A 239,694-nucleotide genomic window follows, 5' to 3' on the forward strand; every position below is an offset into this window, starting at 1 on the left:
TTGCAGCCATCACACACACATCTGATTCTTTCTAAAAGGGGAAAAATCTTGGCTGAGGATCCATCCCCTTGGGCTTTCTTCTCATGGAAAATGCTGGATGCAAGGTGACTTCATCATGGCTGATTTGCTTAACTGGAAAGAGAGACTGATATTTCTGACATGAAAGTAACTGGACATTAACGTTTCTGCAACTATCTAATTTTATAAAGTTTCAGCTGATTTTCCTAATATTAAAGCAGTGTGTGTGCATGCTGCTTCTTCATATGCAGCTGCCTTGATAATGAGTTGTATTTTCCACCTGATACACCAAATCTTAGCCATATAGCTGTCTCTTGCTAACATTTATGAATTTGATACATTAAATAGAATAGGCATTACAATAAGAACATATATATTATGAAAATGGTAATTGAATTTGTCTCATGCCCCAAAATAGAAGGAAAAGTTTGGCTTGTGATTAGTAATATGACATCTTTAATAACATTTTAAAATGTATTTTAATCTATAATTGATTCTCAAGCTCTTGATAAAGCAATTTATATTTCATAAGCTTTATTGTCCTAAACAGTTTTGAAATAAAGGATTAGCTTTTGCAGTAAAATTGAAAGGCTTCTATGGAGACTAAGTTACTTATTTGTCTGAGCTTTTTGTATGAAAAGATGTTGACAATTATTTTTTGGATACTTCTTCCATGCAAATAGAGAAATGTATTATCTATTTTACAAAAATATTTTGGGTTCAGTTGTGCTCTTTTCAAGAAATTTAAATTTAAAACTCATAGTATAAAAAATAATATATTGGTTGGCACCACTTTCCCTTCAAAAGCATAAAGCAAGTAAATATAGGCCACATATATTATACAGATACTAATTCAGTGGTTATAAAAACACTTTAATTAACAATTAATCATATTTAAAGTGTTTTAAAGATCAAGATTTTAATATTTTGGTAGTTGTTGTCTGACCGCCATTAAATTTTCAGCTAGTGTGTTTATATGAGTTGGACTGCAATTCTTCTATTCCAGTTGGATTTGCAGGCTGAGTCTTGAATGGCTTGTTCTGTGGTAAATGTTCATGCCAAACGGCATGTGTTGAATTATAGTGTATTTTTCATAGCGCACTATAGAAATTCAGCATAGTGGCTTTCTTCTTTGCAACAAGAACTATTTTTTAATTGGTACATAAGTGTGATACATGACTTAAAAGGTTGTAGTTTATGGACTTTACTACATTATCAAAAATAAACATAGGAAAAATCTTTACTTTTTTTGTCTTTAAAACTTGTTCAGCAACTGCTGCAAGGAAGATAGATTTTAAAAAAGAAATAGGTATACTCACAAAGCTGAGTTAATGTAAGGACTTTCTGATGACATGTCCAAATGATGACACAGAAGCTGAAACTCCATGGAGAGGGACACAAGGAAATAAGTGACTGGAAAACTTAGGGGAGGAAACTGTGCAAGTATCTACAGAACTATTGAGAGAATGGGAGAAGTGAGCAAAGAGCCAGAATTGGACAATGTACAACATTCATTCACTGGAGGATGTGGAAAGGATTGTGGACCAGCTGTGATGGTTCATTAGAAAATTATGACTATCAAGCACAATATACTATGCTATACTGGCAATTTTGTTAAAATGACAAAATACACAACACATTTGTCTACTCATGCTTAAGAACACAGAGAAAAATCCCAATAGGTTTGGAATTACACCTGTGAGACTGAATGCCTATGCCTCTAAATTTAGTGGGATCTGTATGAGTCCACAGTCTGTATAAAGACTAAATGGAAAGGAAAGCCTGAAGCTTTGAAAGGAGTTTCAAGACTTTATATTTCAGAAAACAGAAATAATTTGATAGTCAGATTTGTTGGTGTAGCAGTCTAAAGTAGCAACGTGCTGAACTTGAAGAAGAAAACAAAGGAATGAACAAAACAGAAATCAAATAAGAAAGATAACAGCATTGTCTGCATTTCCAACAGAATGTGAGCACATACACAGGTTGCTATTACTGAGCTTTAGATTTAGTACACTGTATATGGAACATTTCAAAATGTTTGGAGAATTAGTTTGAGTAATCACTGGAAATCACATTACTAGAGAGTGAGCATTCTGCTAGTCAATTAATTCACAAGCCCATACAGGAATGCAGCCCCCTTCTTCTTCAAAGGTTTTTCCCATTCCTTTCCTCCCTCCTTACTTCTTATTTCTCATTTGTGATTGCTGTGAAGAGTGGATGAGTACATTATCTAGTTCTTTGTTGTTTCTTTGTAAGGGTGTTCTGAAGATTCAGTACAAATTAAAGAGAAAAACATTTTTAAAAAAGATAAAAATGATTGCTCTTTTGGATTTGGGGATTTTGCTCTCTAGTCCCTACCCATGTCATGCAGAGCAATCCAGATGTTCACTGACAATTTCTCTACTGTAAAAGCAGCATCTCTCTTCCTACTTTCTGCCAAGTTTTCTCATTACCCAGTTAGTCTGAAAAGGCCTCTTAGCACCCCACTTTTCTATCGCTTTTCAGCATAGGTGAAGCATTTCTCCCACTGAAAAAAAACTCTTTATCCTAGGATCCACCCTAACTACTCTCATCTCAGGTACTAACATGAGTTACAAGGATAGGAATCTCAGTATTTGTTACAATAGGCTTTGTTTTGCCCCTCTCATTCTGTCTTTGCAGTAAGGATACTTTTGCTTCAGGATGCAAATCTGATGTCTCAACTCAATTCTAAAGATGGTAACCTTCTTCAGTACTAGCTTTTTTTCAATGAGATTAAGAACTAGTACCTCAGGATTTTGTCCTCTGTCTACACCAAAGGTAAAGTCTTGCTTTATCAAATCCTTGTTTTGGTCTTTCTGGTATAATTGTCCACACTTCTCAGGACAGAGGAAAAAAAATCGTAGTTATCCAGCACCAGCTCTGCAGAACGGATGACTTCATTGCAGATGTCCTCCTTCATCATCAACGAACTCCATTCACTGCTGAGTTGAGTTTGAAGCAGTTGCAGTGATTTAGAAAACTCTACAATCCTCCCCTCTCCCCCATCTCAGCCACTGCACTCACATAGTGCTAGTGTCATCTCTTACATGACTCGCAATCTGCAATCACAAGAAGTTGATATTCTCCCACATTTATTATAAATAGAATATTAATATTAAAAATATATCACCATTCCTTCAAATCATTTGTTTGCCAGCATCACCACAAAACTTTTGCTTCTGTTTGGTTTACAAATGGTTACCTATCTGTGTCATTATTCACTGCAGTAATGATGCTGTGTACAAAGATGTTTCATTTATAGCATTATAACTGTCTGGTCCAAATTGATGAGCAGTTTTCTACTGCATCCCATTTCCACAGAAATGCAATTAGGGATATATGCTGGTGCAAGCTAACAAGTTATATTCTTTTCACAGCAAAATTAACTCTCACTGAAAAAAAATCTTCTTACCTTAAAGGTAGGTAAGCAATAAGAAATATTAACCTTCTAGTTAATGTTTCTAGTCAGTTGAATAAACTGTTATTTCAGATACAAACCCCTCTTCCACTGTAACCAACATCTTAATCCAGTACATTCCAGTCAAAAGCTGGATAGCATATGGACATCCTCTTCAAATTTTCATTCATTAAATTAAAAAATACATAATATTTCAAAATTATATGGCTTTGCTTTCTGCAAGAGGTCAACACTGTTACCTCCCTTGAGGAGGTTATCTAGGTGTGGAGAGAAATTGCCACTTGAGAATTATTTTTGAAGCATGTCTAATGTATCTTAAAAGTGCTGTAAAGTAGTTTTAAATGTACACAGAAAGTGTTGCATGGAGAAAGGAAGCAAATGGAAATACAACAGGAAGATATTTTTCTCGAAAGTACAGAACAGAATGTAATTTGGTTTCTGATCACATACAACAAGCTTGAAAAACAACGTATCAGAAATGCAAATGTATACAATATGTTTAAAGACAAATATAATGCAATTGGTCTGGGTAGTAGCTAAATCAGGAAATTGACTGTAATTGTAGTTTACTTTATGAGAATATAATGTAATTACAAGGCTGTTCAAAGAGAAGGTTATATGCATCAAAATTACTGAAGTAGGACATTATGTTCTTTATATAAAATCCTACCCTAGGAACATGAGGTAAAGGATAAAGTGGACAAGAGTACGGTAATTGAATTAAGAGACCCACAGCACACTAGAGAAATCCATACTGCCAACAGGATTGAGATCAGAGTGCAAGAAGGGCCTCGGAGTATCATTTCAAAATGGAGCAACCCAAGAGCAAAAGAGCAAGAACTGTTTGGGACCCACCACACACCTGTCCTTCTAACAAGCTTCAGATCAGCCCACCCCAGGTCTCACCCAGAACACAAGTGAAGGGAATGAGGGTACACATAGCCAGCAGTGTCCAGCCTGAGTATTCGCGGATAAAATTACCAAGATGCATGTGATGACCTCCCGCCTGATCTGGTGCCAGGAGACAAGAACAAGGCCGTCTCCTTAGTGCTTAAGTGCAATATCGCACACAGTAGGGTTTGCCTCCATGTGTTAACTGAAAATTGATACTGATCTCTGAGAGCAAGAGAAGCAATGCTTGGAGATTTGGTTGGACATTAAAATGACCTGTAAAGGGATTAGTTCATAAATCCTACAGAATTTCAACTCACTTTTTACAGTAAGTGAAGAAAAATCTAGCGTGACTAAGAAAACGTGGAAATGCAATGCTGGTGATGAGCCATGAAGTAAGATCAGATGTGTTTTCTTATATGGCCTGCTGAACACTAAGATTGGAGGCCATTTTGGGTATAGTCCAAGGGCCATGTGAAGCAGAACAAAAAAAACCCACATGAACTGATGGAACATTAGGAAATTAGTGATTATAACAAAATCAAATAAAAGATTGTTATAGAGATGTGTACAAAATGCATGCTGCAAGAGTTATTGTGCTTTTAAGAATTGGATTATAACCATGTTTGGGGAAGAAGTAAACTGCAGTGGTTGATCTAGTTGAATGACAAGATCATTTCACATTGGGCAAAATAAGGATCAGAAATCAGGCCATATAGATGGCCACAAGGCATTCTAGTGACAGACGAAGAATCAAATAGGTTTCATATTACAGTCCATTCAATTAGGTTTTCCTAAAGCAACTGAATTGTGATTCTAATTTGCAGTCTGATATTAATAGACCACTCAAAAAATTCTTAAAATGACACCTAGCCCTTTGGCAAGGTGGCAGCCCACAGCAGAATCACGTTTAAAACATTTGTGAAATCTTTAGAAAAAAAGTACAATCAAAATGAAGAAAGCAACTGTTGCAGAGACATTCCTGTGGTGCTGTATTTTCTATAAGCACTTTTTTTCTTCTTATGTTTATTTGAACTCTACTCTACTCCTAGATAACATGGGGAAGCTTTTCAGTCTGAAGAAATTTCAAGTATTAGAAAGAACAGGTTTTCTATTCTTCATTTGACTACGCCAGAAGACTGCCTGTCATCAAGTCTGTTAAGTTATCATCAGCTGAATGAAGAGCTTCTCAATATAAATGTGTTACTTTTTCTACTAACATTTGTAAAAAGCATTCCCTTTCCCAGCTCAGATTTTATAGCAAGTGGGCATGTTAATATTCATCTGATAAGACTAATAATGCACTGGCTAGTAGGAAAGAACTCTGGTTTACTCCTTATTTCTCCTCATACAGGAAATCCTGAATGTTGCAGCTTAATGTACTACAAGGAGGTATGCTATCCTTCCATATGCACCAAAGTTTTAGCCTTTCAATACAGAATCAACCAGGATACAGCTATTTAGACTTGACACGGATATGGAGGTTTAGTTTTCTTTGGTTAGCCTTGTCCTATCCAGCTTTGCAGTGGAGACAAACCACAGAACTTGCAATAAAAATGGATGAAAAGTCTTCACCTAAGAATTTCAAAGAAACCTTAAGAATCCAAAAGAGTTTAACTGTAGCTTGTGCACACAAACCCAAGTTTTCATAGAATCGGTAAGGTTGGAAGGGACCTCCTGAGATCATCTAGTCCAACCTCCCTGCTCAAGCAGGGTCACCTAGAGTATGGTAGACAGGGTTGCATCCAGGCGGGCCTTGAAGATCTCCAGAGAAGGAGACTCCACAACCTCTCTGGGCAACCTGGTCCAGTGCTCTGTCACTCTCACAGGGAAGAAATTCCCCCTCACAGTCAGGCAGAACTTCCTGTGCTTCAATTTCTGCCCATGGCCTCTTGTCCTGTCACATGGGACAACTGAAAAGAGTTTGTCCCCGTCCCCTTGACACCCTCCCTTCAGGTACTTGTACACACTGATAAGATCCCCCCTCAGTCTTCTCTTCCCCAGGCTGAAGAGGCCCAGCTCTCGCAGCCGTTCCCCATAGGGCAGGTGCTCCAGCCCTCTGATCATCTTTGTAGCCCTACGCTGGACTCTCTCCAGTAGCTCCATGTCTCTCTTGTCCTGGGGAGCCCAGAACCAGACACAGTACTCGAGATGAGCCCTCCCCAGGGCTGAGTAGAGGGCAGGATCACCTCCCTCAACCTGCTGGCAACACTCTTCCCAATGCACCCCAGGATACCATTGGCCTTGTCCACAAGGGCACATTGCTGGCTCATGGTCAGCTTGTCCTGCACCAGCACTCCCAGGTCCTTCTCTGCAGAGCTGCTCTCCAGCAGGTCAGCCCCCAGCTTGTACTGGTGCCTAGGGTTGTTTTTCCCTAGGTGCAGGACCCTGCACTTGCCCTTGTTGAACCTCAGGAGGTTGCTCTCTGCCCAGCTCTCCAGCCTGTCCAGGTCTCTCTGAATGGCAGCACAGCCCTCTGGTGTGTCAGCCACTCCTCCTAGCTTGGTATCATCAGCAAACTTGCTGAGGAGGCACTCTGTCCCCTCATCCAGGTCATCGATGAAGAAGTTGAACAGGATGGAACCCTATACTGAGTCCTGGGGGACTCCACTAGCCACAGGCCTCCAACTAGACTCCACACCACTGATGACGACCCTCTGAGCTCTTCCTTTCATCCAGTTCTCAATCCACCTCACTGTCCACTCATCTAGCCTGTGCTTCCTGAGCTTCTCTAGGAGGATGTTATGGGAGACAGTGTCAAAAGCCTTGCTGAAGTCAAGGCAGACAACATCCACTGCTCTCCCCAGCCAGTCATTCCATCATAGAAGGCTATCACATTGGTTAAATAGGATTTCCCCTTGGTGAATCCGTGCTGGCTACTTCTGATCATCTTCTTTTTCTCCATACGTCTGGAGATGACATCTAGAATGAGCTGTTCCATCACCTTTCCAGGGATGCAGGTGAGGCTGACTGGCCTATAGTTGCAGGCAATACCTCTAACAATAACCATTTGGTTTTATGCAAGAAGGCAGTTACATCATTCAATAGCGTGCAGAAGAAACTAGCCGGTAGGTAGGAAAGTGCTTGGCTTTCACAACTGTGATTACCACTGGATAAAAATCTCTGCCCTACATCTCCATGTCTGTCCCCTCCAGCTGGCAGTCAGCTTGAACATTCAGCCTTGCAGCACAGTTAACCGTTATACCAGCAATTTGTGAATAGTTTTCTATTCCAAGTGAGCACTTGATTTTACAACCTTTCCCTTTTAACTATTTGGATACTATCATTATGCAAATTTTAATACTTATTTAATTATTTAATGTAATTAACATGTCTCTATAGCTCCCCTTTGTATTAGATGGTCGTCATATATTCACTACTATTTTTTCTTAATGATGGCAGAAATGAACAGTAGCATTCACTGCTCTGTGATCTCATCAGCTCATACAAAATAATTAAGGTTCAGGCTGGACCAAGTTTGCTACCAAAATACATAGAGGGGCTTTAGTAGGTTGAATTAGTGATTTGCTACTTGACAGTTAATCTGTTGTGAACTGAAGCCAGATGACGTAGAAGGCACTGGATTGCTGCAGGAAGTATTTGTGAGATAAAGAGGAGATTCCAGCTCCTGACCAAATTCTACTCCCTTCCTTAGAAGGGTTTTATGCAAGTAAGATCATTATCATTAAGATATATAATAAAACTTTCCGCTTATGCATAGAATTGTTGCTGAGCACAAATCCCTCCAGTCTGCTCTGTGCATATGAAAATCAATTCCAGAATCTAAAAAGCAAGGGAGGAAAAGGAAGAGGGAAACCCCCCTTTTCCCCAAATCTTCAATTTCTCCATCTCTTCTTGTAATGACCCAAAGTCTCCATTCCACTTCTGACAGTTCTCCAAACTTCACTAATGTCTGGATATTTTATATTTGCTATTTTTCTGCCTTTGTGGCACTTTGCAATTTTCTCACTAACTATTCAAAACTGGTCTTAAAAAAACAGAGGGATTTTGGGGTGGAGGTTTTCTTTTGGGGACAGGGGGGATGTGTTTTGTGAACAGAAGATTGTTTCTTTAGGATCCACAAATGTGAGATCTGCTCCATGACTGCAGTACTGAAAAATTATAATTGATACATTGAATAAGATAACAGCAAGCAATAATCACATTTATAATGAAATTGCTGTCCTTCTGTAAGATTTTCAGCTCTATGGAATGTGCAAACATTGTTGAGGGTCAGTTTAAAAAAATGCAATTACTACAAGGGTAGGAATTTGAGGAGTATGCCAGAGATTGTAATATAAACTTCTCAGGACTAGTAGATAAAATTTTGCAGAAGGTTATTTTGAAATTCTCAAAATTTAGAGGGTGAATTGTGAATCATAAGACAAAATAAAAACAATGATTTTTAAATCAGTTGGGATCAAAAGCACTAGCACAATACCTGCTGAATATTTACAGTGTCTCATTTGTGAGATTATTTCAGCAGGTAGTATGGGCAAAATTGTAATTACTTTCAAAAATACACTCTAACTTCATAGAGCGTTTATGCATTTCTTCTTATAAATACATATATTAGGTTTTTACCTATATATATAGGTTAATTTTTAAAAAAAAACTTTAAAACATTTCAGGTAAGTACTCTTTATGTATGAAAAACGTGTTATTAAAAGAAATGTAAAAGCACATATATGACATATTTGACCAGAACTAATGATTTTAGTGGCAGTTAGGTTTTGGGTTAGTGGGTTTTTATATAGCCACATGAAACAAATCCCAAGAGCAAGAAATACTTAGAAAAATAAATTAAAAACAAAACAAAAAAAAATAACGGAACATAGTGGAATCCTAAAAATATTTGCAGGTTACAGGGAAAACTGGCTAGTAAATTATCCTATCGGTAATTAATACTTATGATGACAGTTTCTTACTCAGAAAAAGACTCATTGCAGAATTCAGCATCATTAGAAACTCCTACACAAAAACGATGAGTCAAGAATCATCTCAAACAGGAAGGTGCACAGATAGAAATTGTGTACCACAATTTGGTGAAAATCCCCAAAGACTGAAAAATGTACTGTGTAATCATTCCTGATATCTAATAAGGGAACCAGGAACAGTAAGAGCACAAAAGCAATTAGGTTAGCCTGGATATTATAGGAGTCAGAAACTCTAAGATCGAATAGAAGCAATAGCCAAATGTTTAAATTTAGCTGTCTAGAGACAGCTGAGACCTTGTTCCTGAAATTATTTATAATACACCTAACTTTACAGATCTTAGTGGTTTCATGAGCCCGAAGGCAACAGGAGCTGAGCGTTCTGCAGCTCAGGAAACAGGAGATCAGTTAACAGGCAGCCAATCGGGGAAGCAAGAGCCAAGGCAAATGACAAGAACTACACACACACCGACCTGTAAATGTCCAAGAAATGAAGGAAAAGGAATAAGAAAATATAAGATTGCGTATCTGTTTATATATGCCTTGAAAAAATAACACCAAAGTACAGTTGGTTCGAAAACTGTCCATATTCCACCAGCTGGGCTGCATATGGTTAATATTTGCTATGGAGTGTAGCATGCCCTTTCCAGTTCACATGGGTCCTGGTTCCAGGTGTTTTACTGGTAGACCTCACATACTTTTGTTCCAATCTACATTTCACTAGATCTGATGTACTACCCAGTCATGCTATACAAAGTCCTAATAGGTAAGCTAGCAAGAATCTTCCCAAATGCAATGGAGACCAGTCACTTTTACTTCTCTAACATACACACAGTTGTGTAGCAAACTGCTTATGACCAAATAACCTTTCGGAGTCTGCTGAAGTCGTTTCATTGATCTCTGGAGTGCCATTTTGATTTATTCCAACTGAAAGGGGGCATATTCATATTTAACTTTTATTTTGCATTACTTCATTTTTCATTGAGAGGGAATAACTTAGCTCAGGTCTAAAACAGAAATTTCATAGTAATGGTGGGTTTTGAAGTAGTTTTATATTTGTACTAAATGATCAGCTACTGCCAATTCCAAAATGCTGCTTTGAACATTCAAAGTACAGAAGAAGCTATTTTCTGTTGATGCCAACAGATGTGCAAAACCACAAATGATATAAATGAATATTGACTGTGTTTCATTATCAACCTGTGGATCGGGACAAGCTCAGCTTCGTATTAGAATGTCATAGAAACATTAAAAAACAGGGCTAGAAAGGATTTTAAAAAGTCATTTATGCCATTCTTTGGTCCAAAGGCAAAGATCAACTACATATATGTCATTTATGACATATACTAGTCAAATATATTTTCACTTGTGTTTTCTCTGCCCTTTGAGATCTCTCCCAATAAAGATGATGTGGGAAAAAAATACCCTCTTCCTCTCTGTAGCAGCCCCGATGTATGTGCAACTCAGTCCTGTCTAAAACAAGGGCTTGTTTTTCTGGTCAACAAAGAAAAATTCTGTTAAAAAGATTTAACAAAAAAGTTAGACTAAACTAAGTTTTCAAGAAATGTAAAAGTTTTGTACACAAAATCCAGACAGCCAACAGAAAAACTACTGCTTTTTTTTTCTTGGCAAACACAAGTTCACTCTTTGCTTTTTTGTTTGACTAATGGGAAACAAACCTTAAGCTATAAACTGGGGATTTCTTTTATTTTTCTTAATCTCGTTGAATCATTGTGCTGTCAGCAGTTGCTCTGCTATAGGGATGAAAGTGTGTATTCTTCATTACCACAATCTCAGTATTCTGCTATTAATTTTTCAATAGGTAACCAAAACCCTTCTGTATCTTCCAAAAAGGAAGCAGAAGCTTCCAGTCTTCATAAGGAGGCTATATTTTAGCCAGATTTCTATCTCTGCATTATAATTGCTTTGAGGAATTCACTGTCTTTCTTGGTAGCAAATAAAACCAAGTACTCAAATATTTGTTCTTTTAATATTTATTTATACACACTATATAATTGTTTAATGTTATATTTTAGGATTCTGTTCTCCATATCACATCTGGGCCCTAAAATGTAGAAGATAAGCCACAACCCTATTCTTGATATCTTCCTGGATTTAAAATTCTGATTATAGTAAAAAATATTTCTGATTTTAGTCTAAAAATCATGTTTTACTTTAAAAAAGTCTCGTAGATAACTACTTGATGGCACTCGATTGTAGTTAGCAGTCAGGTTTTTTATTCCTCCCACTTCTTTCACTTTTTATTATCCTTTTTATAGGTCCCTGTGCTACAGGAAATGAAATCTCTACTTCTAATTCCTATGCAGGTGTCCAGGGTTATTTGAGTAGGACTGAAATGTGTTATGAGTTTCAAAATGGCATTCAAAATTCTTTTGTATCTCTTCTTTGAATGTTTCTATCCAGAAGTGATGAAGCATTCGATCTATGTATTTCTTTGCCTTTTATTTGACAGTCCAGTGAAATTGCTGAAGCATCCAGTGCACATTTGAAGTGAAGAGTAATAATCAGGGCAGTGGAGTGTAATCATGCTCTTGGCATGTAAAAAATTCTAAGTAGGTGCCTCCATTATCGATGGGATTCATACAAGGGAGAAGAGGTCAGCTAGTTATGGCACAGTCAAGTTCAAGGCTGGTGCTTTCTTGTGCCGACTGACTTCATCTACGCTGCAGAGTTGCTAGAGGGCAGCTTGACACACTCCTAACTTGCATCTCTTGGCATCTGCACAGAGGCCTCTCTTGCATGATACTTTGTGAAGCCTCACACAGTACGGACAGCCAGTGCTATCCAGACCAACAACTTCTGGTTAGCAATACTTGCTGCTTGCTGTTGCTCTTCTTGCTTCTGCAGAATGGTGGCTCTTCCTAAAGGAAGGCCACCATGAGGGCTTTTAGAGCATGATGGTCAGGTATGAGGGGAAACCCAAATAAGCTCCCAAAGGAGTTAGACTGGTTCCTGTGTCCCTCACCTCCTGCTCTGGTGCTCCTCTGCTCCTTAGAGCACCCCTCTCTGGAAGTTGCTGCCTTTGCAGCCAGCTGGGCGCAGGAGCCGCCCTGTACTTTCCCAGGACTCACAATGATTCAGGCTGTGGATTTGCTCTAGGACAATCTCCACTACCCACTGCTTAGACACCCTGAATATTGCAATGTCCTGGGCTCGATGTTTGGTGTGGTTGGAGCTGAAGTCTTCTCCTTTTCTGCTTTTTTTTCCTGGAAAGATAAAGATATGAAGCATGCACGTCTTTGGATGTGTCTGGGAATTGCCGCACATACCAGCTGCCTAAGAAACCAGTAGTCTAAAGCTTTGCAGTTGTTTTGAGCATGGCTAGGGTAGGCTCATTCCTAGGGAAATATGGCCTGGAGCCTTAATGTACAGACTGGGGTTTCCAAAGCTGCTTTTGAAAATTCCCATCATCTGGCTTTCGTGTGGAGAGGGGCAAAGTTTGAAAATGTCAAGGTGTTTAAAAACAAACAAGCAAAATGTAAAACACCTTACAGAAGGAGTTTCATTGTTTTTAAGTTTGACAGAGCTTCTTTCAGCTCAGTTTGCTTCTGGTTTATGGCTGGTTCGAAACCCGTAAGAAGGCATTTGCTTCACAAAGGGTTTGTTAAACTTGGAACCAAATTTGGCAATAAAAAAAATAAAATTAGGTAACAGGGCTATTTTTTTTCATATCATATCTGCACACATGAGCTGTTTATACAGAAATCAGTGTCACAGCAGTTTACTGAGGCCTATTCTAGAAAAATCTTGATTTGAAAGAGGATGAGTTTCTGTAATTACTTCATAGTAGGTTTCATTATTTGGATTTATTTTCCTATTGTAGTTTTTTTAATAATAATTGTTTAATTACTTTATTCTTAGGAAAGTTCTTCCTGTATCAATTGAATTTTAAAGTTTCAATTAGCAGGTGAACCTTATTTTTTCTGTTAAGTTTTCCACCACGATGGATGGACTAACTGTCAGCTTCAGTGAACACACATGAATCTTAGTGAGATCAGTGGCAATTCTGGCGTTCAGCACTACTGAACATCTGGTCATAATGACCATGTTCAGCCTTGATGCAAGTTCTCTGAAGCCCATGGAGTTGCTCCAGAAAAGAATATGATCCATAATATAACTGTGTAAGCATTATCTATGTATCAGTACTATGCACATTTTTTGGAAAAAAAAAGCTTCTGAACGACAGCAGTTTTCACTTAAGTAAAAAAATTTAAGTTTTCTCCCTCCCCTCAGTGTCACAAATTTGACAAAATACTAGAGTATCAAAGGAAGTTCTACCCCATATTTGATAAAAAGCCTTTACAATAAAAGCTTTCAAAAAAAATTTTTTTTTACATTATACATGGTGGAACACAGATGCAAGATGTAATATTGACAATGCCTTGTTTTACCAGAAAAATCATGTAGCAAGAAGTGTCATTTTACTTTATGTTCATAGCCATCACACACTATAAAGCTGCTCCTCAGAAGCTGCTTTGTTACAGACCTAGACATGAAGGTTTACAGCAAAATGCTTAGACTCTTTAAAGCACTGCAGAGCCTCCCTGACTCAGCAGTTATGTTTTCAAAACATTTCAAAAGCACCTCAAGCCTTAAGGAGCATAATTCTTATCACTCTTCCGTCAACACTTAAGTCACTTTTGATCCAGTACTCGACTTAGACAGGCAAATCCATGTTTAGCACTTATGCAGCCAGTAACAAGCCCTGGAACGTACTGAAATGCAGATTCAGTTCTGTAGCATCTCTTTCAGCACTTCTGTCTAAAAGAAACATCTTGACACTCTTTCTGGATAAATATGGTCACTAGTATTTAAAAAATGTGCAATAAAATTGAAGTTACTTGAGGTTTTAGTGAGTCAGAGTTATCAGAGCCAAACACATTTAGTCTTAACTGAAACTCTCTCTCTCCCTTCTCCACTGTTTCACTGCAGTGAAGCAGAAACATCTTTGCTAATATTTATGCTACAAACAGCACAAGAGACAAAGCCATATTCACACCTCCAGAACTGCTGGGCCAGCAAATTTCTTGTCTTTTGAGACTTCAGAGGCACCCTTTTCCTTTGCTTTCCTAAGACAATAAGACCAATTTAATTCAGATGCATATGATTATCTCAAGTGAGAAGGATAAAGCTCTAGCTTTCCTCTATGGATGTTCAGCTCTCAAAGACACTCCCCAGTAGAGTCTGAAAAAATCATCTGGAACAACTGATGCAGCTTCCGACTTACAGCTTTATGTCACTGCTTCTCAGGTCTTCCCAGCTGATGATCCGTGATGATTTTTCAACCCTTTACAGGTTATAAAATGCCAGCCCTGACTTGTTTCTGAGATAGGTAACAAAAAACATAAGCTAATGCCACTTACTTGGATGTGGTTCCTTCCAAACTCCTTGTGGGATAAGGAGAAGTGACAGCTCAGCTGCTTCTACTGGAATAACCTTTTTTTAAAAAAAAAAAAATGGTTGAAATCAAGTGTGAGCTCTGAAACACAGTCACCCTCCAGAGAGCAGAATCTCTAAGAGTGAGTATGTCTGAGAATTTTGAAAATACAGCACAACAGGGGGAAAGTATTTTTTTTTTAACCTAGTTTTTATGGTTGACCTGTACTATTTAAAATAGTTCACTAGAAATACAGGAATTCACTCCGAATGACCAACCCAATTCCTGCATACAATCTTTGTGATTTCAGCCCTGGATGCCTAGTAATTCAAGTCTTTCAGTAGTTGATAATCCTTCTCTGCTAAGATTCTTTGTGTCTTCTTTATCACAGGAAAAGAAAAAGTTTCATTTCTCCGCAGGAGAAAAAGCCAGCTGATGTTGCATATATTCGGCAAAGGAAAGGGAAAAGGAAAGATTCAGTAAAGCAGACCCCCCTTCTCTGGAATTAAACACCAGGTCATTACAAAGCAGCCAAAAGCAGTGGCTCCCTGTTCTCTCCATTTCAGTGGTGCTTAGTTTGCTTGGGCTTATCGTAGTCCAGCCATACAGTGTTTCCTACCTAAGTGGGTATTTTGTTCTTAAGTTTTACAAATGTATTGTACTTCTCAAACACACATTCTTCTACTACACATTTCTCATTGCAAATTCTGAAGAATCATGAAAATTAATGGCAAAATTGTGCTTTCTTTGTTTACAAAACAGCCATGTCATGGAAAATACAAGAAAAATAAAACAGTACAATCCTAAGAATTTCACATTTACGGTCTTTGGATTTTTTCTTTTTATGCATTTTAAAAATTCTGGACACAGTCGATAAGAGTTAATTGATGTTTTAATGAGTTTTATGCTAGCTTTCCCAGTAAGCATTCTATGACAGCATAGAAGCAATATAGTTTTTTCCTTCATTCCTATCCTGAATAATCTTTTGTTGGGGTGAAGTATGAAACATTTTTTTCCTGTTTCACAACTTTTATACACATACACTCAGTGGCATCAAAACCTCTCTACACAGCTAGAAGTAGAAGGAATGTTCTGTGGCAGCTAAATGTTCTTAGAGCTTTTTCTTCCAAACAAATTAAACCAATCATCCACTTCAAGGCTCAATCAAATCTAAATGTAATCCACCATCAGCTTGGCCACCTGAGCCTGGAAGATGCTTTCACACTTTGAATATCTTCAAGGGCTCTTCAAAACACTCTTCAGGAACAAAAAAAATAGAAACGTTTTCTTCACTTATGATTGAAAGTGTGATCTTGGTCCCATAAACCTCTTCACAGCATTAAAAACATTACAACAATCAACTGAGTATATTTAAAAATAGCTTCTGAGCAATGTCAATGGCTAAAGCCACCTCTTTGTAGAATTAAAAATTACAGATTATATAACTAACTCAGTTCAAGTGATGATAAGACTGTGGAGTTATGTCTGAGCAAATTTCATGAAGAAAAAAAAGAAACACCCAGCATGTAGTCCAAAACCACTCTAAATCCACAGATGTGTGAAAGGTAAATCAACTGCTTTAATTCTTCTGTAATGATTTTTCTTCCATGTAACCTGAATGGATGAAAATCTCTGTTTTTCACAAATATGCAAGCTTCAATCCACTCTTCCAGATTCTGACTCCTTACACAATGTAAAAATGCAACTTTTCAGAGCATTGGCCATTTCTTGGTAGTTTTATACTGCCATCCTGATCATTATTAAGTTCACCTGCAGTATGGGAGAGTCTCCTCTGCATCAGATAAAGGCTGCTTCAAAGCCACCTTAGATCAACAAGAGGTTTTGTTGGTTGATGTTACTGGGGTTTGAGCAAGTCCTCTACCTAATGAGCTTATTCGAAGAGACTATCATCTCCCCTCCTTGTTTGCCGATCACTACCTCCTCACTGACAGGCAGTTTAGAGGCACTTGGGAAAGGAAGGCTCTCTATGCTTAGAGAGCAGGGAAGTGCTAAATAATGGATACACTGATGTAAAACTTTACTCGGCTTGCTCACTGTGAGCACAGAATGCAGAAATATTGCTGAACATATTTTCTTGCAAATGTCCCATTTGTTAGAACGTTTAGGGTATATAGAGCAAAGCAGAGCTAATTATCGCAAGCAGAATAATAGACTCAACAAATTGCTTAGCTTCTCTTTGGACAGCTTTAGAAAAAATGCTATCCTAATAGTTAGCCTGAAGGGCTTGAATTACCATCTCTAGCCCATCTAAGCTGTTATTATAGGAATAATCTATAGCAGTACAGGAAAATAATTGGGGTTCTGTTGTTCCTGGAAGTCTCTGACTTGAGAACTGAATGATTCAGCTGTGTCTCTCCTCTTTCACGCAAGGTATCAGTTCTCAAGAAACTCCAGAGGACACAGACCTGCCACTTCCACTTCCAGCTAACTGTATGTAGTGGCTTACTGCTAGCAAAATCAATGAGTACAGACGGGCCAAACTCCCGCTGTTAGATATAGATGCTTGTAAGTAGCATTTGCATCCTTTTATAGAGAAAGAGACAAGAGAAACAGAAAAACCTTAAAGGGTGAAGAAATGGTCTTAATCACATTTTATTGCCTTAGTAAATCCTTCTGTGTATGTCAGCAATTGGAAACCAGTCCCAGACTTCTTCCTTGCCATGGTCAAGAATCATCTTTCTTTCCTAACTTACTTAAAATTTTGCAGTAGGGTAGTGGAAAATAACATTTCCACATTGGATCTAGAATGAAGTAGTATTTAGAGGACTGAACAACACAAATATGATAACTGTATAATAATTCTGTAAGACTGCCTTGGGTTATCTTTAGGGCATCCTTATTGGGGATTAGTTTTATTTGAACTGTTTCACCAGAAATGCTGATCCACTCAAGTCCTGATCTTCTAGATGATGCACAGATTTTTTTAAATCTGAGGATAGTTGAGATACCTGAGAGGCTGTGGGGGGACAGATACAATATGAGTCGTAAAGTTAGCAATAGACAGGAAACAGCCATAAAACCTGTCTAGCTGAGCCATTTAGATATTCAAGGACATTTGTGAAGAAGGTTAGAGAAGAGAAAGCTCTGAATATAAGCCAGGATCTCTGAATAACTGATCATTTTGCCAGTAAAGATTTTAATACAACTTGCCATGCACTGACTGGAATTGGCAGTTACAGGGAAAGATCTAAACAGCAATGACTCAAGCCAAATTAGAGAAATACATAGTGAATTGAAGTACATGTGAAATATAGACAGTTGCTTTGACAGTATTAAATACTTCATGTGAGCATGAAAAAATTTTGCACTGCTCTTGTGGCCAGAAAATACTAAATGCAAACATCAGGTTTGTTTCTAAGAATTTGTATTTCACTTCTTTTGCTCTAAAGAAAATTTATCACACCATTAACTTTATCTCTTCCATCTGATATTTTATATGCATTTAAATCAGAGTTTTAAAGCTACCTCATTACAAAAGGTGCAGATAAATGCCTAGTGGGATTTTCAAAAGGATATAGATGACTAACTTCCATGGAAGTAATTTGGATTAGGCTTTAGGAAGTTTAGCAAGTAGCTATCTTCATGGTTAGGTTTCCAAATACTTCTCAGCTTTATGTGACACTGATTAATAAGATCTGTTTTCACAAGTGTCTCGTGATCATCTAAAGAAGAAAAGAAAAATTCCATTTTTTAAGTCAGTAGGACTTGGGTCTTTCATTATAAAATTATCAGAGCTGGCTACTAATATAGGAGCATTAGTTCTATTCTCAGAAGTGACTGACATACCTAGACATTTAATATTGGTTGACACCAGTGACTATATGAGTAGGAGCCAGGTTATACTTCAAAATGTGACTCCAGATTTGAATTCTATTGATCCAGATCTTAACTCCAGTTAAATATCTACATTCTAAACAGCTAACCCTGAGTAACTTTTGAAAAATACGACTTTCCATTTTCACTCTTAGATAAGAAAGACTTCAGTATGTAACAAGGACTTCAGTGCTTAAGCCCAAATTTGTTATCTAATATGGCTTATATATCTGCTTAAACTCTCTAGATGCCTCTCTTCTGGCTGAAAATCCCCTAAGCAACTGCACTTTTGCTCTGGAATGCCTAGAGACTTGCCAATAGCTTGGAGCCTAACTCTCACCGAAGTCCCCCCAGACTCTGAAAACAAAGCGGGCCTAATCCAGTGTGTATACATTTATAGCACTTAATACACACAGATAAGACTGAGCCACATGCTGAAGGGGATAATCTCTTCCCAGAGTTTGGGAAAATTTGGGAATTGGCAGTCCAAAATTTTCTCCAAAATCTGAAAATTAAACATCATAATATCCTTTACCAGAGAACAGTTGAATACACATATCCCAGGAATACATCCCAAGGAGCAGGCTGTGCTCTGGAAGAGGAGCAATTCTCTGTCCCTCCTGCTGAAGCTGCACAAGATGCACTGGGCTAGCAAGCATACAAGCCAGAGGAACATTGGCATCATCTCTGGTTCATCCTCCCACATCTTTTGCTACTATACTGTAACTGAAACACTATGTATCTCTAGCTTCAGGATGCTGGTAGTAGAATATTTTTTAGTAGACTAACTGTTGAGATCCAGATCTTATTTCCCAGGGCAGGTCATCTTCAAAAAGTCCTGTATATGACCCAAACAGCAGATTTTGCAAAAAGGGACATCACATTTCTTCATTCCACTCCATCCCATTCAAAGCAGCACTGTTTCCATGTAAACAGCTTGAAATAATCTGGCAGATCTTATATTTCTGCACTGAACCAACAGCCCAGCTCAGTGAAGTACATCATGCCCATGCTGAGTGAAATGGAAAGTTGTTGTGGCTCAGCACATTTAAAAAGCCCTTGACAGCTGTGATTTTTCCCTCCTTTAATCATGAGTCCATTTTCCATGCTGTTTTATTCTTTACCTTCCCCATTGAGTCATAAGGAACATTCACATGGATTAATGATATTTGCATGAAAAAAAAAGAAAAAGAAAGATGATTTTGGAAGTAAGAAATAAGATTGGGAAGAACAGGGCATTAGAACAAGTTCCCAACTTTATATCAAATTTTCCGCAAAGCAGCCGTTATCTGCCAAAGGTCTTTATTCATTTTATATGTTATCCTACAACAGTTTGTATTCTGTACTGCACCCCCCAAAAGCAATCCAGTTCCTGAGCTATTACCTCAACTGGTAGCATAGGGCCATTATCTTCATCTCAAAGTATGTAACCAGCTCAAGTTGAAGTATCCCTTTGAGGAAAGTAGATCACTAGTAGACTAGTTTTTCTGCCCTGAATTTTCATTCAAAGATGACTGTCAAGTACCTTATTACCAGTGCAGTATATAATATAGCAGTTGTTCCAGGCTCATATTCTAGTTGCACTATACCATGTAGGTTTTTTTCATTATACTACGCTCATTTAGATCATGGTTTAACCAATATAAAGGGAACAAGGTGCATTTTTACCAGAATCTTGACAAAAAGCACTTTGATCATTCCTCCATCTGCTGAATCCTTTCCCTGCCTGACTGCTCAGCGCTGGTGCAAGGGCACATGCAGAAAACTAACTGGATTGTGGCTTCCAAGTGAGATTTTGAAGGCACAACAGGCCCATAGCTCAGTGTTAGCTGATATCTTAACTCCTACTGTTCCTCTGAAAGACCCACGAACAAACGAGTTTGGTAACTGAAAGAAAAGAGGAAAAGTGTTACAATCCTGTTTAACACGTTGGCTTGTTCAAAAGGACAGTAGAAAGGCACCGATTATATCTCTTGTGAGAAATGAAAATGACAGATATGATTAGGTATGAAATTTGTATTTTTTTAAATATAAAGATTAACACTAGAAGAGATTCTCTCTCATGACTACTGTGTGATTAGCATCCAGATAATATACTTTAGTCCTGTACTAAGGTTTCAAATATTAATGCTTTCTCTCAAAATTACGGGAAGTAGTCCAGAAATACTGTCTACAGTCTGTTCCCGCCATTACAGACCCACAAATGTCCTTTAAAATTGGCACATGATTATACTTATTTCTCTGTATTTCCAGGCTGTGCTGTCAAAATTCCAAACAGCTACCAGATTTCTTAATAAAAATTATACAAAAGCTTTATGTATGTTCCTGTTTCAGAACAGCATTGAATACAATGCTAAATATCCAAACAAGCTTCACTTTGTATTGAATTTAAATACAACTGTCATTCAGTCTATTTTGAAATGCTTTATAATAAAAGGAAGTAGCACTGATAAAGATCAGACGTCATTTCTCTCCTACTCCTGGTGATACTTTGTCGCTAACTTTTGAGACGATGACGCACTGGCTTTAGTTAATGCAGCACTCACGTTCCTCTGTTTGCAGTCATGGCCTGTTCTGGCTTGATTAGACCTACTGTAATGGCTGGTTGATGGTAATAGAAAAAAAACATTGATTACGTGTGGTCTGCTTCTCATTTCCAGTCAAACATTCTGTATTGAGACATGAATAGTTCCATTAATTAGATGAGCTAAACGTGCTGACAAGCCTTCAAACTACTCAGGTGCTGGCATAATAGTCCAAGTTTTCTGGATTCATTCTCTGTAGTCAATGAAATTTTGGTTATTCGTTTAAATAAAAGCAGAATCAAAAACTATTGGTGTTTCTTATATTTTATTATGTTCCCAAGAATATATACAATACAATTTCCTTCTACTTTTAGAGTCTTATGCTTCACAAGGAAAGACACCCATTATTTATTCAAGATGTTAAAAAGCCAATTGCATAAAAACAATAAACAAATTCCCTCCTCCCCTAAAAAGGGAATCTAAATAACAAGAACAAAACGTGACTAGCTAACTTAATGCTTTCAAAAAGTTTGCATGTAACTTACTTAACAAGAATTTACACTGAATCTTCTGTAAAGCATAAAGTTATTGAATAACATATCAACTATACTAAATACTTGGTGTTCAGCAATAAAACATCTGTTCTTTTCAAGCTTTCTTGAAAAAATAGATATTCAGGACATTTTGTTCCTGTGCTTGACACTGCTCAGCACTTGTCTTATCTTGCATTTCTTCCCTGTAACCAGTATCTTTCTCTTCTGTCCTGTCAGATCGTTAAGATGCATTTTCTAATCTTTTCACCAAATTAGGGCTATAGAGCTTTTTTGGATGCTACCCTTAGCCCTGAGCTTAAAATCAATGAAACAGGCTCCCCAGCTCTCTTGTGACTAGAAATGGCCATTTTTTTTTCCCTGACAGCATTGTAATCTGTAATCTGCTTCAGTATGGTACGAGGCAGTAGGTCGCTAAGTGTGGCAGACCCTGCACCAGCACTTGACATTCCTTTCAGGGAGCAGCAAGAGGGGGGCTGCTGCCCACGGCCGGATGGGCCAGGAGCCATGGGCGAGCAGGGCCGGGGCCTCCCCGAGCAGGGCCAGGGCGGTGACACACTCTGCTGACAGTCCAGGGATCACCAGACAAGGCAAAATGTTGAACCAGGTGTGGTGGGGTCCGTCCAGAAAGCGCAGCCAGAAACAGCAGGAGGACAGGACCAGAAGCAAGGCTGCCCATTACGCAGGTTTCAAGGTCGGTTGAGGAAACAGGGCTGGAGGGATACGACTGCCCACAACGTAGCTCAGTCAAGAAAGACCTCGATGTCCAGTCCTGCTCCAGGGAAAGGGGGGGGGGAGGTGCTGGTGAGGCTCTTCAGGGCAACTAAAGCCTAGTATAGCCCTAAGGGGGCTGATGGCTCCACAGGGGAAAATGTATTCAGAAATGAACGGAAGAAACCAAATACTATCTCTGTTTGGAGAGTTAAGAGCAATTAGCAGCTATTAGAGAATTAAAGTTTCTACATGAAAGAATAATTGTCATCAATTCCACTTAATCAGTATAAACAAACTATAACCTATCCTATTTGTGCACAACATGATATGTAAAAATAAAAATAGCCATCAAATACATAGTAGAAGTAATTCTATGAGTAGTATTCAAAGGGGAGAGTAACTTTTAAAAATTGGCACGTATTTTGATGCAAGGCAAAGATACATTGTCTTTGTATCGTGGGCTCATTCTGTGCGTAATCTGATCTCTGACATGTAAGCGTAGCAAGCCCCTTTGCACACATTTTGGAAGACTTTCAAATCATGATTATACTAATAATTTTGCATGGAACTTAAAAAATTATTTGGCACATGTATTAACTATATCCCAAGTGCTATCACGCTGTGATTGAGATCCTTCTCAGAAATTGTTTCAAAGCATTGTTTATTCCCATTTTGAACATACTGATCAAGGACTCAGGTTCATGACTTAATTTCTCATGTATACATGGTTGCAGATCAAGACCACAGAAATTAGAAGTACTGAAAAAAAATGAATTAGGATGGTGGAAAAATAGGCTATATTCGGAATGATCTGGTCACTTCTGCTTCTTAATATTGCAGCAGCTAGAGTGAAGAATATTCAGCTATGCAGCTCTAAAATCTCATGCTGCCTTCCTTCACAGAATTATGGAGAAAGGAATACTCAGGACAGGGGAAAACTGATTAAAAAAATCCTTTTATCCTTACTCTCTCACTGCTAGAAGAAGATGGAAAACAAAAAGTTTTACAAAACCATTGTAGCTACTTTTTTGGTCCTGCTTCCATTTGTTCTTGATCACAAGCACATAGAAATAAAAACCTCTAAAACAAACAGCTTGGTGTACAAGATTGAACAACTGCTTAGCAAGGTCTAATATTTAGCTTTTAGTCCTATGAAAGAAAAATTCCACATAACTTTTCACAGCCCTGGCATCTCAGTAGCAGCTAGGAGCTAGTTCACAATCCGTCTGAACAAGCGTGTGTTTTGGTAGCACAGAGAGCACAGCACTCCTGCATTATGCTCCCCGGACAGTTAGTCTTCAGAGAAGTGTATCTTAGATATTGTGGTGGGTGTTTTGAATCTTAATAGGACAGCAACGGAAGCCAGGGCCAGAAGGATTTTTCATTCTCGTCTCCCTTCCCCCAGCCTTCACAAAACGTAGCAGCCCAAAGCCAGAGACTCCTACTTTTGTGAATTTCAGTTTCCTCTTGGTTTAAAATACATCTGTATTTTAATTGCCAGCAATGATTCTCCTGGATGCTGGGCCTGGAGTCTCAGAAAAGACTATTATAAATGTACAGTTTTAGAAGTTTAATTTTGTTCTCCTGCAGCAAAATTCCAAGAGCCACCATACTGGGCTTTAACATGGGCTAAAGATTCCCAAACCCCCAAATCTTATTTCTTACTTACAAATAAAGAGATTTGCAGTGGCAATATTAACACTGGTTTTATTGCTATCTGACATTTTGTAATACATTGTTACCATTCCAGTCTTTAATATGTAGACTACAAAAATAAACCATAAATCTAAAGTACACAGTATTAGTTTAATCCATAATCAACATAGTAACAGACTCAAAGTATGCTACATAGGCACTTTACAAATAAGAAAAAGTAATTTAAATCCATGGTTCAAGGAGATTTAACACTAAATTTGAAAGCTTACTTCTAACAAACTCAACTACCCACAAAGCCACTAGTTCAACTGTTTTCAAACAAAAGCTCACTGACAGATTGTGTATATTGATATATTTATATATATATATTTCAAAACAGTAATGCTCTCTTGTGCTTACTGAGGCGTTACAAACAATATAATCTTCATTTGAAAAACGTATGCAATCCTTTGATGCAAAAAGTATTCATTTTTCTTAATAAACAAGCACAAACAACTACATACACTATATACAGGGCATTAAAAAGTGAGTAAGGCTGCTTAATCTTTTAAATCTGACACACATGCATATTGTACATATAGGACACACACACACACACACTAGAAATGTTGTGGATATTCCCATGAAAGTCCAAATCTAAATACTTGCAGAAATGTCCAGGCTACTATGGAAGTACACGCCATTGGACTTTCGAACTGAAGCAGAAGTTATTTCTAAAGTAGTTCCCTTCTAGCAATACAGAATTTATAGCGTGGAGATGTTATTTCTGGAGAAAGACATAAGAAATAATTATTTGATTGGCCTCTGGATAGTCTGAAATTTCTCATTGGTACTAACATCTGCATGACCATGCATGCAGGATATTCATTTATACACATATAACAAGAAAACAAAGTCACCTGTTAGAGCAGGAAAACGGCAATACTCCTAATAATGCTTTTTCTTTAGGAAAACTTCTCAATGGATATATACAGTATATAAAAATCAATTGTCAGCATACAAAAATATAAGTCAGTTCAGTATCTTTTGATATATCAAAACCTAATCATCAAAAATCCAGGTATCCTGAGACAGGTATGCGCTGTGCATCTAATTTACCAATGCCAGTGCACTGCTGGAGTACAATTAGAAAAGCATTACCTGCGTTTCTCAACAAGCATAAAAATACCTAGGGCAATGCATTAGCTTAAGAAACTCTCCTGTTTCCATCATGTTAAACAATAATGGTGCAAAATATGCATAAAATGCTGAAAGACAAATCCATATAGTAGCTTCAAAGAAAAGAGTAAGGAACAATATTGTATATATACTAATATATACTACAGTTACTAATTTTACAAATGCAAAGAAAACAAATGAAAGATATTTTTCTGTTTTGAACATCATGCTTACTCATAATGTATACAGTCACATTCAAGCAATTGTCTTAAATACATATGCTACATCTGACAATGAATTAGTGAAATAAATCAATGTTGCTTGCCATGAATTTCTCCAAGTAAAAGCAGAGCAATAAAACTGGTTCATTTTTTTCCACACCCAGAATAAGGGGATTCTAATAAATGAAATGAAATATGATTCCTATAAATCCTAATTTGATTGTTTTGGCTATAAAACAGTAGAAGAGTAGTTCTGACCACTATTGTCTGCATTAAAAAAAAAAGGAAGAAAAATAAAGAAAAAAGAAAAGACGCATTTGCTAAAACCACTAGGTTTTAGCTATCTAAAAAAATACCAGAAGATTGTAACTTTCTCAGTGGACAAACTGACGTTGGTTCAGCTGAAAGCAGATATATTTACTTGAAAATGGATTCCTAAACACAAATGTGCTCAACAATTAGAAACCAGCACATACACCTTTTTTGTATTCATTTACATTTAAAATCTGCAAGGACAGTAAGTGCTATAAAATACTTAATTTGGAAAGCTACACTGAACCAATGCTCATTTCATAGCATAAAGACTGTTTAACATCCTATTACTTATAGATGACAGTTACGAAGATAGTCCCAACATCATCAGTTCCACCTTAAAAACAATAAGCAAATTCTCTCCAGACATGAACACTAGTATATGACTTAACTGTTACTTGGCTCTTAGCCCTGCCCTCTCAGCTGTTAAATCTCCTTCAGTGCTCTCTAGCACTGAATTACGGTAGTCAGTATGTGGTAATGTATGTCTATAGATGCATTAATTTTATTCCTGATAATATTAAATTTGACTAGAATGAAGACCTAGAAATTATATAGAGAATGTTTTCCCTAAACTGGTATAACACATTGTCATTTAAAAAAAAAAAAAAAAAAAAAAAAGTGTAATCTGTTGCAGTAGAAGTAAAGGTTTCATAAGCCATGGGTGTTACAGTTATTGTAAATCATCACTCTTGGTCATCTCTTCTTGTTGTCTGCAAGCCTAAGAATCTATGAGAAGATAAACATACTGTGATGAGAACTGATCTTTTAACCTGCATATGTGTATTGCATAATAAATAAATACATCCTATACATTTATCAAACAAGATAAATAGCTTTAGTCACAAACATATGTAAACTGGTAATTTAAGAATAAGCTTCTTCAATGTCCATCTAATGTTATTAAACCCAGATGTGTTAGAATGCACAATGTGTTCTGAAAAGATAGGGCCAAGAAAAGCAGTTTGAAAAAATCACACTGTTTCAAGTGAACAATGGATTTTACAGACATTTTGAAAAATCAGGCACCCGCTTTCCATAGAGAGTCAATAGGAGATTTATGTCTAATTTCCTTTGAGTACTTTGGAAACCCTTCCTCTACATCCCACCTAAAATCCCAGGAAACCAGGGCTTAAGTTTATCAGACTGCCTCTGAATATACCAACCTAATTAGCTAAATTATTTTGCAGCACAGGTCCAAACCACCGTTTTAGATAATAAAGCTCACAGTGCTGAATAACTTTTTGACTACCTCAAGGTTAAGGAGATCTCTATTTTCAAATGCAAAACAAAGTAGTACAATCACTACATTATAGAAGAGACTATTTTGGCATACTTACATTCCTGACATTTTTCAATGTGATAAAAAAGTGGTCAACAGATTAGTTACAATAACATGTGTGCCTGCAACAGAAATTGTCCTCTAGGTTATATTATATAGAATTAGCAGTTCCATTCAGCTCACAGGTGACTTCCCTTGGTAAAATAAAAAAAGAAAAAAAAATGGAGACAGCATCTCCCAGCAGGATTTGAGCTCCCAACAAGGGTGACCCCACCATCCGGATCACACCACGATTCCATAGAGTTTGCAGCACCATCCTTGGCAGGAGAAGATTATGCCTTCTATGTATTTCTGATTTCTGAACAAAGCAATAATGGAAACATTTTTGGCACTTCCGCGTGGAGCAGGAATTATCCTAACCAATACTGCCTCTCTGAATAAAATACATCGGAAAGCATGAAATACTCTGACTGAAAAAGCAACTAAATAAATTGTGATTCATTCTTTTCTTATGTACAAGCATTAGGTCATCATAGACAGAAAGATTTTCTACAGAATAAAACTTTGTTTTTTTAAATCAAAAAGATTTAAGCTTCATAGCTTCCCATAACTATTAAACCGTGTAAACTTCAAGCATAGAGAAGAAATTGTGACATTATTGCATGCTTTTGTCACAGTTCAAGGAAAACATTCTATATTCAAGGTCTAATATTCACTAATAAATTGGTATGACTATATAAATATATACACATTGAAGATAGAACATGTGCAGACATATATATCTGTAGATATATAAAAATATTTACTTTCTTAGCACAGTTAAAGTCTGTGTAAAAACTTAAAAATACTGAAAACTGTAGGAGTCCTAAAATTCCTCCTTTGGAGAAAAGTAAGAGGTCCCCTATATATACTATGCAAAAAGCACTCTTTGCAAGAGTACAGCTTGTTCTGAATTCCCATCTATTTCTTTGTGGATTAATATATTTGTTGAAAATTTTATAAATAATTAGATAATATGCAAAAAATTATGTTGTGAGGTTTGATTGCTACAGCATAACTACAGGCTGCTACTGCATAGAAAATAAATTTTATTCAGACAGTGCATGTCCCTCTCTAACAGAACGTGTAGCTGCTAGTGCTACAACTAGAGCTATTCCAGAATTTTGCTCTATTGCGTTCTGACATGAAATGTCATTTGGGGGTATTTTCTCTGAAAATATTTCGGCCAAAAAGGGGGTAAATGCAGATGTATTTTCCTGCACCCTCTAAATAGCAGAATCTTCAAAATATATCTGTAACAGTTACGAAGTTACAACTTCACAAGAAAGAACTGACAAGCTATAAAAAAGCACCAACAAAATAATGTAAATGGTGGCATAAAACATTAAAATGCCAAATTTACACTTCCAGTTAATTGTAACAACACTGTCTCATCCTCATCTTGCACAGTTTTGCTAGTATAGTACCGTACAAGAATATGCACAACTCTGAACAACTCTGAAATACAAAGGCTCTCTAACATAAAACATCCATTATACATCAGAATCTCAAATTTAATCTAATTTTGGAAGAAAATCAGACTTAAGATCATTATAATGGCAACTAAAAAGGGGTAAAACTGCACCTCAGATGCCATACTCACAGTCCTTCAAAACCAGTACGACAGTGGGACACTTTAGATATGGCTGTGTTTATATGAAGCAGCCAGCTGTAGTCATTAGGCACAATTCTGAGATGAGTTTTTATCTTTGAACCTCACTTACATTATAACCTTGAAACTTTAATTTCGTTGTTATGAAAAGGTGAGAAGTTATGATGCTGACAGGGAAAAAAAAGGGGGGGGATTATCAGTGCAAAAGGCCTCCTATGAAGTGCACACCCCTTATCAAGGCTTGTATTCCTTCCACAAGAACACATCCTGCTAATTCAGAGAGAGTGACTTCACCTGGACACAACAGATCTGTTTTCAAGCTGCTGGCTGTGCCTATTTCATGTAGCTGAACAGGACTGAACATCTAATGAATCTGATTCCAGTGTAAAATTCCCAAGGAAAATTCCTGTTTTGCTAACATAAGACTGGAGCACACACATTCCAGAAATGCTTTTTTTGGAAGTCATATTCCAATGTCAATAGAGATTATTTAGGATATTTCTTTCTTTATCCTGAGTAAAGGGCTTTTATTTACCAAAGCCCCTGGCACATACTGCTATAGTGCAGTTAGATTTTATAGTCCTGGTGTCCTAAAAACCATTATTTGATTATTTTCTGGAGTAGCTTTCCTCATTCTTCTCCAGCAGGTGGTGGTGGCTGGCATAGCTTGTATAATCTGACAGAAACAAAAAACAGAGCAATCATTATTCTGAGAAGTTGGTGTTTATTAAAACAGGTAAATTCAGGGAATACAAACTAAATCTGAGTCTTCTTCCATTGCAAAAGGAAAGTAATTGCATTGAATTCAGTTTAATAACATTGATATAAAACCAGTAAAATTCTGTTTATAAACATGACCGTGGTATTATTAAAATACACATCTATAAGTAATATTAAAAAGACAGTAAAACAACTTTCCTATTTAGTCAAACTTTTATACCTCTGCACTGAGGAACCCTTTCTGAAGACCACAGAGTCTCCACTAACTCTATAACCAACTCTATAACCGAAAACTGTTGTTTTCGGTATTGGAAAAGTTGCTTGGTGACTGCTGCTGCTGCATCAGTTTTGTTTTTGTGTTGGCAGACAGTCAGCCTTCACTTTAACATACTTTTCTGTAAAACTGATGCTGTGTGGTCTTGATCTCCAAGAACCCAGACATGCAACATGTCAGCCTGAAGATTTTGAACACCCCCTTACCATGAAATCAAGATCAATAAGGTTTGGTTCAAAGGACACAGAGTAAAGACTGAAATAGTTAGCCACATCTGCAATTATGAAGGCTTTCAAATTTCTACTAAATCCTTTGGCATAGACTTGGTTATTAGCAAGTGTTTGGAAAGTTACCCTAATGTCAGGAATACGGAAAATAAAGGGCAGTCATTCTGACTTCAGGCTCATTAAAAGAGGTCCTCTGTTCTCTAAGAATATCCAGCATCTCCCCTAAAACCACAACAGTTTGAAATAGCAATAGACATGATCTCATTTGGTGATTACATATTTTCCTCAGGGAAAGTCTATCACTGAAGCACTATCACTGAACAAAGAAAAGAGAGTAAGAAGTTGGGTGTGGCAAGGAAAAAGAGCATTAAAATCCAAAATGAAAAGACAGTAATACCATAAATGCATTAATACTGAATATCAGAAGTCTACAGAATAGGCTCTTGAAATATGGAAGCAAAAAAAATAAAATAAAATAACAAGAGGTTTGGTAGGTATAGCTACAGGCAGGGTGGTGACTCCTCCACTCTTCTGGAGGCTAGAGGTGTTTGAGAAGCTCCAAATATCTGAGTTTTCCAGCTACATTTTGCAAACTGGCCAGCAAAATATCAACTTAATTTATATCACTGCACTTTAACTAATCAGGCATTTCAAAATGATACAAGTCAACATGGAAAACAAAAATCTGGACATGTGACAGGGCTCCACAAACAATTCAAGATCAGTCAGCTGTTCCTTTCTTGGCAAGCTTCTCTGCTATTAAAGTTATTTGAAGAGCCGTCTGTATGGTAGCTCTTGTGAATACTGAAAACCTCCTCACACCATGATGTTTCATGACAGAAAAAGTACTCTGTGACTATGCAAGAGCAGGACAGGATATCTGCTGTTCTCTTTCAGTTTCCTTATGAGTCAAAACCCACGGGATGCTGACAATGCACAATTGCACAAGCTAAATAACTCCTTTAAGTCTCACTGTAGGCCGTATTGTTTCTGGAGGGTAAGTATGAGGAGCATCAGTTCTACCAGTGAAGCAGCAATCACAATCCTGCTTTCAAATCTTCACCATAATGTGTCCCGAGGACCACTTCCACCCTGTCATCTGGTCATTTGACCATTTAAGGTCAAGTAAGCCTTGTTGCAGAAGCCAGTGTATTTGTTAGAAGACACACAAGCCAACAGACATAGATCTCGTATTTATCTACCAGACAGAATGAGGTGGCCTGACCTTTATATAGCTGAGTATGTAGAGAGAAATAAAGCAGGGCATATTCTGAATTATTTAATTCTGTCAGTGTAATAAATCGATAATATTCACAGCAGGCAGAAGACAGATAGACTGACTGTCAGAATCTTACTTAAGTCAGGAATCACAGTGGGGTTAATTATTGGTGAGTTTTAGCAAAATCTTAATTCAATTGAGTAATATACAGGAAAGTGCAGCCTGAAGTACTGAGGTCTCAGAAATTTTCAGATTAAAATGGTAAACTTTAAGGTTATAGTCTAGAGAGCAAGTGAGGGAGGGGCACTCTAAATAAATATACAGGGAGGCCGCATAAATCCCTAAGGAGCTATATACTGAAGACAGTTTAGGAACAGAAATGGCCTCTTCTGGCTAAATACGGATGTAACAAGTGTTTGAGACGATACAAATCACTTGAGAAAAGACAGTGACCAGTGACAACTGCAGAGAACAGATAATGACTGCAAAGCACGCTTAAATGGAGCTGTCTTTAATGGTATTAAAGGGCATCAAAGAATTGATGACCCATAGTATAAGTTACCCATAAAGTGAAAGTATCACTCATGTTGATGAGTATTCCAACTTACATGGCTTATTATCTCTAATGGTACACCAAAAACCCCAAACCCTGAGGCCAATGAGATATTCCTGGGACACTGTTATTGCTACCGACTTGCAAGCATGTTGGATGCATCTCTGTCTCATTCTATGTTCTAAAGTCATCTGATAATTTTCTTTTAGCCCTTCATTGCTAAGTTACAGGAGTTTCAATTGGGAGAAGTGACCTTCTCCTAATTGATCTAATATATTTCAAACTGCCAGCTCAAGAAAGCTAATAAATATCCCCTGGCTAATTACTTATAACTTTTTCCTTTTAAGAACTTGGACTTTTGCTTTATGACACAAGCTTTGAATCCGGATACCTATTATCTCATTTAGAGGTGGGGAAAGAATTAGACCTGGTTTGCCACAAACTTTTGGCCATCTACAGAATTATGTCACAACAGAGTCTATTTGAGGCCAGAATCAGTGTTCATACTAGAAAAGCTCATGCAGCTTTTCCTATACAAAATGCTACTTTAGGGCTTTGGTTCACACAGTGCAAGATAGTTGGTCCTGGGTTGCCTTTAAACTAATCATTAATGTGAGAAGAGATACCCTCATCTGCTAGAAAGGAAAATGACCTTACTGGTCATGGGTTTGCTGATACTCTTTGTTGCTCAGCTTCTAATAATAGCTTAAAACAGGGTGTCCTTCTCTTATTGGAGCTATGAAAGAGAACTGTTCCATGGATGTACTCTGTGGGGATTCCCATTAAGGCGAAAGATTCTTTGGTGGAATCTTTGGAAAACTAGAAGGATATTGACCTGTTTGAGGTTACCCAGCCAAATGTCTCTTGCCCCAATAGAACATACCTATTCAATGTCACAGAGGAGTAATGGAGATGAACTTTTATAAGAGAGATGAGCTCTCAAAAATGACATTTTATGATCATCTTATCAATGTCTCCTCAAATACCAATGGTATCTTCCATACTGAAAACCACATTGTAAGATACAGAATCTCCTAGATGTACACGATACAGAATCCTTCCCAGTAGTTTTCCCAACCTCACAATCAATACTTCTGTTGGATTGTATTTCATCTACATTGTAGCTTTTTGATGACTCAAAATTCTGTCTTTGGGAGAAGCACTTTTGCAAATGCTGTTTTTCAGGTTTGGCCTTGCTCCTTGAAAGTATTTCTGAGCTTTGTTTAACAGCATGAACAGGCAACAAGCATGGATATTCATGCCAGAGTCATTAGCTCAGCAGAATGTTAGCAGTGTTCTTTTTATTATTGATACTAATGAACAGTGCCAAAGTTTTGGGGTGCCAGTGTGGCTGACGTCTTGGTCTGTCTTCTTCAGTTTGCCTGAGAGTAGGGTATTGCTCTTGTTGCACCAAACCATCATATTACTGCTTTTGTTTCTAGGCTTAGCTAATCACAGTAGCCCCAGCCCAAGCCCAAGACCACCTGCACTGCTGCTATAGTTTTCCTTTTCCCAACGTGGATCACCAATATGGACCATCTATCCTCTCTGAGGGTTTAAAAAAAATGTATCTACCTATTTGGAATAAGTCTGTAAACACATATGTAGGGCTTGAGTTCTGATGGATAGATTAGATAGTAGACACAGTAATAGATATGAAACACAAATCTTTCAATAGAAGATGTGTGTTTGTTAAAAGTCCTGTCAGAAAAAAAGGAAATGAGGCTGAAAATACCTCTTAGAATGCAGTTAAAATGCAAATAAGTATTTCCAGCAGACTACTAAGTTAAGTCACTTGCTAGATTCTGTCTCACTGCCATAATTGGTAGAGGAAATTGAAGGTGTCCAACTACTTTGCCCTATATGGGGGCATGAGATGCTGCTATGCAAATATAATCATGCCTTGTACACGTAAGGGGTACTCCTTTTCTAGAATTAGATCAAGCACAAACAAGTCACAACATGCACTGATCTCCTATGAACAGACTATGGCCAATGATTCCCTATGGGAAGAAACTGGCATACTTGAGAAAAGGGGAGCAAACTGCATAAGATAAGATTCCTATAAAATTACTGGTCAGAATCCAGAAAGCAGTCCTTCTTGTGAGGCTACATACTATATAACACAGACCACTCAATCAGGTGTTACTAATACCTTGTTCCCTTGTTGAAATTTAAACACCACAATGGGTCTGTTATGTATGCCCACATATCTGTTAGTACTTCAATGTGTTATTATTAGTCATCAAGAAACACTATGCTTTAAATTTAAATGATAGCTGGATTAACACAACTACCTTAACACAAAACTAAGAACACTGGAGTTGTTACTTTCCTTTCTAAGAATTATGCTTGTTAAAACATATTTCAGGTGCCTGTAATCTATCACAGTATTGAAAAATATAACTGTTCTATATTTATGCAGCTTTTTAATCTAATGGATGCTTCAGGACAAGACAGACTATGTCACCTCTAAAAGCAACTGGAGTGTGATTTCACTAAGATATTGCAGTGCAGTATTTCATTAAAATAGGGTTTTGGAATTAACCTATGAATATTTCTCTCAAAACATAAGTGATGAAGGACTTACCAATTTTTGAATAGTGAAATCTAATTCATGTTAATTATGAAAACAAACTGGTAAGTTTTAAAGTGCTGCACAGCTGCAACTTCTACAACTAATTACTTTAATTAAAATTGAATGGCTAGGAACCTAACTGATCCTATGCATGTTAAAAGCCAAATCTTACCATTACCAAAATACAATGCCATTAGTGTTGGTTGCTAGCTTGTGAGCCTCTGGGAAACCATTTGGCCTTAACTACACAAATCATAGTCTAGAGTACAAACAGTTACCTTGGGACGGACTGCGGCGTTCGATCCCTCACTCCTAAATTCTTCGCTGTATTTTGTACTCTTGCTCCCTGTAAAACACAAACAACAGCTTTGTTTCACTTTTTCCAACCCAGGTTTTCTTTCTGACATTCTAGATCAATGTAATTATGGCATACGATTAATCAATAAATATGCTTCATATCCCCAAACAACTCTCCTCTTTTAAGGTGATAGACAAGTTAAATCAGTATATTGATTTTCAACTTAAAGCAATATGCAGAAAAGAAACACAATCCTTTCACTTGTCTTTATATAAATATGTACTTTGGCTGAGTGAGATATTAGATTTGTGTGAAACATGCTCTACATCTGAAACAGAGCTGCAGTGGTAGCAGCATACAATGTAAAAATACAGTATAACCATTGATTCAGAATACTAGTAGAGTAAGATTAGAGCTTGCATTTGTTTCAGATCTGGTACCCGGGTAATTGACAGAGTACTAGTTTACTCTAATGGGCTCAGAAGACGAAAAAGGCTGTTTGATGACACACAGACAAGTATTTATACTTAATGTAAGAGATGTGCCACAAAAAGAATTATTTAATTAAATTACTTTTAGGAAAAAATAGTGACATTGATGGAGAAAATAACTAGAATACCTACAAAACTGAAGAAAGAATTTAAAAGTGACTTTACTAGCTTTACATCTAGTTCATTAGTCTGTCTCTGATAGTAGTCAAAGGCATATGACTACAGAACAGGGCAATCGTATGACATTTCCCCAAGATCTCTCCCCAAATTCAATCATTAGTGACTCAAGAGCTTCTTACTTCAGCAGTAAGTACCTATTTAATCATCTTTAGTGATTCTCTTCTTTGATCTTGTCCTGTCTCATCTTGAAACTATGAATAATTTAATATGCTTAACATCCTTGTGGGAGAGCCACAGCTTAGGTACAATCTTAACTTATTGTGTGAGGAACTACCAAGTATTTGCTTGTTTTGCCAGTTACATCTGATGTACATCTGAAACCTGTAGTTCTGTATGGGAAAAGACAACGGTCAGTCCCTATCCATCATATCCATGCCACATAAAGGTTTTCTTTTTAGACTTCTGTCATGTCCTCCTTCACGCATCAAGCTGAACAGTCCTAGATGTCCCTGAACATAAACTGTCCCTTGTCCCTGAACTTAAACTATTCCCAACATTCGATCATTGCTTCTCAGAATCATGAAATGGCTGAGGTTGGAAAGGCCGTCTTAGTGGGGCTCCAATATGTCTGTGTCTCTCTCGTACTCGAGAGCCCAGCACTGGACCCAGCACTCCAGATGGGGCCTACCTAGCACTGAGTAGAGGGGGAGGATCACTTCCCTCAACCTGCTGGCAGTAAGACTTTATATCCTGAGGTCTTATATAGAAGATCTAACAGTCAGCTCAGACAATCATTCTGAATGTGGATTTAGGGTTATTCCCCCCCCCCCCCCCCCCCCCCCGCTACATGCATCACTTAAAATTTATCTAGACTGATTTTCATCTTTTTTTTACTACTCAATCATGAAGTCTTGTAAGGTCCTTCTGTAAGTTTTCATAGTTAGTCCTCATATTTATCAAAGACTTGGAAAGAGTTCAGAGGAGAGTAGGGAGCACAATCAGATCATAAGACTACACAACCAACAAAGAAAGGCCAGATGAACGGATATTGTTCAATCTAGATCAGTGATGAGTTATCAGGGAAATGATAATCATCAAATATATAAAAGTGTACTGCTAAAAATGGAGCAAAAGCTAGTCTCTAAGTCCACAGTGTATAGTACAGAATACATCCTTAGATTGGAAAAGAAAAAGTAAAAAGCAAAAAACAAAACAAAACAAAAACTACCACCAACAACTCAAATTAGGCACCAAGTAAAACATGCTAGTGAAAAGGATAATAAAACTCTGGAAGAGACTGCTTGGGGAGCACTGCATAGGAATCTCCATTACGGGAGGATTAAGAACAGATAAGACAAGTGTCTGTCATGAATAATGTATAGCTGATCCAGTCTTGGTCAAAAGGCTGGACACATTAAATCTAGACCTTCACCACCTTCAGCATCCTTTCCTCAGTGCCGTTTTCTAAAATTTTATGAAAAATTAAAAAATATCATAATAGACCACCAGTGGCTCAGATTGACGTATGATTAGCATAACTGAGAGCCAGTGTATATAGAGTATACATGGGAAAACTATCAAAATTAATCTTCTGTAGATATGAACTTCAATGCTGTGACCATTTCTGAGAACAAAAACCAGCCTATTTTTACTTACATCACTGACTAGACAAATTTATTTTAACATCTTGCTCCCATGATAAATCAAATGTACTGATTTAAAAAGGAGTCTAGCTTTATACAGCCACGTAATTTATTGTTTATCAAGAGAAAAATTAAACCTACAAATTACAACCACCAAATTCTTATTTCTTTTGGAGAAAAGCCCCCAAGAATTACTAACAACTTGCTATATGATCTCTCTTAGTGTCCATTTAGCACTATAGTATCATTTCTATTTCAATATACCATTAATTTATACTTCTCTGATTTTGTCTTATGTAGGCATAACAAATATTTTTGTTAAGTGACTCTAGAATTTTTTCTCTGTATACCAGTACTGCCAGGGCACTCAAGAAAGATGCCATTAGCTATAGGGAGGTACCATCATCAATCTAGAATCTGATATATGAACCAATATTTTCAGAGCCATGAAAAATAAATGATAGGTTTATTTTGAAGTTACACAATAATTTAAGGCTGGCAAAACCAGTCAAAATAAATAAATTCTATTTAAGCCCAACTCAGTACAAAATCAGCACCATTCTTTTGAGAATTATTCCAAATGCAATGCTTTTATTATATTCATGAAAATGCATGGAAAAACTATTATTCATTTAAAAGACAACACAGATTCTCTCCCAACTTTTCTTCTTTATCAGCTTTTTACCTCTCTCCCTCATAACACTGTGGCCTCTTGTAGCTCCTTTTATAGGCCTCTATCTACATTTTGGTGCCTCTTGAAGACAGTTCTGTCAGGATGCTCTAAGTAGTAACTTGTGGATAAAGATGTTTACATGAATAAATATACATGAGTAAATAAGGTTAAGGATAGTTGGAATATTTTGCCAATTTTTTTCATTTTAAAATCAATTTAGACTGGATTAGTTGATGAAAAAGAGAAAACACTTATCTAAAATTATCCCACAGACCCCAGTTCATACCATCTCTCATAAATTGCTCTCTTTTCTTTAGTTATTGCAAGATAAGTGCTTGTGTGTACCCAGTTATAACTGATAAGGCAATTATTCAGACAATTGTCTCAACCACAGGGCCAGGGCTATTAGGAGTCCCGTTAAGCATGATCACCACCTCATTCAATTTAATGGAGAAACGCACTTCCTGAGGTCATCCACAAAATCAGGTTTCTCCAATTATTCAGTACTGATGCCCTAAGCTGAAAAGAGGCATTTAGAGACAATTCTGGTAGAGACAATTTCCTGTGGAAAGTTCAGAGCTGCTAGGAGATAATGCTGCTGGCTTCCCCAGAATAGCAGATATCCTTTCATTTGCATCTCCCTATGGCTAATCTCTCTTTATTCCCCAGAAAAATTTCCCACTAAAAAATGGGCTACTGTAAAGGGTTTTTCTTCCACATTAAGGCAGGAAAAACATACATGTATTGACCTCTAAATGTTCTACACCAAACCCCAAAATGCCTTTTTTTTTTTTTAATCCAAACTTTGTGTGTTGTACAGTCCTGATGATAAAATCCTATAGTTATTAAAGCATTAAATCAGGAAAAGATTTCTAGAAAATACCAGTGTTTGTTGAAATCACTTCAAAACATTTAGAATTTAATGGAGGATTATACATCTACTGCAGAACTCCAAGACTGATTTAAAACTACAACAAAAGATTCTAAAAGACTCTCTCAGCTCCACCGTGGTTTCCTACAAGAGGAAGAATGTGCGAACAAAGTCTGGCTTGATATATACTAGCAGACTCTTCTGCAGTGTCTGTGGGTGGTATTGAAATATCAGTATCTTTAACAGCTATTGATCACCTGCAGTTTTACTTCAGAGAATGTAGACCCACTGCAGGCTTCTTTATACATCTCTTTTGGAGCAAGCCTCCGTACAATTTCAGCTGCTGAAGGCCATTAGCAAGTAACTTTTCTTCTAATTTTGTCTTTCATTTTAATTAAATGCATTACTAAAAGATCCAGAAATGCAACATTTTCTAAAAATTGACCAGAACCATACATTGAAAATGTGCAGTTTTACAGAGTACATCTCTGAAAGCTGACGTGTACTTTATGCCCAGTTTCTTTGTAAAATACCCAGATGTGCACGTTGCTAGAATTTGAGTAGAAACATCAACATATAAATGCAAGTTTGTTATTACACTGCAGCAGCTTTCTTTTAATGTCAAGTTAAAATTGCAATTTCTGAGAGCACCTACATGATCTGAGTCAAGAACCCTGAGGGTATTTATTTGCTACAGAAACTTAATTCATGCACTGAAGGAACTGAAAGTCAGATATGAAAAAGAATGAGACTCATTACTCAGAAGTAACCACGTTAGGCAGTAACACTTAAATATAATTGATCAAAATCTATGATGTGAGAACATCAAGACTATTGCTTTAATAGACTAAAGGTTTGATCTACTGTATATGCACTTTATGTAGGGCCAGTTAGAAGTAAAGCACAGTTGTTTAATCATTTTCATAATTAAACTGTGATTTGCACAAGATATATACTAGAACTTATGGAAATAATAAAATTAGATGCAAATTAGAATCCAGAAAAAGTGAGTCTTATCTGTGATTAATTGTTCAAATACTTAATAACCTTTTTTGCTAGTAAATAGCACTTACTTTGAAGCTGAATTTGTCTGTATTTGACTTGTGTATCCTGTTTCTTGTTTATGCTTTTGCCATAAGGTTGAAAGGTACCACAGACGAGGATATATGTTCCATATGCACACAGTGCTTAAGCCCTCCCACCACTCAACCTCTCTTTGATCAAGTGACTAGGCTGAGCTGTTTAATCTTCACTTCATGAGGCTTGTCTAACAACCTCTGGGTCATTCATGCCTCTCCTTTGAACTTCTTCCAAGACTCCAAACTTATTTTCAAAGTGTTTATCTGATAACAAGATATTCTAGGAGAAGCTGTGCCAATACAGGGTACAGTCTAGTCCCCATTTTTAGTTGATATTCTCTTTTTTTAAACTTAACCACTATTTTTTTGTCAGACCTTTCTGCTAAGAAGTAATGCTGAGGTGATCAGCTGTTCACAACAGTCTCTAAATACTAATACTCTATTAGATCAAAATGGCGAAAAATATTATTCAAAGCAAGTACAACACCCTCAGGAATCTTGCCTTCAAAGTTAAGAACCACAGTATTCATTTCCCCTTCCCTCCTGTATTTCCCCTTCATTCAGTACATGAGTCACTTTTTATTAATTGTAATTAATAATCCTAGTAAGTTATTTTTATGGCTAATTATTACTAAGATAAAGATGCTCTTACTCAACAGACTATTCTGATTTACTGCAACCGCAAAGACTATACCACAGCAGTTATATAAAAATCATTAGGTAAAATCATAACCTTGCAAAGGTTAGGATCCATTTACACATACACAGAAAGCAAACATCTGGTAAAAACCAGCCCATTCTATTACTGAAAAAGGCAGAGAGAGGGAGAGAAAGAGAGAAAAAGAAAACCCTTCAGCCAATGCTCACTTCCCCTCCCCACCCAACCAAGACAACTCTCACACTGGCATTATAAAAATTAAGATGGGGAGTCTAAAATGTTTGGTCAAGTCATTCTTGTTTGATGATAACAAGTCTCATTAGGAAACAGTAACATCCTTCCCGTAAAGAGCATCTTACCTGTTTGCGCATGACATCTGTAGCTTGCATGATATAGCGAGGAGGTAGCCCATGGCTCCGAGCCAGAATGATCGCTTGCTCCAGGGTAACACTCAGAGTGCAGCTGCAATGGAAAACTGAGCTCAGGCATCTGCTAGCAACAGTTCTTAAAATGACTGCTACATAGTAAAAATACCTTTAGATCAATTTTCTTTTTAAAAAGGATAAAAATAAAAAATTACATAGTGAACTTGGCTTTCTTCCCAAAACCATGCAGGTTTAGCCCAGACACTGAATACAGAAATGTTACTTAAATGGAAAGCAAGGTAGATGTGCAACAATGATACTGAACTAGAACTGGGAGGCAAGTAACACCACTAATGTAGGCACACTAACTGTCAATCAGTAAGTAGGGTACGTTTCAGAGACGAACAAGAGCAAATAATGACTAGTTTACAACTTCTATAGTAATTATTAGCACACTTGTCCCCAGTTATGCTTATGAAATACTTTGATGTTAACCTGTATAACTCCACTGTTCTTTTCGGACACAATTTAGAAGACGAGGTCTTCAATCTGAACTGGTAACTCAAGTTACCACATTCCAGGTACTTAACTCACATTCCAGGTACTTAATCCAAATTTTCAATTCATTGCGGCAGTGATGTCAATTTTAGAAAATAAACTTCATCATTATTGCTAGCTAGAAAATATTCGCAAAAAATACTGTGCAGTATCATAACTTAAAATTAACACTTGCTTATTGACTCTGATCAGTAGTCACAAAGGCAAAAAACTAGAATAAATGGGGAATTGAGACCAAGGAGTATCCTACTGGGAGCATACAACTTCTATAATCTTTAGTTCCTGATTAATGTTCATTTCATCAGATTTACATTACCCAGTATTTTTCTGGCAAAAGGCTCATGACAATAACAAAAAACTTCACTACCTTATTTAGCAAAATTCCTTCATTTGTTACATTTTTATGCAGTCACACAATTGATAGGGCTGGTTTTTTTGCTCCTTGTTACTGCTAACTTCATTTTTGCTTTTCTGTATTGGATTGTGCTAAGTGGGCCATCTTTAGTCACATAGCATGGCTCAGTGATGTAGCTCTTTTTTAAATTTCCTTCAAACAGCTAGCTGTGCTGAAAACTACCACTATTCTTTTCCCATTCCCATCACTTGCATGATACCCGAGATATCTATTGCTAAGTCAATAGCAATAGATTTGCACTTAAGAGTTATTTGATTGCCAACTGCTTCCTAAAGTCAGAAAATTGTAATTCTCTTCACCTTCCTTTTTAATGCATAGCAAATTCTTGATGTCTTAGAAAAGTAACAAATACAAAAATAAGTATAAAAAAACTGCTGGAAGAACAAAAGAGGAAAACTATGTAATTACTAGCAGTCTGTTTTCCCCCCAATCATTTATCACTAGATAGAGCACTCTACTGCAATGTGAGAAATGTTTCACTCCAGACAGAAAACCAAGGCTCTGACATTTTTGGTGATAGAGATTTCATGACAGTCTTTTTTTTATGGAAGTGTCAATGTGTAATGATGTAGCCCTGTAATTTAGTATTGCCATTCTCAGTATCAGGCAATAAGCTTCATGCAGAATTTGCAAGGCCTCGGGACTGAGGTTTGTCAGATCTGCTCTGTCTACACTTTCCCTGACCTGCCTGCAGCTTCCCTTTACTTGGTTTGGCTGTGACAGCAACTTTTCTAATTGACCAGGTGTCTATGGCTACTTTGTTTTAATTTTGTTTATCTTTGTGTGGTATTTTAGGGATAGCAGCAACAAGCATGTATTCTATGTAGAATGAGACATTTCCCACTCCAGCACAATGTAGTGGTGAGAAATAGAGGCCTGGTGCAAGAGCAGAGGCCTTGAGAAACAGAGATAGGTAGGAACCGGAGTAGAGGAGTACAAGCATGGGGTGATAAGAGAGAGGGCACAGGCTTGTCACTGGAGACCCATGGCTATAAACAACTCGCCTGTGGTCGGTTAAAAATATCCAGCTGGAGGAAAAACTGGTTGAAGGGGTGAAAAGGAGAACAAAGACATAATATCTAACATACATAAAAGGCACCAAATATAGTGCATCCAGATGTAACACGGAGTTGCAGGTCAATAAGATGGAGCAAAGGTGTAAAAGCACATTAGAAAACATATGAAATGAGCCCAAGTAGGTCCTAGAATGAGGAAAAAGGAAGCACCAACATGAAGACGAACATGGTATTCCTCCTGGCGACAGACTCCAAATGGTGACAATTCACTGTTAACATTCCTCCAACCAGAATGAAATCACCAACCTTAGGACTCAGGGTGAGCATAAGAGACAGAAAAATGGGTGGAAATTAAGAGTGTGTGTAACAGTTTTTACTGCATTATTATACTTCTGTTTTCTACAATAATTAGACCTAGACTAACTACAATTCTTGAATTGGACTGTTAAGACTTCAATTACACTAAAAAATTCTTGGCTTGAAAGAAGCTGTGTTTCCCCCCTTCTCATGAACAAGATCATGAATATAACAAATGTTGCTGCTGAATTACAACTAACCCATTTTTTCTAAACACAACACTAACTGTGGCTTACTTAGCAGGTGTAAAGAGTGACAAATGAAAAAGGGGAATACTTTATAACTGTATAAATCCCTTTCCAGGTAGGTTCTGAACAAGTTTCCACTTACCCTCAACTGCTAATGAAGACCCTAGCTTTGGTACAAGGATGCTGATCTCCTGCAGTGAACTTAGATTGGCAGGTATGTGCAATGCAGTCCAAATAAAGAGGCATTTGCCCCCTTTCAAAAGTGAAAATAAATAAATAGGCCATACCTTCAGAAAAATTGTTTTCTCCTACTGACCCTGGTACTACATCCTAAAGTAAAGGCTACAATGGCTTTGTCAGAGTAACTGGGGAAGTTTCAAAGCTGAAGATCTTGCCCTAGAACAACCTATCATCACATCAGACAGTAAGCACTAGGGAAAGTCATTCTGGACATGCCATCTGATTCCCATTGTCATGGTGAGGACAAGGATGGATAGATGGTTTCTCATACAGTCAAAAAGACCAAAACCATAGAAGGCTTTACAGGCAACAAAATTGAGTAGAAACACATGTCTGAGGGCTGCCATCATCCAATAGGTGAATAGCTGTATTCTGCATCAGTAAGTTGCTTGATCATTTTTCTGTTCAGAGCCAAAGTGCTGCAACAATCACATCTCTTCAACCAGAAATATGATGTATATAAAAATGATCCTACAGCAGCAGAACTTGACAAAAGCTACATATTTCCAGTTAAAATAATAAAATTAAGACACGTAGCTGAAATAGACTTTCGAGTCACCTTTTGACAAATACTGAACAAAAGATTCTGTATAGTTTATATTATGCATACAGAACAGACAATATGTTTCAATCAGACACTCATCTTGTTAGGCAGATCTGTAGGAGGAAAAATGTGTCTGCTCTTTACTTTTTTTCTTACTGAAAAAACTTGGCATGTTTAAATATCTCTAAGTAAATTTATGGACTGTAAAGAGTTTCAAGAAGTATGTGGAAGATATTGAATTTAATCTGTATCTTTATTAATAGCCTATTGTTTAAAATTTGTAAGATAAGTGATCTTTCTTGGCAATTAAATCAGTTTTATTCCCCAGTTTCTTGTATATGCTGACCTTAGAGTTAACTTGGAACACAAGTCTATTGATCTTCTGTGTTATATGCTTGATTAAAGTGTATAATAGTCAAATATTAGACTAGAACTTTTAAACACTGTGTTGTTATCTCATCTTTGAAAGATGAAGTATTGCAGAAATAAAAAAGTATGTGTTCATAATATTTACCAGCACAAAAATCTAAACATCTAGCCTTGAAGAAGAGACTACAAAGGAAGCTTTGTCCCATTCACAACTGGAGAGAACAAAAGTACCTGCAATGTAATTTGATAAATGTAATATAAGCCAGAGAAAAAGGGTAAAAACTCTCCTTGTAGATGTGATGGAAGTTACTGGGGTCAAAGTCCAGCTTCCAATCAACCAGTTACTGAAATAACTTTTCCATAAATCCTATCTTCATGCAAATCAAAAGAATAAAAGGACAAAAAAAGGCATATTCTGCATAGTGAATCTAATCTAAATTAACAAAAGACCCTCCTAAATGAAAGTCAGCTTGAAGAATCTGATGCAAACATTAATCTTCAAAAAGACTGCAAAACTGCTTCCTATCAAAAAATTGATAAAATGGGTGGTTATCATAGACATTATGAGTCATCTTCTTTTGGATGGTACAAACCATGATTCAGAAATAAAATTGCTAAGTGTGCAGTTAAAGACATAACCGAAGTAGGAAAAACAGGGACAAAGTAAAACAGCATAATGAAGATTAACAGGCTTCTACAGAGATAGGCAACAACGAGAGTACAAATCTGAAACATGCAAACATATTCAGAAGAATTGATCTCAAGGCAAAAAAAAAAGAAGACCAAAAAATAATTCGAAGGGTTATATTCTTATTACATCCTAGAGAATTAGTAGAGAAGATACTCGAGATGATGTCAGTGATGATGTTTACTATTAGCACACTGGTGCCATGCTGAACTGACCACTGATAAGCCTGTATTTCATGCCAGTGCTTTCTTCCAGCTTTTTAAATATAGTTTTTGAATTACTACATATCCTTTATCACAAATCAAACTGTCCTGGAAACCAGCTGTAAAAGAAACAAATCTACACACAAAAAAATTAGATTGTAACATGGAAAAGTCATAACTGGAAGTACCTCAGTAACAGGGCTGCCAAACATAGAGATTAACCAAAAGCAAATTTAAACCAATATGGCTTCTAGAATTTTACAAAAAAATATCTACCCTGGTTGTCTGGGCAAAGTTTAATACCAAGGATTGAGAGCAAGTACCTGCAAGATGCAGTAATTGACCCTTTCTCCCTTTTTGAAAGCTGATAAGCAAATGCTAGTGAAGATTACACAGCAACCTGGAAGCAGTTCTGACCACTGAAACCTGGTCATCTAGATGCAATCAGCCCAGACAAACCAAACAAAGAAAATATTAGGGGAAAAAAACTCCTTGAAATGATCTCACATAATTTTCTCTTATGGGAATCAGAAGTTCTAAATCCATACATTGTGCAGTAGAAGCAAATCAAAATCTGTTTTCACTGCTTCTCATTTCTTCCCACCCCTTCTTTTATGTCAGAAAAACAAAAGACTCAAATTCATCATCTGAGAATTTATGTCAGTTAGAATCACAAATTCCCTGCCTTGACAGATTACAACAGCAAACAGCACAGACATTTGGCTTCCCAACCACAACCAGGATGAGGATTTTTCCTTCTCTCCATTTGGTTTCCAAGAAACAGAAGGGGCTGCAGCTGCTCCCAGTCCCTGCCTACTACACTCTGTCTCCCATCAGTCGTGACAATATGTATGTGAAGATTAGATACAAACTTACAAGTATCTTCCGGATCAGACCGTCCTGAACAAAAGAAGTTGAATTATATTTTCTAATCACAAGTAGTTCCCAGCTGAAGAATTCATTTGTTTTTAGCTGGATATGATTTTTACTAAAGGGCAGCAAATCTGCTGGATAGACACACATTTAGATATAGAGTCAACTGAGTTGTAGAAAAGGAAAACAAATTGAAGATTGATGAGAAATGGATTATTTCATGACAGTTTATTTAATGTCATTCATCACCTGAGAGGAAAAATAATTTGAGTTCACATACAGTACCTACTAAGCTGCCTCTCAGTAAGCTGTATATCTATGTTAACCAAGCTAAAAGAATATAAATCATTACATTCATTCCCAGGTTGCAGTTAGAATTCTAGCCATCTTACATCCAAAGATGCATTAAAGTATCTCTCAAAAATATACTCTAAATAGAAAAGATGAGGTAAAATAAATCAGTTTAGCAGTTACCTCATCAGTTGCTGCTGCCAGAAATGTTGAAATGAACTGTGTTCTGGTTGTGTGAATAGATAAAGCTTGGAAAAGGATGCATATTTGGTTAATCTAATTAAAATCTAAAGCTTCTGCTTAACATGTAATTTAGTGTCATTTTTATGTCAAATCATTCTCTTTCTATAGATTATAAACTAATCTTACCTTCATTTGATCACTTTTTAATCCATTGACACTGAAGTATTCACTAGTCCCTGCTATCATTTAACTTAAAGCTTATGGAGCAGCTATTACTTACATCAGTGTACTCAACACAAAGGTGTATGACTCTAAGGTAAAGATTTTTTCACGTAACTCTTTATAATTACTAATAATGGCTGGGTAATACATATTAATTCTGAAGAGTAACCTGAAGAAGAAAATAGGCCATGATAGACCTAAAAAGGAGGGAAAATACTCTCCAGGACTATAACTAATTAGCACAAAAAGTGTAGACATGCCTAACTGAAGGCTGTTTGCCACAATTCCTAAGCTGTTCTCATTGTGAGAATACAGCCCTATTGAAGTAAAATTGAAATTTGCATTCATGGAGCTAAAAAGCACATTTTCTTAGAACATAACCATATCCTTAATCTTCTATGCCCATATGCTGAAAATTTGCTGAACAGAATTTTTATTTTTCTCACGGGAAGGAGGAATTTGGGCCAGCCAGGAGGTATTAGGGATGAAATGAGCACCAAGATCTTTACAATTACTTAGAGTATTGTAATTTACACTTTACAATTACAGTACAACTCTGCTGGAGTTCAAGATTTATGCTCAGTCTCTTTATTAACCTTGTAATCAAGTTGAGATGTTTCCACTGTGGAAAATCACTATCTCAAAATCAACCTTGGATTTGAACAGATTCATCAAAGTTTAGTCCATAACTTCAGTTGTTCTGCTATCTTGCCAACGTATAGCAAGCCATTACTCTGCACATAAAATATATTTTATTCCATCATGATGCTTCAGTAATCATAAACAATGCTTCAAAAAGTGACTGTCCATGGAAAATATTACTAAACCATAGAGGCATGGATAGCTCAAGGCTAAGGAAACTTCTGCCTCTCATCCATTAGATATCAGCCTGCACAAGGTTCCTTCATGACAGGTACCTAACCCCAACCGTAGCAGATTTTTGTACGACATGGCTTGGAGGTAGACCCTACCTCTGCTGCAGAGCAGAAACTTCTCACAGGGCAGCCCTCTTGCCACCAAATGACTTCTTTGGACAGCCCCTAGCCACACCAATGCCAACAGTGCCTCCAGCTTATCTCCTTCTGTTCGTCCTAACCCTACCCCTAAGACCTTGGGCAGGCCAGCCTGGGAAATAGAAGCCCGTCTCTGGCACGCACAACAAACTCCTCAAGTACCACTGTGATCATGCAACTGTGCAAGCCACAAACCAAATACATCCCAATCCCCTTCCCACACATATATTTTTGTTGGGCCTACATGCACTATCACATCACAGGATAATGAAAATTGATTCTACCAGGTATTCCTAACCACAAGCTACCAATTTGCTGAAGAAATTGGCAGAGACTTACCAAGCTAGGGAATCAGTCTTGGAAGATAAGTGCAGATAGCCATATTTCAGATCTAAATTTGGTTGATGTCTTCATTCATAGTTTGGAAACTACCTCCATAAATGTAGTTTCACTCAGGTCTATTAAATTCAACACTAGTCATTTTTAATCCTGAAGAATGAAGCATGCAGAAAGCCATACTGACCTTTTCTGTATTTTAGTGGGAGATAATCATCAACTAATCTAAATTATTTCCAAAAATAAAAAATGTGACTGTTCTACCTTTCCTGGGATAGACAGCTTTTCGAAGAACAATGAAAAAAAATGACTTTGACCATAAATTATCTATCAGTTTTAAAAAAATTGCAAAGAACATCTTTTCAGAAACATTCTTTCTGTAAGATCTTGACACTTTTAATTGGCTGGTAACGTTGCAAGGAGCACTTACAGCATTAAGTGTTCTTTCTTTAATAAAAGAATAGCGTTTCAAAAAAACTTATATCATGTCTTTTGTTCATTCTTAGTCATTCTTGCAAACACAAACAAAAATATCTTATATCAAATGAAAATTCAACATTGATCATTACCTCTAATTCAATACAGAGTATGTTTCACATGAAAAGATTCTATTCTATGTCACATGCAAATAGGCAAGCCAATCTATCTGCTGGAAAATTGCAGTTTATTTCCTGTCTCACAAGATTTCAAGTTATCCAATTAACTCTCTTACACCTCAGAATTCTTTATAATATATATTTTGGTTTTTTAATAATCTAGCGTTTTCTGTAAGGAAGAGCCAGATTCTCTCAAAGACCTAGACTGAAGATAAGAAAGAATTGCAGGAATGAAAGAGTGAGAGGATGATTCAACAGAGCAAGGTGATCAAGTTGTGTATCGACTCCACCATTAAAAGTCTACATTGGTCCATAATTTTAAAGGGGGGCAAGTAGAAAAAACAACAGTTTGAAATCCCTGTCACTAACAACTTAGGTCCATTTGATCTGAATCAGCACATTTTATGTACTTCTCTGCATTTTTAGATTGAATTCTAAACAAAATAATGCCTCAGAATTTAAAATGTGCAAGAGATCTCAAAGATTATAAGCTTTCACACGCATGTCAGAAATGAGCAAAACAAAAATGTACCAGGTTGCCTATGGAAGGAAAACCTAAATCTAAATAAAACTATCATCATTATAGAGGCAACCTATTTGTGATAAATGTGTTGTTTATATTGTCTTAAGAAGACAAATTATCATATATTTAACAATTCTATGACCGTTTTCAAATGATAACCACCACAGAATGAAATAATCTACTATCTTATTTTATGAAAATGGAGGGCTTTTTTATGCCTCAGCAGGCAAGATACAAAAATACACTAATTGGAGACAGACGTAACAAAATTTATTTTTTTGAAAAAGAAGCGAATCTTGACCAAATGAGATGGTAGCAAAATCAAAAGCAAAGGTTACATCAAAAGGCCAGAGAGGATCAAGGATTAATTCTTCAGCACATGCTGACCTGTAAGTGATCCCATTGATCCCACAAAGCCGAATTACTGAGTATCTAACATGAGTCACAGCCGCAAAACGTCAGGTACATTTTCTTGCAGCAGTCTCACTGAGCTCAAAACTAAATTTCTACAGAAAACTTTCTAAAACAGTCAAAAAGAAAGATGAGTTCTTATGATAGAATGTCTAAAATATAAGGTCATTGGAGTTCCAATTTTTCAGAAACACCTCATTTAATTTGAATCACATAAAGGGAGCTGACCATGACTGACAGTTACTCTGCATTGCTATTTGGAAGATGGCAACAGGTTTCATCAGGTTTCAGGAGCTGTGCCAGCGGCAGGAGACAGCATAATCAACCCTTTGCAAAATCTGCCTCATCATTCAGCTGCGTGTCTGCTAGCCAGAACCCCACTGCTTGAAGGATGGTAACAGTCAGGAGAGACTTTCAGGAGGGGAAATTAAAATTCAGAAAAGAAAACGAGATAGTGATTTTTCTGGGCTCATCAAGATTATAAAGGACCTCTCAATCCTCCAGGAAATGCAAAATTTTAAATAAACTTGGGATTTGTTTTATTTGGATGCTTTAAATGATTCCTTTGAGCCTGTAAGGCTTATGGTCCCTAAATAGACTTCTGCAGCTGCTGCACCTAATTTCATTTTGGCATGGAAATAGGCTAAGGCCTGTTTGTGCAATGCAGTCTCTCTCTTCTCTCTCAAGCAGGAGCTAGCATCATGATTCAATAAAATTTAAAAGTGCCTTTCATCACCTAGATTTGTACAGGCTGATTACACCTTCAAACAGAATAAAATTAGGCAAGGAAATAGGCAGTAGAAAAAAACAGTATTGTTTATAAGTGACAGTTGATTGGCAGGTAGAAATATAATTATGGATGATAAAAAAGGCAACACAGAAATGCAAACTATTGATTTCAAGCTAATTCTGAGTTCCATTCCTGATGTTGATCAACAAGGCATGTTCAGTTATGGTAATCCAAGGGGAGTTTGTAGTATTCACATATCACTTAGGACAGTGAAGGTTAAAGGAACTTATTTTTCTCCATGCTTGTTCTACTGGTAATTCAAATATATTTGAAGAGAACTTCTGTCTGAAATAGATATAGGATTTCAGGCTCTAATGCAAACTGGTAAACATATTGTCCTCATAAAAATCAAAGCAAAATAATCACCAGCAATTCAAAATCCATAGTATTATCTTGGATATAAAGATGAAAATATGAACTCTGTCAAGCTGTTTTAGCCTAGTGCAGTGTAAAAAGCAATTTAATATGGATCACAGAGAAGTCAGAAATCAAAACATTGCTGATCCTGAGATCAGCAACCACTGTCAAAGCAGACAAAGCTGCTGTTTCATAATTCTCTGCCTCTTCTGCATTGAGACTGCCACCCAGAACATCCCTCCCAAGCTATCTATGACTTGCTTCCAGTTGGTAAGAGAGGAAGGGTGGCATGAACCCATCTCATTTTCAATCCATGATACCCAAGTTGGGAGAACACAAAAAGGGAGAACACATTCAGTTCAATGACAGACAGATAAGTTAATCAGGTGAGGGAAGGTTCAGAGTTAATGCACTTTAAATAAAAATTTATATATATATATATATATATAGAAATTTTATATATGGTATGCTCCCACACCTCAAGAATGAAAGATATTGAACAGCAAAGCACCCTGAATTCTTCCACTGATTCTCACAAATTCTTTTCTGCTAGAAAATAATTGTAGAAATTAGGCTTATATTAGTTAAATTAGGCTAACATTAGTTAAAGCATGTAAAACATGCTTCTGCATGATTCCAGTTCTGGACTCCCCAGTACAAAAGAGCACTGGTCCTATGAGAAACGTCTGCGAGAGCTGGGCCCCTTAAGCCTGGGGAAGAGAAGACTGAGGGGGGATCTTATCAATGTGTACAAGTACCTGAAGGGAGGGTGTCAAGGGGATGGGGCTAAACTATCTTCAGTTGTCCCGTGTGACAGGACAAGAGGCAATGGGTACAAACGGAAACACAGGAAATTACTTCTAAATATGAGGAAAAGGTTATTCACTGTGTGAGAGTGACAGAACACTGGACCAGGTTGCCCAGAGAGGTTGTGCAGTCTCCTTCTCTGGAGATATTCAAAGCCCACCTGGATGCAACCCTGTCTAACATGCTCTCGGTGACCCTGCTTGAGCAGGGAGGTTGGACTAGATGATCCCCAGAGGTCCCTTCTGACTACCCATTCTGCAATTCTGTGATTCTGTGAATCTTGCTCTAAATCCATAATTTTTAAATTTTAAGCTCGCAAGAAGACTCATAAATGAAGAATATACTTTCAAAATTAGCCTGCAAGCACAATTCACATCTCTCTCCCCCACCTCCTTTTCTGCTGGTGCCAGGCGAGAATAAAAGTTTTCAACTTATTCAATTTCTGTAGTCTGGTGTTTAGAACTGTCAGCTGCAAGTCCTTGGTCTGGGCTTACAAAACTGAGGTTTCTGCAACTGATCTCAAGCAAGTACTTGACTGCTCCAGAAGTTTTTAGTTTCTAAAAACACAGAAGGCACAAAAGATACATTGCTGAATATGACCAGAGCTAAATATCCCCTCCACAAAGCAGTAGATTGAACTCTGAAGAGCTAACTTATCAACTTTAAAACTATTCTTCTGCATGATTGACTGCTCTGATTAAATAACAGTCCATCAGATAAGCAGAAGAATTAGACCTTCAGGATTACAGGCAACAGGGAAAATCATTTTTGTCTACAGGACTTTTTCACATCCAACATCTTCCTCTTCCTTCCTTCTTCTTTCCATCTCCCTCACAAGATTCATGATGCTGAAAGACAGTTTCTCACTATGGAGTAACAAGAGGAATAGGTTTACAAAAAGAGAAGAGAATTTAGTCTAGGAATTCAGTTAGAAACAAAATCTGAGCATATTATTTGGAGACAAAATAAGCTTTCTGTTCTGGCAAAGGAAATTTCAGAATGCCAAAAAACAGGGCCTATTTAGTGTTGGAGGTAGAGACATAGCCTGGAAGAGGCCAGAAAGATAAAACAACACATGAAGCAAGATTATATGACACAGAAATCCAAGAAAAGACTTTTTCATCCATGAAGTTTGTATGTACTACAGTAACTTCAGAGAACTGTTTTCCTTGAAAATAATGGAAAAAAAACCCTCCAACTTATATCACTTCAAATAATAGCATAAGAATCTCTGTTGACCCCTAAATACAGTGAGGATTTTTTTCCTACATTTTCGAAATTCAGGGCAAAAACTCCTTGGGTATATATAAAACTGTGTGCAATGCATTTCTCTTTCCTGGAGGAACTATGTTAAAATGTCTCTGATAATGCTAAGAGTCTCCAAGCATGTGGACAAAAAAAGGTGATCAAGAGTAGTCAGTATGGATTCACTAGGGAAAACATGTTTAACCAATCTGATAGCTTTCTACGACGGAGTGACCGGCTGGGTAGATGAGGGAGAGCAGTAGACGTTGTCTACCTTGACCTCAGCAAGGATTTTGACACTGTCTCCCTTAACATCCTCCTAGAGAAGCTCAGGAAGCACAGGCTAGATGAGTGGACAGTGAGGTGGACTGAGAACTGGATGAAAGGCAGAGCTCAGAGGGTCGTCATCAGTGGCATGGAGTCTACTTGGAGGCCTGTGGCTTGTGGAGTCCCCCAGGGCTCAGTACTGGGTCCCATCCTGTTCAACTTCTTCATCAATGACCTGGATGAGGGTATGGAGTGTCTCCTCTGCAAGTTTGCTGATGATACCAAGCTAGGAGGAGTGGCTGACACACCTGAGGGCTGTGCTGCCATTCAGAGAGACCTGGACAGGCTGGAGAGCTGGGCGGAGAGGAACCTCCTGAGGTTCAACAAGGGCAAGTGCCTGCACCTAGGGAGAAATAACCACAAACACTGCTACAGGCTGGGGGTGACCTTGTGGAAAGCAGCTGTGCGCAAAAGGACCTAGGGGTCCTGATGGATAATAAGATGACCATGAGCCAGCAATGTGCCCTTGTGGCCAAGTAGGCCAATGGTATCCCAGGGTGCACTAGAAGAGTGTTGTCAGCAGGTTGAGGGAGGTGATCCTGCCCCCCTATTCAGCCCCAGTGAGGCCTCATCTGGAGTGTCCAGTAACAGTATACATCTGGGCTCCCCAACACAAGAGAGACATGGAACCACTGGCGAGATTCCAGCATAGGGCTACGAAGATGATTAGAGGACCGGAGCATCTCTTTTGAGGAAAGGCTGCGAGAGCTGGGGCCTGATTAGCCTAGAGAAGAGAAGACTGAGGGGGGATCTTATCAATGTCTACAAATAGCTTAAGGGAAGGCATCAATGGAATGGGGCAGGACTCTTCAGTGGTGCCATGCAATAGGACAAGAGGCAACAGGCACAAACGGAAACACAGGAAATTACTTCTAAACATGAGGAAAAAATTCTTCACTGTGTGAGAGTGACAGAGCACTGGAACAGGTTGCCAGAGAAGTTGTGGAGTCTCCTTCTCTGCAGATATTCAAAACCTGTCTGGGTGTGATCCTGTCTAACATGCTCTCAGTGATCTTGCTTGAGCAGGGGGGTTGGACTAGATGATCTCCAGAGCTCCTTTCCAACCTCAACCATTCTGCATGATTCTGTGAGTTGATGTTTCTTTGAACAGATTGTAGCCACAAAGGCAGTATTAATGGACATGTGAAATAGTGGCATCTTTAATGAAAGGTCAAATAGACTCCATTCTAAGACTTCATGACTAGAATCATGTTTTTATGGAAAAATGCTTTGTACATGTACTTTATATAAATAGACAGTTCCTGAATCCTTTAACATCCAGATAGGAACCCATGCATGACCCTTCCATTTCCCAGCACTCACAAAGCACTCTTGAAATCCAATGTGTATTGGCTTTCTAACATTATATGGTTTTAAAATATACTTATTTAGACATTTTATAGTTTATACCTTTGAATTCATCCTATAAACGAGCAAAAAACCTCATGAATAATTTATTCCATTATAAGAACAGTTCGTGTTTTTATGATACATGTTGCCTCTTCTTCAGTCACCAGATAATTCTGTATAATTTGTGACCTCTGCATTGTGGGGCGATAGTTTATGAAGAATATTATAGTTGTTCCAAATCTTTTCTTAAAAAATAAGGATTTCTGGCACAATTATATTGGTAAATTCAGAATTTGCTCTATGAAATCATTAGGAAACACAAAGAAAGTCCTGTACAGCTTTCTAAAGAAAGGTGGAATCAAACCCAAAGTCTTTTCTCATCATATAAGAAATACAAATTTTTCTTACTTCAACACAGTAAAGTTTTCAGAGGGGTACTCATGAATAAGGAATTCCTTCATAAAAGCACAGGTCTTTGAGGAAATCGTAATTAATATTCTGGACAGCAGTTCACTCTGAGCAATGAGTATTTATGATCCTTTTGATACTTAGGAATTTCTTCTTTATTTGGAATTACATAAGGTTGATTTTTTTTCCCCAAAAAATCTTGCTCACTCCTTTTCAAAGCAACTTTTATAAGCAGAAGTCAGAGTCTGGGAAACTGAGGCTGCTGTTTCCTACGTGAGCAGCAGAGGAAAAAAAATATTACCTATAATTGTTTTTGTTGTCCAGGAGTTTAACAGAGTTCCAACTTCGGAAGAGGGATTCTCTATATCATAAAAACATTTTATGAAACTGTTCTAAACCTAAATAAAGAGCCAGAGAAAAGCTGTATAGTTCATGGCTTTCTGAAAATGACAACTTCATGCTGACCCAGGCTATACAGTATTTCCATCTATATCTAAAAAAGTGATTAGTGTTAAATAATCTGCTCTTTTTGCATTACTGCCTAAAATAGAATACCATATACAGCATGTTATATACACTTGTATCAATGATGGAGAGCAATACAAGCAGTCTGCTGCTATCTCCATAGAAATGGCAAGCACTGTTAGTATATAACATATTTGTCTTGACTATATACAGACCTCTTCCTGTTTTTCATGCCTTATAATCTGCACTGAATCTACAGCACATTGTTCTTCCAAAGCTCTTTTAAGGAAAGGACATTACCTAAACTTAAGAGAGGGTAAGGTTCATTTTAACATAATGTACTGTTAACCAAGCCTGCTAAAATACAAATTTACAAAGGTCAGAAACTAAGGAGCCGATTTTTAACACACTACTACTTGTAATTTGCAGTTTGTATCTCTTACAGAAATAGCAGTGTTTTAGTATCAGATTCTTAGTTATGTTTTGTTTGTTTGTTTGTTTGTTTTTTTTCCCCCCAGCGGTAGTCTTTGCCTGTTTGGTATGATGTACACAAAATTGTATTCTGCCCAACTGGCACATAAATGTATTGCTATCTTTGATGAAAATCATTAAATACTAGAGAGCTCGCTAACTATGCTATTGTCACTCAGGGGTGGGTGAGTGGGTGTCTATGTGTCTGTGTGTTTCTTAAAACCACTTAGTGCTTAAAACAATAAACCTCAGTTGATTATAGCTCAGTTCATTTTCTGCTATTATATCAATCACATCAAGATTGTTCTACACACAGAACTTCCAGTTATTGCATACTACCTTTGCAAAAATGCATACCTCTTCTGTTTTGCTTTTTCCTTGAAATAAGCTCTATTAAGATTCCCCCTTACATATAGCAAATACAATTTTCAACACTTTTTGTCTATATCACAAACTTAATAGTGTGCTATTCACCTAGCCTTTTCTACTTCAGCAGTTAAGATTTCTGCCTTCTACTGACTTGAATGAGAAACAGCCCATTACAACCATACAAAATGAAATCATGCTGTTCATTCTTCTGAACCAATGGCAACAGAATTCTAGAATTTCACCACAAACCTCTTGAGCGTATTAGACATTTACTCACACGCACAGAAATACAACATGTGATTTTCTATAAGTAAAAAACAATCTACGAACTGGATTGCAATGATTGAATGACTGACTGGAACAAAGAGAGGGAAATAAACTGTCATACCGGTGAACTCCACTGTTGCACATCATTATGTGACATGCTCCAAGCCTGTTACAGAGTTCTGAGGACACCGACAGCAACCCAACTCCAGAAGCACTGCAAGCAGTGTATGCACAAGCAGCGGTGCGTTTGGATCGGATAAAGGACCCTATGAGTCGGTAAAGTTCATCCAAGCAGTTGAGAGGTCTCATAAACTGCAAGAGACAAAAGAGAGAGAGATTTAAATATTTGCTACCAAGAGCACATGAAATACTCTTTCAGGGTAGCAACAAGTAAACACTGGGAGTGTCATGATCTGTGGTCATTACAGATGCAGATTAGAACAGTGAGATTGGCTGAGAAAGCCCAAGCCAGATTTCGTAATGTAAATACAAAGCAGAGAGTCTTCTATGACGTGACCTAGGAAAACTTTGCCTAACTTTTAAATTATTACTATCATTGGCTGTTTCATTCTCATAGAGGTGTTTTTCACTTCAATAAATTGAATAGGCCCATCAGTAAGCTTCCATTAACGATATTTTCAAAGAGGGGATGCCAAAAAGAGACAACCCACAACTGTATGCATATGCAGGAGGGATACCAACACAAGCTGATTTTCTGAGCTATTTAACTAATAATTAGGACAACAGTGTCCTCTCTTTATGCAAACGGTCAGTTTCTAATCCTGACTAGCAACATGCAAAAAGAAAAACAAGCAGGAGTGACAAAAACATACTACAAAACAAGAATGGTTAACTCTATAGCAGAACTTGAAACAACCTCAGCACAACCGTACAGAGAATGAAATGACCCACCTAGTTTCATTAAGAAGGCAGCTTCATGTGGAAGGCTGCTCTCAGAAGAGCAACCTTCAAGATCAATTTAGCAGTGAAAAAAAGCATCTCATAGTGGTTTGTGCAAAAGAAAGGCTCACAACACAGTTTTGCAGAGCTTGTAATTCCAAATTCCTTTTCTCTTTATTCCAGAGACACTTAAAGATTGCAACAAAACACCCTGGTACTCAAAGAACGAATTGTCTGAAAGACAGAAAAGCTTTCCCTAAGGACAGTTTTAACTAATTAGAGAAATAGCAGCCTTACTTGCTCTTACGTTTACCTTCATCAGAAAGTATGCAGGTCAAGTAAATCAATTATAACAATCATTTAAACCTGGACACAAATAGATTTAAGTTGGTTTCGCTCCTATTGATCTAGCTTGCATACATTTAAATTGATTTAAACTGGTGCCATTTACTCCTGCAGAGCTATGGAGAAAAGAGCAAAAGTCAAAGCCACAAACTGAGATCATGCACTCACTTTTGGTTTATTCCAATTACAAAGAAAATGCATTAGATTAAACCAGCATTTGTTACTAGCATCCCCTGGTGTGTACCTTGACCTCAGCAAGGCTTTTGACACTGTCTCCCTTAACATCCTCCTAGAGAAGCTCAGGAAGCACAGGCTAGATGAGTGGACAGTGAGGTGGACTGAGAACTGGATGAAAGGCAGAGCTCAGAGGGTCGTCATCAGTGGCATGGAGTCTACTTGGAGGCCTGTGGCTTGTGGAGTACCCCAGGGCTCAGTACTGGGTCCCATCCTGTTCCACTTCTTCAGCAATGACCTGGATGAGGGTATGGAGTGCCTCCTCAGCAAGTCTGCTGATGATACCAAGGTGGGAGGAGTGGCTGACACACCTGAGGGCTGTGCTGCCATTCAGAGAGACCTGGACAGGCTGGAGAGTTGGGCGGAGAGGAACCTCCTGAGGTTCAACAAGGGCAAGTGCAGGGTCCTGCACCTAGGGAGAAACAACCCTAGGCACCAGTACAAGCTGGGGGCTGACCTGCTGGAGAGCAGCTCTGCAGAGAAGGACCTGGGAGTGCTGGTGCAGGACAAGCTGACCATGAGCCAGCAATGTGCCCTTGTGGCCAAGGCCAATGGTATCCTGGGGTGCATTGGGAAGAGTGTTGCCAGCAGGTTGAGGGAGGTGATCCTGCCCTCTACTCAGCCCTGGGGAGGCCTCATCTCGAGTACTGTGTCTGGTTCTGGGCTCCCCAGGACAAGAGAGACATGGAGCTACTGGAGAGAGTCCAGTGTAGGGCTACAAAGATGATTAGAGGGCTGGAGCACCTGCCCTATGAGGAACGGCTGCGAGAGCTGGGCCCCTTCAGCCTGGGGAAGAGAAGACTGAGGGGGGATCTTATCAGTGTGTACAAGTACCTGAAGGGAGGGTGTCAGGGGGACAGACACAAACTCTTTTCAGTTGTCCCCTGACATTTTCACTGAAATAGAGAATAGATTTTGGGAAAAATTCTTTTGCTGCACATGTGAATGCTTAGAAAATAAGTTACTGACTCACTACAGAAGGACCTTGCAGTCTAGCACAGATCCAAGAAACAGGAACTCTCAGTCTGTTAATGCTCATTTTGGATTATATCTATTAAAATTTTAGTCTGCCATAGGACTCAGCTGTTGCTTGCTTTATTTGTCAAGCCACAGCAGTTCAATCACTTTTGCTCATAAGTCAGTACAGACAAGGCCCTAGGAACATCTTTTTTTCTTATGGGGCTGCAATGCGGACATCCAACAAGAGGATGTAGCATTAAATGAAGATTCATAGTCTTTGTGATCTCTCAGTCATAGAGGACAGAGGAAGCCTAAATGAGGAGGTTCAGAAGGCAATCCTCCAAACAGGATGCTAGAATATTTCTTTCTGAACAGTGTTTCCAGTTTTCAGAACAAAAACATTCTGCCTGCACCTGCTCCCACCTTCATGTTCCTGGTGCAATTGCACTGCTCTGACAACACAGTGATGCCCTCTCGCCTCACATGTTGATACAGAACCACGTGGCACCACATACCCTTAAAACAGAGGGGGGACAAAACGCCATAAAAGAGCTTCCCCTTTCCCTCTCCCCCACAGCTTTGAATAATCCCAATTTTCAGTGGAATAAGTAAAGTCAGAGGACAGGATTACAAAAACATAGTGTGAAAAAATGCAAAGCTTAATTAGTCACTTGACATTTTTATTTACCTTATCTATATAAGCTGCTTTAGATGTTGAATTTGGAGGCAGGTTTGACTTGTCCAAGTAGAATGCCCTGATAGAAAAAAAAGGCAAAAATGTTAATTTTTTTAAACTCTTGTGAAAAATGTATATAGGTGATTATTCTTAGACATCATCCTAAGATTGAACTCTTTTTTTAATTTCACGATGAAACTATCGAAGAATAACACAAGGATGAATAGACACTAACACTCTTCTAAGAAATGTGGAACATTTTTTCTCATTTTGAAGGCAAATTGTCCCTCTGCCATTTCACAGTAGAGTGCAATATTTTACTCTCTAGTTAGTAGAAAAAAATAGATCTGAAAGTAACTCACTAAAACTATCCATGAAAGGGTTGTGGCAGCTGTCTTGATTTTAACAGTGACTTTGGGAAACTTGGCAGGTAAATAATGGCTGAACCTCATGCGCTACAAGCCTTTTATATTAGCAAAGCTGTAATAATTTCAGAACAGCATCCCAAATATGGAAGATAGTACTGCAACAGAGGAAAAAGCTCACAGTATAAAAAGAAACAAAAAAGCAGAAACCTTACAGGTGGCAGATATACCCCATAAAGAGAAAATCGTACTGGTAATGTGTGCACTCATGTATGCACGTGTAAATAAAAGCAAACTGCCTTTCTATACAATTACCACTCACTTTTTTGAAAATGACTTAGTGCATCAAAGGAGAAGCTGAAGAAAAATGTGGTTTATCTACAGAATGCAAATGTGAGAGAGAAAGCTTACTCATTTTAACAGGCTTACCTATCGATTGTATATTAAAACTCATCAGCCCATACTCACACACCTCCTTCTGTAACATTTCACTTAGCAATGAATACTGCCATAAGGATTTTCTATGGAACAGAAAAATCCGGCATGCACCATGTTAAAAGACAAAAGGTTGGCTAGTTTCTATGTGGCACAAAGGGAGCTGAGATTTGGTGCAGAGGACTTTCATGTTACCCTTCTCTCCTAAACTGAGAAAAGTTCTCCTGTCTAACACCAGAAAGAGCTTCTCTGATCACCAGCATTAAGATGCTAGCAAAAGGTCTATGGGAAGCATGGAGCTCTTCTCTTGTCTCCTTCAATGCATAAATTCTAGAGGATCTTTCTTTTTGTTTTACCTTATAAGCAAAATAATTGCTTACCACAGATATGTTATTATTAAATATTTGACAGGCTGAAAAAAACCTTACATATCTGTGTGATAACATCACAAGATTCATTCTAGTGGTTGAAAAGCTCCTAAAACCTATTGGTGCAGCTGAAAATAATAAAACTTGTAAGTCTGCCTGGATGAAGCATCCAGTGAGAATGAGGCATCAGCTACCACTATGGCAATCCTGACCAAGGTAAGAAAACAAGTTACAGAGCTTGCCGGAAGAAACTGGGTTCTCCAGTGGAAACTTCAATGTATCACCTCAATCCAGCCCTAATGCCTGTGCACAAGCAGTAGGATCTGACTAAAGGTCAGAGCTCTCAGACTGGATCCAGCCTGGAGCAGGATCCCAGCTGTTCTATGGAGTGTGGTAACCAAATTTCAGCTGCACTGAAATATGAAAATAAACACTGAAAAGAATGCGCCCTTGCACCCTAACTCAGTAATGACAGGATAATCTGAAATCTCAGTCATGAAAACACTGATTCATGTAACAAACATATAATAAAGCCCATCTTTTTCTCATCCCTTTATCCACATGAATAAAGTTACTCACATGGTTACATACTTGTGGGGCAGGGGCATAGATGGCAAATTTGAAAAGCCTTTTATTCTTTAATATCCTAGAATAACTGTACTAGTAAAAAATCCAGCAGCCTTCAATTCTAGAAGATTTTGTTGCCTGTATTTTTGCAGTTTTGAAAGCCATCTTCCCCCAAATTTAAGGTTTGAATTAATTCCATTAAAAAGCACAGCAGAGATAATCTAGTTCCATTATTCTATTAGGCCTGTTTTACCATCCTGAATGCACTCTGTGTCAAAGGAGGCTGGAAACTATTGGAAGGATTCGCAGAGAAAATTACTTGTAAATCACTATGAATGGCCACAGCACATAAAAGCTACCTCAGTAGCAACACACCAACCTTCTTCCTTGTTAGCAAAGCTAAAAACTAAAGCATAATCCTTCCATCCACTGAACATTATCAGACTAAAAGCCTATGCTGTGTTCTCCTGCCATGCCACAGAGAAATCTGCTTCATTCAGAGTCTGTTAGCACTCTTTGGACTATTATTTCAGCAAATTCAGCTCCATTAACTGAAAACAGAAACTAAATATAGAATAGTACACAACTAATGGAATACATGGAAAATAATCCACTCAGGGTACAAAATGAAGCAATATGGACACTAGAAGGGAATATACAATTATAGAAATTACTACATTAAGTCAGTCAATTATTCATTAACCTAAAGAGCAAACAAAAAATCAACTATACATAACATCAATTTTAAATATCAAAATATCCTGTTACAAATAAAACTATTCCCCCACACACGATCAGATAACACTCCCAGATGTTTCTCAAGTGCTTTATTTTTATTGCTTTTCATAAAAACTGTCTTCAGTATTTCACAGAACATGACAAACTATGGACAGCATATAAATTTCCAAAGCACTTCACTTAATTACTAAATGCCTGTTAAGGTCCTTAATCAAATTTTATAGGAAAAGTTAATGGCAATCTTGGCATGGTGCCCAATTTGGACAACATTTTCTAATCCATTTGAAATGAAAAAGAATGAAATCATAGTTCTTTGTCTGAAAATGTGATGCTGTTTTTGCTGCTAAAAGCTGTTCAATTTCTCTCAGTTATGGCAGAAGAACTTTTCTTCTAAAAAAGAAAAAAAGAAGTAGAAAAAACAATCAAAACTAAAGGAGATGGTTACGTTTCACTTTTGTAAGGTGTTCCATATGTAATAGCATCAAATAATGGAACAAATATGTGAGGGAAAACTTACAGGGCAATGAGGTAACAAATACCTCAGGGTTCAAAAAGAAAAATCTATCACAAAATGAATGCTTTTTGAAGAAGTTTTCCCACAACTTTTATACCAAGGAGATACAGAAGTGGTGATATTTTGATCTTAGTGGCATTTTACAGGGTACCCTACAAAATTGATCTGGACATGTAGGAGCCTGCAAAATTGAAATGGTAGGAATTATCGAGGCTCCAAACCTGCAGAGACATATTTGTAACTTTATACACGAATGTAATCCGAACAAAGCCAAGTTTCTAGGCTTATACCCTGTTGTTCCAGGAAGCCCACAGTAAAAGCTTCCAAATTCAATTATTTCTCTAGTACAAAGTAGCTATCGCAGAAAATTACTTGCTGTCAGAGCAAACAAATGCAAAAGCCTGTCTTATGTGTTCTTTCTGGTAAACAGTAAGTAAGTATGATAAATTGCCATATATAATTACCTTCTAAGACCATCTTAAGGGATTTTAAATGAATTACTTGAAATTGTATGTTTAAAATCTACAACAGTTGACACTTTCTAACAGTGGATACTTTAAATTGATATTTACTGCAAAATAGCACTACTCCTATTTATTTTACTAGTGCTTCTATAATCATTTGCAGTATTTCTATTTATTCATGCCACAAGTCGAGAAGAAGAAGAATTTAAATGTTACTTCCCTATTTATATGCACAAGACAGGAACAATCTTCATGTTGACACAATACATTAGGATAATTCTGTCAGTAATATCCTAGTCTCAGGAGATTATGTACTCCACAGAAGTTTACACGTATGAACAATCAGATGACATAGCACACAAGGACTTCCCACCATTCATGTTATATGTGCTAGAGAAAAAACATATTTCGGCAAAAACGGCAATATAAGGAGGCTGCGGTCTCATCATAAAATAAGATTATGAAAGTCAAGGGGATTCTAGCCCTAACATCTTTATGTCAGTGATACAATCCTATGTGCAATTATTAGTGGCTACAGAAAGGTTTAACTCTAACAACAAAAAATCTTCATAACAGTTTCACAATTTTAACCTCTCAAAGAGCATACACAGCAGTATTCTGACCTTTCTTAACTATTCTTACTTGTGCAATCTGTTGTGCTAAACAGGAGATCCTAACACCATATTGCTCTGAATCTACCACGGGTAATTTGTATTTCATGTGTAAGCAATGCAGTAAGCCCTTTCTGGCTTACTTCAGGCACATAAGGTGGCAAACCAGCTTTTGGCAGTCTATATTTCAAGTATAGCAAGCAGAATTGTGGAAGACAGTACAATCTATGAGGAGAAGGATGTGACTGTAAGGTGAGACCATATGGAAAAAGTCACAAGCAAAACACACACATACAGAAAAGAGGAAAATAATTAGATTAAATTGTGTCTAGAAAAACCCACAAGGGCATGGAAAGGTAAGAAAATTTCAAGAAATTAAATGCCAGGACTTTCTTGGTAACTACCTCCCTTAGTGGAATGCACTGGGACACAAATGCCTAGCTGGGACACAGACTTGCGACTGAAAAACTGAATTCCTAAGGAATTTGATTCTATCAGAGGGGCTTATTCTTCGTGCTGCTTCTCATTCTCTTGGAAGCCTGCAGTACCTGGCTAAACTGCTGGTTTTCCATCCGTTCAAACTCTACAGTCTCTGAAGACGGCACATGAATAAATTAGTGTAAGGGTGACTGCAAGCATCCAAGGTACAAACTAAGGATGATACCTACAAAGTAACTCAGTTCTTTAATCCTCAGCCTACACATCACAGCCTTACTGACAAATTTATGCAGAATCTCACCTTTCTGATATATATACTTTTACACTATATCCTACATACTATTTACACAAGTAGGAGGTCACAGAAATGTGAGAACAGAACAGAAAGTCACAGATGATTTAAAAAATGGGAAAATAATACCATTAGCTCTGTACAACAATACGCACTTTTCATGTGCTACATCTTAATCTCTATTTTTCCAGGAGTCTAGAAAGAAGCTTTCCCAGTAAGCTAAGTCTCCAGCATCTCTATCTACTTCCAAGATGACATGAAATCATTCTACTTTATTAAATGAAAGGGAAGTACTTGGGTCCTAAGGCCACGTACACCAGTCTTTCTGCTTCTCCCATCATTATCAGAGCAGCAATACCCACACTGAACCCATTAGTAATAATTAAATAATTCCACATTTGCCTTCCAGAGAGCAGATTTTCCCTTTGAGACTCCTGTTATTCCAGGTACATTCCAGAATATATTATTAAAAAGACAACATGCCAAGTAGTCATTGGGTGGTCAGCATTTCTAGTTGCTATAGGCTCGCACTGGGTTCATCGACCAAATGATGATGATCAGTAACCAAATATGAAGGCCTTCAGCTCTAATTGCTTTGGATAGACATTCTCTGCATTTGGAAAGGAAAAAGAATGCAAAATAAATTAGATGTTCACTTCAGTAAGCAACGACTTAGAAAATAGGTCATTTTGAATTTTTTGGTATATTCTGTCAAGCTGTAAAATTTTCAGTTTTAGAATATTGTCTATAAAAAACACTGATCATATTTTGTCAAAAATCTGAAGAACAATTAATTTATACTCACAGAAGGAGTACACCACTGGAAGAAAAAAGTCTAAAGGTAAATTAAAGCCATCTGAAGTTACCTTTTATACCAGCTTGACAAATTTTATTTATTTTGTCCAGGATCTCTATTTTCTTTCTGGTCTTGCTTCACTTTGGTGCAACGAATCTCAATTTCCTCTCTACCTAAAATGCTTCTCATTATGTTTGTCAGGAGACAAAGTCAGCTATTATTCCCTGTTATGTCCTTCAGAGTGAATACTTAGTTTTGAATCTCTTTGCTTCATCAAGATCTTACATTTAGAGAGAGATCAGTTTTAAGTATCTACTTCATCTGGAACAGCAGCAAAAAAATCTAAAAAACATTAGATTTCCTATTTATATAGTATCACAGAATCACAGAATGGTTGATGTTAGAAGGGATCTCTGGAGATCATCTAGTCCAACCTCCCTGCTCAAGCAGGGTCACCGAGAGCATGTTAGACAGGGTTGCATCCAGGCAGGCCTTGAAGATCTCCAGAGAAGGAGACTCCACAACCTCTCTGGGCAACCTGGTCCAGTGCTCCGTCACTCTCATAGTGAAGAAATTCCCCCTCACGGTCAGGCGGAACTTCCTGTGCTTCCATTTCTGCCCTTTGCCTCTTGTCCTGTCACATGGGACAACTGAAAAGAGTTTGTCCCCGTCCCCGTGACACCCTCCCTTCAGGTACTTGTACACACTGATAAGATCCCCCCTCAGTTTTCTCTTCCCCAGGTTGAACAGGCCCAGCTCTCACAGCCGTTCCTGACAGGGCAGGTGCTCCAGCCCTCTGATCATCTTTGTAGCCCTACGCTGGAGTCTCTCCAGCAGCTCCATGTCTCTCTTGTCCTGGGGAGCCCAGAACTGGACACAGTACTCGAGATGAGGCCTCCCCAGGGCTGAGTAGAGGGGCAGGATAACATAAAGTGTATAGTAAATTTGTGTTTGTAGCATTGCAGTCCAGTGTAACTGTTTCATTTTTTTAACACGATGCAATGTATCAGATATCTGGTCTTAAGACCAGAAACAGTTCTGCACCTACTTTATAAATATTCCACTGCACTGAAAATAAAATAATTTCACAGGCAAATACTTACTCTCTGAAAGCTACAACACTCCACTGATTACTATTTTCTCCATTTGATGGCAATGGCAAAAATGTTAATGAGCAAACTGAAGTGGATAGACATGAGGAAGTGAGGGAGGGAGGGGAGAGAAAGAAATCATGGGACCACAGTGGCACATGAACAAATGGCATAAGCTTCTTAACCACATGAGTAATTCAGTTTGGAAAAGCTTTCCACTACCAACTCTGGGGGAAGAAAATTGCCAGATTTAAGGTGGGGTTTAATCATTTATTACAGGCATTTACATATTATCTGGCCCTTTTGATAATACAGATATGGACTTGAAGACCTGTAAGTTTGTTCCAGAGACAAACGACATCTTTCTTTCATAGTAATTAACCAGTTGTAGGTGGATGTGTCTTTTATATCATCATATATCATTTATACTACCATAACTACTAGAGAATTCTAGTTCAGTCTAAAGCCAAGAGTGCCATCACATCTATTTTCTGCCTTGACTAAATTATACAGGATAGGGAAAACATTAGCTTGCCAAGAAGCCTACAGTTTGAGAAGCTGCTGTGTGTGTAATTCGAGCGTGAATAAATAAAAGCAGGTTATATTCCTCAGATGGATTTTGTTACATGCTTGCATAAACTCCATAAGGAAAAAAAAATTTCTTTTTCCCATGTTTAGAAAAATCAAAAGAAATCAAAGAGTAACAATATTAAAACCTCATGAAGGTATAACACAATATCCGTGACTAAAGGATTAAATTACACTTGCCATTGCTCTGTGAAAGGCTACTTATTCCATAAAATAGACACTGGAATCTTTAGACATAAGAACTGTTTGAAGTTACATTGTAAATGAAACACTTTTAAATGACAAGTATTAGATTCAGTGTAATCAGATGTTCAATGTAATGAGGGTAGTTAGCTAAATCATTTGTCATTAAATTCACTGATTCTAATTGCTTCCTTAGAGCAACAGACTTTCATTTACCTTCTAAAAGGATATTGAAGAAAGCAACAACAGGGACAAAAAAACCCTCTGGCCTTTTTCCTTTACTACTTGCTTTAATTTTTCCTTTGTAACTGCCATACAGCAGGCCACAAAAGTATCAGTCAATAATCCTTGACACAGCTGACTTCAAAGAATAGTTCTAAATCAGAGAAAATACTAGGCTAGAAGGAAGAAACATGTCTTTTCAAACCTTGTCTATTGATGTACAGACAAGTTAATTACTACATAGTGTTAATTAGCACCCACATCAGGGTGGGGATGGGTAGCAATCTTTAGATGCCTTTCACGCAGCATGATCCTACCATCTGAGTGAAAAACTGGGCCATAGTACAGTCAGGGATATCACAAGAAAGTGCTCTGCTGGGGTTAAAAGAAATATTACAGGGAGGTAGAGCTCTCCTAAGCTTACTTTGATCTATTACTTTGCTTACTTCCCCTGAATCTTCCCAGTTCAAATCATCATCACTTGGAAAACAAGTTTTAAAAATGTTTAGATATCTAAACACAATTGTAGGTGCTTAAGAGGCATCAAAAATGTCTAGTCATCTAATGGCCACTGGTTTCACTAATTTCTCATTGGCCAAAAACTTCAGAATCCAAATAGTACAATTTTAGGCACAAGCAAGTTTGTTCTTGGTGTCAGTACTTAGTGGAGCATATCACAGAGACCCCAAAGCAGGACGTATACTTGGTATTGCCACAGCACTGCTCCCCAGGGAATGACCTGTGCCCCAGACATTCCTTCTGCCCCAAACATCCTTTATTAAGACTCTAACCAAGACCACCTGTGGAAAAGTACATTTTAATAGTTTTAGAGTATCATAGGAGAGACCCAACTTTTTCTCAGAAAGAGAAAGACAAAAAAAAAAAGAAAAGCTAAGCTGATCTGCCTGATATAAAGTGTCAAATATTCATGGAGAAGGGAAGACTGGAAGAGTAAATGTACTTACTGCTGTAGACTGGAAGGCCTATCCTATACCTTCAAGTCCAAACCTCTGATATCTTGGACAAACATGCATAAATTCTCTACACTCAAATTCTACACTCAAAATCCATTCTAAAAACTAGTTTATTCTTTCTGGGAATCTAATCCAGAACTTGATTCTTCTGATGGTAAAAACTTTCTTCTCGTATCCAACTTAAACTTTTATCTTAAAGTCACCATTTAGTCCTCAGATTGCCAGTGTTATGGTCATTCAGCTAACCTACCTGTCAAGATCTGTCCCTGTTTGTAATGGACCTACACTGTAATTAACATCTTTTGGATTCAGTAGCAACCATAATACTTATTTCTATACAACTTAGCTAAGAACTACCATACTGAATTACAGCCCACAGGAGAACAAGGGAAAAGAGGTCTCTACCAAATATAAGAATCATATTCAAAGGACAGAATGCATATTTAACTAAATAATTATTAAAAGCAGTAATATTTCAAAAATGATAAATAATTAAAACTTTGTCTCCAAAAGATAACACAACTACATAAATAAGACAAAATGTCAATACAGGCAGCTAGAAAAGAAATGGGAATCTGGAATGGAGTCATTTAACATCAACCTCTGTGCTAGTCAGACATAGTTTTTCTGTGCTTCTCTTCTAAATTAGAAGACAACTGCTAAGCTATTGAACACACAGTAATGAAGATGTTTCAAATCTTTACTGACTTAATTACTTTCTCTTGGTTGTGCTGCATGTTTCTCACCAGCAAACAATTTGATCAGGCTAAATTTACATTGCTGGCAACAATCAACACCACTACAACCACCAACCTGCAAACAGAATTTGCATGTAAAATCTTTTTTCTTTGTGAGTATCAGAGAAACAGAAGTGGTGAAGCCTAATTAACTAAGTTAAAAAGTGCAATCTGTCTAATTGTGAAAAAGAAATCCAATACCATTAAGAATAACTCTGGGTCAGACGCTGAAGATTTTTCAGTAGTTTTACAAACTTCATAATCTAGTTTATTTTTAAAGTAACATCTTTATTCAGATAAAGGATTTCCTATATGTTGCTGGTGGGAGGAGGGGAAATGTTCCTCAGAGATTGTGAAAAACCTCAAATCCTTAGCTGGCCTGAGAATGAAAGTTTCTTCATACCATTGACTAGGTTCAAATAGCTATACTGTAAAGTGAAATGCAGAAGATGGAGAGAGGTTCTCTATATTCCACATAGCATCAAATTCTGTAACTGCTTTGAAACAGCCTTTCAGGCTTCCTCATAAAAATGACAATCTTATCATTTAGATTTCATTGTTGAGTTACTATTTGCAAAAGCCTCAAAAAAAGAACCACAAAAAGTACAAGTTTTATGACTGCCCAAATCAGTGTCAAGGAAGACAATTTTGCACCTGGAAGTATTATTATATTACTTTTGAGATTATGGAAAAGCTAGTCACAGTTCCATAGATATTATGACTGAATTTTGCGAAAAAAAAGAAAAAAAGAAAAAAGAAAGAAAGAAAAAGAAAAAAAGCAAGGATTCAACTTCTTTACTTTTTCAAGCCAATGGATAAACATTATTCTTCCAGAAAACCACTAAAAATTTACCAATATATCTCATAATTCACCCAAATAAATAATCTATAAATGAATTCTTAAAGGATATATCACACAGAATCACACAGAATCAGTAAGGTTGGAAGAGACTTCTGGAGATCATCTAGTACAACCTCCCAAGGATTTCCTGGTGCTGGTTCCACTGGGGCTTGACCCCAGCACCTTCTGCATGTAAAGCAGATGTGATAATCACTACACACATATCAGTATCAGACTTCATCATCATTCAAAAGAAATCACACTCCTCAAAACTTTTCTATACACTCAACAGTTTCTAGCAAGACTTTACCACAACAAAGTAAGAGGTAGCTAAGCAAAGATGCTAGTGATTTTTTAATTTTATTGTCCTGACTATCCACATCACAAGTCAGGCCAATACAGAATCATAGAATGGTTGAAGTTGGAAGGGACCTCTGGAGATCATCTAGTCCAACCTCCCTGCTCAAGCAGGATCACCGAGAGCATGTTAGAGAGGGTTGCATCCAGGCAGGCCTTGAAGATCTCTAGAGAAGGAGACTCCACAACCTCTCTGGGCAACCTGTTCCAGTGCTCCGTCACTCTCACACAGTGAAGAACTTTTTCCTCATGTTTAGAAGTAATTTCCTGTGTTTCCGTTCGTACCCATTGCCTCTTGTTCTGTTGCATGACACCACCGGAAAGAATCCAGCCCCATCCTCTTGACACTTTCCCTTAAGATTCATGTAGACATTGATAAGATCCCCCCTCAGTCTTCTCTTCTCTAGGCTAAACAGGCCCCAGCTCTCGCAGTCTTTCCTCATAGGGCAGGTGCTCCGGTCCTCTAATCATCTTCATAGCCCTACGCTGGACTCTCTCCAGTAGCTCCATGTCTCTCTTGTATTTGGAAGCCCAGAACTGGACACAGTACTTGAGACGAGGCCTCCTCAGGGCTGAGTAGAGGGGCAGGATCACCTCCTTCAACCTGCTGACAACACTCTTCTAGTACACCCCGGGATACCATTGGCCTTCTTGGCCACAAGGGCACATGCTGGCTCATGGTCATCTTACTGTCCATCAGGACAGCAACTCCACCACCTTTCCTAAAAGCACGTAGTTGTCCATGACAACATCCTAGTCATGCAAGCTATTCCACCATGTCTCCATAACTGCAACGAGATAATGGCCCTGCAACCACACACAGATCTCCAGTTCCTCCTGTTTATTCTCCATGCTGCGTGCATTGGTGTACAGGCACTTCAGAGAGGTAGTTGGACATACAGGTTTTTCAGGAGAGGTGCAAGAGATCCCCCATAGCCATGTCTCGTATGCACATCCCCGGCTGCATGGACCTGCTGGAGGCCTCCCAACTTGAGATGTATTCTGTTGACTACCCTGTCTTTATACCTCTCCCCTTCCCCCATCCTACCTGGTTTAAAGCCCTCTTTACCAGATTGGCCAACCTGTTGGCAGACACATGTGCCTCGTTTAGCGAGGTGGATCCCATCTCTCCTCATCTGTTACTGATCTACAGACAGGGTTCCATAATCATAGAAACCAACTCCAGCAGTGCAGCCGGTTGTTAACTTGGAAAATCCGTCTACTCCTTCTCCTATCCTTCTCCCTCACTGGTAGGATTGAGAAGAAGATCACCTGGGCTCCCAGATCCTTGACTACATGCCCAGAGTTCTGAAATCCTGTTTTCATTGTTTCCAATTTATCCTTGGTATCATTAACACCCACATGAAAGAGCAACAGAGCGTAGTAGTCAGACGTGTGGATGAGCTTTGACAGCTTTTCGATGACATCTTGTATACAAGCCCCTGGCAGACAGCAAACCTCTCTAGACAAGTGGTCAGGTTGGCAGATAGGTGCCTCCATCCCCTGCAGCATGGAATCACCCACAACAATCACTCATCGCTTCTTCTGAGTGTTTCCGCAAGGCACAACTATCGGCCCAGTTGCTTCCCTTGAAGCCATGCCCAGGTCCTCCTCATCTTGGAGTGCACTAAACCAGTTCTTCAACTGCAAGTCCAAGTCTTCAGGAGGAGTAGGGGCCTTAAAAAGACCTCTGTTTTTAAGTAGGGCAGAACCAAAATGGTCTCATTGTTTTACATACCAGAGTTTTATTATTTAAATGTGTCTATAATATAACAGAAGCTGAACTTGCACAAAGAGTTCTCATCAATGGATGACTCAGTTGCAGTGTCACAGGCAACCAATTGTTTTATTCCCACTTGTCCATATTCTCTTCTCCCACTGGGCCTAGTTCTTTACACTTGCTCCCTTCAATACTTTCTTCTGCTACTGTAGCAATGGAGCAATTGTAAGATGGTCATCAGATGGTCATATCAGGAGCATGCAAAGTATTCCTTTACACAGAAAGGATGGTTTATAGACTGTATCTTGATTGACTTTTGTTACTACCTAGACTACAGGATATAGGATTCCATGTGAACAAAGTCAGGATTACTGTACTTGACTTGATCGAGTGTATTTCTAGAGAATAATTGATTTCACTTTAATATTTTTCTTTGGAGCAATTATCCAAATGTTAATAGATTTTGCTGCGGTAGTTACTTTACTAGATTCTCCATGCCAAACACCTACACTGGCTAGCAACCGGCAGAACAACAATGAAGCATCTGCTTTTCTGTTTTTCCTCTTCACATTATGTCAGATAGTGATTTCTCAAGCTGTACTTCCTTTCCGAAATTGGTAGAGTTTGCCAGAAAACAAGTATAAAAATCAATTACTACATGTTCTCATCAGACCTTAGAAGACTGGAAGAATCCTTAATTTTCCTACTATTGTGATTGGACAGAGCTACAATGACCAGTATCGACACATGGTAAATTTTGGTGAATATAAACTTTTTCTTACTGACTTCTTGCAAAACTAGGTCTTGGAGATTATTAACTGATTAGAGCTCTAAGTCACAATGCTGTAAGAGTGCTGTATCTCATTACAGCCATACGAATACGAATGAAGACCCTAACCAGACTGCATGTATGATAAGCAAGGTCAGTGAACATTAGAACATAAAGTTAAGAAAAATATTTGGATTTTAAAATCAGGCCTACTCATTGAAAAAACAGAACAACAAAGTCTTGTCTTGTTCAATTGATAGAAATCTCTTTCCAAAAGTAGCTGAGCTCATCTAGGCCCAATATTGCTGTGACCAAAGCTTGTTGTACAACTGATTCATCACATAGGTCTTCTCAAATAAATACTCACAAGGAAGCTTTTTTCCAGATAGAAAGTACTAATAAAAAAAAGTGCAGGCAGATAGAGTAAATAAATATTACATTTGTGATTAGGACAGAAGTGCACTGACACAAATGTAACAGAAAGAAACATATACAGTATTCACTGAATATGACTGGCTTTAAAATTGCTTTTGTTATAATACTGCTTAGAATTTAACAGAGTTTAAGTAGTCCAGTGTTTTGACAAAACACTAGGGAAATATACTTTCATAAGATACTTTCATAAGATTTATGAAAAAACTTCTCTGGAAGACGGAAATGGGCCAGTGTTTGGCAAATAGGCAAAGGAAGTAGAAAAAGGATACTGAAATTTTCCACTTATCCACTTGAACCCACTAAGATGTGCTTGGATGAGATGACTTAATGTCCTTCTTTCTCCTCTTTCCCCTTCTCCACTGCTTTTATCTCTTTTCCATCTGTTCTGTTTTTAAAATCTGCCTAAAACTGCTAGAGAAATCTGTCATGGGTGTTTTCATCAGATTGAAGGATTAAAAAACAGATGTGACTTTACTGCAATCCTTTGCACGTTTTTCTTCAGCTTGTGTACAAGAAGTGTATTCAAAAAGGTACTTTCCTCAGATACACTGAGATGCAAGAGTGGTCTATGATCGCATCTTTATTATTTTACTTTGTACCTACTAGATTATTTTGTATACCAGAAATTCTGTCTGTATGTGCAAATCCTTAATGACACTTTTACTAAAATACACAGCTGCATGTGAAGATTATTTCACATATTACACTATGTAATCCATATCTGAAGTTGATGCAAGTACTCAGATATTTTTAGTACCATTATTATTATTAAAAAAAAGATGCTCAGCCTCTAAGAAAAGAGCAACATTTCTTATATCCTATTCTCTACAAATTAAATAAATATGGCCTGCACAATCAGATCAGATGTTTAACAATTCTGATAATCTGTTTGTTATCAAGTAGACATTTCCTTTTCTGTAGGCATTAGTAAAACAACCCTGAGGCAGTTAACCATAGTTTTTATGGGAAAACAATTTAGGAAATATTATTATTTTATTTTCTTTAAAATGTAATTTAACAGTTTAGAAAGGAAAAAAGCCAGAACCATGAGTCTTGGATCTTATTCAACAATGCACCAAAGAACAACCATCATCCAATGCACTTCTGTGTGCATGTCATGGACACATGTCATGGAAACTGGGTTGAAAAGCAGAACTCAGAGAGGTAAACTCAGGAATGTTGGTTTATTACCCACCTCAGTTTCTGGTTATACTGCTTGACTTTTTCTAGTGAGGCTGCATTAATCTGAGCTTGAAATTCTTCTACTGAGACACTGTCTCTGTAATAATATCCTTCCATGCTCTCCAGTGCTATGAAAAGAAAGAGGAGAAGAGAAGAAATCAGTATTAAATATTTAGTATTCACTTTCTTTGCAGCCTACCGAACTACTTTTTAACCTTGGGGCTGCGACCTCACTGTGGATTGCTGAGCTGTTTCTGTACATCATCAAACTCATACAGATCTTTCTTTCAGATTGCATTTATAATAAAAACCATATTTCTTGCCCTGTGTAAAACACAAAGGCAAAAGCTAGCGTCAGTTCTGTTGCTCTAATTAAAGTACTTCTGCCCTGTGCTAAAAGCCATGTAAATGTGCTTTTAGTTCTGATATAACCCTGGAAAAATTCAGTAAAATGAATGAGGGTAGAGGAAAGAAAGGTTTAATATATCAGCTATTTTCACAGACAGAGATGTGTCTGATAATGGGAATGGCTTAATACTTCTCTGGATCACGTAAAGCAAAATGAAAAACTAGCATAATATTTTTAAATGCCCTATAATTTTCTTTCTAGGGATCAGACATGTTTCTAGAGTCAAACACTCAACCTTGTCTGTCTTTGTTGCATTTATTTTACCAAAGGAAAGATGAATATTACTGCAGGAAGTCATGAAGAAAACAAAGATTAAAGGTTACTGTTCTTCTCATAAAATCATCTTCACAGAAATTAAAAGGAGGGAAAAATGAATACACAACCCCTCCACTTCAGCATGCTCTTCCTAGCAACAGATTAAGAAAAAATAAATTTTATTAGTAATTAAAATAATTAAATTTAATTTAGACACTGAAGAACGCACAATCTTTTCTTTACCCAAGTCACATCAAGTCTCTGAAAGAACAAAGAAATTCAGACCTGAAAAACCAAGATCTTTGCATAATCAGAGGTTATTAAGAAATTAACCTTATAATAAGTTGGAAACAGGATGTTGGCAAAACAGTTTCTTCAGGGAGGAGCAAAAGGATTTTAAAATTAGACCCTGATCAGAAAATACCCTCTCAGAAAATACAAGAAATAAACAGAGCTGTGATGGAAACATGCTGCAGTCTTAAACCTTCAGCTGCACATAGAATATTAATTCTGCTTGTACTACTTAATATGACCAGTTGATAAATAATGCATTGGTTGTGAAAGAACATGCAAATTTCACTTCCCTTGTGTGCTTTCAAGGTTTTTAATTCTGCTTCTGTACAAAAAACATTCATTTTCAACAGTCAGACTTACTTCCTAACTTCCTTGGTGCTAAGTTGCAGCAGAGGGCCCACAAAGAAATCCACTGGACTCCTTTTATGACAGCATGTTAGCAAAAACACACAGTAGATCATCTATACTGCTTGTTTTGCTGGCATAAATCCAGGGTTATCCAATGAGATCACCCCCAAACTGGAAACTCGGTCATATGTGGGGACTGACTGGAGCACGCCGTTCTACCTCCACAGGCACTACAGGGCCACAGGGCTCTTGCTTGCGGCCCTAGCACGGAATCCCAGAACATGGTTTGGCTCTCCACTTTTTTGAAAGGTATAATGTATTTCTGCCCTACATATTGAAAAAATCTTTCATACGAAAAACTTCCATACAAACTAAAACATGTCCGACATGCAAGAGCAGGGCCACCATTTAGAGGGACCTAGACAAGCTGGAGGAATGACAGGAGCATTATGAAACTAATCAAGAACAAATGCCAAGTCCAGTATCTGGGAAGGAAGAGCCCCAGGCACCTGTACAGGCTGGGGGTGGACTGGCTGCAGAGTAGCTTTGCTGAGAAGGATCTGGGGGGCATCTTACACAGTGAGCTGAACATGAACCTGCTGTGTGCCCTGGCAGCCAAGAAGGCCAACAGCATCCCGGGCTGTGTCAGCAGCAGCATAGCCAGTAGACTGATGATGACTAATTATTCTCCTTTGCTCAGCACTTGTTAAATAGCACCTAGAATACTGTGTCCAGTTTGAGGCCCCACAGTGAAAGAAAGATGTTGATCGACTGGAACAAGCTTATTAAAGAGCCACAAAGATAGTCAGGGAATGAAGCATGTGCTCTGTGAGGAAAGGCTGAGGAACTCGGGCTTGTTTAGCCTGCAGAAGAGATGGCTTTGTGGGAACCTAATAGCCATTTGCCAGTAACTAGCAGGAGATCAAGAAGACATAGCCAGGCTGGTAATGGTAAATGGTAGCAGTGCAAGAGACAATGGACATAAATTGGATCAAGAGGGTCTCCAACTGGATATCAGGGAAAAGCTTTTTCACCATGAAGCCTCAGACATTATGCAGTCTCCACCCTTGAGGGTTTTCAAGACCCTACTGGATACCCTGAGTAACATGGTCTGATCTCACAGATGACCTTGCTTTGAGCAGGCGGTTGGACTAGAGACTCCTGAGGTCCCCTCCAATCCAAATTATTCTATCATTCTATGAAAAAATAAAAAAATAAACAACATACATGGATTCATTAAGAAGCTAAATGTTAATCTTAAATACAACGAATTTTAATTTTAAATAAAGGATTTTTAAATTAATTAAATTGATTTATTGCCAAAATCTCAATTCTAATGTAAGAAAAACAGAAGTCTGAATGCCAATAGCAACATCTTGACATTCTAAGACACTGATCCTGCAGATGAGCATCCTTTTGAATGCATACCTTCAAGCACATGGTTGTACAGATCTGGTTTTGCAAGAGGAAGGATAGATAAGACAGCCTAGGTAAAGATTCCAAAATTAAAAAAAAAATGTTTACAATTCTAATTCTGCAAATATATACACATGTTTCATTTTAGGCATGGGGCTATTCAGAGCATGACAGCATGAGTATACTGTAGGATCACGTGTAAAGGACAATACACTCACTACACAAAAAGAGTAACACAAAAATGTAGGTAGTAGCAGTAGACCTGCACTGATTTGTGACTTCTACAAACTATTCCAAAACCATGAATTTCTAAGTCTTCCATTTGAAAATGTCATAAACCACTTCATTTTTAAGTAGAGAAGAGCTTAGCTCTGTTAAACTTGGAAAGCAAGGAGTCAACTCAGTGGGGAATGGTAGCATTTATAGATGATTTCTCTCTTCAGAGCTAATAAACTTCAGTTAAAAAGGGGATCTGAGTTAGTTTGATGGCAGCTCATACAAATCTTGGAGAAATGTAGTATAATCTAGAATCCCAATTCACTCATTAATGAGGAAAAAAAGAAGGAAATTAAATACTAGGTTTTCTTATCAAGGACTTCTTATTCTTGGGGTCTAATAGATTATTTTTAAGAGGGATCCTTGAAAAGTAAAGAAATTTGATATGATAAAGCAAGAAGGTAAAGAACTTTTAAATTGTTGAAAATTATTAAACAAGCAATTTTAATATTTGCCCTTTCCTTTAGCTCACTACAGAGATGCTTGTCAAATATTTTGGGCCTCTGGAAACAGAAATGAAAAACAAATCCTGAAAAATAAATTCTGCAGCACACTGAATCCTTCCCTCTTCCCCAAGAGAATCTGAACAATGAGTATTTCAAGATTTCATTTGAACCAAAGTATTTTCTGTTCTCTTTCATGAGCTTTTATTGTTGTCTTCTCTACTGAAATACGTCTACTGCTCAGTGCTCTCATTTTCCTCTATGGCTGAACGCAATCTATCCAAAAGAAAAATCCATTGAAGTCTGTTTAAGTATATTAAATTCAGACTTCAGAGATATTATTTTAAAAATTCATGTGTTTTAAGTTACGTTATTTCTTCATGTATCTTATTTTTCACTATTTCCTTTTTACATCCTACTTACATACATCAAACCCTCCTCAAATCTTTGTATATATGTCTGACTTCTGCCTATTTCACATAGACACTGGAAACTTACTGCAAGATACTGAGTACTGTCAGCTCCCTCTGAAATCGAAGGCAGCTCAAGGCAATCTGCACCTTGCAGGAGGCATTCACTATTTCAGTGAATCAAACTCCATGTTCCTGATGACTATAATGACACTGCAGCCAATGCAGGCTGCCTGCAATTTATGAACAGTCTGAGCATCAGTGCTGTTCATCACTTTGGTAATGTTTGCAGTTTCATATCTACAAAAGCCTGAAAAAAGTTACTTAAATCTTCATAACATTTTAAAGAGACAGAATTTCCAGCTCTTATATTTGAAGTAACTGGAAAAGGGGTGGAAAAGGAGTTAATATTGCATTATTTGGAAAGCAAAATACCTTTCAAGGACTGACAGCTGTCCCCTAACGTGCACACAGAACAAAAATAATAATGATAAAGAGCATTTATTCTTTAGCATCAGAATCATATAACAGGTATAAACTTAGAAATATATAGCCATACCTCTGTTTTTCATTTTAAAAATTCTGTATTTCTTAAATTCCCATCTTAATTCAAAATTGGCATTAGAAATCCAAGTTAAACAGCATATTTAAATACAAGCACTATGTCCTTAAAGTTAAGAAGAAATTAATCAGAGTGAGTAACTAGGACTCTAGTGAGATTTAACTTTATAAATCAGGTTACCTTGTGAAAAAAGTACTGGATGAATTTTAAATCCTCCTCCATTCTTTAGCCTTTGAGGAAGCTGTTCAAAATGGTAAGTATCAAGATAGAAGTAAACCTTCAGTGTTTGCCGACTGCCATCTGCTTGGTATGTTATTGGAACATCTAAGAATATAGTAGATGTTAAAATTTCATTAAAAGCAATGCCATTTCCTTTTCCAGAAACTATTACACTTAAAATTCACATAGATTAACACAGATATCATTCAAACACTGCATGATATCTAAAACTAACACATGGACTATTTTATATTATACTCAGTGTTTCTGTGGTCACTTCTGGCTTACCCATTTTCAGGAAGCAGAAAAACAGCATAAAGCACCAACTGCTGCAAAAATACTAATCAAGTAACGTACGCTGGCAATGCCCTAATTTTATTTTCCAATAAAACTGAAGAAACATCTACATACAGTTGGTTTCAAACTGCTGGGAGGGTAGCTTCATATGCCTTCCTCATGTGGATGATGTATAAGGTCAATGTGACACATACTACTGTCCTCTCCACAAAGTATCTCCCCACATTTTTCTGGCAGAGGGCACAAAGAGTATACAGTAGCTGCCAGTATTTATTATTAAAATCAGGACTCAGCTCAGAAAACAAATGTATTGTGATAGAATATATACAATTTTATAAGAGTACAGCTCATTACACTTGACAGGCTAAATACCATAATACATCAATTTGCTTAGAGTGCAACTAGCAGTATCATTTTGCAATTACAATGATTCATCAGTATACATTTTGGGTATTACACAAGGTGATTAACATGTAGTGACAATTAACAAAAGTTGATGAAAATGTTCTGTTTAGCTAAATCTCTCAGAGGAAGAGAAGCCAGTCTAATTCAATTTAAGCTTTGCGTGTATTTCCTGTTTAAGTATCTTTCACAAAAATGAGTCTCAGAGTCAAAAAGAGTAACAATAAAAGCCAGCAATTTGTATTAATAATATTATTATGTAGTTTTTACACTGCGTGCATGAATTACTTTTATCTAAAAAGAAAGGATGTCAAAGGAATATTTTTCAGGTTTTTGCTTATACTGATCATATAGAACCATAAAAGGAAAAAATAAATTTGTCAGTGAAAGCTGCCTGTCTCGGAACCATACAATCTGGATGATTGTGGTGGCAGCTTTAAACTAAAGCAAAAACAGTTTATTGCAATTCTAGAGCACATGGGATTTCCATTTATCTCTAATCTAACATAGACACTTCAGCTGGGAGGTACAGCAGTTTGAACAGTTTGTAACATAGGCATATAATCTGATCCCCATTAGGAAGCTCTCTCAAACCTCCAGCTCTGTATTGTTACCTGGTTTGGCAGGGCTTCTTTCTAAAATGGAAACATTTAAAATGAACAGACGCCTTATTTGACCTATACATAAGTAAAAATGGTCTTATATAGGCCAGTTCATACCTCACTACCAGCCCTGCAGTTACAACCCTGCCAGCACCCTAAGGGTAGCGCACGCTACTGAATTCCCTAGGAGCATAGGCAACTTCTCACAGGTAGTTTTGTGGAGGAGCTTTTTTTTCTTCCAGTTTTACTTATTGCAGAAGTTTTCTTATGTGTGGTCTCAGTCTAGCAAGGGAGTTGTTTTAAAGAAGTTTGATGTTAATCAGATATTCCTTCCTCTTTTCCCAGGGAGAACCATGAGACTTAGGAAAAAATGTGGAGTTTCTTGCTCATTATACAAAATTCACTCTAGGAAGATCTCCACTGATCAAAAAAACATTAAAAAAAAAAAAAGTAATGGGTGAAAATGAGTGAAGGGTATGAACAGCAGACTGTGAAGACTGTCCCTTCCTGAGATTAGGCTAAGCCCTAGGAGGAAAGGCTCAACATGTCTCTGATTGTCTCTTCCACCAGGTCTCAGAGGAAGCAGTTGCACAATTTAAAGCTATCTTAATAGCATTTGCCTCTTTCTAAACTCTTCGAAGAACTTTGTGTTTCAGAAAGGAAGAGTAACATTAAAGCACATATGGTTTCAGAGCTTCTCTCTCTCATCTCAGCCCCATTTCTCTATTAAGGCCTTCAAGTTTGTTTTACACATTACTCTTCAATAACAGCTAGATATTCCAGGGACTTTCCTGATGCAGTCACATGATCCCAGTTGAAACTTCATTAAAACAAAAACTTTTTCCCTCAGAGGCTACAAAGTTACCAGATAATGACTCTGCATTGTGACTGATGTTAGCTGTACATTAAGAAATCTAGGGACATTAGGAGAGCTAAGGAACTATTAATATTCCATAACCCAAATCATGTATCATTTCCAAACTAGGATATAAACTGTGGGAGATAATGTTATGAGAAAAAAACACAAAAATATATAGCATGTTTCTGAGAAGTAAAACTCATATTCATTTTAATTACTCACTTGCAACTAGTGGTTCTGGCTCTGATTGTCTGAAGTAAAAAGTAACTTTTTCCAAGTCAAACAGTGCAACCAATGTATCTTCTAGCATTGCTTGCTCATCAGCCTAAAAAAGGCAACAAATCATATGAGAGCAGGACATAAAAAACTATGGAATGTTGCACAATATTTCACTGATGCAGTGTATAACTTAATTAACTCCTACATAACAGAAATACTTTTGTTTCTAGTGGTTTTCCACTTGCCATTTTACTGCTAGTCCAAGATTATTAAAGTGAATGTTATCATTTCACACAGTAATTTAATAGGTAATTATAGTTACCAAGACTTATGGCTTTTAATCAAACAAGAATGTAATTATTTTTAATGTAAGATAGTAGGCTTAAGCAGCTTGTCTTTGATAACAAGCCTAGCTTGCAAACTAACACAGATAAAATTTGAAAAACAAAAATTCATCTTTTTAGGAAATTTTTTAGAAATGCCAGTGCTTCAGTATTTCATTTATAAACAGATTGGAATTCATCACATCTATTGAAAGCATCAGTAATTGAATCAGTAGCACAAAAGTAGTGCAGATCAGAACAATTTGCATCTACATCTAACAAAACTGTAGACAGAAATCAAGTAGTAGAAATGCCAGTGTTCTGGTTTGCCCACATCATTCTGTTTGTGTAAAATCAAAGAAACGGACAATCCAGCCTAATTTATCATAAAAACTTCAAGAAGTAAATTACTAACTTCTCAGAACACTTTACTGAACATTTAAAAAAAAAAGGAAACTCATCTAAAATACGGTTATCTTGAGTTAAATATGCAGAACAATTATAGTAGAAATCAATAATCACTTAAAGTAATTGTATTCCCTATAACCCCCTCAATACATTAAGCTAGCAAGAGCCAAATGTAAGTCTGAAGCACGTATTTTCCCCACTTAAGAACTGAAACAGTAGAAAGGCAAAGAAAAATAAACTAGTTGCCTATAAAATGAGAATAAACTATAGCTTACTGAATTATAGAAAGGAAAAAAATGTGATTTTCCCTGATCTGTAGAGTGAAATAGTATTCTCCTTTGCATTTCTGAAAAAGCAACTCTGCTTGAAGTATTTTGTCTCTTGGTTCAATTTATTAGGTCTCTAAGGATAGGTCAGTGTTTTATCAGCAAAATAGTTTGAAAAATATTCAGTAACATGGGAAATCTTTGCAGAACTGCTCATTCTTTATTGAACTCTGGCCATAGTGAGTGCAATTTCCTTCAAATGCCCTTGTTTAAAATAACATGGATCATTTGTAACCAAAATGGTGCTGAGGAGGTATTGAAAAAGTTACCTTTAAATACTTTTCCCTTAGATGAGAAGAGTTATCACTGAAGTAATTCAGAACTCCTATGCAAATATATCTACAGAACTCACTAAAGTTAATTGTGCTTTAAATTCAATGATGCATACTGCTGGTCTCATATTGAACAAAAATAGGTGATTTTCATTACAAAGAAATTCTCCAAAAGCTTGGAAGAAAAGATAGAAGTATGCAATATTCTCAAGACAACAGTTACTTTGCGATAACATTATAACTAACACATGGCAAAACACAGAGAGGCACCATTCTTTAACTCCAAGAGTGCAAACATCAGGACACACTTGTGCTTGTGTTTATAAAAAGCATCCAAGTCTCAAGACATGAGCAGTAGCTTCTCTGACTATATCTTCTTCGCATACTTCTCGTGTAGATGAACAGCCCTCCTCCTTCTCATAGGCACTGACTTCAGCTGTTTTTAAGCTGCACATCATCTTGTCCTCAAACATCCTGTCCCACACATGCCTAGGTAGCTACCTCAGTAGCCTGTGAGGTAGCTGCTCACATGAACTCAGTCAGTGCTCTGCAACAATACCACAGAATAATATTTTATACAATATTAATTTAGAAATATTTTTATTTTTATTGATCTCTTCTGTTTTAAAATTTATGGGAAGGCTTGTCAGCAACTGGCTGCTGAGACACAATAGGCAGCCAAAGACGACTATTGTAATTTCCACATTAGGATCCTTACCAGGTTGGGTGACAGCAGTGACTGGAAATGAAGGAGAACACCTGCATTAGCAATCTGTTCTAACCACCTTCTGCTAGCCTCCAGAGTCTCCATTTCATATTCTTTGCTGTTGTCAAACATCTGACTTAAGGCCACCATTAGTTGCTCTGAAAAAGCACAGACTGTGGCCACGAGACTCTGACAGAAGACCATGTCTCGCCTCAGTTGTATCTCACTATCTGCAATAGGTGAAATAAAAGAAGAAAAGCAAAACAGAAAAGGAGCAGAAGATTAATTAACAGTAAAGTAACTGGGATGGATTTTTTTTCTTTACATTTAAATGACTTGTTTTCCAGACAAGTAAATCACAGGTTTACAGACTAATGTTATTTCCAGTAAGCAGCACTCCACAAACAAAACTGTGTAATTTTCCATATTAAAAGACTATTTTATAATTCTAAAAATATATAGAAATGCATTTAAAATCTGAAATTTAAAGTACTACTTTATAAACATGCATGTTTATACTGTTTATTTTAATGTACTTGCCATCAGTTCTGTGTACTTTGGATGTTAAAAAGTAATGGATGTGAGTTAGATAGCTTTGCTGTACTGCAAGAACCAGCTAGGCACAAAAACATTTACTTTCCACAGGAAAGCAAGGACAGTCAGAAGCTTAAAATATGGCTAGGTCACCTAGTGAGCTCTATAGCACCCTATTAGCTGCATAGAGCTGGTGAAGACTGCTTGGTGTAAACTGCAGACAAGGAACATGAGTGTTGCCAACCAAACACAATCTATCTAAGTTGAAATATAAAAAATAAGTACACAGCAGCACCACACATACAGGGAGCAGCAGAGGTTTATGGAGTCCGGAAAGTCCAAGACAGGTCCAGAGGTAGAAGACACTGGAACCATTAGTAGCTGATTTAAAATAGATTGCCCAAGGATTAGGTAACCTATCCATTTATTCCAAAGGGCACGGGCATATGATTAGCTAAAAGTCAACAGAGTTAGAAAGGGAAACAGAAAAAAAAAAAAAAAAAAAAAAAACACAGGGAACAGGTAACTGAAGTCCTGGGACATTCAGTTGCTTGGGGAAACAGCCTGCTTAGCAGGCTGAGAACCAGAATCTGGCTAGTAGTAGATCTTCCTTCAAAACTCATCCTTGAGGCGCTGTCACCAAGGCTCCTTGATTGTTTACTCTTTCATTAGCACACAGAATCTAGTGCATCATGCTTAATGAGCAACTACTTAATTAGCTACATGCATGTCCTTTCATAACACCAGGGCTCTGAAGGCTGATAAAGGAGTTAAGTACATCTGCAGGCATTTGCTTCCCACAGAATAAGAGGATGCATACTTGAAACAACCAAAAGTAAATCACCACAATATCAATGTCCTCACATTAAAATGAGTTCAAAATCTAGATCCTAATTTTATTACTCTGACCTTTTCAATTCTCAAAAAATAAAAAGCATGTATTTTTACCACTCTGTGCTCTCTTTGGTAGAAATATATATGTCAAAAGGGCTGTTAACAGATTTTTTTCTGATACATTGATGTTGCAAATATTTCTCACTAGTATCAGTGACAGCAAAGGGCAAAGGAAAACTAGTTTCATTAGAAGAAAACAAGGTCCTTTCTATTCTCAATAAAGCACAGAACTGTGGTGTTTAATATTCAACACTTCTTCCTTCTCCCCATTCCTGAAGGTCTTCAAATATTTTTATCATTTTGAGCTGTTGCACAAATGTCAATCACAGATGGTACTCCCAAGATCTTCAGCATCTTGAGAGCATTTTCCACAGATGGTGAATCACCACTACTTCTACCCTGTGACTCATTGTTTTTTATTTTGATCACTGAAATTAACCTCTTTCTCCAATCTCAAATTCTATCGAATCCAGTATTCACAGAATTTTTACCTTTAAAAATGCTTCCATCTTCAAAAATCCCACTGGGTTCTCCATGGTCAAAAAAATCTTTCCAACCTCTAGCACTGCTCAGGGAGCTGAGCACGACACATTCTCTCACCACACTTTGCTCAATTTTATCTCTGTTTTTCTAACAGCATCTGGCTCACAGCGCCTTCATCTGTCTTGCCCGCTTCTGAAGCAACCCTCTTGCATCTCTAACACCTCATTCCAAAATCTTGTCTAAGACTACTTGAATAAGAGATACTGAATACAAGAGCAATTTGGGCTCTTTTAAAAAAGAAGATTTTATACAAAATAAATTACAAATTTATGAACTTAGGCTAGCCATGTAAATAGGAAATTTTGTTGGGTCACTTATTATTTTAAAACCTCTGAAGAAGGTTTTAAATCTTCATAACTCTTCAAATAACTAGAATAAAACTGACAAGAAAGAAGTGTTTTGCTTTTCTTTGTATAGAATTATGATGTGTCCTAACAAAGTCATGTACATTCATACAGTGGTCAATGGTTATACTAATTAGCTTTTAGAGTCAAATATGACTACTTACTTGGGTACTTAGGCATCTGCAAAAGCTGTACAGAATATTCTGCCATATTACTTAGATGTCCAATATCTACTGGTACTTACTTTGCAAATGCACACACACATCTTGTATAGTTTAAGCTGTAAAAATAGCTAAACCCCCCCAAAAGTTTACTTCCCCTTTCCCAAAATAAACAAGTCAAAGGTTGCCTGTAATCAGTTACCTGTATACTCAAGAAGTGCCAAGAGTATCCGTGCCTTCACCTCTTAAAGAAAATGGAAGACATATTAAGAATACAGTAAAAAGGATATCACCAACATAACACATATTCATTTTCATCATTTTATATCTGCTTAACTTCAATTTCTTGAGTAGTCTATCCCCATTTATACTTACAAAACAGTAATGAGTCTCTATGTCACATAATTTTACATGTATCTGTGTAAAAGTGGTAACAATCAAAAACACCTCCCTAAGAAAAGAACTATGAAGAAGCTGCTGCTATTCAGAGTACCTCTGAACCAGCTGGCCAGTGCAAGCCCACAGATGAAGAATTCTAGTCTTAAAACTTTGAAAAACAAGGCCTATTTTCACTGATTTCCTCCAGACCTCTCCAATTCTTTTTTTTTTTCTGCTTCATACTTAAAATAGATCAAATTATCCTCATGTTAAAATATATCACAACATCTAGGAAAAATACAACTGCATTTTCACTTTATTGTTGGTCTCAGTATTTTATTTTCCTGAACAAGCATTTGTTTTCACTTTACAATTAATGAACTAAAGAAGCACAGTTAGCAAACATCTTAATTTAGACTGACAAAAGTTTGGTTTTGTAGTTCTTTAAAGTGTTTTAATAAAAGCAGTATGACACACGCAAAATAACCACCCCTTATTTTTTCTCCATTTTCCCTTCTTGAAGCTTACAGAAAAGAACCTTTTCATTCATATAATACAGTTATTTCACCCACCTGAGTAGTAAAAACAATTTCCAAAGCAGCATGCCAAACAAAACCCCTGCTTAGTATTAAACTGCTTGGTATGGACAGAATGACACCTTTTTTTTTTTTTTTTTTGTTTTGTTTTGTTTTGTTTTTTAATCAGTACACCTATCCTTTACACATTTTTTGTGAATAATTTTTCCATGTATGTTAGGGTAGCTTTTGAAAATATCTCAAGCTTTCTTTGACTCAAAAGTTGGTTCTTTTCTATTTGTGTCATTCACCACAGACACCACCAAACTGGGGGAAGAGGAAGCAGTCAAGCTGGAGAGGAGCTGCTGCTAACAGGGATCTTGACAGAACAGGAACCTGAAGATGTTCAACATAAGCAAGTGCAAAGTCTTCTTTCTTGAACAGAATAACTCCTTGCAAGTACAGGGAGGGCACAGGCTGGATAGAAAGCTGCCTTGTAGAAAAGTCTTGGGGCCTCTTGTGGCCAAGTCGGAGCCAGCAGGGCGTCCTTGCAAAACAAAACAGTGTCTGCACCCTGGCTGCATTAGCCAGCAGGTTGGGGGAAGTGATTCTTCCCATCTATCTGGTACTAGAATATTCTGGAGTACTCCCCAGTGTAAGAAAGAGAGATGTACTGCTGTGAGTCCAGAAGAGACCTTTAAAGATGGCCAGGGGTCTGAAGTACATGTCCTGCGAGGAAAGACCAAGGGAATTGTGTTTGTTCAGCCTTAAAAAGAGAAGGCTCAGGGAAGATCTTACTGCTGTCTACAACTTCCTCATGGAAGGATGTGGAAAAACAGAGCCAGACTGCTCTTAGGGATGTATAGTAGAAGAAGGCACTGCAACAGACAGGCAGGAATACAGAAAATTTCAGCTAGATATAAGGAAAAAAAATTTTAACGTGGGTGGTAAAACACCAGAGAAAATTGCCCAGAAAGACTGTGGAACTGCTGTATTTTGGAGTTATTCAAAACTCAGCCAGGCAAGGCCTAGGCAACCTACCCTAATCATGCCTGCTTTGAGTAAGAGGTTAGACTAGATGACTTCTGGAGGCTCTTTCCAACCTACATGACTCGTTGATGCTGTGATTATCAGCAAAGCCAAGCTGACTTTAAAACAAGACTTATCTTAATTAATATATAAATCAGCCTAAAATAATCACAAGAACCAGGCAGCTCTTCCAAAAATTACCAGTATTTTTTAGCTTACCAAAATACAGAAGTCCTTAGAATTGTCAAGTCAATTGGCTTAGTAAATGAAGATACAATACAGGAATTTGGGGGTTTTTTTACCCAAAGAATTCAGATACTTTGAGGCTATCACTTGCAGCTTATTTCAAATGAAATTTGTTGGATTTCTGATTTCAAAAGCATTTGAAGTATCTATAAATAATGATCTCCCTGCTGTGGGAAAATTACAGAACAGAGTAACTCTCCTTTATCCTTGCTACAACAGTCTTCTCCATTTCAAAATATAACCCTAGGCAAGAGAGTATTTTAGGTTATTTGTATTAGTTGTGATTTATCTGGGGTTAGAAGAGAACCTTGGATGGTTTCCGTCAGTCATTCATTTTTCAACAAATTTCAAATGCTATGGAAGTTTTCACCCTGCCTTGCTACGTGACACACAGAATAGATTAACCCTCTAGCAATTTCTCTTTAGATCAGACATGATCTATAATGCAAAATGCCTTCAAGTCTTTTTTTAACTTAAACATTTTTCTCTTTTTTTTTCTTTTTCTTTTTTTAAAATAATAGTAAGACTTGAGATGCATTTTTATTGTTTATATTGAAATATATCTTTATGGCCTTATTGACTAAAAGGTCACTTCACTCTTTACCACTAACCTAAATTAAAACATATGTTCATTTTATCAATTATAGAATATTTCCACTTTAAACTTAAAATTATTGTGCTAGTAAAAGAACTGAACTTCCTCACACATTCACATAAAGTCATCAATACCCAAAAGCTGTCCAGAAATTTGAACTTCTTTGCTTGACCAGATATCTTCATTTTTTCCGCCTTTGAGAAAAAACAACTACAGAGATTTCTTTTCTTTGCTCTCCTCACACCTTTCTGCTTTTTAGCTCTAGAACATACCACTGTCATTTCAGAACTCAGACATAGTATTACAGTCTACTTCATTCTCTGCTCCCAGTTGCATGCCTGTCATTATGATGGCCAGTTTTGTTTTTGTTTTTTCTGAAGTGTCCCTATTTTCCATCCTTACTGCTGATTATCCTGGTTCCTACTCTAGTCATCCTTCAACTTTTCCCCCCACGCTTTCCAATTTTCATGTTACACATTCTCATGTACATCCAAAATCTAGTAGCTACATTTTCTCTTTGGTGACTTCTGAATTCCTGCTCTCTCCGGCACCAAAATCAAGCATTCCATCTTCAAAGATCTGCCTCTGCCAACAACGTGGTTTTTCCTCTCTTGGTTTAACAATTTAGTAGGCCTAGTCACTCCAAAAAAATAACTTTCATCTTTTGTTTAGCTATTTAACTCCAGACAAATCTTCCCAGGTTTTGTATATTATTTCATCAGAGACACCTCTATCAAATTGATTAGCTTTTTAGGGCTGACTTTTACTGTAATCATAGTGGATTTTTCCTTCTCTAATGATATGGAATGGTAAATTCAAAAGAGAGAAAGCAATCTCCATATATGTTTTATATGTTTTAGTTTACTGTCCAGAAAGGTTTTTTTTCTTTTTTTTTTTAATCTGTATAAACATTCATGGATTTTTTTCATTCTTCTTCCAGTTCCAATAATAATAAAACTATCATACCAAAATGATTATTGCCAAACCATTTCTTCCTACTTATTAAACAAAGTACATTAAAAAAAAACCTTAAAATCTAGGAATTAAAAGTGTTATTTCTGTATGGCTCCCATGCCTCTATCTGCTTTAAATCAGTAACCAGTCTAATTTTTTACGACGTGGACTACAAGCCAACAGAATGCTAAGAAATTACAATAGCCAGTGAGATTTCTATGAAAATAAAAATGAGTCAGTTTTCAGTACAGAGATGCATTTACTGAACTGACTTAACCATTCATCAGTAACGGTTAAGCATGTTTAGAACTACTGGAGGTTTTATTTACAACAAAAAACTTTTTTATGTGGTGACCAAAGTTGTATCTGGAGTCTCCTGTGCCTGCTTCTTCTTCCTAATATAAGAGACAAAAATATTCCTTTTCCTCAGATATGAAAATACTGTCTTTTACTTAGAAGAATTTTCATGTTTATTTCAAATGGCTTTGAAAATCCTACAACTTTGTTCAACATCCTCTAAGAGTCATCAGCCCAAATAGGCAGTCAAATTAGTGGCCATTTTCTGTTTCTTCTCAATCTGCTAAATCAGGGAAAAGAGGGATGCCAATTGCTGCGCTTTGTGTCAGGTTGTCAGTCTGATCCTGACCATTTGTGGAGACAACATACAGGGCAAAAGTAGAAAGGAGAAGAAAAGAAATGCAGCTCTGAAAAGAAAATTCAAGTGCTAAAACATTTTTAACCTTGCTTGCTTTGTGCTCATCTGATTTCAGTTAGATCCAGCTGCTGGTGGTGTCTCAAGTTTATTTCAGGCCTAAGCCTGTCTATATCACAGCTGTCTCCCAAAGCTGCCTGAGGGGCATATTTCTGCCCTGAATCTTTTCAGCATTGAATTAAATATACCTGTTCCAGACACGCCTTGTAAACTAAGGCTTGAGAAGTAATTCTTCAATTCCCTTCTCCTGGTTCTCTTTCACATTATTTGGGCCAGGGAACCCACGAAAACTTTGACTATCAGGTATCTTTTACGTCACGCCAACTCCTTCATCACACAGACAGACCAAAATTGCAATAATGATTTGGATTATGATCCTCCAGAGTATCAGAAGGGGAATCAAATGAAAGTAAAAACTACAACAGAAAAAATATATAACGACAATGGGGAAGAAGTAGCCTCAGATGAGAATTTTACCTCTAAAGTAGCATATTTGATTAAGTGGATGGCACAGAAAGCAATGGTTGGAAATCTCTGACAAATGGTCAGATGCCACGGATGGAAAGAGAGTGACAAGAATACTTAAAATTGGCAGGACTGTTGCTCCAGATAAAGCTTGAGGCTCAGTGACAAAGGAAGGCAAAGGAGATTTTTTTGCTGTCCTTGAACAGCACAAGAATAACACATTTTAATATTCAGCTCTCTAAACTGTGACATCATTTGCAATCATGACAGTTGCAATAGACTCAGTTAATGTAATTTATTAACAAGAGAAAAACTTTTCTTTATCTTAATTTCCAAAATATTAGAAAATGTCAGCAGTTCTATTGTTCAGTAAACATCAGGATCCCTTCTAATAAATATCACCATTACATTACAGCATTATTGTAACAAGAAAAGTTTTGTGTTACGGAGAAGCAGCAGGTTATTTGGACCTTGCTGAACTCTCCTACAAAATTTTGTGGTGGATTTAAAATGAATTTTATTTGAATGACCTGAGGTCAATATGAGAGTATAAGACCAACGTTTAAATGGGGTAAGCACTTAATGCTGTTTATGGCACACGAGGTATGCGAAAATGGATTGTTAAGCTTCAGAAGGTTATTAAAGGGGTGTAAAGGACTGCTAGAAATGGATTTTCATTCTTTCCTAACTGTGAAAGAAACAATGATTAAAACTTGAATATACTTGAAACCTATAATATATAGGTTTAGGCCTGAGTTAGACCTTTAGAGAAAAGGATCCAAAAATTTTTGGTTTTCACTCAGCGACAACTATCATTAAACTAAAATAACTATTCTTAGATCTGGAGAGTCTACTCACTGCAATCAACTCTGAAAATAAGAGATATTTTTGTGTTTGTTATTATAATTTTCTAACCCAGGGTCTGAAAATATAATTATATCTGAAATGAGAAATACCAAAATTCACAGAGGGAGGAGTTTGTTTGTTTTGGCTGGTGGGTTCTTACTTTAATAAAATTTATCACAAAGCTCTTTTCCAATGATCTGAAATTTAGCAGTTTCTTTATGGAACATCATGGAAATTAGCCAACAAAATGAAAGAAGGTAAACATACACACAAATCATTTAATACCACAATTGACACAACTTTTTGTCCCCATGCAAAGACTCATACTGCAGTACTGAGCAGTTTTATAAAAATCATTTTGTTCGTTATTTCTCTATCAAACAGCATAAGAAACGAGGCAGAAGCTACAGGTAAGATTTTCTGGAGAGGAAATCTTGCTCTTACAAAGCCAAGGAACAGGGTAGAAAACATCAGCTCACATTGTCAACCAGCAGTGAAGAGGAAGAGAGTACTCAATCACCCTTAGCTGGTGGTAGGAGGGAGGCTGAGTAGATGAAGGAGTCATGGAATCAGCTGTGATGGAGTGAGTAAGTGAAAACCAGTGGAAGTGGGTTGGCTTCATCGCAGAAGAGGGAGACAGGGAATGATCCCTAATCAATGACAGATGAAAGCAAAATGTCCTGCAGTCTTCCTCTTTTGTTATAAGAGGATAGAAGGAAGAAAGCCTAATTTCAAAGAAAGACCCATTCTGATGCACCAATCTCACGCAGTTTTGTGGCAGATCAGTCAAGCCCCCTGGACTTCAGCAGCAAATGAAATAACTCAGTACAATGTATGGTTCCAGCTCCTGATCTGTTTTCACTTCTCAGAAGAGACAATTTTCTCTTCTGCATCTGAAATCAATAAGGTGAACATCAGGCAGCTGAGATATGCTCCAGTAACCTCGTTACTAAGATCACAAAGATGTCCTCAAATTCAGGTATTTCCCATAGACTACTGCATGGTGTTTTGCAAACCTTGCCTACCAGCAACACAAAGCTGTTGTATCCTTCATCTTCCTTCCCCCCAGCTCTCTATCATAAACTAAGTGCTTACTTATGGTCATTCTCTCCTTACTAACCTTCCACAAATTTTCTGATATTCTGGGCAAGACTTCGGACACTGCTGGGAAGGTTCCAAGGGTCTTGCTTAATGTGGAGTCGTAGCCTCTTTGGACAGCTAAGCTTCGGTTCCATTTCCTGCTGAAACTCTAAGCAAAGACAAAAAAAAAAAAAAAAGAAAGAAAGAAAGAAAAAAGGCTTTCTGTTTAAACTCTGTGAGAAAGTAGAAGTAAGATACTATTTCTTTCTAAATATTTTCACACAGCAAAGAGGTGTCATCTTCTCTGATTCATCTTAAAATGAGGGTAATGCGTCTAATGTAGTCATCTAAGCTCCTTACTTAGCCAAAGGAGAGAAATGGTAGCATTCCCAAACATGATTCTTTCTGAACTAGCACATAAGATAGAAGGTGCCTGTCTCTCCACCTAGTAAGAGGGAACCTAGACCTGTTAGAGGAAAATGTAGGAAAAATTAATCCAATCCTAAAGATATTGCTGATCTTTTGAAATTTTATCTTGATCATTGCTACCTATAAGCTTTTTATATAATTTAATTCACTACAGAATTATTTAAAGAAAGCACAGTTTAGACAGGGACAGCCATAAGCCAGCAATGTGCCCTTGTGGCCAAGAAAGCCAATGGTCTCCTGGGGTGCATTGGCAAGACTGTTGCCAGCAGGTTGAGGGAGGTGATCCTGCCCCTCTACTCAGCCCTCATTAGGCCTCATCTCAAGTACTGTGTCTGGTTCTGGGCTCCCCACTACAAGAGAGACATGGAGCTACTGCAGAGGGTCCAGCATAGGGCTACAAAGATGATCAGAGGGCTGGAGAACCCACCCTATGAGGAACAGCTGTGAGAGCTGGGCCTCTTCAGCCTGGGGAAGAGAAAACTGAGGGGGGATCTTATCAATGTGTACAAGTACCTGAAGGGAGGGTGTCAGGGGGACAGGGACAAATTCTTTTCAGTTGTCCTGTGTGACAGGACAAGAGGCAATGGGCAGAAATTGAAGCACAGGAAGTTCCGCCTGACCGTGAGGGGGAATTTCTTCCCTGTGAGAGTGACGGAGCACTGGACCAGTTTGCCCAGAGAGGTTGTGGAGTCTCCTTCTCTAGAGATATTCAAGGCCTGCCTGGATGCAACCCTGTCTAACATGCTCTAGGTGACCCTGCTGGGCAGGGAGGTTGGACTAGATGATCTCCAGAGGTCCCTTCCAACCTTACTGATTCTATGATTCAATTAATGTGCAAGTCCAACTTGCAGCAGAGAATATCCTTCAACAAAATACTCAAAAATTAATCTCATTACAAAATTGCTTACTGCTTTTCAACCTAACTATCCCTCAAATCACTGAAAGTGTTCCTTGCTCATGAAGATAGTTAGGATTGTGAATAAAACATCTGGCTTGTCCCTATCTTGTGCCTAATTGATCATTCACTACAAGGATACATTTTGTTGCATGAGACTGCCAAGTACTCCATCTGAAACAACGAGAAACACTCATGCTCTATATTCACTCCCATTACCTTTGTCCCAAAATAGGAAAAAGAGGAGGCTATGCTGACTTCCACATAAACTCACTGAGGGGCAAGTACATGAGACTTTTTAAGGCAAGATAATTGGTGTACAATAATAATGCTCTATTCGCTTCAGTAGGATTTTGCCTATTTACAAAAGCTTATAGACGGCCAGAAGGCAGATCTTCATTGGTTTTCTTTGACAAAAGGTAAAAGCAGCCTTGCAAAAAGTCCACTAAGCCCACTGTACAATGACACACATTAACCATACAGCATTTATCGTCCCACTGTCTTTTTTTTTTTAAACTCAGTTCTAAAAGAACTAAAAGACTAAAAGAAGTCCCTGTCACTTTTCATCGCAATGTTATGCATAGGTAAATCTCTGGTGACAGATATTCTGATTTAAGCAACTAAATAAGTATTAGCAGAATATCTGAAATTACATGTAGGATTTTTTTTTATAACAGTCAATAATACTTAAGTTTTTGGTTAGTATCAATATTACAATGAATTTAAACTTATATTTGCAAATGATTTACGAAACAACTTCACAAATAAAATATCTGCAAAAATACTAAAAAATCTGGCAGTGATTAAATAAATTATAAATTGCTTCAATAGTTGAGACAAAAATGAAGCAAAAACTCCTGCAATACATAGAATCTACTTTTTGCTTCAAAATCCCAGCAATTCTATGGTCAGTTCAGTCTATGATTTAAAGCTGACTTTCTAAGAAACCTGAAATACACATACACATCATGCAATGAATGTATAAGAAAAATGTTCTCGGCTAAAACTACTAAGATCTACTTAACAAAAATATCAGAGAATTATTATTATAATAATAATGATTATTATAATAATCAAAATCAGTTCTTTAACACTCAGCTCAAAAAGTATGTTGCCATATCCATATGTCCTTTGTCCCTGTGAGCTGCCTTTTCATTCTGATAGAGAACTTTAAATGTTACCTTGCAGGCCTCGACCTGGCGTAAAGTATTTTGTCTGTTCGAAGACCCTCAGCACAGCTGGTCCTTTCAGAAGACTGACAATTGAATCTACCTGTTGGGATCAAAGTTCTGTGAGTACAATCTTTTACAGCAATGATTAGAAATTCTTTCTTTAAGACTAGTGAAAAAGTAGCTTTGGATTCCTTCTTACCTAAAGGCTATAGTTAAAACTCAAGACTAGAGAACGTTAGACTAAATCTAAGTGTTTAATACAGTAGTTCTGAACCATTTACAGAAAACTGAAGGACAAGAAATAAATACATACCATCCAAGGAAGCAGTGGAAAGCAAAAGTAAAAAGAAAAAGAAGCATTTTCTACAGATATCTTAGCTCATACATGGACATTACTATCAAATCTAAGAAAAATAATCTCATACTTGACCAAAAAGATGCTCCAAACAGCTATGGAGCTTGTCTTGTTTATCGTGAGAGATTCGAACACTTATGGGAAGCTCATCACCTGAAAAATATTTTAAAATAAAAATTGTTTGAAGTTTCAGTTTATTTTCCAGAATCTTTACCGCTTGGATGATCTGCTGTGCACAAACATTGATGCATAGGTTTTCACTGGTTACATCCACTATGGCTGTAGGCACAGAAACATAAGCCTGATAAAGTATTATCCTGAACACTATTGCATGCAACTGTTCTCCCTATGTATTTTCCATTAAAGAGTCACTGGATAAAATATAGAAACAATTTGTAGAGCAACAATACAGGATTCTTTCATGCTGGAGAGCATCCGAACCACCAGACAAAATAGTTAAGTCCTCTAAATCTGTAACCATTCACCATAACTTTTTAATAGGGGCTAGCTAAGTACTTTATAATGTTAACGCTCTTAAGGATGAAATGGTTCTTATGTTTCAGTACTTTAACAAAAATACAACATCCAAATGCTGTATGTATCTGATAGGAAGCTGTAAGCTGTGTATAGAGAACCATTTCATAAGACAGCACAAAGGAGAGGGGCTCTCTTAGGTCACTGACTTCATTCACTTGCTCTCTCAGACAATCACATCGCCTAAACTCTTTCACAAGCTGACCAAATTTGAGCTTAAAACTTCTCTTCCACTTTGCTGTTGCAGTGATAGATAATAAGCAGCTACTTGATAATTTTTAATCCAAATATATTTGGGGTCAGTCTGGACTCATTTTACTTATGTCAGTGAGACACTTAAATAGCGCTTTTCTCTCAGCGTTTTTTATAGCTCCTTCAGATGTCCTTACAGCCAGTAGTTAAAACTCTTCTCAGACCTTTTATTTTGGCAGATGGAGCACAGTGCAGAAGAGTCCTGATCTGGAGTTAACCAGGTCAGCTTTGGAACTAGAAGAAAATTAGGTCATCAGGAGAACAGGAGTCTAATTGAGTGGCAGTGTTTATTAACTTAAATACTGTATCTGGGCTAAGCTAGCACAGATACATTGTTCCCCTCAACATGATGCTGCACAAGACATACCATCTCATTTGTATCCCAGGTTGAAGATGAAAGCCCTATGTCTCCTTATCTATTAACGGTTCATCATCTCCTTCATGATTTTCCTGCATATCTGCTCCACTCTACACGCATCATTTCTTAAAAATAAAATTTTCAAGACTAGATTGACTAGAATTGCATAATTCACATGGTTTCTCAGATGTCTTATTATAGTGCCACTAATATTTTACCATCTCTGCCAAAAACACCTTTCCTGATACAACCAAGGGAAAATTTTCCTTCTCTAAGGCTGTCTCCTTGGTGGTTCATATTCAACAAATATGCCCAGTTCTTTCTTTTCCTAAGTCATTGCCAAATGATCAATTCTCGTCTTAGAACAAATGTTTTTATTATTATTAGTCCCTGAGTACATGACCTCATACTCCATGCAGTTAAATTTCATCTCATTTCTATTAGCAGCTGCATTTATTTAAATTCAGTTTGTCATGGCATAAACAAGAATGTGCTTCCATGCGGTCTCACATTCCTTCCTACAAATATACACAAACGTATCCTGCATTCTAGGTCCTGGTACTGTCTGGGAGAGCATTTCATACTTATTCAAGGTCAAGGCAAGAAAGTGGTTAAAAACAGTCCTTCTCCAAGAGCTCTAACTAATTCAGCCTATTTACAGACATTCTGGAATGTTGGCTCTCTTTCATGGAAGGACTCTTAAATGCAGCACTAGCTAAGCAGAAACAAAATTATACGCTTTTATTACCAGGGAGAAGGCACTTTTAAAACAAAAACAGCAAAACTGCTCGGCAAATGAAAAGAATAAAGCTGAATAAAAGGAACTGATGACAGATTCATAGCTGACTTTTCTAAACATACCTGAATCCATTTCATCACTGTGAAAATACGAACTGCACTGACTGCTACAAATGCTGGTGAATGAGGCAATGGAGTTCCTGTTACTGTTGCAGTCACTTGGGGAAAAAAAAAAAAAAAAAAAAAAAAAAAGGATATAAAGTCATGTTCCTTAACATAGGTTCTATATCTTTGGAAGCTTTGGAAATTCATTGCTATTCCACCTTTTTACTTTAACAATAAGATGGTCCTTATAACTCTTTATCAGCAACTAAATGTAGGCTATCACATAATTTGCCAGACTCCCAAAACAGATGATTCAACTGTTTCCCTTCACATTCCGTCACACTGACTGAAAATATAGATTTTCAATGCAAAACAACCAACTTTATATATATATGAGACAGTTTTTGAAGCTATGGCCTCAAATAACACCACATTAAATTCTGTACTCTTAGTCTTCCTAATACACATACTCCTAATACAAATGACAAAATTTTCTGGTTTATGACTTTCTAATAAGAGTTCATAATGAGTTTAAAAGAGATTTAATCCATTTCAGTAGCAAAAAAATAACCTCTTTTAAATTATTTTTCCTTGCCAGCCAAAATATAGCTTATGATTACACCTTTTCCAGCTGTTCACTGTGTGAGAGACGTATAGATACTTGCATCTGTAACTACACAGTAAATTTTCACACATACGAAATTTTGCCCAAATTGGTCTAGTAAGGAGAGGTGGGGGTTAAAACATACGGAGAAAATAAGAGGTGAGGATGAGTTAATCTTAGAGTATGAATATTTCTATTTTCACTGCTATAGATATTACACTCATTCACTTCATCGTTTCTCTCAAAAATAGAGAGTCTTCTACTGTGAGTGATTTAGCCACTTCGTGAAGATTGTTTGGTTTCAGCACAAAACACTTTGCACATTAAAGCAATTAACCAGCAGAGGGAGTTCAAAAACCCATGTGAATATAAGATAATGTCTAAAAATGTACCTAAAATACATTTATATGCAGTGGGCTGATTCTTTTTTTTTTATGAGCCATATGTAACATAGCATATACATCTATACACCAAGGTACATATCTTTATATTTTATACATAATGCTGCAGGTAATATATGTACCCAATAGCTCTCCTAGCTGTCTCTTTCTTTCTGCAAAAATAGAAGTGGTTTTTTTTGGCATACTGAGTTACACTTTGTGGATAAGGTATATATTTTGGACCTGCAGGCAACTACATAAATGAATGGGGAAAACGTTTTAACAGTAGGAAGATGAAATAACTATGATCATACCCGTTAAATGGGTGCAAAGATATCAGTAACAACATGTTCCTAAGAGAGGGTGAACAGTTCCAAGGAGCACTAAGAATTTCTGGCTGGATACTAAAAACATTAAGAAATGTTTTCTAATTATATTTGCTTATAAAAGTCTCTAAAGGGAAGATGAAGGTCACTCAAAACTAGATTGTGCAAAGCATGAGAATATAAAACACAGGAAAATGAGAAACAGATCAGATATAACTACTTAGCTATATCATCCTCTGGTTTTATGATGTTGTATTGTAAGGTTTAGAATGAGACTCTACAACAAAATTTGAGAACATTCTAAAAATTAAAATTAACCTACTAGTTCCAATAATATCCCTAATAGCATATTGGGATCTGTTGATTTTAAGTATTGCCTGGAGTAATTACTTAAATAAAATTAAGAAAAAAAGTTAAATCTCACTCTAGAAGGTGTTCTAAGCTCACAGGTTTTACCAGTTTTCTGCATACAAATCCTAAATTTTATCATTCCTAAACAGGCAAAGTGGACTACAAAAGACTATGAAGGAAATGGACTACGAAGTGGAATCAGAACAAAGGAATGTTTTAAACAAAAGGTTAATCACATCCTGGAATTGCATCTTCTTTTTCCATATACAAATCTTGTACTGACTGGGAACTTCATGAATTCCCAAATTTTGCAAGTACAGGCCAGTGGAGCAACTCCTGCATGGCTGGTTTGATACATCACTGAAATGCAGAAACTCCTAAATGCACTTAACTTCAGCTGGAACTGCATTTTGCTTGTGTTCACCTTGCTGTAATTACTCCTTCCTTTTAAAAATTCTTTGTATTTTATTTCACAATAAAAGTAATGCATTATAAATTCTACAGATGCAACAATGCTACAGTTTTAAGCATGGAAGAAGACAGAGAATATATGTTGAGGTTGATTATTTTTTTCTTAAACCAGCAAGAGAGGTAGCTTTGGCATCTGGCTTTCCATGGCAGATATTTGGGTTCTTTATGGGGAACATCCTAAAATAAACCATTTCTCTGTTTTATATATGACTCACGAATAACCTAACCAAAAGCTTTACAGCTCTGGCCATGATAGCTTGTAAAAGTTAAGGAAATAGAGATCTAGTAAGTAAACTGTAATCATAAGTAAAAGAGAAAGTTTATTTTATAGATCTTGTAACACATCTTGGTGCTAATTATTCAGCTGCTAGAGATGTTAGAATCGTTACATTTTGATACGCTACTTAGAGGGATATCATGGTCACTTGAAGGTCTAAAAACTCCAAAGGTTTGATTCATTTGATGGACAAATGAAAATTTTATTGGTAAAGTTACCTGTAAGAATCCCTGTTGCTGATGGTGTCATGACCAGAATCTTCTTGTTCATCACCTGTCATGCTGAAACAGACTTTCTTTCCATTCCTTTCTCCCTTTTCATTATCACTGTCTGCCGGTATTAAAGGCTCAGGTGTTTTACGTTCTGATTTTGGAGAATATGTTATTGAAGAAAGAAGGCTGTGAGATTAAAAAAAAAAAAAAAAAAAAAAAAGGTGGGGGACAGAGAGTTAAAAAAAAAAAAAAGTTTTGAAAAGGAACTGCCAACAGGATAACATTTTTAATTAACATCCTCCAATAAAATAATGTAATGTTTCTTTGCTATTATTATTATTCTGCAATGTGAAGAGAACATCTTAATTCAGTACACATCTATTTGAAACAAAGGAAGAACGGACACATTCTGCTATTAAAAAGTGTAACAAATTACTGAATCATGCTTTAGTTGGTGAAACTCATTAGCATTACTAAATACTCAATCTGGTATTAAGACAACGATTCTTCTTAGCAAAGAAATGTAGCACACATTTGAATGCTTGGGGTCACATTTTTACATCAATGTAAATACAGTTAAGCAAGAATCTTCTACCTTTCTGTAAAAAGGAAGAAAATAAACCAAAGAAACTATTTTTCACAGAAAAACTTTTGTTTTCTTAATTGCTGCTGAGTAAAATATACCAGCCAGCATCACAAACTTGCTACAGCATCTTAAGAAACATTATAACTGAACCTGTGTACTTCCTAATATTCAAAATATCTAGTCACTAGTAAAACTGCTAATTAATCTACAAGCTTCTGTGAAGAGCACAAAAGTGACATCCAGTTAAGAAATAGAGAACGATAAAAACTGTTGGTTTTGGAATACGCACAGATTGGTTGCAAAAGATTCATATTCTAGAGCAATTAATTCATATTGAGACTGAGATATTCTAATTTACTTTTGAGATCAGAACACATAATATGGAGAATTTTAATCTCTTACTCCAACTCTCCACTACCATGAAGTTTTCAAATTAGTGCTTGGATTTGAAAGATAGATTTTTCATTCAAAAAGTGCTTTCTAAATTTTTATTTTTCACTGAAATCAGGAAACTCTGAATTAAACTCCTTAAGCACCTAGACACAGTAGTAGGGTTTTTCTAACACAGGAGCTGTCAGAATGGTCAGGGTGTGCAAATACTTTACTTCAGATTAAATACCTAGCAGAGCTCAAACATACTTTAAATCGTTTTGCTTCACTTGATTCTTAATTGTGAAGAGGAATTTCTGGAAATGCCTGATTTTTGTAAATAGAAATGTTGCTCTTAATTTTATGAAAAGATAGCATTCAGAATTCCTTTACTCTTATTTCTCACAATACATATTAGTGATGTTATATTATCCATGGCGGGAACTTCTGATTTTAAGCATTTTAGAATTCTGTCCTAATTTTGTGGGGCTCTGTCTGTTGAACTAACTAGTTCTTAATCCTAACAAAGTGACAATTTACTTAATAATTTTGTTCAGCTACTGTTACCTCAGTACCAAGCCATGAATTTCTCTACTATTCTGACAAAGATATTCTACAGGAAAGCAACACAATTCTATCTTACTCTTGAAAGCTGCAGTTTCTGGAATCTGAACAGTGGCATTTTGTCTACAAAATGCAGGTGGTTTCTACAAAGTTCAACTATAAAATTTTTGAGTATAAACAAGTAATTTTTTGAATTTCAGTAACAGACAGAGATTTAAGTAAGAAATTAAGAAACCATACACTTTGGAAACAGAATAGGGTTGGATTTCTCATTGCATAGCAATGAGCAGATAATTCAGACAGTATATCAAGCTCTTTCTCATTAAAATCATGGCCTGACAGATGTTAACATAGGCTTTGACATCAAGTTTAGGGAAATAAGGATAACAAGCAAAGCTTTTTAAAAAAATCACTTGATCAGTTCTGCATAGCTTTCCAGAGAAATAAGAGCTAATAGGGAAAAGACAGACACAATTTTTAATCCTGCATATAAGAAAAGGTACTATATTGATATAGATAATAACATATATTATCTATAAAGATATATTATTTATAAAGAAGTATAATTTTTCTAGGATTTCAACTCACTCATCCTCTAGCCAGACTATCTTTTGGGCTTTTCATAAGCTTCATACCAGTGTGAAATCACAACTCGGTTCTTCTCCATGACATAAGGTGCTTGTTAGTAGCTTAAGAATGGGAAGGAAGATGGGTCACATAGTTTACTGCAGTGTTCAGTTCAATGTGTTCAGCATTCAATTAGTTCTTCAACATGTCCTAAAGCAAACGTGCTAGGAAAACCTAGACCTCAGACTTGTAAAATTGATTACCAACAGAATTTTCTGATTACTAAGATACAGAAGATGCGCTAAAAGAGATCAGTAAAAATTCATGGCAGATCATTCTAACAGTGCTCTTAAAAACAACAGTCCATTTCAGGACATCCTTACAGTGCTGCTTGCTGGAAGATAAGAAGAGATAAGGATAAGGATTAATTTATACTTTTTCTTCCTCTTGTATTCCTGTTATCATCCTGTTTTTGGAAAGAAAAGTGGGCTTTGGTCTGATCCATTCTGGTATTTCTCAAGGATTTTGTTGTTGTAAGTAAATAATCAAGAGTAAGAAACAGATAACAAACGTAAGGAATTTCAACTTCAGCTGCTGAAATCATCTTCCTCGACTAATTATTCATCAAGATACAGACAGGCTATTATATCCTGTTCTTTTAAGTGACTGTTTAGTCAGTGCTGCCAGGATCTCGGTGGAAGATTGATGAAGGTAGCTGGATCATTTCATAAAGAAGCTTTTCACTTTCTCACTGCAGGCAGGCTCTTTTTCCAAGGAAGATCTTTTTTCTGAACTATTATGAACCAAAATTGTAACTTTAGATAACAGTTCTGGAGCTGCTTGTTCCTGAGGTCAGTGAAGTGCCTTAGAAACCTGATTCAAGGACTCAAAAGCTCAAGAACACAAAGATGGTCTCAAAATACCACAGTAGTCTTGCTTTCTTTCATTTTAAAAAATTTGGGTTTTAACAAAGCATTTGCACACTATATTTTCTTAGAGATAGGTTCATCTCACACCAAATTTTTCTTCAATGTCCATCTCTCTTTCCAAGAAAATAACAGATTTAAAGCTTAACCAAAAAAAAAATTTCCATGTAGAACTAATCTTGTATGTAACCCTAATCAACACATTTAAAAATGTATCAGAAACAAACAAAACCCACTATGGTCCTTCAAGACATTAACAATGGATAGCCACAGGCAGTAACAAAAAAATATGCAATAAGTGAGCTGCCCAGCTTTCTCCTTACTCCATGCAAACTCAGAAGATGTTCAAGCCTCTTGTACGCCCCTAACAGATATCCTTCCAAAAAAAATACCTGAGAACACATTTTGGCTGCACATCAACCAAGAATACAACAGAAAGTCACCATATAGAAAACAACTTGAAGAAGCACGTATTTCTATTTAACACCTAGTATCACTGGTTGACATCTTGTTCTATAAGGAAGTGCTTTGATGTTGTTAAAAATTCTTGAACAAGGAGTCAGTGGCACTTTGAGAGGCTGTAGGAAGGGGATTTTTGTATTTATGTCTCTTCGTCAGTACTTCTTTTTCAACTGAATCTCATCAAAGAGCCATGATAAAAGTTACTATGAAGATAATGCTAGGATTACACAATCCTCTCTTACATATCCTTATCCCACAATCCAGAAGGCCCTACAGATCTGTTCTTCAGGTGAAACACACTGCTCTTCAATTCTCTTTCTCCCAATAATAGGTAGGAGAGGTTGGATAGATAACACTGTTCCTAGATTTTGCAAGTAGAGAGAGACCAGCACTGACTTTATATGAATACTTCCGAATAAAGCACAGTTATTTGATTATTCTTGTATTACTCAGTCCTAACTGTAGTCCTAACATTTCTCTCAAGAGTTAATTAATAGCTGTTACACAGCTGTAACTGTGTTCTAATACAGCACACCATATACTGCTTAACTGCTCACAGCCATATAGTCCTGGATTCCCTCTTTCCTGTTCAGCTCTTTTAAGTAGGTCTCTTGGGTATCCTGTCTCCTGTATAGAACTGCTTCCCTCCACAATCAATACACACTGGTGTGTTGATTGATGAAAAGTCTGAGCTTTAGAGGAGTAAAAGGTGAATTTTGCTAAATAAAACCATGCACCTTGTGCTATCTCTGTTGCCAATTCAGTGTCTAAGAACTTTATGAAGGAATAAAACATTAATTCAGCCTCTCGTATGTTTACTTTAACAACTGTGTGATTCACAAAATGAATATATTCCTAGGGATAGTATATTTACGTGTCTATGAAAGCAAGGCTCAGAAGTTCCTGTGCTTTTACATTACTAACTCAAGGGAGTAAGAACAAAAGGAGTGACAGACTGATAACTGAAAATTCCTGCAACATTGCCTGAATTTCCTCATATAACTTACTGTCTTCAACAGAATTGACAATACAGACTTCATAGAAAATAATCTCCTTAGCATAACCAAGCACTGAAAATATATTAAATTTGATCAATTAACTTCACCTTTAGCACGACTAATTAGCAGAACTACTTAAAAAAGGCACAGAAAGCAACACATTCTTTTAAAAATTTTAAGACATACTTCCTAAAAGTATTATAGTATGGTAATATATTACTTGTATTACTATTACAGTATCAGAAAAAAATTCACTGCTCAGAAATAAAAACAAATGGCCAAATCATTGTACAGACTTCAAAATAAGCGGAGAAGCAATGATATATATCACTTTCCAAAACTGAAGTTCATGAAAGATTGATTTTTAAACTCTAACATTTCTGTTATTGATATTTTTAAAAAGAACCACTTCTGACATTTGCATGACATATGGGATCCTTCAAAACTGAAAGACCTATCATCCTTCTTCATCTTCATTCTAAGAGAGCTAATAGCCTAGCAATCAGCGCACTTACCTCACAACTGGAAAAGTAACTTTTAAAACCCCGTCCTAAATTAAGTCAAACTGTGATGTGACTCTGCATCTCCCACATTCAGGCCTAATCACTCAAAAGTGTCTCTCCTTAGAAATCTGTTTTCAAAAAATGTCTAATAAATTAATAATCTTTCTAAGGAAAAAAGGCCTTGCCTACAAATTCACCTCCAGGACTATTCAGCAATAGTAGATGAATTAAATAAAAGCTAATTTTTGTAGCTCTGCCCTTTGTTTCCTCTCAAGGGCACTGGAAAAAAAAGAAAAAAGAAAGTTTATTATCTACACTTAGGCTTTTTTTGCCTTACTGCAGTTCTGTTTAAAGTCAACATTGATATCATACTACCTATATAGAAAGGATATCCACATTTGTCAGTATCTTCAGTGGAAAAACTAGTAAGTCCAAATGGTAACATTTACTTACTCATCTATCTGACAGACACACGTTTCCACCTCTTTCAATGCAGCTTGCAATTTGAGTAACAATTTCTGATAGACATCTTGTGTTTCTAAATCTTCTTCTTTTAAAAGGTATCTCAGACCATGGCCCTCTTGTTGGCCAAGAGACTGTCCTGAGGGGGCAGCCATGGTGGTAATGGTATGCTGAACATAAATCATGGGATTCAGTTTACCTGGAAATAAACCAAACAAGATGACATCAGTATCTTTTTTCAACATGAGTTTTCAAGTAAATAAAATAACTAATAGAAGTTGAAATATTTTCCTGCTTAAAACATTATATAATGATGTAATTTTACATATTATTTTGTTTAGCAAAGTCAAATTATTCAAGGGCAGAATCCGAAGGTATGACCATCCTTTATTATGTTTTAATGCAAACCTAAATATTGAAAATGTATCACCTTTAGTTTTAGTATTTGGGACGACAACCTAAGCCAGTTACATTTTAACACTGTATATCAGAAACAGCAGTGTTTCTTCTTTCAAGCTATCTTCACTTACCTTGATCAGTGTTTTTATTTTCTTTTTCATGTGAAGAATGTTTTCTGCTGTCTAACTGAACACCAAAGGCACTACCAAGAGAAGTTGAGGTTTTGGGGTAAGAGACCTCCATCACATTGATATGGCAATTGGTTGGACAGAAATCACTGCTGTGAAGTGGTGAAATCTTTGACTTAGCTTGTTTGAAGGTAGGCCAAGCTCTGTTTTTTAATACTCTTGAAAACTAGAAGTGAGAAGGAAAACCAATTTTTGATTAACAGTTTTTAACATGTCAGCACTTAACAAAACTTGGGCACCTGACTGGAATGCAAAAGTTTGAAATACTTCAGGCATCCTGGCTAGACTTGACTTCGTAATTTCCATTTTTCTCTATAAAGAAAAAAAATATTTTTCATTTTAGATTTTTTGGATTTGGGTTTTGAAATGAAAGATACATTTTGCAAATGTAAATAGCCCTGTAATAAAAGTAGTGAATTAATTTTCCTTTGAACAAAATAAAATTTTACCACATTTCCTAAGGAGCAAATCTAGAATTTCTCTATGATCCAGTGCTGTACTTCATATGACAATTTTAAATACTGCTAACATAGATAATTTCAAGCGAATGTCTAGCAAAAATTTCTGAAACTTTTGCCTGAGGCTACAATAAAGATAGAATTGGAAGCTATGAATTAGGAATTTCATACACAGAGAGGATGAAGATGGTAAGAGATTACAGCATAGAAATTGCAAACACCATATTTTGCAGACTGCAACAGTCTGTCACTTCTTCTCTCTCCCATATATCTGCTCAGCGATGATGAAGGCATTTTTATTTCTTTTCACTTTCATGGTCTAATTCTAACCCACTGGTTGGCCACGTAGCCTTCTTTGTAGCACCTGAATTTTTGTGTACACTCCTGAACAGGCTTAGAATTATTTAGTTTTTAATGAGATAATGTCAGCCCAAACTGGCAAAGACTGACCCATGATCGATGAGGGCAGTAAGAAAATACACCAACTTTATGAATCATGAAACTCATTAGAAAGGTTTTCTCACTGGAAAGTGAGTGTGTCACTCTGTGCACCAGATGTTTACTGAATGGACAAAGAACAGTTATTTTGCTTTTACAACTTTCCTCCAAATCAGCTGAAGTTCTGTCCGTTGTTCACTCACAGAAGCCCTGTTACCTCACAGAGTCGTATCTTTGCCAACTCTGATGATGAATCTATTACGGTGAACACAGTAAATGACAAAGTTTTGTCAGTCACAAGGAGAATTTCTGCAAAATGGTGTGTCCCTCCCAATGCAATTTGATATTAGATATGGAAAGGCCGTAATCAGCTGCTAGTCAATGGTATTTTAATCATAATATCTCTCCAGTCAAAATCCTGCACAGACTTATATTACTGCCTCAGCTGTGGAGCATAGCTCATGCATAAGTATATTTTCAATGTTAACTTGAGAAATTTATTTTCTACTAAATGTCGGTATAAATTCAATCAATCAGGTTTCAGCTAACGCTTCCGTTAAATAAAGTATATCGCCTCTAAGTAATAACAGGCTTTGGTGCTGGGATTTAAATTTGTGTTCATTTTAATGACACATAACTTTACCCTGATGAACAATTCTGCACAACTGATTGATAAATTACATTTAAGCATTTATATTAGAAAAAGATCTGGAAGATTACAGGAAATCCGATTATGGAACTATTTCAAGGCTGAAGAATGTACGAATAGTTAAAAAGGGCACTAAGGACATTTGACAATGAAAATGTTCTTGCAAGCAGTACATATTTCACATTGGAATCTCCCACACACCCTGTTCCACTGAGACCAAATGCCTGGCTCCGATTTAATCGGGTTATAAGTCAGGCCCAAAGCTCTTTTCATTTACGTGGTGAGAAACATCTGAGACTCATGGCACTGGACTCAAACATGAGCAAAATGTTCTGATAATAGGAACGGGAACTGCAGAATGCTACTGGGTTTCTATTTATAGAATTCTGACTTTCACAGTGAAACCAACAGCCAAGCTACACTGAGGTGTTCGGAAAGACTTCTGTTACTATGGTTACCTTTACCTTGCCAAGGAAGGGACATATCTGTTCCTGAAATTTATTGCTTTATTAATGGACTTTAAAATACTAACTGTAAAACTATTAATTTTTGAGAAGCTGAGCGTGAGGCTGCTAAAAGTGCAGTTTATATCAGTAGTATTTGTTGCTAGACTGCGTAAGCACTACGGAAACTTCCTTATGTCTGTGCATTTCATATCCAGCATAACACAATACAATTCCACGTTTTGTCTTAGACTCTTGTGAAGAGACTGTGTAACATGCTCAGAATTTTTGGTGTTAGGAAAGGTATAAACACACCTGCATGTTACTCTAAATACACTTTTCTGCATGTTAAAACTAACAAATACGCTTTTGAAAAGAAGCATTCTGATTTTGACCTGATTTTGACAAACCACAGAGGTTTATAACTTAGGCAAACATCTGAGAGCCTGAATGTTTATCTGCTGTGTCAGAATCCCTTTGATGTCTCCTTCCGCCACCAAATTCCTTTGTTTATTCCAGCTCTTGTTAGAGAGCACCAGAGCGTTCTGAAACGTCTTTGGAAAGCAGCTCTTTGGTCTTGATCCCGTACTGAAGTATCCCTACAGGCGTCTCTCCTTTTCCCTTGGAAAACAAGGAAACATTATGTGTTCCTTTCCCCCCACCTTTCAGAACTGTGTGAAGCTTCTACAGTAAACCTCTTTTTTCCTTTATTTTTCTTTTTGCATAGAGGTTCTCAGAACAGACCGATTTATAGATGCCGCAACTCAAATCACGAAATGAGATGATGCAGGGCAGAGCCTGTTCTAAGTAGCAGTTTCAGGCCTGCTTCAAAGTAGCTCTACATTCCTAATAATTACATTGTATAGGTGAGGAAGCAGCAGCTAGGATGAGAGACTAAGTTTGCCTAAACAAATTGACAGTCAATTAATTTATGCCCTGGTCAGCTAGACAACCATAAAAAGATATCCTGACAATAGTTAAAGGTCATACTCCAGGTACTTATTCACTCATATCTCATTAATCTAGATCTTGGCTGTCTGAAAATCAGCACCTTCCACTTATTTCTGTGCTATGAGTTTATTAAGCCAAGTTAATTTAACGATGTACAGAGATATTACTTTTAATAATCATGCTAGAAAAAAAATCATAACAATTTGAACAGCATGAATAAAAGATGAAGAAAATATTTAAAATTAAGATTCATTAGAATAAAAAATTAATTCCACTGTTATGGTTTCATTTTTGGGTGACATCTGCAAATTCACTGAGCATCGGTTGAAAATATTTACAAGAATGCTAGGCCTTTTATTGGGAAATATGCAGCTGACTGTGTCCACAACTAAGCACTACAAACAAGAAAGGTTATGATTTACCCAGTGTCTAAAAAGGAATAAAGGTTAAAAACATAATTTATGCAGTTATACAGTTTAGCCATTCACACCTCATAATAGCTAAACTTTCAATCACATTCCTATCATCGCAGTAGACATTTTGAAGAGTATTTCAAACTATACTACTTTTGCCTGTTATTGCCCTAAAAAACAAACAGCAAACTACAGATGTGGTGGTCTTACCTTTTTATAACTAGAGATTCTTCGGTAGATATGTTCAATTTTCTCACTGCAAATGACATTGAATTTACTTTGCAGCTCAGTGGGGATTACTTCATTTAAGGAATTCAGGCTGTTGCAGTTCTGCACGAAATGTTCATCACTTTTTGCCAGTGCTTCAAGAATCTACAGTAATAAAAACAAAAGTAGTAAACTGTGAAATAAGATTACTCCTTACTCATCATCCCTTATAATTAAAGCTGGAAAGGCTGATAACCAGTGCCCTTTAAATAATACAGACAATACTGTATAACAAAAACGACTGAAACCTGAGAAGCAAAGATTTATTTAAATTTATCCTCAGGAAAAGTTATACCAATTACAAGTATTTTTAGTCGGCTTCTTGTGACCTTATCTGATAATGGATTTACTAGTAACTGCCTACCGATGTAATCAAATGCCTCACCTGAAATACATCTTCCATTGTACTTACCTGAATATTATATATTATGAAAAACTGATCAATCAATTGGAATACTTGTAGCAAAACTGATCTGGCAGTACATACAATACTAACCCATTGAAAAAGCATACAAGAAAACTGAGTGCTATCATTCTGTATGCCCTATATATATATATATGCATATATATATATATATGTACCAAAAATATCTTGGATTTAATGTCATCGTCGGTGGTATACTCCAAATAGCTAAGAATTAGAGCATAATCCACTCTGTATGTCAGCTTAGAGAGCACAAAGAGAGTACAAGACACTTATTTACTTACATTAAGAAAGCACTACATTAAAGATTTCTGAGCGCTTAAACCAAAACTTATGTTTTTGGCCTTGACTTGATCCTCCAGCCTTGATCTGGTCTGGACCCTAGTGCTGATTCCCTGCCAAGCACTGTGCAATTGGTCTGTACTTTCTAGGTCAGTTCCTCATTTTAACCAGGTCAGAAAAAAACACACAGTTCATCATGGATGGTTATAAAAATTTATAAAAGTTGCGGCTGTCTTTTTCTGCATCTGTGATTTTACAAAAGTGTGTTCCTGTGTATACAGAGCTTGGTTTTAATTTAAGACACAGAAAAGACAGATGTCCTGCTACTTCTGTTACTCTCCCTGAAACAAATTAAAGAAATGGCACATGTAATTCTGATGAGATAACGAAACATCTGGAAACCACAGCATACCTTCAAAATGTTTTGACATTTGACATTTTTTGAAGTTTTATTTGATAATTAAAAAAAGGGTGAGGAGGGAGAGGAATAAGGCAAGACTTTTCACTTCTTTCATATTTGTTCAGTTTAGAAGCTCAATTTATAACCACACCATAACTTACTTTGCACCCTGAGTACACAATCATTTTTCGAAATGTCATAGGAACAAAGGTGACCCGCAATTATAAATAGTAAATGAAACACACATAATCCAAAGCATCAGATGTTACTTCAATGTTACTAAGCATAATAAAAATTAATATGTACAAAATTTGTTTCATACCTTTGCAGTCAAGCTGAAAAAACCCTTTGGTTCAATCATTTTCTCTAAGACATGGCATTTTATTCCAGCTGTGCTGTCATACTCGTAAACGACTCCATACTCCAGATGAACATTGTCAACAGTCAGACTCACGTGATCTTTCTTCCCATCAATTATTGCCATAGTGTTAAACTTGTCAATTACCTCTAAAATAAAGAAAACAACACAATCAATTGATAGAAGGGCTGTTGGTTAAACAAAGGAAGAAGGACATAGGCAACATTTCTAGAAATAGGTATGCGCTCATCATTTTATTTAAAAACACACACCAGCTACCAGTTGAACGATTTAAAATCAGAAAGCCAGTAGATTTACAGCTACTAAACCATGAAACTGATGAGTATGAACAGACAATTTCATGAAATTCAAGCAGCATGAGTAGACAAGTTACAAAAGACTCCCTTTATAAGCAGTTACTGTTGAAGGAAAAAAAGAAATGGAAAGCTAAGAAGTGGTAAATAAACCAGAAGAAAATATCCATGAAATATCTACCTTCAGAAATGCGGTAACAATGTCAGCATTTACCAAGAGAACAAAAATAAAAGCTTCATGTTAACCGTTTCTTTAATTATCATCTTTATAGATGCATATGAATTCAGCTTTTTCGAAATGTAAACTGCTTGAAAATAATCTGAAGATTAGCCGATTTGTTATTTTTCATTCAGTACAGTCACAAACTCATCTAATTTCTCATTGAATGACTACTACTGGTGAAAATAAATCAGGTAATTCCCATTACTGTGCACTGTATGAATGAAAAATAACCAGATTTTTCACAAAGTATCACAGAAGCTTTTATTTGAAACTGAGAGTACAATTTTCAGAGGACAGTATGTACAATTTGCCTCTTCAGAATGCATGCAAGAATTGCAAATCCTTATGTAAAACAAATATTACAGTCTGCTTGAAGTTTCCTTCCCGAAAACAAAAATACTGCCTGTATTTTGTTTGCTACCACATCAACATACCAACAACAACCAATGACAAAATAAAATAAAACATCACATACCTTCCACTTTGCAGTCAAAGGCATCTCCTCCATCATCTCCAGCGGGCTTAGCATTTGTTTTCTGAAGATCTTCCTGTGCACTTTCAATACTGTTATAAACCCACTGTATAGAATCTTGCTAAAGAACACAAAGAGATAGGAAAAACTTTGCAAGTGCAATCTAGAGTAATTTTTTTGCTCCTTTTAACATGAAATAGTTACTTTAATTCCCTAAGCATTATCAGCTTTACTGATGTCTGAGCTCCAAATTAAAAATAATATTTTGGAAATAACAGAGAAGTTAGGCTTTATCTAAAACCATCTGAAGCATTGAATCAATTTACTTTTTTATTCCAGCATATACTGTCATAAAACACTATGAAATCCCTGACAGTATGGTTTTCATCGGTTTTACATCCCAGCCAAAAATAACTCAAAACATTTCTAAACCAAATTACATACTGAAAAAAAAAGACAGAAATTTGTTTAAAAAAAATGAAACAAGTTTTGCTTCATTAAATTTGCTCTGCATCCACAAAGCTAGTATAGATTATGGAATAAAGAACCAAAGGTATATTAGGTCTACTTAACCTATCACCCATTTGTCACTAGCAACAAGAATATACAGTGCAACACTCACTACTTGTATTTGCCTTTATAACAGTTCTTTTATTAGACCTGCTTTATTTTTTCCCCAGCTTGGCAAAAAACCAAAAAGGACAGAATGCTTTTCTCAGGCTCCAAAGTCCAGCATCTTATGCAACCGAGTCAGTCATGAGCACAGGAATGGTGGCTTGGCCACATGGACTACAAAGACACCACAGGGCAACTTTACAGCATATTCTCTCTCCTCTTGCCATTATTTACACATATGCCCATCACATGTACACCATCCAAGAGGCATCCCTAGCATCCCTGTCAAATAACCAGATGGGTATCTAATCCCCTTAAGGTAACCTGATACACTCATTTGTTCTCACCACAGGAGTAGATATACTCTCATCATCGCATAGTTCACATCAAGTCACTCTCCCAGCTTATTGGGGGCTTATGCGCAGGTTTGAGCAGCCCTCAGGGAACAGGGCTGCGTTAAGCATTCTGCCTGCCTACGGCTAGTTCACCAACTGCACATCAGCCATCACTGCCCAAACGCAAGCAGTACAGCAACGGCTGCAGAGCTGCTTGACAGAAGTATCCGGTTCCAGATGAGGCCATCTAAGCTAGAGATTCACTCTTCTCCACAAAATTTAGTCTTTACCATAACGCAAGGGGGACAATCAGATGCTTATATATTACATACGTTATACATACACACATATAGATGCATATGTACGTACACATATACACACACACACTAGCATTGTATAGGGCCTATCAAATATGTCATCTACAGAATATTCTTCCTCTTACATTTCACAAAAAGTCTGATAGTCAGCTAATCAATCCCTCTCCAATAACTACAGCAGAATAAATGACACTCTTATGACTATTCTGAAACCACAGTCTTTAAAAATAAGTTTGTGGAACAAAATTCAAAGTTAAGCAGGGATTACAAAAGTTTAAGCTGAATGTTATAATTTTCATGCAAAATGCCAAGTACATCATATTACACTTTGCTAATGTACAATATTGAGCCATTATCTTTAACCCATGAATCACAGATAACTGCAGATTTTTGCTTGACTTGAGATGCAGTTTCTCCCTAGGTCTGCTCAATTCAGCTATGCCTTATTTTTCATTCAAAGGCATTGATATATTTTAAAATTTTTTAAAGCAAACTTAAATTTCAGAGCTCTCTGTTAATTGTTGGAACATACCTGTGCACAAGCCAATCAATAGAAAAAAATTTGATTCCTACCCCTCTTCGTAGATATGTCTGAAAGGTGCTGCTTATTTATGTCTTATACAGGTTTGTTGTATATGCGGGCAGCATTAAGCATTACTATGTATCAGATCTGGATTGCGTCAAAGGACTCCTTACTTGTTGGATCAACAAACAAGCAGGGGTTTCCTTTGCTTTTCCATTCATATTTAACATGGCCTAAAACAAGGACAAGCTTCAAGTTAAACTGGAAGGGACTGTTTTAAAAGTTAATACAAGATAATAATGCAATATTATCTACAGTAATGTTCTCCAAAAGCATTGTGCAAAGCACAAAAAATAAGCATAAATCTCTTATAGCATGATTAGACCACTGCAAAGAAACTGTGTGGAATTTCATGGAGCAAAACCTGCCTTAAATTTTCTTCCTCCAGACAAGACAGAAAGAGTATATACACTTTCCAAGAGAAGTTACACAGTAACAATACAGTATATTCACACTCTAACAATAAGAATCTGAAATGAAGCTTCATACTCCAGGCAAGCAGAGAGATTCTTCCTTGTAAAGCATACCATACAGAAAACAGAATAGGATTCCATTTCAAATATGCAATGGCAGACCACAGGAGAGACTGTAATATTCCTGTTAATGAAATGATGGACTAATGTATCATGCTTACAAATTAAGATAAATCCATAATCATCTTCCAAATAATTAAAATCCAAGATTTCTGAATGGGAAATGAAATTCTAGATATCTTGACACCAGTGGGAATGTTGCTATTTATTTCAGTCTAGAGAGGAATTCTCCCACAGCATCTGATAGCATTACATTTTAAATTAAAGTTTTCTTAGAAATTCTTCTCGGTTTGGGGGATTTTAGTTATTTGTAATAAGCTGAACCTAATCAGCTCCTTTTTTATAAAGAAGTATTCAGCATAGGAAAAACACTGTAAGTATCCCAACATATTACACAAATGGAAGAAAAATCATAAAGAGCAATTTCACATGTTAAGGCATGCGTGCTAGCCAATCACTGCTTTTTGGATGTCATTAGCCTCTGTAGCAACTCCATGTTTGCACAATAGTTAAAACACCTCTGGTATTTTAGCCAGTTTTTGTATATCTAGACAAAGCATCTTTGCTTGACCACAGCATATCTGTGACCTCTGTCTTGATCTGCTGGGTAACAATTTCTGTGTTACAGTCAAAAAAAAAAAAAAAAAAAAAAAAAAAAAAAAAAAAGACAGCCATTTTCAGGCATTTTCATGAATCCTTTATTTGCATGATACAGTTCAAACTAACTCTTATTTACAAGGTTTATATCAATGCAGTAGGTGAGACGGATTTCACACTTTATTTCAATTGGATTTCTTCTCATTTTCAGTGGAAGACTTTATGAAGTCAATTAATGACACTGGTTCATAGTTTATGAAAATTTGCAAGAACTTTAAAAAATGTATTATGGAATCCAGTTGGTTTTGGTTTTCTTTCTTACAGTTTCTGCGCCTTGGAAGCCACGGGATTTTTTCATAAAGTGAATAAATCAAAACAAAACTTGCTAACTTACATTAAAAAGGGGAAATTCTGAGTCCTTGAACTGTTTGTTTCCCAAGATTGGAATGTAATGAGAACACAAAGAGATTTTTATAGATGCAGTATATGCACTCTGCTCTCAATGTGCTGAAGTGTTACAAAATTCTGAAAGATGATCGGGTTTTTGCATTACATTCAGGTTGATGAGAGGCAGCAAGCTGTGTACAACTCCTCCATCAAGATGAGAAGATATCTCACAGTGCTTTCTACACAGAACTGTAGAAACACTTGAAATAACCTTTTAAAAATACAACCTCAGAAAAATATTTGGCTATAAGCTTAGATTTTTTAATGTTGAAGTTAAACAGACCTTGAACATCAGCAATACACTGAGCAATCCTCAGCCTTTGTAGTTCAATCGGCTTCCCTCCACTCTCATTCACCATTCTTTCCCCTATGTGACTCTCAAATGCAATGGATACACAGATAGTGCCATACGCCACACTGTTTACTTTAGTTGTAGAGAACACTTGAGAAAAAATATTAAATCAGAAAAACTGCAAGTAAACCAAGTGAAATGTACCTGCATTGGACGTCTGTATTTCCTGCATGCTGTGACATGAGCAATAACGCTTGCATGAGTCTCTTTGCTGACATTAATTCCATTGACTTTGATTATGCATTGGCCAGGGTGGAGACCTGCTGCAGCTGCCACTGTTCCTATAAAAAAAGCGAAAGTTGACAGATTTCTTTTTCTAAACATCTCCCTTAAAGCTTAAAATTGAAAAGCCTCATTTTGTATCGTCATCTGATCTCACTGATTCTCATGTAGTTCCACTGCCTGTGGCTCCTAGATAAAGCTTCTGAAGTCAGCTGGAGTAAACAGCTGTTTCCAGGTCTTTCCAGTATAACTCAAGCATCCTTGGAATGTTGACTGTTGGAATATGACCTTACTTACACCTAACTGAACACTGGGATCCTTATGCCTTTGTTGGTACTGCCACAAGGGTGCCAGGGACATCTAAATCTAACTCCAGCAAACTCCAGCCTCTGACAGAAAATATTCAGTCCTCCTTCTTGCCAGGCTAGGTGCAGAAGCTTGCTACTACAAATGAAAAGATTAAACTGAATTTGCAGACCTGACAAGTAGAATAGCCATGTTATGATTTGTCAAGTTAGCAAAATTGACAAGGAAATAACTGAAAGAATAAGTCTGGGCTCCCTTATTTTAGTTATTATCAGGTTTTGCTTTTGTTTGGGGGAAAAAAAAAAGCTGGAGCAACAACAGATCATAGCTGCATTTTGAATCTGATATCAAAGTCAGTCTTTGGAAATGACACCATTACCAGTTATTACAAATCCCTTCTCCCTCCCCCCATAAAAAGTTGACTTAAAGATTAAAATAGGTCTTGTTAAATATCTCTCAAGGAAAATATTATTTAGAAATCAAAAGCCAAGGTCCCAATTCAGCAAAGTATATAGTTTGTAAGCATACATGTACAAGTATGCATGTATTAAGCATATGCTTAAAGCCTTTCAGATTTAGCAAACCATGCAAGCAAGCACTTATATGCTGTTGAGATTAACAGGAATAAATTATGTGCTTATTGAATAAGGATAGGCAGCTAAATTGAGACCCAGATGTGGAAATAATTATCATATTGGCTCAATACTCTGTAGCTTATTAGACCTTCTCCTCTTGAAAATCTAATTTCTGGCACCATAGCCTAGAAAAAAATCATCTAGTTCTGTCCAAATGTGGCTCCTCTGTAGATCAACTCAAAGTTTAAGTTCCTCAATTACAAGGAGGGTGGGGCTGAAGCGGGGGGAATTGCCCCACGGTAGCTAAGAACACAGTTTTAGGTGACGCTACTTTCAACAACATACAACAGCAGAAAAGGATATTTTTAATTCTTTTATTGCCCATGCAGTAGTCCAGAATATACTGAGTTAGAGATGACAAGTGTTTGAAAGTGACAAAACAGTGACAAACTCAGTATTTAGAGCAAATATCTGCAATCCCTAAGATAGGGCAAGTCCCCAGTATCCCTGAAAAGATTTGCCAAAGGTATGTTTTCTGCAAAACATTGTCAGAAGATTGCACTGGTGACTTAACAAACTAACTGTCAGGAAGCGGTTCCCAACACCCATTCACTGGAGAATTTAATTTTGCCTCTATCAGCTGTTTCTCAATCTGTAAGGGTCACTGCGTGACCTACATTCATATAAATACGCACAGAAATAAACATCAAAAAAAAATTCTGAAAAACTATCCAAAGCTTAAAAAAATCTAATAACATGAAATAATCTTATTTGGTTTTATTTCATGTTGTTTGTGACACTGGAAAAGACCATGTAAGCTGAAACATTGGATTTAAGTTTGATTTACCCAAGTCAGGCAATTAAATACATGTTTACCATTAGTTTTGTTAGCTCTTACGCCTTACCTCTCCCAACAGCATGGACGACTGATGGGCCAAAGCCCCGGATCTGGAATCCAAGTCCATCTGCAGAGTCAGGAATCTTCACTGTCCTGAAAAAAGGCAAAGAATGTGCAAACATAGCAAAAGGTGGCATTTTATTATTTATCATAAAAACAAACTGTAATGAGTAGGTTAAAAGGGGTATAAAGTTCTTATATTTTCAGTCAATTTACAATCTCAGATTCAGCAGCATTCCATTTGCAGATATTTTGCACCATTTTAATAAGAAATATGAGCCAGGTACGATGCTGAAAGTAATCAGAGAAAGGCAATACAAGTTGACATAGAATTTCTATATGTTGATTAAGGTCAAAGCACCATAGTTTTAAAATTTCTCCCAAAGGGACTGCAACTGTGGTTAAGATGTTCCAGAATAAAAACACTGAAAGCTCGAGAAGGCAGGCAGTCAGTCAGCCAAGGGCACAGAGCCTTGGGACCAGAGACCATGGAAAGCCTTGTCGCATGAGCTGTTGTCCTTACCAGAGCTAGTTAAATCAGTGCAGTACATGCATGATGTAAGTATGCAGTCCTTACTGCCAGCACCAGCTCTTATTTATGGAATCTTTGCACTGGGCTCCATTTGCCACTGCAAAAGCACACAAATTCGAATTGATGCTGAAAAGTGATTTTAAAATACATCTGAAGAATTCTGTAGCAGGTTTAATTTACAGTTTTAAATAATATCACTGCATTGTTTCTCGTACTTCCAGTTTTTCCTGGTATACATAGTGTTTAGCATTTGGAGGCCATTATAAGACATGATGGGACTCAAATCTTATTGGAGCCTATAAATCTCTTAAAAATATTTAAATGTTCTTAAAATTAATAGATTTCCATTTGATATATTTTCACAAATATTGTATATTTAAATACATACATTATGTATTAACTAAGGTTAACACAATCTCTATAGCTTCATTATGAAAATTCTTTTTGAATATGCTAGTGAGTTAACCATGAAAGACCATCATTGGCAGGTTAAACTAAGAACGCACAATGAGAAAAATGTCGCGTCAGTTGTGCTGGTAGCAGCTTCTAGTAGAAAAATAGACAGTATGGAGAAATAAATTCTTAAATTTCTCTGGCAACATTTACTAGATCTTCTCTGTCAACCTTGAGATTCACCATTTTCAGTAGTGAGTTGTGACAGAAACGAAACCAAAATCTATATACAAGAAAAAACAAATTATGCTTTGTATGCTTGCTCCAGCACCGTCTGCTGAGCATGCATACATGATCATGCAGATGATCAACTTTAGGCCCTATTTCCTCCTTCACTCTTCTCCGTATTCTGGGCCGGGCTGTACTTCTCAAGATGCATCTTTCCTAAAATGCCCCTACTTACTGGAAGGAGAAATACATCTGTATTCTACTGCTTAACCAAAGCCACGCTAAAGGAAGTCTGTGTGGGTTCCTCCTTACTCTGTGAAATTTGACCAAAATTTCTCCTGACTGCTGTTGCTTATTCTTCTTCTTTCATGCATATGTAAATGAATAACAGCTGCATTAACTTTATCAGATTTGTGCTCATTTACACATCTACTAAACTCAGACATTAGGCCTTATTTCATATTTCTTTTCTATAACAAGAACTTCATTGAGGTAGCAAGGGTCAAACCTTTGTACAGAAATGCGCCTCTCGTGTAAAGATCCGGAGTTGTTTACTTGTTACTCTTGTTTATGTGACCAGCAAAGCTACGGAAAAGGTCCATTAGATCACAGAGTTTAACTTCTGCCAAACCAGGAACTAATCTCCACACAGAGGAACTTGTTTTATAAACAAAGTATCAGATAACTGATCAAAACTGACCATATATTCATATATACTTGCAGCTTTTGCATGTACTTAAAATGGCAGATCCTAAGATCTAAAGCACTACTGTTTCACTTTTCCTGACTGACAAATGCAATAAAATAAAACCCAAGCAGATCAATTTGCTTAGCTTTAACAAAATAAGACCGGATATATGACTTGGTGCTTTGATACTATATCTATGATTTTATTTTTTCATGTTATTATTTTACTTAATCAGATAGCTTTGTAAGAGACATTTAAAAGAATTAAATAACATCTCAGCAATAGACATTTCATCCTCAGCACTTAAAATAACCTTACATTAGTGCTGTTTAAAATTTCACTTGTCTTTAACATTCACTTCAGTTGTAGTTTTTAAAATTCCTCCAATGGTATGACAACTTACTCCCGTGGTTTAGTGCTCACAAGAACCCGTAGGGGCTTTCTGCTGTTTAAACACGCTTTCAGGAAGCAATCCACCTCACTAAAGGGTCGCAGAAAAACCAGGTCGCCATTAATAGCAAAGATTTTTTTCCCAACTTCCAAGCCTGCCATCTAGAAAATAAATAACAGTTGTTCATATGTTTGCCTTTTATAGCCACCAGTATTGTATTTTCTTCCACTTGCATGCAGCGCCAATAGACATAATGATACATATATTTTCTTTATGTTCTTCATGCCTTCTTCACATACTGTGCAGAGAATATTAACAACACAAAATAGTTCTAGAATTAGTTATATTAACATACAGTGTACTGTAAATTCTAATTATGAAGAGACTTAAATGAGTCCTAATCTTAATCAAGGTTTTATGACTACTATAGTATCAGTTAATACTTGTAAATAATTAACACAATAGCTTCTAATGGGCTAGCTTCTTTAGTTTTGTTTTTTGTTATGTTACCTAATTTGCCCACCTTTCATTCTGCAAAGGAACTAAAGACTTATTTCAAACAGATTGACTTGAGGAGTATTTTACTAAATGAATATTTATTAAGTTCCAAAACTGAACAAGATCCTTAAAAGTTTTGTGACTATGCCTGTGAGCCAGAAGTACAGCATGTCAGATCACAGACAGTCTTTATACTCCAGTTTAACAAGAAAGAAGTCATATCCAGCTAGGATGTCAGGAGTACAGAGCTGCTCAAGGCATATGCTAAGCACGTGCATGAGCTTAGTACATTTGGGATCATGACAGAAACTGACTGTAGAAAAAGACAGTATGGAATTACACAAGGCTCACAGAGCCAACTCACCCCCAATACAGCTCTGTAGCTGTATTTCATTATTGCTTTGCTGTGTCTATTTTTATCATAATTCATGAGATGTACAAGGACTTTAAATCCACGTCTATTATTTTTCTCTTTCAGGAGAGATTCTTATGCTTTTCTTTATCTATACAAGTACAGAGACTCATACATTTCTGTGGAAGCAGTATGAATTTACATCACAGAACATCTAAAACAATATTAACAAACAGAAAGTCTGTACTTTCTTCATTCCGAGTCTGAAATTCTAGACTTTATACAATTGCAAATAGAAATAATTAATACTTAGCACACCTTTTACTGTGAAATAAATCAAGTACACATTTAAAGAGTAGCATATTTATTTTATATTCAGTTCATATTTTACCAATAAGCATATACGCTACTCATTAATAATGATGTCACAGGGATATTAAGAAATGCACAAAAATAAATAAAACTTAACTTATCTTACTACTCTCAATACAACAAATTACTTGAAAATAAAATGAATATTAATAACACTCACAGTTTTGTTTTAAACAAAATAATTTTAGTTCATAACTACAATTTTCTTGAAAAGTTGTCAAATTATTGTGCTAACATGTATAATTTTTCCTAAAATATGCTCAAAATGTACACAGAAAATATAATTCAATAAAACATGGAAAATATATTTGATACCTCAGCATTTGATCCTTTCTCTATCACTTTAATAATTGGCACTTTATTTTTATCTTCCAAACCAAAGCCATAGGTACCTTCATTAGATTTAATCTGAAAAACAAAATTGTTTAAAATATTGTTCAGAAAGTTATTAAAGAGAGTTAAATTATAACTTCATTTTTGTCACAATATTCAATTTATTAATCATCAAAACACATGATCATTCAATTTATTAACTCACCAATATTGACTTGGCTATCACATTTTCCACTACTTTTAAATCATGTTTCATGAGCCTGTGCTTCATATTTGACCCTTCCATTTCTTCATCCGCAAAAAAACGGAACAGCAGAGGTTCATCTTTAAATTCACTTTTTTCTAACACTATGATACAGAAACACAGACATCATTTCTTTTGTTTGGAGTTCTTAAATATTGTATTTGTCATGAACCATAAAATACTGGTATGTGCACATTTATTAAATGCTAGCAAACTATTTTGTGTGTGAATCTAGGTAAATTTTAATTTCTAATATAAATAACAGTTTTTGTTTGGCTCCATTATAGACAGCTATCACTAAGTTCATTTTCAAGTACAACATACAGTTTCACCAGAGTGAGGAGGACACATTGGCCTGAGAAGGTTTTCTCCTAAAAGGGATTTACAAACATGATTTTGGAAAGTTCTGCGGGACAGCTGTTGGAGATCAACGCTCACCACCAAGTTCTCCAGATGGTGAAGCATGCCAACTTCATTATTAGAAATGTGTTTACTGGGGATGTGAAAGCAAGTATAACAGCAGATAGATGCAGTTTACATGTTTAAAAATCAGAAGGAAAAAGAATGAACAGTGTTTGAGTGAGCAGTAGTTATATTCTCCCTCCTTCTCTAAACAAGCTAATGAGGAAATCATTTCTTCCTCCTTTTATTTCAGTAAATGACCTGCCACTTCAATCTTTTCATTGAAATCTTGCCTCTGATGGCATTAAATTCAGCCTTGTTCTCCTCATTTTCAGTTCTGCAAACATCTCTGCTCTCTCCCTTTTTCCTTTGTTCTCTGCTGTCCTCATGATTTTCTCACTTCTCTACAGTCCACTTTATCCTATCACAGCTTCACATTTTCAAGTCATGTTCCACCATGCTTTCATTCATTCTTCCAAAAATGCCTCTTTTTTTCCTCTTAAAAAATCACTTTTAACATCATCACCTACTTTTCTGCTAGTATCATTTGTTCCTACATACTCCAATTTTTGTCTTTGCTGTCATCTGTGTGAACAGGCATATCTGCTTAAGAATTTTGTTTCATAAAGTGACTAATAAAAATTCCCCCCTAAATCATTCACAGAATGAAATCCTCAGTACATTTTATAAAATTGACTTAAAATAATTTTCAAATGTACAATAGGATTTTTTTTCTTAAAATTTAAAGCTTAGGTCTGTTCAGAAATGCAATAAAACTACTTACTTCCTATCCCTTCTGTAATATCTTTAACAGCCCCTGCATTTCCTTCCTGCTGAGCAGATGGCATTAAACAAAAGACAGGCACTAGCTTGAACAGAATGTACTTACTTACCATGGTGCATAAACCCATTGTCACAAAGAGCTACACCAAAGATCATAGCTTCCTCCCTGGTCCGGCAATCCCCCTGTTAAACCACAGCATGTTTTTTTTTTTATATATTTTAATAAATGAGTATAATGTATTCTATACACACTGGTGCAACTTCACAGGGCAGGCAACACTTGTACATCATACTCACCATTACCACCTTTATATATACATTTACAGAGTATATATAATACAGTGTGAATGTGTGTGTGTGTTTATACATATCTATGTATGGATAGTAATATATCTCTTTATAGTTACAAACAGAATATGGAAACATTTTAGTAATATTGTATTCTCTATAAAAACTGAACATAATAGAATCTAAAAAGGTATCAAAGTTAAAATACGTGTATCTTGACTTAGTGACCAGACTACAGCCATCCTCATTCCTAGCTTGCCTAAAATAAAACATAACTGATGACAGTAAATTGGTAATACTTTTATCCAAGCAGTGAGTAAAATGTGAGTTCTCAAACCCTATCCATTTCAGCTAAAACCATGAACAGTGCTACATGCTGAATCACAAATTTAAGTCTCATTAAAACATTTAAAGTTTAATAGCAAATAAGGAAAATAATCATAAAAGGGATGAACAGCATGGCTGCTGATGGTTAATGTCTGTCGTTTCCTCATTTAAGAGAATTACATTTCCACACAAACACTGTTCTAATAATTAAAACTCTGAGACAAAGTATTTGCATGTTACTCCACTTAATACAATACTATCTTCCATACTAGAATTTAAACATAATATTCAAAAAAGTACATAAATCCAAAGGTGAACACTTGCCTGTGCAATCAACCAGTCTATGAGTTTGTTAGCCATGACTACAGATTTGTAGGTTCTCAGATGATAATCCTTATCCCTGTTCAAAACAAAGCCAAAAAAACCCTCAAAAGAGTACAAAAGAAAAATTTGTATTTTATATGCAAGTTGGTAAAAGTATGAATTAAACTTTTTGTAAGTTAAATCTTACGGTATAGATAGGAAAGAGGAGGGTGCCACATCTTACTTGGGCAATTTTGCCACTGGAGCATAAAGGTGGAGCAAAAATATAGCTGTCTTGTTACAGCTGAGACTCTCCAAATGAGCCAATGGAGTGTTAGTATAGAAGTGAGTATACTAATATATACAGTAGGCATCCAAGCATATCCATGAGGACCTAGAAAGTTCTAAAAGTTTGAAAAGGTCATATTGAACTGAGTTTGCATTCTTTTTATGAGGCAGTTATGCTTTTTCCCTTGACACCCCCTCAATCTTGTTTGATCCTTCCAAAGAGACTAATCTTGAAAACATGGGTTAGGTTCCTATATTCAAACACAGCAGAATACGTATCTCTTTTGAATGAGTCACTGAAGATTTCCCAACTGGACTCACCTAATTACCGGGGTAAACAGACTGTGAAGGCGACAGTACAGTCGTACACCCTGTTAAAGAGAAAGATGAAGTTAATCACACATTCACACCAAAGAGAATGTGAAAGGAATGGACACAGTAAGGAAGTCTAACTGTTCTAAATGCATCTCATTTAGCTATTTAAAAAATCTATTTAAAAGTGTGTACCTTTTCATGTGTCAAAATTAAAATTTTGAGATAACAACAATATTCACGATTAAATGACGAGATAAAATATTTCAAAACAAGCTTTACAAAGACACATGCAAAAAAAAAGATTAGTTAAAGTTAGCATTAAAGGATTATTCTGAAGACATAGAAATCTAAAAGAAATGTACACAAAACCTGAAAGATTAAGCAACGCATTAAGGTTTTTCCAATCACGGCTTGCTATTCTACAAACAAAATGACTAATTAAAGCAAAAAAAAAAAAAAATCCAAGGACATTCAAATATATCCATAGGCACCTTATTTACAAATTGAAACTACAACCAGCCAGTAAACTTAAAAGAAAAAAAAATCAAAATGATTTCTTAAAGATGGGCAGCTTTTTATTAAAAACAAGCAAATATAAACAAAATATTTGGAGGAGTTCAAGATACCTCCATCAAAAATGTTATTTTAAAAACTAGCATTCCCTAATAGACTGTCAAAAAAGAATTATAACATGCAAGACAAAACATAAATAACAATAGAAAATTGTGTCAAAATAGAATCTATCATACATTGTTCTGCCTGCTAGCTCTGTATTGAATGTTCTCTTAGATATACCTTAATAGTATATACAGATATACATTAACACATATCAAGAGATAAATCAGTGACATTGTAATGTAATATCCAAGTGCTGTCATATTTTCTTGTCTCAAAATCATGAAAAGTCTATCAATGAGTTTAAAGGCAATTCTGTCCAATCATTTTATTATGTTTATAGTGCAGAGAGAGACCGTACTACCTAAATATCCATGTTAAAATATCTATTCAATTCCTTATTTGCTGCTTTATTAAGACACTAATAAAAGCCACTCTAATTTATAGGATAAGAGGAAAAAAAAAAAACCTTCTATGTTTAGCCATGTATCTATTAAAATGGATTGAAGAATAAATGAACTATTGGCTTCACAATTATCAAGAAATATGGACATCCTGCATATGAAATCATTAAATAATTAAAATACACTTCTTAATTTTGTATTTAAAATATGTAGCAACAAGCCAAAATCTGTTCTTAGATATAGATAATTAACTTTGATTCACATAAATACAGAGCTAGGTAAGTGTGACTGGATGCTATTTATCCTAGCAGTATCCTTACATTATTTTTCAAGTAGTTTTTTTTTACATATTCTTACTAATAAGAGCAACTGTTCTCTGTACCTTAGAAATCACATCCTGCATTTCACTTCTTGGATAGTATGTACCATCATCATATCGGAATCTGTACAGCATGTGTTCAGGTTTGAATTGGTGCTTATCTGTGACTAAAAAAAACATCACATATTGTTAGGTGACTTTCTGAAGAAATCAGAAAGAAAGAAGCTGGCCCAAGTAATTCCTTATAACAACAACCTACTACACAGTAACAGATTTCAGACAGTGAGGGCAGGAAATACTGGTAGATTGTTTGTCCTAAGTTCTTTTATGTTACAGGTGACTTTAGTTCTTGCAATATTTAAGTAGTCCACAGGAAAGCAAATAATTTTAAGTCACAGGCACATAATAAGACAGATAACCAGGCAAGGAACAACCTGGTAAAATTAGGCAAGACATATCCAATGATCCTAGCCTTCACAGAGGAATGAGAAAATGTATCAAATAAATTTGACATTGGGTACACTCACTCCCATCCCAAATCTGGTGTAATTCTGGGCACTTTTGCAAAACGTGTCAACAAACAAGCTAAAAAAGGTGGGAGGGGTTGCAATTATTCACACTATTGTTCCACATTATTAACTGCTCCATCTCTTATTGAGGCCTATCTCAGATGATTAAATAAAAATACAAATGCTCCACAACATATCTGACCAGTTATACTCTGCAGGAGGAAAGGGAGAGGGAACTTCTTCCTTCACACATTTCCAGCTAAAAGTCTTAAGTACAAGCAGCTTGAAGTCAATGCAGAAAATCCACTTCACCAAAGATCCATGAAGAAAGTATCTTAACACGTGAGTTTCCAGTTTAGAGAGGCTCACAAATTCCAAGAACAGAACCTCACACAATCATTTAGTCAAAACAGACACATCATATGATGGAAAACTTGTCCAACAAACGGGACTAAAGCAAGTCCTTCTAAAAGCCAGCTCATTTCATCTGAAGATTAAGGACAGCACTAAGCATTACCACCATCCTAAGATATCGATCTTGTGTTAATTATTCTTTTGCCTGAAAACAACTTTAATTCAAAACTACATTTATGTGGCATGCACTTCCCATAGTAGGCTATCATTATGTCTTTGTTGAACAGAGTAACAAGGTCCACAGTGTCACATAATTCTTCTGGTGTGTCCTCTTATACCAAGTGATTAAACCATCACCCATTATTCTCTTCAACAAATCAAGTTGAACACTATAAGCTTTGCATAGTAAGGTGCCTTCTGTAGCCACTGCATCATTTTCCACACTCCTTCAAGGTCTTCAGTATCTCCACACAGTTTCTAATGTGTGGACATAAAAACTGACATTATTTAGAGAGTGGTTTCACCAATTGCATGTGCAAGAACAAAATAGCTTCCTTATTTGCATTTGATATATCTACTAATAGCAAAAATGAAAGATGTTATTCTGACTTTTTGCCACTGTCTTGAACTGGCAGCACATGCTAAGGTAACCATCCACAATAACCACGAAGATCTTTTACACATCATTTCCTCCCAACACATCAGGTATAGCCTAAAAAACTTCCAGCTATACTGCCAAGTATAAGTATGTAAATGTATTTTAATGGATTGTGACCATTTAACTAATGAAGATCAGTTTTAATTTTGTAATGAAAAATACTTTCCTACTATTGGGGAACAAAAATATTTCACTAGATCAACAAACTTAAAGATTTTTAAAACTGCCACAACCAGAAATAGAAAAACCACCATCACAATTCTATTGCTTAAGGTCAAATTATTCCTGACTGTTACAGAGATACACAGGGAGGGAATCATGACATGACATCAAGACACCTTTCCATCCTTGCATGCCTGTAAAAAACAGAACACAACCCTGAAGAATGCAAGCACTGCTCTGTGTTTGCAGCCCCCTCCTCACATATGGTCCACCAAAAACTAAAGGAGAAGCTTCTCAGAGTTGGCACATCCTGAGCTCTGGAAAGCAAGAAAACCAGACAAGAAGGTTTCCTACTCAAGTATACTGCACAAAATACCAAAATATCTTCAGGCAACACTGTGAGTGAAGCTGCAAAACCTGCACAGCTGCATACACACCTAGCTAAAGTGCTAGCAAAAAAGGGACCAGAACTGTTTACTTCAGCATCTCTATGAGCTTATACATTCATAAAACTACAATCTAATATGTATTTATAAAACTATCTACGTACAGATTATTTTAGTAACTATAAAGCTTCTTACACTTCTAACTCTACTTAGCAGGAGCAAGTGACTTGACAAAGCAGTTCAGCCCATTGACTGACTGATGTCTTTTCAGATATCAGAGACAATGCCAGCAGAGGGATTTAGATGAGCACCATAAAAACAGATTTTTCCTTTGTGCAAAATTGGAAAAAGAAATAAGGTAAAAACATAACCTTTCCACTTACAATATTCATACACTAGCAAGTAAAACAACGCCCACCACAATAGGGGTCTGGGCCTTGCTAGAACCCCCACACAGTGAAAATAATGGCAGGCACAGTGAATATGCAAAGTCTAACAAAGTCCTCTACAACATTTGCAAACTTTCCAGTCAAGCTTTCTTTCTCCCTTGCTGCCTCCGTGGAAACAGATGGTTCATTCAACTTTATTTTAAGAATTCTATTTTCACCAAACCACAGCTGGATTTACTATTCAAAGTAGCATGTCTGGCTCATATTTCCAAGCTCCAATATAATTATCCTTTTATCTCATGAAATTACACAATATTCATTTAACTCTGTATTGAAAAAGTCTATTAGTGTATTTAGGATACAATTTATGAGATCAGAAGAAGAATCTTTGGCAACAGAATCATTCCACTGACAACAATTCTATGTATGTAGCAAATCTAATAGCATCTGACATTTGAATGCTGCTGGAGGAAAATCACCCAGACTAGCATTAAAATATTAAGATTACATGACTACTGATGAACACCCTTAATATGTTTACTCCTACTCTGTGTATGTTTAAAATGCATAAAGCTAAGCAGCACTCTGTTACTCCCACTTTCTTTCCAGCCAAGGACACTGAAAACATGGTGGCAAAGAACCACCATCTGCCTCTCAAACCGATTACATTACTTTAAGTTTTGTAAAATAGCCTCAAACCTTTTTTGTATTCCATCACTAATCCCAAATCAGTGAAGCAATCTGAGCAGTTTCTGAGGCATTAGAAGATTTTTATATCAGTTTTACAAAGTAAGTATGAATTTATTACTGGACTAAGTATATAAACATTGTAATGTAAATTATTAGTGATTGCAGCTAAATTTACACCCTGGATCCGTGCCGGAACTCTAATTGTTTTTAAGTGGTGTTAAGTTAAATGTTTTTAAGTGATTGTACTTATTGCAATCCACACATCTTCAAAACAGAAGTTTCTCCATTTCACTAGTATGGTCCTGTCAAAAGATGAGGAGCTGATCTTGTAAGAGACTTTGATATGAAAAATGTTCTCAATGTAAATTATCTCAATAAATTAACACTTCTTATTGGCTCAAAAACTCTATCATTTCAGTGATACTTCTCTCCAGAATGAGGTCAAACCAGCCAGTTAAGATGGAAAATTTCAGTATGAAAATCTGAATTTTAATAATATTCTAATCTACTGAAAACTGGGAAATTCAAAATATTAAACTGTTGAGATGTAGGCTGGGTCCTATCAGATTCAGTTGTTATTCCTAAAAGATAGTCAGGCACATTTATCAACAGAGAACTGCAACATTCATTGCTCACTCCCTGCATAGATAATTGCAGCATAGCAATTAAACCAACAGAACTATTCCCAGCAAATCTAGTAGGCATTGGCAATTGCCCCATGAGGTCCCTACAAAGATACTGCAGATTCAACAAACTGTCTTGCACTAACAAGATAATCTTTTTTAAAAAAAATAATTAGTTAATTCTAATTATAACAATTAACATGAAAATAAATAAGTTAAAATTAATTATACTTACCATGATGGATAATGCCATTCTCTAATAAAGCTTGGCCAAGATGAACACCTTCTTCAGATTTGTGTATCTCTCCAATTTCCAATAACCAGGACACAAATTCACTGAATTAAAAAGAGATACAAAAACAAACCTTAAATATTGTATCACCACATTTATTACCGTTTTCTTCCAGTACCTTTTCATATTTAATACCTTAGGTATTTAAGTACCTAAGTTTGTAAGTAGTCTACAAAATACTTTGCGTAACAGAATTCTTTCTGTCATAAGCTCACTTTCCATTTTTATTTATTACAGGTAGTGCCAATATTCTGTCCGTAATGGGAAACATTCACATATTCTCTAATTTACATTTTGGCAAAGCTCTGGAATGGGAGACAAATGGCCCTAACAGACACTGAAAATAAACAATGATTTCCTTAAAATGCTAAAGAAGATTTAAGGTGTATTTTCAGCTGGTTGAAATTTACACTATCAAATGCATATTCTACCTTCCAAGAAAGCATTTGGGGAAAGTGGTTAGTTTCCTCTTCCTGTCTTTGATGAGATTCCCTTGTTTGCACATCATTTTGTACAGTCTTTCTCCTTGCTCAGAGATCATCACCCAAGTGTCTTGTTCCATGCCTAGTTTTAAACCTGCCAAGATACATTCAGATTTTATGAAGTGATATTGCCGTTATACTTCAACAGCATTAAGTAAACCCAATGCTATTATAAATAAAAAAGCAAACGTAAAAAGAATTATTTTCCATTATTTTGCTGAGTATCAAGATTCAACTAAACAACTGATCTTCATAGAAACATAATTAAAAATTCACTATGGTAAAGTTAAATTGTTCCTGAAAATGTACACCTATACCAACATCACCACTGACACCACAGTAAAAATACTAATTCTGTGATTTTCACTGACTTCATTATGTGAACACTTACAAGGGAGGAGTCATCCCTTCTCAAGTTTTAAAGAAAAGGGCCTTGTTTTTATGTTTACCATGTGACAACGAAAATATTCAGATAGTCATGAAATATTTTCCACATTCCAATAAACAGTAACTAGTTATCTGTTATGCAATTTTTATATTTTATATAAGATTATTTTACTCCTTTTCTAGAAATGCATATATACATTTTGATTTCTATTTGCATCAGAATTTTCTGAACAACAAAATCTATCAAGGTTTTGGGATTGATATTTGTTATTATTTTTTTTCCTCTTACTCTTTTTGAGAAAATATTACTACTTCTCAGTAACAAAGAACATTCTTGACAATTGAAACAGCTTTCCTTGAATTACGTCATATTGGCCGTTCACAGAAGCTCCCAAGGAGCACCCAAGACCTTTGCAGTTGACATGCTTTCCCTATAAAAACACTTATTAATTCTGGACAAAAATATACATTTCTGGAATGCTTTATGCATGCCTTGTATGTTTACAGTTTCTTTTTTCAGACTTGTATTTTTAAAACTATAACTGCACACCTTTACTGTGAGTAATAATCTATCATTTTTTTCTAATTCTGCAAAAATAACCAGATAAAATATAAGTGTCATGTGCAAAAAGAAATAATAATAATAAAAAAAAGCAATGGTCTCTGACACAGATACAGAAGTGTTTCTCATGACGCATGAACCTGGTAGTGCTGATGCCAAACAACCAGATAAAACATCATTTGTTCCTAGGAAAAGAAAATCAATATACTGCTTTTGGAGCTTCTACGATGTTGATGTTTTTATTAATATTGACTCTTTGAATTAGGTATAAATGCACTGCATCATTGGGCTTGAAGACCATCTGCTCTTAAATAAACTTACAACTCGCTAAACGCCTCAGGTGGCTACACAGAAGCCCTGATACTGACAGAAATACCTTCCAGCAAAAGATTTCCATTTCAGTTTCCATCCCCCCTGCAAGAAAATATGATCTATATAGTGGTTGTAGTTGGTATTTCAAATACAGCTGTTGAAACCTATGGTAACATGTTTCACTTGGGGTAGTTTCTCCCTTTTGCTCAGCTATTGCTATGGTTTCCAGACAGCAACACAAGTTGAGTTTCCCTAAGTGCACTGAATCTTCAAGTTTACCCCCATTTTCAGTCCATCAAGCCCACTACATGGCACACTTCAGCTGTATTTCTGTGCGTCACTCCACCACCACATCCTGTACTTATCTAGTCTGGAGATAACTGCAACCTGCCACTCTGTGAGATGCAAGGTCTACAGCCTTGCTATGAACAAATCCACAGGCCGGCCCTGCCAAACAGCGCTGTGCAGGCGGAAGGCCCTGCTCCCTGCCCTAGAGATCTGACAGGCATGTACCTTGGATTTAGTTAGTCTCAGATTTACAAAGGAGAAAAGATACTGCTCTCACATGTGCAGTCACTTAGACTTCGGTGTAATTGCATACATATACATGAAGTCCACATCTTACTAAGTAAACATACAATTAAAGCATATTTATGCACACAGTGAATGGGAAAGAGTTGATAGCTGCATTTAGATACATACAGTATTTGAATTCTAAGTTAGCAATTTGGTTCCTGAGCCATTTGGCAACCTGCCTGCAATTAAGATGCATCCTGCTTCATAAGAGGTGTTTATAGAGATGTTTTGAAAAATCACTGTGCTGGAGGAGAAAGATAAATCTATATATTGTTAGTGTAGCAGGGATATTCAAGAAATACTTTTTAAAGATTTTGTGTTCAAACTCAGTTTGAGTGAATGCCAAATCCTCTCATGCTCTAATCTCTTCCTATTTCTCTCTTGATTATTTCCTCACTGGTAAAGCCACTGTTACCACCAAGAGCTGAAAAATTCTCTAAATTATAATGCTAAAGGTATCAAGAGGCTAAGGAAACCATGAAATTTAACAATGGTAAAGTGGGATTTGATATAAATATTAATCAGTTTCACGCAAGTCCTTGAATAGAAGCAGGCAAACATTTTTTGTTGTGTATGACACCATCTCTACCAAGTTGTTTTTCATTTGTTATTTCCAAAATTTTCAGTTCTTAGAGGTCTAGGGCATCTTTTAAACTTTTCTTCTACTATTTACTCTCTATGGATCTATTGATTAAGTAGTGCTCAGATATCCTCCTTGAAATTCTGGCCCCAGGACAGATGTTATACAAACATCCATTATTCAAACTTCAAAGATGAAAGACAGGAAGTATTCCAGCTTTCAGTTTACAGCTGAGGCACAAGGCTACAGTTAATATAACAGGCCACAGGAAACCTATACAGGCCAGAAAGAGAATCCCAGATCTAACCACAAGGCCATATTTTCATTCAATACCAAGGATCCATACATTATTATTGATTAGGCTGTTATGAAATTAGCTCCAGAAGATGATGATGTGCTACCTTTCCATGGTCCTATTTTGTACTAGGTTCACCTTGAATACATGAGGCTTTTCATGGTCACATTTGAGATCAGGATTATATTTCATCCTATTATTCTTCCACTAACTTCAGTTGTTTAAATGGATAAGTTTTCCTTCTGGTGGTGATTTTCTACTTTCTTGGATGAAGGAGAATGGATCTAAAATGGGGTTATGGGTTTACTCTGTACCATCTTGAGGTAGATCATCTACATGAAGATCCATCATAGAAAACCTGCTCACTTCAGTAATGGAAGTATCTAGTCAGAAAATGTTACCATTACATACAGATCCCAAAAGAGATTTGGAGTAGATCCTCAGATATCACAAACCGTAATAGTTCACATGCTTCAGTAAAGTTATGACTATTTCTACCGGCTGAGGACAATCTCTAAAAAACATAGACCACATCATCTCCCAGTTTCCAAACAATATTAACTACTAGCATACATAACCCATGTCCTTATGTCTTTTCTAGTACAAGTTTGGTTTATTTTGTCCAAGCTGGTATTCATAAACTTTCAGTTGACCCTGACACCATGCATTTGCATGGCAGCTGGTTTCACTTTACATCTTAACATAAAAATAGAACACAGACTTCTGGCACAGCAAGACAAAAAAGTTTATTAACAAACCTTTTCTTCTTTCTCGCTCTTTCAGAATAGCTTCCAGCCATTCTTGTTTCTCTTCAGGGGTTTTTGCCATACATACAAACCATTTGTTCTTTGCTGTGTTGTGGATCTTCCAGCCATTAACAACAGTATGGCCACTGCTATGATAGTCAGCTGGGAAAAGATAAAATCAAAATAAGATGGTTTGAAGAACAAAAGCTTTTAAAATAAAAACAAAGTTGTTATAAATATGAACTCCATATTTCCTGAGCATTACCTATAACAACACAAAAAATAAAAAGGAATGAACAGTTATCTGTGCAGTTACTTCACAGGCTGCTTATGAACTATGTAGTAACTTAATGAGCTGTATTATTTTTTACTTTTAGTAAACTTATTGCATTTTTTAAAATGTAACAGATAAAGAATTGCCTAGAATATGGAAGGAAGCACGAACTTGATGCTAAAATAGGCAATGTCCTACTTAAAATAGATTGCAGTATTTATCAGAGCATTTTTGTTTGCATTACAGTTCATTAAATAATTGCTTCAAATTTGGCACTGTGGTTTTGCCCCTTAAATTACTGAAATCTGCTTTGCTGATCTGAGGAATTTATTATCAAGTTTAGAAAAGGAATAAATACCCAGTGGGAAAAATACAATTTCATTTTGAAGAGTAAGCATATCAGATGTGTTTGATGTAGTTTATTTGTTATTTGAATAAAGAAATAGATATACAATTATTTGTTTAAACTAATTGAAATATAATTAAAAATTTACTATGTTTCAAAGAATACATTAACCAAATGCATAGTTTTTGAAACATATTTTTAACAACCCTATGTTCAGCATACATATTATGGAAGAGAGGCAATAATTGTTGATGTTCTTAGCTATATTGAACTTCTGACTCTTAATTTATAAACTTCTATGCTATAAAGAGCAGTCATTTTATTACTTACTACTTTCTCTTAACTTATAAATCTTGAAAATTGTGATGTTAGCATGCTAGCTCACGAATCTTACTGGAAATCAGCTAAACAGGCTTTCATTCTGAAACTAACACCCTTGTGTAACATGAACATTTTTCAATAGGATTACATGCATTTCCTCGGACAAACTTTCAAGGCCCTAAATGCCACATGATAACAAATATAATTTTTGTATAAAATATAGATTAAAACTAGAACTAGCAATTATTTAAAAATAAAAAACACTAAGAAAATCAGAGATTAACATTCTCTCATTACTAACTTTCATGAAGAGGCAAGAAAATCCTAGGGCCAGCCCTAAACTACTCCAGTAACTTCAGAACTTTATACTTTGCAAATCCTTTTTCATAATTCAGCCCAGTTTTGTATGAGATGAGATTTTCCAAAATCAAAATGTTTGCTGAAATGCTTGCTAAGATTTATCATAAATCTCAGTAGACACACTAATATCTTTTCAATAACTCTGCATTTTAATTAGATGGAAAGCAGTCAATTTTTGTATACACAGCTTGGAAAATGTCAGGCACTACTAGAAAATCATGAGACTGATGGTTAATTTTTGAACAAACACAACATACTAGTACTCAAAAATGTTTAAGAAAGTGAAAACAAGTGCACAATGGAAAAATTTGGAGTAATTTATTTTTGCAACTTCATGTTTATACTACTTATCCACTTAACATTTTTTTGCATATAAACTATGCATAACATTCTTAAACCTATGCATGACATCTTTCATCCGTTTAAAACCACTGTATTTCTTAAAAACTCATGTAACATGCACCTCAGAAAATCAGAGTCAAAGTCAACCAAAGGAAAAAGTCATAAATAGAAGTTATCAGTTGACAGCCTTTTGGAGATCAGAGGCAGGAGGGCTGCCAGAGGAAAGAGGGCTAAGTTCTGTTTGTGTTATTGAAGCAGATACCTATAAACCTTGCAATATGGCACTAGCAGTGCCTTTTTATTTTAAATTGCAGGTTATATGCATACAGCTATGGGGTGATAATTTTGCTGTGGTCTTTTTTACCATAGCAATGAAACACTTCTCAGAAATAATTACATCTAACATCACAATTTTGGTAGGGAAATACTATGCTCTCTAACACAGAGAACTGCAGTGGTTTAAACTGTGGAAAAAGTATTCAAAAATTATGGCACAGACAAACAAAGCGATTTAGATATCTACATTTCACTTTGAGCAGAATCCGATTTCAGCTTGATAGTTCAATTAATAAAAACTGGCTTATCCAGCCACCTGGGTATCTCCATGCAGAGACAATAGTTTGAAAACCTAACTGCTTTGACATCTAAAGTTACGTGCCAAAAGTGCTGCCAGTTTGACTGCATTTATTTCACGCCGTTACAAATTCACTGAACTGAATTCTATGAACAGCTGAATCAAGTAGTTGGGTGCTAAGACCACCGAATATATACACATGGCAATTAGTTCAGGAGGAAGACAACTGATAACTCTCTACATTTTGCAATAATAACTCACCACGCTGATGCTCACCTAGCTCAAATCCCTGTCTTACACAGCAACACCCCTGATTTCTCTTTTGCTCCTCATGTTCCCTGTAACTATAATCCTCCAAGGTTTTCCATGAACTATATGTCCTCCACAATACACCCATCCCCAGCTTCTTCTAAGCAGCATTTTCAGCATTCCATCAGCATCCCATATACCATATACCATTTTTGCATTGTCAATAGGACAAAATCTGGTGGAGAACTATGCGCATGCTATCTGGCTGTGTGGCCAACCAGGAGGCATGCGTGTTTGGACTGGCCAGCCGCACAGGAAGCCAGACCACTCTTCATGGCTAGGCAGTCACAGCTGCTGGTCAAGTTGAATGGATGATCTGCAAGCCTGACCTAATGGTCAGAGTAGCAAGAACCGAGGAAGAGCTCAAGTTCCTTCATGCAGTCAGCTTAGCAAATTATTAGGCCTTCATCTTCCCAAGAAACTTGAGAAAGATGACATCATCTTCTAATGATACTTGCTAATACATTAAAGCCTATAATTTGAAGTATGATATATTGTTCAAAATTCAGAATTCAAACACTTTTGAGAAGTGCATGACAAGCAATTTGTTACATCTATACACAGCAGAACCTGTTTCTTAAAAAAATAAATAAATTCTATATGAGGGTATTTCTAGAATTTCTAAGTTTCTTAGACTATAGGTTCTTAGGAGCACCAGTGTTCAGAAACAGCAAATAAATAGCTGCTGCATAATCTTAATTCCCTTCCTCTTCTATATACTTTTTGATGCAGCTCCTGTTACTATTATCACATAGTGTTTTTTCTGTTTCATGCTTGCCTCATTTCAAGACAACAAAGGAACAGAGAATTAAGGTTGCATAAGCAACTACATGCTTGGTATTTCCTAAGTCTCAAGTAGTCGTCTTCACAGACTAAATAATATTAATTTAATGGCTAGCAAAAGACATTAGAAATATACTTTGCCCTCAAATTTGAATTTTAGAAATTGAAAAAAAAAACCAAAAGGACAATAGCACTGCTATATAGACACCCTTTAAAGTGGTGGTGTGGCCACTCTGGTTTAAGAATACAAATAGTTTGCTGTGGTAAGTAATATGCATTCTAATTTAATCAGTGCAATCAAAAAAGCCAGAGTACTTCATGAGGCTGAAACAAAAAAAAAAGCTTCCACCAATTGTACTGCTCGGCCAATATCTAATTTTATCACAGAAAAAAATTATTTTTTAGAAAAATCGTTAATTTCTGTAGGCATGTCATCAGCATAATCATAAACTGCAATCTGTTTTTGTAAGTCTATGCTTCTACTCACTAATAACAAAGACTACAGCATTACATTTCTACATCTATCAATGCAGTATGACCACAAGAAAGGAAACTGGTATGAAAAGCAAGAACAAGTGAAAAAGTGAGGGAGAGAGAGAAGGCGAGTGAGAAACCGAGCAAGCAAAAGTGAGCGAGAGAAAGCAAGAAAGCAAAAGAAAAGGAAACCGCATAAAAAAAGGTACCTCAGGTTAGGGAAATGAGATAGATATTTCTATATCTGAAAGAGAATCAGAGAAAGAAGAAATAAAATAGCAATAATCACAAGAAAACATATTTTAGGATACTAGACAAACTGAAAGGGAGAAGTCAGGAAATCTGGTGATACATGAAAACAGAAGGTAAAACTAACCTACAAAACAAAGTAATCAAAGCACTAGTTATTGTCTCAGATGTGCGGAAAGGAGAATGGATTTTAGAAATGTTGCATATATGAAAGTTGTAAGATTTGATATGGCTCAAGAGAGGAAATGGGAACAAAAGAAGATGACCTCCAGTATTGTGTGCAAGAAAATGAGCAAGGTAACAGTACTCCCTGAGGTTGGAGGAAATGAGACTACTGATGTCTGGAGTGGAGGGGAAGATGGTTTAGGCTTATCCAAATTACACATTCCTCTTGAAAAAGTCAAATAATTCTGGGATTAGTAATAGGCACATGTAGCACAACGATGGTAATTGTTCTACTTGGCACTACCCAGGTCTCAGCTTTGGGTTTCTATGCAAACAAACTGAAAAAAGGGACAGAGGACACAAAAGTAGTACATGATTTACAAAATATGACCCATGAGAAAAGGCTGAAAGAATTAAAATGAAGAGATTGAGGAGAGATGTAACAGCCTCCCAATAGATAAATTTGTTGCAATGAGGGCAGCAGTCAAATTGTTCTCCAAATCCGTCAGTAGAATAAGAAGTTAGCAAATAATTTTGAATGCAGGGAAATCAATATTAAAAGAGAATATTCTAACTTTATAAAATATTTTTAACATCTATGAAGGCCTGAAACAGGCCTGTAGTTCTTGCTGTGTTTTTTTTTTCCTTTTTTTCCTTTTTTTTTTTTTTTTTTTTTTTTTTTTTTTTTTTTTTTGCTGTTGCTGTTTTTTTAAAATAAACTAGATTAGTAGATTAGTGGGGATCTAGGTAAAGTTGATATTATTTTAAAATCAGAAGAGATAATAGCTTCTGAAATTTCCTGCAGACCTATATATTTATAGTATCACTTTAAGTTTCCTACAAAATTTTTTTGCGCTACATTAAAAAAATCCCCCAAAGTTTCAGATTTTCTTCATTCACCTTACAAGACTGCTCTGTAATGAGCAGCACAAATATATTTACCTGTTCCATCATCCACATTCTCTACTTCCATCACTTCTGTGTTTATTCTGCCCCGAAAAAGGTAACGATGGCCATCTGTAGACGCTTTGCTATTCTTCAATCGCCTGACAAAAGAAAGAGCAGATGAGTAGGTTACCACCTTGTACTATGCTTCTGCAAAGCTACCTGTTCATATAACATTCAAACACCACTGTAAGAACCACAAGCCACATACGCTGCCGCGTACATACAAACCATGGTAAAACTAGGTCACAATATTTATCACAAATTAATTATAACATTACTAACACAGACTGGTAAAACTTTTCAGGAAGCAATGGGACTAGAAAAAAGAGATAGAGGCCAATCTGACAGAACAGGCTACACCAATATGTCAGCTCACTACACAAATACATATAGACATTGTCTCTCAAGGAAGAAAAAGTTCACCCATCTTTCTTCTAACAGCTCAGTTATCTCTCTCAGCCAGGCACTAATTCAATGCTGTTTCTTGAAATGCTGACCTTATGCAAGGTCCTGGCAAGATTTCCACTGACTTCAATGACAGTTCTTTGATTTTTGTCAACTACATTTAAATAAGCCATTATTTGATACAGCAATCTCAAGCTATGTCCATTCTGTGGAGCCCACAACACTTCCTAGGTCCCAGTATGCACACTTGTCATGTCCCAGATCTTTATTAAAATGAGGCTGGGACAGGCACCATCCTTTTCTACACTCGTTTCCCCACAATCATGCTCCTGAGAGATCCAGGCAACTGCAAAAACAGACAATTGCAAGATACATTTCAAATCTGCCCCACCATCCAGACATAGTCACAGACTCAACACTTGCTTCTTTAACTACAAAAAATACATTTCATAGGCTTCATCTGTGGGTTAAGGCACATATTTTAATATTAAACCATCTTAAATATAGTGCAATTTCCTGAATCAAAGCTTATACATGAAAGAAGAACATTAATTAGTCCATTAAAGCCACAAGCAGAATACAGAAGGTGAATCAGGGGCCCCTGATAGCTCTTCCAATAAAGGAATGAAGGGAGAGGAAAAAAGTAAATACTAACTACCACAGTATACGTGCAATCGAATTGTGGAAACATTGCTTCTGGACAGTGCTTACGCTAAAGAGAAAATGCTAGCTGTAGCAACACTAAGCTGCAAATTGCTGGCTGGTAGCCAAGTTTGATCAGGAAAGTCTCACTTTGAAATTCCTCTGTTCCAATGCTTTTTTGTATCCACATGCCATTGGTTACCATCAAAGACAGAATATTGCACTAAGAGGATCTTTCCTCTTACCTGGTTTAACCTCCTTATGCTAGTCAAAAAAAAAACAAGAAAAGGGCAATATGACTAGCAAAACAAAATAAGAAAGCCTTTAGACAAAAATCTTGTCCTACACACATGTAAGCTTCATACATGGGTTTTAAATCTTGAACATACAGAAGAATAAAGATAGTTTTTCTTCCTCCTGTAACACCTAATGACTAACTAAATGCTATCACAAGAACAATAATTAAAAATTGCTGAAATTCATGAAAATAAAACATGCTTTATTCAAAATAGAATGACATTTTCAAAAGTACGTTTGCACTGGTATAACTCTGTTCCCTCTGAAGTCAAGAACATTTGAGATTCCCAGCACTATGCAGCTTTTCACACATAAAATAAGCCAGAGATTATTTTCTTTCTATTTCACACTATAATGATAACTAACCCTGTATTTCAACAAATTTCAAAGGTCTATTCTTGATAATTAATGATCATTCGAATTCAGACCTTTATTAACTCCAGAGAAACATTAACCTTCAGAAGATGACCTGCCTCTCACTTCTTGTTGTATAAAGAGTGTATATTGTAAAACTCTTTACTATGGTAAAAACTTTTAATTTAGAGCACTGCATAATACATTTTAAAAGAGTAACAGCAAAAAAAGCTCAGTATATTTTTTTCTATCATTCCCTAGCAATCTACTCTTATGTTTAGAATCATGAATATAAGTCTAAACTTACTTGTAAAAATAGTTTTAAAACATTTTGGAATGAGTCCTATGGAAAACTCATATGAAAAATTCCATACATAAACTATACTCAACAGATGATAAGACTTGTTAATAAAACTTTAAAAATCAATTACAAATTAGTCTCTTAGGTTAATGTATTTTATGCCTAAATTTCTGTTGACTTGACTGGTTATATTTAGATATATTTAGATACGTCTTACTGATTTTTGAAGCAATATGAGGTCACAATTAGATTACACAGCTTGTATACTGTGGTACACATGCATAGGAGTTCATATCTGTTTGTTATCTAACCTGCACACCTTCTTCCCCTTGTCCCGAACAGGGAGCAAGGAGAGTACAGTAAGCACCCACTTTTTCCTGGACTCAACCAAAGCAATGGGAGGGGTAAAAATCAATATGGCATTGGGCTGCCACATCAGATTGTCTTTCTTCAACTTGATGGTGCTGGAACCACTTACAGAACTGCCTGGCCAATTACCTTCACCCAGATGAAGTAAGCGATTGCTCTTAACAGTGCGCTTCCTTATGCTTGGACATCCTGTCACTCAAGGCCTTCAAAAGTAGCTAGGTCAGGATTCATCCTTTAACAGCTGTGAGAGTTGCTAAGCCAGAGCACTGATTGAAACAAATGTTTCTCAGAAGTGTAAGAATGCTGAGAGAACATTAAATGCAGAAGCTTGTTGCCAAACAAAGGAATCATTCCATCATTGCAACACAGAAAGAAGAAATATTCTGGCTGTTTCTCTTGATTAGAAATAAAAAGGCTTGAAACTCCTGATTCTGTAGAGGCTAATTTTATAGCACAAGCTATAAAACTAATTTGACTGAACTAAGAATTCAGTCCATTTATACTTCTTAGAAGGGAGTAGGGCTATCACATGCAACCTGTTGTGAAAGACTGATGAAAGAGACTCCTTCTCCCTCTAATTCATCCTTTGATTTCTGCGTTCCTACAAAAATAAGTCTAAAAAATACTGAGGTTCGTATTGCAATAAACCACAATAAACACTTTGGTGGCATTTCAATATTCTTACAAAAAGCATACAAAACACCAGCTCTACTGTGAGAAAAACGTAAATCATTTTTCAAAGTATAAATTATTAATCATTTACCTGTGCTTTTTCTTGCAGTAGACCAAAAGGTTATCAAAAAGAAAGAATATTCGTTCTTGGATATTTCCTGCTGAAATTTTCAGAAGTAGTCCACTTCTCAGCATTTCTGTGCATGTATCTGTGATGTTGGACCCCTAAAATCAATTAGAAAGAGATGATCTTTCTATTCTGTGTGAACTGAAGGATTCTGTAGTTATTATGGATACAGTTTCCTATATAAACTTATTACTGTAACAACCCTCTTTGAAAACATCAAGAAGGATGGTAATTCACACTGTGATTAAATAATGATTTGTAATGCTTACTTAACAATGCTTAACACCAGCTTTGTATTCATCCAGTACTATCATGAGTTGGGAGGAGGGCTTTTTGAGTGACTTGAGTTTAATCATGGAAGTTTCCAAATACAACATACACACCTGTGCACAAGACTTCTAACAGACCAGTCCAGCTTTATAAAATATATCCTCAGTAACATTTCTATTGAGTCAGAAATGTATGAAAAAGAGGCTTTAAAAATATTTATGCCAAGATGAACTTGGAAGCTGAAGTAACCTGGAACTTCAAAATCATTAAATGTACTTCTGCACTAAATAAAACTAAGCACAAAATCAAAACAAAACCAGCAAGATTTAAAATTCAGGCAAAGTTAATGCTGATGCATACCTCTAAGACTTTCTAGCACACTTCCTTTTAATATACTCTGAAACCATCAGAATTTTGGCAAGCATTAGCTGTTTGGGGTGATATTTTTGCTTCAGGTAGACCATTATTTTATGTGAAAATAGGGCAGGCACTTTCAAAAGTGTTCATGAAACAGAATCAACACTAACAAAGGATAACATTTTTCTCCAAATAATTCTGTGACAGTCCTAGCCTTATAAAGAGAAATTAACCTCTCAAGGAAGTACTGAGAGGTGTATTTTTCTGTTCTGAAAATCCATGCCCCTTTGCCTTGAATTTCATGGAAATTTCCACATTATCCCATGGGACAGAGCTCCTGTCCACTTGCTATATGCATCAAGACATGTGATCATATTTATCCATACTTATGCACGCTAGCTGAACTGAGCATACACCCATGGTTCAAGGAGTTTCATAACTTCAGGAACATTTAAGTTGGTGGAAAACCTGAAAAGCCTGGGCTTGACTTTCCTTTCATCCACAGATGTTCTGAATGACTTATGCTTGCAACAGCATTAGTTACCCCTTTCTCTTGATCTAACCACACTGGCCCGAAGAAAAAGGCACTCATTTAAGAGCTAGGAAGTAATCGTGGGTTCTACTTTCAGCTCTTCTTTTTACTGTTTGTCCTTTCTACGTCACAGCCCTGATTACTGAGGAATAACTTACAGTCTGTTTCAAGGAGGAAGCATTCTGTTTACAGACATGATAACAGAGGTTGCAAAGCTATAACAGCAGAACAGAATTCAGGCTTCTAAATAAAGCCACTTATTAACTAATTACTATTAACTATTAACACTATTAACTAATTATTCTCCTTCCACTTAGGATCAAATGAGCCAAAAATGAATATCATCTATAGGACTCTCAGAGCTTCCAGTCTATTGTGTGATACTACATAAAACTAGCTCTTAACAACCCTTGGCTGTCAGTTGTGTACCAGCCCACTAAGGCCGTAACTTAGCCAAAAGCTTGAAGTGTGGGCTACCAGGACCATATCACAAAATAAATACTTTTAAAATGTACAGGGAGGAGATAGACTCTTTGAAATTTAAAATACTCCCTCTCATTTTGAAGTTATTAAATATTCATCTTCAGTATTAAAAAATTTCTGTCATTACCATGAGGTCAAAAGCAGCATTTGTTCTACTTAATATTTTATCTACTAAAAAAGCTACTTACACGTATATTCTAGGTGAATTTCAGACTTCATATATGGAGGTTTGACTTTACTGACTCAGAGGATATAACTTCAATAGTGATAAAGCAAAGAAATTGCCAATTAGGCAATAAGATATAAAGTTATTCTTTATTCCTTGCACATGTGCATAGAAAAATAAAACGGGGGAAAGGGCAAAAAATTCTTAAGTTTAAAATAGAAATCTCTATTCAAATACTACTTGAAGATATGGTAGAACGGAAACTCCGTAAGCAACAGAATAGCTCATGCTATTGTTACTTAATTGACCTGTGACTCAAACTGGGTTGTTCCTTTTTCAGCTTACAATAAATGCAACTTATTTCTCTTATTTCACTGAAACATCCATGCAGATTCTACTGACAGACTCTTTCAGTTGCTGAGCCATTCTACCAGCTGAGACAGCCACCTACGCAAGTTCTGAATGCAGTCCAATAAATTTAACCACTTAGGAAATTAAGTGAGAAAGTCATTATACTCAAAATTTTCTTTCTTGAAACAGATGTTCCATTTTTCCATAAATCCGTATTTTTATCATAACAAATACAAGCTTCATTTCATGACGCTTATGCATAGGAATCCAAGTCATGCTTTGATCAGATTCTAAAAATAGCCGTTTTTTGCTTTCCTTCTAGCTGGGGCCAAGCAATGTGCTAAACATTTCCTTCTGGTAGGAAATCTCCAACAATTTTGCCTCTTTATTCTTAGGCTATGCAGAAAACCAGATGGTTATTTAATTAAATTCACTCTCATACATTGAATTCAGAAATTTTGTTGTCGTTGGGAACCCTCTAAAATATTGTTAGCTCTTATGAGTGCTCTGGAATTCATACAATTTCAAGGACTAAATCCATTTTATGTTTGAAAAGGATGATCCTATTAAGATCAGGGCAATTTCGCCAGATTGGGCATCCTATAATTGCCATATGATAATATCAAAACTGATCAGATAAACTATAGTAAAGACCACATAACCCTACTGAAAACATATGGGTTTTTTTAAAGACAATTTCAGAGTTCAAGCACAGTAGAATCCTAAAATTAAAACTGGAAAAAAAAATCTATGTTGGAAGGAAATAAGTGTTTTGAGGTTCACAGAATACTTTCTGAGCACAGATAGAATAGGTCTCTATATCTTACATGTTTCTGTCCACATTGTTTTGCTTGTTAGCAGATTTTCAATAGTGAAATATTTACTACTCTATGTCTTTTTAAGAAGTCAGAAGAAACTTAATGCTGGAAAATGGATTCCCTTTTTGGGAATACAGGTTTGAGAACAGTCAATTCTTAAGCAATTTTTCCTTATTGATGTTAGATGTGACTCTGCTACTGCAGCCATAGTGCTACACTAACTATAGCACAAAACTAGTGTTCAGGACAGAAGCACATACAAGAATTTCAATCAATATAGAACTAGATGAGTTTATTGAAAAGGAACAAATAATGGAAAAAATAAAGTCAGCAATAGGTAGTAAGGGTTTAGTAAGTTTCTCTCGCCATGAAATGCTTATAATATAAGCATTTAACTTGCTAGTGCTTCTACCAAGAAGTTGTTGAACAAGCATGCCTAATGCATTTTTCTGTTTATGTGTACTAATCTGTCCAAGTAACAGCTGACGACAGCAAGCTCAAGCTAATTACAGAAAAAAATGCATTTTTATCTAGTCTAAACAAGCCACCCTTAAGATATTTTCTTCTTTTGGAAAGTGTAAGATCAACTAGACCCCTCAATGATAACATGATTGTGGCTAGTGACGTCCCCCAAGGCTCAGTACTGGGTCCCATTCTGTTCAACTTTTTCATCAATGACCTGGATGAGGGGACAGAGTGCCTCCTCAGCAAGTTTGCTGATGATACCAAGCTGGGAGGAGTGGCTGACACATCGGAGGGCTGTGCTGCCATTCAGAGAGACCTGGACAGGCTGGAGAGCTGGGCAGACAGGAACCTCCTGAGGTTCAACAAGGGCAAGTGCAGAGTTCTGCACCTAGGGAGAAACAACCCCAGGCACCAGTACAAGCTGGGGGGTAACCTGCTGGAGAGCAGCTCTGCAGAGAAGGACCTAGGAGTACTGGTGGATGACAGGTTGACCATGAGCCAGCAATGTGCCCTTGTGGCCAAGAAGGACAATGGGTATCTTGGGGTACATTAGGAAGAGTGTTGCCAGCAGGTTGAGGGAGGTGATCCTGCCCCTCTACTCAGCCCTGGGGAGGGCTCATCTCAAGTACTGTGTCCAGTTCTGGGCTCCCCAGTACAAGAGAGACATGGAGCTACTGGAGAGAGTCCAGTGTAGGGCTACAAAGATGATCAGAGGGCTGGAGCACCTGCCCTATGAGGAACGGCTGCAAGAGCTGGGCCTGTTCAGCCTGGGGAAGGGAAGACTGAGGGGGGATCTTATCAGTGTGTACAAGTACCTGAAGGGAGGGCGTCAAGGGGACGGGGACAAACTCTTTTCAGTTGTCCCGTGTGACAGGACAAGAGGCAATGGGCAGAAATTGAAGCACAGGAAGTTCCGCCTGACCGTGAGGGGGAATTTCTTCCCTGTGAGAGTGATGGAGCACTGGAACGGGTAGCCCAGAGAGGTTGTGGAGTCTCCTTCTCTGGAGATATTCAAGGCCTGCCTGGATGCAACCGTGTCTACCATGCTCTAGGTGACCCTACTGAGCGGGGAGGTTGGACTAGATGATCTCCAGAGGTCCCTTCCAACCTTACTGATTCCATGATTCTGTGACAGCATGTAGAGCTTTACTTTATCTAAGTAGTCTCTCCAAAATCCTGCAAACAATATCATAGCACAACACACACTGTCATTTATCTTTTTTTTTTTTTTTGAGAGAGAGAGAGATTGAGGATTACACCTAGATGCAGAAAGATTTGTCCGAATACAGACCAGCAACTATAAAGCTTCTGTATGTGCTAAGATTCCTCCTTTCAAGCACTGTGAATTTTTGTGGAGTGTGTTGTATCAGTACTGTACCAAAGAAATTCGAAAACTACTGTGCCCTGAACTCTGGCCTAAGAGTATTTCTCCTGCTACCTACCCCAATTAGAGAAATTGAAGAATTATTTTTTAAAGTGTTGCTGCTCTGCAAAGGAAAAATACCCTACATAATACATTTCAAATCCCACAGTGTACTCAAAAAGCATGAAGCATTTTATCTAAAATAAGACTAATTGCTTAATCCATATTTAAAATGACTCAAAATTTCCAATACTGCTCAATTAACAATAAACCAGAAGTCTGCACAAGTCTACAGATGAGGAGACTTCATCCGAAGCAAAAGAGGAAATAATTCTACAGTGTCATGGATGGTACTTTGGGGGGTTCTTTGTCCAGAATACTTTTTACACTCCTTTAAGACAGTGGCTTTTTCTAGCTAAGCCCTTCTGGAAGGCAGGGAAGACAATCCTCTGGTGGAAGGAACAGGCCGTGTTTAGGCAGAGCAGGTTCAAAAAACAGCAATGTGGTAAGCAGGAGGAATGCAACATAAAACTGAGAAACTACAGCACAAGAATACAGTACAAGGAAACAAAAGTGGAAGTTTCTGGGGGGAGGGGACCAGAAGATACTGCACAAAATTTGCTGCCATTAAGAAAGCACTGCTTAGTGTTAGAGAACCACCACCTCAGAAAGAGGGGGGAGAGAAAAGGTCCATGCATAAAACTGTTTTTGATTTCTGTCATTTTAACCTATTACTATGCATATCTAATTGATTACGCATCTCTAGTTGATTAAAAATTAGAATATTGACTAGAATAAAGTCTTCAGTCTTTTAGGGGAACTCTTGTCAAATGAAGTTCAGGTAGGTCCACCTCAAAGCTCTGTCTGATTCTGGGTCTGACCAAACTCCCTAGCATTTTCTTCTGAAAGGGAGGGTGTCAGGGGGATGGGGACAAACTCTGTTCAATTGTCCCATGTGACAGGACAAGAGGCAAAGGGCAGAAATTGAAGCACACGAAGTTCCACCTGACCGTGGCGGGGAATTTCTTCCCTGTGAGAGTGATGGAGCACTGGACCAGGTTACCCGGAGAGGCTGTGGAGTCTCCTTCTCTGGAGATCTTCAAAGCCTGCCTGGATGCAACCCTGTCTAACATGTTCTAGGTGACCCTGCTGAGCGGGGAGGTTGGACTAGATGATCTCCAGAGGTCCCTTCCAACCTTACTGATTCTCTAGGATTCTATGATTCTCTTCTCACTGTATGAAGGAAATCTCCCTCTAAATAGCAGAAAGATTGTGTCTGAAGCTTAGCAGACTATGTGTAACCAGTATATTTTTATTACTATCTTTTCCAGCCAGTACACCTTCCACAAAGCAGAAAACCACCATCTATCCATATCAGCTGTCCCTTTCTCTCCATAGCCAAGATCAGGATGGGATTTGTGGGCAGAGCTTTGGAGATTGTATTAGTCATCACTTTAGAAAGAGAAACACACAAATACTATCAAGTTTGTCAGCCTACAAAGCAGTCACAGATCTTGCAGCAAACAGTCAAGCTGTTAATACTTGGTAAGTAGCCAGTATAGGTGATTAACCAAAGGTCTGTTATCTATTACAGAACAGTCAAACACTTTTGCAAACTGAAAAATATTCTCAAGCAAGTATTTTAGGAAGTAAAATCTGAGAGCAGCAGTTAGATTGTGATTTATACACACTTCTTTGCGCATGTGTGTGCACACAGAATATTGGCTATTTGCATCAATGCACACGTCAAACACTAAATATTTGCTATCTTTCCTGGAAGTCCACTATTCTATCTAGCAGTGCTCAGTAACAGACACTATTTATATTGCAGATTATAGAGTAAATTTTAATTAAAAGCTGTGATTTCACAGATTTGGGAGGTCCCAGTATAAGTTGGGACCTCCCAAACACACCTGTTGAAAATTTCATACTCGCAAAATTATATTACTCCCTCAACACATAAAGCAACATATATTTTGTTACCTCCCATCCTTCAACATGAGACTGCCATTCTTCCAAAAATTCTAATTTTTCCATTTGTCTCTTGGCCTCATTTATGTTGGAGCAGACAGCTTTCATGGCTTGGAGGGCTTCCATTAATGCTGCATAGTCACTGTGTTTCTTTGGAGTCCTCTTTAGTAACTCCTATTTAGACATCAAAAAAAAAAATCTGTCTTTGATCTCTAAATGTACATTACATGAGGCTTTAAATTTTTGAAGTACAAAACCAAAGAGTGAAGAGACTTCTCTTTTATTAGGTGGAAAAGTAGTACAGCATTGCATCCTAGTAATACACTAAAATTTGAAAAAGTAAGTAATAATAAAAATAAATGCTACTTAGAAAAAAGTTTGTATTTCAGCTACTCTCCTCTCCCCAAAAAGATGTTTCCTGACGTTGAGCTTTGTCTGTTTTTATATTCCATGGGATGGAACTGTTGAAAAAGGACCATTTCACTTAAAAATATTTATTTATTGATGTCAAAATTAACACCTGCTTCTCCTGCAACTTCAGACAAAAACCATATTTCTTTAACTCCATGCTACTGTTCAGTCTAGCATAATATACCAGAGCAGTGAACAATAGCTTACATGACTCATTAATTTAGCATCACTGGTAACTGTAGCCACACTGGAGGAAAAAAAAAAAAAAAAAAAAAAAAAGCGGGGGGGGGGGGAAGGAGGGAGGGGGTAGTTGCCAGTATTCATATAAACCCATTCGCAGTTTCCCTTCTCAAACTTCTAACTACTCATTTACAGCTGGACTGATTAAGGACAACCTTCAGTGTATATCCTGACTGCAGCTTAAATACATTCTCTCTGGAGCCACAGCTAAAAGTCTTAGCTCTGCTGCCACTCCACCTTGTATTTGAATTTATTTTAGCTACAATTCATTTCAATGAACCCCCCTGTAATTCATTAGTCAGTTTCCTCTGCTCTGTTTGTTGATTTTTCATTCAACAAGTAGAATATAAAAATATTTTTAAACAGGCCAAGGGAACTGTAAAAGTAGAGTGACTCAAATCTCATTGCAATTACTATATTCTTGTTTTAAAAAAATCTTTAACATGTATTTTCCTTTTGTATGTCAGTGCAATGAAATTCAGATGCCTCACAGCTGGCAATGTTTCAGATCTAAACTTGTGTATGTAATATAAAAAATAACTGTCCAATAATCAGGTTTCAAGTAACGTTTAAAGCATAATCTCTTCTTGCCTTTTCCTCAGTCTTTAAAAAAAAAAAACAATATTAAATTCAGATTTGTTAAGTATAATATACTTTCCTGATGACTCTATAATTTCCTAAGAAAATTTTAATAACTCTGAAGCTTAAATATCTAATGTTTACCAGTATATCTAATATTAAGTTTTAAGCCACAGGAAGACAAGAAAGGCATAGACATACAAATACAAACATGCATAGAACCACCTACAGCAGCTTAGTGTTACTCCAAAATGTTTATTATATATCATTTTTATAAATATTTTCCACTTATAGTTTGCTAATGTTAACTTAGAATCAGCAAAACAAAGTAGGTTGGTAACAGCTCTGCTTCCAAAGCATTTAAGCAAGCACATGGCCAAATCCATCTTAAATCAGTCTCATTAAGCTCACTTAAACGGCTGGCTTCCTTTCAACAATGAAAAGGAAACCTCACTATTAGATTTGGAAAGGAGCTGATAATTTTCAACCAGCCAAACTCCCTGGACTTTTTAATATTGATGTCAGGAGACTTACCATTGGCTTTAATGAGAGCACGACTGGGTCCAATATCTAATAAAGAGATTATTCACTGCATAAAGAGATTGTTCCTGCAGTTCTGAAATACACTTAGCAACCAGTTTTACATAGCGAGTATAATGTTTTAGATAACAAACTCATAGTACCTTCAAAAGAAGCGGATACTTGCATATTCTCTGTATTGGCGTTACCAGATATCCCTCCAAGGGCACATCGGTGTTCTTACGACCTCCAAGCAGCATGCAATTCTGAAGTGCAAACAATTTCAAAAATTACTAAAAAAAATCTGAGAAAATTACACTTTTTCAAACCATGAATACTGTATGAGTTAAGAGAGGAGTGCATTACTTTCTGTTAATCTCCGGTAGACAGCAAGTTTCTAAAATATAAGCAACAGTCATTAAAAATTATTAGAAATAAAGGCAAGGGCACATGCATACAGAAATATTGGCTAACCTATAATAAATTACATATGCATCTATTAAATATATCATGAGGAAAGTCTGCAAAACTGTCACAAGAATAGGCTTGAACACACACACAGGCAAGTATACTATCACATACAACAGGGAAGCTGCAACACAGATTTGCAGGCATTTTTTCCCAAAGATCTTGTCTCTTGTCCATATACTTCCATATTAAAAAGTGATTTGCACTGAATAAAATATCTTTAGTCATGAGCTAAAGAGTATATGAGTTTTGACAATACATCCACCCATGGAAGCTAAGAATATATGCAATATCTAGTGGAAGCATCCACACACACGCGCACACGCACACACACACACACACACAAAAAAAAAAAAAAAAAAGAAAAAGAAAAAGAAAAACAATTGAGAGAAATGAAAACAAGCTACTTGATCATCTCAAGTATGCAAGAGGCATCATGGCAGATATTTAAAAATGCTGGAATTAAAGTGAAAATACATACAGACCTATAGTAAGAATGAAAACTGTTTTATGGAGAAATGAGAAGGAATTGTGATGCAATGGTACGAGATGATCTAAAGCTTCAAAAAGCAAGATGTCTAATATGTACGTTAAACAAAACAGATTAAAACAGCCAGACAGTATGTTGACACAGACCACAAACCAGGACAAAGACAGATTTTTGATGGAAGAAGGGTGACATAACTGGGTGGCTGTTCCCCCTAACACATAACTCACAATACAAATACTCAATAATCAGTGCTACTACAGGGACCTGTACGCCCACCCTTAAATCTGCACTTTGTATTCTTGATTAATCAGCTCCTGTCTTATACTACTTGAGGTCTTTCATCCTAGGGAATCTCACTTTAACTGCTGAACACAAAAAGGTTTACTGAAAAGGAATGACTAACAAGATAATGGCAATGTAGGCTACAGGTTTATATAATGTTTGTCATTATACTTAGGGGTTTTAAGGCCTGTCTTCAACTCCCTATTATTTATAGATAATCACAACTCTGTAATGACCTAACTATTCTACCTGGCTGGAAAGCTTCAATTTTACTTTGAAGTTGAATAGTTTGACCTCCTATGCTCCAGGTTAGACTGCTGCAGTTTATCCTACAGATATGTCCTGAATCTGTAAAGAACCCAAGGCAGATATGGAACCCCTCCATATGTCCCCAGAAGTACATGACACTGATACATCATGAACTGCTGTAACTGCATACTGCACACACTTCTCACAAAATAAGCTCTTTTTAGTCTATCTCAGGAATATTTGGCGTTTTGTCTTTTTAGACAGCATTCACCTCTCCTCCTTGAATCTGGCCATGCAGCTGGTGCTTTCCTGAGAGTGTCTTTTGCTTAAGTACACTCTTAGTCCCCAAATACTTAAATCAGGTTTGATCATTCTCATGTTTGAAATCATATCAGAGAGCACCTTCTCAGATATTTAACTTCCAGTACCATATGCCACATATTTCAAAACTGACTTTGTTATCACAGGATGCCACAAAGAAAATATAAAAATCAGTCTATACTGAACTTTTCTTTTAACAAACAAAGCTAACTATTGAGAAATTCCATATTGAGAAACCGGTTTTGTTGTGGGAAAATACTGAGGACTGTTATACTTACCATTTTAAAACCTCCTTAAAGGGCTTGTTAAATGAAAGACTAACTGTGTAGCTCTTTGTTTGACCTCAGATCAAGGCAGTGTCTAAGATCGGGATGCCTCTAGCTAAACATTTTTTCTATTTGGCACAGTCATAGCTACAGTATCAGAACGTGAACAGCCTTTTCAGAAGTTCTGACCAGAAGAAAGGACAGTCTTTCCTAGGCCCACCTCTTCCTTACTGCTCTCATGTATCTTATCCTATTCTTTTTCCCTTCTACAGCCACTGCTGGATTTATACCCTTGTCTCTTGGCCAGCAAGCTCAAGGTATGCTGCCTCATGCTATTTTATGCACAGATCCAGACTTAGCAGTGAAAATGCAATATACTCAGCCCTTTCTTCTAGCAATATTACCCCCAAGTGAAACTAACCTCTACCGTTTACAGGCATGCTCATAGTTGCTACACTGAGTAAATAATGCTAACAGTTCACTGCCCGGTCAAATAATACCAAATTAGAATACAAATTCAAAATATATTTACCAAAAGAAAAGTCCGCACTGTTCTTATTTTGTTAAGGTCAAGAAGAACTTTCTGTGCCTTCTCATGGTTACTGCAGTATTCATCATAGATACGGAATTTCTCTTTCTGTAGAAACAAAGAAATACCTTGTTCTCATCATTTTGATTTTTTAAAAATAAACAACACATGGAATGCACACTTTTGAAGGCTGAATAGCTAATCGAGTCTTCATTTTGGAAGATCAGCTCCTCTTTCTACGTTTATTATTTTAGGTCCAGTCCTTTTTGTACTTTTCATTTCTGCTTTTAATTAGAATTGTAAAGTTGAACAGTCTGAAAATATCACTTGAGCATTTGCTGAAAAACTTCAGAGGCTGAACTATCACAAAAAAAACAGGATAAAAAAACGAAGAAAATGCAGTTCCATAGTTCCATATTTGCAGACATCATTACCTGTTATGCATTCACACTCGCTTGCAAATACGATCCATACTCCTACCCAGGCAAAAACTTGTCCTTCCACTTCTGTAAATCTTTTCCATTAACCATTAACAATTTTCCCCTCCACAATGAATAAATATAGACTTAGCAAACAAATGCCACTCTAAGCATAGAGAACAATGAAACCTAGACTTTTTCTTTGGTCTGTGATGGTCCTCATTTTGCAGAAGTTTCTAACAATGATACCCTTGTGCTCAAACAGGAAAAACGCTGCTAGAAAATAACTGCTACAGAACCTACAAACATACTGCAGGTGTAAGAATTAAAAGATCTTCATAGTCAAGAACTATACAGGCATTTTACCCAACCAACATAGTTCTTTGTTGAATGTTCACATTCTTGTGTAGAATCAAAGGGGATCAATCAAAGTCTACCATTATTGTCCCTGCCTCATACTCATCTTTTCCTAGTTCCACCAGCTCACATACTGGCACCAGAAAGCCTCCCCCATCCTCCAGGACTGTGTGTGTCAGCCTTGGCTGACATCCACTTCTAAAGCATGTTACCCAACAGAGACATATCTCAAAACAAGTTCTGGTGAAAGACACCACCCTTGGCCCCAGACCGTCCCAAGGCCAGAATTACACTGCTCTAGGACTCGAGTACTCTCTTACCTGCCCCTACTGATTTTTTTTTTTTTTTTTTTTTTGGCAATGACAGTAAAACTTAAAGTACTCTAAATTAAGCAATCAAGTCATAATTTGCCCTCATGACTTTAAACACTCAACACCATGTCAGTAATTATTAAAAACAATCAGAAAGGAAAATCAAGTGAAATATAACATTGTAATAAAAGATAGCATACATAATAAAGAAAGCAAGTTCCCACTTCATGCTGTGCATTAGGTTCTGGCTGCAAGCATTCCTCCACCAGCGACAGGAAATTTTTGTGAACTGCAAGGATATCTTCAATATTTGAAAACAACATCTGTAAAAGAATAAAGCATACATAAATAAAACAATAAATACAAAAGAAAAGAAATTTGCAATTAGAAGACTAACCTTAACTGTCTCCTCTGTGACATTTTTATCCACTTTAGCTGTTGCACACTGGATCATTCGGTGAAGGAAAGCCTGCACGAGACAAGAAAAACAAGGAAGCTGTTACCTTAGGAAGATCAGAACAACTTTTGGCATTTTATGCTTGTAATTTGCCTCCTATCTTTCCTATATATTGGTTGTAGAAGCATGTTAGAATATTATTCTGAAACTCAAATACTTTATTTATAAAGCATCTAGTACCTCTGTTATCCTAACATGATATAAAATCCTATCTCACAGAGTGTGAAAAGAGCTAAAACTATAATATTAATGAAACTGAAAAACTGAATATTCTCTGAGGACCAGTTTCAACCCTGCACTCATTTGCAATCAGACAAGAGCAAAATGAGCCTTTTTCAAAATCTAGCTCCAGTACTTTTCAAATTTACTACAAGAAAAGCAGAAATGAGCTCTAATTTGCAAATCAAAACTAGTCTTGAGATAATATCAAGAAGTGTAATATTTACCATAGTAACCACAAGCAAGATTTCTGATGTATTAATAATCAAACTTTTTTTTTTTTTTTTTTTTTTAACTTTACTGTTGTAAAGAAAATTGACCTAAACAACTGTCAGCTGCACCTGGTTTTGCTTATGAAAACATTCAGTCTCCATCTCCAAGAATCTGATCTTTGGGTATCAAATTAGAACTTAGCAATACCATTAATGAAATATTAAAACAGTATATTGTCTTATAGTTCACTTTTGAGAACTGGAAATAATAATAATAAGATACGTACAGTAAGATTAATTTCCGAATGAAATAAATCACATTTCAAGTAATAAGGTTATCATTAATTTTTACAAATTCATTCCTTTACAAATGATTTAGGTACATTCTGAATATATCTACATACTGAAGACTTAAATCTTATATCACTAATTCTTAATATGGACAAGAATATTCCTTGGGCATCAAAAACTGGCAACACAGTTGCACAAATGTCATTTCTTGCATAACCATTTAGCTTCGAGTCACTCTGTATTGTGTACAGTACACAAACTCATCTAAATTCTGGTGTGGTGCAAATTCCATAAAAGAGGCAATAAATAACCCCTGTTTGGAAGGATAGCACTCACAGTACCCCTTTTTTCTCTCTGCTAGGACTTAAACATTTTCATTCCCAAGCAGTGTTCCTTTCACTGCTGAAAAGGACTATGTAACTAGGAACATTTTTTGTGTGTGTGATTGAAGAGACAAATCTAGTTATACAAGACATAAATAGAATCAGGTTTGGAATATTGCCAGCATATTTAAATGTTTCACATCATTTTCTACAGTCTTTAAAAACCTTTCTTCTCCTGACTGCTCATGCTTTCTTCCTAATACTTTATTGGTGTTTAAAAAAAATCCATTAATTCATTTATAACAGTTAATTGAAGGTGGACTTTGGCACTTCATTCCCTTAACCACTATGAAGATCCGCACTGGGCAAATGTATATTTGTGTGCGGATCAGCTATACACGGCACAGCCAATCCCATGTACAGTGAACACCTACTTAACTCTATGACTCTCAATTCTTTTTTGAGACATTGTTTTCTCTAAAATACCTGATAGTATTAAATACACTTTAGAATTGAAAGATGGAAAAAAAAAACACATGAGAATTACCTCTAAAATTATGTCTGTTTCTAGCATCTATAATCTCTCTCTGTTCATGTTATTTCCCCATAGAACAAACATACTATTCATTAGTGTTTATGTTTTCCCAGAACACCATCATTTCCTGTAATGCTGAAAGAAGGTGAGTTTTCAGCTGGCTGAATGCAAAACTGAGAAAATTATCTGGGAGCTGCAGCATTAGCTGTTCTTGACTGATTACTAGCCAAGAGTCATACGGTCAAAGGGTATATATCAGCCATAATAAACAGACTCCCATTGATCCAAACAACACTGCCCCAGATTTCTCATCTGCAGAGGTTATCAGAAACTGAATCTAGCAAAATTCAGCCTCCCAGAAAACCCAGACACAGGTCTCTAGTTATGATAGGGAGGCTTAAGATGACTTTAGACCCTTCCAGTAACTTAATGCTAGCTCATACGTTACTTGCTGTAGTCATTCAGCAGAGGTAGCCATGAAGCCTCTGCGAGGTGACCTTTTGTTCGTGTCTTTTTTTTTTTGTTTGTTTGTTTTCCAACAACACCTTCCCCCTGCCACATACCTCTACATCCCAAAGAAAGAGAAAAAGACAAAAGGGGGGGGGGGAGAAGACAACCACAAGCCAACCACATCAAAACTGCAGAGAACTAATAAAAAATAAGCTAAGGGGAAGCCTAAAATACAGAGGCTAAAAAGAGAACCACTATGGTGATACAAGACATTGGAAACGTGTAGAGACAAGATACTAGTAGGTCCACATCACTGTACATTTGCTTCTCAAAAAAATCACATTAGGTCCCACAAAGTAATGGATGAGACCATCTGAATCTTCCAGAAAACTTACATGAAGCACTACAAAACCACATGTATCACTAAACAATTAGAATAATCTTGCCTTTTTCTAGAAGACTGGTGAGACAGAATTGGGGGGTGGGGGGGAAGGGCATATAGTTATGGAGTTCTCTCCCTCCATCCCTCACCATTTAGATCCACCCTTGGCGGTCTTCACCCCATGTGTGGTGAGTAGTGCAAAGCACTCTTGAAACCTCTGGATTTTCCCCGTGTTTCTACAGCCTAAAGTCTTACTGCAGCACAACTCCCTTATCAACTTCTTTCCTGGAGGCTAGAGATACTACTGACTCCTAATGCAACATCTCTACTCTGAGCCTTTGCAAGGGAGAATGGATGGCCGTCATCAGACAGGAGGGTGGCTAAAGGGTATGTGTGTAGCAGGGGTGGACACCATGACTATCACTATTAGCTTTACTATCATCTAGTACTCGCAGCATGGTGGTAGCATATGCCTCATCACTACCGATATAATACCAGAAGGGGTCTTGTATAACATAGCATTTTCCCTAGTGCTGTCTGTACAGAATATAATTTGCAGGGGCTTCAAAGCCCCAGGATAGCTGTCATGAAGGAAGAATTCCTGAAAGATAGCCATTCTGGCAGATCAGATGCTAGATGTGTTGTTAAGCTTCTGGTTTAGATCAGCAATTGGAGAAGAAATAAGTCAAAATCTTGCTCTGTTCAATGCAAGAGAGCTTACTGCCCTTTCCAAAAGCCTTGGTCGAAACTGCTCAATGAAGCTAATGAAGAACTCGGCAAGTATTTCATGCCATGCTGAAATCAATTCTAGATCAGAAATAATTTCAGAATTCAGAAACAAGTTCCTAAACAAGAGACAGTTGAGTCAGTAATTGCTTTTGTTACAGTGTTAGGAAACCTTAATCCAGCACTGTGACTACGGAAAATAAATTTCTCTGAATTTGTATGAACATTCTGTAGATCTGAGGGACAGACGAGTATTCAAAAGATCATAGAATATCAACTAAAGACAGTCAAGAACTGTCCTTCAAAGTCAGTGAGCAAAGACAACATAGGCCTTTTGTAGAAAAAACTTTAGGGGGAATGTCACTGTAGACATGAAAAGGAACATGGATGCCCAGAAATTATTAAGGACTTGACAGCTGCAGAGCTAACAGGAAAAAAAGAAGTTCATCGAAATTTTTCAAGATACGCTACATAAGCATTAGTAGCAACAGAAAAAACACCTGTAAAAACTAAAAGTAAACTACAGATCTCAGAGAATTTACAAATCACTATAGAATGGGAGACAAAAGAAGCCAGGAACTTCTGTGAAATTGCAGTTTCAACAGGTTTTACCGCAAGTCAAAGTCTGCTGCTCAAAGTTCAGACTCATTATGGAGCACCAGATTGCACGAAGGAGCAAAGCATTTCAAATTGCAATGACACAGCTAAATAGCTCCTGGACTGAGCAAACAACTATAACAAACAGTTTGCATGTTTTTTTCTTTTTTTTTTTTTTTTTTTTTTTTTTTTTTGCTATTAAAAAAAAAAAAACTCAAACTTACTGAAATTTCATTTATCATGCACACCTCAGTAAATCATGACTAATTACCTGGAGAATACTACAAGTCTTGCTAAAATTACTTATCAAGATTCATCAGTTTTAGCATAGTTCTTAGCACGGCATCAGGTACATGGAGAGTAATACCTATCTTTGTGTATTTCAGGATTTCAGAAGTCTTCTAGACAGTGACCCGTAGCTTCCCTAAAAATTTTCAAGATGATTCTAGAGTTTCTCTTATATTATCTTCAATACTTAGTTTTCTCAAGGAACAGTAGAGCAGAATATTTTAAACATAAAAATCCTTTTCTAAGTTTTCATCTTGTAGTACTAGCACTCTGGCCAAATTGCTAGCGTATACGGATTCATCCTTGCAGCACTGCAAATGGAGATCTACTACACTAATTGCTTTCTCTGGTATCTCCCTGATTTCTTGAATTCACAGTTGAAAAAGGTATCTCCATGAAACATCTCAGAGGAAGAACTTTGCTGAGAACCAGAAAGAGAATTCTAACTATAAAGAGGAAAGAGAAAGAGGAGCAAGTCTGTTACTGAAAATACTAATTTAAAGAATTAAAAAAAAAGAATACCCAAATTGAAGTCTGTTCGTTATAGTGAGTAAACACTAACATGTTTGCCTGCCTGCCTGTTGTCCTACTGCCATTTTGTGAGACTGTGTGTTACACAGAGAATGTACACTGAGTTCCTGTTACGGGAATTTTACTTCTGGTCTTATCAAAATCATATTAGATCTTTTTTTTTTCAACAATGCACAGAACAACTATGACAAAGAAAAACACTACTACAGTTAGTGCAAGAAGCTGCCAACAGCACAAATGCCTTTTCTGACATCTGGAATGAAATCAGGAAAGATAAAGAAAGTCTGCCTAAGAAGAGTCTCAGGTCATGAAGAGTTTTCACCTTTTTGAAAGATAAGAAATAAAGCTCTGTAATTATGCACTTAGATCTTAAAATACCTATTTTGTTGAAAGCAATCTTCCTTCATGAACCAACAAACAAATACTCATTTCCTCATAAAAAAAGAATTTTTAAAAATCACTTTATTTTTCTTAGATCTCTTTTAACATTGTAAAAACTCTAGCATTTATGATGTCACAAAAAACAAGGCAGATTGCAAAAATACATCTCTCTCCAATAGGGTCATTTTGTGTGTATTTTCGCTTGGAAAAAATCCATTTCAGTGCCCAGTCCCACACTGAAGCCTACTGAATAAAGCTAAAAAGGTCTTTCAAATGTTGAAATTTGAACAAAATCTGATTTTCCATGCTGTCAAAGACGAAACCCTAAAAAACCCCACAACACAAGGAAAATGTTCATAAGTTACAATCTATATAAATATGTCTATGCTAATAGGCTTCTCATCATAAGAAATACAGAGAGTATATAGAGAGAGTATATAGAGAGAGTAAATACAGAGAGAAATACAGAAAGTACTTAAGTTTTTGTGTTTTCTGTTTACACTCTTAATGCATCTACAGACATGCTGGGTGGCAGAAAACAGTTTGCACTTTCCACAATATTTCCCCGTGCTGTAGCTGGTGTCATTTCAAATATCTGGGAAAAGAACTGCTCAAGATAATAGCCGACTAGCCAAACACATTTTCTTACTCTGGCTTATTCAGTTCACAAACATCAAGTTAGTATTTAGCCCATCAATCTGAATTTCTGCACAGCTTAATTAATGCATCTCAGATTCCATGTCCCAGAAGAACACTGTGCTGTTTTTTGTTGAAGAACTTTCGCTTGATTTTGCCACAAAAAGCAATTCCAACAGAGAAGACTCCAGCAGCAATAGCAGCTGCGGGGAAGCACTGTGTTTCCTCTTCCCATTAACCTGTGCTGGGAGCAGTGGCAATAGCTAATCAGCTGGCCTCTGATACCAAACAAAAAGACTCTTCTTCTTTCTCCAGCAATTCACCAGCTGCAGCACCACCTGTTTCTCCTAACTTGCCTGCAGTACTGATGAATTGCAAGCAGCACACAGTGTACCAGCCAAGGTCAGATATAGTGTTTCTCTCTGCACTACCTAGAGCCACTTTCAAAGCTTCAGAAATTGCTCTCTATAGAGACAAGGGAATAGATGTAGCACATCCGAAATACTTTTCATTTCAGTGCTAGTTTCCTTACCTTCCACAACTGACCAGCTATTCCCTTCTCCATTCAAATATCCCAACCCCTGTGGGTCTGAAAGAGTAGTCCTGACTTGTTTTCTTAAAGTAAACATGAACTCTTTGAAGCAGAGGAAAACACATATATGAAAGGTGGCACATTAAAAGAAACATGAACCTTCAAACCAGTTCACATACGATGAAGAAGCTGCCATATTTGGTGGCAATCGTCATGATTCTCTCTTTCCTTTGCAATTTTTGTTTTTCTGCTGAAGTTTTCTGTTGTATCAGAAGCTTTTTTCCAAGAATAATGAAACCTTTTTCTCACCCTGTCCTGTAGCTCACTCACCTCTTCTGCATTTCCTGAGTCCCTGACAGCACTTTTCAACTTTCTTCTTCTGCACCTTTTTCACCTTTTCATGCCCACTGAGATTCCTAATACAGTCTCCTCCTTTGAAATCCAAGTTCTCTAAATTAGTCTCCCCCACATTCAAGACTTTCTCTCAAAGCTATGATTATTCTCAATTTTGATTCCTCTCTTCCCTTTCAGCTCTACAGTAGATGAAGGCAAGAGATTTATCCATGTTGATATCCCCTCAGCCACGTTGGAAGTCAGATGGTCTCCACCTTCTTCCTTGTACTGAAATCATTGTGTAAAAGATTTAATACCACCTTTTCCTCATCCAAATCAGAAAGCATCTGTTTCCTTTTCTTCACAGACATCAAGAAATACTGTCTTGCCCATAGAAAACCAATTTTCAAAAATAAAGATTTTAGATGAGATGTAAGTATTTTCTTAGTGTTAAATACAAATTTTGTTGACAAATAATGATGGAATTATTCACATGCTTAAAGTTAAGAAAATGCCTAAGTGAACTGCCCAAAGGCTGGATGTCACGCTGGTTGACATACACTGTAACAAGCTGAAGTCATGTGCAAAAAGCTGCTAGAAGATAATCTAAAATGTTTCCTGATGAAAATATAGTTTAAATAGAACTTTTAAAGAAGAAATCATATACTGGCATAAGGGATGAACACCCATTTGTAACAGCCAGGAACTGGGGCATCTCTTGTACAAGGAAAGGCTGAGAGAACTGGGATTGGTTAGCCTGGAGAAGAGAAGACTGAGGGGGGAATCTTCTCACTGTATATATAAATATCTGAAGGGAGAATGTAAAGGGGACAGAATCAGACTCTTCTCAGGGGTGCCCAGTGACAGGGCAAGAAGCAACAGGCACAAACTGAAACCCAGGAAGTTCCACATGAACATGAGGAGGAATTTCTTTACTGCAAGGGTAACAGAGCACTGGAACAGGTTGCCCAGAGAGGCTACGGAGTCTCTCCATCCTTGGAGATATTCAAAAGCCATCTGAACACAATCCTGGGCATTGTGCTTTAGGTAATCCTGCTTGAGCAGGAGAGTTGATGATCTCCAGAAGTTCCTTCCAACCTCAACCATTCTGCGATGGGTAGCAGGAAGTCTGTTTAATGTTTTTAGTGAATACTTTAACTCATGTTGCATAAACACTGAATGATGGTAGATAAACCTTTTTCAATTACACGAAAAATGCAAACAAGTTAAATTCCGGTCTCACTATCATGAAACTTTTTTGGAAGGGTAAAGGAAAAAGTTGGATTTACCTGTACCATGTAAAATTCAGAATACACTGTTGGCACCAGATAAACACACCAAACAAGCAACAGTATGAATAAAGACTTCATGATTTGGTCCTGTAATTCAAATGAAACCTTGTGAAGCCGTACTAAGAGGACACAGTAATACAGAGTTTACTCTCTGTTAAAAAAATAGCTTTAAAAAAAAAAACACATTTTCAACATATGTTTGTGAAGAAGTATGAATAAGACTAATCTTTATTTTATTTTGAAGTTTTCTCAAGAAAAAGTTGTTTTGAACAGAAGAATATTCACAGGTATTTGGAATTCCCTCTGATGACATATCATATGGTGCTGTTGGTATATTTTATCAAGAGAATAATATTCTTTTAAACATACAACTGATCTTGTATTACTCCAGTGGGAATAGAAACGAAATAGTATCTATAAAGCTTACTGTTCATAAAAGTTCGCAGTTTCCTGAATTTACAGATTACTAGGTCCTTACTAGTAAATCTGTCTCAGAATTTAGTGTGTTCCTTACCAACAAATCAAAACAAAAAACTAGGACACCTAAAAGAAATTGCAGGTCTCAGAATAACAACATATTCCTATTAAATTGCAATCATAACTAAAAAAGAAACAACAAACTTAGCTATGTGGATTTGGAATTTTTATCTAATTTTTGCTTCCAAAACAATGGCACTTCTAAACAATTTCTTTAGAAAGAATTCAACATTTCAGAAGCATTTTGGATATAGGTTTTAAATCCTATACATTTTTTTTTCCACATTAAAGCAACTCAGGAGTTTCAAAAAGTGTAAAACAGTCAAGATGAGAAAAATCCATTTGTCTCAAACAAGAATATTTTCATTTGTTTTCTGATCCAACTTGAGATGTAATAGTAAGAAACCTTGAAAATGCTAGAAGAAAGCCATTTTCTGCTAATTTTCTCACTACTTTTCCAAAGTTCATAGGGATGTTTGAAAACAATTCTGAGTCTTTTCTGAATAAAAAATAACCATCAGAATTACAGCAGTCAAAATCTTCACCACCATATACGAGAAAGAATTCTGAAATAACACACCTTCACTTTCAGAATTGAGATTTAAAGTTTAATCATGATAGCATCTGAATCAGCAAGAAAAGCTGATTCAGTTCCAATGAAAATGAACCAGCAAGTTCTTTGTGTTTAATGCAAACAACTAATAGAAAGCAAACAACTCTTTATGTATAAAATGAGAAAGCCTGAAATCACTGACAGGCAATCAAAATGGAAGCCCTTTTTATATGCTCCATTTTCAAAACATAACTCTAATACATTTTTTCCTAATATTAGATTGCACAGGTTTTAATTTTTAGTTTATGTTTAATGTGGGTAGACGCTAATTAGGAATTAAGAGTGTGAGTGAATTTTACAATTTTTATTGCAAAAGTTGTATAAAGAAAGTATACTTCTCAAACAATATTCAGTGTCAATTCTGGCTGCCATTTGTGTATGCACTTATGCCAAGAAAAATGTGAGGGAGAAAGGAGTATGAAACAGCAATTCTATCCCAATTCCAATCCTCCACAAAACCTACAGGGAAACTGTTTAGTACGTATAAAGAGTGCCTTCCTGACCACAAATGAAAAGCAGGAACATCTCATTTAAGCTCTTCTGTCCTTTTCTAACGAGTTTATCCAGCGTCTTTTCCAGCTCCAAATCAGCACACTTACCCCTGCATAAGGAAACCCACCTATGTTTGGGATACCTACCTCTAATTGCTATCGCTCGTCCTTTAGATATGTGCTGTCATGGTCATATGGCACAGAGTTAACAGCATCATATACAGCAATGCATCATTCCATACAATAATTGTGTCCTATTTCAAAGTCTTACTAAGATTACTTTTGAAAAACTTCCTGACAGTGGTGTCTTAGGTATACATATACTCTCACCTGTTCTCTATGTACATGAAACTGAGAAGCTGAGAATTTCTGAAGCTCAGATAAGTCCTCTCCTACCTATCTTTAATTATTGTAAAATCTGGAATTTTACACCCCACACTTGGTACATTCTGACAACAGAATTTTCTTAAGACCAGTTTTCCTTTTGTACAGACCTGCAGAACAGTTGTTTTTGATGAAAATGTTCCTGACGGCATGTTTGAATTCAGGCAGATAAATAAAGCACACATCCTACACGCCTGCACCTGCTGAAATTATAGGATTTTGCACTTTTAATACTTTTTCTTCTTCTTTCTGGTAAGACTGTAAAGTTCTTAAAACTTCAGTGGAAAACTGGATCCGGTTGACCATAGAATTCAAGCAAAGGCAGTTTGATCTATTTGTAAACAAGAAAGCAAGGACTATTATCTGTATTTTTTTAACCACCAATATATTTAGTTTCAGTACCTATGACAGTGATGGGTATTAAAAAAAAATCATACAAACAGAGATGCTGTTTTGCAAACAAACAATTTATGGATAGAAAGTCCATAAATTCCAGTTCCAAGTCTTGCTGTATAATCAGGATTCAGATCTCTGCATACCTGTAAAAAACAACTTCAAATCTTTCGTATTTGTTTAAACTTAAAACTCCTACTACTACCATTAAACATTTAGAATGTTAAATAGAATGTAACACTATGATACAAACACAAGTACAAAAAAAAAAAAAAAAACTCAAGAAATACCTAATCTATAGAAGTGAGCTGCATTAACAGTGACGAAAAATAACCTGTATCTAGCACTTGCATCTTACACCATTTTTATCAGAGGATGGCAATGAAACCAAATGAAAGGAATTCTGAACAAATATAGAATCTTCTTGTCAACTAGTAAATGAACTCTTCCCAAGGCATCACAAAAGAATGAATTCACCCATATTTGGTAAATAAAGGCTGCTTGAAATAGTATTTCTTTAGGCAATTACTAAAGGCAGGAATATTTGAAAAAAAATAACTTCAAGGCTAAACCACATACCTTTGTTATTAAAAGTCTGACAAACTCTGCTTCTCTTCTTGGCATACGCTGCATAAATTTCTCCTTTTTCTTGGGAAACGATCAAGACTAAATAGGTTGAACCAACTAAACTGAATAGTTAGTCTACTTTGAAAGATGTACACTGGCTGCAACAGTAAGCTGAAGTTTAGAAGACTGCTAATTCTATCACAGTATTAGCACTCAGATTTGCAGGGGCAGATCCCCAGCACTCCTAATTCAGATCCCACAGGAATCTGACAATCAGTGAAAGCACAAGAACCCATTCAACTGGATCTCTGCAGCACTAAAGAATTAAATTCCTAATTCTCCATCTAAGATAGTGTGATGACAAAAAATAGGCTTAAACTCAGCTTAAAAATCAGATGAATTTTTCTAAAATTCATCTATTTATTGAAAAAATAGGTATTTGAGAAAAACTGTGGTAGTACACTTTTAGTTTATGTATACTTATATGTTTTGGAACTTCAGACTCTCATTTCTGAATAAATACTTAAGTGTTTAAAAAATTGTTCCTTTCATCATCCATGGAACAAAGCATGCTTAATTATAAAGTCATGCAGACTGGCTTGAAAAACAAATTTTTGACTTCATACCAGGACTAAAATCTAGAGAAAACCTGTAAGTGAGAAAAGTATTGGCTTCTGAAGATTAGATGCCAATGTTAGTTGTCTTAACTCCATTTCAAAAAGAATACAACCATAGCAAGGTTTAAGTTACTTTTAAAAGTAAGTTTTTACACAGCTTTGTACAAATAAATGATTTTACATGCCCCTACTGCCTGTCATGAACTGGCCATGTGAATTTTCAGCTGCTTATATGGTTATGAGCCAATTTCCATTGAAATGGTGTCATTAAACGTAGTTTTTTCTAGCTTATATTTGATTCATGAGATGTGTCAACTGTGAAAATGTAGAGGATATTCCATCTTTTATTTCTTTACTGACTTGATAACTATCCAAAATGGTAACATTTGATAACTTTTAACTTTTTTCTTTTTTATAGCTCCCTGACTTTTTTTTTTTCCTTTTTGCTGTCATCTAAATGTCTGCTAGACATTAATTATATCACAGGATATTTAGATGCTAAGTTCAGTCTACATCCCTTAAAAGGGTTTCATTTCTTGGAGCGTACAGTGATCATGAAGGACATGGTTTATGAAAGAAGGCTATTTACATCCAGAACACAGCAGCAGGAATAAAGGTATACTGTTTGAATCAGTCTACATTAGCTGGATCGCCTTACTGTCAAATAAACTAATAAAGAAATACAGGCCTGGATTCTAGATGCATCCTAGGTTACGGAGCCTGCCTTCCAGATGCATTCTGGAGTAACATTCTTCCCACTCACAGACTTCCTTTTCTCAGTGGTCCTTTCTTTTCTCCTTTCCCTATTCCCTATTCAAAAACCCCTCTTGTTTGTAGGTCTTATGTAGATCTATGATCTGTCTTGAGCTTTGAAGATTTCCCAGAATAATTGCACAATTTCACCGAACCTTCTGTGAAGTATGTGTTTTCAGGAACACATAAAAATTGCATTACTTGTATTGTTCTTTTCATTAATTTTTATAAGGCAACAGAAGAGATTTTATTTGTTTGAATGTTAGGACATTATGCACATGGAGGGCATAACTACGTTTTCCTATAGTACAGCATCATTCCTTAGAACTGAAAGCTTTAAAATATCCTCCACTTGAAGCAGAAAGGATTGGGGGATTTCTTAAATTTATATATTTCATGTGTAAAAAATAGTACCTGAACAATTACCACCCACAAACAGTCCACTGGGACAGCTCATAAAAGTGCTACTTACCAAAAAAAAAAAAAAAAAAAAAAAAAAAAAGGGGGGGGGTAGGGGAAAGGGGGAAAAGGGCTAGGGGAGAGGGGAAAAAAAATAAAAAAGAGATATTCAACTTTCCCAATGTCAGGCAAATCACTCTTCTTCTCAGACCACCTGTACCATAACTGCAGACAAGTACAAGTAGACCATATTGGTGATAACTGCCATCTGTAAATACTCGACTGGAGTTTGACAGTGCTTAATACCAAGCACTTACCAAGACATACTGTTGCTTATCAAGACACATCATTGATTATACAAATAAACTGAAGCTTTACAGAGTCTTCCCACATAAGGTCACACAAGGATATGGGACACTTTTGGGGGGTTTTATTTGCTTTATGAAGCAGTTGTAATCTAATGACTGAGGTGAAAGGTACTTTTGGTTTCTATACTCTGGAGAAATAAAATTATCTAAATCATTGCAAACCCAAGACAGCTAGACTGCAGACTTCTAGGAACAACACAAGGCAACAATGTGTTAGTAGGATCAGGAAATCAAAAAGCCAGAAATAAACATTGTTTCCTAGCATTTTCAGTAGTTTAGAATACTGCATTCCTTACCCGGGGTGAGGAAATGACGCCACTGCAAGTTTTCTTCATGACCATAATAGAGCATTGCGGACTGCTTTACCTGGCTCTAAAGGCATGAACTTAGAGTCAGTCAACCATGTTCAAGCCTATCAGCCGTGCAAGAAAAGCCACTGTGACCATACATAGATTTGCGATGCATCACTCGTCATTTCTTGCCTAGTGCAAGGTACAGCTCCGACACTACAAAGCCCAGTCTTCTCCTTTTAAGGAACAGAATATGGTGCTCTCAGTCTGTATGTGAAATGGCACTGCATGAACATACTGGTAGAGATATCTTCAAAATACAGGCAGAATAGCTTTAATAGAAATATCATAGCTAAGGAACAGCTTTAGGAACAGCTGAAACCAAGATCAAGTCTGGCAGATTTCAGATGTGCACATGATCCTCTTAGAAACAAACCTCTATCACCTTTCTTTGCTCCCTAGAACCTGTTCACAGAAAGGACCAGCACCAGGGAGGCAAGGTATTCGCTGCTAATGCCATTCTAGATGTGCAGTATCCACAATTCTGCCAGAAGTGAAGGGCGAGAAAGAAACAGAACTTGTAGGACAACAGGCTCGCTTTAAATTAGGGAGCACAAACAGAGGACAAACTAATACCTCACACACAAGTGAAGCAGGCACTATGTTATGCATGCAGAAATCCTGACAGGAGGAAGCCAAAAGAAACATAGATTGCTTCACCTTTCAGGCATAATCTTATTTTCCCAAAACTGCCTGCTAAAAAGTAACTAATTGCTAGACTTTAATTTTTGCAGTTGCATGTGACAAAAACTGGGGTAAGTATCAACATAAGGTTTCCAAATCCACAGACTCAGAAACTTTCCACTAGCTTTTTCTCTTTTAAGAGCTGGAGTTTCACTTTAAAATATTTTTCTAGCCTCTTCTGCTGTGAAGACTGCAGTGCAATGGTTTATAGAATGGATGCTATCTATCTCTATAGACAAACAAAAACACCACTCCCAAGAGATCTGACCTTCACCTTTCATCTTAAAATAGTAGAACCAATTACCTAGCAACAACAGCCCACATCCTTAAAATATTTATAGCTGAATTATGGCATTACGAGCTAGTCAAGTTTGCAAAGGAATTAAACTAGCTAGAAGAATACACAACTAAAACACAAACAATTACATTTGAAATTTCATCAGAAAAGAAATTCCAGCAGCTAACTAAATGGTAATTCAGCAGTATTTACTGTGGGATTTATTGTACTTGTTAAAAAGTAGAGCTCCGGAATGCATGAACGTACGTGACTACATAACCTGAGCAGCATGCTACAGGCTCCCGGAAAGTTTATCATCCTGTTTGCTGACTGCAATTTGGCTTATTGGGTTTTGATTCCACGTTCCAGTTCTTTCTGCTCATATCTTCCAAACAGGGCAAGCACTGAAGTTCCTGTACACTAAACAGATTTGCGCAGCCTGTATGCTTTGTTACCCTGAAGAAGTTGCACAGGACATTTTTAGGACAGAAACAGCTCCACATCCTCCTTCAAGTCTGAGTTAAAAAGCAAAACTGGGATTCGTTTGTCTAGAGAAGGACAAGGGAAAAAAGGATCTATATAGAAAATATCCTAAATATACGGGATGTTCACTGACCACATACAATGCAAATATCTAGATAACAGAGTGTTCATCCATTCCTTTGGTATTTAAAGGGAAAACCACCACAGGTTCAACAAATAAAGTAATTCAAAGTTTAGCATTAGGCCTCTATTTGATGGATATTACATTATGTTTTAATCCTACTTTTAATAGTTTTATGGAATGTCCTTTCCATTAATACAGTACATCTCCAGAGTTACATCATCAACAGATCAACAAATCATGCGCAGAAAAAAATCACAAATCCAGAATACAGACTCCTAATACTGCCACTATCATTTCAATTCATTTTTCCACAAGAGCAAAGATACCTCTTTGATAATCAACATAGGATGCTGCTCACTAAATAGAAGATATTTTCCTACTTTTAAATGTTTTTCTGCTGTTCTGTTCTAAGTCTGGGAAAACGTGATTAAGTCTACCACACATGGAGCAGGTAAAAATTTTAATCCTTATCATAGATTCTGTAAGCCCTCTCTCAACAATCAATGCTAAAGCAACAACCTTTAAAATGTAATAGTCATCGCAGAAGACTGAACTCCCTTACAACAGGATAATCAACTGAACAACAGGAGTTTACACACTCTAATGAGAGAACTCACAAACTCATTTCATATCAGGGAATATTTCCTTCTCTCCTTCATAGTCTCTGCCATTTTCTGCACAGCACAATGAACACACATCACATTTTACACTCTAAAGCAGCTTAGTATCCAGGACTAAGACAACTGAGCAGAAATAAGATTTCAAGCCAGCTCAATAACATGGCAAGCATCTGTAAACATTCCTCCCAGAATCCTGAGCAGAAGGCATATTGGTCATATGTAATAAAAAAAAGTGAAGAGAAATTTAACATCCTTTATAATAGAAATCCCTTATAGAGATGCTTCCCTTTAGCATTAAGGACAATCTTGCAAGACTGTAGTGCACACAGCTGTCATGTAAGACAGTGGAATTTTCCAGATCCATTATAATGCCTTCTTGAGAGTTGAAACAAGTTCACAGACACAGAATTTCTCCTGAAAGCGTCAGAGGGCTTGTCTTACTTTCTGAAGGGATGGACGACATCCAGATATTGTTTTTCAACTATCCTTTTAGTCAGCAAGTACACTTCTTTTTCGTTGTCATCCAAAGAAATGGACCAAAGGAAAGGAGCTGAATTTCCTGCCTACTGTAAAAAAATCAGAGTTCACCTAAGGAACAAAGGAGGGTGGAGGCCCCAACACAGCAGCGTTCTTCTGGAACTGGAGTAAGTGGTTGGAAATAGGCAAGACTTACAATTTGCTGACTTAGAGCAGACCACTGTCAAAGAAACAGTCTTAATGGACAAGCAAAAAAAAGAAAAAAAAAAAAAGGCTCCCACGTGCAGAAGTGGGAGTCTGAAACTGAATCTGAATCCACAGTAAAGACAGAGCTGCTCTTGGCTGAGCTCCTTTCAAAAACTCACACTGCAAGGCAAATACACAGAGCATTTAATACAGAAAGGGGGCTAAAACATAAGCCTTATTTCAGGGCCTAAATAGGAAAAGAAACTAAGAATTTTAGCAGCTAGATTTGAGTGAGAAGCCCAGAAGCCCCATGATATATATGCTGTCATACACAGTGGGTATGTAGAAGGTGACAGTGATTAGTACTGCTTTACAGAAAAAGTGTCTACTTTTGTGACTACTTATGTTCAAGAAAACAGGATTAGTACTCATTCTGTAAATACTCAATTTTACCCCATAATACTCCATAGTTTTATTTGCTCTTCAGAACTGGGACACTGATTCGCGTGTCCCATGATAACATGCTCCCATTCAGCAAGTTTTTAGAATTTTCCTAATTCTGTATAACATCTAAACACTTCCCAACCAATCAGCCTGAATAAGCTTTCAAAAGAGGTAAGGGAGACAGGAGAGTCAAAGCTGATATATGAGACATTTGGATTTTAATGTAAAAACTTCTGTTATGTACTCTCAAATTTGTTACAAAGTTGAATAACCTTTTGCTGGCCAAGCCACCTTAACAGACTATCACATTACAGAGATTAAATTCACTCTCTCACATGAGCAGGCCTTACAGTTGCAACCAGTCAGGATATGATTAAAAAATGAAAGTGCTATTGACAGAAAAGTCTGTTCTGAGCTCTTATTTTCTGATTTTGTGGTGGTGTTGACATTGCAGATACCTTGTTTGGCTTTCCTAATGAATGATGTATTCTACCTGAATGGTCTTGTCCTGCTCCTGTAGGACTCATGCCGTGAAATGAACCTCACAGAAAAATAACTGAATTCAGACACATATTTTTGCTAAATACGTCACATTAACATTGTACCGATAGCATACGTAAAACTGGGCTTACTTAAAATAAGGCTACTCTAAGCAGAAAATGTAATAAAATTTTCTCAAGTTATTATTCCTTGTAGCATTTCATCATACGTGATCAGAATGGTAATGCTTTTTTTGAATTTGAGTTAGGTATCTACAGTACTTTTACTATAACCCGTTTTAAGTCTTTTTTCATCATTCCAAGTGCTTGGATTGGTTATACTGAGTTAGAAATGCAAGATTTATTTTGCAAACTGTCTATACTGCCATTCATTTTTCATTTGGATGGACACTCTTAGTAAGTCTTTATTCTTTGGACATGATCTCTCAGTCTAAGCCTATACAAGGCAAAGTATGCAATGTCAAATGTTGCAAATTTTCTGTCAGAGAAGGTTGCATCTAAGTTACCATCAGTAACAGGCAGTTCATTCAACAGCCAAAATAAGTCATTAATATTAATGATTATGTGCATTTTGCATCACCCGTTACGAGATTTTTAACAGTAAAATTACCATGCTGGGTAGGTGCAGATCAAGAACACCCCAAATGAAACTCAGGAAGATACATCAGTGAAAAGCAACAGTCAAACTAAATCTGGGCCTAAGACAATGATGTATATTTTTAATTTTGCATTGAAGTCTCTGAAATTTCATATCTTGAACTGTGACAGATTTATGGCCCTGACATTTAGTGAGTTTATCTCACTATCTGTCTCATAGGACTGCATGCTGAACATAGCAGATTTGGTTCTGAAAAGCTTCTAAATGTGTGATTAGATAATTGTGATGCAATACAAACTGTTTTTCCTGTGAACTTAATGTAGGGCTTAGGAGATGAGTATTTCTTGATAAAATATATTTATTTAACATGCAACTACTGTATTTCATATGTTCTTCTGGTTTCAGTGGAAAAAAGTGGCAGCATGTTTCTTTCTTTCCCTACAACATAGTCAAGTTGTAGAACTTTCAAGGTCCAACACTTTCTAAGCTCTGTGAAAACAAGAGAGACCCTGAAGGATATCTCAGCTTCACTCCCACGAGAAAGCAGCCAGAACAATAAGCTTTTGCTAGCAGAAACTCAAACTCTTTTTCCATTTTAGAGGAACTCCTCTCAAAAGAGGCACTACATCAGAGAGGCTAGTAACTAACTACTGGCTGAGACAAAGTCAAGGACACTCTCACCTATGCCACATTAGAGCATACTCAATGCCAGGGACACATCAGGGAATTCACAGTTGTATCTCTTTTCACACATTTGTTAGTTATGCTTCAGTAAGCACTCCAACAGAGAAATGTGGACTTCTGGACCATGTCTTATAAGACATCCAAATATAATCTAAAAGCAAAATACCAACTCCTGTGAAAAAGCAGTTTTTTAATCATTAAGATTACAGGCAATGTTTTCAAAAGAATGCTGTGACAGCCCCAGGGAACAGAACAAGAACCTTGTTTGGTATACGATCCTTTTGCTATATTCTGTCACATGAACCTGCTCAAGCATTGCTGTTCACGCAGTGTGAATGAGTCACAACTGTCTTCAGAAGGTTTTCTAAGGTGTCCATCAAAGACAGAAATAAGCTCTGTGTTTACATTCTGAACGGCTCCAGTAAATTCAGTTTAACTGAATTTTAGCTAGATATCTAGCCACACACTAGTGGCTAGATTCAGTGTTTACTACTTTTTTTTTTTTTTTTTAATATATTATTGGCAATGACAAGAAATGCAGAAAACATCAGCTTCTCAGTATTTGGGGAACAGTGATTGCCTGTCTGTAGCACTTTCATCCAGTTGTATGGAAATACTTCACCAACTGTACACTGACCTTCCACAACACTCCTGCAACATTAAGTAGCTTTTTCCCCACACCACAGTCACAGAAACTAAAGGGAAAATAGGGATGGTACCACAGATTTGTGACAAAGCACAACTTACTCATATACGAGAGCAGCTGGCATCCTTTGCAAAGAAAAGTGAATTCTGAAAAGATGTAATTACAATCAATCTATTTCCATAATGGGTGATTAAAACTGAGGGGAGTAAAGCCACCTAATTTATTAAATCTACCTATGTTCAGCTGGAATGCCTATTAAGGTCTGTATTCCCACAACAGATCTATGGTACTGTAATATATCCAGACAGGAAGTCGTCAGTGTCTAATATGGCCAGCTAGTGCAGCGCACAAACACAACACTTTAGCAAAATAAACCAGAAACCCATCACACCTATTTATCTTGTCTGTTTTAGCCTTTGACAGTATTTTAATAGAGTTTCAAGAGAATACATGGATTGGGCATGGCCTATATAACAGATTGTCAAACTTTAGTCTAATGGTTATGACGGACATTTCCAGTATCTGGGCACGATACAGCTTTCTGCAAGTAAGAGTCCAGTAAATTTATATGAAAAGAAAAATCTTGGAGACTGGTCAACGTTTGCAAATGGGATGTCTTCAGGAAATGAGGAACATCACTATCTTAGACTCCTTCTGCTTGAAGTGCAGACCACACTCCTTTGATTTTGTGTTTCCTTAACAAGACCATAGCAACAAGAGTATTTAAACAAAAAGACCTAACAACCCTCCTGAAACAAAACATGTATTTCTTCCTGCAGGAAAGATGAAAGGGCAAAGACCACATGACAAGTATTAGTCATATCAATTAGTACATAAATGGAAGATGTTCATCATAATGTGCATAATATAAGAACTTACAGAAGGCTAAAAACTTTTTGGCTATTAAATGGATTTTTAGGTAAAGATTTTTGATTTTGAAATTAAGAGATTTTTAAGTGAGGTTGTGAGCTATGACCATCTATATCACAGCTTGCAGAGATCTTCATCATCCATTTTTTTTAATTACTAAGAAACTACAAGAAAAATCCACTGTTTACAAAAAGCATGTCACACAGTAATGATTCTTAAACTAACACTGGATTCTGTGCATAACAGAATGGTGGGCCCTTCCTGAACAGACCACTTTGTACAGTTTCCTCAAAGCACCAACATTTGCAGTATCTAGCATAAATATAACCCAGAAATTTCAGGGTTAAAATATTTTACCAGTATGGACACATTTCACTAACCTGGAACAGGCTGCAACAGTAAACAAATTGTTCAATTTAAGGCACTGTTCTGCAGAATTTGCCCACTGGGTCATATATTAAAAAGCACTATTAACTAATAATAAAAAATTAAAAAAATACCATAAGAGAAGCTACAGAAAGATTAGGACAGGAAATAAAAACTTAAGAATGTTAATATTCTGCTTATGGACCAAATTCCAAAACTGATTAAGTTTAACTATAAATTCAGATTTCCTTTCACTTACTGTAGCACAAATTGATCTTTGAAACAAAAATACAAATCCCTTTCTTTGAGTTTCTTTTCAAGGAACTGAATCAATTAGAGGAAATAACTAAGGAAATAATTTTACCTATGTGTATTGTTCTAAACCTTCAAAATTGAAAGATTCAAGATTTCTCCCAGTTTTTACCTCTCCGATTAAAGTGTCACCTAACACAAAAAAGTGATGTAGAAAAACACCCAAATTCCAAAGAAGGCACTCCAACAACTACAAAACTTTGCTTTGTACCAGTGTTATGACAAGTAGCAGAGGTTATTGTTTTAAACCAACTCAAAGCAAAACATAAACCTCCCCCCAAAAAACACAATACTTTAATCATAACCATACTGTCATTATACTGAACCAGTATAAGAAAAACTTAATGTTGTCTGACTATCACAGCTACATCTTTCCAGTCTTCTACACTTGAACTACTTGTAAGTATAACCTAAGTATAACATGATGATACCAAGTGATGCCTGGTTTAAAACTCATTGTAATCCCCTTAAGTTTTATTTTACTTTTAAATATTATAATATTCTCCTCCATTTTTGTAGGTGTTTATGGTGCTGTGGAGGATGACAGAAAAATAAGTAGGGGTTTAGGCCTTTTTTTTTTTTTTTTTTTTTTTTTTTTTTTCTTCATCTGGAAATACTTTTACAATGAATCCTGTATCTCAGACCACTGACATTTGGTGCTGGCAGAAGAGCATAGAGATCAGGAGCAGACTGCACTCCTGATTACATCAAGTGTAAGAGCATGGAAACTCTGCACTGGAATAATTTGTTAACAATTTTCTTTAGATAGTGTGGAATTATTTGGAAGTCTTACTATTACGAATACCTGACACCTAATTAGAACTGATCTCTCATTGAATTTCAATGGGATGTAGTCTTCAAATTCTCTTTGTCTTGAAAAATTCTAGGCTTCATTCAGAAGTAATGAAACAACTTAGTGAATTACAGTGTTCCTTTCCTAAAATAAGTAAGAAATACATCATCGCTATCAAGAACACAACATGTTCCGCCCAAGTTTTTGGGGTGCTCCATTGAATAAACATCTGAGAGGGTGAAAACATTTACAGGTGTTGAAGACATACATGTTTTTGCTCTTTCTGTAGCTAAGAAGAGAGGTAATCTGCGCAGAGCTGTAAGACAGAGTTTTAACTTTTCAGAGTGTCACTAGCAAAAATAACGTAGGATTAGAATCTGTCATCTTTTACTGTAAATTTATACATGCATAATGTGGAAATGAAAAAAGTACTACACCAAGTGTAATGAAGCAGTGAAAAAAATCCTCACACAATTGTTTTTATGAACCCTGTATTTTTGACAGTGAAATTCTGCAAGTGCCTGTTGGATTTCAGAGGAATAAATAATTTGAATAGTTTCATCAACACACTAAACTTCATCAATTCAGTGCATATTGTTGTTGAATCTCCAACCAGCAATTCATGATTTGTGGAATCTGAGGTATCACACATTGCCCTTAAATGCATTAACATGTTGGAGACCTCATCTAAAAAGTAAAATCTCCTATCCAAGTAATACCCTGCATTTCGTTGCAGAATCAGTACAGCACAAATTATATCTCAGAAAGGAAAATGCTGAAGCTTAATTATTTTTAATTGGGGCCCCACCAACAATGACAGCACTTCTTACCATTGGAAAAATAAGGCAGAAATATTAGTCTAATCATCATCAACCAGAACACTGTCATAAGCATTGTTTTGTTTCCATACACACTTAGGGGGGGCCCTTTTCCTGAGTATCTTCTTTGTTGTGTGCAAATAATCTAAATACTGCCCGTCAATTGTGCTTTAGCCCAATGTCATATGTTTAAGGATTAATCAAAGCACAGCTACACAAATACTTCAGTTATGAAGACATTCATTTCCTTTCTGACCATTTTAAGAAACTGCAGACAGCTTAGTGCAATAGAGGGGAAGAAAAATGCTCTTGGATGGTAGTAATAAACAAACACCCCTTTATTCTGTTTAGACCTAGTGAAGAATAGGCCCCAGACTACTTAGCTCATCCTATGAATTTAGATCACTAAGATCTTTTATTCTGACCCAGCATCATCTTTAATTTCTTAAAATGGTTAACTTTTTTCATGCACTGAAGCCATAACTGTATCACTACTTGAATCTTTTTGGGTGTGCTGTTTAAAAGAACTCTTAGGACCCTTTACCTACCAACCAGTATGACAGAAATACTCTTGAAGCTGTAGTACAGCCTCCTTCCATTGCACAAAAAATAAAATAAAATAAAATAAAATAAAATAAAATAAAATAAATAAATAAAATAAATAAAATAAAATAAAATAAATCTGTTCTGGTTTTATTTCATTTTACAAAGTCTGAGACCTAAACTAACCCAAAACTGACTGCATAAATGACATTCATCATGGAGAACAGCCACAAAACTAGAGAAAGACTCAGGCATTTGAGTAATAACAAGGACAAATTCTGTTTACATTTCTATCTCTGCAGATCTATTCTAATTCAGCAAAGCTGTTGTAGCAGAGTGGAAGATGATTTACTCTACATATTTCAAGAGCTGGTAAGCAAATTAATTCTAGAAGCCATACAGGCTAGTTTTATCTTTAGAGAATTATTAGCTAATAATTATTTTTTTTAATTTTTTTTAACTGCCCACAAAATTATTTGCCCTTAAAGGAAACAGTTTTGTGTTCCTTTGAGACAGTTTTCATTCATTAACATAACTTGAAAAAATTAAAAATCATACAATTTTAAGAGACATGCACAAAAACATTATGTGTAAAAATATATGTGCACTGTTTTACTCTGACTTCTCCACAGAGCTTTTCCCTTTACAGCACCACCACCACAAGCACCACCACGACCCCTCCTCCAAACCAAAATCACATTAATTAGCTAGGCAGCAAAGTTTCAAAGCATACCAAGTGCTTACTAGAGTTCACCATGCTATTGTGTTGAACTCTGAAAACAAATCATGATTAGGGAAATCTACATGGGAAGTGTACTTCAAGTACAGGAAAAAAAAAAGTTTTAATCTGCCCAGAAATTGGCAACCACTCGATGTGTTTTCTATATTTTATGTTATGTTTCTCTGCTCACTGGAACGAATTGGCTGCTATGAATGAAAAGAAACTTTTGCATCTAATCAGTGGCACGAATTTAGACTGAAAGCTGCTGTGCAGGGCTTCTGTGAAGAGTCTGGGCCCTCTGCCATCCTTGTGCTTGTGAATGAAACAGCAGTGTGAGCCGCATTCCCTCCTCCTCCTCCTCCTCCTCCTCCTCCTCGGTGTCTCCTTCTCCTCCCCCCGGCCGGGGCCGTCACCATTTCCTTTGCTAGGGAGCCCAGGGAATCAACTGCTTGCTCGTGAAATGAGCGTGACCCAGAAAGGCATTCAGTCCCATCAATGCGCTCGCTTGAGAGATCTCAGCTGCGCTTTCCGCCCTGCTGCTTTCCCTCCTGCTTTCTGAATCAACTGGGGAACCAACCGCGAGGTGGCTTCGCGAGGAATTTGCTCGACAAACAGGCCCCTAAACTGATCTTTGACCCCTCTGCATACTTTCTGTAAATTACTGCTGACCCCAGAGGCGGCTGGGTTTCTCAAGAGAGAGGTGGTTTCTGCACCCTGCAGCACATACAGATTTTACTTTGTTTTTGTATACGGGTATACTGGATCGGGGGTACTGGATAACTTTATTACCCTACAGTTACTCTAACAGCAAGGCCACTACTCTTCTATTCACTCATAAGAGCCACCATATGTTTCTGATTAAAGTAATATTAGCCAATGAGCTCGCAGGAGATATAAAATAATACAAAATCTACTTAGGTTAATGGAATTGTACATTTGTTTCAAAATTAGTGATAGATGTCCTACTTAATCAAAGAAGTTCACAAAAAGCTAGATTTTAAATATAAGGTATTGATGAATCTGGATAAAGAACAAGCTCTCAGTGCTGTCAAATAATGTTTTTAACTAAGAGTAGAGTCAGACACAGAGAATAGATCATTAAAAATTTCAAAGAACATGATGTCTGTTTCAGATATACATTTGTTCAGCTCTGTTCTACCATCTAAATTTTAATTATGTTCAGACACCCACACTTAAAACAGCTTCAACAATATATTTGTATAAATGTTATCTACACATACTTAAAACAGTAAAACTGAAAAAATCACCATTTTCAATAGAGCATTATAGTAACACTCTTCTTTCATTTAAAAGGTGAATTTAATAAACCTTCCAGCATAAAATTCCAGTTTATCATATTAGTTCTCAAAAACTACTTAATGTAATATGCAAGTTTTCCTGTTTCAGGAGGAAAGTTCTTTCTATAGATCCACCCAAAATAACTATGCAGATATATTTTCATTCCAATAGTAAATACTACTAGCCCCTTCAGCTTTCTTTTCATTATTGCTTTTTCATTGAAGAATAACACTTCTACTTTGCTTAACTACCTAGAAAAAAAGCATCCCAGTTTCCTCAAAAGTTTACTCTAGTACATCTCAGATAACCTGCATTAACTTAATAGTAACCATAACAGATCAATTCCAAAATGTCAAGGAACTTTCTAGCTTCTAGTGAGAGGAACACTACTGATCTCCACATTTTTGTGGCAGAAACCTTCTGCAAGCACAGGACCACTCTGACTCAGAGGTAGCTTCCCCAATTTCCTCTCTGTCCATCCAATATGTAGGATCTCTTCATCCCATACTTTGAGATGCATCTCGCAGCAAAACCATAGATGGTGTGTGAGGTGCTTTGTCAGAACTTGAGGTACAAGACCCCAAACTGTCTTTAGAGGAATGTGCCATATCAGAAGTTATACATAAGAGCAATGGACTTTTATTGCAATCTATCCCATTCCACATGTGATGTGCCAATAGAGGGGACATGTCACACTATGTTGCATGACAGAATCTCAGTGTAATAGATATTCCCTACTTGTCGCTTGACTATGCCCAGATTTTGCAGAAATGACCATGGCAAGAAGCAGAGTCAGGATTAGTATGAAAGGAGAATGGGGACTGGCCTATTTGACCCCAAGTTCACAATACCATTGCACAGGTTTTGTCTTCATCTACATTACCAAGTAGACTCCATAAGGAAAAAAAGTTGCTCCTAAGATGCAAATGAATTCAACTAAGAGGAGGAGCAACAAATTTAGCGGCACCTCAGTGGAAACCAGCCACCAATACTGCCATGAAGACTGATTTTGCCCTATCCTTCCCTACGTACTTGACACCAGCAGTGAAGTATGCTAACCTCTAGTAATTGTTTTTATATCTTTTTGAAATTAAAAACAAAAATACCAAATGCCATGTAAATTGATACTCAGCTTTGCATAAGCCATTAGCCTTCACTTTCAGAGCAGAAATCTCCATTTCAATAGACAAACTGGTAGTAATAATAGATTAAGTAATCTTCAGAGTTCACAAGAGCAAGAAGGCAAACTTCCTCAGTTTCATAACTATAGCCAAGTAACAAACAAAACAACCTAGGAACCAAGACTTTCAGTCCTTTTTGTATTGATTTTGACCTACAATTTACCGGGTTTTCTTATCTATCCTCCTGCCCTTGCTATTCCTTTTCCTTTCTGTCACTCATCCCTCATTTATAATTTTGTTGATTTCTGCCTTCATATTGATCCTGCATTTATCCACACACACTCCAACCACTCTGTCCCAAATCATCTGCTTTATGCTGTTTATTCCTCCTTACTTACTACATTGCTTCATCTGAGCAACAGATGAATCCAGTTTAAGTCCTTTTCCTCAATCCCACTTTCTAGTGAGTTGGAGAAGAGGCACTGAAAGTATAGGACAAAGTCTTTTTCAAACCAATTTTCAGACTTGTTATCAGAGTGTTCTAGGCTGTTAGCAATGTAGCTGCTGGGAAAATCCAGCTCAGGCCAGTGGCTCCGGAATGGGATATGCTCAGCTACTATGCAGAGATGGCAGATGAACAGTGAAATCAGTATATGAAGTGCTGGCTGCCAAGAACACAGGGCGCAAACAGAATCGATGGGCAGCAATGGTGGAGGCTTCTAATTAGCCTCTACTGAGTATGAGCATTTCTGAGCTTTTCATTTGGTCAAACTGACAGGATTCACACAGAACACGAAAAGGCAAAAGACAATAAACCCACCACATCCTGCACTTTTGCCTTCTTCCATCTCAAATTTAATTCACTTACAAAATATGAAGGTGCCAGTTTCCCAGCCAAACACAAAGAATTCTATCTAGCATCTTACCTGTTTATTATAAGAAAACATAGTATGTTTTACTGGCTTCACCATAGAGCAATAAAAATAATCTCTTCATTTGTGCTGACTGCTTAAATAGATATAGAACAAAGTTACAACATAGTGTGCTACACAAGAGTCAGCATCTTCATACTTTCTCAATAAAAAAAATTATTACGACACACATTGTAATTAAATACTCTATCATGTGGTGAAATTAGTGTTTTTAGTCAAAAATGAATAAAGCATGATCTAGCTACCTCTTGCTAACAAAGAACATACAGTATAAATGCTATTTGAAATATATATTACACATTTTACTCAAAGGTACAAGTCTGCATTTGAACCATTTTAAGGCCTTAAGGACTGTGTCTTCTCTTGCCCTATTGCTATGTTTTACCTACACTACGTTCAAGTTAAGCAGCCTCTACTTTATCCATTTTCCACATAGCATCTCAACCAAGGCAACTCAAGCCTCCTGCTCTTTTCCCCAGCAGTATCCAAGGCTAGACTCTCTCATATCATCCAATTTTCACATGTTTTTTTTTTCCTACTATGCTAGGACAATTCATCTTAGACAGAAGTAGCTAGAGATTCAGCATTTAAGACACAAAGGCAGGAGACAGCTATCATCCTTAATGCTTTTTCTCTAACCAAAGTCAGGAAACTGTAGGTACCTTCCAAAGTCTGTAGGCACACTTTCAAATTTAAAGTTACCTGTAATTATTTAAATGCTTGAGCTAACAGGAGAAAATTCCACATGCCCAAGACTCTTCTGTAATTTGTTATTGTCAAGAGTGGCAGTTGCCATAGTATCATCAGTGAATTTCTCTGTTCTCCCTGCATTTCACATAGCAACAATTCTATTATTGATGACAATCATCAGAATACTTACCCATAGCCAAAAAGTGACACCATTGATAGGAACAGCATGGTTTGAATTCTAGCTGTTCCAAATAATTGAAGCCTGAATGTACCATAAATAACAGAAAAACTGTGACATTTCGAGAACATTGATCCCTTATGTGTTATCCAGCAGATACAAAATCAGAATACAAAATCAGAATACACAAACTACAATGCACATTAGCATTCTTTTTAGCTAATGTAAACTGGGACTTTCAAAGTAAATATTTATTTAAACAAACAGCTTCTATCATGACACCAGAGTTCCAGACTAATGTTAAATTCTTAATGCTTTTCTCAAGTCAGTACTGTGTAGAGTAGCTCATGCAAGCTTTTAGAACAACAAAATAAATACTTTCTTCTTCTGGAAACTTAAATATTTTATTCATCATCACTTAATGAATTCAATTTTGCATTGTTACCAAAGAGAGACAATTAGACACTCAACCATATTACAGACAGACAAAAAATACTGAAAATCAAAATGGATCATATAGAAAAAAGGTTTTCTTCATATAAGAACAGTTTTACAGAGAAATATAAGGATGAAAAATTATGGACAAATCTGAGGGAAATCTCAGCTCCTGAAGAAATGGCCTCACAAAAGAGCAATGAGTCATACAAAGGAAAAAACTATCCATCAGCATTACAAAGGGCATTTACAGCTTTTAAATGTATATGGTAACTGAGCAAAAGAAAGAAATACCTAACCAAGATGCTCTGAATTCGTCTTTGAGGAAAGTTCTCTCCCTGCACTGACCATCTAATATAGGCATCTACAGTAGATGTCTCAAGTTAGGACAGACCTGTATTCATATGTGTATATATACAACCATAATTCTGCATTTATTATACTAAAGTTTTTTGTCTGTCTCTATCTAAAAAGAAAATAAACTGGAAATAAAGCTGATACTATGTTAGGACAAATGGCCTGTTAGCTACCCCAACCCAAAATCTAAGACAGAGTTTTTCTGTCATTTCCAATTAACAGAACATTGATAAATATGAGTATACAAATGTGGAAGATTATTGCACAAAAGTTTGTTTTTGAGAAAATTAGAGGCAGTCTGAATTCTTATTTTCATTCTTGTAGAATCTCAAAGTACTGATTACTGAAGCCATTATTTCCCATTGAAGAAAATAGTTTTTTTTTTTTTAATCAAAAAAATCTGAGCCTCTGTGGGTGCAGCTTAGTGCTATTAAAATCCTGAAGGCCTAATTCTAAATAGCAGTCTAGCAGGTGTTAAGTACACAGTTTCAGATGAGATGTTCTGCCTAAGTCCTATCCCACTGTGAATGACTATCACTTAAACTGTCCATTTGATACCAGAAGCAGCAGTGATGTGAACCAGGAATATCCTGGGAAATTCAGCGTCCCCTCATGCTGCTGGTCCTCTGCTGTTCCTCTGTTATGTACTGCATGAGAGTGAAGGAAAGGTGGAACAATCTTAGTTATACCAAAACATGCTTTCATGCTAGGCTGAGGTGAGACTTAAACAGTTTTTTGCAAGACCAACAAAAGGTTCAATTCACTCAAACACAGTGAGTGAACTCTTCCAGAGAGAATGGGAATGAAAGAAGAGAATCTCAGAATTAACCAGCAGTCTAGTTCCTCAGGTCTTTGTCTTCTCCCTGGCATAGCATTAGGCTATGGAATGACCTAAGTTATGATACTTATCCCTCTCTTTCAAGAAATAATTATATCAGCTAGAAACAACAGACCCACATGGACATAAACTTTTCCTTCCCTGTACCCCGGGCACAGCCTGTGCAGATACTGACAGGCACAAGAAACCATTACAGAAAGTCAGGGGCATATGAACCAGCAACGACAGGTTTATGTTTACTACAGACTCTCCCATTTACAAGAATCTACAAGTTACAAATTTCAAAATGATTTTCAAATCTACTTGCACCATTTATCAGAGAATATTCTGCAAGGATTAATTTTAGCCCTTAAATCTTTCAAAGAAGTATATTCAGCTCTCAGGCTCAAAAAGATCAGTTATCATTAGTCTATAGTGCTTTCCAAGTTTACTGTTCACTTCTAAACAGAGAGACAAATAGCATCAGCCAAATACTCTTCTTCCACTGATATAAAATATGGGACCCAAATTCAAATATCAATAAGATTTATTAATAAATTCTAGACTGTAAGCTTTCAAAAAAAGAGGGGAGTCAGAAAATATACTTACAATATACAACACACAAAACAAACATTTTTCTCCTTTAAAATTTGGTTTAGTGGTATGTTTCTGTAACAAATAAAACGCAATAAAGAATTATACTCATACGTGAGTTTTGGTCATGAGTCACCACAGCTTTTCAATCCACATAACGTTTTGGGATACGTGTAAATTAGAATTAAAGACATTATACTAGCAACAGTGGGCAACATATAATTGTATATGATTGTCCACTGAAACAGAATCCTATTTGTAAAATGATATGAAAAGCCTTCATACTCAAGGCCTAGATGTGATAACACTAGTGGTAACCACTTTCCCTAACTAGAGAATACAGTCAGTAACAAAAATATCATGGGAAGGAGAGAACGAAACAGAGGCCAGCAAGTGCTGCCTTCACTACTGTCCCATTCTGAGAGCATAGGCTCTTCTAGGAGGCAAAGCAGTACAACCTCACTGTAAGATGCTCCAGTTTATGTTTGCTTACAAAAATTTAAATACTATAAGTACCTTAAAGAAGAAAATTAATTTTTTATTTGACAATATGACAACAAAACTTGTGGGTATTGAGATTAAATTTCCTCTCCCATGCAAGACAAATATTCTTACAGCACTGACTATAAAGCCTTGGTTTTCCAAACATTTCTCATTTTCTCAAACAACTTAAGGTAAAAGAAAGAGACCATTTCTGCACTATATTTATTCACTCTTCTGCTTTGCAAAAAAAAAATGCTTACATTTATTATTATTATACTTAGATCTGCAACACTGTAAGGGGAAAACATGATCAACATATGCTTTGGAAAGAAATAGAAATGTTCTAATCTTTGGGGAAGCAGCACAAGATGCACAGGAAGGCTCAAATGTGCCAAGTACAATGACAGGGACTTTTGACCTCTCCTCCAGACAGAGCAACAGAGGTGCTAACAAGGCCATAGCAGCTTCTGAGCCAAACATGCACATCCATTAAAAATACAAAATTCCATTACATGAAAAGATTTATTTGTGACACTGTCCCATCATTTGCATTTATGTTTGCCAAACTTAAAGTACAAGCTCCTAAGCATAGACCGTCTCAAATTTCTGTTTAGCTGAGATGTTTAAACGGAATTTTTAATTTAGACAAAGGCCTACCCTAATGCAGAAGACACCTAGATTTTATATACCGGGGAAAAAAATGAAAATTAGTAACAAATTGCTTCTATAAGGAGAAGCAGCAGGCAATGTGCAGAGTAAAGCTATTGCTGCCCTCCTGTCACTGAATAATGCACTTATCTCTTAACTCCAGTTCTTAATCAAAAACAATAGTCTTCTGTGAGAGAAAAATAAGTAAACAAAATTCGAATACACTGGAGAATAAAGGGTCAATATCCTTTTGGAAGTCCCTAAGGTAACTATAGCAAATGCTTAACTCTGTTGCTACCAGCCAACCTACCTGAGATGTTTACTCAGTAGCAAAAATATATTTAGAGGTAAATGGTCAGAGACTGGTACACTGTTTTAGTCCAGAGCTGTTTGGTGGCTGCTAAGAAACAGGAAACAGATGGAATACCCACTACAGTCTTTATTGCCGTGGTACATTAACAAAGACAACTACAAATTGTTATACAAACGGTTTAGATACAAAATATCATTTTACCAAAATCCTATTCACATCTAGTAGTTCTTGCAGTCATGAGCCAAATTACACTTGGCAGATAGGTAAAATCTTGTTTTACGAGCCACCAACTACTTTCATTACACTGGCAAAGTATTCTCTCTCGTAGACAAAAGGCTGACAGCATCTTCTCGTTATGCAATGTTATGTGGGTGGAAGTGAAATGAATTCTCCAACATGAGCACTAAGTAAAAGTTGTTTGATTTAGCTATCAGATATCTTTGTTTAACACAAAGTAACTTGCTCAAGACTCTGTAGATGACCTAAGACTAGAAAGTAGAGACCAATGATCTTGCAAACTTGTAACTAAGATGAACAATAAACGCTGAAAATAAGCAAACAACTTCAGGCAAAAAATCAAAACCCTGAAAGCTTGTAGTAGGAAAAGAGCTACAAATTAACTAACAAAAGACAACCACTATGGAATAAATTAAAGTTGCAGAGAGGAACATCTCTTCATCCATTTCACAGAATGAAGTCTGCAACTATGTATCCTCTTTGTATCAACTTCCAGACCTCACCATTAGCTCAGTACAGCTTGTAGTAACAAAACCCGCTTGATTACAGAGGGAGAAAAAGAGAGGAAACCACACCTTGGCATAAAAATGCAGATGTGTTACAGTAACAAATGTAGAGTCACCAATTTTCAGTGGAACTCAAAGCAGCTGAGCCTGTGAAATTAAATTCTCCATAGACACTGAAATTCACTGGTGCTTTTCTGAAACCTCTTTAAGTCCTGCTGCATGTTTTCACTAGAAAGGACTACTTTTTATCATGTAGATCCTTATAAGCTTGTTCCACAGTCCTTATGAACCTTTGGGCTTTCTTACACTGCAGCTAAAAACTTTACTATTGTCACAGCCCAGCACTTTCTTGGGTGTCAGTCAAGAGCAATCATGATACAGACAGATCAATTCACCTAGCAGCAAGAGAAAAAACAGATCATGTGGGTCTGCAGCCACATGCCAATGTTTATGAATGAAGTACTTTAGCCAAACACTAGCCAAGCTGTACCTAAAGAGCATAGTGTAATCTTGCAGCAGAATACTACTAATTTCCCATTAAAAGTATCATCTTCCTACAGAGGGACCAGGAGTGATTAGAGGCTGGGAGAACATTAAAAAGCATGAAACATACCCGACCTGTTTTTATACTCTTCTTTGAATTTCTGCAATAATCACGGTTGAAAATCAGCTAGATAAATCTTCCATCTAACCCAGTATGGAAGCTCTTTTGATGAGTTAATTCAAAATGTCTACTTAAGTGAAAGTATCTCGATGGTTGGCAGCACAGAGTATCCTTTTCTGCCAGATGTACACCAGCCCCTATACAGTTATCAAACAACCATTACCACTGTTATTGTGAAATCTGAAAGATAAGCACCTTTCTATCCCCAGACATAGAAAAAGGAGGACTGAGTGGTTTGCTCTGTCAGAGAGTACTGAATGAAAAGCTGCTTTCTTTGAACACTTTAGTTGAGGGTTTGGGAAGAGAAAGCAAGCAAAATTTAACTATTTTTTGTAAAAGAGGAGCACTAACAAAAAGGTGGCAACAACTAAAAGAACAGTGATGAAAAATAGATGGTATTATTCCATTTAATCTTGATTTTATTGTTGAAAGGATTCTTTAATCTTTTTACCTATAAGAATTCTTCCAACCTTGCAGTCAAATAACCAAAACAATAACTTCAAAACCATATGATTTGAATTCGAGATATCATGCTAATTTTTAAAAGACTTACTGCATTTTTGAGGGGGAGAGGGAACCCCCTGGCAATTCAAGTTCACTCTTCTACACAGTTTTCAAATTTATATAAATATGCCTTATTAGGAAACACCAGATATGGCTTCTAACAATATACTAAAAGTTGAGGATTTTTCCAGTAAAACAATCAAATGTACAATATCAAAAAAACTGTCACATTTTGATTCGTCATATTGCAATACCATTTGGTGCAAATCTAGCTACTGAATTTCTTTATTAGTGAAAGTTACAAGTGCAAAAACTCATTGTTATATTCTGTGCTAAAAGTTGCTGTAATACAATAAAGCAAATTAATCCCATTTTACTAGCACACGTTTTTCTCATGATGCCCAAATTAACTTCATTTTTCATGGTGCAGCAGTTACCAGTAGAAAATAACACTTAGGCACATATACCCAATATAGTAACCAATATAATATTAGTCTAAATGCAAGGGACAAGGAAATCAAATATTTCATGTAATACTGCCATTGACAATTGTTGCAAAGTGGAATTTGTATATAAAATAGGACTGAGAGAAAACCAGCAGGAACTTCAGAAAATAAGGCAGTTCTTTTTTACTGATCAACACAAAAAATTGGAATCAAATTGCAGAAAATATCTGAAAGGATTCCATTAACAAAGATAATTCTTCAGTAAAGAATTTTCCTGCAGAATTCAGAAAGTGTATGTTTTACTAGATTGCCTGACCCTAATTTGTCCTAATTTGACGAATGCGTTATAAAATCTGAGTTAAGAATTTGGAGATTGAATACTAACTACTGAACTTATTTTTAGCTTAAAAATTGATATTGTGGCAGATTATAAATTTAAGCCACTATAACGACAAAACAGAATTTATTTTTTTTAACCACTATTAAAGGTTGCTATAACTGCAATACTTGAAAACATAAGTTTAACAGGAGCCATAATGATGGTACCAGTAATTCATCATTTCATTTGATAGACCAAGTGAAGACGCTTCTTCCTTATTTTTTGCTAAATTAAAACTTCTACTAAAGAAAGTAAAATCCAGTAAAACTCAACCAACTCATGGGTGTGTCTTGTAATATACATATATAGAACTGAAAGACAAGAAATCTTTTATGAACACATCAGACCAAATCTTGGCTTAATAGGCTTCTGCAGTGTTTTTCTTCAGGAGTCAGATATCTTTGCCTATCTACAGAAAATTATCACTTTTACTGTAGCAGTAACAATGTAATTTACCCTCAGCTTCATATAAGATTTTCATCACTATTTGTTGAGTCACTGATACACCAACTTTCTCCAATTTCATCCTGACATAGCAGCTCAAAAGCACAGAATTAGAACAATTCTTCTCTGTCATTCAAACTCTTTATAATTATTCTGAAAAGCTTCTAAATCTGCTATATTCATGTTCTGCTCTATTCCTTTTTGAGGAGATTAGAATCATGCTCAAACATGAGGACTGCTGACTGTGACAATTACTTAATATAATTTCACCTATCCAAAAGCATTCATAACCATAGCACAATATACTTGAGTATTCATAAAGATTGAAGTTTAAGCTTTCTCTCCTGAATTTTACTACTTTTAAATGCAAATACTGAAATGTAACCAAGTACAATGGATGGCGAATTACCTGTGAAACGTTTAAGAGAGTGAACCTCTGAGATTTGCTTTTCAATAGAGATCACAGCAACATCACACACTTAAGAAAAACAATTCTCTGCTCTGAATGAGGAAAACTTTACCTTCCTTGGGATCGAAGAACTCTTCAAAATCTTCACAAAACCACAAAACAGGAAACTTTCCTTCCCATTGTTTCTGTCCAGTCTGACTACTATAATAGTTCAGTATACTAAACATGGGAAAAAGTCCGTTTATTTCCTGCAAGGACAACTTCACAGCATACTGGAAGAAATTAACACATTCACACAGAAAATAACTGCCAACTTCCAGGCATTATTCTTAATAAAAAGGATCTCACATAGTGTCAAAGAAAGATAAATGAATGAGGAGCAACTTTAAGGTAGAAGAAAATAAAAGCTATCAGTATTTCATTATCCTACTCCGGCTCACATAAAAAATATCCAGATAGACTACAGTACATTAAGTGTGGTAACCATATTCAACTAACTGTGAAAATTCCATAAATTCCAATATTATTACTTATGTTAGTTACAAGTTACATTGTGTCACTGAACCAAAAAAGAAACAAAAACCAAAAAACATAAATCAAAATCTTATGAGAAAATGCATCTTTCTACCTAGAGGAAACAGTAAACTGATGCAATTCCTCTGACTATTTGAGAGACCTTCTCTGTAATTTTAACCTGGAAAAGGATCTCAACTCTATCAAAAATATTTGCAAAATTATAAAGGAATCTACAACTTTTCACTTTAAAAATACTAAGTCAGACACAACCTCTTGAAAATGTGGGTGCTTCGAATATGGGTAAATTTGCAATTATCTAAAAATAGTTTTCTAAAGACATAATTTCTATTATCTCTTGATAATTATAAAAATTTCACATTTTTATATAAAATAAATGAAAAAAATCAGAATTTCTGCACTTCATGCTAAACAAATTTGAAAGTATCTAAGAAACAGCATTTCTACCTTAACATCAGCCAGACTACTTCAGCCTTCGAACAGCATGTTGCTTAAGGAATCAGCAATGGCACATAATTGACTGCTGAATTATGCCATTGCTGAAAAAGCCAGCTATGCCTGTCCCATTAACACAAATACTAGATGATCAGGAGAACTCATCACTCATCACCTGGTAAGTTTCAAAGGTTTTTTGTGTGCTTTTTTTCATCTTTAAAGGAATCAACCTTTAAATCAACCTTCCTTTCAACCTTGCTGATGTGATGAGTTCTTTTATTTCCAGTATTTTTTCCTTCATTTCCATTCTCCTTCATTTCCTTCTCTCTTTCTTATTTCCACAGTACATGGTTTTTCCTGATAATCTTGCACTCCTCATTCTTCATATTTACTACTGTTGTTGACTACTTCTGTCCTTCACTGAGCCCTTTAAGGCCACACAGGGCTCTTACTCCAATTATCTTCCACAATCTACAAAAATATTCACAGTATTTTCAATATTCAAAGGCAGAAAGGAGAGCTGGGCCTAAGTAACATGCTAACTGCACCTTGAAAAACAGTAAGCAGAATTCTTTATCAACTTTTCATACAAATCATAACTCATAACTCCAAATAACTATCATATGCATTTGTGTTTTTTCATTTTTACTTTCTGAAAGCTGTTATTCACAAAATTAAGAATAAAACCAGGGTGGAACTCAATGACACTGAAAGATTTCATCTCAAAGGAGTCTGAAAAATGAAAGGATGCTTCATAACAGGACTAATTTACTTACAGATTTTTAAAAAAAATCTATTAACCTGAGCACTTGGTGAAACTTACAGGCAAGACTTAAAATGAACAAAGGGAATTATTTTGTGTAATTCATAGAATCATAGAATCAGTAAGGTTGGAAGGGACCTCTGGAGATCATCTAGTCCAACCTCCCTACTCAGCAGGGTCACCTAGAGCATGTTAGACATGGTTGCATCCAGGCAGACCTTGAAGATCTCCAGAGAAGGAGACTCCACAACCTCTCTGGGCTACCCGTTCCAGTGCTCCGTCACTCTCACAGGGAAGAAATTCCCCCTCACCTTCAGGTGGAACTTCCTGTGCTTCAATTTCTGCCAATTTTTCAGTTGTCCCATGTGACAGGACGAGAGACAGAGTTTGCCCCCGTCCCCTTGACACCCTCCCTTCAGGTACTTCTACACATTGATAAGATCCCCCTTCAGTCTTCCCTTCCCCAGGCTGAACAGGCCCAGCTCTCGCAGCCTTTCCACATAGGGCAGGTGCTCCAGCCCTGTGATCATCATCACAGCCTTGCGCTGGACTCTCTCCAGCAGCTCCATGTCTCTCTTGTACTGGGGAGCCCAGAACTGGACACAGTACTAGAGACGAGGCCTCCCCAGAGCTGAGTAGAGGGGCAGGATCACCTCCCTCAACCTGCTGGCAACACTCTTCCCAATGCACCCCGGGATACCATTGGCCTTCTTGGCCACAAGGGCACATTGCTGGCTCATGGTCAACCTGTCATCCACCAGCACTCCTAGGTCTGTCTCTGCAGAGCTGCTCTCCAGCAGGTCAGCCCCCAGCTTGTACTGGTGCCTAGGGTTGTTTCTCCCTAGGTGCAGGACTCTGCACTTGCCCTTGCTGAACCTCAGGAGGTTCCTGTCTGCCCAGCTCTCCAGCCTGTCCAGGTCTCTCTGAATGGCAGCACAGCCCTCAGGTGTGTCAGCCACTCCTCCCAGCTTGGGATCATCAGCAAACTTGCTGAGGAGGTACTCTGTCTCCTCATCCAGGTCATTGATGAAGAAGTTGAACAGGATGGGACCCAGTACTGAGCCCTGGGGGACGCCACTAGCCACAGGCCTCCAACCGGATTCCATGCCACCGATGATGACCCTCTGAGCTCTGCCTTTCATCCAGTTCTCAATCCACCTCACTGTCCACTCGTCTAACCCCCACTTCCTGAGCTTCTCTAGGAGGATGTTATGGGAGACAGTGTCAAAAGCCTTGCTGAAGTCAAGGTTCACAATGTCCACTGCTCTCCTCTCATCTACCCAGCCAGTCATTCCATCAGAGAAGGCTATCAGGTTGGTTAAGCAGGATTTCCCCTTGGCGAATCCATGCTGGCTACTCCTGATCACCTTCTTTTCTTCGATATATCTGCAGATGTTCAAATTCAGAAACTTCTGTGCAAGCAAATAATAGGAACTTTACAAAATTCAAGTAGAGAAATTCAGAGATTACTTAGTTTGTATCCAGGTCATCCATCCACAGTCACTAATACCCCTAAACCCAGACAGCCCCTAAACCACTGCTGCCCATAGTTAGGAGGGGTACACCCTTCTTAAACATCTGCTACTAACTACCTATGAAAAAGATCATTGTGATAGGCCTACCATTAAATATATCCCAGAGGTTTCATAGGTTCTTTCAATTCCTTTCATTTTAGGTTAATAAACCCCAGAACTAGGCTTTTCAATAAACTGGAAGCTTATAAGCACAACAATTATAAACTTCTAGCCTAAGTGAGAAAGCTCTCTTGTAGCTTAGCCTTTCTGACTTGTGGTTCCTAAAATATACCCCAGCCATTCCAGCTGGGGACTCAGAGGCTGCAGCCACACATATACTCCAGGCCTCACCTTCAAATTTGTCACACTCAGATTGCAGAGTGGACAACATTATTTGTTGTCTCTCAGCTAGCCAGACTTGGCCAGCCTTTTAGCTCTGAGCAACCATCACCCAATTATATTTTCTTGATTTTTTGCAACACATATAGAAATACCCTTAATATCTCTATCAAGAACCTTTATTCCCAACTGCATTACAGAATTTCTTATGGCTCAGTTCATACCTATCCAGTTAAAATGAGCATCAACTGCATAGATCTCATGAGTAAATCTTCCTGACCTATGCGTTCTCCATGTTTTCTGTCTTTTTCTTCCTTTCTATTCAAACTGCCAGCTGATTGCTTCTGCCTAATCCACACTAGTTAAACTGATTAATATTCCCGATAGAGATCTTAAAACCTGCCATTTAAATATTTTAAAAGGCATCATATATGGACTTCAGGAAACTTAATCCTCCAACATATTATCAGATTGTGTTGACATCACTTGTAACCTGTTAATAGTGATACTTGTTACAGAAAGTGGTCTCAGTATTCACTGATGCTCCTCTGTCATACTACAATCGATTAAGGCATGAGGAGGCTCTGACTGTTGATTCACTATCTGGAACACTTCCATGCCTTTCTCTGGGAATGATTCCTTTTAAACAGCCCAGGACACTACCAGTATATTTCATAGGAAGAAAATACAAATCTGTATTTAACGTAAATTTGCTTGTCAACTGGCACTGGTCATTCTCCTTAGCTGTTATAATAGGCAAAGTTGTATTTAGAAAGCAAACATATCAATACCTAAAATGAATGTAAACCTCAGGTGCAAGTATTACCAACTACAGCTTTCTGAAGTGAAAATAAAGATGTAACTTCCCTTAACACCTCAAGGAATGGATGATTTACTCCACTCCATTCAAAAGATATTATCCCTTTATTGTGGGGCATCTTGCATCACACTGAACTAAAAATAAAGTACTGAAAGCCACCCTACTACCTCTTATAACTGTTCTCACTACTAATCTTCCTTTCTAACTGCTTCTCTTACCCTTGTTTTTCAACCTTAAAGTTAGAATTCTTACACTGTTTATGATTTGTAGACAGATCACAGGCTTTACATACACATCTGAAAAAATATCCAGAAACAGAAGCACCCTCAAAAGAGATAGGAAGAACACAAAAAGCCCATGAAGTATAGCAAATGGCTTGGAAGTCAGGCTGCAAAACACAAAGGAAAATAAGGAAGTCTCATGGGACCTAAAATTGTTTATTGATAAAGTATGCACAAACCACTACTATCTCAATTTTGTCCCTAAAACAGGATAAACTGAGCTGTGAACAAGTGAGTGAATGAAAGGAATAATAAAGCTTGCATAAAATGAAGCTAGCTTTGAAAAATTCTTGCAGGCTCTCAGATGTTTTAAGCAGACATCCATCCTTTTGGCATCCGTTATATACAAACGGAAAGGATTGCTTTGCAGTCAGAGCTCTAAACCGGAAATCAAGACATCACACTGTATTTCTGGCTCTGCCACAGATTTCCTGTGAGATTGGAGATCAAGATGTTTCTAAGTCTCCCATTGGTTATTAATGACAGTAACACACTCAAAACTTTTCGAATAGAAAATATTATAGAAATGCAAGGTTGTTTGTTTGCTGAGCAAATACACTACAGTGCAAAAGGTCATTTGTGTATTTGAGTTTCCTCTTGGATTTTGAATATTTTCATTTGTTGAACAGTGTAGTCCATCCACTTCCACTGCAATTTCAGAGGACAGAAAAAGTACAGATATAACCCTGAAAATTTTGCTTCACTGAGGAGCTCAAACTTCATGACCCAATTTGCCTTTTTCTCATCATATCGAAACTGCAAAAATAATGAGTCATATAGGGAGCAATGGACCTGCAAAGGTCATCTAGTCCAATCTCTTGCTCAAATTGGGGTCACCTACAGCCAGTTGCTCAAAGCCTTGCCCAGCTGAACTTTGAGCATTTCCAAAATACAGAGATTCCATAGACTCTGGGCAATCTGTTAAATCCAGTTAAATCAAGGTAAATGATATCCACAGCTCTCCACATGCTCCTTGAACCAGTTATCTCCTTACAGAAAGTAATCAGGTTAGTCAGGCATGATTTACCCTTGGTATATCCATGGGGGCTGTTCCCAATCCTCTTCTTCAAAACCATTTTCGTGCATGTGAAGGAAGAAGATTTGCTGCATAACCCCCTTCTCAGGGACTGAGGTGAGGCTGACCAACTTGCAGTTTCCTGGATTCTGCTTCTTGCCCTTCCTGAAACTTGGTGCAACCTTTGCCTATTCTCAGTCAGCTTCCCCCAGTCAAGACGGCCTTTCGAAGATGATAAAGAGGTCTCACCATGACACAAGCCAACTCCCTCAAGTGCATTCCATCTGGTCTCAGACTTACGTATATCCAGTTGCCTTAATTACTTTGTAACTGTATCTTCCACTTCTACTAGCAGGCTAGGGAAGACCTCATATGACTCAATATCCCTCCTGAGTAGCCCATTCCAGAGAGCTTTCTTGAGCCCCACACCACCGCACTCAGTCTAGTAAAAATCCTGCTCAGTCTGAAGCAGAAAACCAAATGTGCATGTACTGTGAATTAAAAGTAAAAATAGAAAAAGTTAAACAAAATCCCTGCAAAAGAGCATGTATTTATTACATTAAAAAGACCCTAAAATTATCATTTAAATTATCATCTTATTCCATTCTATACCTCATTCAGAGTTAATCCAATTCCTTTCCAAACAGAGACATAAACTTAACATATACATCTATGCTTCTATCCTTCTACAGACTGGCAAGTTGCCTCCAGCAATATCTCAGGTCTACTATAGCCAGTTTGGATTTGTTTATTTTGGCCAAAACATAGCTCCTTTTGGTTTCCAATGTATGAAGAACTTCTCAGTGCCTCCTATAGTGTAATACTGTTACTAACTTTGAATTCTTACATATTCTTACCTGCTTTGACAAAATTGTTCTCAAGTCTGCATGCTAAGCTTACCAGAAAAAACTATCTTTGAAATGCATAGTTTCAAGCATTTAATGTTTAAAAATGGTGACAAAAATTGCTACTGAAGAGGTTTGAAAAATCTTTCTCCACAAATGTTTGAATCCCTGCAAACAGCATACTACTTAACAGTGTTCAGCTGCATATAGTAACTTAACCTAGACATATTGATTGATGGTCTCCTCAAAAATAGTCTCTTTAAACTAGCAGTTCACCTCACAAACTTCTGAAATGTATGCAGTAGGAGAGCCAACACTGAGCAAAGGAGTAACTGGAACACTACAAATGCAACTAGACTTATAAATACCAATCAATTAAGAAGGTAAGTTGTTATACAACAGCCCTAAGCATATCATTCTCTTCTTAGTCTAAAACAGTCTTAACATAAAACTTTCTTAAATGCTATGAAACAAGAATTTATGCTTTCACTATTTTAGATTTTTGTTTGAGCAGCTAAACAAACCACCTTTTTCCTTAAAGAGCAGCTTTGTAAGGTACAGACCAAGGGCATTTGAGAGCAATTAGAGGAAAACCTGTGAGAAGTATGAAACATCTGTCTTGAGTAGAATTCAGTATAATTCACTACACTTCCAAACGAGATATTTGCCTAGAAACCTCTGCTTTTTGCCTTGAATGAACTCTGTGCTCAGCTACCAGAGACAGGAATAATCTCTCTTGCTAATCAACTGTATAAAGCAAGAGTCAGACATTAGAGACAGGGTGTTACATAGAAATAAACAGCTTTTAAGCAGTTACTCTTACTCTGACAGAGACCACAGATGGTGCTATTGACATAGGCAACCAAAGTCAAATACAAATTTGAGTATCACATTCAGTTTTTTTCTAATGCTTAGGCAAGTTAAAAAAAAATGTAGAAACTGGAAATGAATGGAAAAGATATTGACTTTCTATGGTAATTGTGTTTGCACTTCCTTTTGACTTTTTATGATGAAGTAGCCATAGAATGTTGTTTTTCTCTTCCTGAAGAAAAAGGAAATCCCATAACCTTATCAAAAAATGCAGCCAGCTAAAACCCTTCCCTTCCATTCATTTAAATCCCTTTTATAAAATATAAATGCCATTATGCAAACCATTATGTAGTCACTAATTATTACTGTAATTGATTGAGATATTATATAGATATAAATGTTATTCTTTTATCAAACTATAACCATAAAAGATCATTTAGAAGTGGTTCTTTTGTGAAAGGCCCAGCAACCTAATGGCATCATCTAGCATAACCATTTGGGGAGTTTCAATTCAGCATACAAATCCCCTTTTGCTGGCCAATGGTAATAATGCTGAAGTTAACTAAAATTTACATAAAGTCTCTGTTACTGTTAATCAATTCTAACTCATTAGTCTGCTCATCATTCAGAGAAAAACCTATTGAGACAAGGGAAAAAAGAAAGGTTCAGTGTGGCAGGGAAATGCAGGTCCTGAGAAGTCATACAGCCACACAGAAGACCAGATAATGAAACTCCTGAACAAATTCTCTTTATGTCCTTTGAGAAGTAAAGATTCTGCTTCCCTGAGAACTATCTATAAATGTGTATCCTGTTATGTTCACTCTAGTGCAAGTGGAAGATAATAGAGAAGACGATACAGTAGGACCTAAATCAGTATGTGCTACATAATAAATTAGCTATTTTTTTCCAGCTGCATGAAAATCTAGCTATCCAGTCACCCCAGCTCAGCCTAATGTAGAGTGTTAACATATGCTTCTATTCCCCTCAGTGTCAAATCTGTCAGAACATGAAAACACACCAGAAAAAGAGATCCTTGTCATATAAAAATAAACTCTCCAGTTCCATGGCTATCCCCAAAGTACCAAATGTAGCAGCTCTATCACATTTCCAATTTCTACTTCAAAATAATTTTTCTTCCTTTAAATATTTTTTAACCTACTTTTGCATCTACCATATTTTCCTGCAGTACATCTGCATGTTAAATTTCTTCACAGCTTTATTTGACTTTACTGGCCAAACTTAAGCATAAAGCCTACAGACTAAGCCTCGTACTAAGTTACAAAGTTACAATTAAGCAGCTACTTTTTAGCAATTGTTTACTATTAAATGCTTTTTACTTTCTCAGCAACTTCTACTCCATTTTTATTTTCTCTACATTACTGCTAAGTTGAGGGTTCAGATCAATGCTCTGCTTTACACAGTAAATAAAATCCTGCGTGAAAACATTAAGATAATTAAAAAGAAACTTGTTTTGTAAAATGTTTCTTAAAAAGTCAAGTGAACTTCTCAAAGCATAAGATACTTAACCAACTGGAACCTTTAAAAGGCTTATTCAGTTTCACTTTAGAGAGCTAATTGTGCTACTTACAGACAAAAAAAAGGTAAATTTTAACTATGTTTACAAAGTTCACCTTAAATAAAATGAAAATGGTTTATTTTTCAATTTTTAAATGCCTAATGTATGTGATATTGATGAATACATAGAAGTAAAAAAAAAAAGAGCATCTTTATCATGAACACTCAAAGTTATACTTATTCAGTGACTCCACTAAATAAAACGATGTGTAATTAGCTTATATAGAGTAATTAATTACCAACTATTGCTTCCTTTCCCCTCCAGAATGAGTATGGTGGTGAAAAATTATTCTCCTAGATCCTCACAAGTACAGCTTTTCTATCATCAGAAAGCAAAAATTCCTTCCTTGTAAGATGTATCACCAGAGAGCAGTAGGAAAAAAAAATCTAATTAGCAAGTGAAGTATCAATAGTTTGAACAGAAATCTCAGACTGTAACTCATAACATACTCCATCTCTAGATATTCTTCCCTCTGAAAATGTTTTAGTACCTTAGGTAAGTTTTCTTATTACTAGATTTATTTACTGTAGGAAATGCTAAATGCTAACATGAACAAATAAACTCTGATATTGAAATGACACTCCAAATGTTATGAAATAGTTTTAAATATTCAGTATTCTTCAAATATTTCATCTCTTACACTCTTTTATAATCTCTTGTGCATGTCTAGTCCTGCTGGCATTGCAGTGACTGTGTGTCACTCAAACATTCCCAAAACTGTCATTGATCAGTATTACTGATGTCTTAACACAGTATGCTACTATAGTTTATTACATGAAAGATTCTGGTGATCCAAAGTGAATACAACCAGGCCTTTCCACTCAGATTTGATCTGTGAGAAGTACAGATTAACAGAACACTGTATTTACACAGCATAAAGCCAAAAATAAGAGATGAACATGGGCATTAGTTGGCCACACCTATGCAACTCAATAATGAACATAACGAACATAACTTTTTGGTTTTGCGCTTAATAGCCTTGTAAACTTTTGACAAATTACATAAACCAAGCTGCTTCTCACTACACTGATGATCATAAATGGAGAATGAAGAATGACAGAGGAATACTAAACCAAACTACTTTAAAAAGCCAATCAGAAATTTGTCCTCAGTGAGACCCTTTCTAATTCCAATACAAACCGAAGAACCTAAATAATTCTAACAGAAATTTTTCCAGCATAGAGAAACTAGCAAAACATTTCCTATATATCTACAGATAAGATCCCTCCCAGTCTTTTCTTCCCCAGGCTGAAGAGGCCCAGCTCTCGCAGCTGTTCCTCACAGGGCAGAGGCTCCAGCCCTCTGATCATCTTTGTAGCCCTACACTGGACCCTCTCCAGTAGCCCCATGTCTCTCTTGTACTGGGGAGCCCAGAACCGGACACAGCATTCCAGATGCAGCCTCATGAGGGCTGAGTAGAGGGGCAGGACCACCTCCCTCCACCTGCTGGCAACAGTCTTCCTAATGCACTCCAGGATACCATTAGCCTACTTGGCCACAAGCATATATTGCTGGCTCACAGAAAAATGGTGATGTACTTCTCTGTATGCTGATGTACTTCTCTGTATGAACTATAAACATCACAGAACATTACATTCTGTAGCCCCACAAAAAGAACTACAATTTCAGGATTAGAGCTTATTCTTTTTATTTAACTAAGCAAATACTCTGTTCCTACTAACTTCAGTGGAAACTGCATGTCCTCTATGTAACCTTTTTAGAAAAAATCTATACATGGTCTTCAGCTCTTCCATCACAAAGGAAATGCAATTTCTACCACAGTAAGTTCACAGTAAGTATTCCTACCACTAACAGTGCCCAAGAGACTTGGAAGCCTAACTCCCAACTTTTATTGGAACGTCATTCTCTACAACCGCACCGACTTTAACAAGAAGTGCTGCAAAACAGAATAGGGTTTGGACAGAGAAACAGTTGCAGCTGAGGCCTAGGCCCACATCACACCTGTTGCAGAGGGGCAGGGGGTTACTTCTGACCAGCTCTAGTCTGCACACTCAATAGCAGCCAGATGTGTTCTTAGAGAAAATCTTCCACTTCAGTTCCATCCAAAAGGAATCCAGTGTGTGTGCCCCAAGACCACCTCACAATGTGAAACAAAGAAAGAAGGGATGACTGGGAAGATCTGCTTCAAAAGCATACTCCTGGTCTGAACTAAAATGTTGATATAGATTCATCCCATGTCTTTTACACAACACTTGCCAAGGTTGAACACATAGGAATAAGCCTTCAGTTATAATCAGAGAAAACTGCAAGTCTTTATACCTCAGGAAAGCTCATCCTTTAGCCCACAACACTTTTAAGAAAAGGGAATCATAAACCTTAAGTTTAGCCTCTAGATCAAGAGGTAACCATAGGAAAAAGCACAGTGATGGTTCTGATGGTGTATGAGAAAAACACAAAAGCCTCTATATTCACTCAAGCCCAGGGTTGTTTCCCTCACGGAATCAACCACCACAGCTGCTCTCAACAGAAGTCTTGGCAGATAGGCCAAGAAAAAAGCTCAGAAACTGTTTCCTCAAATCAGCACTGAAGTACAGTTAGAATGCATGACACTTCCCTTTAAAGGCTTGAAATTCTCTGAATTATCACTTGAATCCTGTTCACTAACATTAACGAACATGAAACAGCTGACAGAACCAGGTAATTAACTCCTGTCCTTCTCCTTTTCTTCATATGATTTATCTGGATCATCTTGATACAAATTCTGAGATATGAATTCTTTATTTGGGATGCAACTAGAAATATATATATAGGGAGTCTACTTTTTAGAAGGAGCTGAGCACTTATCGCTTGAACACAAACATTTATCTTATGTTTCAAACTGTCAGGTTCAATTCATTACATATTCTTTAAATTTACTAAAGTGACTGAAGACTGATACATGTCAAATTTGGGGCTTAAGATCAAATATTGTAGACCAGTCTCAAGATATTTTCTATTTTTTTACAGTAAATAAAATCCAATTGTTAAATCAAAGTAAAAAACAATCTTACAACCACTTTCTCAAATATACTTGTTAAAAAAAATATATATAAAAAAAAAAGAAAAACAGACAACACATTGGAACATTTACCATTTTTCATGGTTCTGAGGATAAACATATGGAGAAAATAAGCTACTCGGTAGATCTTATTTCACTCCAGTGTCTGTCCTTTTATTCTCCCTGTCACAGCCAAGTTGCGAATTTCCTCTTCCATGATAATAAGCAGAAAGTTCACAGATCTCAAAGCAGCAAAGCAGGAAGTTTGCAGTTTGAAGGATTTCCCCTCTTTGACGAGACAGGGGAGGGGAGAAAAGAATGTGGGGGCTATTGTGAAAGATTGTCTGCAAAATTAAGCAGACAATTTGGATATGCTTACCTCAACAAGACCCTAAAGCAATGCTACTGACACCACACACAAATGGGAAAGAAACATTGCACACATCTTATGTAAATTGTTATGCTGCTTTGTCTCTTTCAGCAGATAGCTTAATCAGAAAAGGAGGATATCTTGCTATTACCTGGCACAAACAAACTTATCAATAGTGATAGCAGGAAATAGAAGGAAGCTAAAACTGCTACAACACAGCACTCACCAAAACATACTTTCTTCCCAGCTGAGCCCTGTATCACAAGGCAGGACTGAGTGCCACATGTGGCTTTAATGCCAAGCAGCTGCTGCACACCCACACCCTCTCTGTTCCCTCCCTTACCCTGTGTTTCAAGGACTATAAGTAATGGAATTACAGCAACCTGCAATGAGCACAAGCCCCAGCATCCAAGACAGACCTGAAACCAAACACATTCCCCCCTCAGCCTCCATGCCCGGAGAAGTGAGATCATCTGTGCAGAAGTGAGATCATCTGTGCAAGCTCTCTGAGGAGGGCAAACAGGGGGAGAACTTAGGGGACACCCCTACCCAGCCATTTCAAAGCCTGCTTTAAAGGGAGGAAGTCTAGCAAAAACAAGCACCCAGCACAGCTTTGCTGTGGAATATGTTTTCCCGGCTGAGTCGCACCCCACATCCGGCCGTCCCCCTCACACCCCCCCCCCACACACACACGCTTCCGAAGCAGCAGCCCTCTCACACGGGGCTGCCCCAGTCCCTCCAGCGGGTGCTCCCCTCCCCAAACAGCAGCACAGAGGCAAGCATAGCTCCCTGTGGCTGTTCAGGAGTGGCTGCACCCTGGAGAGCAAGGGGCACCTTGATTCCACTCACCGACACCAGGAACTCCAGTGTGCCCACATAGTCCCGCTCGGTCTTAAGCAGCTCATTGAGGACACACACACGCAGGCGAAGCTGCTTCTCCAAGTCCTTCCCGCTTTCCCCCTTGCCATCCCCTTTGCTTTCTTCTGTCATGGTGCAACAAGCAGAAGCGGTGTTCCCAGCCCAGTGCCTTGCCCAGCTCCTCTCCCGGTGGCGGCAGCGCTGTCTGAGCACCCCGGCGCTTGGCTGTAGAAGACAACAAAAGACCCCACTAAGTTACATAGCAGAGTTGGGCTCTGGCTGGTCCTAAGCCGCACAGCAAGCTCAGCCCCTTCTCACCTAGCTCCAGCAGCAGCCCAAGGTCCGGAGGCAAAAAGCCACCCTAGTGTGAGCTCCTTTCCCGTCAGGAAGGGGACACAGCCTGGAGGAAACGAGCGGTCACTGGTTCCCAGCTCGCCCTGTTAGCTGAGAGGTTGGAAAGCCTCCGCAGCAGCACAGACTTGGACATTAATCAAAAGCCTTGCATCCATGTGACTCCAACCCCTTCCCCCCCTTCGCTAAATCTCAGGAAAAAGGAAAGGAAACAACTTCAGGGAAGATTGCGTGCCAGCAGCTGCCTGTTTCACACACAAGCTGTGAGCTCTAGTTTGAGGCTAATTGGAGATCTCCAACAACAGAGCACAAGAATTATAAAAATGTCCCAGCAAGCCGGCTAGCCTGGGAATCAGCAATGTTTTTACTTTGTTCTAATATTTAGCCAGAGTTACTTTAACTATCTTATGGGAGCATGTGGAAGGAATATTACAAATATACTGATGTACATCCACACATTATAAATATATATTTTGATATTCTTCTGAACACACAGAGCTGAGTATGTGTATGTGCTTAGTAGGTCCAAATAGTATATTTCAGAGTAGATACTGATAGATTCCTCTAAAGTAAGTTTCTCTTTTGTTTTGTTGTTGTTGTAAAAATGTGTTATAAAATCCAGCCAGGTTATATGGCTTTCTTATCTGCACTGGAAGTTCAGATTTGCATGATACGTTAAGAGATACATTAAAAAAAAAAAATCTGTCAGTAAGCTCTTCACAAACACTGTAAGCAAGCAGTATACAGCTATATTATAGAAGAACTGATTTCCTGAAAACTTAAATATGCCAGGACACTATTGCTTGAATTTTGAGACCTCTAATGAAAGTTGAAGGTTTCTCTAGCCAGCTCTTAAATCTGTTACTGGAAGAAAAAAAGATATTCATCTTCAAAGATATCATATGTAAGTTTACCTTTCAAAAACCTACAACAGCCTAAAGGGAAGGAATGAGTTAAAAACAGGGTATAAAACTCTTCTACAGCCACATCACAGCCTAAGTAGCAAGAAGAGACGAAGAGACAAGCAGTAGAGACTCATTCGTATTCTGTTATTTAGACTCATTATCGAGCTGTCTGCCTCAGACATTGATGGTGAAAGAGAATACAGCTCTCTCAAGATGCTTCAGCTTAGAGAGCTGAAATAATAAAACTTGTTTCTTTGAATTTGTGTCGTACATTCCTCTTTCTCAAATACATACAACCCCTCTTGTAATACCTAGGCAAGAACCAATAGTTACTGTGACTGGTTCTGCTATGTGTATCATACTCAGCCACTAGGTATGGACAGACTAGCTGCAAGATTACCTAATGAGCCCAAACTGCAGCTCTTCTGCCAAGAGGAGTTTGAGACTCCATTTGAAAACTAGTCAGGGATTTTTGTTAAAAGTAAAACTTCACATTTTTGAGGACTTCACTGCTCTACCAAATCTGGTTGAAATAAGGTGATGTGTTCAAAACCAACTGAGACAAAAAAGCCAACACAGTCCAGTTATTTAAGCTTGCTTCCTCAGGAAATTGGCCTAAAATAGACAACCTGCCTGCGAATTAGCTCAAAACCTTCCCAGCCTCAGAGAGAGGCTCCACCAGGGAGGCACAGAACCCAAATCCCAAAGATCTGTGGCATCAATCCTGATCCTATGGAAGAGATGAAGTCATAAGCACTAGCAGCAAGAAGCCTGACACTATGGTGGAAAGGCAAAAAAGTGATCCACTGAACCACACATGGCAGCAGTTTTCTAAAGTAATGATGAGCAAAAAGAGATCAGAAATCACTGGAGTGCAGTGCAGTTTTCTCCTCCTGAACACATGTGGGTGCCCCTTCTCTGGCAGTCCTAGCCAGAGGCCTCCAACTAGTTACCTTTCCTGTCTACTAGCATCCTCTTTCCTTTGCAAGCATGGAGATAGAGACCAGTACAGTTTCTGATTTTGAAACTCCCTTTGCTTTAGCCAATGTGCCACGCATTTTCACAATCCACAGGCACATGTGCAGACCTAGGTGAATGCTAGGGAGCAAGAACAGCAACACAGTGTCTTCTTTTCCCCACCAGCTACAGCAGTAAGAATCAGTTTCCTTCAAATGTTTGTCATCTCATTCCCAAGAGACCTTAAAGCCTAAATGATCTTTGTCTCAACTTAAACTTCTGCTGCCCTCACACATCTGATTCTTGCTCCTACTGTAATTCAGGCAGACGGCTCCAGCTGTCTAGGCCAGCAGAAGCATCACTGACAATGTAGGAGAGAGTTTTATTGCTCATTTCAGGCCATTGAACATAGCATCACCCATAGCAGATACGCAATGATAGAAAAAGTGCTTCTAAGTACCAGGCTGAATCTAACACACCTGCTTAAAAACCTTAGCCAATTTTCCCGTCAATCTGTATGAAGACTATACAATACTATAGACAAGGGCGAATAACTCATTTTCCCCTAGTTTGAGGAAGAAGATAAATTTCTCCAATTTCAGTTTTTCCCACACAAAAATAGAAAAAAGGAATAAACTGAAAGTAGATATACATACAAGATGAAAAGTTTCAGCCCAAACATCTGACAAAAAGTTGTGAGCAAGTAAAAATCTCGTTTTATACTGTGATTATCAGGAAACTGGTACTGAAGCAACTACCTCGTTTCAAAACAGAAGATGTGCAAAGCTGACTAAGTAAAATAGTATATTGAATATGCCAGCATGTGGGGCACAGTAAAAATTCTTGCTCATTACAGGGGAAGCCACAGGTTCAGAAAAAAACATAAAGATAAGATTTTTCTCATTGGATAATGCTACACTACAGTGTCTCTGGAATGCAGCAAGAACTACTTCTCTTCAATGGCACTTGAGACCCCAAGTTTGAATCCTATTTCAAAAGCCTAGTTGAAAGGATACAGTGCCACACAATCCATGTAAAAGATAACTGTAACTTCCTGACCTGTTCTATGACTTGGTACAAACTTCCAGACATTAAAAGCCTTGTGCATGACACAGACTGTAGTACCTAAGCTTCACAATCTGCCAGGACATTTGTGTACTCTATAGAAAAATCATATTTGATCTACTTGCTTCTGTATTGCTTCCAAATGATACTTGGTTATCACCGCAAGACAGTTCCAGTATCACAAGTGAATGAAGCCAAGCAAACTGCACGATACGTTATCTTGTATCACAGCACTGCAAAGAAGGACTCTTCAACGCAGATGGGAAATCTGAATACTCTCTCACAGAAGGCCGAAAAAGTTTCTGAAGCTGTATAAGTAAATGGGTTTGCTCACTGAGTAGGTTGTTTGCTAGCATTGAAGACTTTTCTCTCTTAAGGCTTCTTCCTGAAGAAGAAGAAACAGGGAACAGACTAACACAAGCCAGCCATTTCTACCCGCAGCACTCAAAACATGTTTGGGTTTCCTTTCTTCCAGACAATCTTGGTAATACAACAATTTCTCCCTCAGTAATCTGCCTGCAATAGCCTATGCAATAAAGGAATAAAAAGTTACTTTCTCCCTTTCCTATGAATGAGTATTAGATATCAAAACTAGAGCTAGCCTCTTTTCCCTAACGTTCTTTACTATTGTTTACCAGAATTACCAAAAAACCTCAAGGGAAAGATCCATTCTAAGAAAAGTGATTAATAAGCAACACTTTAAAAGTTCACCTGAATAGAAACAGCTTGTGGCTCTAATACACTACTGAGTAAGGAAAAGGTTAATATCTAAGGGACTAGCTGCAAACTGCTTAAGAATAAAGTGTTGTGAGTGAGTGAATAGAGGAGTTCACATGACTTCTGACACACTGCTATCTGTCTGCCCATTCACCACACTAAACAGTCTTTACAGTCATAGTTTTAAACAGAAATCCTTATTTGTATAGAATAGACTGAAACACTAATCAGTTTTGTAATCTTCTTTTACGTCATTTTTACAGGAAGATGGAGGTATTTAATCACAAAGATATAAATGGTCCCCAGGTACTGTAAGCTTGTGGAGGCACAGTAATATAAATATTAATGTAAGACTTACAGTGATCTCACACAATCAAAAGATTTCAAGTGTTTTTGAGCGTCAGTTGGGCTCTCAAAACCCAAACACCCTAAACTGCTATGATATTACTATCAGAATAGGGGTGCACTGGGCTTGCATCTGGTTTTCACAAATCTCTAATAATGGCTTATGCAAGACTTTCAACTTTTCTTTACTCCCATCAGCACTAGGGATACAGCAAGCATCTTGGTAGCAAATGCAGCAACCTTAGAATGTCAAGAACTACTGCGTAATCCAAATCTGATTTATCCAAAAATTAATCTAAAAGTATATATTGAAATCGTAACTTTTAAGAAAACATGTGACTAGTAATGCACTGGAAGGAAGGAATATGACTTTTTCCTGTAAGAATCTATTTATATTTAAGAAATATTGCAGCAAGAAGCCATGAAAATCATAATGGCAAGCAATCACTTCAGACACAAACTAACACAAATTCATATTAAAATCTCCTCAAGCAACTCTAATATGATCATTTAGGAAGAAACTCACCATCCCCAGAGCCAGTATGGCAGAGTATGAATGGTGTTCATTAGGTTCAGCACTAATTTAGTTTACCTTGATGAATGCTATTTAAACTAAAGCCTCACCTTCCATAATATATTTCAGCAGAAGGACAGAACAGACAGCTAGGGAAAGTCACTCCAGCTAAGAAAGATGAGTTCCTTCTCCTACATTACCAACAACTCTGAATGCACCCCAAGCAAGGGCCCTGCTGACCTGAACACACCCCCCTACTTACAGCCACAGACTTACCTAACACCATTAGCAAATGGGCAGGAGCTCACATACCACCAGGGACTAAGCACAGCTCACCTGCCCAGGAATGGCACGGTTGTTCTGGTAACACTACCAACAACCACCTACAACTCCCAGACTGCAGGTTCCTGCAGCCCCTCAAACCTACTGAGGCCTCTCACACCCTGCCAGAACACCAAAACTAACTCCGATAAGCCAAACTCAGCTCTCTCCCCTTTCCACCTCACACTGCCTCACACCTCACCCCTACAGATCATCACTGCTGCTAACCTCCAACACCCTCCAATGCATTCTGACTACAGGTATCCTCAGATCCTGAACTCCCTACCTGGACACTGTCATCGACTTCCCTAACACCATAAGCAAACATACAGGTCATGATTCAGCTCAGCCATGAACCCCACAAGAGAGGCATGGCCATGACACTCTCAATATCAATCTCCAAAACCATAAATCCCCTGAACACCCTCATACCATACACCAAACCTACAAGCAAGGTGGGTACAAAACCAAAAAATCATGGGTGCCAATACCCAAACTCCTCCACCCTGCTGGATACCCCATACCAGCTATCAAACCCAGCCCAACCTGGGACTCCCACGCTACCATATAATGCAGGAAATCAATGAGTACTAGCTCACTGATTGAGAGCACTAGCTCTCAAACTAGAGAATAGCTAGGAGAAAATGTTAATTCCATTTCATAAAAGCCTTTGTTAAACATTACCCCTAAGTAGGGCAAAGAAGGAGACCCATTTTCTATCCTATAAAATTATCTTTGATAATAGACGGTTATGACTGAAGTAAGAAAAATACCTGAAATGCATTCAAAGGGCTGTCTCAGTGCTTGAAAACAGTCCAGTTACTTCAGTCAGCTCAGGACAGCTAAGGCAAGAAGAAATCCAATCCAATTTTCTCTCTTATCTAAGGACAAGAAAAGGGGTATAGAAGCCCCAGCTTTACTTTAAAAATCCTATCTCTTAGGAAAAATGGTCAGGCAAGCTATCTCTAGAGCAACTTTGCATCTAGCAGGCTGAGATGCAGAGCAGTATTTTCAAACACTTCTCCATGTACTTCTTAAAAAAAAAAAATCTTTGTATTGGCATCTCTGAATATGTGCAACCACAATCAATAATACAGCCCTTTACTGCCTTTGTAATAACTAGTAACGATCACTCTGCTTTGCCATTTAATCTTCACAAAATTCACAGCAATGTTAGGTTAAAACAAACACATTTTCTCTGAGTGTTAATACTTTGAGAACAGTGCAGAACTACATATAACATACTCCCACAGGCTGTGGAAGTCCTAAGGAAGGTTTCTGTTCTTTTGCCTGTGACTTTCAAGCTCTCTAAATGTGAACATTTAGTAACACAGTTTCTCTCTCCATAATATTCTATAGTTTTATTCCTACACTATCAAAACTGTTAGTAATGCTGCCACTACAATGTATTTTTCATGTGAGGTTTTGTATTTCCTTGAAATGCAATCACTTCCATCTTTCTACAGTCCCCAAAGTAATCAGTGTTTAACAGCATTAGCCTAGGCTATGGCAATAGAAATATAACCTATTTACAAGCTAAAAGTAATGAACAACACAGGAAAGGGTGTTTGAGTTGAAATACTCATCATCTGAATCTTCATCTCACAAAACTTTTTTGCTTTTCTTCATGGGAAGTGAGAAGTTTTTTTTTTTCCTGATCATCTTCCTCTCAGTCTAATTTTACCTGAAGACACTATTTTGCTGACAACCAATTTCATCTTCCAGAAAACAGAAATGTATGCATAGCAGATGAAATAATTTTGAAGAAAAAATATCAGATAAAAATGGGAAAATAAAATGACTTCCCACAGAAGAAAATGTAATTCTACTTTGTATTTATAATCAGGAAGTTAAATGTGTTGCTTGTCAAGTTTTTTCCCCTCATTCACTACAAGAACTATGTGTGATTATGTCTATTCTTTGTACTGCTGTAGTTCTAATGCACAGAAAATGGAAGAAAAAAAAAGATTGTCACTTAATACAGACACAATTCACCCTCTAAATCTCAATTTATATTTAAAAACTTAAATACTTAATCTAAAAAGATGTCTGTCAAACATCAAACTATTGAATAGTTAGCACAAATGAAGAAGAGGAATAGCCAAATTCATCAGCCTGCAGATTCTTACTACTAAATATGTTTAGGGAGCAACCCTAAAATGAAACAAAAGTTTGCCAGTTCTTCAAATGGTTGTTGACACTTTTTTTTTTTTTTTTTTTTTTTTTTTTTTTTTTTTTTAACAATTGTGTAAACCTGTCTGGTATGTTTGTTACCTTCCTCATTCTCAAAGCGATACTACAGCAATATAGTGAGATAAATTATCCTTTCTTGCATCGGAGAAACATTACCTGTAAGAAAGTAAAATGAATATAATACTTGAGGAGCTCTTCATTCTAAATTAGTCCAACTAATTTAACTCATAACAGACTTGACTAAGGAAATAACAGATGACTGTTAGAATCTATTAATCTGAGATTTACAAGTTAGACAGAAGCAAAATTTTCCTCACACATTAAAAACCCATATGCATTTTCCTTGATCTACTGCTCTTTTCTGATGAGCTCCTCACCCTTCTTCTCTGCATATTAACTTCTTCCCCTAGCCTACCTCTCTTCAAAATCACTTCCTTCAGCTGCACCCAGCTGCTACAGCAATACCTTCCCAACCTCAATGGCAAAGCAAAGGCTTTGGCACAAAGCTTAGATATCACACAACATTGCAATTAGGAATTACTTGTTAAAAACTGAAATCCAAATTAAATCATAAGAGCTTTTTGGTTTTTATTTTAACATTGAATGGTAGCATAATTATTTGTTTAAACATGGCTACGGATGTGTGCTAATCCAAAAAATGACAAAGTATTTCCCCGCAGAAAATTAATAGTAGTAAAGAAAGACACACAGAACTACTAAACAAACATTTGTATAATCTACTCAACCATGATTCTTTCAAACTAGTAGGGACCCAGTCACACAACCCTTTCTACAAGCCTAATGAAATTAACAGATTGCTTTAAGTCAGTACTTCCCTAAATAGGTAGAGTGCTAAGTATATCCTTGAATGTTTAATTAGCCTCACTGACACTGAATTTTAAGCATATCTGTAAGTGTTTAATTAGACTCACTGCCTTCAGGACTGAAGAAATGACAATCTACCTTGTCAGAGCATGACTATAGAGTAATTCCTAGGAACAATAATTGCTTTTCTTTTAAAGTACCATCAAGATTTTTGCGTTCATCCTATGATCCCAGAGATTTGGCCATGTACCCTGCTTACACAACTTACATTTTCATATCCTGTGGATAGATCTGGGGGATAATTAAAATTCAGCTCTAACATTGGACAATATTATACCATTTCAAGCTCTATAAATTGGTCTATTATAATGTTATAAAACTGTGGACTGTATTATCAATGAGTTATGCTGAATACATTTGTTTTGAGCACTCAGTTTTTGTTTGGCTAGGATCTGGAGCAGGTGCATTACATTTTCCTTCATATGGTGGACAGCAGAACAATGTTATCTGAGTATCATTTCATCATAATGCAACCTTTTTTGTTTTCTAGTCATTTACCAGATAAAAGGCTGCTAAGTAGCAAAAAGCGCTTCTGATAATAAAATTACTTTTATGCTTATTGAAAGATTTAAATAAGGGTCCCCTGTGTGCAAGATACGGCTGGAAAAAAAGCAGAAGCACAGAGAACGTTAATGTGGCACTACAAGGTGAGAAAAGAGAAGCTCTGAAGCAGAAACAGTTGTCGTGATCATCAGCACAGTTTACAAAACTAAAAATATATCTTTTTTTTAATGAGGAACATTTCAGTAAGTCAAATGAGGACTTGAGTCAGTTTGTGGAACACAACTGAAAGAATAAGGATGAAAGCTCACTGATACACCATTGGAAAAGGCATCTTAAATTAAGAAGATGCACTGTCAATACTGTAATATTGTGGTAGCAACTGTAACTAGGATAGAATAACATTTGAGAACATATGAAGTACTAGCAATAAGTGGACTGATGATGATGCCTCTCTCTGGCCCTTAGCTATGTATCAGATGCTGTTTCATCACACCTTTCATAGCTTCCACACTGATTTACACCATGTAAGAATTTGACCCTCAACATTTTAGATATTAATCATCATAACTCTTCAGTATATTTTAACAGAATGTGACTTCTACAGTTTAAAACTGCCATGTATCACCATGGGTTCAGAGAACACTTCGACACTGAAGCTCTGACCTTAGGCATCCCCATAAAGCTTTACCTCTGCCCTGCACAGCAGCACCATGAATTTTAGAATGTACTACTCACATCAATAATTAGGCAGACCAAAAATAGCACAAATAGCATTGTAAGTCTTATACTTCCTAAATGTCTCCTTTTGGTAAAATAACTCTCTAAGAAAAAGAAAGAAGTAAATTAGGAAAACATGAGCATAAATACTTTGACTCAGCTCACTCCATTATCAACAGCATCAAGAATAATGAAGTTTGAGTTTCAGAAACAAATGAAGTCTGGCTATTATGCTTTATGTCTTTGGGCAGACTGACTGCAACCAAATGATAGTAAGATTTTCTCTTTGTCTCATATAATTACGAACAACTTCTCCAGAACATTTTTGCAGTAATAAGCAAATTCAAACTGCAGAAACCATCCTGCAGGATGAAAATTTAAAAGGGACAACCTGCAAATGTTTTACATCCATGGTATATCCTCTGCTCTATTACTCTTTTGTTATGAAAATTAGAGGGATATAACAGTTTTTCGGACCTCTGCCTTTCTGACAAACTGTCCGTCAGAGTCAAAATGGGTTAGTGAAGGACACAGATACATACACATAGACTAGCTGAGTGCATAAGCATCATTTCCATGGGAAACTAGTCTAAAAAAGAAATCTTCACCTTTCTTCACAGTTGACAGTCACTAAGTACCAAATCACTAATCAAGTACTGAATTTTGTAACTAAAATATTAATGCTACAGTAGCATTAAACTAGTGTTTGATTGTCTATTAATATCTAATCTATTGGGCCAGATTTATCTGAAAGTTAGCACAGAAATGCTTCCTGTGTCCTCAGTGAAATAACTCATCTTCTATCTCTGTGACATGTCCAGAGGGGATAAAAGTCTCTAAGTGCAGAATGACTGAAGTCATTGAATTAATCCATGTATCTCACTGAGTTAGAGTCATTCCAAGAACTCTTTGACAGTGTTTTTAAAACTGTATTATCGAATTCCTTTTGCCATCAGTAACTGAATACACAAATGAAGAGCATCTCAGGACACATCAGACAACAGTTAGGGGAGCTGTAAAAATTTATATATTTATATTTGTATTTTGAAGGTACCTTTGGATTTCTCAGACTGCCAACCATAGGGCCTGCCTTAGTTTATTCTAGTTATTCTTTCATCTTATTCAGTGTCTCCCTTCCATTTACACAAACCAGGAGAAAAGCAACATTACCACTTTAACACAAGTGTCAATTTCTTTACCCACTTTAAATAAAAATGATTCAAGAAAATATGTTTTTCTTCTAGAACTTGTTCCTCCATTCTGCTTGTACTGCCAACAGTGATTAGAACAATGATATCTATACAGAGTCTGTAGCTTAAACTAGATGCATCATACTCAATAATTAGTTCTGTACCCTTCCTTCACTGCTATTTTTATCTGATATTCATTAGCCTTATTGTACTAACTTACTTCTTTTTTTAATGATTAAAAAATGTCATTTATTTAATGTCACTCTTGGATAGAGTGGGTGTCTTACATAATTTACAATCTCTTTTGATTAATCATCTTCTGTTTGCAGAGCTGCTCATCTTTCTTGTAAAAAGTCTGAGTACCTAGACAGTTCTACTGGACTGACACCATACAAAAGCTACTGATCAATTATTCATAAACAGATTAAAAACCACATTTTAGAACAACAGTAAAGCATACCATGACCAAGAACACCTTCAAAGAGGTTAGGAAAGTCAAACTCTCAGCTACAAGCCTACTGTTACCTTTTGGATCAAAAAGTTAAAGGAAATTTTATTTTCCTTTTTTGGATATGGTCATTCATTCTTTCACAATTTTAACTAATTCTGGCAAAGAAAATTGTTTTTATTAAACCAGGCCATTCTGGAAACACATTTCTGCAAAAATAGCTGACAAGATCAGTTCACAGTTTAATGCTGACCTCAAACCTCAAGCAGTCCTTTTACGGCTAAAAAGGCAATCTGAATCTAAACACTGCCTACTCATGATATCTAAGATTAATGTCTTCAGTTCTATGTCACTAACTTAGAAAAAAATGAACCAAGAATTCTGGAGCAATGTTATTCTGCAATAAGAACTCCGAAGACTTCAAACTTCTCTGAATAGTCAAGTCTCGGCCTTTTTCAGCTCAGCGTTAAGTTTTGCCACTCATTTCAGCGGGGCTGAGGATTTCATTCAGAGAGTCCAGATAATATACAGCCAGTGTCTCTTTTAACACATATTTCATTCTGTTTGCCATAGAACATTTGTATGGCTTACATCATATTTTCTGCAGAGGGACAATATACTTCTGAAAGTGACTTACATTCCTCTACACAAATTTAAGACACCCATCATCAAGGCTCACTCTCACAGCTACTATCCTACTACTGAGAGAGCAAAGGTCTCCTCATGGAGATTGCATATAACTAAGGAAAAGTCTGCTTTTCCTTCCATCCCTTCTCCTTTCCTATAACTGTGTACCATTAAATATGTCATGCATAAATCAGCATTAAGATTTATTTACACAAACACACAGCTCATTTTTTCTCTACCTGCTTGTTCAGTTACATTCAGTATTTACAGTTCCTGTGGCTTTTTACTCATTTTCAGCTTTCCTGTTCGCTCATTTCTCAAATACAATGCATTCCTCATTTCTACCAGGCAGCGCAGCTTGCAGTCACCACCATTCATCCTAGCTAGGCACTAACATGCATGCCATGCATGCATATAGAACATTCTCACTGCCCCTCCATCTGAACACCCATTCTTCTTCATTTCTATACATAAGACAAAATACAGAGAGCAGATATCAGTTGGGAGAAGGGGGGGAAGACAGGGAGAAGGTGTTTGTGAGTATGTATTCACAAGCATATACATGGGCATTTGGTGGGACCCTGATGTGGAAGGGAAGGCAGGCAAGCTCTGTAAGACACAACAGCACTACGCAGGAGGGAGTGAAGAAAGCAAAGTTTCTCCATCTACAGGTTGTGACATATACAGTCTGATTCTACGACATGCTGTGGCACTAAGGGCTGAGCAGAGTTGATTTCCAAAGGTAGGCTAAACCTTGCAACAGTGTAACCACAGGCTGAGAAAATGGGAGGCTGTAGTCCTGCCCCCAGAACTCCCTGTATCTGCCCCAGAAAGGGAGACCTATACAAGTCGTGGTCTCCTGTACTAATATCCAAATCATGGTGTACTAGACACAGCCACAGAGTGTAAACACTGCTTAACTCTCTGCAAAGCATGTATCAGCAGTTAGGCCGTATGCAGCTTGCCCTACGCTGGACACTTACCGCAGTCATCCCAACTACTGTGGCATTTCCCCACAGGGCAAGAGTGCTCAGGTTAAAATGTGCACTGCTCACAGCAGCCGCATTTGATTCCCTAACCAGTACATAGAGAGAAGTTGTCAGAAAGTCTAAGTTAGCAACCTTTAGTAGAAACCTACAGTGCCACTTCCACACTCACTATCACTGAAGGTAAACTTCAAGCCTAATGTGCCAAAGTGAGATCTGATATCTTCTTCCACTGGCAAGGGCACAAAAAATGCAGTGTGCTGCGTGTGAAATGCTCGAAGGACCACTTGCCATTTGACTTAAATCTTTATTTTTTTAGTTTCATTAGTTCATTGACTAAGTATTATTGAGAAAGCCTACTTCAATTAGGGATGAGGATTAAATGTTCAGGTCCTAACTCAGCTGGATTTCAATTCATTAATATACAGAATTAAAATAATTCACTCAAAAAGGCATGCTGAATTTTTACTGTACATCAGGTGCACCCTTTTTATCACCATTGCACAGCCAATGTGCTAATGTCACAAGCACAGTTGATCTAATTTCTAATTAATGAAACACTGCCATCAAAAACATATCATGCCAAAATCCTTGGGTCTAAATGAGAATTTCTAAACAGATTTAAATAGTTCAGTTGTTCCATTTACTAGAATAATCTTTGAATTCGTGTTGTTAATAGGGTGAGACAATCTGACTGTGTCAAAAATGCCATTGCCCAAGTACAAAGCTATACATACTGCAGTCATATCTCAGCTGCCTAATTCTACACACTAGTCCAAGTCTCACAATAGACATAGAGTTTGTTGTGACAACTCATTACTACTAACTTTCACAGTTATTTTCACTGCATGCATTCTTTTACATTATAGGCACAGCACCTTAAGTCTTATGATTATTCTATAATTTCAGGTTGTTCTCTTCCTGTTTTCAGTAAAAAATACAGTACTTGCAGTTCTAAAAACAGGAACCAAGGATACCCGAAGGCTCCAATATCAGAAAAAAAACACCTAAAATTTCACTAAATACCTTAAGTTTTGTAGACTGAACTCAAGATTTTTTTTAATGCTTTATATGAGCAGTGCTGGGGACAAACCTCCCTATTTCTCTCTGATTGTTCGAGCGCTATTTGAAGCTATCTGCAGTAAAATGTATCTGCCATCACTCTGCTGCACACTGCCCTCTCATGGATTTGTGTCTGAGATGAAATCCAAAGCAGCAGCAGCAGGTATACACCTGTTAGTTTGTTCTCCCTAGCCCTGTAAAATTCAAGCATGTACAAAGTCTTTATCACTTAAGTGGAGCCACAGGAATCCATAATTAATCATATATATTTATATCTATTACATATATATATATAATATATATATAAGCTTTATATATTACATACATACACATAATTTCTCGTTACACACACACACACAAAAGCATTTATAGGACTGAACTGTACTTAAGCAGGGATAAGTGTATTAACTACACTTTGCACTGTGTATACTTTAAATTACAACTACAGTTCTTTATAGCACTGGTGAAAACTTTAATTTTTTTACATCAAAATGTCTCATAGATTGGATCTTGGTAATTCCAGCTACAAATTTTTTTTCCTTACATCCATAATTGAAAAATACTGCTATTAATGAAGGCCTTCAGCTATTTTAGAATCAAGCCAAGTCTTTTTAAACTAAACCAAAGTCTGCAGAACTTTTACATATGTATATATAAGCCATGTAAATAATTTATAATTTGTAATTAAAGTCATACGATATGCAATTTTGTAGGCCAAGATTTCTAAGAGATCCAAACTTTGATTATCAGATTTTATATAAGCTCCAGGAGAGTCACTTCAACACAGCTGACTGCGACAGTGCACTCATCCATGACAGTGACACACTGAGTAAGACACATCTGCAAATATTCTCAAACAAAAATCATTCCTTGAGTATCGATACTGTTATTTACTCCATGTAAAATACGAGCTTTTCTGCAATTCAGTCTACCCCTAAAACCCCCAAATTTCTGGCTTTTTTATCATTCAAAATAGGTAACCAATTTACCTTTAATTTGGAGGTTTAATACTTGACTGGTTATTTTGATTGTTTTAAAGGCAAAAATCAGATGTACACATAAGCATATCACAGGAAGACTGCTTAAGTCTAAAATGTATGGCTAAAAACCTCTCTCTCAATAACCATGTTCAGCCTAATCTGAAAGAAAACTCGTTTTTTACCACTTCCTCTCTAGTTAGTTGATTTGCAACTAATTCTAGTGGTCACAATCAAAAAGATCATAAGCTCTTAATTAAATTAATGGTTTGCTATAGTCTGAGAAAACAAGCCCTGCCACTGATCAAGGAACACAATGCATACACTGTTTCCACAATATTTTAAATCAGGATTTCAAAACAGGAAAAGTCATTCTTTCTTCCTCCCCTAGGGAAAAAAAAAATCTAGATCTCACAATGCTCTCTCACAGTGAGCAGATGGGACATTTAATAGGAAAGTCAAGTCCTAGTAGTCTAGGATATTTATCGATGTATTCTAGTCTTATCTCTGAAATCAAGGGATTTTGGCCAACATTTGGATAGCAATATAGTGAGGCCTGTATTACAGGTAGACAACTACATTGCATGACTATCTCCAGACACGATGAGGAATAACACAGCTGGGTCATTCAATGCTGTAGTGACACTGAAGGAAGATTCAGCCCACAGGCTGCATTCATTCATTCAACACCTAAGGGCAGATCAGGGTGTACCTTCCTCACAATACTCAACACTACAGTGCTTCAAAAGAATCCTCTCGTGCCTTACCATTACCCAGCTGAGCGAGTTTCAGGATGACTCTCACCTCTTCCGACTGCCAGGAAGCAGAATATGCAATGCTTTTCAGTTGCTCCATTTTGGAACTTTGCTTTTGTGTCATTGCCCAGTTTTTAGCAAGCACCAGGGAAAAGATGTATCAGTATCATCAGATAGGATGACAATTTTGCCTGCATGTAGAATATAATTCTTTGCAGCATGAGCTGCCAGATTTTAGGATTTCTAACTTACAAGAATGCTTTTAATGTTTATTAGCATCAGACATTAAAGCTCAACTGTAACTTTCAGAAGTAAGTAGAAGTAAAATAAACAACAGATTTTAGAATGGGTAAAAGAGGAATGCCTTTCAGGGAATTTCAAATTCAACAAAACCCCATTTGAGCTTTCAGTTCTTTTATCCAGCTGTCTTTTAGAGCCAACTAAGAATGCTACTGAATAAGCATATGAAAGCTTCCCCTCTCTGGTCATCCAAACAAATTGAGTAGGTCAGCTTTAGAAAGGAAAGTGTTCTTCTTTTTCCCTTACTTGTGCGCCAGTGCGATATTCTGGTTTGCATCTATTCTTCTGCTCTTTCATTAGCACAAGAGGACCTGGAACCAAGAATACTGTTTTTTCGTTTGATCTCTCTCACATTGGCAAAATCAGAGTATATGCAGGATTCAGCAGAAAAAGGGGTACATGAAGGGCCTTTCAGTCTTGTGTATTCCACTGATTTCCATTGCAGCAGCAGAAAAAAGAATTGGCCTTATTCAATTTCCTTCCATAGTGCATTGCTTCTTTCCTATGATAGGTGGCACTAGCAGCATCTATTATCGAGGTTACCAAACACTTTGCACCTAAAAATTTTTTTTGTTCAAAGCTTTGCCAAGTATCTGTAGTTTATCCTCAAATTTTGTTTTCAGGCTTGAAATCTGCAGAGAAAGGGCAAAAGAAGAAAAGGAATGGATTTCAATAAAAATAGTCTAGCTGTGTTGTTAAAACTGACTGAGGGGAAAATGTGCATTTGACTATACTTAAAAAGAAAAAAAAAATCCTGTTATATTTTGTGAAAAGTTCTAGCATTTTTTTCTTCGAAGTATGGACTTAAAATTCAAGTGGGTGAGGACAGAGAGGGAGGCTACCAGCCTTTGTTTTAAGAATGTGCTTTTTTCATCCTTTAATCTGTGTAAGTTTTAAGTTTACAAGAAACTACAATATGAAGATCTGGAGTACATGCTGAGATTCTAGCAGTGTGTTTTCTCACCTGGTCCATCTGTAGCCAAACATACTTTAACCCCAGCTCAACAAAACTGTTCTTATAGCGACAACTGTTGGCTGCCAAGAAGGGTGTTTGGTCACAGTTTGGGTGCCTGAATACAGGCTGAGAAGCCCATCACCCACGTGCTTTCAGGAACTCCCTTTCTGGAATCAGTTCATATGGATGAGAAACACACAAAGCAGGAAAGAGAAGGCAGGTCTGGTCCTCTTCATTGTCATCTGGGCATACCACTTCCCGTATAGTCAAGGAAGCCTTCCTCTGAAGGAAAGCAAAAATGAGAGCTACATGAGACAACTCAGTAACTTCCATGAAATCTAATATGGCATCCAGGTGAGGTACTGTGCTGGAAGCAGTATCTCTTTTTTTCCTGAAATCAGACAGCTGAAAAAAAAAAAAAAAAAAAAAAAAAAAAAAAAAAAAAAAAAAAAAAAAAAAAACTCAATCCCTCTCTAAGATGGATTGCACTACCAATGGTTCTTGCATCAACTTTAAGAAAGCTCTCCTACTTGTAAGTTGTTTTTCAAACACTGTAGTCATTACAGTCAGTGAGGTGAGCCTTGAACTGAGAGGAAAACAATACAGCAGTCAGTAATCCTGCTTTATGCACCTATGTAGGAACAGGAGGAAGCACTAAGTACATTCAATGCTCTTACAGATTTTACTCAATAAGAAGAATCTATGCATACTTTTTCACATGTATTTTTATCAGGATTGCATGCATTTGTGTGGATCTGTATAAGTACTTCATTTATCTGACAAGCAAAACTAGTAGCACCTACAGGGAAGTACTAGTCATAGTAGTCATACAAGTCTACAAGGTCCTTTATTTCATTCATCAAGTCTACGTATCCATGAAGCAATACTGCTCAGAACAATGAGCTCTGCAGCCATGCAAGGAAATGTCCCACTGAGGAAAAAATACAGCAAAGTAAAAATAACTGCACAAGTGCCAGTAAATCAGCACCTATAAATGGGGGCAGATTTAGCTCAGTTGGTTAGAGTGTGGTACTGCTAATGCCAAGGTTGTGGGTTCAATTCTTGTACAGGGCTATGCTGAGGGTTGGACTAGACAATCTCCAGAGGTCCCTTCCAACCTTACAATTCTATGAAATGGTAATCTGAGAAGTAAGAAGGATTCAAAGGGGATATTTCACAAAAGTGATGGAATGGTGATCTGAACAGCATGTAATGTCCCCAGGAGTTTTAAGAAAAGCAGGCCCTGAGACAAGTATCTTGTGAGCGCCTTGCACTAACGCGAGCTCCAGGCAATTTGAAAAGGGACAACGAGAATAGGAAAACAGTTACTGAGCTATTTCCTGCAAACAAAACAAAAAGTGAGAAATATTCAGAAAAAATGAAGTCTGCAGATTTACTGAGACTTTCTGCATTGCTGATCTTCTATTTAATGTCATATATGACCCTGCTCTGAAAAGCTGTGTTCTTTTGCATCATACCTTGTTACATCAGCAAAGAAAATGGTACAGACTGATAGCTTTTGAAAGTAAGAAAAACAGCCTAAGGGAACTGCTGATAGGTTATCTTCAGTTTCATTCTGTTGCAGAGAAAACTGACTGAAGACACCTATATTTTAAGTACTGTACCAATGCCCTACTGACTTTCTGAAGATGCTCATAGTACCTGGAAAACTGAACAGGACCACAGTCCCTGTATTTTGTCTAATAGACTGAATTTTGTTTAAAAGGCATAAACTATAAAATTGTAGGTCAGTCAATTGTAGGAGCTGTTCAGAAATACTCATTTAAATAAAAGACAACTTTGATTAACACCAGTACTGTTGCTATTACAGAAAGGGGGAACAGTTTTAGAGCACCATTTGTGACGAACGTAACTTACCTCTTCTGTGAGCTCACCTGCATTATAGCTATAGGAACAAACACTAGCAAACCTGTTATTGCAGTAAAATGTGTCTTGCATTGTCTTCCCAGACACAACAAAATGGTGCATTCATACCTGCTGGCAAAAAGGAAAATACTTGTAATAGTATCTTTTCCAGTAATCACAAAGTGAAATGTCTAGTGTTGTCACCTGTTTTCATAACCACTATCATAGGAACTCCAGTACGAGGTGAAGTATTCCAACTATAGCTGCAATTCCTGTGTTACCTGCTTCAAAAATGTGGCTCAGAAACAATGTCTGTTTACCTGACCATGCAAATACTATCAAAGTTTACTCCAGAACTGCCTCTTTCCCAGTGTCACTTGGTCTATGCCTCCTCTCTCTCAACAACTCCATCTGTTTCTTCCTCTTCTTCCCCTTAAGAGAAGGCTGAGGAATTTCCCAGATCCACAAGATCTTGAGGCAGAAGAGAAGAAAATAAACACAGGTTATCCGGTGAGCCACTCATTTTCTAAAGTTATATTTTTGGAGATTAGTATTTTTAGATGTGTATTTAACCTGAAGTTTAAATTTTGCACATTAAAACAGAGAAATTTAAGAACAACCAAATTTGTAGTTCAGCAGCTGAAGATGACAGTGATTTGACTTGGGACATTTAGTAATGATCATGGAGGTAATAACAGATGCTAAATTATTTAAAGGCTCTTGTATAGCAACAGACACTTAAATTTTCCACACTTTTTTGTTCTTTTATTCTGCACATCCAACATGAAACTCACTGAAAATTACCGAAGTCACAGCTTTACTTAAGGTAGAGGTTCCCAAGTGAGGAGAAAGCCCAAGAGCAGTAAGACTGGCTCCTTCTCCCTCATTGGTGCTGGGACAGGAAACAGCTGTGCAGTCTCTAGTGCAGGGCTTTCATGCCAGACCCACTGCCCTTCTACCTTTTCTTCCCCCAGGGCCCAGGACAAAAACAGAGCACAAGGGCAGCATCCCCACTGAGACATGGCATCAGCCCCATGCTGACACCCCTGACTGCTGCTACGGCTTTGACGTGAACCAGCCTTCACCTCCAGCTTGACCCAGCCATGTTACACGTGATCTCTCCAAGATGAGCTCAGCCATACTGGTCAGTATCTCATAAAGACTTGCAGGAATGGTGGCTACCCCTTATGCCATGCCTCAGTAATAAAGTTCCTGATCAGTGTGCTTAGAATGTCTTTTTGAGTAAGAAACTGAAAAATGGAGAACTGGACAGATTGACTTATGTGGATAAAATTAAGGAATCTGGACAAGTGTTCTAACTGTTTAAAGGAAGCAGCCAGAGAACATTTCATCAGAAGCCTAAGCTGTTTTAAGAGGCTACTGTCACCAGGACAGCATTAATCCTTGTTTATCAATGAGGTCTAATCATTGCCCAAGTGAGACCCAATTACAAAAATACTGGGAACAACTTTCAGAGTTCATCAGTATGACTGTTATTTTCTCATATGCAACTAAATTACAATGGTAAACAAAGTATTGGCAATTTGGATTGGATAAGAAATCTCTTCTCATGATATATATTATGCATTAGAGAAAAACTTCCCAAAATTTAGGATATATTAACGTTTTTGGAGGACTTACATTTTTGGTCAAAGTACAGCAAGACAGCTAGTACTGAGTATTTTTTGCTAGTGTTGGCATTTAACCCATAAATAGTGGCAATTTAGAAAAAACAAGCAAAGGAACAAAGTAAAGTTATAACTTTGTAGTTCAGCTTTAGCTAAGCGTTAGAAAAAAATGTAGTATCTAATATTTATGTTCTTTTAACATTTGAGTATTGTTCTCAAACAGAACCTAGCGAGAGAGAAATTCAATTTAAAAAAGAGCATGGTGCACATTTGCATACACTGTGGGGATTTGGATTCTATGCAACCAGTGGCATCAGTGATTCAGCAAACAATATGAAACATGCACTTGCCCAAAACATATATTTTTTTTCTTACAAGGAGCACTGCAGTTTACTACATATCCCAGCTTATATTATATACTCTATGAGCTGAGGTCTACAAGGTCAATGATTCAGCTACACTGCCAGAAATTTCTCTTGTACCAAGTCACCTTGTTCCCAGATGGTTATGAAACAAGAGCATTGACACTCTGTCAGAAATCTGTTTTTCTTCTCTGCATGTTTAGTCAAGTTAAAGCAAGAGAACAGCATGTGAATGACAGACCTGGTAACTGTATTCCTTTGTGAATTCACAAAAATTCACAAAAAGGTTCAGCTTGAGCAGAACTGGTGCACCAGCCCCAGTCTCTGTTGTCAACGCCCATCAGCCCTGACCAGGGGTGACCTCTTGCAGCACTGAGCTTCTTCAAACCAAGTTTAGACAGCAGTTTCTGTGGTACTAAAGGTTTGCAGCTCTGTTGAGGTGGCCAAGTAGATTAGGATCATAGCCATATTTCAGATACCATCTGTCTAGTAGCTGGAAAACCAATCGCTCGTCATCATCAATCCAACTTTGAATGAGTTATTGATTTTTATGTCCCTGAGGACTATTATGATCATCTAGTTTAGTATCCTTTTTAATATATATCTTGCAGCTAATTCTAGCAAGACATTCAGGCCGTGCTATTACTAGATAAATTATTCCAGAAAACAGTTAAAACTTGGTAAACAGCAGTAAGAAATACAGAAAGATCATCTGATATGCTGAAATTAGCCAATGAAGACTACTGTCTCTAAGCTCTCCCATTGCTCAGTAGTGAAAGAGAAGCTTCCTTGGGGGCAGCTCAAGACAAGGACCTAATTTAGCCACTTTGTTTCTCCCTCTAAAAAAGTCCCTCTCTCGCATTAAAAACTCTAGTGGAAGCCCAGGGTTGCTGGTTTTACTAGGCTTAAGATGTAGAAGACCCTTTATGAGAGTTTCAGATAAAGAAATTAAGCAGCTTATAGAAAACAAAACAGCTATATTGATTTTCAAACACATGTACTTCTGATGTATAAGGGGCAAAACAGAATGGAAACATTTATAAACAGCCAATGCTGTTCAACATTCATTTAAAAATAGTAGACTGGATCCTGAGCCCACCGGAGCTGACCCACACAAGCCCAGATGGAGTGCCAGCAAATGCTGATGCTCTGTGCTACACACATACAGTTTCAGGGGCCTTACATGATTCCCATAAAGGAAGTGGGACTGGTATAGAATCCAAATAGCACTCACTGCAAATTAAGCTGTTTAACATACATATGCATTGTATGTAGTAATCCTCCATGGAATGCAAGCTTTTTTAAATGTGGTCTGGACAATTTTATGATAATCACAGAAGTATTTAGAGGAGTATAATGGGTATATTTGGAGGATTTTCTTAAAATCTCTCTTTTATGGTGAAAAACCTTACTATACATATCAGAGTTAAGACATACTGCAGTTATCCTCCAGCTAGAAAGACAGCCCATTGACAGGTCAAGAAACAACTACTAACTGGTTCTTTACACAGAGGCAATCTTGGCCTCACACACTAATTTGGGTTGCAATACATTGGAAGCACCCTAAAGGTGTTTTATTCTATTGTTTTAATCATCACAAGTTCTTTCAGATAAAGTCTTCTTTCAGATCAAATGAAAACCTCTATCCTGTAAAACTCCATCCATTTCATCTAACCTGTCTAGACAACCAGCCAGACGCAACAGAACAGAAATTTGTAATGCCCTTTCAGTTTTCTCCACAGCCTTACCAAAATGTAAAGCAAATGACACATCTTCAACAACTTTTCCTCATATGAGTTTCTGCTCGTCCTATTTACGCAACAATTGAACTTCTAAGATCTCTGACACACTGCCTTATTTTTCCTTCTGGCAGGCATTCAGCATGCAAACATCTAGCTGTTTGTCAACTTGTGCTCTTTGTCTTTCAGATTATTTGAGCTGATTAAATAGTTTAGCAAACTCATTCTCCATTAAATTCAAAGCTAAGCCCTTGCTTCACTCTTGCCATGCTCACTCTTTGTCTTCATTCTCCCCTACAGAAGGTAAATTGGCACAAAAGATGCCAACACATTAGTGGCCTCCGAAAATCTCTTTTTTTATATAAAAATATATACGTGCCTATTGCATAGTCTGAACTGGTGCTAAGAAACACTGTGGTGAATGGAGAACTTAACTATGCTTGTCCTGGAAGTGAAACACTTTGCAAAATAACATCACCACACCTAACTGCTTGCCATACTTCAGGACAGTGTTATCTTATCTGTGTTTCACTGCATTCCCTTTAACGTACAGAAAACATTTTTGGAATGTGGACCATAGTATTTTTTTTTTTTTTTAATAGTGCAAAAAGAGTGACACTTCAAAAAATCCTGTGCCCTAAAATGAAAAAAGAAATACTCACATGAAGAAAGATAACAGCTACATTTGAGTTTTTGATGGAACTACAGACTTTTATTCAGTCATAGGAAATTCTTCTTTAAGCCAAATTTTCTGAAGAAAAGCTGTCAGAAACCACCCTCATGTAACTTTCACTCAATCAAAAACTTTGTATGTAATACCTACAAGACCAGAATTTTCAAAAAGATGTAAGATAAAGGTAATCCTCCCCAACTTATTTAGGTATGTAAATTAGCAGCTTGTTTAAAAAAAAAAAAAAAAAAAAAAAAGTGAGCACATTGAACTCAGTGGGAAAATAATGAAGGCTCTGATTCAGAGTTAGGCCACAGATGTAGAAATCCACATTCAGTTATACACAAATAGATCAACGTTCTCACAGGAACACACTTCAACAATTGGCAGGAGGTAGGTCCTGTTTCGACATCACTAAGTCAGAATTTCTAGGTCCACAGTTCCTATAGAAGTCCTACTAAAGTAACCAAAATACCCTGCTTAAAGACTGCATTAAATGATACTTTCTGTAAAAAGAGAAACCAAAGACTAATTAGTGATTAATGATTAGATTAATGCAGTCATTTTTTGGCAAAGCTTATTAATAAACTAGCAAATAATAGTTTGCCAGATACCAATGTGCTGCAAAGGTGGCATAATATTTCTGCTGCTTCCTCAGCACATGCCTTATTAGGTTCCTACAGCAGACAGCAGTGTGTTCTCCAACACAACTTTAGCATTTTGTTTCCTTTGCTTTTGTAGGCTTTCTTTCCACTGTCATAGAGACACTAAATACCAGTGAAGAAAAAAAAAATGTCGCCAGAGCTAGGAATTATTATTACAATTCCAGAAAAAATTTTGAGAGTCTGCCCAAACTTTGTCTCATCACTACATCAAGACACATTGCACCAGAATTAAAACATTTTTCAGCTCCATGTTACAGCATTTTGAGCTTGGTCACGTAAGGGTGAAATGGAATGGCAGCAAATTTGAGAAGACTGTCAATTCAAAAACTAGCAAGTAAACAAGAGCAGGGTAAACCAGTGATCACATAGAAGTGATCACTGTCTGTTGGAATGTCAATTGTCAGGGATCTGCAGAGAGCAGTTATCTCTTTTTTCCTTGACAATCTGACTCATTTTAGAATGACATTTACAATGTGGTGAGACACTTGCTCACTATAACAGGAGGCCACTAATCACGGAATTAGTTTCTTCTCTCTCCTTCACGTCCTAAACTAAGTTATTCCATAAACCGTAAGCAGTGAGTTCCTGCATCCGCCTGAAGAATAGCTGACAGAAATGATGCTCATATGATGCACACACCATTCCTTTAGTTTCCTGTATGATTGCCCTAGTAAGGGGCTAAAAAAAAAAAATCCCTAGTATTTGTAGATCAGACAGATCCCATTTGCTTAAGCAGCCTTGTAACAAGGCTGAAACAAACACAGACTGACCAAGGAGCTCAAGATGCTCATAGTGAAAGGCACCGAAACTAATACATCCAGCAGCTTTAAATCAAGTGATTTGAAACTCTGAATAAGGATATTACTTTCAAAAAAAGAGGAGAGGGAGCATAATGGTAAAAGCCAAAATCTTTTGTAATTAATATATAATGCAGCGAGATGCATGTGATGTTGAAGACACTTTCCTTGAATGCTTGTCAAATTTCAAGTCAAAGTAAAGAAGAAAGTTAATAAAATTGAAATCTCTTCTGCTGAAAAAATAAGGAAAATTACAAATGTCTGTGCAACTTGCTGTCAGTAAAATATTTGCGGCATATCAGAGGGCTGATATCCTTGCTCCCCCCCCCCCCTTTTTTTTTTTGCACCTTCATTAACAGCTCAGGACTGCTCACAAATAGCTGCTACTGTGCCCCAGTTACCCACACCCCTCCATTTGGGCCACTTCAGCCAACAAATACCTTCCCCTCCAAATCTGTGGAGTGTTATCCTCTACTTCCTCCAAAAGTCATCAAAAAGCTTCCTCTTCCACCAACAATCCTGACCAGCTCCCCAGCCTCTCTCTCTTGAGCCCAGTCCAGGTTTCTATTTCGTCTCACTAAGCCAGGTCATGTAATCCCACTAAGGCCAACTCTTACTAATTCTATGAGCAGGCTTCCCAACAGGGATATTGTTGGTTTTGCCTATAAAATTTTATTTCTATTTCTTTACAGCATGCCAGTTCTTTCAGTGAGGGAGCTTGTCTGCTGTGAACTGGTGTAGATGGGCTTCCAGCAGCTTTGTCTTGGTTGCTGGAACAATATACTACCACAGAAGACAGCAATGCATATGAAGAAGCTAACAAAGTGTATTTTACTGATTATTAATTAGTATATTCCATATTCCCCACAAAATATATATAAAAAAATGCATGCTTATTGGGTTGATCATATAGGGGTTTCTTAAACCATGCTGTGCTCACTTAAAAACCTGCAGCTTGTTTCAGTGCCAAACTGAAGCTGGAAATAATATTCCAAAATCTAAGTGTAAGGTTTTAATGCATACATCAGAACCAGTAAGGACAGAAAAGATATTTCTCAGTTACACAAATACATAAATATTTTATTTGTGTGGAAAGGTGCTAAACTAACAAAAATAGAGGCTAGAGTATTTTATATTTTGTCATGTACAGTTCTAAGTTGCAAGAGTATCCATCAGCTGCAGAAGGTGCAAATGCACCATTTCTGACACTAGATGGCAGGAGATTTATTTCCAGTAGGTAACAGTAGCCTTCTTACAGATCATTTCAATCAGTTTAAAAGAAAGCATCTGCATTTTTGTAAATCAGGTAATAAAATCAAATTGAAAGACAGATGGAGGATTCTGGAACAAAGTAGAAAGCTTGGAAAACCTAAAAATCTTAAGCAGTATCTTGAAGGATTACTGTCTACTCAAATCTGCCAGTACAATCTTAGTAATTGGATGGAGCTCAATAATGGAGGCTCAAGCCTCCATGAAGTTTTTCCAAATGTGATTAGATGCCACTAGCATACTGAAGAACTACATCAGATGTTAAAAAAAAAAATATGAAACCTCAAACCTCAGCATCTACATTTACAAGAGATCATGATGAAATCTAATGTAAAAGACACTATTCTACGCCAAGTAAAGGGTTTATATATATATATATATATATCCTTTACTAAAGTGCTACTAGGCACTGTTAATGGAAGTAAGCTGGATTGGAGAGACTGAGGTTCTGATAGGCTTTTTAAATAGGTTCATACCCACCCCTTGCTCCTTTCTAAGAGTTTGTTCTTTGTAATCTCTGGTTTAAACCTTCATTAGTTTACAAGAGCAATCATATGAGCACTTTCTTCAGTGTTACTCATGCAAAGGGGCTTCCTCATGTTGGGTACTTTTAAGAATTGCATTATTTCTCAAACAATATCAACTTGCCTGAAAGGGAGAGAAGTACTACAACATCCTTCCTATAGGACTGGCAGGTTCTCTGAGCTCCAGAGAGCCACTCATTCCTCAGAGCAGCTCTTGCTTTAGCATTAGACTTGCAAATAGTTAATGTCTATTCTAGCTCTTCGAGATCATAAGGTTGACTGTGCCACATGAAAATTCAGATTTGAGAAATATCAGGTATTTCCTATGGGTGTGGAATCTTTTTATATTGGATTATTTAAAAAGCTAAGAATAGATCTGCCAATTTTCATGATCTTCCAGAACTGTTGCTGTCACTAGCAATCAAACCTTAGGACAAACAGGAGAGGTGCATATCAATGCAGCATTAGTCTCTGGTTCCAGTAATAGCTACAGTGAAATTCCTGTATGCATTTGAGCTGCACTCATTGCAACTCTATAGAAGTGTCTCTCTCCTCTGCTAACATTCTACAGATTGTGACAGAGCAGTGAGTGTCACTAACAAAGGTTGCTGTGCTCCTGTCCTTGACAGCAAATGGGTCTGGGTTTACCATTTTGTATGTGATTGAAGGAATTGAGTTCACTGGTATCACAACAACATATAACACTTTAATCCAGAAATGACTGCTTCAGTAGCACGCACACACACACTATAATGCCATAGAGACATAGGCAGGGAAGCAGGGTTCAGAGCGATCAATCCATTTATGAAGAGTCAATTTTTAAAAAAAGTCAGCATTTGAAGTACTATTAACATATTCACACTGTTGGGGGTTAGAGAAAAGGCTGGAAAAAATGCAAAGAAGGAAACTCAGCCTTCTTACTGAGAAGTTTCAGTAGTCAAGGTAAGTAGTATCTGGTCAAATGCCAAGAAAAGACACTGAAGCTTGGTCTGCAGTCACCTATCTTATTCCTCAGGTAATCTGCATTAGCTGCAAAGACAGAACCTGTCTTTATAGCTCTATGGAGTTACTCTGCAAAAACAGCATAGTGAGTTGTGATGATACATTGTCATTCTGATTCCTTGGTTTTAAGAACTTTGAGTATCACTACCTGCTTGGAAGGATGCAAGACTCCAAAACAGATCCACAGTTTTGCATTCATAGTGTGTTTTGTCAATCCATTTCTTTAAGAACTATGTTTTAGAGGAGTTAGTAGCTACAGCCATCACACAGGGCTGTAGTCAAGATAATGCAGTGCCAGTATGACTAGTTGGTACTTTTCACTTTAAGTGCTCTCTGAAAATGATGAGTCTCATCATACCTCTTTCAAGACAGTGAACATAAGCTGAGGAAGAAGATACAACTTATGCAAGCTTAGCAGCAAAGTCAAATGAAAAGTCAAGTCCCTTGGAGTCCTAACCCTGTATTCTACTCACTGCTTCCCAGTAGCACACTATATATCAATAATACTGTTTTTCTCTGTCATCTACTATCTTTTCTTGTCATGTTGATATTTTTTTATGTAGAGGCAGACTGGGAGGTCAAGTGCTCCATGCTAATGGAAACTGAGCTAGTTCCCATTCTCCACTATATCATCTCAGCTCAGGGTCCCTCCTATATGTGGTGTGGATCATTTCAAACACAAGTATTAGTGTCAAGTGTTACAAAATATCTGTTTAAAAGCAGGTCATGCTGAACCTAAACCATCCAAGTGAGCCTCCAACTCATCTCACCTCTATTTATTTTGCTGCTTGTATTTGGTTCTTAAGTAAATGCTTACCAACAGTATTTTACATTTACTTCTAAATCACAAATGAAAGCGCCAGATCATACACGTATCTATGGAGTCCTGGTCAGACTGCTCTCTTTAATTACAGTTTGCTAATAACCACTATGTTCAGAGTCTGTCAGCTAGTCTTAAACAGTGATTGATATGGTATAGACCTATCTGTGATCTGTGCTAATCAGAATGTCACCTAAAATAAAATCATGCACTGTAATTCTCAAAAATCTATCGCAATACAGACTATACTGCACCTGTATCACAATCTTTACCAATCCAACTTCCAGAGCTTACACTTTGTGAACATCAAACATACTTGATTTAAATCTTTTGCAGTAACATTTTTCATGAGCCACACTGACTAGCATCATTTCCACTCCAGTCCTCAGATTCCCCTCCCCACACACCACACCTTGTATAAATAACTTCTCTATCTTCCCTGGGACTGGGATCAACAGCCTTATGCTTACCTGGATCAACCACTTTGCTATTATAATATATTATATGGAACACTATTAGATTTCTCCAAAAAATTCTCAGAATTTAAGTATTTATTTCAAATCATGAGGAGCTAGGGTACATCTCTGGTTCTGCTGATTAATTAAAAAATTTTAATACTTCTTAGACATTGTTTACATGCCTTATTGATTGCTGCAAAAATTACTTCCTGATTCTCTTATGATACAAGGACATAATATTACTTCTTTCCAAATACAGAACAGATTTTCCTATTGAACACTTCCATTATTTCTGCATTATTATTAACTATTTACCCATGAAGCAGTGGCTCTTTACTATTTTAGGATTTATGCTGTTCCCAGTGTATTTAAATGTCATTTTGTTCTTAGGCCTGCCAGCTATGAGTTTCTCCCTGATAGCTTTAGCTCCTTTTATAATTCATAATTCATGAAGTGTAGAAAATGCGTATCTATTACTATATATTTTTCTTTTTTTCTTATTTTATATTGCTTTTTTAATTGCTGCATCTATTTCACTACTGAAACAGGATGGGCTTTTAGTCAGTGCTATCCCTATTTCCAGGGAAACAGGAATTCTTGAATTGTCTTCTAGCCCATATGATAAAATGATTGCACCTCTGTATAAAGAATATTCAATGAATGAATCCTTAATCAATACAGGGTTGGTGGGGAGTGGTTTCCACCTATTACAGTGTTGTTTAGGAAGTAACTCATCTTTTTTTCTTCATCTGTAACAAATTCAGCCAGTGGATTCCTGGGCTCTGTTAACATGTTGAGTTGGAAGTATTCAAGATCCCACAATTCTTAACCAAAGTTTGAACCAGGTAACAGTGTATTAAATGCAAAAGTCCTTATCATTAACACATTTGCTTTTTACTCTTTGCCACAGGGATTAAAAACAGTTTCTCTACAGTAAGGCATTAAAGATTGTATTACAGCTGTTTTACAATGGGATGTCATCAGTTATCTGTACTTCCAGCAGAACACTAACTGAGAATAAAGACAAAATGTGCAACTGCCTGTAAATCACCTGATGGCCATTGAACACCAAAGATGCACAGAACAAAAGAAAATTTCATGGCATGTCTTGTGTTCTGTAGAGTAAGAACATATAGCAGCAGTGGGACAGTACCTCTTCAGATAGCTCTTTGGCAATTTCATCTTAAGTCTGGACCTCCCCAACTGCCAAATAATGTTCTAGATTGTCAGACCAAATCTTTGGGTTTAATCCAGAGACAAATCTCTCTGAACTAAGGGATTTTCACTATGGAAACAGTTTCCATAGTGCATGGATAGCCTAATTCTGACTATCAGATTTATCAACCAATTTGACAAAATTTGACAAAAGTACACACGGACACATTTTTCCATATTCCTGGAAATAACAATATTTTGAGCTATAGTCTTTTGTTTATTCTCAGTGATAAACGGTACTGCAGGAAGCAAAATGGGATTCTGACAAAATATTTCTATATTAATGAAGTTAACTTGGATAGAATATGCCCAACTGTTCATATGAACCTTCCAGCTAAGTGTTAAGAGAGGGCAGCAAACTGGAATTAAAGAACCCAGAGTTCTCCATGCTTGGTGTCTCACAGTAAGGGAAGTTTTTACTCTAGAACACCTAGCTTCCAAAATATTCACAGCTTGTCTGATATACTCATTTTAGATCACAAGCAGTACAACAGGACACTAGATGTGCTGGAAAAACACCATTATCTTTTAAAATTTAGCAGATTCCCAATAATTGTTCCCAATACGCTATTAAAATCAAAGTTGCTGAACAAGCTTCCCTCCATAATAATTTTACATTCCCATGCTTTGATATTTTTTTCAACTGAAAAACTTATTTACTGTGTTTAATTTTCACTTGTACGTGGATTAAGTGTTTAAGCACAATTATCCCACTTGTACAGTCACACAGAATTTGAAGGATGCTATGTGAAAAACCTAACACTGTTGTGAAACAGCAAAGAAAGGCATCCCTTAGGTAACAAGTTTCCATCCCTTAACTAACTGTTAATGGAAGTGAAAGCTGGCTTAATAGGCTCCTAAGGAGGAAAAGGTATCTCCTCTTCTGCTTCGCTATTCTGATGAAAACCTAGAGATTACTGCTCAGGGTTTTCACGTAATTACACTTGTGCACAGTGGCACAGTGGCTGAAGAGGGGATTAAAAAAAATGTATTGCTTGGAGCTTTTTCTGTTCTTCCAACAGTGAAATGGCCCACTGATAGATAGAAGTATTTTTAAATTTGGGTTGTGCTTTTTTTTTTTTTTTTTTTTTTTTTTTTTTTTTTTTTTGTCATTTGCTTGAGCAGGGGAGTTTAATCAACCCCTGTGAAAATAAAATGAAAAAATTTGCATTCCTATGTCCTAGCCATCTACCATCATGCCTAAAATCACTATATTAAAGATCACATGTAATTAAGACTGCCTGCCACCTAAGATCCCAAATAACGATTACTTAACCAATTAATGAAAAGAGATACTGCATTCAGATCACATACTGCAAGGTTTAATCTAGATGTAAAATCCAGGTGACTCTCTCCATTAACAGCAAAGAGACAAAGATAAAACATGGTCTAAATTGTTCTTTAACTGTATGGCACGTCCTTCTCACATTGGAATTCTACATTAAACATAGCATTACTGACAAACATGTTAGATGAAAACAACTGTTGGTCTACCCTGGAGGAAAACATTAATGCGCATCTTTAGCGATTCTTTCTTTCAACTGTTTCCAATCCTGTCTCTTACAAAAAGAATAATTTTACAGATTACCATCTAAAATTTGAGTCTAAAGAGTACATAACAATTAATCTAGAAGGAATTGCCCTCCAACAGTAGATTACCACAGAAAAGTACCAAGGTATATTCCAGTCTTTCAGCATACACTTCTAGATCTGCTAACTTCGATGGGACTTGAGCTCATAATAGAATTCTTTCCTGAACCAAAATCATGTAATGTCAGATTCTGTTAAGTCAGTAGAATATTTGTCTAATTAACTCTGTTGCTATAAATTCAGTTACAATGTTAACAAGAAATATGGGGATTTATTTTCTCAGCACACTATTTTCATATTTATGACTATGCTGCAATTTCTGATACCTGTTTCTGTCTTCTTGCCTTTTCTGTTTTTATGATGACTTGATGATTTGAACTGCAAGATTATGAGTGTGTTCACTGCTTCACCTACCAAGAAGATAAATACCAGATTTGTATTTAGCAGCTCAGAATGCTTTCCGCTCATGACGGATCTCATACATAGTTTTTTTTTTCTTTGAAAAGCTGATTAGAGACATATGCTATTGTCCTAGTCTAAAATTGCCTGCTTATGAAACACTAGAGTGTGTACATTAAATATATGCATTCACTCTTGTCTTTCTTTTCTTTCTGTTCTTTTTTCTGATGCATTACACCAGAACTAGATTTTTGTCCCTGACTTCAGAGCTGAAATGATTGGAGCCTGTAATACTGGTATTTTTCAACATTCAAGTTTTTCCAGCATTTTCAATATTTTCCAGTATTCAAACTGTATAAAGTCCTGAAGTACATGGTACCTAATTATATACAAGCTATTGAGGCATCCAAATTTGGAGCACAATCAAAATATCATTCTGAGTGCAGATGGTAAAATAACCTGATAATAATCAGGCAGTGTTAAGGTGAAGAAGGGTAGGAGGAGGAAAAACTTGTCATGCCAGTGCAGCTGACAAATAAGTTGACATCTAAGGAGTTTCCATTTCACCAGTCTTCAGTATAACATTGTATATAATGTTTCTTTTCATCCTAGAATCAGTCAACTGGATAATGACAGTCCACTGCAGAACCTTTGCAGCTGCAAGTTGTTTTTGGAGTCACACATCACATTATTTCACTGAACTTAATTTTCCAAAAGCACCTTTTGTTCCTAAATCTGTTCATGTGCACATACAGTGCTAGTTGCTAGTAACAACTAGCTTATATAAATGAAAACTCAGCATCTGTCATCTTTGGCGCACAGTAGCTTCTACAGAACAGTTGTAAGTATAGCTTATTGGTTCAGAAGTCATTTAGATTTCTTTGTTTCAGAATAAACATTTTTCCTCCCATTATCATTATAAAAAAAGAACAAAAAAAAATCACTACTAGCCATACTACAGAAGTGTAAAATTAATAAAACTAGATACTGAACATAATCTTTCATTGTGAATATACCTCTCCTATTGCGGCAGGGGGGAAGTGAAGTTGTATCCAAGCCTGAGTATGCTTAGCCAAGCGTTAGACTCCAGGATCTAATGTGCATGCCTTTTAGAGTAAAACTACAATCCAGTACAAGTTTACAACACACATATGTTCCAGCAGGTCATTGTCAGAAGACACAAATTCTACAATAATAGCTGCCAAAGCCTTGGTGTTTTATTTGGGAAAAATCATTCAGCCTCCCCATGTCATGGTATTTCCACTGGCAAAACATACAAAACTACACTAACTTAGAGGAAGGCCAGTATCTTCAATGACTGCAAAGCACAGACATTCAAATGGGAATGGAAGAATGTGTTATATAAATTCAGAGTATTGCTAAACATAAATCATTTATATAGTAAGTAAATACACATGATTTCTGTAGGAGGTACAAGAAATGTTTAAATTGCAATTGTCATACTGCCCAGTTGGAAATTTGGGTCCAGTCTTGTTCAATTTGTTAACTGATGAGGTGAATGAAGGGACAGAGTGCCTCCTCAGCAAGTTTGCTGATGATCCCAAGCTGGGAGGAGTAGCTGACACACCTGAGGGCTGTGCTGCCATTCAGAGAGACCTGGACAGGCTGGAGAGCTGGGCAGACAGGAACCTCCTGAGGTTCAACAAGGGCAAGTGCAGCGTCCTGCACCTAGTACATACATAGGCACCAGTACAAGCTGGGGGCTGACCTGCTGGAGAGCAGCTCTGCAGAGACAGACCTAGGAGTGCTGGTGGATGACAGGTTGACCATGAGCCAGCAATGTGGCCTTATTGCCAAGAAAGCCAATGGTATCCAGGGGTGCATTGGGAAGAGTGTTGCCAGCAGGTTGAGGGAGGTGATCCTGCCCCCCTACTCAGCCCTGGGGAGGCCTCATCTTGAGCACTGCATCCAGTTCTGGGCTCCCCAGGACAAGAGAGACATGGAGCTACTGGAGAGAGTCCAGTGTAGGGCTACAAAGATGATCAGAGGCCTGGAGCACCTGCCCTACGAGGAACGGCTGCGAGAGCTAAAACCCACCTGGACATGATCCTAATATGCTCTAGGTGACCCTGCTGAGCAGAGAGGTTGCACTAGACGATCTCCAGAGGTCCCTTCCAACCTCAACCATTCTGTGATTCTGTGGTTTTTCACCAGGACAGAAAAGCTAGAGAAACTGCTTGCATAGTGGAAAGACTGATTTACCATTCAACTGAAAATCCTTCGGGTCCAGATCTAGGAAATCATTTTTTAGTATTGTTTTTCTATGAAAACTAGCAGCTGAAAGAGAAATCTGAGGCACAGTCTACATATAGTCACACTTAAAGTTTACAGAATTGTCACAATGCCTTTCAAAACTCTTAACCAAACATTTAAAAAGCAAATGAATTAATATGTCTTAAGTTAAAATCTCAAGACAGAACAAGCTTTTCTTCACAATGTTGCCTGTCACAGATCCTTCAAAAAAACCTTTCTTCAGGCATCGTTTTTAAAAAAGCATTCCATACATATAAAGAAAGTTATAAATATATGCATAGCAGTCTCTCCCCAAAACTAAAACCACGCTAGGGAAAAGAACTTGACTGGTTATATAATATTGTCATCTGATACTATCTATCAATATGTTTTTAAAAGACTCCTATGGAGAGTTGTGTTGATATCTCTGTTACAAATCTAATCTTTTACTTGCTTCTAAAGCAGGCTTGGATTTAAACGTCACTCATTTCTACAAAACACAAGAATATCAAAAATGTGCTCTGTCCCCCTGCAGAATAACAGGGTAAGAGCAGAACAGAAAACAAGGAAATATCTTATGGGAAATAATTTGAGAGCTACTTTATAACAATTCAATATCTTTCATTTACAGTAATGCAGCACCCTCACATAGGCTGAGGATAGTGGCAGGGCCCACATGGCTGGGGGCTGCCATGGGCTGGTGGCAGCGGGACAGGGCTGGGCCTGGCCACCAGGGCCTGCCTACCACCCCAAGGGAGTGTGGCAGCTGAAGGCAGCCAGTGCAGCCCCAGCCACAACCATAAGGTACCACCACAGGGACAAGGGGGCACATGTGGGTCAGGATTGGGGGGCCTGTGGCCAGGTAGCGCCATGGTGGGCTGATGGCCCCAGGCTGGACAGAATAGGGGGCACTGGGGTGGGGGAGGCCAGAAGGTGGTCAGGGACAGAGAGGGCTGGGGGTGCCCCAGGACCCTGACAGTCAAAAGTGTCAAAATTCTCAAAATTCTTAATTTCAAAATTAATTTTTTTCAAAGACACCTGTAATTCCTTTCAAAAAAATCTAATTATTTCCAAGTATACTCTAAGGCAATGCTCACCGCTGATTTGTTATGACAAAACTAGCTAACCATTTATTCTTTCCTGTGTGCCATGTTTTAGGCCACAGCAACGTGAAGGTGACACCCTCCTCAATACCAGTTGTCAAAACAATCCAGGAAGAAGGGCAACAGATCTGCATTAGCAGACTGAGCAGGAGTTTGAGGCAATTTAAAGAGGGGAGTGAAACTGGAAACGTGCAGGGAAAGGTAGCAAAGCCATCTACAGAAACATCAGCACTCTAAGCATCAAAAATCTTGATGCTGCAGTGCCCATAGCCCAAATAAAATTAAACTAGCTCAGCGATCAATAGCAGCCTGTGCCTGACAGTACAAAGCTCAGCACAATCTGAATCACCAAACCCAGAAGCAAGTGAGCAATCAGGCTGTCAGCTCTCTGTTGTCGCAGTAACATTCCTGACTGTACATAAAGCGGGTAGTTAAAGTGAGCTCAACCATGACAGTCCCGCAAGGATTATATCCTTCTCATGTCCTTTTAGACCCCAAACCTAATTTAGCACAAAATCAGAAGGGCACTTCCATTATTCTTCATCACTCCAGGCCTCTGTATATTAGCAGAAATGGAGGCCAGGCCTTTACAAGAACATTGCACTCTATCAGCTTCAGTCTTTTTTTTTTTTTTTTTTTTTTTTTTTTTTTTTTTTTTTTTTTTTTTAACTAGCTATAGCTGTGTAAGTCCCAGCATGAACACATGTATTGCAATTTAGTATTAACTGGTCTGATTTAAACTAGAACAACATAAGCATTGTTTAGAGTCATGGCTTTGTACCATTATGGCTCTAACAAACATACAAAAAAAGCATTTAATCAAACTACTGCAACCTTCTCACAAAGGTGAGACTTGAGACAGCTTGAAGGTATAAAACATGTTATACATAGTTATAAGAAACGATTTCATTTTTCAGATCTTCAGTGCAATTATAGGTTTCTCAACAAATGGCACATTCTCAAGTTCAGGTACCAAATGCAGGCTGCCCTATCACTGGCTTTCCTTGTTTGCATGCCATACAGAATTGTCTCTCTTTTTACAGCTTGTATTCCTTGTAAAGAGTAGGATGCTGCGATATAGCCTACATCTTAATGAATTAAGAGGGAAACCATATCTGTCTTTGCTTCCCTTTTTCTTCACAGGCTCTTATCAATTTCAAACCAAAGGTACACACCAGAACCCTAATGTTGCTAACTTGTCTTTTCATCTCCAAGAGGTAGAAGAAACACAACACTTTTTCTTCTTCCAAAAATCATTTAATCTTTTCTTAACTGAGTGTAACCCTTATAGTCCCATCTTGTCAAGAAAACAGGCTTACCACATGCACAACTTCCAGGCTCTAACAGAGCACTTTAATCCTTTTCTACCTGCAGAGTTTGAGCCCTCCCTCCTGCTTGCCCAGGTGCCTACTATGATTTAAACTGATGGACCAGAGAGAGATCACGGGATCTGTACACCAATCACTATCCCTACATCTGTTAAAGCTATTTTAAAGCTGTTTCTTTTCTCCCTACTTCTCCACAATTCTACAGAAGTATTTTTAAATTCATATTAAATATGTAGTAGTGGTAGTATATATTAACAAAGGTAGTAATAATTCTTTTTAAGCTTTTATACCACATCCTTTTATTTATCTTTACTACTTAGTTTTTGTACTCAAACTCTCTTCCTTTCTCATGTTTTCTTCCATTTTACTTCGGAAAATGTTACAGAACAGCAGGATTTTGGAGTGAAATATAGAGCCACATAAGCCAATAGCAAATTCCTCCTAACTCCAAAAGGGCCAGGATTTCATTCTGAAAGCAAGTATTATAGCCAACGCCAATAGTGTATTTCTCTATGACACCAATGGAGCCAGAAT

General features: G+C 36.9%; 1 protein-coding gene across 1 annotated transcript; it reads right to left on the bottom strand.

The window, feature by feature from the left end:
• Positions 1-27,795: 27,795 nt before the first annotated feature.
• PREX2 (phosphatidylinositol-3,4,5-trisphosphate dependent Rac exchange factor 2) lies at positions 27,796-202,901 on the bottom strand. The gene is made up of 40 exons (XM_062568190.1): positions 202,690-202,901; positions 154,739-154,810; positions 154,542-154,664; positions 153,258-153,362; positions 150,814-150,915; positions 148,913-149,074; positions 142,089-142,222; positions 138,952-139,055; positions 133,825-133,974; positions 130,304-130,448; positions 129,816-129,916; positions 125,873-125,976; positions 124,478-124,527; positions 123,890-123,965; positions 123,061-123,133; positions 121,727-121,869; positions 121,504-121,596; positions 119,979-120,127; positions 117,742-117,827; positions 115,878-116,014; positions 111,958-112,075; positions 110,910-111,094; positions 109,425-109,586; positions 105,806-106,028; positions 105,267-105,474; positions 99,845-100,024; positions 97,236-97,330; positions 95,301-95,383; positions 94,885-94,975; positions 92,420-92,548; positions 85,762-85,803; positions 83,096-83,313; positions 81,052-81,154; positions 78,631-78,774; positions 74,051-74,165; positions 59,363-59,429; positions 56,357-56,547; positions 40,348-40,450; positions 34,434-34,501; positions 27,796-29,260 (listed from the first exon to the last, which is right to left on the bottom strand). The coding sequence occupies exons 1-40, from the start codon at positions 202,828-202,830 to the stop codon at positions 29,215-29,217; spliced, it is 4,821 nt and encodes a 1,606-aa protein (XP_062424174.1). The 5' UTR covers positions 202,831-202,901; the 3' UTR covers positions 27,796-29,214.
• Positions 202,902-239,694: the final 36,793 nt, after the last annotated feature.

The sequence above is a fragment of the Rhea pennata genome, chromosome 2, assembly GCF_028389875.1.
Source record: "Rhea pennata isolate bPtePen1 chromosome 2, bPtePen1.pri, whole genome shotgun sequence".
Classification (NCBI taxonomy): Eukaryota; Metazoa; Chordata; class Aves; order Rheiformes; family Rheidae; genus Rhea; species Rhea pennata.

What these genes read in the sequence shown, in the direction of transcription:
- PREX2 (XM_062568190.1), bottom strand. Translation starts at nt 202,830, where the DNA reads ATGACAGAAGAAAGCAAAGGGGATGGCAAGGGGGAAAGCGGGAAGGAC. An exon ending in CAATGGGTTTATGCACCATG is followed by an intron (nt 121,870 to 123,060) that starts GTAAGTAAGTAC and finishes TCTGTATCATAG; the next exon opens with TGTTAGAAAAAAGTGAATTT. An exon ending in GGCACTTCTTGAGTATACAG is followed by an intron (nt 83,314 to 85,761) that starts GTAACTGATTAC and finishes CACCTATTGCAG; the next exon opens with ATAGTGAGATACAACTGAGG.